Below are 261,712 nucleotides of genomic sequence, written 5' to 3'. Positions count from 1 at the left end.
CCTGATTCTCTGTTAAGTGAAGGAAGAAGGGGGACGCCAGCTTACTTCATAGCTGGACTTGCTCAAAACAAGGTTTTACAGCGTAATTCCTATGCTTTTAATTTTGCTGCCAAGGATGGAATTCTGAAACAGTCCAACCTACACAGCCTGGAGGGAAGGCTGGTTGCAAGACCGCTCTGAAACCACCTAACTTCACCACAGCAGCAGAACAGTTCTCTCAACCCCAGAAACAAGCACACATATGAGGACGCAGAAGGATCTCCTGGGTTTTATACACTGTGCAATACACAATTCTATCGACCCTCTACTATGTGTATTGTGGGGTGCCTGGACCCTCTCTTTCTAATTCCTGGGTGCCAGGTACTGGATTTTGCATGTTAAAAAAGAAGCCAGGCTGGCTTCCCATGTTCAGGAAATCATGTTCAGAGGAAGGGGTTAGGCTGAATGCCTTGTTCCTTTTCTAATTCCTGGATCCAGCACAGATTCAAATGTTGGATTGCCAGGTCAGCCTGGTCATGGCCTGCTAAAATGGCTCTTTAGGGGACAAAGGGAGTGGCTCTGTGCCCCAGAGCGCAACGGAGGGACCCCTCCCTCAACCCAAAAAAGCCTATGCAGTAGAATTTTAAGAGTTTTTGCTGCGATGTGAGAAAAAGTGTCACTCTGTTAAAGTCAGCAAGCTGGAGAGAGGGTCAGAGCTATGTTCTGGAGCATGCTTGATTTCTATTTGAATCCAAGGCTGCTGTGGCTATAGGGAGAAGCAAGAACCTCTTGGGGTGTCAATGCTTTGAGCCCCTCCATCGTAGGCTCAGGTTGTATATACTGTATGTATAAATAAACCACATGTCATAAAAACATCGTGGTCTCTATCTGCACCTCATTTCCCAAGGAAACACGGCCCCTAGGTGAGTGCCCAGACCCTGGGATCTCACACTGCTCAGACATTGGGGTGACCAGTAACAATATCTAGATACCTGTTTCAGGTATCACGAGATGTAAGCATCTGTTATGAAAGCTCCTGCTTTGACAAACCTCTTTGAGCTTTTAAGGGTCAGACTCAAGTAAAGTTTGTCCTGGACTGTACACTTCAGGTTCCTGGTGATTGGTTTCAAGCTTCCCTCCCCAGGGAGGATTTTGAGGCTTTGTCTCTGGTTCCAGGAATTCCAATTTGATAATCTGAAAACATTGCCTGGTAGAGGGTCACACCCAAATATCAGGGCTCCCACAGACTGACATGACTATTCTTCTGGAGCCCATCTTTGCAGAGGATTACGGATCTCTATAGGGACAACCAGCTTTATGCCTCTCCCCCCCCCCCCCACGCCGCCCTAGATACGCAGGGTCCTGCATGGGTCTCATTTTATCTGAGCAGGAGTGAGCAAAGAGGAAATGGCTGCATCACTTCACAATTGCATCTCTCTCTGGTGCATCTGGTCCAGAGTAACCCTGCTCTATACGGGGCAAGGGGTTTGTGCTTGCAACTGGACCGATGGTATCCATCCAGTGTCTCTTTCATTAAAACAACCCCCTCTCAGGAGGAAGGCGGCGGGTCTCTTTACAGAGGCGCAGAGGTGGCGGCGTCACAGCGACGAGGGCAGGGAAAGATCCTTGGAGAAATCAGCGGTTTTTACTACGACGACTAATCCCGGTGGCGGGGCCCGCGAGCGTCGCCTTGCAAAACGGAAACAGACGAAACACCAGGATGAAAGCGGCTTTGTGGTCCGATCCGGGTCGATCTCTAACTCGGATCAAACGGATCCCTCCCACCTCCCCAGGACCGGAGGGGGACAAAATCCCTCCCCTCCCCTCGGATGGTGGCCAAGAGGGGTCGCTCCGGAGGCCGCCGCCGCTGGCTATCCCGGGCGGCCCGCAGCCATTGCCCTTTTAAGGGGTAGCTTGAAACCGCGCCTGGGCTCCATGTTTGTATCAGAAAATCGTGAAGAGGGAACTCCATGTTGTAACAAAGTTTCCTCCGCCGCTGCCTTTTTCTTTCCCCCCTTTTTTGTTTTGTTTTTCCCCTTTCCCCATCTCCCCCCGCCCCTCCCCCACCCTTTTATTTTCCCCTTCCGTTTTCATTTCCTTTTCTTTTTTAAAAAAGCTCCCCGCCACCAAAAAAAAATACCCCACCACCTCAACAACAATCTGTTAACTCCTGGAAAATTCCTCAAAGCGGCGGAGACACAATTGGAAGGAGGGAAGAGAGAGGAAGAGAGAGAGAGCGCTGCCCTTCTGGTCTAATGGACAGCGGGTCCATTATCACCCAGGTTAGCAAGGAAGAGGTGAACACGCCTCTGCAGGAGAAAGGTAAAGAGACCCGCGCGAACTGCCCTCCCCGAGGGGCAGAGGTCAAAGACGGGGCCGGGAGGGCATCTTCTCGGTGCCCACCTCCAGATCGCCAAGAAACGGGGCTGGGGGCCACTTGTTCCCATAACGCGCCACCTCTTCAGCTTGACAGATCGGTGACAAGGGAGCTTAGGATCGCCTTGCGCGCGTCTATAAGCGGGTGTAGCGGGGTGTTGAGGGAGCCTGCGCGCCCTTCTCGGACGAGCAAATCAATCCACGCCGGCCTCAGGTTCCGGTGGCAGGAAAAGAAGAGTGGCCAAGCCGCTTTTCTGGCGACGCGCGCTGCCTCCGGCTGCGCCCCCCCCCCCCCGTCTCCCCATTCTCTTGCGCGGATATATCGATCCACAGTGCAACGCCCTGGTGCGTGGTCGGCCCAAGAGGCAGGAAAGCTGTCCGATTTGTTGCGTCCAGTCCACCTCTGCGCCCTGGACACGGAGGCACCGAGGTAGCGATCGCGGCGCGTTGCACACGTGTATGTGTTGTCTGTGTGTATTGGCTCTCGAAATAACCGCCTCGCCCCGTGGGGTTGGAGGGTGCCCTGAAATGCTGGATTGGCGCAGTAGCTCCTTCGAGTTTTTATTTCCTTAAGGGCTTTGTGGGGTGAGGAGAAAAACTGGTTGTGTTTTTTTGGCGGGGTCCCACTTCCCTTCCCTTTTATATTCTGGATCCTATAGCTTTCCTTCCCCCCACCCCGATTTCCTCACTGTGTGTGGCATTCTTGAGCGAAGAGGAAGCTGTGCTTCGGCAACAGGCTTCATTAGGGAGGCGTATAAGGTATCCTCTTATTGATTTTTTACAAACAAAAAAAACCCCCACACCCTATATCCTGGATGCATCTCCCTCCATCTTTCCCTTTGCGTGTTATGGGGCAGTTGTTGCTTTTAGAGGATTTTAAAGCGAAAGTGCGTTTTTCACCGGTGAGTTTTTTTTGGTTCAGCTGTTTGCTGCTATGGGAGATTTTGAGCAGGGGAAAGCCCCCTTTGAGCAGGTGTGGGGCGCGCTGCACCCAGATTTGTGCCAGGTGTTAGTAAACACACGTCTGTAGGAGGAGTCTTCTTTGATGGCGCCAGAGATGTTAGATAGGGAGCTGTTCCCAATTCAACATTATTTCAGGATTGAGACTCAGGGTGGCTCTCTCTAACTTCCTGGAGATCCAGAGATTTTGCCTGACTTACCAGCAAGAGCAGCATTTTCTTGACCCTGGGTGTTAGCTTACACCTCCCTTTTTCCATTCTAGGTGAGGCACACGTGGGCTCACTAGATAGGCGATTATGAAGGAGTTGCTCTGATAGGGCTGAGGAAAGATGCCATTCCTAGCACCCTCTCTCGGTGCTGGGTGAGTTGTAAACATTGCTGGTGGAAGGTGGGGGGAGTGGAATAGCCCAAGATGGTGTGAGTGTGGTGTGGTGTTTTGCTAGCTGCTTTTAGCTTTTCTCCCACTGCTTCCTGGTGATCTTGGCTCTGTCGGAAAGGAAGCTGGCTGGCAAGGTTATGAAATCCTGAGGCCTTTTCACTAAGAAATTGGGGCATTTCTTGGGTCAGATGTGTTGGTGGCGGGTGAGAAAGGGGATGCTGCTCCCCCATGCTCATGTGCCCACTTGGACCCATCTGCTTTCGGCCATCTTTAAAAACACAACAACAAAAACGCCTTCTGGCTGAAGGCAGGTGGGGTGAATTGGGTAGAGCCAATGCCATTTAGTAGAGAGTGCTGAGAGAGGTGGGCCAGTCAGCTGACCTTGGTGCAAGACAACACTTGTTCTGAATGGGGGAGGCACAGGAATTTCTCTTGGGCTACTAAGATATCTGACAGCGGGTAGTGGTGGTGCAGAAAAGGGTCTGCAGCAACTTGTAACTCCCTCAGCCAACTTTTGACCCAAACAATCACATATTAAAGCCCCACTAGGGGCTCAGTAAACGTCTTGTTTATGCTGTTTGCCTGCAGCTCCCAAAATGAGTGGGGGTGTGTGATTATGTACTTGGTAAAGGTTAAGGGACCCTTGACCATTAGGTTCAGTCGTGGCCAACTCTGGGGTTGTGGTGCTCATCTTGCTTTATTGGCCGAGGGAGCCGGCATACACATGTGGCCAGCATGACAAAGCCGCTTCTGGCGAACCAGAGCAGCACATGGAAACGCCATTTACCTTCCCACCGGAGCGGTACCTATTTATCTACTTGCACTTTGATGTGCTTTCAAACTGCTAGGTTGGCAGGAGCAGGGACCAAGCAATGGGAGCTCACCCTGTCACGGGGATTTGAACCGCCGACCTTCTGATTGGCATGTACTTGGTAGGGGATGATAAATGGCTGGTGTTGTGTGTATGGTTTGATGGGTGAGAGGTTGGGCATGAGCAGGCCTGTGTGACAGGGTTCTGGGGTGCTATCAGCCTTCCTTTTCATTGGTGATATTTTGCAAACTCTCTGTCTGAAGCAAGAAGGTAAAGCCTAAAGCTGGCGGTTTATGCACAACAGGGATGGAACAGAAAAATGCACCCTGGAAGACATGTATTTGTGGGATAGTTTATGGTAATTGCAGGTTGGGAGACTGCTGTGGTGCTCAGGTCTTGTTTGCAGGCTTCCTATAGGTTTCTGGCTGGCCACTGGGAGAAGATGAGATGGGCTTTTGGCCTGATGCACCTAGGCTCTTCTCGTGTTAACTGTTCTGAGCAGGCAACCAAAATGAGGGCTTTATCTTGCCACTATATGTGGCTGGCCAGTTGTGTTTAGCTTGGGCCACACTACAATCTGCGAGGTACTGAGTCCTAGCACTGTAGCTGTCGTATACTGAGTTAAACCACTGGTCCATTTGGCTCAATGGTGTGTTTACAGGGATGGTCAACGTGGTCCCCTCTGAATATTGGTGGGTCCTTAAACATTCATCACACCAGCCTGCATGACCATTGGTCAGGGCTGATGGGAGTTGTAGTCCAAAAACATATGGAGGGCATCATTTTGGCTACCCTAGGTCTACACTGTCTAGCAACAGTCCCAGAATTTCAGAAAGAGATTTTCTCCAGCCTTTTTTTGGAGAGGTCAAGGGTTGAATCTGAACTCTCTCTGATGCAAAACATGCCTTCTGCCCTTGAGCTGTTCTTCTTCCCTAAAAGATTGCCCATGAACCTGATGTGGAACAAAACAAAGAGAGGGAAGAGGCTGTAGCTCAGTGATAGAGCATCTGCTTTGCATACAAAAGGTTGCAGGTTGAATCCCCAGCATCTCCACGTAGGGCTGGGAATCCCCACAAGGCTGGGAGAGCCACTGCCAGTCAGTGTAGACAATGCTGAGTTAGATGGGCCAATGGTCTAACTCAGTATAGAGCAACTTCCTAGATTCAATTCCTGGCATAGAATCAGAGAACCATAGAATTGTAAGGTTGGGACACCGAGGGTCATCTAGTCCAGTTCTGAATCTCAGCTAAAGCATCCTTGACAAACGGCCACTCAGCCTCTGCTTAAAAGCCTCCAGTGAAGGAGAGTCCACCACTTTCTGAGGGAGTCCATTGCACTGTCAAACATTTCTTACTGTCAGAAAGTTCTTCCTGATGTTTAGTTTGAATCTCCTTTCTTGAAACTTGAAGCCATTGGTTTGGGTTCTATCCTCCAGAGCAGGAGAAAACAAGTTTGCTCCATCTTCCAAGTGAAAGACTTTTAGATATTTGAAGATGGCTGTCATATATCCTCTCAGTTTCTTCTTATCCAGGCTAAACATACCCAGTTCCCTCAACTGTTCCTCATAAGGCTTGCTTTCCAGACCCTTGATCATCGTGGTCACCCTCCTCTGCACATGTTCCAGCTTGTCAATATATCCTTCCTAAATGTGGTGCCCAGAATTGGACACAGTATTCCAGGTGTGGTTTGATCAAGGCAGAATGGAGTGGTACTATTACTTCCCTTGATCTGGATGCTATACATCTGTTGATGCAGCCTGGAATTGCATTAGCTTTCTTTGCTGCTGCATCACAACGTTGACTCCTGTTAAGCTTGTGGTCTACTAAGACCACCTTTTCACATGTACTACTGGCAAGCAAAGTGTCCCCCATCTTATATTTGTGCAGCTGGTTTTTCCTGCCCAAGTGTAGAAGCTTACATTTGTTCTTACTGAAATTCATTTTTATTAGTTTTGGCCTAGTTCTCCAATCTGTTAAGATCATACTGAATCATGATTCTGTCTTTTGCAACATTAGCTAACCCCAGTTTGGTGTCATCTGCAAATTTGATGAGCATCCCCTCAATTCCTTCATCCAAGTCATTTATAAAGACGTTGAACAACAACCGGCTCAGGACAAAACCCTGCGGCACCCCACTTGTCACTTTTTCCAGGATGACGAGGAACCATTCGTGAGCAGTATTTGGGTTCGGGCAGTCAACCAGCTACAAATCCACCTAACAGTTACCTCATCCAGCCCACATTTTACCAGCTTCTCCAGTTAAAAGAGTAGCGGAGAGCAGGTGGTTCCAGAGGCCCTGGAGAGCTGTTCCCAGTTAAAGTGTGCAGTACTGGTCCTGTATGAAGCAGTGTCCTACAGAGTCATGTCTAGACACAGGATCTTCAGTAAAGGGCTCAAAGGATGGTTCTGCTTCCAGTGCAGACACTGCTGGTGGCAGATGGTATGTGTGTTAATTCACCTCCAGATAGCCCAAACGTTCTTTATTTAAAAGCTTTGCCCTATTTTAGAGGATTGGCTGTAAATCTAAATGTCACATGAACACAGAATATAGCAGACTTCTCTTATTGGCCACATACAGTCCCCTTGTTCTTGAATCTGGACCTGCCAATGCGATTCTGGTTTCCAAAAGTGCCACACGAAGTCTGTAGTAATGAGATCAGAGGAGACGCCCAAGAGGCCACACTGTCCATCCAAGCGGAGCTGGCTGCGTTTTGTGAGTGGAACAGTAGTTGACCAAAGAGACTCTTTTTGTAGGTTGCCCCTTAAGGAGCCTGTTCCAAAGCGGGGGGTGTCCAGTAGCGGAGCTTCATGCTCTGGCACAGGGGGTGGAGAGCAGGCGGGGGCGGGGCTGGGGGGCATCCTGGGGGTGTGGCGCCCAGCATGGGCAGGGGGGACAGCAGCGATGGCACCCCACTAGGATTGCGCTGCCGGGGGCGGTGCGCTCCCCCCGCACCCCTCTTCCTCCACTAGTGTTTGTCTGTCTCTCGTTCTCTCTCTGTGTGTGTGTGTATGTGTGTTTTAAAAAGTACTTTATGAATTTTAATGGGGAAGTGCCCATGTTTGTAACTCCCACTCAATTCCTGTTCTGTTTCCTCTTGCTTGACCAGAAAGTTGTTTAATGCCCAGTTCTGTCTCCCACCTTCTCTAAAAGGTGATTAATCATTCAGTACAGCTCTTTTACCTGCTTTTCTGTAGGCTCCATAAGTCATTCTCTTTCTGTGTCTCAGCCAACTTTCAAGCCTCTGGATGAGCTTCTGTAGCCTCTCTTCCTACACCACACAAATCTAGCTCTCCGAGTAGCTCTGCCTATTATGCTGACTTATGAGTTGTGGCAGAATTCTGTGCTGTTGCACTGCAGGCTGAGCTGCAAGTCAGGAAGTCCCCAGTTTGAGTCTGGCCTCTGCCACAAAGTCACTAGAGGGCCTTTGGGAAAGGCCTCTCAGCCCCTCAGGGTCTCTCCCTACCTGCAACAGTGAATAGCATAATACTGAATTAACCTTGCAGGGGTGCTGAAAGGGTTACAACTGAGCAGAGAATGCGATGTACGTTGAAAGCGCTATGTTAAATATTATTTTAATAAATTATCAGATGGGGTGGAGGAAGCTGCTCTCAACCTTCCACCACGATATGCTAGTTTATCACATGCCGTTTTAAATGCGAAAGGGCATTAAGCTACAAGCTCCTCATCTACATTCTGAAGCAAGCACCCCAGAGTCCCACCACCTCAGTCTGCAGCTTCATTCCACGCAAAGTGTGTAAGGATAATAATAACCTGTGAGCAGCCCTGAGACCCGCGAGTATAGGGTGGTACATAAATTCAACAAATAACAACAACAATAACAACAGCAACCCTCCCGCTAAGTACTAATGTCCTAGGCAAGTTGATGTTGGAACCCTTAACTGATTGAATTAACCTCCCTGTCTCAGCCCAACCTGCAGAAGATGATTATCTGCACAGTGGCAGATTTCATTGAGAGTGTGCCATTTTTCCAGCCCCAAAGTCCAATATGGAAAAAATAGAAATGTTGTTGGGAGATACGTGATAATGCAGCGGTTAGCATACTATGTATGGGCATTTCCCAGCTCGGTACATGGCAGATGTTTGGGACTATGGCCCCATCAGTCCCCATCAGCATGTCCATGTTGAGCCCAAGGCTGATGGGGGTGGTATGTCAAAACATCTAGAGCAGGTATAGGCAACCTAAGACCTATGGGCCGGATGCGGCCCAATCGCCTTCTCAATCCGGCCCACGGACGGTCCGGGAATCAGCATGTTTTTACATGAGTAGAATGTGTCCTTTTATTTAAAATGCATCTCTGGGTTATTTGTGGGGCATAGGAATTAGTTCATTATTATTTTTCAAAATATAACCGGCCCACCACGTGGTCTGAGGGACAGTGGACCGGCCCCCTGCTGAAAAAGGTTGCTGACCCCTGATCTAGAGGGCATCAGGTTGAGGAGGGCTGGCTAAGACAGAGAGTTCAGCATTTTTCTAGGTCTGTTTAGGTCCAAGTTGAAGAACCTGAGGTCCAGCTCCGAGGCCCTTCTGGTGAAGTTACAGGGAATCAGGCAGAGGGCCTTCTTGGTAGTTCTGTGTACCCTGTGGCAAACCCTCCCATCAGATGTCAGAGATAAACAATTACATGACTTTTTGCAGACATCTGAAGGCAGCTCTGTTTCAGGAAGCTTTTAATGTTTGATATTTTGGTGCCTTCTTTGATATCCTGTTGGACGTTGTCCAAAGTGGCTGGGGTACAATAATATTATTATCATTATCATTACCTATGAACCTATGGATATTACCAGACTACAGCTCACACAGTCACTCACCATTGGTTGTGTTGGCCAAGGCTGAAGTCCTACACAGTGTCAGAAAAGTATTGTACTTGGTTGGGCAAGGCTGCTGTATTTCTAAGCCCAAAGTATAACTTTCACTTTTGTTTACCAGAGCATTGAAGGTTTCTGTTTCCATTAAAGTGAAGGAATGTGTTCTCTCTCTCTCTCTCTCTCTCTCTCTCTCTCTCTCTCTCTGTGTGTGTGTGTGTGTGTGTGTGTGGCTGTGTCTCTCTGTCTCTCCTTCAAAATATACCAAATAGCAGAAGCACAATTTTATGTGCTGTTTACTAAATAGTAGTAAGTGCTTCTCACATTCTCAAAGTAGTACATTTTGTATTTCATAATTCAGTTCATTAGTATGGCAAATATTTCCCTTTCCCCACAATATACTACCCCTACCTGCCACCACTGTCATGCCTTCCAAATCTTCAGATGCTTTGTATCTCTGATTGGGATGGCCAGGGCTTTGTCCTGGACTTGGACTCGCGTAGGGTAACTCCTATCCCCTTGATCATGGTAATTTGGTCTCCTCCTCCTTTCTCAGGCCAACCAGGTCAAGTGATGGACTGGGGGAAGGACGTGTGTCCTTGAAGGGACCTTTTCAAGGGTCATGCATGCTTATGTGAGGCAGAAAAGCTGTCAAAAGACAGTTGCTTCTCTCTATCTTAAGCTGCCTTTGCCAACCTCATTCCAGGGCTGGCCGGGGGTGATGGGAATTGTAGTCCAAAACATCTGGAAGGAACTGGGCTGGCAAAGGATTAAATGATCTTCCAGACTTGTTTACATCCAGCCACTCTCTGATTATTGCATTCCAGGGGAAATGATATTTGCATCTCCTTCTATGGGGATTTTTATTAAGAATCTGGATCAGTGCCTTTCAGGCACAGTATAAGTGTAGGGGCGATTGCCTAAGGCCAAGGAATTGAACTGGATAACACCCAAGATTACTACCAATTCTATTAATAGTAATGAACAGTTAATAGGTGCAATGGTCCATGTGGGTATCTGCAAAGCAACCAAATGGACAGTGCTCCATGCGATAAACCTTTTGTAAGCCTCCACACAGATTGCATGGGTTAAAAACTTAGAGGTCTGCCACACAAGGAGTTGCTTTTAGAAATTATTTTCATCCTTCATTTCTTTTTTTAAAAAAGAAGATATTCCACTTTTTCTCCAAGCTCGAGGTGACACACATGGTTTTCCTACTCCCCATTTCACCCTCACAACAAGCCTGTGACGTCAGATAGTCTGAGAGCTAGGGATTGGCCCAAGGTCAATTAGAACCCTGGTCTCCCAGGTCCTAGTCCAGTATTCTAACCGGAACACCACACTGGGTCTCGGCTTATGTACAGCTTACGACATGCCACTCCACTCACACGAATTGCATCGTATATAAATGGAGTCTTTGTTGCTTAGGGAAAATTTGCAGACCACCTGGGTACATGGTGGACTGTTGGGAGTGGCTCTGCTCATTGGCACACAGTGGTCAGCAGGATACCCTGCACAGTTTTTTGTTTGTGCGCCCAGCACTGTGAGATGAGAACTGAATACGAGACTCATTCTCACATTCATAGCTCAGCATTGTCTACACTGACAGGCAGTGGGTGTCCAGGATTTCAGACAATAATTTTTTAACATTTGAGGTGGCTAAAGGCAAACTGCTATTCCATCTGACTCATACTGAAGGTGGGAATGATAATATTGGCCTGCCTTACAGGGCTGTTGTGAGAATTACTTAGAGGGTTTGTTTGAAACCCTTTGAAAACTTGAAGTATGCTATTAAAATATTTAGTACCACTATTATTAGACATAAGTAGAGCAGCAGGAATCTTGTGAGGCAACAACAAACTCCACATTCCTGTGAGTCTTTCAGCACTCTTTAATCTCATCCCTCAGTAATTCAGCCTTTTGGTTTCCCAAATGTCACAAATGACAAACTCAAGATTTTGTTCACCAGCACGCCCAAGGACTTGACTGTCACCCAGAATATTGAGAGAGTGAGACTCTTTTATTTTCCCAATTTAATAAGTAGCAAAGGAGAGAGACTCTCTATACATCCATTAAATAACACTGGCACTTTCTTTCTTTCTTTCTTTCTTTCTTTCTTTCTTTCTTTCTTTCTCTCTCTCTCTCTCTCTCTCTCTCTCTCTCTCTCTCTCTCACACACACACACACACACACACACACTGCTTCTCTACCCTGCTAAGAATTCTGACTGTGGAGCATGAAATCTCAGGGTTCCTTGATGGAATGGTTGCTGCAGTGGAGTGGTCAGAGGCCTAGTAAGCTGGACCATTTGCTTATTGATTTATTTATAAGATTTCTTACCCCGCCCTTCAGCATAAGGTGGTACGTTACAACAATTGAACGTACAATTATAAAAAATAAATAAATTCAATGATAAAACACAGCTTGTTGGGTCAGAAACTGGGCTTGCCTGCTTTTATGTCTGAAGTGTAAAAGGAATCATTATGGTCACCTGCTTTGCGTTCTGCTCTTAATGGGATATTGCTTTAGATTTGCATATTTCCCTATGGGGACATAATTTGACATAGTTCTCTGTGGCGGTGCCACCTTTTCTTTTGAATTCTTCCCCCCTAGAAACAAATTTGTGACATCTGCTGAAAAGAGTGGCCATGAGCCAGATGTGGAACAACAAAAACAAAACGAAGAGAGGAAAGGGGCTGTAGCTCAGGAGTGGAGCACCAGGCTTGCATTCAGAAGGTCCCAGTGTCAATCAGTGTAGACAATGCTACTCTAGATGGACCAGTGATCTCACTCTGTATGAAGCAGCTTCCTATGCATCATTTTGTTATCCTGCCTAGGGAAACTCAATGTATAGCATCCACACCATCCTCTTACAATAGCAGTATTCTGGTTTGCATTGGGAAATCAGAAGTGATTTCTCCCTGGTGATTTTTTATTTTTATTTTTTTGGTAAGGATCAGATGTTACAGCAGATTCTGAGTTGGGATGTTGTTTCTCAACCAGGATGGCAGGCCGTGGGGAGGCGGTGGAGCTGTGCTTTTCGGGGTGTGTGTGACTGTTTCACAAGTGTCTGGCCAGTGACTGACACATTGCCTTGCATTTATGCTTCAGCAGCTGCTCAGTATTCAGGCTTTGAAGCCCCAGCAAATATTCAGGTGGTGTTTTGTATTCATGTTACGCGTCCCAGGTCTCTCTTTTTCCTTTCTTTTTTAAAAGGCTGTATAGGTGATTAGCTGAAACTGCTTTACTCGGCCTTCTGGTTTAAGTACAGAAATGTGCTTTTAACAAAAATTCCCCAACAGCAGGGGCTAAAAAGGTTGTGCTGTTTCCTTCCGGTTGCCCTTGACAGTAAAAAGAACAACAACCGTGTTGTTGCGAAAATGAGGACCAAACAGGAAGAGGGATAGCCCTCCCCCTTGCTGCATATTTACAATGTATATCTGCCAACCAAAGAACATGGTGTACCTAATAAAATATGCCAAATGCAGGGATGGTGATTAAGTATACAAGACAAACAGTTCTCGAGATTGCAAATACGCTGGCATAGGAACAATGTGTCACCTCTGGATCAACATGTCCAATATTGCCATTCTGCCTTCTGACATCTCACTGCTTGTCCTGAAACACCATTTGCATAACCTGCAAACTACAAGTGGGCATTAATGCATAAGTCACTAGGGTAGCCTGATGCTGTTCTCCCCCTACTGCTGTTCTTTCTGTATTTCTGTACCCCCCCCCCCAGTTAAGGACACTTGCTGCAACTGAACCTAAAGCCAAACCTCATGCATATGTGCCCCCACTGCTTTATGGGATTTAGGTGGCAGGCCGCTACTCTGCACACAGGTTTGCTGCTTTTCAGGGGTGCCAACCTGTGCCAAAGATTGAGGGGCCCAGATCACGCGCACGACACCATGCACGCAACGGGCAACCAGAGGGCGGAGCTGAATGCAGTAGCCGGCAGCTCCTCCTCTCTCACACTTGGCAGCCAGACCTTGAAGCTACGCTTGGCACCGCACTCGGCCTCCTCTGTCTCCTGACATTTGGGAACATTGGGGGGGGGATTCTAGCCCCCCCCAAAAAAAAATTATTGGAGAGGCCAAAAGAGCTCAACCCTCTGGAGTTTGTGCCCTGCTGCTTTTACATCCGTTTTGGCCCTCACTGTGGTGGTAAACCTGCAACTGAACTGTGCTCCATTAGCGTGCACATGGGAGCTAATATACAGTGGTACCTCAGGTTAAGTACTTAATTCGTTCCGGAGGTCCATACTTAACCTGAAACTGTTCTTAACCTGAAGCACCACTTTAGCTAATGGGGCCTCCTGCTGCTGCTGTGCCGCCGGAGCACGATTTCTGTTCTCATCTGGAAGCAAAGTTCTTAACTTGAAGCACTATTTCTGGGTTAGCGGAGTCTGTAAGCTGAAGCGTATGTAACCTGAAGCGTATGTAACCTGAGGTACCACTGTAACTTGAAAGCAAATCAGTCAATCAATCATTGTGCCTGGAAAGCTAGCTTGTCTGAAAGAAGTGTAGGCTGGAACTCTTCACCTTGACATTTAGTTGTCTTTCTGGACATATATTTCCACACACACACACACACACACACACACACACACACACACACAAAGAGAGGAACGTTTAGTCATGTAAGCCTCCACCTACAGCCTGAAGTGGTACATCTCTGCACCCCAGCTGCGTCCCCTCAGTGAGAGCTCTGAGATGCAGAGAAGCAATACCCTTTTCCTCCTTCACACATGAAAGATAATGTATGTGAGCGCAACCAGCAAGAGATAAAACTGCAAGACGTGTGTTACCTCTGGCTAGTCCTTCCCTCCATTTTTTGTTTGTGCACATCAATTTATGACCTTACTCGCTAAAAGAGCTCCGCACATCATCTTACATGCAGCAACGTAGGGCCGAAGGCAACTCTAGATATCTGAAGCCGTGTCTTGTGCAGGTTCTTGGTTCTCTGATCTTGCAGGATTTGAAAGGCTGTCCCCCTCTTTGCCTACACTTCGCCTGCTTGCACCCTCTTCAACCTCTCCCTCATGGCTACTGACTAATTTTTGGAGAATACCTGTTTTTGTTTTTCACATGGTGTTGAGGCAGTCGTTCAAAGTAAAGGCAGAGGAACCCACCTTGACGCAGGGTTGCATGAGCCTTCATTGCGGCTTCCATATAGCTGGCTAAATAGCTGGTTCAGATGCCAGTTCTGCCCTTGTCCATCCAGCTCAGATTTCTTCCCCACTGATGACCATAAGAAGAGCCCTCCTGAATCAGGCCAACAGCCCATCTAATCTAGCATCCTGTTCCCACAGTGCCCAACCAGATGCCTATGGAAAGCCCACAAGCAGGACATCTCTCCTCGCTTGTGATTCCCAGCAACTGGAATTTGGAGGGCAATACTGCCTCTTGACACTAAAGATAGAACATAGCTATTGGGACTAGCAGCCCACAGTCCTCCAGGATCTCAAGCCAAGGGGACCCTTTCCCATCACCTGCTGCTGCCTCTTTTCTTTATAAAACCGAAGGTGACAATAATTGAGCCCAGGACCTTCTACGCTCAAGGCAGGTGCCCTGCCAGGGAGCTATGGCTCTTCCATTGCATCTTGGATGTTTCCGGAATAGCAAGAGCTCTGTTGGTTGGGACTGGCAGAATTGGGGACCTGGAACAGCAGGGAGCTGAAAAGGCAGCGCCTGCAGAGATGGGGGTTGCAGGAGGGCCTGCCAACTCCCCGCCCCCTTGCACCTCCTTGCCTGGCTGGCTTCCTTGGTCGCTCGCTCCCAGCCCACAGCTTTGGTGTCTTAAGATCCAGGCCGTTCCAAGCGGAGAATCTCATTATCTGGGGCCCGGATTATGGAGCGGGAGCTGCTCACAAGCAAAGGGATTAGATGTGAAAGTGAATTTAATCCAGAACCTTGGCAATGGCATGTGATTAAAAACTCCTCAAGTACTCCAGGTGCCTGGAGCATGTGTGTGACAGGAGAGAGATTGGCAGGTGGCAGGAAAAGCGAGACCATATTTCCCATCTGCCTAGACCCAGAAGAGGATGTTTGTGTGAGAAGTAGGAAGAGAAGATGGAGTGGTTTGTGTGTTTTGTTGTTGTTGTTCTGATAGGCAAAAGGAAGGGGCCCCTGCAGCACATCCGTTCCATTGAAAATGCCAAAACCTTGGAAATAATAGCAAATATTTGAATCCTGGCGGGTCTTTTACCAGGTAGGATTTGAGCCTTTTTAGTTGGTTTGTTCCTTCACTGCCCATCCCACCTGCAAACCCTCCTCCCTTACCTAGATGGTATCAACATCCCACCTGGCAGTCCCCCTGGTCCAGCAACCTGTTCTCACAGTGGCCAGCCAGATGCCTGGGGGAAGAAGCCCTCAAGCAGAAACCGGGCGCAAGAGCCTCTCCCCTCTTGTGGCTTCCAGCATGCAGCATGCTTGCCTCTGGTTGTGGAGGCAGAGCATAGCCATCGTGGGTAGTCGCCATCAAGAGCCTTCTCCACAAATCTGCCTAATCCTCTTTCAAATCCATCGAAGTTAGCGGCTATCGCTGTTTCCTGAGGAGTGAGTTCCATAGTTTAACTGTTCTCTCTGTGAAGCAGTGCTTTATTTTATGTGTCCTGAATCTTCCATAGTTCATCTTCACTGGATGTCTATGAGGTGTCGGATGACGAGAGAGTGCACAAAACTCTTCTTGGTCTGCTTTCTCCACACCGTACATAATTTTGTAGTTCTCTGTTGTCACCTTTTCTCTAACCCAAAAGTCTCCAAATGCTTCAACCTTTCCTCGTGCTCCATGCCCTCGATCATTTCAGCTGCCCTTTATTGAACCTTTTCAAATTCTCTGCACTCCGTTTGGAGGTGACACAACCTGAACTGTATGCAGTATTCCAAGTGCGGTTGGATTTCTACCATGGCATTATGATATTGGCACTTTTGTTTTCCTTTCCTAGTGCTCCCTAGCATGAAATTCACCTTTTCCTCAGCTGCTTTCATCCATTGACCATTCTGGTTCAGGGCTGATGGGAGTTTTGGAGTCACATCTGGAGGGCTGCAAGCTCCCCATCTGTGTCAGAGCAGTTGGCCTGGCTATATTTGGCACCTCCCGCCTTCCATCTTCCTCTCTAATCGGCCAGATGCATGGACCTCTCTAGCTGACAGAACTGTGGCCTGCTTTTGGTGATGGGTTGATTTGGATGTCTTCCAAGGACCTGTGGCTGATTCTACTTCCCATGGTTTATTCTTTTCTCTCTCAGAATGGCAAGTGTACGTTCTTGGCCTTGTGCAGGAAGCCACAGCCAGTACTGGTTCCATGGCAGATGTGTCCTTCTCATATACACGGTTGAAAACACACCTGCCCTGTGCACATGCAAAGTGTTTATTTGGTGTATCTGAAGAAGTGTGCATGCACACGAAAGCTTATACCAAGAACTAACTTAGTTGGTCTTTAAGGTGCTACAGGAAGGAATTTTTTTTATTTGGACTATGGCAGACCAACACGGCTACCCATCTGTAACTGTTTATTTGGTGTGCACCTTAAAACTACGACCCACAAAGGGGAGGGAAAGCAAATATCCCTTGGGCCAGGAAGCTCTTGTTGTTAGCGCCCCTTGTTGAGATTTTAAGACACTTGCAGGAGTTTTCCAACTGTGTTTAGGGCACTTCTGCAAAGAGCCAAAGGGATAAGATGGACAAAGTGCAGAGTATATTCAACAGTGACCCAATCTGTATCATGTCTCACCTGCAAGATTGAGTCTTATGGGCAGGGCTGTGGAAAAATACCTCTGAAGCAGCCAGGCCTGGGAGCGGGGAGAATAAAGACAAGAGTTTGACAGGACAGCACTCCCTTCTTATTTATACTTATCTCTGTTTCCCCCCTTCACCCCCCTCCCCTCCTTCTCGTGCAGGTGCTCAGAACCCATCACCTTCCAAGAAGCCCAGGAACCGCAGCATCTTCCAGTCCCTCTTCTGCTGCCTTTGCCATGACAACTCGGAGCCTATCCCTGTCAACAACAACGCCCCACTCCTGGTGGAGGAAAATGGATCGGTGCCCAAGGTAGGCCCCAGCTGGCTGGCAGATCACTTGCTTGAAATGACCAAGGGAAGGGTTAAGTATCTAGTGGGGCAGGCCAGGGCTGGTTTCTTGGGTGAACTGACATTTTAGACTTTTGCTGGATCTACTTTGGGGGGGTGTCTCTCTCTCTCTCTCTCTCTCTCTCTCTCTCTCTGTGTGTGTGTGTGTGTGTGTGTGTGTGTGTGTTTATTTAACCGCAACCCCAAGATCTACCAACCAAAGCTGGGTCAAAAGACAGCTTTGGAATTAAAAAGCAGGGGGCCTTTGAGCCTAGGAATTAGTTTTCAGCACCAGAAGTGAACGGACCTCATAGCCCTTTTGCACAAAAGTTCGTTTCTGGTTAGCTTCCTTCGTTTTAGCAGCCTAATTTAGATGTTGCCATTTTGCTGTTCTCGCTGATAAACATTTGGGGAGTAAGAACCCTTGTCGATCCTCTGCAGATGACCCAAAGATCTACCATTCAATCCTGATCTGCCTTCTGCTCACCCCTCCCTTAGGGCAACAAACTTGGTTGATTACAGGAGTTCCAATATTTTACAAAAAGGAACATTGCCTCCCTTTCCCCTCCAACTCCCAGGCTCTGCTTCTCCTCATCCATTCATAGTCATGATGCTTTTTAAAATTTCATTTTGGGCAAAATTCCCAAGCCTTTTGAATGGATGCAAATATTTTCAGTGTCAAAACCATTCAGGCCAGGCTGCAGCTAGGAGAGTGCTTAGAAATCTTAATGGGCTTGGTCATGTGGCAAGATGAAGCCCCTGCGCACCTCGCAAGAGACTTGGAGTGCACATTACAGATCATTTAATATGCATTAGTTACCCTTTTCCACACATTAACTGGCCTCTCGTCCTTCAGCGAGGGCACTTGCATTCTACAGAGGCAAGGTTTCCTCCTTGGTACCCCAGGCATCGGGGCAATAGACCTTTACATTTTCCTTTGCTGTAGGAGCTGAGGCCGGCTGAGCTCCTCTTGCCCATTTCCACCCCCCTGCTGGCCCTGTCACATGCCCTCTGCACTCCCTTGCTGAGCTCAGCAGGACCTCCAATGTGCTACATGACAGGTAAGGGAGAGGGGGGCAGGTGACAGGATGGGGGGAGAAGGAAATGGATGAGAGCCCCAGATGCAGCTGCCTTGAATTAAAAAAAAGGAGAAGCAAGAAAAGTGTGTGTGTGTGTGTGTGTGTGTGTGTGTGTGTGTGTGTGTAGGGCTAATGATTAAGAAATGCAGAGCTCTCCAGTTACACAAACACTGTGCAGACATTTTATAAATATGGAGTATGAAAACAGACAAATAACCGATGAGCCACCCCCAAAGGAATAAACAAAATTTTCTGCATGTGAAACAAGCAACCTTTGGTGGCTCTCTTAGGCAAATCCATGACTAGCTTTTGTCTGTTTTTAATCTTTGTAGTGCTCTGATGTTTTAAGGATTCTTAACTATTGGTACAACATGGAGCTTTTGCATTTATAGAATCATGGTATTTGGAAGGGATCCCAAGGGTCATCTAGTCCAACCCCCTGCAATGCAGGAATCACCGCTAAAGAATCCCTAACATATGGCCATCCAACCTCTGCTTAAAAACCTCTAAGGAAAGAGAGCCCACCCCCTTGGTTAAGTACTATTTAAGCCCTCTTCTTGTTTGTCCTTTCCAGGTTTGTTGCTGGGTTAGATTTCCTCTTTTCATGAAGCCGGGGGCCTAAACACATGGCAGGATGCTTGGGTTAGGTTGCCAGCCATGTTAGGAAGAGCACTGGGGGCTTTGTTAGCCCAGCGCTGCTGAGCTACCAACTCCTTTCAAACAGGTAGTCAAAAGTCCAGTGGATTCTATACTAGAGCATCTTGATCCTTGTCACTAGTGCCCTCTGGTGCCCAGTTGTGTAATTGCAAATGTCTGTGCTTTGTTTCAGAGCAGATCCTACTCCCACCCCAATGTCACCCCAACGCAGTTCCTCCTCCTCCCCAAAGTAGAATTTGTAACTGCAGGTTCACAAGATGGGGAATGGATTGGAGATTTTTTTAAAAAAGATGCTCCAGTCCCCAGTCCCTTTATCTTGGTGCTACCTTGGACTTCATCATTGCTTTCCAGGAGAACTGTGCCCAAGGTCTTTATACCAGCCCAGCATCCCTAAATACTGATTTGAAGACTTGGGAGTCAGCACAGGTTCTGAGCCCACCATCTCCACTGCCCTGCTAGATGCCAGCTTCCCTTACAGCATGACTCTGTGCCCTACACTCCTCCTCACAATATTTTCTCCTGTGTGTGTATGTGCTTCTGCAGGCTACTGTCAAATACCTCCTGCCAGAAACCAAGCCTCAAGATTCCAGCAAAATCTGTGTGGTCATTGACCTGGATGAGACATTGGTACATAGCTCCTTTAAGGTTAGTCCTTTCTCAACTGTTTTGCACACAAACACCCCACTGCCTGCTCTAGCCTTTGTTGACTCTCCATCCAGACAGCTTTATTTATAAATTTTAAGAGAATTTATAATCCACATCCCCACTATTTGGAAATCAAGGAGGTTCACATGATTATCCTCTCCTTAGTGCAGAATCCAAGACACTTTTAACTCCTGCCTCCGTCCCTTTAATGACTAGCGCACGCGCCCCCCTTCCTCCACTTCCCAAGTTTGGGAATAAAATCCAGAGGTGTCACTTCCACCTTTCTCTTCCCTAATCCAATATTCTCATCCTTCTGGACCAAAGCTAGGTGAAGCACCTACAGAATGTGTAGCTCCATTTCTCAGTTTGCTCATCCTGAGTTGCACCGCATTTTAAGTGCATTTCTACCTAGCTGTCTTTAGTTTCATGATATAACCAGGCTGCACAATTTGATATTTCCCAGGTAATGGAATCTGCCGTTCAGGTTTGCAAAATCTGGAGGGATTTTTTTTTTTGCCATTACCTATTCTCCTACCATGACAACATTTTTAAAAATGTAATAGTTTCTCTTTGTTGTAAGCCACCTTTTGTTATTGGGTAGCATATAAATCCTGGAAGTAAAGGCCTCTGGATTCCTTTCCTGGCAAACCCAAGAGCCCTGGTTGTGCTTTGCCCAGAAACAGCCCTCGCTACACCGTACGGACCTTGTGCTGCCTTTCAGCTGCTGGTTAACCAGCTGCCACCAGCTCTTCTGGAGCAGTGGGTAAGGCAGCGGTGAGGAACCTGTCCCTCCAGATGCTGCCAGACTCCCACCACCGCTGACCATTAGCTCTGCTGGCCAGGAGAAGGCTCCATTTACCACTCTGTAAGAGAGGAGCCATCTTCAGTTCCTGCTGCCAAAGATGTGTACTAGTGCCAGTTGCCCTGAGAGACGGTGGCAGATGGAGAGGAAGTACAGTGTGAGGGAGCAAAATGGCTCACTTGCAGGAAGCACCAAAGTCTAGAGATGGCCTTGTTGCAGAAACCTAATCTTATATGATGAGAGAGTACGGTTATGAGAATCAACCCTGGTAGTGGGGAAGATGTGAAGAGCAGAGGAAGCCAGCAGAGGAGGTTTAACTTCCCAACTCTCTGTCCCTTCCCAGCCGGTGAACAATGCAGATTTCATCATCCCAGTGGAGATTGACGGGGTCATGCACCAGGTATGGATGCTGCCGGGAGAGCCTAATGGGTAAAAAGAGGGGTTCTGGTATTGGCAGTGCTATTCTCAAAAGGGGGTTGCTGCATTTCATAGCTGATGTTAAATCGTCATAGGTGACTATGAGGTAGTCACTGGTATGCAGCGCTCAGGAAAAGGAAGGAAACCGCTTGGGGGTCAGTTGTGGTGGAGGATGGGGCTGAGCTTTTGCACCCCTTTCGTTCATGTTTTCCATCCCTACTTAGAAAGGCGGTGGCCAGGTTCAAGTAATCCAGGATAGGCTGTGAATACTGCAGTCAGCCTGTTCTCGATTACTTGGCCTTGGAGGCAGCCAGCAGCACCAGCCAGGATGGATACTACAGCTCCGTACCATCAGCCTTTGAAGAGGAACTTAACCACTGAAGACACTTTTCAGGTGCTTTGAATGGTTCCAGGGTGATCTAGACCAGCCATACCATTTTATATCACACACTTTGTATCTCAGAGGGGACATCTAACCATGGAGTGCTGCATGTTGAAATGTAGGAAGTAAAGGAACTTGTTCTGATGTACCAAGTTGCCCATGCATGGGAGCCAGCCCCAGGATACTGGGTGGAATCAGGATACTAGATGAAAAGTCATAGAGTATCTTGTCTTGGGATGTGTGAGATCCTAGAGTTGGATTCCAAAGGCTAACAAGGACCTCTAGAGCCAATCTTTCATGTAGGCCTGGATAAACTATCCTTCACAGAAGTTTCTCCAAGCTGTACTCCTTTCTGATGTCCACAAGCCATCTTGATAGTTCACATCAGTTGCCAACCTGTCCTCAAATACTAAGAACTAATATTAAATCTGTGTTGTATCCTCCTTTTCCAAATTCTTCCCACTGAAGCTTTGGAGACTGGCTGTTTTTTGTCGCACTTGCAGCCAGACATATGTGTTTTGGACTCAGGCATCTGTACCTGAACAGCCACATGCTGCGGTTGAGTCATAGCTTAGGGGACAGAGCACCTGAAGCATGGGGAGTCCCCACCCAGTCTTCCTGGCTAGCAAATACCACGGGTACCATGTTGATCTTCTCTTCAGCAGGTTTAGGTTGAGCATCAACCCCAAGAGTGGAAGAGTGCATGATGGGTTCACTCCCCATCATTTCCAGTCTGAAAGGATAATGTGACAAACACCCCACTCCCCAAGCCACTGCCAGTCAGAGTATGGAGCACTGGGCTCAATGGACAAATAACCTGATCTGGTATGAGAGGCACCTTCCTAAAGCTCTGTGTGCTCCTTGGGCAACTTGTTCCACTAGCCAGTCTCTTCTTCCACTCTTGGGGTTGATGCTTAATCTAAACCTGCTGAAGAGAAGAACAACATGGTACCCATGGTATTCACTAGCCAGGAAGACTGGGTGGGGACTCCCCATGCTTCAGCTAGCTAGTGAGCGGATCTGTGCCCTGCGTCCCCACCTCCATACTCTCCCTTCCCCTCCCCAGGTGTATGTCCTGAAGCGACCGCATGTGGATGAGTTTCTACGACGGATGGGTGAGCTCTTCGAGTGTGTGCTCTTCACCGCTAGTCTGGCAAAGGTGAGATTCTCCTCCTCCCACCTCCACACTGGAAAGGGTGATTGTTGACTTCAGACTCCTCCCCTGCTCCTACCACACCCAGATAGTGGGCTCATTGGGGAAACTTGAGGCACTGGGAAGAAAAAGCAAGCTGCATTGGGCAGGCAAGCACTGATTTTTCTTCTGCAGTGGATTGTCGAACAGAAATACAGAGCCCTTCATCCCTACTGTAAACTGGAGTAGAGAGGGTTAACCTCCCATCCAGGATTAGAGCTGGATTAAGTCGTCAGGAGAGGACAACTTTTTAAAGTGAGTGCATTGCAATAAAGCATTTGGATGAGCTTGAACGTAAAACATGAGCACTCCGAGGAAAGGGTTTGCAGCGGTTCTTTTCCTCTAACCTAGCCCCCGTTCTTCTACCTGGGCAAGGGAAACTGGCCGAGAACCCCGGGGATACGCACACTTACCTGCTGGGATGGAAGAAACAGAAATCTAATCATCAGAGGAAGGTGATGTGGGCTTCCGTGGATGCAAGTGGAGCAGTTCCATCCTGTCCCATCCCTTGCAATAGGCACACACACCTGAGTGTGGTCAAACTGACTCTCCTTCTCCTCCCAACCCCAGTATGCAGACCCCGTGGCTGACCTGCTGGATAAGTGGGGAGCCTTCCGTGCCCGCCTCTTCCGCGAGTCGTGCGTCTTCCACCGTGGAAACTACGTCAAGGACCTCAGCCGCCTGGGCCGCGACCTGACGCGGATCATCATAGTGGACAATTCGCCTGCTTCTTATGTCTTCCACCCAGATAATGCTGTAAGTGGCCAGGTAGCCATCAGCTTCCTGGCTTTTGCTGGGAATGCGGAGCGGAAGGAGGGGGTTGTGTAGGCAGAAAACAAAAACAAAAAAGCTGTACCGGCTCACTTTCTCCACCCTGCTGCACAGAGCTGCATGCTAGAGCAAAGCTTAAAATATACAGGTGGAGAACAGAGCAAGGGAGGACCTCAGTGCAATGGTCACATGCCCATTCTTTGGGATGACCTCTCGCACTTCGCTGCAGCACTCTCCCTTTTCCTCTTCACCAAGCTGCTTCCGTCCAGCTCTTTTGGACTACAACTCTCATTGGCTGCGGCCAATGGGAGTTGGATTACTAGGATCACCGTATTCATTCAATTTATATCCCACCCTTCCTCCCACAGGAGCCCAGGGTAGCAAACACACCTGTAAGAACCTCACTGAAAAGCATTTTAAAAATAGCTAAGAACAACCACACACTCTCAGCCAGCGGTTGCCGGAAGCAGCATATTTCAGACATCAAATGCCTGGGGTAAACAGGGATGTTTTAAAATTGCTCCAGAAAGAGCTGGAGGGGGCCAGGTTGGCAAAAGCAGCACTACAAAATTCCCCTTACACTTGGGCAAACACAGTTTATGCAGAGCTCCCTCAACAAAAGGCTGAGGGAGACTCTGTGTGTCTGGGCGGCTCTTGCACTAGGCTGGCATTCTTCCATTCCCACAATGCACCATGATGGGGAGAATGGGGCTCTGCCTCCTGGTCTTGGCCCCACTGTTCCCACTGTTTGCACACTGTGGCAGCCGGAGCACTGTTCTGGGCTCAAAGCACGCCTACCTACAACTCATTATCATTGTTGTATGCATTACGTACTTGCCTCCTAACCGCTTCCCTTCTCCCACCGTGGCAGGTGCCTGTGGCTTCTTGGTTTGACAACATGGCTGACACGGAGCTCCTGGACCTGCTGCCGTTCTTTGAGAGACTCAGCAAAGTGGACGACGTCTATACAGTGCTAAAGCAGCACCGGACTAGCAGCTAGTGACCGCAGGGGAGCTTTGGGCAGGGGAGAGGAGAGGAGGGGCGTTTGCCCGTCTCAGCTGCTTCCCTTTCATTGAGCAGGACAGCCTGCTCCTTCCCTCAGCCTAGCCCCTGGCAGCCTCAACGCACAGTGCAGAGCACAAGAAACCCTGCAGGGGGCGTCATCAGAGAGCGCTTGTTTCCGTGGTGCAGCAGGACAGGACCCCTCTCCCTCAGTGTCCGAGTGTGACCTTCATCTCCAGAGAGAGGAAGCCCCTTTCGACGCTGTGTTTTTAACGGTTTGCCCCCTTGAATAATGGGCTGAGGAGACTAGGACCTCAGCCCAGTTTTCCCTGCCCCTCTCATACCAAGTGGGACCAAACCTGTGGTCCTTTCTCCTCTAATCAAGGGGGGGGAACCAGAACCCTACCCCATTCCCCTGCCACCAGGTCAGGGGTGCTACACAAGAACCGGTCCCAGGTACCCACTGCATCTCGCCACTGTTTGCATCTTCTCCTCCTGTTTCTTTATTAGGTGTTGAGGCCTAGGTTTCGGGGCTTATAAGTGTCCCAGCTCTGTTTGTGGTGGTGGCGGCCACTGACTTGACTGGAGGCAGGGAGAGACCCCAGGTGGGAAGTATCTGAGAGAAGTTGGGATGGGGAGACAAAAGAGAACAGGCAGGACTCAGGATAAAGCGGGGGCTGGAAAGATGTGGGGAAATACAAAGTGGATTGAACATTTAGAGGGACTCTGTTGCATCTTGTCAAAGAGAGAGGGCATTTCTGCTTCAGAAAGACAGGCAAAGCTGGTGGGTTTCGGCTGAACGTTTGAGGGGTCCTAAACTGGATGCAGCTTATTTGCCATTGTTGAATAGGTTTTCTCCTTTGGGGTGCATACTGGAATGGAGTTGTTTTTCCCTCCCCTTGGTGGAGAAAATCCTGATTTGGAGAGGAAAATCCCAAGTTTTACTTAACTTTTTGGAACTGGCAGCAACCCAACAGAGGAAAAGAGATACTTGAGGAGCGAGAGGGAAGAAATTGGTGTGTTTGGGGAGGAGAGAAGCTTTTCTCCGCTGAGACGCAAGATAAAACTAGCTCTGTCAGTTTTGTCAACAGGGCCCTGTGACAGGTGCCTTGAGAGGGGAGGGAGTGACCAATCCAGTGGTTATACCAGCCCCAGATCGCCTGCCTTAACCCCATCCTTCATTCTATCTGGAGAGAATGCCTGAAGCTGTGATTTCTTGGAGCAAGAGAAAGATGGTTCACAATATCAATCGCTAGTAGAGAAGGGGGTCTGAGATGAGAGATGGGTTTGTGAAGATGGCTGAGAGGAAAGTAAGCGCTGCTGGTTGATCTGTGCTAGGGAGGAAGGCCGCCACCTTGAACAATCCGGTTTGACCCAGAATAAATTCTTCAAAGACTCTGAGGCTTAAGAGTGTGGGTTGGTGACACTGACCTGCAGTACCCATGTATGACTCACTCCAGTTGTCCTCCTTGATGCTTTTCTATATTCTACGCCAGCCCTGAGCTTTTCTTCCTTCAGCCTCTGGCTTTTCCAAGGCCTATTCTTCAGCTCCTTCAACTCAGCCCTTCCTGTAACCATAAATCACATATGCATAGGCCATACAGGGAGAGGGGTCAATCTCTTTCTCTGCCGCTGTGGGTTTATTTGTTTTCCCTTTATGCTGTAGTGCCTTCAAACCTTACAAGGCATTGAGGTGCAACTCTTGCCTTTGGGCTGTGGTTGGAATTCTCCTCCTGGACTTTTGAGGCATGTGGGGGAAATTGTGCCTTTTGGAAGTGATGGACCTGTTGGTATCCTAAAGAGACAAGAGTGGATGGACGCACAATGCTGGGTTGTGCTGGCGGCTGGCGCCTCTGTTTCCAATGCTTTGCCGACAGTCCAGCCACTTCAAGTTCCCAAAGGTGGTTTTGGCCAAAATCAAGCTGGCCGTTCCTTCCCTTTGAACCATATTTCCCCCCCACTTTGCCCAGCAGCTTTGAAAGCCTGTTTTTTAAAAGGAAAGAGAATCTTTAAGTCAGAGTAGAATTGCCTTGGTCCTCTGCCAATCTGTTCTGCAAGATAATGGATTTGCCTTGGTTTCTTTCCAGTGCCACTCTGAATTTGCCTTAAAATGTTTTTTGGATACAAGAAAACCTTGTGCCTTTTTTTTTTTTTTACTATTGTTCTTGGCTGTTTTGTTAAGAAAGGACATGATGCCAGGGCTCTTCAGAGCCTCAGCCCATTCAGGATGGAATGTTTCAGGAATGGGGCAGGATTTGGCTCTCAGTAGCGGCTCCTGGAGTAGCCCGTTGAGTCAGAGCAAAGCGCCATGCTGAACCTCACTGCCAGGGTGCAAGCAAGCAGCCCTTTGCAGCAAACTATGACCTTCTATTTAAATCTTACTAAATTGCTGTTGTAACATAGTTGAAGTACCTCATCACTGCCAGATTGGACATTATGGGGGATACTGGATGCTTAGAAACCTTTGAGCATGGGGTGGCATTCATTAACACAGCAGCTGGGAACCTCTGCCCTTCCAAATGCTGTTGGACTTCAATTCCCACCAGCCCTGGCCAATGGTCAAGGTAGATGGGAGTTGCAGTCCAGCAGCAATTGGAGGGCCGTTCCTGCTTCTAGCAGCTACTGCAGGTGTGGGGAGACTTTGCCCCTCTAGATGTTGCTGAACTACAACCCCCAGCATCCCTGGCCACTGGCCATGCTTGCAGCAGCTGGAAGGCCAAAGCTTCCCCACACTTGAGCTGCTGCTGGATTTATCCCTCTGGAATGTGTAATGTTTAGTATTGCCAAATTTAAAACCAAGCAATGAGAGCAGGCAGGAGGGAAATATCTTTTCAGAAAAAGTTTCTTGTGTATAAACTTTTTTTTCCAGTGGAACAGTAAAAATAAGACTACCACAACACACACATACACCTCCGCTCTCCATTGAAATCCCAAGCGTTCCCTAGAAAGAAAATGTTCTTAAACAAACAAACAAAAAATCCCTCCTTTTTCTTTCCTTTTTGTTGCTTGCATATTTGTAGCATTTATGCCAGTAGGATGCAGGATACCCATTATCCATCGTCGTTCCTTGGGATGCCTGAGGAAGGTTGCAGGTTTTTACATGAAAAGCCCTGATTTGCACCTCCTAGGCTCACGGATGGATCAAAACAGGCTCCCCACAGTCCTTCTTTGAATGTGCAGCACAGTTCTCTCAGCATTTTAAATGTATAAATAGGTATTTTGAGAGAAAATGCACATTTAAATATGTATTTAAATAGTTAACTTTCAAATGACTTTTTTATTTAAATGCAAGGGTAAAATCATGCCAAAGTGGCACAAAACAAAATAGAGAAGATTCCTAGGCATAATATCTTTTAATCTAATCTGTACCAAACTCAAGTGAAATTAACAACAAAGAGTTTGGTGGTACCTTAGGTGCTAACACTTTGTTGTTTTTACAGCAACAGTCTAAGATGCAAACCACTCTTGGGGCTGTGGGGAATTGCGGCTGTAACCGAGTGCACCCTTTCTTGAGAGACATGTTCCATTTAATGCAGTGGGCCTTGCCTCTGATTAAACTTCCATGGAGTTGCTCTGCAAGTCTCTTTGTTTTTGCCTCTAAGTTGAAGTTGCCACAAACACCAGTCTGCTCTACCCAGTGCTCTCCCATTGGAGTAGCTACATTTGGCCAAGTTTGTACCATCCGAATTGCATCAAATTCCACTGGCCTCTCCAGTCTCTTGCAGTGTGGTATGGCAGAAACTCTTCATCCTTCTGCACAGAACATCAGCAATTGTTCTAGTCTGGCAGTGTTGAGGTGCTCTTTTGCTCAAGGCCGTGAGTCACTCATGATCTGCAATGCCCAACAGACAAAATCCTCCTAGTCTGAGTTTCATCCAGACAAGCCCTCTGTGTGGGGAGTTGCCCTGTGCACCCCCGCAGAAAAAACATATTTTAATTTTTTACAGAATGTGGAAAGAAGAATTTTAACTGGGCACATTTTTAGATTATATAAATATGTATAATGTGTATATATTTTAGGAAAAATGGAAAATAAAAAACAATGAAGTGGGATGGGGAGGGAGGGAAACCATCTGAGGATTTTTATAGCTGTATTTTTAACAACGTTCCTGGGAGATGGTGATTGTTTTTGTGTGGTTGGTTGCCATTATTCTTGGTGTAAAAGGTGCGAGTGATCTTTGCCCATGAGTGGACACCTCTGTCAGAGAGTATGCTCCCCCTTCTCCAAACGCCTGCCGATTTCCCCTTCCTCATTTTTAACACATCAATAAGCTCAGCATTCATTAAGCTTAGTTTGCCAGTAGTTAGGATAAGACACTTATTCCACCTTTAATTTGTTTTTCCACCTGCATCAGATTATGGAAGATCCAAACCTGTTCACATCTCCCTTTCCCTGTTTCGCTACAGACACATTCTCTGTTTCTGTCCATCCACCTCTACCCCCTTCTCACTGGATGCTAGCTATTTACACCAAAAATGATACTTGCGGAGGTAGTAGCTAGCAAGCCCATCCTTACAGGGGAATGGCTTTTGCTCAAGAGTGAAGCTATTCTCCGTTTTTCCATTAAATTGCACCCCTCTCTCCTCTCATTTATTTTCTTCGCAGCAAAGGAGAGAGAGTAGAAGAGTACTGGGGAACCTGAAGCCCTCCAGGCATTTCTGGACTCCGACTCCCATCATTCCTGACCATCGGCAGTACTGGCTGGGGCCAATGGGAGTTGGAGTCCAGCAAGAGAGAGTCACAGGTTCCTCATGCCCAGGGCAGAGATTCAGTGACAGCGTGCAAGTTTAACGCAGTATTGGGGAAACTCCATGCTTTATTGGGAAAAGTAAAAGCTGATAACCTTTTCAGTGCCGACCTGGAAACTACAAAGAGCCACAAGTTTTCAGCTAGCCATATCACTGCAACTATGGCTCATTTTGCCCTCTTGAGTTTTCTGGGGTAACAGAGAAAGTTGTCCCTTCAGATTCTCACGCCACAAGCTTCTTCTTGAAGCTATGCCTTACTGCCCTCTGGAAGGTCATTAATGCAGGTTGGCAAGGGGTAGAATGTGGCCCCTCAGATGTTGCTAGACTACAACTCCCATCATTCCTGGCTATTGGCTGAGGCTGATGGTAATTGGAGTCCAACAGGTTTCCCCATCCCTGCCTAGCTCCCCCCGCCCCCACGAGCGATTGCCTTTGGAGGAGATGGAGATCCTCTCCACTCACACCTGTTCAGACTCATGCTGTGTATCTTCTGTTGACTACAAGCTGATCTTTTTTAACAAATGGAAGAGAGAGTGTAAGAAAATCACAATTCCAGATCAAAAGTGCCTTTTTGTGTGATTCAAACTGTAAAATAATCTTTAAAGAAAAAAAATTACAAACTCATGAGAACAGCCTCTTGTTTTTTTTCTGTGTAACCTAAAGCATAAGCTGTTGTTTCTTTGCTGATCATGGGTGATAAGAAGAAATGCAATACAGGTAAGGGAATTTCATTTTATTAGTGCAATAGTCCTTAAAACAGGATTATGATTTAGGGTTGTTATGGTTACTGTCTAATTTATATGTCGCTTACTTGTCAAAAGGGCTTCTGAGCAGTTTGAAAGTATAAAGCCAGTTATGAAGGTTTGTTTCCTCACACTTGAACATTCGTTGGCCAACTATTCCCTCCACATTTGAATACTGGAAGCCCTCTGAGAAACTAAGAACACACAGACAGGGTCTAAATTGGCTGTGGCAGGATGAGAAAGATCTTTGGGTCATATTTGGAATATGTCTGAAATTCATCTTGAGTGCTCAGCAGCAAAAAATAGCAAATTATACGTTAGGAATTTTTAGAAAAGGGGTTGAAAATGAAAAAGGCAGGATCGTCAGTATCTTTATATAAGCCTGTAGTGTGGCTGCATTTGCAATGTTGTGCAAAGTCACCTCATCTTTTAAAAATCTCTCACTATAATTGGAAAATATGCACAGAAGAGCAACAAGAATGAAAAAGTTGCCGGACAGTGAGAAATCAAATAAAATGAATGACATATTGATAGAGAACCTGTGGCCCTCCACGTGTTGCCAGACCCCATTTCGCATCTGCGTAATTGGCCAATGGTCAGGAATGATGAGAACTGAAGCCACCAACATCTGGTGGTGGAGGCAGAGCTTCCCAACTTTGGAACTGAACAAACCAAATCCAAATTGACGTGTGTAGAAAGTTCTGGAGGTAACAACTTAAAACCATTGACAAAGCGAGTGACAAGTTATCTGATAATCTGGATCTGGAACTCATTACAGTCAGGATATTTAACCATTTTCCTGATATATTTAGAGGTGGAGAGGGACTGTAGAGCAGCTTTCAATTTGAGCTGGACTTTGGGGTGACCTTCAGAAGGACTCAACTGGCCGACAGAAGTAACCCAATTATGCAACAAAGTGATAAGGGTGCTGGATGGGACTGGATTACAAAAGAAGAAAACAACCACTGACATGGGCCAGGCCATTTTGCACACAGACACACATGCCCCTCCCAGAAAATGATAATAGTTTTACTCCATTACAGAAGAGGGTTCCCTGCTCCTTCTACATCTCCCATATATGTGCACAGCCTCCAAATGTCCTAGTTGGTTTCTGTGTCTCAGAAAAATAGATGAGGAATATGTACCCCTCCATACATTTTTGGACTCTCAACTCACAGCTGCCCCAACCAGCATGACCAATAGTCATGGGTGAAGGAAGCTGGAGCCTTAAGAACTTATCAGAAGAGCCCTGCTGGATCAGGCCAATGGTCCATCTGGTCCAGCATCCTGTAGACTAGCCAGATGCCTGTGGGAAGCCTGCAAGCACTCTGCCCACCTGCCATTCTCAGCAACTAGGATTCAGAGGCATAATGCCACTGACAGTGGAGGCAGAACACAGCCACTGGGGAAGCAACATTTCCCATACCATTGCAAAAGGTGGCATGGTTCCACCTTGACTGTGTCTAAGTGGTTTGGGGGTGCTGATATGAAAGGTCTTGCAACATTTGTTGCAGAAAGTGGGTGGGCAAGAAAAGGCATGTCCATCAGTCCTAGATGTGTACCCGATGAGGCAGTTGCAGCAACAGGGAGCCCCCCACCCCACCCCCAACCTTCTGCTTATGTATATCTGCCACCCAAAGCTGTGGGCAAGCAGGCGAAGACTACACCTGCGTGTAACCTGTTTCTGCTCCTCCCTCTTCAATCCTCTTCTGGTCCTGGGAGACAGGGGAGCAGGAGAGGTGGGGGGGGGAGGTGTGGAAGCCCTTGACTCCACACCAGTCTGACTTATCTCTTCCTCCTCCTGCCCCTGTTCCTCACTATTCAGTCCTGCAGCAGCTTCTGCTGCTTGACTCTCATCTCCTGGCTGTTACAGGCTCCCCCAGTTCACTGATCCCTGCTTCAAAGTCTGTCTCCAACCCCCCCCCCCCCTTCTCTCAATGCCCGCTCACCACTATCCAGCCACCAGCCCTCAGTGTCCAGTCAGTCCCTGACAACCACACCAGGGAGAAAGACTGGGATAGAAATTTAACTAATAAATAAAGTTAGTAAAAAAAACAACAACAACAGGTAAAGGGTAAAGTTAAAGGACCTCTGACAGACTACTCTGGGGTTGCGGTGCTCATCTTGCTTTACAGGCTGAGGGAGCTGGCGTTTGTCCGCAGACAGTTTTTCTGGGTCATGTGGCCAGCACAACGGAACACCGAAACCAGAGCAGTGCACGGAAACACTGTTTACCTTCCTGCTGGAGTAGTACCTACCTATTTATCTGCTTGCACTTTTGGGGCGTGCATTCAAACTACTAGGTTGGCAGGAGCTGGGACCGAGCAACAGGAGCTCACCCTGTCGCAGATATTTGAACCATGGACCTTCTGATCAGCAAGCCCAAGAGGCTCAGTGGTTTAGACCACAGTGCCACCCGCATCAGCTTACTGCAAATTACTTCTGAGTAATACCCCTCCCCACCTTCTCACTATATAGAAGGATCTGGCAACTTCTGTTTCAGTGTATCTGAAGAAGTGTGCATGCACACGAAAGCTCATACCAAGAACTAACTTAGTTGGTCTTTAAGGTGCTACTGGAAGGAATTTTTTTATTTTGACTATGGCAGACCAACACGGCTACCTATCTGCAGCTTACTGCAAAGTTGTTGTTGCTGCTTCTCTGTTGAGAGAGTTTATGACCATCATGATGATGAGAGAAGTCATGTATGGTTTCCCTTGCTAAGTAACTTTCTAATTTACAGAAGCTGCCTGAGGGTCTGGACCCAACAATCCTACAAGCTTGAGTGTCCCTCTTTGCACCTGTTTGGGAGTCTGGGTGCAATGGTTTAATCCACCATGCCTCTGAAGAATCCATGCTCAGAATACAGAACCAGGAATCAGCTTCAGCCACTTCAAGGCATTTTGCTGCCCCTGCCCCTAATCAAGGCCAGTACAGAAGTTACTTTTGCACCTAAAGCGAAAATTTAAAAAATCTGTAGCCCTTTTATGACACCACAAAGCAGCTGCCTAAAGCAGATGCCTCCCTCTGCCTAATGATAGGGCCAGTCAAGTGAAGAGGGATGGTTCAGCCTTGAAGTTTTGTCCCTGCACATTCAGTTCATCTTTTCTATTGTGCTTTGGATCTAACCCATTAGTTCCACCCAGAGGCTGCAGAAGGGCCAATTTTCTTCATCTTGTTTGTTTGTTCCTCAGTCTCTGTCTGGCTCTGTTCCTCCTAGTTAGGCTTGACTTGGCCTTTGTTTTCTCTGTTCTCTCCCCCCCCCCCCCACTGCATGAGCTTCTGTCTTCCCCACACCGCCTTTTAAATAGTGTTTGCTGGAATTCAGTTCATTGGGGGCCACAAAGGGGGGTGTTAACTGGCTGTCTACTGGAGCAGGAATAATCCATGCCTAGGCTGCTGGCTTTGCCACCCTCCCTCACCCAGACCGTTCTGCTTCTCCCACACAGACTAGGGCATAGCAACAACAACCAGCAACAAACTACAGAACCGAATTAATAATTTGGGGGTATTAAAAATATTTGGCATCTGCTCCTGCATCAGGTAAGCTCTGAGGCTGTTGTCTTTGCACCGAAGGGGTCATGAGCTGGAATGTCAGAAGGTGGGGCAGGTAGGATTGCCAACTTATTCGCTGGCCACTGTAGCTGTCTCTCTGGAAAACAGCTTAGGATCCAGACAGTCAGTGGTGATGTTTATCTCTTTGCTGTGAAAAGCTTCACCTTCTGATTTCTTCATATCAAGCTGTTGTTAACATCACAAGAGCAGGCCAGGCTGTTTTTTGTTTACTTGTGAGTTGGCAACCAATGGGTTGGTCAGATGGCAATAATTGGAAAACCAGAATTTTGCGCAAAACAATGATTTTCTGCCTTTTGAGGAGATGGTGATTGGCAGCAGCTCTCCAGGGTTTCAGACAAGGGGACATTACCAGCCTTTTCTGGGGATGCTGGGAATTGAATCTGGAACTTTCTGCATACAAATCAGAGGCTCTATCACTAAACTACAGCCCTTCCACCATACATTGCTAGAGGCTCTTTGCTCACTATGCAATATTAAATCATATTGACAGCCGACAACTCACCTTGTACTGACTTCTGAAAGTGGACATCTTAGTACATGGATAATAAGTTTTACTTTTTATTTTTAATGTATGCCTCACTTTTTCATCCTTGAGAGGTTTAAACTGGTGTTTGCTATGCAAGAAAGAAAAGGAAAAGGAAAAGAAAGAAATTTATTCTGGTTGCGCTAATTACAGAATAGTGGCAACTCAGAAACATAATCAGCACCATTACTTATCTGAATAGACAGTTATGGGATGGGATGGTGGAGAAGCAGTTCATTCAGACAGCATTTTGAAAAGCACCCAAATAGGAACTATGGTTTAACAAGCAGGAAATAGGGGTCATTGGAGGACATGCATTTTTGTTGAGATGTTGCAGGTATTTAAAAGATTCTTATGTGGGAGACACGGGTTGAAAAGCTGAGTTAGGCTAAAGTGAAGCCCATCATCACAGGAGTGGGTGACCAAACAGGGGTCCAGACTGCCAGGGCAAAGAGGAGACAGGCAGGCCTGACTGCAGAAACAACTCAAGTAGAAGCAGCTCCATTGTATGCCACATAGCAGCCAACTCCTACGGGCTGTGGGGGCTTTGGTCCCTGCAATAAAATATTTTAGGGGGCTGGGCCCCCACAAAGGTGATGGGCATTGTCATTCAAATGGTGTGTGTGCACCGTGTCATGTGATTGATTATGCAGGGTGGGGCTTACCTAGGCCCCCACAATATGTTATTCTAGTTAGCACCCCCGGTATGCCATATCTTCAATGTAGCCACTGAAGCATCAGCATGCCATTTGAGAGTTGTGCTCCAGCAGTTTCTGCAATGGATTGAGGGATGTGCCCCCGTCAAATTAATGGAAATGCAGCAAAGCATTTCACCCTGGGATTTCTCCATCACCCATTTTCTTAAATGAGGGGGCTTGACCCAACAGTCATTATCTGGAACACACACACACACACACACACACACACACACACATCCAAGGCAGGAATATATTCTAAAGGTCTAAGAAGCATGAGCAGAATGAGGAAACTAGAAGATGCATTCATTTACCATAATGCAAAAGGATTAAACTAACGCAGTAATGTTTAAATGGCAAAAAATATTCCCCCCCACCATTCACAATTGATCATTGTAATGTAGTGTTCTGCACTGTGTTTAACAAAGGCCAATTCATAGCTGTAGATGCAATTGCCAGGTTGTTGGTTGATAGGGTTGTCTTCAAGGATAGAGACTGCATCCCTATGGAACCAAGACACTATCTGATGTTTGCCGATTCATACTCCTGAGCTATTGCATAATTATTAGAAAAATACTGCTAGTAGGAGTTGTAGTAACAGTAATTGCTTAAGAAATATAGTTGGGTTAATTGGGGCCTTGAAGCAGAGGTGGGAAACCTGTGACCCTTCGGAGGGTCTTGCATTCCAATTCCCATTAGCTCCAGGCAGCAATTGAGGCCTGTATATTAATACTCTGTGTTTTATCAACACTCGCCTAGAGAAGATGAAGGAAGGGAGCTGGTAGCTGAGTTAGTCTGAGAGGGTGCCTTCAATAAATATCTAAACTGGCTAAACTGTCCAAGCAGCCAGAAGCACAACTGGAGAAGATTTGGAGTACAGAGATATATTGTCCCTAACAGCCGGACTGAGTTGTGGGAATATTTGGCTGAGGTAGTGGCAGAGGGTAGTGGCAGCAACCGTGCCTCTTGAGTCTTCAGAAACAGTCAACACTTTTAAGACCCCAATGTGAGTATCAGTAGTCCTTCGTGTACACAGTGTCCCTTTAATAAGCCAAAAATCTTAGTTCAAATTTTATCCTGTCTCTAGTGTGGGTGTCCTAAGATTACTACACATGCTCTAATTCCTTTATCCCTCCAAGGCACTGCAAAAGATGATAGTCCACAGGCCAGGGGCAGAGTCGACATCATAAATGGTTTCTCTTCTCCATACACTGTTTGTTTTCCCTCAAGCGATAAAAGTAATAAAAGTAGGAAATTGCTTGTTAATATTTGAATAAGCTGCTGGGGATCAGCTAGGTAATAGGGAACAGACTTTCTTCTGTTCATCTGAAACCACTGGTATTCTCCTAAATAAGACCACTCCAGTATCTTCCCCTCACCCACGAGTATCCTAGATCCTGGCCTTCCTGTCAGTAACCTTGTCAGTAACCAGATGTGGCAAACCTTCAGCCATCCAGATGTTGTTGAACTACAACTCCCATCAGCCCCAGCAAGCAGGGCCAATGGCCAAGGATGATGGGAGTTGTACTTCAGCACCATCTAGAGGGCCAAAGTTTTCAGTCATAGGATTGCCATATCTTGAAGAGCAAAAAAATCAGACAGCCCATGCCCGAGCGCCTGCGCCCAAGCCGCCACCCTCCCCCCCCAAAAAAAAACAAAAGAAAAATTCCAGACATTCCTTTTTAAAATGTAAAAATCCCCCCAGATGGGTATGTTGGCCCCCCAAAAGAGGACGCGTCCAGGATTTCCCAGAGGTATGGCAAGCCTATTCAGTCACCTGTCCTACAAGATTTTTCCTCTTTGCCCTGCATGGAATCGTGTTCTTACAAATGATGCCTAGATGATGTTTTCATCTGTGTTAGGCTGATGCAATAGTTCAATGAGCTGGAGCGGTGCCAGGGGTAGAATGTGGGGCTGACCATGGAGTAAGATATGGGTTGAAATCTGCAGTTGACAAGCTCAATGGAAACAAATAAGCAGCCAGTGAAGCAACTTCCAAATGAGCAGGATATGTTCCTTAGGACAGGAGCCTTTTAACAGCATGGCTGCTTTATTTAAACTAACTGACATTCCTTAAAACATATTCAAAGGCATCCCCATATATAACACATTGTAGTAATCAAGGCTGCTGGTTACCAGAGTGTGCTTTTCTGCATGTGACTGCTGTCCGGTGGTGTTGGTGATTTACTTTCAGTGGTTGCTTTGAAGACTGGGACTTTGTGCTCTGGGAGAGGCTGTTTCCTCCTCCCACCCTCTACCTATTAGCACTGCAGATGCAAGAATCTCATCTGCTCCTCTCTTTCCCATGCCCCTCCCACTCATAGCAGCTTGGGAGGTGGGGGAGGTGGGGAAATTTACACCGAGGAAAGAGTTACGGTACATGCCCTGTCCTGGAGCAACAGGATAACGGGCACCACACCCTTGTCCTTGATCTTCAGAACCACTCAGTGGGGTTGCCAGTTAGCAAAACAGTAGCCATGGGAGAGCCTAATTGTAGATTTCCCTTTCAGGGCTGGTTTGGGCCGGAGGGGGATGAAATTATTTTAAGTTACAATGCTGTTCTGAGCATTGCTTATGAGAGTCCTGATCGTTTCCACCAATTGATTGCTTATCGCTTGGCATTTCCTTATAAGCAAATACAGAGTCTTGGGCTGGGGTGGTGTTTGGTTTTTTTGATGGTGGGTTATTGTTATTGTTGCTCTTGGGTGTTGTTGGTTTTTTTGTATCTTTATTTTAGATCTTGAGATTTATTTATGACTACTTTTGTTATGGGATGTGGGTGGCTCTGTGGGTAAAACCACAGAGCCTAGGGCTTGCCTATCAGAAGGTTGGCGGTTCAAATCCCCGCGATGGGGTGAGCTCCCGTTGCTCGGTCCCTGCTCCTGCCAACCTAGCAGTTCGAAAGCACGTCGAAAGTGCAAGTAGATAAATAGGTATCACTCCAGCAGGAAGGTAAACGGCGTTTCCGTGCGCTGCTCTGGTTTGCCAGAAGCGGCTTAGTCATGCTGGCCACATGACCTGGAAGCTGTACACCGGCTCCCTCAGCCAACAAAGTGAGATGAGCGCTACAACCCCAGAGTCATTTGCGACTGGACCTAATGGTCAGGGGTCCCTTCTTTTCCTTTTGTTATGTTGTAGTTAAGCTTTCTTTTCCATGTTGTAAGCTGCCTTGATTGTGGCTTGAACTGTGGATTGAAAATTGTTAAAACTCCTTCCCTTCTAGTACATTGTCAATTAGGTAGATAGGAATGAGCGGTTGACAGCAGGAGTTGTATTGGAGAGAGATTTATTTCTGCTAGCTCAACAGCAGAGATAAGATAAATCGAGCGTTTCCCCAGAGCCATAAAAAGATCACTGCCAGAGTAAGAGAAGGCCTTTGGCCCTTCACGGGGTCACTGACAGCTGTTAATCGCATGGTTAGAGCCGTAGGATGACTGAGGGAGACTTTCGGAGCTAGGTGTGGCTGTAAAGGAAGATATTGCTTCTGCCAAGAGTAGAAGGGCACTTCCAGATGGGCTGCTGTGTAATGTGTACAAAGCTGGGGAGCCCATTCCATGTTTTGTGTGTGTTCCAGTTCACCAGGGTCAGGAGGAGTTAGCCATGTCATACAATCTCCCACACAAGGATGAATGTTCACCAGACAGGTGGTCTGGAAGTTCCCTAAGTTTTATAAGAGAACTCATCTACACAGAATATCCAATCACATGCCTTCTGATTGGAGATGAAACATGATTATGAAAATAAATTTAATTATGACTCTTCAGAATGTATATGAATTATAAATGCATCTTAATGTGCAACATTAACTGCTGAAGGACAATTTAATTTGAAAATTTAAGATGAGCATGCCATACCCTACAGATTTTTTTATGACTGTGTGCAAGGATCACAATATGCTCCCCTGCAGAATGGACAGTTGGTGCTGACTGATGTTGGGGGTAAAAGATAGAATGTGTTTAGAAGAAGGGTGCAGTTCAAAAAGTCAACAGATTACTGGCTCACTGTTAATAATACCTTCCCACTATTCCCCTACCCCCGTCCCCCACATCTACAAGCCTGGTGCATTGATTGTGATATATTTCCACCTGCATCTTAATTTGTTGCCAAAACTTGCTGTCTTTTTTAAGAATCAAAACTGCAAAGGTTTGCCCAGTTCTTTCTTTCAATGTTTCTATTTGTCGACTCTCTTTCCTTGGAGGGTTTTAAGCAGAGGTTAGGTGGTCATGGATGCTTTCGTTGAGATTCCAGCATTGTAGGAGGTTGGGCTAGGGTTGCTATATTTCAAGAACTGAAAGTGAGCTTTTTAAATGAACTTCGCTGAAATGTACTAAAGCGACATGGACTGCCATGCACCTGGACATTTCAGCAATTTCCGCTCAGGTGTGTGCACACATGGGGAGTGAGATGAGGCTCGTGTGCCAATGCTCGTGTGTCAAAGGACCTTGGGCTCACTCTGCCATTCTTCCGTTCTTAGACACGATTGCCCTTATATGGCGAAGGCAGGTGGCGATGGCATTCCGTGCCGAGGGAAGGAGGGTCCAAAGGTCACCCCGCTGCTTGCTCTGTTCAGGCACAGTCCGTCTCCAAGGTGCTGTGTGCCCACCAAACAGACACCGCAGCAAAGGTAAGGAGGTGGTTCCGGGGAGATCCAGGGCCTGCTTTGGACTCCCATCTGTCCTTGCTCTAGCCCTCGGCTTCATGCCAGCATTGTCTTGCCCAGAGCAGCCTTCCCCAGGCTGGTGCCTTCTAGATCTTTGGGGGTAGCAGAATGTGCAGGCGAAAGTGGATGGCAGCTGTAGTCTAAAAGACGCGGAGAGCACCAGCTTGAAGAAGGCTATCCTAGGAGAAGATAGCAAGCAGCCTCCTTCCCCCCCCCCTCTCTGCTTAGTCTGGGTGGCTTTTCTTGTCAAATGATTTCAGGTTTCTGAGGGGCGAGAAGAGGTTCTGAGCCTTTATAGTGAAGCTAGGGTCCAGGACCCCAATTTCAAGGTTTCTCCTGTGCGAATTTCTCCTAAGAAACACATTTTTACATGCAGTTTTCAAAAATGTGCACATTGTTTTTGCAACTAATTTCCCCTAACGTAATGCCTTCTTGTATCATATTTCCACTAATATATTCATTTTTATGCTCATTTCCCCCTAGCACACGTTTGGGTAAACGCTGGAGAACTGCATTACAAAATTTGGGAAAGTGTGGATTTTGTAGGGGGCTGGGGTTTCTGTCTCATATTATTTCAGAAAGTGTGATTCTGATCAGTTCAGTTTTAAATGAAAATCGAATTGATTTTCTCCCCTGTTCCTGGTAGAGAGGACCTCTCCTGGTTTTTAAAAGTGTTAATAATAATAATAATAATATAATAATTTATTATTTATACCCCGCCCATCTGGCTGGGCCTCCCCAGCCACTCTGGGCGGCTTCCATAAAAACCAAAAAGACAGTAAAATGTCACACGTTAAAAACTTCCCTGAACAGGGCTGCCTTAAGATGTCTCCTGAATGTCAGGTAGTTGTTTATCGCTTTGACATCTGCTGGAAGGGCGTTCCACAGGGCGGGCGCCACTACCGAGAAGGCCCTCTGCCTGGTTCCCTGTAGCTTTGCTTCTCGCAGTGAGGGAACCGCCAGAAGGCCCTCGGCGCTGGACCTCAGCGTCCGGGCAGACTGATGGGGGTGGAGACGCTCCTTCAGATATACTGGACCGAGGCCGTTTAGGGCTTTAAAGGTCAGCACCAACACTTTGAATTGTGCTCGGAAACGTACTGGGAGCCAATGCAGGTCTTTCAAGACCGGTGTTATATGGTCTCGGCGGCCGCTCCCAGTCACCAGTCTAGCTGCCGCATTCTGGATTAATTGTAGTTTCCGCGTCACCTTCAAAGGTAGCCCCACGTAGAGCGCATTGCAGTAGTCCAAGCGGGAGATAACCAGAGCATGCACCACTCTGGCGAGACAGTCCACAGGCAGATAGGGTCTCAGCCTACGTACCAGATGGAGCTGGTAAACAGCTGCCCTGGACACAGATTTGACCTGTGCCTCCATGGACAGCTGTGAGTCCAAAATGACTCCCAGGCTGCGCACCTGGTCCTTCAGGGGCACAGTTACCCCATTCAGGACCAGGGAATCCTCCACACCTGCCCGCCTCCTGTCCCCCAAAAACAGTACTTCTGTCTTGTCAGGATTCAACCTCAATCTGTTAGCCGCCATCCATCCTCCAACCGCCTCCAGACACTCACACAGGACCTTCACCGCCTTCACTGGTTCTGATTTAAAAGAGAGGTAGAGCTGGGTGTCATCCGCATACTGATGAACACCCAGCCCAAACCTCCTGATGATCTCTCCCAGCGGCTTCATATAGATGTTAAAAAGCATGGGGGAGAGGACAGAACCCTGAGGCACCCCACAAGTGAGGGCCCAAGGGTCTGAACACTCATCCCCCACCACCACTTTCTGAACACGGCCCAGGAGGAAGGAGCGGAACCACTGTATAACAGTGCCCCCAGCTCCCAGCCCCTCAAGACGGTCCAGAAGGATGCTATGGTCGATGGTATCAAACGCCGCTGAGAGATCCAGCAGAACTAGGAAACAGCTCTCACCTTTGTCCCTAGCCCGCCGGAGATCATCAACCAGTGCGACCAAGGCAGTTTCAGTCCCATGATGAGGCCTGAATCCCGACTGGAAGGGATCCAAATGGTCCGCTTCTTCCAGGCGTGCCTGGAGTTGTTCGGCAACCGCTCGCTCAATCACCTTGCCCAGGAATGGAAGATTTGAGACTGGGCGATAGTTGGCCATCGTGGCCGCATCTAAAGATGGTTTTTTAAGAAGCGGTTTAATAACCGCCTCTTTCAGCGGGTCTGGGAAGGCTCCCTCACGGAGGGAAGCATTCACCACCCCACGAAGCCCATCGCCCAGTCCTTCCCGGCTAGCTTTTATAAGCCAGGATGGGCAAGGATCCAGGAGACAGGTGGTTGGTTTCACTCGTCCAAGCAGCCTGTCCACATCCTCGGCGGTAACAGATTGAAATTGATCCCACTCAACTTGACTAGACAGAACTCTAGCACTCTCCCGCCCCGGCCCTGCTCCCACGGTGGAGTCTACTTCTTCCCGAATCTGGGCGATTTTATCTGCAAAAAACTTTGCAAAATCATTGCAGGAGAACATGTGGCCCGTACTGGGCCCCGATGTTGCAGGTGGTTCCGCTAAATTGTGAACCACCTGAAAAAGTCTCCTGCTGCTGTTTTCTGCAGATGCAATAGAGGCGGTGAAGAAATTCTTCTTCGCCGCCGCTATCGCCACTTGGTAGGCTCGACGTTGAGCTCTAACCTGTGTCCGGTCAGATTCGGAATGAGTTATCCGCCACCGGCGCTCTAGCCGTCTCAGCGATTGTTTCATTGCCCTCAGATCCGTGGAAAACCACGGGGCTGTCCGGGCTCCATGCAATCGGAGAGGGCGCTTCGGAGCCAAACAGTCAATAGCCCTGGTTAACTCCACATTCCAGCGGGCCACCAGGGAATCGGCTGAAAGGCCATCAACATGGGATAAAGCATCCCCTACCACTCTCTGGAAACCATTTGGATCCATTAAGTGGCGGGGGCGGACCATCCGAATTGGTCCCACCTCCCTGCAGAGGGGATGGGTCGCAGAGAAGTCCAGTTGCACCAGGAAGTGATCTGACCATGGCACTTCTTTCATTTCGCTTTTACTTAGTGTCAGATCACCAACATCCATAGAGGTAAACACCAGGTCCAAGGCATGTCCACGGCTATGGGTTGGGCCAGACTTATTCAGGGACAGCCCCATGGAGGCCATGCTTTCCACGAAGTCCCGAGCGGCCCCTTGTAAGGTCGTGTCGGCATGGATGTTAAAATCCCCTAGGACGACCAGGCTAGGTGTCTCCAGGAGAACATCCGCCACGACCTGAAGCAGCTCGGGCAGGGAATCCTTGGTGCGGCGGGGAGGTCGGTACACCAAAAGGAATCCTGTACTGCCCCTATTGCCCAACTTCCAGAACATGCACTCAGAAAACTGGGTCTTCCCAATAGGACGCCTGGTGCAAACTAATGACTTCCTAAAAATCACTGCAACCCCCCCTCCCCGCCCACGTGACCTGGGTTGTTGTGCGTAAGAGAAACCTGGTGGACAAGCAGCGGCAAGGACAGGCCCATCTGCTTCATCCAACCAAGTCTCTGTTACACATGCCAGGTCAAATCCTCCATCCATGATCAAGTCATGGATGGCAGTGGTCTTATGAATCATGGACCTGGCATTGCACAGCAGCACCTTCAGGTCATGTGGGTATCCCTTGCTGATTCTAGTATCCATCCGGTCAGGACCAGACCCGGAGGCAGGGATAGTCCTCAGACAACGACTAAACCTGCCTCCTCTGTAATGACATGGTAATAGGAACCAGGGGGCATTGTGGATCCAGAGCAAATTGCTGAAGAAATGTGAAGAACTGCATGAGAGTGCCCGGTTGTTGAGCAGCAAAACGGGAACATAAGACATTGATCCTAGAAAGGCACCAATGGCTGCCTGTGAGCTACTGGGCCCAATTCAAGGCTTTGTATTAGCTTGCGAAGATTTAAATGGCTCAAGGCCCAAGTACCCACAGGAGTGCCTCTATATCAGCGGATCTAGTCTTTAAGATAGGCAAGAGAAGCTCTCACTCATGTGCCTTGCTAGGATTAATCTCTGATATGCTTTCCCCTGCCTATCTTAAAGACACATGGCAGAGCCTTCTTCGCTGTGGCACCCTGACTATGGCACTCTCCTCCCCTTAGAGCTGTGGTTCTCCTCCTTGTTTAACATTTAAGCATCAGTTAAAGATGCATCTGTTTACTTAAGCCTTAGCAGAATGAAGGCATGCTGTCTGGCTGTTAACCAGAAGGTTGGTGGTTCAAGCCCACCTAGGGACTGCTATGGATTCCTGCATTGCAGGGGGTTGGACTAGATGACCCTCAGGGTCCCTTCCAATTCTACAGTTCTATAATTCTAATGCTGGTTTTGTGATTGTGCTATGGTTTTTTTTAATGTTGATGTACTTGTGTGAGTATTTCAATTATTTTGACTGGATTCTGTTGTTTTTAAACTTTTATTATATATCCCTCTCAGCTCCTTTTAATGGAACAGGGATAAAAATGCAATCAATTAATTGATAAAAACACAAATCTGCCTTATACCTGATCAAACCATTGGCCCATCTAGTCCTGTATTTGCTGTGCCAGGATTGGAAACTTGTGGTCCTTCAGATGTTGCACCTCCCATCACCCTTGGTCATTGGCCATGCTGACTGGTGCTGATGGGAGCTGCAGCTCATCATCATCTACTGTAGAGAGCATAAGGATTCCTGGTCTTAGGCAAGTCTAACTAAGTTCTGCTCTTTGAGACTCCAACTGGAGACTGCCAGGCATTTGGTTCACAAGCCATGTGTGCTGCCATTGAGCTATGGCCCGTTCCTGCAAACCTGAAATCACGTTTCATGTTCATTGCCCAATTTAACATATTCATCTTAAAACCCATTGCCTAGAAGTGAAATCTGTGGCAGTGATGTAGAGTGAAGGGATAAATGGAAATCCCTTTTCCAAGCCTTCTCAAGTTCTCAAATCCAGAGCTGTCTGCATGCATAGCACTTAAAAAAATAAAAAGGGTTTGAACCAAGATATCCCAAATTCTGATGAAAGCTGAATTATGCAAAATGTTGGGTTCTGTTTTGTTTTACATAATTTATTTTGCTTTTGCTAATCATGAAGAGGAGCAAGGAACCCACACAGAAGTCCTCTTCCGCAATGACCCTTAAAAATCTAATTCAGTCAATTTTCTAACTTCTAATCTTCATAGCATTTTTTTCCAACATACTTCCAAGCATAGCTCTGCAATCTTAAGGTTTTGAAAGCTGCTTTCCTCTTAAGCAAATCTTAAGATTCTTTCAGAAGCTGACTTCTGTGACCAATGATATGTCCAATGGCTTTTCTGCATTTCTGCCAGCGTGCGTACAGCCCTGCCTAATAAATTGCCCATAAGCATTCAGATTTTAGCACCAGGCAGAGAAATTACAGGTGTGCATCACCTCCATGGACTTTATGATTTACGTGCCTGAGATAGACTGCGATGCACTCCCTAATAGCCTGAGCTGGTCTGTGGACAGCGACTGCTGCCTTTTTCACCCCTTAAAAGCCAAACTTAGCTGACTAGGGAAACACCTGGAGCTCAAGTGAAGAGGAGCTGGAGAGCTGGGCATGTATTTTGTTATGAGAGGCAGGTTTAGGTTTGAATCACAGCAAATTGTTTTCCCAGGGCACCAATTTCCATAAGATTTGCATAGGTTAATTCATGTGCATAGATTCAAATTTAGAAACCATTACTACAATTTAAATTGAAATAAAGTACATCTCACCATAGTGGAGAAGACTTTGATCAGGTGACCTGTGTGTGCCTGCTCAGTCTGTTGGTCGTCCAGGTGCTCACTTTGGATGGGCAACTTCAAGGTCCAATTCTGTTGTCCCTTCTGGAGATTATTTCTCTTTAAACTGGGCTTGGACCGGCCTGTCCTCAGCTGATAACTCTTTACTGTGTAAAGTAGGACACATGGCTCCATCCTACTCACTGTGGGGATGAAGGGGGCTGGGGCTCATGCCCTCTCTCCCTCAATTGTTCTCTCACATACTCTTTGGCTCAGTTCCCACCATCTCCATGTCGCTCAGAGAGCTGCTTCTGGTCAGTGTTGACAATACTGAGCTAGATGGACCAAATATCTTACTCAGTAACTTCCAATGTTTCTGTTCCTACACCTACACACTTGCTCTCTCACTCTGTCTTCTGGAAATAGGAAATAAACTTAAAGGAAATCAGCTGTGACATCCTTGGCAATGTTGAAAGCATGTGTGTACATACATAATGACTCATTCAGGAGACACAGATTTAAGGCTGATTTCCCACCAGCTGTAAAAATCTTTACCTTTCATTTGAGTGAACCCAAACAATGTTTTTGGTAATAATAACGTTGTAATAACAAGTCTTTTGGCAAGAGCTGAATTAGTTTGACTTAAGCAAAGCCCTTGGGCTTTTGACACAGACATCACAAGATCTCAGTTCATCTGCATGGTAGTTAAAATGTCTAGTTTCCTTTAAACTAGCTACCAACTGGTTAGTTCCGCTCTAAATTCTTGCGAGGAGAAATTAGATCTAGGAGTTCTCTAGCAGCTCAGGTTGAGCAAAGTCCTAAAGCACAGCAGTGTGAACCATCTTAATACTTCCCCCTTTAGCAAACTTTTAGGAATGCGATCTGAATGAATGCAAGGAGTAATAGTCTGGTTTTCTTAACAACATTAATGTGGAGGTGGGGAGTAGCGATGTGAAGTTTGGGGTCTGAGCATAGACCATTCTTCTGCAATATTTAAACGTTGGTTGTTTGTAACCTGGCTGCATTGCTAATGAACTTTCCCACTCCTAAGGGCAGATCCCCCCACAAAACATCAACCATCACCATGTCAGCAGAACTTAGTGCCAAAGTGACCAGGACTCTGAACAAAACCACACCTGGACTCCAGATATGGAGAATTGAGGTGAGTGTTTGTTTAAGTATGTGGTAGTATAAAGGTGAGAAAGAGACCAGCATTTGGAGGCATGTCTGTATGTGTTTCCTCTCTTCCCATAATTCTCCTGGGATCTCCTGCCTTTCAAAGGAGGAAGAGAAGAAGCTGAAACAGGATTTACTCTAGATCAGGAGTGGGGGGGGGGGAATGTCAAGCCGGGGGGGGGGGCAAATGTAGCCCCCATGGATTCTCTCCCTGGCCTCAGAACTCTCCATGGGCCATACTCCTCGCTGGTTCTGCTCTGCATCCTGAGTGTTTTTGCCTGGCTGGAATGTGTTCTTGAACTCGAATAATGCTGCTTCCTTGCCTGGGTGGAGGATACAAAGGGGTGTGTGAGTATGTGGTTCTATATGTAGCCTTCAGTCCCTGTCGTGGTGGGGAGGAAAGGCGGGTTGTGTGTCTGTGTGAATGTGTAGAAACTAGCAAAGGAAAAAACAAATTTGTTGCTCCACTCAGTTTTTGTCTCTGGCCCTGCCCACAACTGGCAACTGCTGTGGCCCTCAGGCTGCAAAAGGTTTCCTAGCCCTGCTCTAGACTCCCAGCTCAGTGGTGCAGAGTCCTTGTATTGAATCTCTTATTCTGAGGGCCAAACTAGATTGATATTAATTATATAAATGCAATTGATGTGCACGAAGTAGCAGCTATGGGAGAGGCTGGTCAGCATTAGGATCACATAAGGGGAAAGGGGGTTAATCCTTTCACTTACAGCCATGGTCCCAAACCCAAATACTCCCTGATTCAGAAGCTGTTGTAAGCACTGGGAAGCCTCCACCAGCTGAGCTGGGGCAAAAGAAGGTGTCACAGCTGGCCATCAATGGGGGATTTCCTCCCAATGCAAATAGCAACTTTGGATGACAGATTTTCATCAAGACTGCAACAGGGGAGGATAGGGTTAATTCCCCCCCTCCCCTCCTGTTCTTTGATCCTGATAATTATTGTTTCTCTTCATCTGTGGTTCTACCCTGAGCTATTGCCTTTCCTCAGAAGGCTGAGGTGATGGGATTTGGCAAAACTAAAAAAAATTAAGGTGATGGGACTTGGTAAAAAATAGACTATTGAAGAAAGGAAGGCAGGACAAATGTTTAAAAATGAAGATAAAGGCAGGAAGAATGCTCTTTACACAACACAAGGGTGTGTGATGATCTTTAGTACTATATGTAATTCCAGCTAATTCCACCCCACCCCCCTTCCCTTCCAGAATATGGAGATGGTGCCTATTCCACCAAAAACATATGGGAACTTCTATGAAGGAGATGCTTATATCATTCTCTCGGTAAGAGGAATTAAGAATGGTGGAGGCCTTTGTGTCACTAAGCTTGATGGGACAAAACAGCTGCAGAAAAGGACGAGACTCAGCCCAAGAAAAAAGCGGGAACTTGCCTCATGTAAAGTATGGGAGGTGCACCATGGAGCATGATGAGGTCAAAGAAGGATACTTCAAAGGAAGGTTCTATGTGGCTAGGAGTAAATGGACTCCAGTCCTGTCAAACTTATGTATACAGTAGGCTACCACCCTAAAGGCCGCACTAAGTTGCTATTACTTAGATTTTAACAACAGCAGCAACAACATTAATACCTAATTTTTGAAGTCAGGAGCGGTTCCCAGAGATGGGCTTTCTTCAGCATTAGGACCACATTATGTGCCTTCAGACCAGGGCTGGCCCTACCATTGGGCAAAGTGACCATCTCAGGCAGCAGATGCTGGGGAACAGCAGCAGCAACCCCCTCTGCCACTCACTAACCATTCTCTTCTGTAAGAGGATAGCAATGATTCCTTTCCTGGCCTCCTCTAAACTACCAGTAGTCTGCTGCCTTAGGTGCGTTAGAGGACGTAGGAAGCCGCTTTATATTGAGTCAGACCAATTGTCCATCTATCTAAATATTGTTGATGTTGACTGGCAGTGGCTCTCCAGGGTTTCAAACAAGGGATCTTTCCCATCCCTGCTTGAAGATGGCAGGGATTGAACCTGTGACTTTTTGCAGGCAAAGCAGGTGCTTTATCCCTATGGCCATTCCCCTAACACTCTCCCATGACCAGCGTTAAAGTCATATTCAGTTGCCAGTCCAATTAGGACCTTTACCTAGAATGGGGAGGGGGTGCCTTAGGTACCAAAGGTCTTGAGCTGGCCTTGATTCACTCCACTTTGTGCATCCAAAAATGTCTGGGTTTGCTGTATTCATTTGTTCAGCATCTGTTGCAATGGCTTTGCTTACCTCTCAAATATCACCTATTAGCATAAGCAAGGCAAGTTTGGGGTTTTAAACAATTACCCACTTTATTGATTTAATAAACAGGACCAGTTATTACCCTAGTTGGAGAGTCAGGTGGTTTAAATACCTTTTGAGAGCTGATGTCGCATGGTAGGTAAGAGAAGACATGGAGCTCTGAATGAAAACATTGCCAGTTCAATTCTGCCATGATCTTATAATAAGGTGGGCTTAAGTGTCACTCCTTCTCAGCTTAGGGATAACAAGATAAAGTACACTTCATTCTCAAGTGATACATAAAATCCTAAGTATTTTTTATTTTGTTGCTGATCTATTTTAAAGCTTGCTTCATTTCAGAGCTGTTTTTATATTAGCTGCTTTAACACAGTCACTTAATTTCATGTTTTTTTAATTGCTGTTCTTGCGTTTCTGTGTATTGGAAGCTGCCTTGAAAGCTGGTTCTGGTCAAAAGGTAGGGTCGATATAAAACAATAAATAATACAGTATTTCACATCCTACCCTCCCATTCCCAACCCTTCTCTGTTCTCATGCCCTGCCTGTTTGTGAACACCTGTATCGTCGTACTGCACGTATTCTGGATAACTGGATAATGGCATACGGTTTGGATATGAGGATAAGGCATGGGTAGATGAATGAGCTGAGTGGGTAGATCAAAGCAGAACTCCTTGCAAGAACCCTGCTCCTCTGCGTGATATATGTTATAGAAGAAGGATAAACATTGCAAGGTTTCTAAGAGAACAGAACAGCTCCATCCTCAAAGATGTCTGCTTGCTTTCTGGCCTTGAAATGTCACAGCGTGACTTTTCTTAATGTTTTTGCTTTTGTTTTAGAATTAGCTACTTTCCCCATTGCTTTTACTTTCAGCACAGATCCGGGGCTAGGATAGTGATATTGATCCGCCCATGCATGAGGAAACCCTTTTGTGTTTGAGAGTAGAGATCTGAGTCAATGTCCCTTTCTAGTAGGTGGACTTGGAGAGCTGAGTGTGTGAATCAAAATGCCCAGCATTGTGGCATTGACTGAGCGCCATAGGACAGAGAGGTCTCTGCAATTTTGGTGGGCCTGCTAACCAGCTTCAATTTTCCAACTAGACGCATAAGACTGGGAACAACTTCACCTACGACGTCCACTTCTGGCTGGGCAGTTCATCATCTCAGGATGAGCAGGGCTCAGCTGCCATCTACACTACCCAGATGGATGACTACCTGGGAGGAGTAGCCGTACAGCATCGTGAGGTCCAGGGCTACGAAAGTGACGCCTTCCGGAGCTACTTCAAACAGGGGCTAATGTATGTAATGCTCCTTATTGCCTTCTGGTGACTGATCCAGGCAATGACAGCTTCTTATTCTTTGAGCCACTTTACATTTTTATGTGTTGTGCCTGAGACACGTGCTAGGTAGTCTCAATTGGCAATGGCTCCTCCGGTACATGTCCACTGTGTGTTTAGAAACACACACCAGCCCTTCCAGTGTTTCCTATAGGTACTTGACAACTCTTGAAATAAATTAAAAATCTGGATATCTGGGTGGGGCCATGTGGGCTGAGGGAACAGGGCTTAGAGCCAGTTCAGTGATAGTGCTGGGGAATGAAGCCCAGCAGATTTTGACGAATCCCTGCAGGCAGCCTAACACAAAGCAATCTATTTCCCTAAAGTGAGCAGCTGGAGGAAAAGGGGCAGCTGGGAGGAACTGGAGATAAATGGTCAAAAGCAAAAATAGACAGGGACAGAAACAGTGCTGTCCTTACTACAAAGTAGTTGTTTCAAAGTGGCAGATTCCAGAGAGGGTTCCATTGCACTACCTTTCTTCTCTGTGTGGCCAGGTTCAGAGGACATGACACTAACCATGGTTTAGCAATCCTGCCTGTTCTTCCTCTGTGAATTGTATGTGACTGTCTACTTGAAAGTGTGGGCGTGATTGCCTGCGTGTGTGACCTCCATCTGCTGAGTAAATTTGCCTGCCTGCCTTCCTGAATATACCGTATGTGTGTCTCTTCCCCTCTGCCGGGCATGTGAGTGTATGTCCCTGCTTGCATGGTGGGTTTCTCTGTGTGTATGTGTGGTAAGTGTGCTTTGACCACACTTCTCACTGGCACATGTCACTGGAGGGGTGACCAACTTCAGACTTCAGCTGAAAGAGATTTGCCGCTCCTTGTTTAGCATTAAAAAAGAACCACAGTGAGACTTGGCCTTGTATGTTGCCCTCTGCTCCTTGTATGTAAGAGGTTAATGAAAGCTTCCTTTTTTGGTTTTGAATAAGCCATAGTTTCATGTTATTCTAAACTTGGAAAACTGTTGTTTATTCTAACTGCTAGGGAGCTCAAATGAGGATGTAACTGTAGTTTCTGATCTAGGTTTGTTTGAACTAACCACAGTGCAAATAAACCATATGTCCCAACTGCAGACATAAACTGAGGTTTCTTCAAAACCAACAATTGAAGCTTTCAATCTTTCCCCCCTTGCATACGAAGGAGAGCCAGGGCAGGTGGGGGAGAGGAATGGGAGCCTGAAGATATGCGGGGCTCGTCATCTTATGTTTGAACCAGGACTACATATAATAAAATTTAAAAATGGGTTCCAAAGCAAAGGGCATCATTTTGGTTTTTGCTTTGGGGACAAAAAATGTCTAAAGTTGACACCTTATAGGAGCGGTAGGAAACTTGTAAGCCTGTGGTCCAATGTCATGAGGTCCTCAGTCCTAGTTTCATGCAAGTAGCAAAGAGGAGTTAAATGTGTGTGGGGGTGTCCCAACCCCCATTTGGCTTCAGCTATGCCCACTGCTGATATGCAGCCCCCAACAGATTACACTTGGGGGAATGTAATGCTCAGCAGAAGGTTGCCCTCCACCCCACAGAGGTCTGTCCATTTAAGGGCCTGAAATGTGTGTTGTAGCTAAGGTAATGTTCTTAACATCAGAGGCTCTGGAAAAACTAAAGCAGAGTGGCTGTGGAAGGCAGAAGGTCTTCCCCCGCCCCTTTCTGCCCCATGCTTCTATGAGGCATACTGGGTAGAGGTCAACCCTTTCTTCTATGGGAGGTCTGCATACACACTCTATATTAAAGCACGTGGCTTCCCCCTAAGAATCCTGGGAGCTGTAATTTAACCCTCACAGAGCTGCAATGCCCAGCACCCATAACGATCTACACTTCCCAGGATTCCTTGGGGGATGTTGTGTGCTTTATATGTGCCTTAGATGCATAGTGTGTCTGCAGCTGAAGACTTAGCTGTTTGGGAATGTTGGTGCTCTCCTCCACAGTCCAGACCCTGACCCTGCCTCTCCTCTGCAGCTATAAGAAGGGTGGAGTGGCTTCTGGCATGAAGCACGTGGAGACCAACACGTACAATGTACGACGCCTGCTGCACGTCAAGGGCAAGAAGAATGTGATGGCAGGAGAGGTGGGTCAAAGATGGGCTGGCAATGTTGGGAAAGGGCTGGCCAGGGCTGGTAGCTTAGCGCCTGGTAAAACTGTCAGATCTAGACACTGGGGTCTTTGAACACTTGTGGGTGATCATGAAGACAAGGTTCATCAGTGTTGCAGCCCATGAAGGCACACTCAGATCTTACAAAAATCAAACATTTTGCAGTGCTTTTGACCTCTTGTTGGAGCAGTACAGTAGATGCACTTTTAATGATGTGCTTGTGGAGGTCATCAGTGGCTACTGAAGCCACAGTGGCTATGTTTCTACTTCCACTGTTGGAGGCGGTGTGCTGCTGGCAGGGGCGGCCCATCCTGTTTCTGCACCTGTATTACTATAGGTATTCTTTTACTAGAAAGCACAGTGGAAATGGAAATAACTTTTATATTTACAAACCAACAAACAGCAAGCCAACAATCTATGAAATAAATATGTATTTTTTATTATTTAGAGGTCCTTTGCAATCTGAGGCCCTGATCTGTAGCTTCCTTAGCTTGTGCATATATCTTGCACTGCTCCCAGATTTTCCACGGGCATCTGGTTGGCCATAATGAGATCTAGATGTGGTTTTTGGCCTGATCCAACAGGGATCATCTTGTGTGAGGTCCCCAGACTGATAGAATCCAGGTATGACTGTCTTTCAGTAAACTCACATAGGTTTTCCCACCAGCTGTTTTTTTTTTTCCTCTTGCAAAGGTGGAGCTGAGTTGGAGCAGTTTCAACTTGGGCGATGTGTTTCTGCTAGACCTGGGGAAGCTCATCATCCAATGGAACGGTCCAGAGAGCAACCGCCTGGAGCGACTGAAGGTGCAAAGTCTGCCATGGGTGGTGGAAGTGGGGAAGCAGGAGAGACGGGAGTTGTGCAAAGAAGGAGGGTTTTGGTGCCTGTCCTTTCTTGGGTGGGACATCTGACATTTGAAACCCAAATGTAACATTTCTATTGTAAGAAAAGGAGGGTTGTTTTGCTGACCAAAAAAAAAAATATGGATTGGGAGGAAACGGGAGAATCAGGATCAAGTGAAGCCACCAACTTATAACAACCCAGTGGTGGGACATGCTAAAGACACTGAATGGCCTTCCTAATAGCCTTGGGATTATATTACATTGATGGATTCACTGTGTGATGATCAGCTCATAGTTCCATGTAGTTCAGCAGCCATTAATAAATTCAGCGTATTAAAATGGCTGTTGGGCATCATTCTTTTTAGTATATCTCCCCTTCCTAGGAAGGGTGGTAGGAATAATTCATGACTACAAGGTGCTTCAAGGTGTTAGGTTCTGTGTCTGAGTTGGCTAAGACAAAAAGGGAAATAAATGAATTGGGTGATAGCTGAAGTGAGACTAGAATGCTGGACTAGATAAGCCTTAGGCCTGATCCTGCATGGGGTTTCTTGTTCACACCCACCATGCTCTTATTTGTGGGTTTTCTCATTCTTCTAATGCCATTCAGGCTTCCTCCTGCCACCCCCTGACCTTGGCTTGTGGTTGTGACCTGTTTCCTGCAGGGGATGACCCTAGCCAAGGACATTCGTGACCGGGAGCGTGGGGGTCGAGCGCAGGTAGGTGTGGTGGATGGGGAGGACGAAGCTGCATCTCCTATTCTCATGAAGATCATGGAGTATGTGCTGGGGGAGAAGAGGAACATTCAGCCTGCCATCCCAGATGCCGTGGTGGACCAGAAGCTGAAATCTTCTCTCAAGCTCTACCAGTGAGTGACATTGGGTGTGTGGTAGTGGGGACTACGGTGAGGCAAAGAGGTTGTGTGGAAAGATGCACAGCTGCGGGAGAGAGGAGCAAACATCTCTTTGATGGATGCAGGAACAGGGGAATGTGGGAGAGAAAGCCTCTGATGGAAGTACACACGCTGGTCAAGAAAGCAAATGTTCCATTTATTCTGTTCATGGGATCAATACTGCTCCTGAGAGCACTTGTGTGACCTTCCTTAATGAGTACAATTCTGTTTGCCATGTTTGGGTTTTTTCTTGTGGATTCAAAGTGATTTGGAAAGAACTGCGACAGCAAAAGGCATCCAGAAGGGATGTATGAGGGGGGACAATGGGAGATCAGGAATAGGGCAGGAGCCTGGAACTATGAAGGAAAGAAAATAAACTAGAGATAAATCTCAAAAGGGAAGGAGACCCTACAGTTGGGCACCTTGGCTTTTGGGCTGTTTTGGCCAACACTGCCCCCATTTTCAAATATTTCCTTGTAACCATGAAGGTAAGAAAATATCCTCCTAGTTTCCTGGCTCTTCCTCCCCTTTTTAAAATTAGTGTGTGAATGCGCCAAGGCAATTTGGGGTTCAGTGATGTCACTGCAGGTGAGATGCAGACGTTCTGCTTCAGATATCATAGGAGAAGTACAGAAAAAAAAGAAGCAGGAGTAATTTATCATTATTTTCCACCCCACTTTTATGTTAACTGAACTGGCTGTGAGGTTCTCTAGAAAACTGAATTCTGCAAGGTTTTATATATTGAATAGGCCCAGTCCTGATTTTTAGCTTTTAAGACCATTATAGTTTTGCATAATCTTCATCCCAGAGTGTAGACTAGCAACATCACTTTGGAGAGCTGGTCCCATGACTACCCTCTTGTTCCTCTCCCAGAGTCTCTGAGATAGAAGGGAACCTTCTTATCCAAGAAGTTGCCATCCAGCCCCTCACCCAGGACCTTCTCAAGAATGAGGTAAGACTCATCCCTGGGGGATTGGTTGCACCATGACAAGCTTAAAGCGTAGGTTGGGGGTTGGAGAGAAGGGAAGACCAGAGGAGACATTATTCCAATGTCATCTAACACAGTTGTAGCCGTTCTGCCTAGTGAGACTGTGGCCTTCCAGATGTTGCTGGACCACAATGCCCATCATCCCTGACCACTGACCATGGTGGCTGAGGTTGATGAGAGCTGGAGTCCATCAACTTCTAGAGGATTACTGGCTACCCACCTATGCTGTAAGAGAGAGCCTGGTAATGGAAGAAGGCTATACTGGCCTAAACAGCTTCTTTGTAATGAAACAACTGGATCTTGTTTTGTCTCCTTTCAGGACTGCTTCATATTGGACCAAGGTGGTGTGAAGATCTTTGTGTGGAAGGGTAGGAATTCAAGCAAGGAGGAAAAGCGGCAAGCGATGACACGGGCCCTGGTGAGTGAGAGGATAAGGCAAAGCTGAGCCCATACAGTCTCATATCTGGGCAAGGACCTTTTGCAATGTTCTAGAACTTCTTGGAGATACTGGAACAAAGTGCCTCCACACTCTCTTCTGCCATTTCAAGGGATCAAAGCCATTTTTGGCTCCATGATTCCAGATCTTGACTAATATGAATGCTACCAACTCTTTTAGATTCTCTGTCTGGATTTTGGACCAGGGCTTGGATATTACCTTCTGCCTACTTGCCTGTCTTCCTTTTAGTCTCATCCATTTCATAGGCTTAAGGAGGGTATCAGGGAAACAAGTATATAAAACAGAAAAAACTTTACAGGCTTAAAAAATAATAATTTAATCACAGTCCTTATAATGAAGCAAAGTGAAATCGTGGATAGCAAATTATGGGAAGGAATTCTTCCACCAGTCCTTTGTTTAATGTTCCATCAACAGAAAAAAATGACTGTACCAATGCAGACAAATGCCCCAATAAATCATATAAATTACGGTAAATTCTTGGTGGATATTATTCAACAGGACACCATTTGCAAAAAAAACAACAAGCAAACTCATGCTTTTTTTTTTTTTTTAGACCTTCCATTTTCCAGTTTGAAGAATATACAGTATTTAAAAATGCAGCAATTCTGTCTCGCATTGCATCTGCTACACTAGAAATCAGGGGTGCAAAAGACTGGAGCTCAAGCTAGTTTGTGTTCTACATTGTTTCCTTTTTAGCCTAAGTTAATGTAAGAGCATAAAGCCTGGATGAACCCAAAGCCATCTTTAGCCCCTCTAATAGCCAAAGCAGGTGGTGAGGGCCAACAGGACTAATGAGAAACAAGAGGAAGCTACCATACAACAAAATAGAGCTTTAAAAACCAACAAAATGTAAGAGGCAACACTCCCCCCCACAAAAAAACCACATCCTGACCAATGAGGACCAAGCATGCTCAGTAACCACAGAATGCTGAGTGTTAGTTGAAAAAGAAAACTGGTGGCAGAGGGATGGAATGGAGCGTTCTACCGGGGGCATTGCTGGCTGGCTGGCTGGCACCATGTACATGAGCACTGCTGTTATAGTAGGCGAGGAATACACTTATCATTTTTTGTTGCAGGCCTCAGGTGTTAAAGAGATAACACTGGGCCTGTTGAGGGTGATAGTCTAGGATACTTCCAAATATGCTGTTTAATGAAGTCTCTGTGGAGTCCTTCCTCACCTTGTTGTGAAAGTTGCTCTGTTCTGGTCTTCTCTTTGTCATCTCAGGGTTACATGAAGGCAAAGAACTACCCACCCAGCACCAGCGTGGAGACTGAAAATGACGGTTCTGAATCTGCTGTCTTTAGGCAGCTCTTTCAGAAATGGACTCTCCCCCATCAAAGCACTGGCTTTGGCAAGACCAACACAGTTGGGAAAATAGGTACCGTATTTTTCGCTCTATAACACGCACCCGACCATAACACGCATGTAGTTTTTAGAGGAGGAAAATCCGTAGGCATGCCACCCGTAGGCATTCCCTCCATAACACGCACAGACATTTCCCCTTACTTTTTAGGAGGAAAAAAGTGAGTGTTATGGTGCAAAAAATACGGTAAGTGCTGAAGCCTGATCAACTTAGTGGAGCTGATGGTTTAGAGGCTGCTTCTGACAGGTATGGGCCCCACAAGAAGAGGTGGGAAAGAATGCTGTTTTGGCCTGTCTCTTTTGTGAAAAGGCAGATCAGTCTGTTCTGTGTCAGTTTCTGTGTTCATTCCTCAATTCATTCTCTCCTGTTTCTGTATCAATTTGCAAAGAAATTTGAAAACCCACAGTTTCAATTTGCAAAGAAAATTGAAAATCCACAGTTAAATATGTACTTAAGTACAGTGGTACCTCAGGTTACGGACGCTTCAGGTTGCAGACGTTTCAGGTTACAAACTCTACTAACCAGGAAGTGGTTGCTCCAGGTTAAGAACTTTGCCCCAGGATAAGAATGGAAATCACACACCAGTGGCACAGCGGCAGCAGGAGGCCCCATTAGCGAAAGCACGCCTCGGGTTAAGAACCGTTTCAGGTTAAGAATGGACCTCTGGAATGAATTAAGTTCTTAACCTGAGGTACCACTGTACATAGTTAATATGGGCCATATCTGCACAATACCTTAAAAACACTATTATACCACTTTGAGAGTCATGGCTTTTCACCGAGGATCCTGGAAACTGTAGTTCATTAAGGCTGCTTAGAGTTGTTTTTATTCGACCCCTCTTCCCCTCACAGAGGTGCAGTTCCCAGAGTCCTTTGGGAAGAGGAATTGGTTGTGAAACCGTTCTGGGAATTCTGGAGCTAAAGTTCTGCCAGACTCATTCTTGTTTACACACACACACACACAAAAACCCCCACTACGGAGATTCTAGTGCAGTGGTAACCAACATAGTGCCCTCTAGCTGTGGGATTCCAGTTCCTGCCATCCACAAGGTGCACAATGAATGGCCGGTAATGGTTAGGAATGATGGGAGAGCACCACACTGGGTAATTGTGGCCTTGAATGTGGGTTGAAGGAAGCATTTATTGTGAACCCCCTCCTTAATATTGGCAGCATCCTTGACAAGAGCTGCTGAGGGTTTGTGTTGTATATGAACAAACACACCTTTAGAATGAAACGTTGTTGCTGCTGTTGTTAAAATTTGCATACTGCCCTGCATCTGACAAACCCAGGGCAGTTCTCAGCAGAATCCCAAATGTTGGGTTTTATAAGCATGTGGGTTGCTATCCTCTGCTTTCTGCTGTGGAAACCATACATGGTGGTGCCTCCTTTCTGTAGGAGTAACACATGCAGTTTCTATCCATCCCATCAAAGTTTATTCTTTAGCTTGTAACTGCCCATCCTTGGGGCCACATGGTCCCTCAGATCCAGATGTGCTGGTTAAGACCAAACCTACCTACTTTCTTCCCTGGCTGCCCAACAGCCAAAGTAGAGCAAGTGAAGTTTGATGCCACCACTCTCCATGCCAAGCCGGAGATGGCTGCCCTGCACAAGATGGTGGATGACGGCTCTGGAGAAGTAGAGGTGAGGACAGTGCCATTTTTCTAGAAAAAGAGGTGCCAGAAATCACCACATGCTTGTTCTCTTGTAATGGTAATGGTGCCCACCAGAGAGGTGCCAGAACTGAGCTCAGGAGAGTTTCGGCTGGGGGGGAAAAGCCCTGGGTAAGAACCAGGCCCAACCAAGTCCCCACCCCCTTTTGGCTTTGAGTTTAGTGGGATAACCTGTTGTGAGACACAAGAGCACAAGAGAGGTCTATCTCAAAGGCTTCCTCTTGGCCTCAGCTCTGCAAATATGCAAAATGAATTGCCATGCTAGCATTATGAAAGTAGAGCTGGAGTTAAAGGTGAGCAACTTCAATAAATCTGGCAGGACCAGCCCCAAACTAGCCACACCTTTTGAACCTGTGGCAACAAAAGGACTGAAAATCTCTTTGGTTACAGCTGTCCAAATTTGCCTTTCTGAAAGGAGGACAAGCTGCGAAATTATATCCAGTGCCAGTGACTTGGCTAGTTGGGGAACAGCAGCATGAATGCCACATAACATAAGGCCCTGGACACTTTTGAGAGGAAGGGTGGGATATAAATTCAATACCATTCAATTATAACTTTGGTAGGGCTGTGGGGTATGCTTTGGTGCTCCTTAGGTTTGTAGGCTCGGGAACGTCTTTGCCCTGGGCTCACCACAGACCCTGTAAGGACAACATCAGCAGGAACCTAAGGGAACTGAGGACCATCTTCTTCATCACTACTTCTTTCTCTGGGACTTCACAAGGCATCACACAGTAAAGTTGAAGCATATCACCATAGCCATAAGGACTTGAAAAGTGATGCTTTGGTGGTGTTTTAAATGAGAATCGAGTTCCTTAGAAGGCTGAATTCTGTATCCAGTGCCACATTTCCTTCCACCATCACCCCAAATGTACACAGTTGAGAAATTCAGATATACACCACTACTCTAGGGGCTTGCTCACACTTCCATTTGCCCTCCTGTTTTCTCCAAGGAAATCTCAGAATCTGCAGTGTCCAGTTATGATGGACCTAACTGCTAACTGAGCTAACTTTGCCAAGCACTATATTCCTGGCTATACTGAGGAAACCTCCACCCACCAACCCCTGCCTACCCCTTGAATGTCTACTACTACCCTTTGCTCATGTTCCACTTGCCTTGACAGGTCTGGCGAATTGAGGACTTGGAACTGGTACCAGTGGAGGGTCGCTGGCTTGGTCATTTCTACAGCGGCGACTGCTACCTTATCCTCTACAAGTATCTAGTCTCCAGTAAAATGCACTACATGATCTACATTTGGCAGGTGAGCAGGTGGAGGTGGGCAGGAGGGATTACGGCAAAGGAAGCAGAGTATAGGCCAAGGAGATGGAGAGAGAAGAAAGACCTTCTACATGTCACCAAGGAGCAGTAGAAACCATTTGCATGTTCAGAACAACAACAAGAAGTACTAGGAATTTGCCTTTCCAAAGGAGTCTGAAGTTCTCAGGACCCTAAAGATGCCACTGGATTCTGTTGTAAGATGCTGTGTTCCATTGCTCACAACACTGTCATGAGTTTTGAAGTCCTTTCTCCATTGAATTGTAGCTGAGAGACAGTCGGAACTGTACCCCAGCCTTTTAAGTCAGCCTACTCTGTTGCTGCTTTCCAGGGTCGCCACGCCAGCCCCGATGAGATCACTGCCTCTGCTTACCAGGCTGTCATTCTGGACCAACAGTATAATGGTGAACCTGTGCAGGTGCGAGTGACCATGGGCAAGGAGCCTGCTCATCTTATGGCCATCTTCAAGGGACGCATGGTGGTGTATTCGGTGAGCACAAGAGGGACAGACTCGGTGGTTAAAATTGCCTCCCTTTCCATTTCCCAGCTGTACAATGGGGAGCAAAACAGATACGAAACAGGAAATCCAAAGAGAACATTAGAGTATCCAGTGGTGGCTCTAATTTTGATCAGAACAATAGTTCTAAGGAGGATTTAGGTTTCGCATCCAAGTAGGTATTTGGGGGGGGGGGTTACAGGCACAATACAGGTTTCCTTGTTTCCTCTCCCCCAGTGGAGATAATCATAGTTTTGGGGATTGGGGAGCAATTTAGACTAGGAAAATCACAGAGAAGTGAACACTTGCGCCAACCAGCAGCACTTCTCCAATCAAAATCTGAGATCCCAGAGGGGCTTTAAATAATAATATTAAAAGCCCACTGGGAAATCAAAACACATCTTCCCACTTCACATGTCTTTCGGTCTCAAAGCTTCCTAATCTGGAGTTATACCACTTCAAGGGAGTTTTATGACAGGCTGTATTCTTGTTGCCACTTTGTAAGCTGCTTGTGGTTGAGCACTCTACCGCTTCCTCATCCCTTTTCCTTTGGTGGCGGCGCTTTGTATATTGAGCGGATGTGACCCTCCTGTCAGATTTCAGAAAGGGGAGGGGAAAATATCCCATTCGTTCCATGCCCTGAACAGGACAAGGAGCAGCGGGTTTAAGTTCCAGTGGCAGAAAAGGCTACTGCGGAATGGGAAGCTATCAAGGCAAAGGGGAACCTAGAATGCCTCAGTCACAGAGTGACCTGACCTCATCTGTGTCAGGAAAGGGGCCTTTTGGGACCAGTTCCTATAGTTCTGCAGTGGAAGGTGAAATAATGGATGGGACAAAGCTTGTACAAAATAGTTTATGTCTCTGGGGGAGGGTTGAGGCTTAACGAATAGATCTTGCTTTCATGCAGCCCTATGACCTTTATTTGGGATGATATAACCAGTGCACACTGGGCTTTGGAGTGCAGTGATGCTCATGCTCTATAGAAGCATGGTTGAGAGGCTGTGGAATTCCTCAACACAGCGCCCATTCAGGAAGTGTGCATGAATTTTGCATAATTTCTCTTGCTCTTGTAGTATCCAAGCCCTAGAAGCCTGGAGTGATGCCTGGACTCTTATAGCTGTCTAAATTCTTTTCCCCCTTCCTCCTTACACCTAGGGTGGTACCTCCCGAGCTGGCAGCACAGCTCCAGTGCCCACCATCCGCCTTTTCCAGGTGCATGGGACCAACGAGTTCAGCACCAAGGCCTTTGAGGTGCCTCCCCAGGCCTCCTCCCTCAATTCCAACGATGTCTTTATCCTCAAGACTCAGAGTTGCTGCTACCTCTGGTACGGGAAGGTAGGCATCCTTTCCGGGAGAAGTGCACAGCTGGTGGGTGATTTGGAGGCTGAGGGCACTAGTAAGTGTGATCCAGAACAAACATCCTCAGCTTTGGAAGAGGGAGTGGAATTTAGTTAATTGAAAGGCTGACCCAACCCCCAACCCCCAACCCCCACACCACACCACAGTCTGGTTTTCCTTCCTGCAGGGTTGCAGTGGGGATGAGAGGGAGATGGCCAGGAGTGTGGCTGACCTGATCTCCAAGACCGAGAAAGCAGTGATCGCAGAAGGACAGGAGCCTGCGGAGTTCTGGATTGCACTAGGCGGGAAGTCCCAGTACGCCAACAACAAAAGGTAACATCTGGCACCTGGGCAAGTGCTGCTCTGCAGGGGCAGTGCTAGCTGCCTGCATCACATCATCAGAGCAACAGATGTGTGCACACCATGGCTACCAGAATGCATGGCCTCCACTGACTACCTTACAGCTGATCACTTGGGCAAGGGGCCCTTTCCAGCATGCTGGTTGCAGAATACTGTGAGGCAAGGAAGCCAACCAGCCCAGGCCACCAACAAGGCAGCATAGCTGCTACTGAGGCTTCCACTCAGGGGGGCTAGAACTCCACCAGTTTGGCACCAATTTGTGGTTCATAGTTAATATAAAGCATGAAGCCTGTGTTTGATGTATCAATTGCTCAGTTTATGGCGTGCTGCAAAATGCTGGGATTTTGCTGTAAAAGACGTGCAAACCTTTGGTACAGGTTTGGAACAGGATTCCAAATTTGGGGGTTCATAGTTAAATTTTCTTAGTGTGGTTGCCATCTCTCCCAGCCTCCATTGCCTGAAACGGCTACTTCACACTGGCTAATGGCAGGGCCGGTCCTGCCTAGGCAATGCACTCTTACACGCCAATCCTTACTCTCCTAATGCCAAAGTCTGAATTGGATGGAAGAAGCCACAGCCTCCATCTCCACTCAAAATCGGAAGACTCTGGTGGCTTTTTAAGGCATGTGTGAGAAAACCTCAAGTGTCAGTTTCCCTCCCTCCAAATCCACTTGCAGAGGGTGGTTATTTTAGAGGCAAGTGGCAAGGAGTTTCAGAGGGAAATGAAACCCTCGCACACCCTTTCTGGCTGCTTCTCTACTCTAGATTGCTCCAATCCAGCCTTTCTCAACCTGTGGGTTCCCAGATGATGTTGAACTACAACTCCCATCACCCCAAGGCCAGAGCTCAAGGATGATGGGAGTTGTAGTCCAACATCTGGGGACCCACAGGTTGAGAACGGCTGCATCTGATGTGGCCTGGTAGAAAAGCTGGATATATGGCTTTTTCTCCATGTGCTTGTGTGGAAATAGGGAGCTGACCTGCCACCTGGCCTGTCTCTCTCCCTCTTTTTGTGCAGATTACAGGAGGAAACAATTGCCATCACACCTCGGCTCTTTCAGTGCTCCAATAAGACGGGGCGCTTCCTTGCCATGGAGATCACAAATTTTACTCAAGATGACTTGGAAGAAGATGATGTGTTCCTACTGGATGCCTGGGACCAGGTGGGTCTGAGGTGGGGGGTAAAGAATGAATAGGGAGAGGAAGCATTTGCTGCTCAATGAAGCACCTTGACAATGAATGCCCCCCCCCCCGTAATAATGCTATTGAATTTTACTTTCATGGCTAATATTGCACGCTGGAATTTCTTTACAGCTTTGTTCGCGCGCACACACTTCTCATCTGATATAATTACTGTGCTATATTAACACTCCATGCAGCTGATGATGTGAACTATAGTCCACAAAACCTTGTCTTAACCAACTGGTTAGCCTTTAAAGTGCCACAATTTTGTTGTTTTTGGGGTAAGAAATGAATATGACCACTACCCCTCTAGAAACTGTTAGCTAAGGTTCCCTAAGGTTTAGGGGGTTATGGTCTGCCACAGAAGCTTTAAGTCTATGGTTGAGAGATATACACAGGCAAACACAAACGCAAGGGCAGAATTCCCTGAACCTTTCTCCCTTTTCTTCCAGCTACCGGCACATGAGCTGCATGTCCGCTTCCATTCATAAGAGCTTTTTCTCCGGCCAGGTTTACTTCTGGATCGGCAAAGATGCAAATGAGGCTGAGAAGGAGGCAGCAGCCGTAACGGTGCAGGAGTACCTGCGAACTCACCCAGGTGGACGTGACCTTGACACTCCCATTGTGATTGTGAAGCAAGGCTTTGAGCCTCCGACATTCACTGGCTGGTTCCTAGCATGGGACCCCCTCAAAGGGACAGTAAGTGACCTAGTGGCCCTTATTCTTTCAGGTCTAACAAAAGGCAGCTGAGAACACCACGTCGTGCAACAAAGGTTAATCCCATGTGAATTCAAAGACATGTTTGAAATGTGTAGAAAACTTTACTTTCCCTCTAATTGCTCTGCCTTGTTAGAGCTCTCCTCTAACCTTCCAGATGTTGTTCAATTACAGCTGCCATCATCCTTGACCTTTGGCCAGGTGGACTGGAGACGATGGGAGCTGGACGCACGTTACCCACTCCACCTACAGATTTTCATCAGAATTAGCTTTCATGAACTTTCAACATGCTGAAGTGTAGCTAGGTACATCCAGACTGTCTGTATCCACAAATGATGATGAGCACATAGGTTACCAGGCTTAAGATTCAGCAGACTTCTCTTTAAGGAATCCTATTTTAACTCTCTAGCCTTCAGTCAAATCAAAATGTTCATGTGTGTGGGTAGTCTGGTAACTCCCAGGGTTTTTGTGGTCTATCTTCATGCAGGAGAAGAAATCCTATGAAGAGTTAAAAGCTGAACTTGTAGATGAGGACAACCTTGGCCAGATCACTTCTGTAAGTATTACTGAAGAGTGGGATAGAAAGCAGGGAGAACACGTGTTTGATCATATACAAGTGCAGGTGGCACAGTTGCCATTTAATTCATAGGAAACCAGGAACAATAGGACCCAAGTTCATTTTATAGCAGTAACTGCTGTGTAGCTTTTCATGCCTGTACTATCTGATTGGGGGATGTAAGGCCTTCTTTTAAAGTTATTTCAGTATAAAAGGCTGCAATACTTACTCCAGAAAAACTTCCCTTTAGAGGGATAGTAAGTATGGTAACAGCTGAGGAGCAACGGAGTTGCATTCCTCTTTAAGGATGAGGTTAATTGCTTGTAGAGAACATTGCCCACAGCATGCCCTCTCCACCTCCCTCACTGTTCCTCTGATGTTGTAGTGACTGACCTTCCTGCAGCACCTTAAAGACAAGAGCATTATGGCACAAGTGATTGTGTACTAGACTATTTCTGCCGCAACAGACCAACATGTCCCTTCCAACTCTACCATTCTTATTCTTCTGGATGGCGCTAGAATTTTTAAACTTCTTTCTTACAAAGTGTACCAGAACACACAATACTGCATTTTAGATCAATAAATGAATTTATTGATCTAAAACAGTTCAGTTTACAATGCCAATTTACCTTCCCTCAACTCAGTGCTATTTTTCTATAAAAAGAGGTGTTGGAACTCACCATGAACACCTCCCTTGTTCTCCCATAATGGCAATGGCGCCCACCTGAGGGGTGCTGGAACTGAATTCTGCTGAGGCTGAAAAAAAGCCTTGCCTCAACTCTTGTTTAAATAGATACAAGACACATTTGAGCTTTGGGGATTCCCCCTTCCAATTTCTCTTTCAGGAAATCCTTGATGCAAAAACAGTTTTCACTGCCAACACAACCTTGGGTAGTATCTCAATGTCAACCTACCCTCTGGAGAAATTGATGAATGTGTCTGCAGAGGAACTACCCAGCGATGTAAACCCCAGCAGGAAGGAGGTGAGAATCCCAGGGTTGCATTCACATTTCTCCTGTTTATTTATTGCATTTATATCCTGCCTTTCCTCCAAAGAGCTCAAAGTGGTGGTGTATGCAGATCTTGGCACAGCTTAATCTCACATCACCAAATCCAGATACAGAATAGGCTAGCGTATGCTAAATCAGGGCTACAAACATCTAATGGGTGTAGGAATAAAAGCTTGCTAGTGTGCTGAAGCATTTGAAGGCTGGGCATGTATTATGATATGCACAGTTCCTTTCCAAAGCCATCCCCATCTGCCCCAATTAATATTAGGTTGTATTCAAGATAGTGTTAAGGCTGGGAGACCATCAGCACAAGGATTTGTGAGTGAGAGATGGAACATTCCCTCCCTCTTTTCCCCATGTGTTCCCCCCTAATCTGTTCCGATGGTTCCCCCGATCCTCCAGAGCTGATTTGGAGATTGTGTGGGAGAAGGAGGAGGAAGAAAATTTGTGCCAGTGCTAATTTGTGCACTGGTGTAAAAAGTTAGCTGAGTACCTCCCACTGTTCATTCATTCTGAACCAGCATAAAGTGGCAACAACTTGAGGAAAATACAGAACAATCTCCAGTTTCCTTAGACTTCTTCTGAGCATGCCATCTTGTCTAAGTGTTATCAGGCTGTGCCCCCAAATACTCACAGGAAATCTGGACGTAGTGTTTTCACTACAGTGTGTTACCTTTATGATTGGACTTGCGCTCTCTCATCCTTGCCCTTTCCCCCCATCCCATAGGACTACATATCAGATGAAGATTTTCTTGCTGTCTTTGGAATGTCCCGACAAAACTTTGCTGCCCTTCCTCAATGGAAGCAACAGACTCTCAAGAAGGAAAAAGGACTTTTCTAAAAATGTAAACTTTCTGCTGTCATTGCCTCAAAGTGGATATTTTTACTTAAAATAAAAATAATTCCAAGTTTGTTTGGAGTGTCCCAGAATGAACAATCAAGCATTTTCTGCCACTGGATTATATGCAGCAACAAAGGGGATTTTATTCATTAACCCTATAGGTGGTCAAATTCTGAGTTACCAGAAACACAGGGCAGCCCAGGCAGGAAAATGGAGCCTTTAAACTTGTGTCTGCCCACTTGAGTATCATCTTTCTCCACCTATGAAACAAGGTAGTGATTTATTCTAGTGAGTCACCAACACCAGGCTGTCTTGTAGCTGATCACTCCATTTCCCCCTTGATCTTCCCTTCTCTGAATTCCTGAATAAATTTTGGCACTTCGACATTTTTTCCCCCAATATGTCTGCAATGACATCACTAAGATCTACATTATGTATGCTCAGTGTTGACAAATTTCTGCAGTTTTGTTTTACCAACCCCAGTATTATACTATAGGGAGGAGTCCCCCTACCCCGCCCCTGTGAAACAGGAATTGATGCAACTACATTTCCACACAATTTTAAATTGTTTCTTTACATACACACCACTTTCCATGGTTTTTCTCTGAACCCAGAAGTGCAGAGTGAATTCCAATTCGCCTGCACACAAAAGTGTGGTTTTTGATCACATTTAGTGGGCTAGGGCTAATCATAGGCAATTGAAATAAATTTTGTAGAAAATTCATGACTGCAAATTCCCATTATTCAATAATCACACATGAAAATGCTGACAACAGGACTAGCAACTGCAGTTACTTCCATTTATCAGGCTTTAAGCAATGAGTAGAAGAGCAAGCTGAAGTTTCCTTAATGAAAAGTATTCCATATGGCTTACCATATGCATTTTATAATGCAGATACATAGGTCTTCAAAATGAGGGCCTGTCCCCACTTGAGAAGCGACTTACCATACCTTACCTTACAGGACAAAAGCAGAACTAGGATGGATTTTCCTCAGGCAGTTGCTGTTGTGTCTCAAGGAGCTAGACTTTGTTCAGAGAATGGTTTATACCTATTCCATACTGGCAGAAGTAGCGCTTCATTTCTCTGAAGGGAAATGCAAGAACAACTGCACATTTGATGGCCTGGTGACTTTCTGAGAAAGTCAGCTTTCTAATGCATATTTCTTTCCTCTATGGATCAAAATGGCTTTTCGAAACATATCTTCTCTAATGGATTTACGCTTCAAATGAAACTAAGCCAAGCACACTAGGGACTGTATCAAAAGCTTTTATGCAAGCAGGACTTCTCCTTCCTCTCCTCTCCCCATATGCTCTCAAAATCTGCTCTGAGAGTCCTCCAACCCTCTGGAGCAGATTTTGAGGGTCCGCGGGGGGGGGGGGGCTAGAGGGGAAAGGAGGGGAAAGGAGGGGGAAAGTCCATTATGCAAGCGGAAGCCTGCTGTACTAACAAACCAGCTGTGTTGGATACAAACCCCAAGGAATGGAATACGTTTTGAAGAATCATAAAAATAGGCGGCCATAAATTTAGAGTATCAACTGCAACAACAATAAACAGCAGTGAAATCTGAGAACCACCCAACCCTCTCAAGCATATTCTGAGGGTGTGCAATGCACTGCAGAGGGAGGGGAAGAATGTAACTCTCTGCTAAACAAAGCTGTAAGACACCTGAATCTTTTTTTTTTTAAAAAAGAAAGAAACGAGATTCAGCATTAATGAAGAGTGTTTAATTTCTCTGAAATCAATCTACACATCATTTAAAGAGGAAGAAAAGAAGGCAGAATTTAGTAAAGAATACATAGAAACAAGTCTGCTAAAACACAGAAAAGTGCTGCTCCACATTAAGTGTCAAGGGACACAAAGTGACTCCCAACATTAAAAAAAAATCCCCAAGACAACTGCCTCAAACACACATGACAAGAACTCTCACCCCAATTCACTCACTCCCCCTAAGTTTTTAGAGAATAACTTATTAAAGAAGCAGGGGAGCAAAGAAGTAGGTTAACACTGGGAAGTAGCATAGGGGGAACAACCCACCCACTTCATTTTCATTCCGAGACGGTTCACTCCCCATGTTACACTGGTTCAAAAAGAACACCAATTCTTGTACAGAAACTCAGCTCCGCGTCTTACCCCAAACTCCCATCACAGGGATCTGAAAAATTCCATGGATTTCCAATGAAATACTATTTAATTATAATTAATCCAGCTTTAATTAGCTGCAGGGCAAGCAGGTTTTGTTAACCCATTTAGTACTTGAAAGACCCTGCATGCCTGAAACAAGTAGTAAACCTTATGCTGTTGACTCCCCCGTGGTGGAAGGGGGCGGGGAGCCCAGGATAGAGAAATCACTGGAATCCTCTGTATCTTCAAGGTTATTTCCACAGACTCCATTTATAAAACACTGAGCATTCATCTTCCAGTAGTGAGGGCAAAACTGATGGACAGATTTAACTTTAAGTGAAACACTGATGCCTAATGCCCTATATTTGCATGCTTAGGTTTTCAATTTCTAGCCCATGGCTAGAAAGAACAAGCTTTTTTATATAAGGAAAAATCTTCATTAAAAAATAGGTGCATGGTGATTTCTAAAGTTTTCTTTAGCAAACAACCTGAGCTATTTTATTAATCCAGCTATATACAGGATTTGTTGGGGAGGGGTGGAGGTTATGGAGAGTTTAGTTACTTAGTGCAAACACATATATGGCTATTTTTCTTTATCAAAAGTAAATATAGCAGAAAAATACAGCAAAAATAGGGCAAATGTAGAAAAGTGAGGTTTAAAATATGCAGGCATGAACCAAACTATAAATTCTATTGGGTGAACTCATATTTAGTTGCTTCCTTCTTTTGAACCCAAGAATAATGTCTCAGAAAGTTACATATCACACCGCTCTAAAAACAAACCTTCCCTTTAGCAGGCAACAGGATTCTAAACAGCAGCAGGAAGTCACTGCTGTTTAGGTCCCCAAAGTTTCTGTATTTCTCAAGATGACCTATAGTACAAAATGCTATAAACCACATACTTAAAATTTGGTTCTAAATGTAATCCTGAATGGCCGAGAAAACTGTACAAACGTAAATCTTGCACAGTTTCAGCACTTCATGTTAAAACAATAGACAATAAAAACTGATTGAGTTTAAAATCTCCCTCGCACAACACATTCTACAGATTTTAATGGACTGCAAATGCCAACAAGGATGTAAATGTAAATTTACATATATAGAGGGAGCGCTAGATAGTACCTTCCTTGCCAGCACATTTCACCTTAGGGGGCAAAAAACTATTTAGAAAGTTGCCATAGCTTGACATAATCACTGGCTTACAATCACTTTTGGCTAAGTTGCATTCTCAATACTAGATGAAGCAAAAACATACGATTGCTCTAATGAGTCCACATTCCTGACAATTCGGATGACTCTGAACCTGAATGATCTATACTGTCTTATTATGACACCTACCTATAATATTTTGACTGTAAATATGGGAGTTAATTTATCTTGACCATGCTATCAATATGAACCTGTAGGTGTCATGACAATTACTTAATGCATTTATCTGGGAGTTTCGAGGGAGGGGGGGGGGGGAGAGAGAGATGGACAGCACTACCTCAGAATCAGTAACGAGATGTACAGCCTTACTCCAGAACAGTATTTCGTTTTGAGGTTCCTCTTTTGCACCTAAAGAAAAACCCCTTATTCCTTACTAAAAAGCGCATTCAAATAACTCTGACCGTCAATAGTGCAAAATCACAATGATAGAATAAATTTAAACACTATGCTTTTGGCAGTATGACTTAGGAGAACTTTTGTTTGGTTTGGCAGACTAGCCAAGCAAATAATAAAGTTATCACCCTACTATACTACCCTTGACACAGCAAATGTCATTCAGAGTTGCCTAACACAGCCTGTAATTCTATAAGCCCTGTAGGGAAATCCTTCCACAACAGGTAATACCTGTTGCCTACTAATGCCCATGGTTTGTGTCTTCTAGTCAAAGGATTATATTTCTTAGGAAGTTCTAATTGTAATTAAAAACAATTTCCAAGAAGGGGGGATGACAACCCTCTCAACACCTGTTAACCTTTTCAAAAGTAAAGTCTGAGTTAGGGGCAAACCAAGAGGCACCTCAATTATTAGCAATTTTATTGCCACAAAAGCAAAAGTGAAAAAAACTGGAATAAATTTCCAGTATTAAAATGAGGAACTGAAACAAATTAATTCTAGATAGTATTTTTCTTGTTCTTTTTGTCAAACAAGCTACAAAATGAATTTCGTGTTATCCAAATACTATTAAATAACCAAACCCTAACATCTACACCCTGAAATGTCTCAAAAACATCAAATAACCACTTTTGAGAGTTCTCTGATTTTTTCAACTGATTTAACTGCACTTACCACACAACTAGAATAAATCCAGGTACATTTTAATATTTCATCTGTTGGCATACAACTCTTGCCCAACAGAGTAAAGCTGGGAAAGATATCACACACACACACACCTTTCAAGCACGTGCAGTTTTTCAGGGCTGAAAGCCAACACAAACACAGGGAAAACAGAACTCTCGTTCGTGCTTCATTTACTGATTAGCACTAGCTGGGCACTGGTAAAAAAAGGCCTGCCAAAAGCCAGGACTTGTACTTCCAGTTAGCTGCCTCTCTCATTGCCAAACCGGGACAGTCTTCAGTGAAACACAGCTAATATATATCTAGATATATATACACAGACTAATACAGATTATACACACAAATGCTCACAGAGAAATAAAACCTTTCTGCAAATGGCAGTACTTAGAAAAGAACACAGTCAAAAAAGAATAAAAACTTTAAAAATTATATATATATTTATATAGTATATATTTTAACTTTAAAAACAAGGACGAAAGTGAACTATGTGAAGATGTAATCCATGGGTTCCAAAGCACCGACAGTTTGTTTCCTGGATCTGTGTGATCCTTTATTAAAGACCATGGGTGTCCCAGTTTCAGCAATGCCAGGGTACTCCATTTAGCTGAGTCAGCCTTCAGCACTTTCCAATTCACGTTATGTACACAATATTTACCAGATTCGAGACTATTGCTTATTTTGCTCTCGTGTAGGGAAGGCATAGAAAACCACCCAATATGTAGCATCTTCTCAGTTTCCCTGTGAGAGGTAAATGGGCGAACTTGCAGTCGCTTCTCACACCATCCTTTTATGAGTTTTTGAAGGAGCCATTCAATCCTCTGGCCTGATTAACGCCATGGCTGCTGGCACAATTATTCCTTGACTATTTAAAACAAAAGAATAAGAAGGAAACTCCAGGTAAAAGAAGCTTAGCTGCATGGTTGAAATTCAAAAGGAAGGCGTGAAGTGGTCCATTCCTCCTATTCCATGGGGTTGTCTCAACTACGCCCTGAGTTCTCGGGGGTTTGTGGCTCTTGCATGTCAGGCAAAAGTTCAGAAATCACTTGTGCTCAGTTAAAGCGACGTGCTTCAAATGGGCTGCCGAACTGGCTTCCCCACCTCCGTGCAAGGCAGCTGCATATTCTTTTCCGTTTCTAGCAACTCATCAAATATCTCCCTGGGAAACACAAAAGAGGTTCATGTCAAAGAAGAAGGAAAGCTTTTAATGGGGAAGCAAAGCTGTAGAGCAGGGGTAGGAAACCTTCTGGGCCTAGTGAGCCAGATGTTTATCTTCCTGTACCCCACAGGTGGGGCCACTCACCTGTCAACCAGCTGACTTCATGATGACATTAGATGAGTGATAGGTGAGAGGTCCCATTTACTAGTCAAAGCTGGCCAGCCAGGGTTAGGTCTGCTTTTCCCACAAGAAACCTGCAAGCAAAGCAGCACCTAGCAGGACTGAACTCTCTGCTCACCAGCTGCTGAGTGTAGGGTCAATCATATTCTCTGCAGGGGACTACAGGGAATGTGCTGGTGAAGCAGTATCCAGTAGGATTGAACCCTGTTCCACCCAATCCATCAGCTGCCATCACACAGTGTTATCAGTTGGCTGATAAGTGGGGATAGCCTCAAGGAAAAAACTGGGCCTCCTGGCAGGTCAAGATTGGCCTGTCGACTGGAGATTCCCCACCCCTGATGTAGAGGGTGAAAAAGACAGGCAAAATGCATGCAAGAGAATCTGCTCAGGTTCCGGAGTTACAGCCTCGCTATTTTGCACCTTCCCAGTCAAGGGACTATAAAACAGGTTCCAATAATTCTTATAAGCTATTCAGGACCATACTATAACTAGCAACTAGGAAAACAGGAATTAGAAACACATGAGCCCATTTTAGAGAATGCAAATGCAAATAAAAAAGGATTGGACCATTTGGGGAGGACACATAAAGTGCATTTACTTGTGCATATAAAAGAAGATGTAGCCACTCCGGTCTCTGTCACTCTGCACAGAGGCTTCTTGAGTTCTGGATACTTCCAAGTCATTGTATGTGAACCATACTTGCTTGCGAATGTCATACACATCACTAATATAGTGACCTTCAATATGATGGGGGAGAAAGAGAAAGAAAATATTAGAACACCATAGACTGTAGCTTCCAGACTACATTAAGTGTCAGAAGTATTTTCAAGCCAATTTGTTTATTAATTAATAAACTGAAAGACAATAACACTCCCTAGTACAAACTGCATTTTGCTATTTTGAAAATGATTGATTTAAATTAGCAAGATGAATTCCACTTAAAATAGCTGGTTTCTCTTGGATAATTATTTCTATGGGCTTCAGTGAGCTTAACTCAATTGCTGAATTTAGGCAACAACCCTGTTGGTTTTGGGAAAACTGATTTTTTTCCCCAAGCACACAAAATGAAATATTAACAATCGTCTTCTTTTTCCTTTGTGGTTTTGGTTGCTGAAAAAAACACAAGAGACACATTTTTCCTGTAGAGAGCAGAGCTATCAAGGAAGTGATGTTTGCCTTACCTGAGGAGGAAGTGTCTCCAATATGGCTGACAACACTAATGAGTCGATAGGAGTTGGGCAGCTCTCCTGTCTGAGGAAAAAGTCAATTATTAGTTTAAGTTTGCTCTTCTACCAGACTGAGAAAGGTAGGTAGATTATGGTTAACTACCATAAAATCTTTATGGCACCAAACACTGGAGTAAACCTTTTGAGATATTGCTAATTTGCTCAGGTCAAAGCTTACGGGTAACTCAGGAGCAGAGAACATACAGCCTTAACTTCCTCTCATTTTTAAACTAGCTTCCATCATTGTTAAAACCCCAGAAACTGGAATGCCGTCAATGTGCCAATGCAGAGCTCCAAAAGGCTCAGTACGGAAACTCTGACCTTACTGGGTCAGCCTACAATGCACTAACAGGAAGATTTCCTAGAGGGCATGTGTAAACCAGCAGGGAGAGAGACAGCACAAAGAAACTATTCTGAAACATCAACAGAATACAACAGGCACAATAGCCAGAAAATTGTGAGGAAGAAGACTGTCTCAAACATCTCTACAACCATATTCAAGATGTATGAAGGAACAGTGGAAAAATAATTGTTTGCCTGCATTCTCTAAAAGGGAAGGCTAGTTACTGTCACACTTCACTATGTTAAAAATTGGGTTTTAGGAATGCAGGTTGAAGGGCTTGTAAAACCTTTTCCTTTGAGTATAAAAATAACCTTTTCAATTTATACAGCAAACAAACAAAACAAAACTTCAACATAATACTAAACAGGTGCTTGTATGATTACTTCACAATTAAGAAACTTATCTTACCAATAATGTAATTACTGTGCTGCATGAAATACCAGCTTAATTAACCCAGGGATGCAGAGCCTGTGGTCCTCCAGACATTGCTACACTACAGCTCCCTTAGTTTCTGACCACTGGTCATGCTGGCTAGAGCTGATAGGAACTGGGGTTCAACAATCTATACAAGGCCACAAGTCCCCCCACCCCTGCTTAGCCAACAAATCAAGATGTGCATTTCCCCCACTCCATCCTTCTCCCTAAAGGGAAATCACTATTTCTCCACCCTCATCTCCAAGAGGAAGAGTAACTCATCCAAATGATGAGGCAGGCATTTAAACCCAAGTCTCAAACACCACCCACTGAGAGAACTTTACAAACAGTCTCAAAGATAGCTAAGGATATCATACCAAACAACCTGAACCATCAAAACAGAAAAGCTCCCCGTAAGCATTTATATATGTTTTTACTCCACGTATAGTAATAAAATGGGAGCTAGTCCCAATAGCCCAGACCATCACCTCAGCATTTCTTTTCAATTCCTCAGCTTCTGCTTCTGAGTACTCCATGTCCAGAACATCCTCATTCCCAGAGTCCTCATCAGAGCCAAGGCTGTCCAGAAGAGAGCTGTTAAACTCTAAACACCACGAAAATGATACTGTGTAAGACCCTTGATCATAAGCATATCACAAAACTGACAATATACCAGCACACCATTTATCCAAAATATTTCCCTCTCCTTTGCTAAATAAAGTACTGTAATAATGGGCATCAAGTAAATATTCTATATACACACAGCAAATAGTTTCTGTATTTTCAATTTTATGCAAGGAAACATCCTTTTAAGGCTTCATTGAGGTACCGCTCTCAAATGTTGCTGCTCCAGTTAAAAGGTGGAATGCAACTAGTGTGTTAGCATCTTGCCTCTTCGCTCATGGCAAGAAGTGATCAAAATATAGAAATTTAATAGTTGCTGGACTGAGCAAAATACATGCAACTTTTTCTAAGTAGCGGGAAATTTTAAGCTTTGAGGTTCTGTAACATTTCTGTTTTAGTTTTCACAGAACTATCACCACCACCACCACCATCGCAATAATAATACTCTGAAGCCAACTCTGCTTACTGCTAAATAAAAAAGTTCTGCTTTGAGTTAATTACTTGCATATGAAAGTTATGCCACTTGTCATAGCTTTTGCTGTAGATCACCTAAACCAGGATTAAACCCCATGTTGTTAAGTTTTACAGATTTGGAAATTTGACATTCACATTTTTACCACTGACTCGGTAAGACAGGTCAGGATTGGTGGATCACAGATCAGCCTACATACAAGGCACAGTACAGTTGGTCAGCAGAACAAACTGAAAGGGAGAAGGAACCACAGAAAACAAGCTATGATTGCCTATAGAGCATTCTGCTACGCCCACAAATCCTACCAGCATTGTATCTACCTCTCTCTAGTAGCAAAAGCCTTCAGTAGAAAACCAGTACTTTGCATCTCTTAACTATCTGTGCTTTCATGCAGTCAATTCCTTTATGTCCTGTAACTGTCTACCAAACAAACACATTTCCCCCCGTTGTATTCATTGGAAGGCAAAGAAAACTCACTTGGGGGAGAGCTTAAACCATTTACTTTTTACAAAGGCTTTTAAGCAGAGTTGCTGCCAAAAATTTGCAGAAAATGAAACTGGAATATGAACTTAATGAGGATTCTCTGACAGAAAATGAGGAATTTCAAGGGAAGAAAAAAAGAAAGAATAATAAAACAATTCCACTGATCTGCATGTTGTGTTTCAGAGTTTACCAGCTGAATGTGCTTTTATATTGAACCTAAACTGGAAGGACTAGAGCACAAAGTAATACAAATGAGGCAAAGAACAAAATACCAGCTTCCTTTCAAGTACTGTGAGCAATTGTGGAATGATATGAAAACTCATCCCTATTTTCTCCTGTACATCTCACCTTGCAGACTCAATTCAGTGGCTCGTTTAAGGTCATCATCTTCTTTTTGTTCCCGCGCCTCCTGCTGGGGTAGAGAACCAAACTTAGTTCACTGAGACACTTCCTGTTCTTTTTATAGGTTCTCTGTTAGTGCCACTGAGAACTATGCAACTCTAGTTCTACAACAAACCTAATTCCCTGTGCAGGCACGTTTGAGACCAGCCAGAGCCCAAATGTTCCACAGGGCCAGCCTTAATTAAAAGGTTGTTCAAGTTGCTCCAGTTTGGTATGCAACACAGCAAGTCCCCAAGTGCCACCACAAGCTCTCTACAGCTTTTCTTTTGAAAAGTCTTGAAATGAATGTGAACTGCTTGCAAAGCACAATAGTTCTGAACAAAATTTCCCGCAATGTAGCAAAACGTATGCTACTCTCTGCCTAAAGCTAAATGAGGACACAAGCCATTAATGAAGAATGGAAAAATCTGCTGCATTTAAGAAGAATTCTAAGAGCATCAGTGCTTGCAGCTTAACAAAAAACAGATTTCATTGGTAGGTGGCTCTGTATTCCCCAAAAGCCCTCTCACTTACTTCAATCAGGGCAGTTATAAGACAAACCCTTTTATTTTTAGAGTATTTCCCCTCACAATTCCCAATAATTCCCAATGACTATAATAATAATAGTTTATTATTTATACCCCGCCCATCTGGCTGTGCTTCCCCAGCCACTATGGGCAGCTTCCAACAAAATATTAAAATACAGTAATGCATCAAACATTAAAAGCTTCCCTAAACACTACTATGCCTATTCAGCTCATCAGTTTGAAAGTATTCATGAAAGCTTTCAAATCCAACTTTACAAAAGCTCTTCAATGCTCCCCACTCCCCGCCAAAGATTAGTAAACAAAGGTATCTTGTACCATGTTATGGAGCAGGCTAAAATAACCCCTCTTATACGTCTTCTTAAAGGAGACACTAACTGTGCCCTGTGATTTCCTATCACCAGAGAAGGAATCTCTGGTTGGCTGCTTTGATTTCCAAGTGCTTGTGAAAGAGCATTGGCTCTTACTTGTTCTTGGAGGCTCTGAGCCAAAGCCTGCTGTAGCTCCTGTTCCTCTCTTTCTCGCTCCATGTCATACTGTTGCAGCCAATCAACCTCCCCTTGAGTGCCTTCCGGAGTTTTGTTTTCCTTATTCTCATCAAAATCTTTAGTTATCTCAGGGAAGTTGGCAAAACCTATGGAAACAAAAATACCACATTGATGCTTTAATTTTGTTTTTAGCAGCAGTTGCAGGGGGAACTTTTCTTGGTGGTCACTAGCTAAGTCCTTTTCATTCTACCCAAGTCTCAGGAGCAGAGTGACATCTACTGGTATTTCAGGATGAATTCTATCAAGCGGGGGGGGGGGGAGTGTTTTCTGAAGTGAAGAACATTTCCCCACTTGATCAAGCCTTTAAAAATGAGTAGTATTAAGTATTTTATTGCACACCTTTAAAAAAAATCACACTGAGCAAAGATTATTTGCACTTATGTGCCTGAAGTACGCAGCATGAGAAACCAAGCTCGCCCTAAACTTTGCCTTTCTGGACTTCTGATTTAATTTGGTATTCCCATTTTTTATTTTTACATTAAGTTTCTAAGAATGAAGAGAAATAGAAGGCAATTTTTGCATGATTCTCCACATGGGTTGTCTTTTTTGTGTCTTCTTTTCCATTTCCAATTATAAGCCATCACAGTTAAGTAACCTATGCTTATTTTTATAATAAAAGTAGAACTTAAAATGGGTAGCCATATTTTTACATGTGAAAGGATCAACATAGGACAGTATCCAAAATGGTTCTGTTAGTGCAAGGATTTGTGTTTGCATAAAAAAACCTTCTATTTCCTCTCCCTGTGCCCTCCCCAAATCTGCTCCAGAGTGTTGGGAAAACCAAGAGAATAGATTTATGGAGCTACAGGTAACTCTCATCGTATTAGTAAATAATATTCTCTCAGACAAACGTCAAGTAAGGAAAAGAACCAGAGAAAGTTGTCCCCTATCTCCGTTGTTATTTTTCTTGATGTTAGAAATATTGCTTCAGAATACAAGGAGAAATGAAAGATATTGAAGTGGGATGTAGAGTCTATAAATTAAGGGCATTTGCTGATGATGTGGTGTTAACATTGAAACAACCATTGGAGAGCATTCCCAAACTGCTGGAAGAAATTAAAAGGTTTGGAGAAGTGGCAGGTTTTAAAATAAATTCAGACAAAACCAAAAGGTTGGTCAAAAACATGGATGAGCAGTTTAAAAAAGTTTTAGAAAGGTTGTCTGCTTATTTTGGAGTTGTTTGCTATAAAGAATGTATATTATGTGAATAAAATAATAAAGGATTTTATTTAAAGAAGAGTGGAAAATGTTTATTGAATATATGGAAAATAATTGTACACAGCTGAAAACGCTGGCAGCATGAAGATAAATTCAACAAACAGCATTTGATCAATGTAAAAGTGGAAAATTGATTTGAATGGTTATAGTAAAATATGCAGGAAAGTATTATATATAATATGAACCATGGAAGGAGAAGAAGGGAAGTCATTGGATATTTTAAAGTTTGTAAAATGTTTTTGAAATGTAGAAAATGATATATTACTTTTGAAAAACTGTTTGAAATGTTACTTTTACCTGGCTCTGCAAGGGCTTTAGGCTTCTCCACATCCATAGGTTCCATATGATCTGGCAATTCCTGCAGCTCATCATCTCCAAAGCCAGTGTCTGGACTATTTGTGGGCTTGTCTTCATCATGGCTCAGAGACAGTGATGTTTCCCTCTTACTGATTTCCAGGACTGCTGCTAGAAGTTCCTCCTCACTCATTCCATCAAAGCCAGCATTTGTTGGCTCTGAAGCCTTATCACTCTCTGTTTTGATTTTCTTTGAACCCTGCAGGTGATAAAGGCACAATGGTTTGGGTATGTATGGCTACCACAGAGGCTGAGCTAACCACTCACAAAACTAGTGCGACATTTTCTTGAGGGCCAAAGCTGTCTCTGATCACCAGATCTACAAGTGTCGGGTTTTCAGGACTCAAGAGGCACAGTTATGCCCTGAGAAGGGCTTCTCCATTTGTTACCACCTGATGCATTGCTGCATACACTGCAGTGTATCTTTTCAGTGCATGTCCACAACATCTTATGGCTATTTGGAACTAATCTAGTATTTACACCAGTCCATGAGCCACTTCAAATGTTTGAAAATCTCTCCACACAAAGCAGCTCAAGATGAAAAGAATGTGTAAAAGAGCCAGAAGGTACCAGCAATGAGATGTCTGGCAATGTGAACCATGTTTTATGGACCTGGATTGCTCATTCCTCTTCAGGCTTTAGTGCCACTTGCTCCCAACTGGGCTGGCACCGGCCATAGCTTTTCACAGTTGTGCACACCCACACAGAGACAGGCAGATAAGACAGGAGGAGCGAGAGTGCACTTTTCCCTATTCCTGTCTTCTCAATCATCAGCTTTGCATATGGGCAATAAAGCAGCTTTCCTCAACCTGATGTCCTCTAGTTGTTTTGTATTCCAACTTCTAGCTCCCCCGACTAGGCTATACTGGCTGGGGCTGATGGAAGTTGTGGCCCAAAGTATATGAACAGCACTAGATTGGGGAAGACAGGTAACAGAGCATGTTTGCTTCTCCTGCCCCTAACCCTCTCCTTACTTTCTCTAGTTCTTCTCGTTGCTGTTCCCTGCTTTGGAAATCACATTGTTTTTGGCTGTTTGCAATGGGACGTTTCAGCGGTTCATCTTCACTGTCTGAATCCAGGGTGCTTAGATTAGGACATTTAAACTTGAACGAGTACTTTCTGAAAAGTAAACACAGAACCTTTATTCCTTACCTTTGAAAAAGTCTGCCAGGGACAAATAACATCAGGTTAAAAAAGGTTTCACATAACAGCCATACAATTTTAATACACAAATTCAAATAAATCCATCAACCTACTGCAATTCTACAGTTCAGTTAACATTGACTCTTAACAATAAGATATTAAAAATTTCTTAATCCACATTTAGAATGTTCTGCACAAGGGAAGGATTAGTATTCCTGCAGCTCTTGAGCACCAAGATTACAAACTTCCGTCTGGTTCAATGGCATTTTCCAAGTCACTGATGGTTGATGGTGGTCACTCAACAACTTTTAAAAAATATGGTTTGGTAACCAGCTCAGCAATTTTTAACTGGTTCAGATATAATATACAAAGGGCAAATCCACATCATACGTGTAAAGGACATGAACTTCCCCAAAGAATCCACTGTAATTCCTCCCTCACAAACAGAGCTAAAAGTCCAAGCACCCTGAATAAACTACAGTTCCCAGGATTGTTGGGGGAAGCCATGCGCTGTAAATATGCTTTAAGTGTACGGTGTGGATCTGCTCATAGAATGCTTCATGCTAAAATTTACTATTTCAGTGTAATCCATATAAAATACACGACACATCCTTTTCACTTGTCATTATGAATATGAAATGAGCTGGGTCAGTCGGCTTGAAAAGCTGTGCATTAAGAAACCAAAATGTTTTGCTGAAGCCAGGTGCATTTGGGAGGGAAAATGGATCACACAGGAACATGGCTCATTCCCACAGAGAGGAGAAACAATTTGTCAGACTGGGATTGTTTCAGACAGGGTCTTAGCTTGAAACAGCTACAGCAGTAAAATATTACTTTTATCTACAATTTAACCAAGTGGAGAAAATACAGCTACCAAATGTCCAACATGCTTCAGCCTGCTTGCTAATCCCCACACTGAATTAATCTGATTATAAAAGCAGGGATGTACAATAAAAAAGTAAGGGGAATCAGGGTTGTTTTTGTATACTTATTCACTGCAGGTTCCATAGCCATGTAAACCTGTTACTTACCGATAGGGCGTGAAAATGCTGGCGGAACAGGAATTCACCATTTGGGATACTTTCAGTGGTCGAGAGCTAATTAAAACAAAAGCAGATGTTTATGGTATGACATTTGAAAGCCTACTATGCATGACCATTTTGATGGTGACCCCAAACTCTAGTCTATATCTTTAAAGAAATGTGACAAGAGACTTTTGCATTGGATTAACAATACAATGCTACAAAATATATGTTAAAATACCTTATCCCTTTACACTTTTTGCAATGGGCACTGCTGAAGCCTGTTCCTGTCTAACTAATTTTTCCAAATCTACACTTTATAGTTATCCTCATTCTTGAGCAATCCCCCACTAGCACCCTCAATTAACTTTATTCAGGTTCCTTGTTATGCCCTGGAAGTCATAGACCAGCAAGAACGACCTGCAGAACAGGACAACTGAGTCAAACCTCTAAGATCAAGTTGGTTAAACGCAATAGAAAAAGGAAATGATCACAACCTTTTCCTAAAGAAAAGTATCTATCATGAAGTATTTCAAAGATGTTTGTAGGCTTGTAGGTAAAGGAGGAATAAAAGGAAGAGCTTACATTGCTGACTGTGCACTCCACCCCAGATTAAGTGGGGACCTTGTGCTTTCTGTACAGTGTGACTGCAGGGTTAAAAATCTTGGTATAACCACTTGCTGTCCAACTTTGTGATTGAGGGAGTGTGCCACATTGAAGCTGTACCTTTTCAGGTGAAGAATCAAGACCCTTCAAGACACAAAAACAGTTGGAAACTTCATAAATGTCTTTTTATCAAAGATGCAAAGGAGCTGTTCATTCCCAGACAGAATACTTCTCCCACAACACAGAGACCTGGTGCTCTTTCCCCAGCTTGCTATCAATACATAGTAAAACTGTGTGGGTGGGAAAGGTCATGAGAATATATAGTTTTTCATCTAGCATCAAAGTATGCCACAATTTTTGTTAGAATGAGAATTCTGCAGCTGCAAGTCCCTTCTGTCAAACAGCGATGCTATAAAGCATCCTCAAGGCCATCTACTGAACTCCTATTTTCAGGGCTAACATTATTTTGTTCTACATTTACAGTTGAGGAAGGCAGCCACTTTTAAACCAATATTAAACTTTTACACATCATTCATTTTGTTCATCTATATATCCTGAAAGTTACTAGTATTTTCATACAGTTTTGTACCAAGCCCATATACCTACCTGGGCAACCGACTGAATTTGTGTGTAACAAGAGCAGATTTTCCATTGCATTTCTCGCAAGAATATTCTATCTCCTCTGCCTGAGAGACATAATACAAACAATGAATACAATAAAAGGATTGTAATCTATCAAACTTTATTTTAGGAACACGTAACTTTCTATCTCAGAAGTGCAGAGACCCACTTTCTATTTCAGAATGCAATTGGCAAATAAATTGTATGGCTCACATCGATTATAGTGCTCTGCGGGAGGCTGGTGTCTGTCTAGCGCAGAGGCTACCCTGTGGACTCCAGCTTTATGGGAACTATAATCAGCTCAGATATATGACTAAACCCAACAGTATGGCAGCACTGAAAGAAGTGTTTTGTTCTATCAATCAGTACAAACCCATGCATCTTCATTCAGCAGTTGCTCTGCTTTGAAAGGGGTTTACTCCCAGGTAAATGTGCAGCATAGGTTTCATTAATGTGATTGGATACTGCTGAGGTCTGATCAGCATATGTGTTAGATATTGTTGGTTCGAATTTTGCTACTGGTCTCTAAATGGTTACATAAGTTGCCTTGTACGTTCCAACTAGCTATTCTGTGAACCACCCTGAGACCCCCGGGTATAGGGAGGTATATAAATCCAGTAAATAATTAGAATAATAGTGGGACAAATAAGCTTAGTGTTGGAAAGGTAGCTTTGCCATGTGTGGGGTCAAAGCTGAGCGGTGTAGAATCAAGTTATTTCTTCTCATTATGTGTTCTCTGCGCTATTGCCCAAAGTACTACAATATACTTGGAGAAGTGTCGCTTATCTGAGATTCAAACACAAAAACTGGACAGACGATTCTAATATTCCTAACCAAGGGCAAATTCTCCTGTACTTGGCCACCCAGTGTCAAGGGTAGATTTATATACCAATTTTCATTGACTCTCTCTCTCTCTCATTCCACTCCCCATCTCCGTGCATAATTCACAAAGGCCTAAATTACTTAGATTCAAGGTAACTTAAAAACCATCCAGTTCCTCGTGCTCTACCTGGATCACTGAGATCCTCTGATGGGGCACTTCTGGTGGCTCCCCATGCCCCTGTGATTCAGTTGGCCTTTACTAGGAACCAAGATTTTAATGTGGCAGGCCCTATGGATTTCCTTGCTAGTAAAGACTTGTCAGGAATCATCCCAGCCTACTTTTAGGTGTTTCCTGAAAACAGTGCTATTCAGACAGGCCTTCAAAATGCAAAATTCTTTCACCCTAGCAGTTTTTATTAATGTTTTTACTGATCTTATTGCAACTTTGTATGTGGTATATACTACCATGTTGTACTTTTATGAAAACTGTGGCCTATAAATATTTAAATAAATCATAACATATAGAACAGAGTATTGCTGCAGAAGCTTGGGCTTCTGTAATATTTGGAGTCTTGTTCAACTAGTGCCAGCACAGCACCTGACCAAACAGTGATTCCTACAAAGGACATAAGTCTTCACTTAGAGCTGATGGGGGAACCCATGCAAATCTACGCATTCATCCTTAGCTTTGCATGAAGAAAAGAATGGATAGCAAGAAGTATTCAGACACTTCAATGGTGAAATGGGGGGGGGGGGACTGTTAATGAAAGAGATGCTGAATGATATTAAAAAGCCTTGTATATTGCATACCCTAAAAAAGAGGTCCAAGGAATCTTGGATAGATCGAGATGGATGAAGTTTTTTTCTTCTTGGAAAGTCAATTGAAAGGTCATTAAACTGCTCCCGTTTGGTGACTGTTTCACCACACCTGCATGGAAAAGAAATGTCCTTGTGTATTTTAGTCTACCCACATATTCCCTATTCATTACAAGTTGTATTAGTAACTCATAAATATATCCAAATTTCTGAGTATACGAGTCATACTCAGATATCTTAAGAATAAGCATTACAAAAAAGATGTAATACCAGTCTGTAAAAAACCAAGTATAATAAATAAATACATATTTTGGCATATATTTAGTGGAAGAGGTAAGAGAAATGTTCTCACTGAATTAGCTACCAAAGATAGAAGAGGATATGTAATTGAACCAATGAAACATGTAATTTATATTGATAGGAATTCTATATTGCTGTATTTTGCAGTTACTTTATTTAATATTATAAAAACCAAAATAAACATTAAAAAATAGAATAGGATATCAAAAAGAGGTCCAAACTGCAACTTCTTTGACAACAATAGCACTTATTAAAATGAAGTAGTTGTTTCTAACATTAACATTACAAAAGAAGGGTGGGAGAAAAGTAGAAAAGTATTTATCATTTGGGGCAAAAGAGCTAGAATTACAAAGGGAATGCCTAGTAGTAATGGGTATTACATGACAGCAGCATAGATGGTATAGCTCTCTAGGCATGAGATCCAGCACCACCCCAATGGATGTGATGGAATTCCTCTTCCCACCCACCCTGACCTCTGGAGCAGATTTTGGGGGAGCAGAGGAAAAGGAAAGAAGGGAGGAGACAGAAGCGTAGAACAATGAAACAAGGGGGGAAAACTGTTAAAATACTTACATTTTACATATGATAGAATGTTGAACTTCAAATTCTAAGTTTGCAATTACTGGGCATGTGTACACTCTGGTGGCTGACAAGTCATCAGATATACGTCCTAGAGAGCTGTCTTCACCAGAAATTGGCTCAGTCTTCCAAGTTTTGTTCAGCTTCTCCACATCCTCCTTCAGCTGATCCAAGCACTGACTTAAGAATTCATGAGCATCCTAAAACCATGTATACATTTCCTTAGAATAGTGACTTTCAAGACCCATTCATACATTTAAATGTATCTTATATATAAACCAAATTTACCTCAATTTCTTAAAGAGGGTGAGGTCCCAAACAATACATTCATACCAGAATCTACACACTCAACTCAATTTGAATTACAAATATCCCAAATAACTAAGTTTTAAAACATAGTTTTAATAAAACCTCAAATTCTCCTAACTAGCTCTGCGTACTTGTAGTTTTCATTTTCCCCAATACGTAATCGCAACTTTATTTAAGGTGAAAAACAACAAAACAGAAAAAAGATCTAGCTATAACCAAACAAAAGCAAATTAAGAGAGAGGCTAAAGGAAAAAAAGAATGCAAAAAATAATAATAAACCAAACATTTTACTAAACCAAAACACACATTATGTGTATACAGAAACGGGACCAAATGCATCTCATGCTTAAACGGTATTTTTCAGTGGGAAATTGTACAATTTTTAAAAATCAAACCCATAAATTACTGAAAAACCCAAATCCAAGAAGTAAAAAGTCTGGTAACATTTATACAGTGGTACCTCGGGTTACAGAAGCTTCAGGTTACAGACTCCGCTAACCCAGAAACAGTACCTCAGGTTAAGAACTTTGCTTCAGAATGAGAACAGAAATTGCGTGCCAGCGGGAGGCCCCATTAGCTAAAGTGGTACTTCAGGTTAAGAACAGTTTCAGGTTAAGAACGGACCTCCAGAACAAATTAAGTTCTTAACCTGAGGTACCACTGTAGTGCCTAAATCAAGTCACCAGCTCCTGTTAAGAAAAACCAGAGGAGGAGGATGAACACCTTTTGAAGCTGAGATGTATTCAAGCCTTTGATATATTTTCTGCACCACATTATTATATTATTAGATTCTACAGTGTTTTTTATTGTATATTGATATTTTGGTCAAATACAAACTTTTAACCTATCAACATGCAATTTGACAACTTTCAAAGGGCTTGGGGGAGGGAGAAAGAGAAGAGAACTCAGCAATAGTAATGAAAAGAGAATGGACATTCCATCTCTTTTCTTTTCTTTTCTTTTCTTTTTAAATGTTGTATCATCAAAATTCAGGGAAAGAATTAAGTTTTTGAAAAACATGCTTCCGCTGTACTTTTCTTTTGCGAACAGCAAAATATATAAGCATAACAACCAAGTAAGATTCAGGAAGTGATCACTGAAAAATCTATCCACGAGGCCTCCTGTCCTTGTAGCATCTGCCACTGCTTGTCAATAGTCTGTTACATGCCACTAACTCTGCAAGTTTCCTGACCTGCCTAGAAAAACTACGAACTCTTGTTATGCAGCTCTTTTTGCATCAATATTTCCATAGTTGGTCACATCACTCCTTAAAATACTTCAGCTGCTAGAAAGCGAAATACTTACATTTTGCATGTAACCAGAGAATCTCTCTGCAGTAGCTGAAATTGCATTTTTCACCTTCTTAAGTAGGTCTTTCTTTACTTCAGGGCTACAAACATCTTTTTTAGCAAGTAGATGGGTAAAGCGCCTGGACAAATTAATGCAGTGACATTTAAATGTCAAAAAGCAAGTTAGGCATTGTTTAATGCTAAAAATATCAGCAAAGTTAACATACCCTTAAAAATTTGTTCGCACTCCCTTCCATTATATTGCATGTATTTTAAAATCAACTCACATAAAATATGTTATGCTTATTAGTAGGATCTTGTATGAGCAGTAAACAAATGACTGGCCCAATACCCTTTTTATAGGAATGTATTATTCAAACTTTGATATGCCCCTCTTCACATAACCAGGAAACTTATGACTTACTGTTTTTCTAAGCATCCATTTATTGTGCTTGCAAAACCTTTTTCAATACAATGCACACATCTATTCATTACCATAGCAAAGAAAGAGGAAAGAGCAGAGGCTCAATAAATGAGGAACTGCAGTAATAAAAGCAGCAACCTTAGAAAATATAGGACTTTATCAAAAATATATGCAAGAAGAGTTACAAATAGCACGCCAAATCTGAATGCTTCTTTTGAAGCTGTACTAGGAAAAAATGTTTACTTAACTCACAAAGCTGGTGCTTACCTGATAAGTGCATTGTTTGGAACTTTTTTCCATGGGATATTTTGTTTCAAAAGATCATTAGCAAAAGATTGAATTGAAAATAGAGATTGTAAAATAGCATTCATGTAACAGGTATTCCCCAAGTTGGTAAACCTGTGAAGAAGCACAAGGTGACAAAGTTGTTACATTGGAACATTTCCAACACAGATATTTTACACTGACTACAGAAGGTCAGCAAACTTTTTCAGCAGGGGGCCGGTCCACTGTCCCTCAGACCTTGCGGGGGGCCGGACTATATTTAGGAGGAAAAAATAAATGAACGAATTCCTATGCCCCACAAAAAACCCAGAGATGCATTTTAAATAAAAGGACACATTCTACTCATGTAAAAACATGCTGATTCCCGGACGATACGCGGGCTGGATTTAGAAGGCGATTGGGCCAGATCCGGCCCCCGGGCCTTAGTTTGCCTACTCATGGACTACAGTGTGCACACGCATGCATACACACACTGATTAGGAGTAGGAGTCTGTCTGCTTGGAGTATGCAATAAAAAACAATCATAACAATACACCTCAGAATGTGGAAAGATTTCTAAACAAACCTTTGTATGATGTTTATAGATAAGAACCAATTAGATCCCAGATTCTATTTAGGCTTCTTAAGTAGTAGACCTGTACTTGTAAGGTCTATAAGCATAATCTTATAAACTATCATCCAAACTACCCAGAAGATGTTTGTGACAAATCCATCTGAAGATTTATTAATTTTCTTCAAACATAACAACAAAAAAATTCTTTTTTACAAAAAGGGTCTTGAAACGAACCATGCAAGGAATGCAGAAGAGGGGGAAACTAATAGATCTGCCACACACTGAGATTTCTTATTATCACAGATTTTTTCTAGAAACCTGATGGGCAATCCTCAATACAAGGAATCATTACTTCACATGTTTAATTTGCAGAGGTAAAAAAGGAAATAGAAGAGGAAAAGATTTAGGACGATGGAAATACATTCAAAACCCTACTTGTAAAACAGGGCATGTTGTAAGAATGTAAGTTCCGTATTTTTCTGTCTATAAAATGCCCCCATGTATAAGATGCCCCCTATTTTGGCGGACTCAGATTTAAGAAAATGGGGGGAGATGTATCCGTGTAAAAGACGCCCCCTAATTTTTGACATTATTTTAAAGGAAAAAAATCTAGTCTTATACACAGAATAATATGGTAACTCTGGTCCGCCCTTGCTCACTGTCTTAATAATAATAATAATAATTATTAATTAACAATCTACAAAGCTATTAAATTGTTAAATACTGAGTTTGCATGAACGTAAGTGGCAGCCCCTGCTCAAAGGGACTCTAACGTAATGTTAAACACACAGCACAAACACGAAGAATAAGTTTTTAAAAATGAAGACATGGAGATATGGTGCTGAAAGGATATCTAGTTTTAGAAAAAGCTGACAAGTTGGATTTATTTCTATGTAACCAATACCTAAACTGAGCACACAGTGTGCCCACACACAGATACTGAAAATCTAAAAACTTACCCTTGCAGTTGCTGCTGTGGGTGAGTGGAAAGGGGGACTCGTGGCTTGTTCCATCCCATGTAATCCTGGTTAGGTCTCATTTTTTTAACAGAGAGAGGGGCTGGCTGAGAGAGAAACCCCAAGCTTCTTTTCGCAGAAGGAGTCTGATTCAACAGGTTAGTCCTACAAGGCGAGATGGATAAATAGCCATCTCAAGAATAACAATGCCGGCTACTGCCACCAGTGATATAGCAGCAGTCATATTCCATGAGCATTGAGGATGCTTCGAATGGGGATGCATCACTAGGAAGTTATCACAAGGTGGACAGCCTCCCAAAATGTTTGTTCATTCTTCCTCTTCCTCTCACACATGCAGGATGCTTTGCATCCACAGAAGGGCCATATGTGATTACGAATCACATTTATACAGCCTACAAAGACTCCTCTGAGTATTAGTCACAGACCCCACTAAAGAGCAACACATTTCCAGCTCCCTGTTGTAGATAAACTTGCTGGAAGTAGAAGTAAAAAGAATTCTAAATTCATTTTTCAACTTGCACGGTTTTTAAGTATGTATAACAAGTTCTTCTTAAAAATACTTTACACTTGAAAATCACACTTTTGAAATAAAGCATTGTGAAATAAAATTGTTGTTGTTGTTGTTCACCAAGGTGGTTCATAACAGAATACAAAATACATAATGAAACAAAAACAGAAACCAATAACCCCCCCCAAAAAAATACAGTGGTACCTTGGGTTAAGTACTTAATTCATTCCGGAGGTCCGTTCTTAACCTGAAACTGTTCTTAATCTGAAGCACCACTTTAGCTAATGGGACCTCCTGCTGCTACTGCGCCGCCAGAGCATGATTTCTGTTCTCATCCTGAAGCAAAGTTCTTAACCCGAGGTAATATTTCTGGGTTAGCAGAGTCTGTAACCTGAAGCGTATGTAACCTGAAGCGTATGTAACCCGAGGTACCACTGTAAATAAATGCCATCTGTTCCCCAAACACTTAAAATATGTATACTTCCATTGCTGCTCACAGTGCTAAACATACTCCAGCAGAAGATGAGCAGAAATAAAATTTGGCTAGCATGCTGAATACCCCACAGGCATGGGAGTTTGAAGCATAATACATAGTTGTAGCAGATACTAGATGAAGCAGGCTAGACCAGTCTTAGCAAAAATAATACCTGCTTTCTATCTCTTTAACCCATGGATGTGATTACTGGTCATACTGGATGAGGCTGAAGGGAGTTGTAGTCATACAATCATAGAATTGTAGAGCCGGAAGGCACCCCAAGGGTCATCTAGTCAAATCCCCTACAATGCAGGAATCTCAACACGCTCCCCCCACATCCAATCTGAAACTATACTGGACCTTGCTTAGCTTTGCAAATGTACTAACCGTTTTACTGCTGCACCTTTGGCAGGCCACAGGTTACCACCCCTGCTCTAATCTCCTCCTAGCTACAGCAACATGGAGTTTATAAATTATGGCCACCCATTCCAAGTTTCCCTTTGTGCACAATTCTGTAGACTATAATTAGTATTACTCTACCCAAGAAAGTTTAACATAAAGGTTTTCCTTGACTGTAGTGGCTGATTACAACCTTTTGGACAAGGCATTAGATGGCAGCCATAAGCCATATGCACCATTAGGTACTCTAGTCTTGTACATACTAAACAACCAAGAGGTTTTCTGTCACTGTAGAAAAGGAGCTTCCCTGGCCGCAGCTAGTAGATGAGGAAGATGCAACAACCCAAGAGCCATAGTTTTTTTTGCTTGGGTACAAAGGTCTGCCAAAATGTCTTGCTGACTAGTATCAGGCTGATCTGCATGTGTGTATTTACCCATTTATACAGGACAGGGTATGAGCTCTTATATCACCTAGATGTATTCAATTAGCACAGCACCCAGCATTTTATGATTTGTTTACTCCTGTGCAGAAAACGTTTGAAATGGTGCTAAGAGTAACATAAGAAGATGTTTTCATGAACGAACTACACCATTTGATGAATGGAGCACTCCAATGACCAAGAATTTGAAACAAAATAGCTAAGGAATGCTGTACTTACCTGTCCAAATTAGAACTCCCAGCTGAATAATCCTTTGAAGATGATCTGCTTCCATAAAATGAAGAGGATTGTAAAGGCAAAACTCCTTAAAAGGAAAAAGAAATCAATTTCTGTAAGAACTGTCTTAGAAAGTAAACTATACAACTGTCCAACAGTCAACATTTCAAAGGAGATGCAACAATTAAACTGTGATTAGTTTCTGCCAAAGGCTTCATCCCTGCTATAAAATACTGCAATGGATATATCTGCTAGGCAAAATACAGATATTTCATATCATATGAACCTTGCGAATCTTTTGCCCTTATCACATCTCAAAACTCTTATGCCTTGGCTACAGCAATGAGATTTATAAGCTACGTCATGGCTTCACTTAACCTCCAGAAAGCTTAGTTTTATGCAATATAAGTGGGTGTTTGTGTAACTATATTACAGACAAAGTATTTTAAAACCCTCCAAGACAGGACATATGTGCTTTTATATTATATGTGGAGGCACAATGTAGACTATTAGGGTTGCTTTGCTAATCTGGAAACTTCAGATTTAAAGCCAGAAGAAGAAAGAAGCATGTCTTTCCCCAACATAGTTTCCAGCAAACATCTACTGAGTGATATTATAATTACTCCTGGAACAGTCAACTTTAGCATTACTTTTTACTGAAAATACACAGTGCATTGTTTATCAAAATAAATTTAAAATGCTATCTCCTAAATTTCAATGTAAGTACGGAATGCCTAATTTAGTTACTATCTCCAGGGGGAATTAATTTATTGATCACCATGGTGGAATAATAAGGAAAGTCAGTGGGAAGTCAGAAAAAAATTGCAGAATCATTTCTGTAATATGCAATCGTAGCACTCTCTCCTCCTCCTAATCCCCCATTTAAACAATTATCAAGATAAAACTCTCATTTGGACTTCCTTGCTTTCAGCTATCCTCAAGCATATGGTTTACATTTTAATTTTTGCCCTTCTAATGTTCCTCAAGTGAGAACAAAGATAATTTCATTATACAGAGACTTTTAGAAGCTCAGTTTTCTAAATAAAAACAAAATGTGTTTAGTTTTAACTAGTTAGCCATTGTACAAGATGGTCAAAAACAGTATCATTTTTTTACCTGATGTCCTATTCTCCTCAGTCTGTTTCAAGCTCATCTGTTTTTCCCTGCTGCTATATAAGAATTTCCGTGCTGGATCAGTCATGGCTTTGTTATTGCTGCAGATAAACCCATATAACTTTAAATAAGTTATGTAAAACAATATTGTACACCACTTCCCCTGGTTTACATTTATTAACCACCATTACAAGTTCCCTAAAATCTCACCCCAAATTCACCATCAGATCACATAGCATGTCCATGGCTACAGCCTGCACCAAAAATCCACACATCCATGGAGCAAAAACGTGGTTACAAAGCACGGATCTACATGGATCCTCAGGATTTTTGCATTGGGTCACCCCAAACTCACCGTCAAATCACATATCATGTCTGTGGCCACAGCATGAACCACAAAAAGCATACACCCACTGTTTTGTTCAGAATATTTTTTTTCTTGTTTTCCTCCTCTAAAAACTAGGTGCATCTTATGGGGCAAAAAATACGGTAAATTCATAACCGGAGGTACCACTGTATACTATTCGGGGGCTTTCAAATTTTGGGGGCCCATATGGAATTTTGAGAGGGTGCTGGGTACACCAGCCTGTCTGCTCACTTGTCTCCCCACCACTCCCTCAGACAGACGGTGTGTACACACAAACTTCTGCTTTTCCGTAGGGTCTGAGTAAATGTCAGACCTACTGGAACTAAAACGGATCCTCTTGAATTTGCATGGTTTTACCAAAAAAAGCATCAAATTGCAGTTTACAATGGGAGAGCACACAATAATTAAAAACTAAAACTAAAGTCAGAGATCCAGAAACTGCTAGCAATGACCCAATGAATAGGCATTTATGATTTGTGTATAGGATATGATAACGAAAAATGAAACACACCTCTGGACACTAAGGTGACCTATGATATGACTGTAATTTTGAGGAGATACATTGTAAAAATTATAATGATTTATAAGGATCTGTGCCTCTGATCCATGTTTTTGCAACATACAGTGGTGCCCCGCAAGACGAATGCCTCGCAAGACGAGAAACTCGCTAGACAAAAGGGTTTTTCGGTTTTGCGTTGCTTCGCTAGACGAATTTCCCTATGGGCTTGCTTCGCAAGACGACAACGTCTTGCGCTTTTTTCTTAAAGCCGCTTGAAGAGGCGCAGTTGCGACGGACCGTGCTTCGCAAGACGAAAAACATCGCAAGACGAAAAGGCTCGCGGAACGAATTATTTTCGTCTTGCGAGGCACCACTGTATCTGCAACATAATTTTTATGTTTTAGCGAATGGACACAGATACCTGTGGTTTGGGGGGCTCCTGAAAAATCATAAAACAATTTCAAGAGAATCATTTCTGTAGATCCAACTTGTGTGTGCGTGCACATTACTTCTAACGTCCATTCTTTTTCTCTTTGGCATGCTCTCCCTCCTGACTCATATAGGATCCCACTTTCTTCTTCCCATCTAGAACTTAAAAGCATAGGAAGTGTTGCTGGATGAGAACGATGATCCATCTGGTCCAGCATTCTGGTCTCACAGTGGCCAACAAAATGCTTCTAAGAAGTCCACAAGCAGGACCTGACTGCAACAGCACTCTTCCCCATTTGCGCTCTCTCCAACTCATATTCTCACAGAACACTCCCTTTATCCTACTCAGTCACTCTTCTTTCTGTTCAGCTGCTTAGGTGCCTATTCATAACTTTGAAAAACCAGAGAGCTTAAATTAAAAGGAAAGGATGTTGCTCTTCTAACTTCATTTTAAGCTCTATATAGTTTGCAGGAGTGAGGAGAAGGTACAAAGACTTTGTGGGCCTCAGGGGAAATCCTCAAGGATGCCACTGATTCCACTGGCAACCACAGCAATACAAATTGTTAAAAATACCATAACTACACTCATTGATGCTAAAAAATAATAATCTAGACTTACATTTTAATAGTAAAATTATAAAAGACCTTTAGATTCAAATCACTCATTCAGTAATCACCATGAAGGGCAACTATGAAGAACATTTTAAACTGGCATACCAAATTAAAAACATACAACATTCCATATTTCTGAATCCTTACAATTTTCAAGTGCTTCATGTTTGCAAGGCATTATGAAATAAGAGTGAAGAGAGATTAAGGAGTTTTTTTCAACAGAATTAATGTGGGGGAAGGGGAATAAAAAGTAAGAACCATAACAACATACGTTGATGAATCATTCTCTTTTGGGTAATCTTCATTCATCTCGGAGGTAGGTGGTGTCCTTTTCCTTCTTTCACTGTTTTATTAAGGGGGAGAAATCCTTTAGTCAACAGGGAAACAATGTGAGCCCAACTCACATTCTCATCCAACCTCCATAAACCTTATCATAAAATGCAAAAATTAACTGCCTTCCAGCTAGTTTAGAGTTAAAGCTTTTAGTACATTTTCCAAAGAGTGTTAATAAAGACATGGAAAAGCAGTTTACTAATACTATGTTCAAAGCTATTCATGTTTTAATGAATGCATATCAAAGGCTGCAGTGCCTTAAAAGTTTATTTTCATACCGGTTTTCCAACAGCCCTGTTCTGTGAGGTGTTGAAGCAGCAGAAGGACTAGAAATGGTAACTCGGTAGCCAGGCGTTCCAGTTACTGAAGAATTCTTAATGGATGCCCTTCCTGGGTTGCCCAGCACCTTACGAAGTTGAGTTTCATCTTTATTTTCTACAATCCCTTTTTTTGAAGGAGTCTATGAGAATCAGAAACACTGTAATCAGTACAGCATACTGCATTTCAAATCATGGACCCATTTTAGAGAGTCAGTGGCACATATGCAATCAGCAGGCCACCTGGCAACCCAGCAAACACTGCATATGGATTACATCTGTAGTAACTGGCACTTTCATACAGAACTTATAAGCAGCTGCCATAATTTTACTGCAGTAGCCATATTTCAATTTGCCATGATAGCAGACTTCGCTGCAGTGACTGATTCACGCATAGGATCCCAACCTGCTAGACTACCTGTGTAGGCTAACTAGATGCCTGGCTGTATGTAACCACCTCACACCAGAAATCCTCTTTGGCCGGGTTGCATATTTTAAATGAAAAGCAAAAAGAATAGTAGAACAGTTTGAAGAACAAGATCTTAGGAGGCACCTCCTTACCGTCCAAATAAAGTTAAGATACAGGTGTGGTATTCAGATTTAGTCTCAATCAGCCTCTTACTACTATTCCTTTATTTGGCGGACTAGACTACAAGTGCTACAGAGTCAGAAGCAATATATATTCTTTAAGAACAGTGGCCTGAAACGGAACCTTGAACTTATCGTGAGTGTTCCTTCTCCTTGGAGATGGAAAAGCATCCTGCGAGTGACTCCACCCATCAGTCTCCAGACGAAGGGCTACACTAAACTTCCTATCTCCACTCTTGGTGGGCAGGGGGGCTGTCTCCTTCTAGTTCGAAGACAAAATTTAGAAACAATTGCCCCAAATGTGTCCCATGTGACATTCTAAATTGATCTGAAACTTCAGGAAAAGGAAAGCATATGTGTAAGAGGCCACCAATATGGCTGCTCCCCACACTGAGCAGGACAAGAGACCTTCTGGGATTGGAAGAAGTTGAAACTGGTAGCCAAGGCTGACAGACCCACCTACTGAAGGTGAACTTAGAAATGTCTTCCCTGAATAGATGAATGAAATAATAAAGTCTTTTGTTCTTCGCGACAGACACCAAGAAGGTTCTGCCTAATCTCTCTTAGGTGCAACAATTTGGGGCAGAAGGACGGGAAGCAGAGTTACTGTATTCTGTATAAGATAGTTTTAACCTTTGAGATCAGTGAAATCATCAACCCGTGGGAATAAAGGGACTTTTTCCATATCTGGTGGGAATGACCACAGGCTGTTTTATTTGGAATGAAATTTATCAGGAGATATTAAAGATTATTAAATACACAAATTCAATTTTTCCCCATTTATCACTACTAAATATGTGGACAGATAGTATTTATTGTATACAGCAGATAAAGAAAAAGGAGCATAAGTAAAGAAGGAAACAGATTAAAATACCTGGTTTTCAATATATGGGAATTGCCTATTAGAATCCTTCTGTGTGGTTCTACTGCCCAGAACACCAAAACTGCCAGACCCTTGGGATGATTTCACAGCTACAACAAAAATACACCATTTTATGATTTTTAAATGTATATACAAGAAGTTTTACTAGCATTTTATTTTTTCACTAACAGTAGACTTTGTTTATAAAAGTTGATTTTAGCCTAAACAAGTAGTGAAGTCATTTCCCCACACTCTAAATCTACAATTAACACTAACCTGTATGAACTCCATTTTGAACAGCTTCCAGAAACTGCTTCATTTCCTCTGCATCCTTAGGTGATATTTTATCCACTGTCAGGTAACTATTATCGTTTAATGATATAATCAAGGAACACAGTTTCCCTCTACTTGGTCGCACAGTCACATTTTTTATATTATGGTTTAGCTGTAAAACAGTAAGTATCATATGGATAGTTTAAAAGATACGTATTTCCATACTAAGAAAGACACATTTAAATATGCTTCACACTGACAAAGACTATGTATGTTCATATGCTATCCCACACCAGTAAACAATTCCTACTCAGTACACTTTTAAAAACAATTCCCTCAGCTCCTATCTTTTCAATTTTGAAACACTTATATGTACACATTAAGGATAGTGAATATAACAAAAAACACTTACTAAAGAAAATTTTAGTTTCCATTTATGAAGGACTTTTAAACCATAATAAATTTGTTTTAGTCTCTAGAATTTCTTCCCCCCAAAAGCAATAGCAGCAATGCTGGTTATCTTTCCAGACTAGACTACATATAAACGTTGTAAATAGAAGAAAAGAGATGAGCTGTGCACCAGCAGCCAGCTAGACATGAAGTGAAATCTTATGCAGGAGCTACTGTGGCCATTGGGGCTTACTCCCAGATTAGTGTGATAAGACTGTAGCCTTGGATACAAAATCCCCATGAATCTAAAATGCCACTATGACTCACAGCTAATTATGGGAAGAGTGTATACAGAGAAATAATCTAACAATGAATCTACATTAAGAATTTTCAATATTATAACCAGCAGAAAATGAAACAGACAACAAATAAACTTTTATTTATCTCATTGAAAATCTTTTGTAAGCCAGCTTGAGGGCCTCTAGGAGCCACAAAACAGGATTAAAATATTCTAAATAACTAAATAATGAAACATCTAGGTATTATTTTCTCACAAGGTTTAGTTGTTGTTTTTTAAAATCATCCTTGCTCTACGAGTACAGTGGTACCTCGGGTTAAGTACTTAATTCGTTCTGGAGGTCCGTTCTTAACCTGAAACTGTTCTTAACCTGAAGCACTACTTTAGCTAATGGGGCCTCCTGCTGCTGCCGCGCCGCCGGAGCACGATTTCTGTTCTCATCCTGAAGCAAAGTTCTTAACCCGAGGTACTATTTCTGGGTTAGCGGAGTCTGTAACATGAAGCATATGTAACCTGAAGCGTATGTAACCCGAGGTACCACTGTACATTGAACAGTACACCTCAATAATTCACAGTGTAATACAGTAGGATCAGTGTTCTAGAAAGAAGAAAAAAGAATAAGTCTCTAAGGAAAGTTCAAGTGACAGCTAAATGGACTTTAAAAGGACAGTTGTTCAGAGGCATGCAGCTCCTGCACAACTTCAAAACAAAAGGCCTTTGAGATTCTGAGGTACCTGAAAAATCTTTGGCATTCCTCCAGCATTGTAGTGAACCGCCAGAGTCACTTTGCTATCCTTATCAACTATTTCGAATGTCCCTTCTTTCCATTTTGTAGTCCCAGTCTGTATGCTGCGCAAGCGAATAGTCCCACGTAATTTCAGTGGAGCCATGTTTTCATACAACTAGTCTATGAAAATAATGAAGTTTGCTTTTAAACACAAATCCTGTTTTAGAAAGAAAGGAACGAAGTTAGCAGCTTCTCAATAACCATCTTCAAAACTAAGCAACTGTTTTAAATCAAAGAGTTATATTATTTTTACAGATTGTTATCTCATATTTCAGGGTATGTACTCAGTGTGCATGGACTTTTTGAAATATGAGTATTGGTCTCCCAGAGATTATTAAATCTGCTCTACGTTACTTAAGTCTTTTTTTTAAAAATCGAAGTAGGTAATTGAGAACAGGTATCACACAAAAAAAGACACAATAGAGTATGGAATTAAACTTGATAACACTTGTCAATTTACTAGCACCACCCACATTTTAGCCACTGCTGAAGTTGATGCAACAGGCATACAGACCAACATCTTTCTAGGGAAACTTGGGAACTCTTCAAGTTTCCATGTACAGCAGGTCACACTGCTACCGTAATCACTGTGGCCAAGCTCTCCTTTGGTTGTATTTGCTGCATCAACTGCAGCTGAACAAAGGCACTCTGTGCCATTGAAGATACATGTGCCTCCAGTGAGAGATTTATATCCAGGGTACGCCCAGTCAATGCACCTGCTCCTTCAAGGGCAGTATAAACCCCATCAAGAGGTAATTCCCCTAATTCCTGGAACCAACAAGCCACAGCATCTCATGTCTTAGCAGGATTCAACTTCAATTCAGTTTGCCCTCACCCAGTCCATTACAGGCAATGGGTCCAGAACTTGCAACCCCAACTGACTAATGTAAGTAAAGCTCAAAGTCATCCACATATTGGTGGCACTAAATTTCCTGAAGAACTCCATGGATTAACTTCCATGCGGATGAGCAACGTATTGCAATACCACCCCTCCAGTGTTCGAAACTCCCATTGTTCTAGGCGCATTTTGCAACAGGAAATTTCATTGGTGTGAGCAGTTTCTGAGCTCTGGGCACAGCACTGTGCCTAAGATTTCAGATTAAAACTGCAGAGTGGAAGGAAAGGAGGAACTTTTTCTGCCTCCCCACTTCCAGCTACTCTCTGAAGACTGGAGAAGAGACACGCTAATAATTAGTGGGTGGGCAGGGGAAGGACAAGACCATGTGAAAAATGAACATAATATTTTAGCTGCAGTTCATTCATTTTCAGCTTTGTTTTCTTGTTTTTAAAAAAGCTCGCCTGACATACTGTTGTTGCGCCCATAACCTAGGTTTAAGGTGCCATTTAGCTCCTGGCTTTCATATCTTAGTTTCTAACACTGCACCTCTCTAGTACTGTCCCATAAATTGAAGTACAACCAGTGCAAAATCATATCCTCCACTAAACCAAAGCCACTGAGAAATCCAGCAGACTCAACAAGGTCCCACTACTCTGCCTCACTTCGAGAGGTAATCTATCAGGGTGACCAAAGCAATTTTAGTCCCAAACAGGTCTGAAACAAGACTAAAAGTGATCAAGATAACCAGTCTCTTTCATGAGCATTTGCAGCTGAGCGGCCACCCCCCTCTCAGGCATCTTGCCCAAAAAGGTTTGTGACTGACAAGGAGTCCAGAGAGGGCTTTTACACGGCTCATAACATTGCATCCTTCAAGGCAGTGGGAAATTTCTCCTGATGCAATGATGCATTCACCACTCCCTACTAGCTCTTGTTAGCCACACGCCATGGTGGTTAAAACCACTGCATGCTCTCAAGCTGCAAAAACTGAACTGATTCCTTGTTGCACAAATGTGACTGCCCTATAAATACCATTAATGTTTTAAAATTCAATGATGACAGTTCCCTAAAAGTTAGGGGTGTATCCCCAATTTCGGGGGGGGGGAGACAACTTCCAGATGTTTAGTCACCCAAGTTGAAACCCAACTACATAAAGTTCAGTGAAAATATGTTAAGGGAACATGTACCAAGTCCTGTCTTCTTGCTTGTCTGGTTCATTATTAGAATTTGAGTATATCAGCATGTACTATAAACAGCTGTTTCTTTAGCATTTTATTTAATTGTAAATTCTGCAAGTTACTTTGAGAGCCTTCTGGAACCATAAAACCTGATATGTGTATTTAACAAATAAAAATGAAAAATTAAAGCTGCAATCCTTACTTAGGAGTAAGCATCACTGAATTCAGTGGGACTTATGGTACTTCAGAGCAGGCATGTACAAAATTGCACAATAAGTGAGCACATACCGAAAAAAAATGGAGTGTAAATCCTTAAATGCACTAGAACTATCCACAAAAAGTGCCTACACTCCACAGCATTCAAAAAGCCAATCAGGAGCCTTAATGTTCTAAATATAACAGCATTACAATCCATTATTTTAACAGGTACAAGAGACATTGAAGTTTTCAGCCCGGCCTATTTCCACAAAATAGGAACCACTTGTTCCATACAGATCATAATCTACAACAACTGTTTAGGGCAAACAGTGTACATGCAAGGGCAACAGTAAAGAATGTTGGGTGGATTTTCAACACATATATCACCTCAGCAAAGAGTTCAAGGCAAACAAAGAAACGGTGGTGAAAGACATGGTGGAGCCCTAATGGAGATCTGTGCCCCTACTATCATTTCCTAACCAAACTTTGTTGCATTTGTGAATGCTTTCACTGAAAAGCAAGCAGGAACCCAGTCACCTGAATACTGTACAGCATCTGGTACACTGACTTGGAAAGTGGCTGCTGGACCCTTGCAAGTAAATTTCTGATCAGCGGGACAAAGTTAAAACCAGCCAAGTCTACAATTCAGAAGGGAGACGTGAACAATCCCAGGAGGAACAGAGCAGGAGCGGGAAAGCAACCGAAGAAGAGGACGGCGCTAGTTGCCGACGCTGCGTTGTTTTTAACCTTTGTCGTGTTTGCGAACAGCCCGGCAGGCAGAAATTCCTCACGAGAAGCTCTCGTCCTATCTCTACGTGCTGCCTGGGGCAAAGCTAGTAATCTGGCTAGCTGGCTACCCGACCGGCCGCTACGTCTTGGGGCCTTGGGTACGCCTGGGAGAGGCAGCTAAACCAGCGGGGGGAAGGCAACAGAGGGAGGAGGGCCGAGGGTCAGCTTTGGAGCAGCCGCACCGTAGTCGGAGAGCGGCCAGCCGGCTGGGCCTGAGGAAGCGAAAGGGGCCAGGCTAAGGTCAAGGGCGCGGGGGAGAGAGAGAGAGAGACGCTGAGGCGCAACGACCCCCCCCCCCTCAGCAGCTACGGAGACCCCACCTCCGCCTCCACGGCCGACCGGCCGCCGCCCACGCACAGCCGCCCCCGACCCTTCCCTGCTCCGCGAGTACCAATGGGGCTCCCTCGTGCCCTCGCCCGCAGTCAGCCGCTCCGAGGAAGCCCCAAGACTCACCGCCTCTGCCCGGGCGCACTCACCGGCGATGGCGGGCGGGTGGCGGCTTTCCCTTCCACCTCCCGCTTCCTCACAGACCAGTCCCGGCCTGGACGTTGTCTCCCTGCTGCTGCTGCTGCTGCTGCCGCCGCCGCTTCCTTCCTTCCTACTTCGGGGTTATTCTCCACTTTAGCCCCGGCGCCGGCCTGGCCTGGCTCAACCCACCGCGGCCCGGCCTCCTCTTAGCTTAGTGGAAAGGGCAGATGGCGGGAACCAGATCAGCCGCGCCACGGTCCGCCTGACGCAAGCACGCAGCACGCAAAAAGAAAAAAACAACAACTGCGCGACGGGAGGAGGGGGGAGGAACAGGAGCGACGAGGGGGGAATCCCTACGTCATCACGGCGACGGCTGGCTGGCTTTCTCCGCCGTCGACAAGCCTTAGCGAAAGAAGCAACTTTTACTCGAGAAGTGACGACGACGCTCGTAACTTCTGCGCACGCGCAAACTCGTGTTTTGTTTTTTTTAGTTCGCTTAAAGATAGCATGGCGCATGCGCCCGGCCAGTCTCCTTGGGCCTACCGCTGAGGCCCAGAGAGAGGTCAGAGGTCGCGGCGGTAGCAGCAGCAGCGGCGGCGACAGAGCCAGGAGGAGGAGGAGGAAGAGGCGGCGACCTCTGCTTCGATCCATGATGGCGGCGGCTGAAGTAGAAGAGGCCTCCTGAGCTCTACTTCGCGCAGAAGTTCCGACCATGCACAGTTTGGCAACGGCCGCGGTAAGTCGCTTGCCGTTTCCACGCAGGGCGACGAGGGCCTTGGCTGAGAAGCGTGAGAGGCACCCTCCCCCTTCTCTCTCCCTCTCTCTCTCCTCATTGGTCGGAGAGATATGGGGAGGGGGGCACAGAACGGCGGGGCTCTATTTTCCCGCCAAATTGCCCTCCTAAGGAACGGGCGTCTCCTAACGGCCTTTCCTCCTGCGCGAGGCGGCGGCCTTTGCTGTCCTCTAAGGGGAGGCAAAGGGAGCTTCTCCGCAGGCTTCTCCCTTCAGGTGCTTGTGCATGAGCCAGGCGTCACTTGTGTGCATTTTCCATATGCTAATCTATGCGGGTTCCTAATTGCCCATGGCTCAATGCTGCTGGATAAAAAAGTGGCTCGAGAGGCTGGATGCAGATGCATATAGACAGACACGTATCCTGACAGGCGCACCCCGACCACTCTCATTCAAGCGCCTCTCAACAAGGCTTGCTTCTCTCTTCTAGAGTTTCACGTCTGCAATAATGTGCCGCCACAAAACAGGTTTACTTCTCTTTAATCTGTTGTCTGGGAAGTCCATTTATAACCGCGCTAGCGTGAAAGTAACCCCCACACTGAGTTGAATTCGATTTTTCTCTCTGTGTTTACGATTGCAGCCTTAAAATGCAAAAATTCCACGTAGGACATTCATGTTTTGATTTAACAGTGGCATGGCTCATGTGCGTTGCTTGTAATGAGACAAGTGGTGATGATAACGGGAAGTAAAATAACTTGGTTAGTGGAGTTAGTGGTGTACCTCTTGGGAATTATATTGACTGACATTCCTGCCACCAGGAAAAAAGTTTTCTTATATGCAACTGCTGCAACCAGAATGATTATAGCAAAAAATTGAAAGGGAGAAAAACTCCCTCAATAAGAGAATGGCAAATAAGATTTTGTGAACATATAGACTCAGCAAGACTTAGAGCAGTGGTAAGAGGCCAATCAAACCAAAAACTGATAGAGGAGTGGACTTGTGTGAAGGAAAACATTGTTCTGGTATTAATATATCAATATGCAATGGATGAAACTTACAGAGTAAAAAATTAAGAAGAAATGGGTATAAGATGAGATAGTCAAAAATAATACTGATAACATCGAAAAGAAGAAAAGAAACAAAGGAAGCAACATAGGTGGAGGGAAGTCAAGATTTATGTCTGTATGTTTAGTTTGTATGTTTGTTTTCTTTTTTGTAATCTATGTTGAGAGCTGTATGTATCTATGTATAGTAAGTTTGTTTAGTGTTCTGGTTTGTGTTTGTAAGTATTGCAATTATCAATAAGTTTTTTTAAAACCCCATATTAGAGAACTAGGTACCCCTTTGCAGCATCTTCACAGGACTTGCCATGCAACGTTTCCTTTCTAGACACCAGTAGGGGAATGAATCCAGAATGATTTAGTTTGAGCACTTGCTTGTATGCTTTGAGTTTAATACTCTAAGGCTGCTTGCTAAGTAGAGATATGTAAATATCTTGATTTATTTTGCTAGGCTGACTTAGGTAGTTTGTCTCTTCTGGCTCAGTACGTATTTATGGGTTTTGCCCAGTAAAAATCACCAGCAGTAGTAATAATAATAATAATACCAATTTAATTAGTTGTGCCCTGCCCATCTGACTGGGTTGTCCCAGCCAGTCTAGGCAGCTTTCAACATATATAGTAAACACTATATAAACTTTGGGTGAAACTGTACATAACGAAAAACATGGAATTGCTTTTAAAAACTGCAGTTTCATCTTAAAACCCTCCTTATCTTTTCTATATTGTACAGAAATTGAAATACAGTATAGAAATTAAATAAATAAAATTAATGAAATAATAAACATGTAATGAATTGTATCCAGCTACGTTCTACTCAGTAGACCCACTGAAAATTATGAGCCTAAGTTAGCCATGTCCACTAACCTTAATGTGTCTGTCCTGAGTGTGACTAACTTTGGATAGAATAATATTGCAATACATATCGCTGATCATGTTATGTAGGAGGGTAGAGAGAACTTCACACAGGTTTGCTGATTTTTGTGGCAGCTCTGTCTCACCTAGTTTTGGTCTTTGACAGTTCACTCAGGTGAAACAGAATTTGTGCTAGCTCCACTAACAAGCAGTACTTCTGTCTGACATAATATTTAGGCATTTTCTTACTTGTATTATACTTACTGTAGTTTTAAGTGGATCTGCTACTTCAGATGTGAACACTTGACTTTTTCAGGTCTTGGCAGTCTTAATAGCAGACTTTAGTCTAATTAGTGCATTTATTTTTATCAAATTCATGCTGAAGTTCTGGAACTGTGGATAGGGTAGGCACACCACTACAGCATCTGTCACTGGAAAAATGATTTTAAAGATCTTTCCATTTACCATGAAGGTAATTATGAAATGAGGCCTCTTGAAGGGCTATAAAAATAATTTCCTTTGCAAAGTACCTTCATATGCTTTAAGGCAAGTGAAATAGTAAGTGACTAGAAATGTCTAGCTTACAAAAGCAATACTGTAGCAATTATCCTGAAAAAGGTCGCTTATATTCAATTTTTTATTACTGTGGTTGCCTGAATTTCTGTAAGTAATGGAAAGATAAGCTCGTCTCTTATGCTGCTGCTCAGATAAAGCATATTTTCAGGCTCTGATCTTCATGTTGAAATGCCACAGTTGGATCATGGGGTGTTATCAGCCTTTCTTTCCTGCAACTTTCCACTCCTGTATTTGTCCCTGAATCTATTGTTCTGTGACTGGAGCCAACTGTTCAACATGGTGACGCTATGAGCCATTTCAAACACAATTATTTCACTAATAGTTTTCTGGGTAAGAGATGTTGGGCCTTTAATAAAGTCCCAAAAGAAAGCAGAGTCCCATAATAGAAGGAATGTGTTAACAAAGCAGACACAAAGCACTGAGGATTCATTTGCTGTGGAGCAGCCCTAGAGTTTTGAACAAGGGGTTTTTTGCACAGCTGATGAAAAAGTGTGCAATGCTTTGGACTACTCCTCCTCATTGGATGCAGTAGTAGAGGACTATTTCATTTATTAACTTTAATCATCACTTTGCACCCCCCTGAAGCAGGAGTGGGCAACCATTTTTCTGTCAGGTATTGAGGGAGTGAGAAGTATCAGCAGCAATGGGCAGAGGCAGAGCCATACACAGAAGTGTTTTGGATTAATTAATCTGGAGCAGACTGAGATAAAGAGTGGTGGCTATGAGAGAGGGACTATATCTCAAGATCTTGAGCATGGAAGGCTTTTATGCTCCGCTGCTTTATGATAGTTGCTGAAGTTGAATTGGTATTGATTCTCTGCTTTGTTTTTGTTGTCATGGATTTGTAGCCTTTTGTGCTGTATTAACCAGTTTTGTTGATAGTCATTTTTAAAGTGCTATATTATTTTTGTTTGGTGCCCAAATGACTTTGTTTACTTATTTATTATTATATTTAACAGTGATGATTTTAATAATTCAGCTGCTGCAGTATGGTAAAATGATTGCACAGCTGCAGTGAGTACACACAAACCAATGGAACTATCATCCGGCAACTTCCCCCCCCCCCCCCCGCTGTGACATATTCCTTCCCCTGTGCTGTTACTGTGCCTTGGCTAGAAGCAAGTCCCACTAAAATATGTGGGACTTAATCTCAACTATGTTTACCTGGAAGTGTCTACTAATCACTCCTGATCACCCTTCAAGTTTTGTACAAGGTTGCATTACTGTTTAGACTGATTTGACTTGGGACCAAAGGCCTTGACTTGAACCCTTTGTCTTCCTTTAAAGCCTGTGCCAACGGCACTGGCTCAGGTTGATCGAGAGAAGATTTATCAGTGGATCAATGAGCTTTCCAGCCCAGAGACTCGTGAGAATGCACTGTTGGAGCTGAGTAAAAAGCGAGAGTCTGTCCCTGATCTCGCACCAATGTTGTGGCACTCTTTTGGTACAATTGCAGCTCTCTTACAGGTGGGTAGCATGTTACTTTTAACTGAAATAGCTTGCTAGACTCTTGCAAGCAATCTGCTAGATGTCTTTCTGAAAGTCTTGAGATACTGAGGGTTTTGAAATTCTGTCTCTTGACCTAATAAAAGTTTGGAACAATAGAAGATGGCAATGAAGAACTTGAGCCACCCAAGTAAGGACATCTTATCGTATTTTAGTTCCTGTCTGATATGTTACAGCTTTTGTAGCTAGCTCTGTGCTCTTAGTGTAGGGGCAGAAATTCTATCAAACTGAGACATTAATCAATCACAAGTAATTAGTGGGAGGATTTTGACTCTGAATATTGGCGTGCTTAAATGTGTGGAAAAATTTTCACACAAATATTTCCTGTTTTCTTTCTTTCATAGGAAATTGTAAATATCTATCCATCTATAAATCCACCAACTTTGACAGCTCATCAGTCCAACAGAGTCTGCAATGCTCTGGCACTTCTGCAGTGTGTTGCATCGCATCCAGAAACAAGGTTAATATACTCGAGTGTATTGGATCTCTGGAAAAAATAACTTTTGGTTAGTGTGGTATATGCCCAGACTAGAGAAAATATGCTGCCGCCAAGCCTCTTTATCTGCAGGGCTCTGTATGTCAACAGAACTATATTCTCAGTCACATCCACACCATACATTAGAAGCACATGGTATCTGTAACTTGCTAGTTTTTACACTGTTTTTAGAGTGCATTAGTGACTTGAGCCAACTCAGTGAATAAAACAGTCAAGCTGCCTGTCTTACTGGTCAGTTTGTCAGTAAGAAAACTAGTTTTACAGGCATATTTCCTCATATTTCTTCTCTTTCTAAAGGTGAGGTCCTAATTCAGTTCCCTAGCCTTCACAAAGTAACTCTGTGTAAGCAAATATCCAAAAGACACATTCTAAATGCTTTTTTCTTCCTTTGTCTAGATCAGCCTTCCTTGCTGCTCACATCCCTCTCTTCTTGTATCCCTTCTTGCACACTGTCAGCAAGACTCGACCCTTCGAGTACCTACGACTCACAAGTCTTGGAGTAATTGGTAAGTGACTGTGATGCTGGGAATGGTAGGTCCTCATCAGTTTGTAGGTCAGAAAAGGGTTTTGATCTGATTTGAACTCTTCTGAGACTTAGCCATGCATTGTAAAAGAGGGAATTCTAACATTCCAGAGAAATAGAGAATCATGTAGCAGACTCTCATTTCTAGAAATAATTTCCATGTTGTTCCTCTTTACTGTTGTTAACATCTGGGATTCTGGGAAGTACACCAGTCCTGGGCCCAATTCAAAGTTATGTATATTTGTGTTTTTATATTGTAAATCACCCTGTGATCCTCGGATGAATGACAAATTTCCAGTCTCATTCTCCCAAATTACCTTAAGGAAAGATGGAAATAGCAGGGCTGGGGATCCTAGAACACTGAAGGGATCATTACTGATGCACATCCTATCTATCCAATCAAATACTGCACACAACTTCAGTGTGCTCATAGATGTAATGGTTAGTACTTGCAACTGTGTATTGTAACCTCATCAGAAATTTTTCAGGAAGCTTTATTTGGTGCAGCATGCAACAAGCTGCCTTTTTATTGGCATTGAGAAGCCACATAGCCAGCCAATGCAGAAGCAGCTACATGGGCTCCTAGCCAGCTGACAGGGCTAGCAGCTCTATTAAGATCATAGCAGCATCTCTTTGGGTGATTGAACCCAATGAGTTAAAAAAGTTGAATGTATTATGTTCACTGGTCTTCATGATTAACTTTGCTGGACAATCCAAAACTTGTAGTTGCCAACCTCCCTCACACCCATCCTACCCTGGTAAACCACACAAACGGTGCAAGGAGAGTATTCTGGCTTGAGTACCACTGCTTAAAAGCATCCTAGCACCATTGCAGAACAGTGCCCCCCCCCATCTGTCTTTTGTGAGTGGAGCACCAGTAAGAAGAGCAGCCAGTTGGATACCACAGTTGTAAGATGCACAGAGCATCTTGCAGCAGTAACATTCAGCCATGCCACTGTCCAACAACTCTCACCTTTCCTCTGAACCTTGGAGCTGGAGAGAAGGCAGAGATCACAGCACAACTGTCAGAGCAATCTCTGCCCGCCGCTGCAGCTTCACAATGGAAAGCATGACTGGCTGCTTGTCATACTTGTCACAAGGTAGTGCTGTACTTGCCTTGGCAAGCATGACAGATGGAATTGCTGTTCTATAGGTAAGAGTGTAAAAGGCTTTAGATATTTCATTGGCTAAAGGAGGAATTTGTGATTGGTGGAGGAAAGGTTAAAAGGCTGCTGCTTCAATAAAATAATAATCCTTAGTATTTGCTCCTGGGTTCTTGGGAGCTCAACCATGTTCTTATCCAGTAATTTCCCACTTCTTCTCCAGACTGCACTGATTTTCTGTTAGCCCTGGTTGTTTCCTATATGCATGTTTCTGTTAGGCCTTTGCAAAGTTATATGAAGCAGTTTGGGTTTTTTTGCTTATATTTCAAAGGGGCCCTGGTGAAGACAGATGAGCAAGAAGTAATCAACTTCTTACTGACAACGGAAATTATCCCTTTGTGCTTACGCATCATGGAGTCTGGCAGCGAACTTTCCAAAACGGTATTGCTTTTAGTGTAATGAAGTGGTTCTAGTTTCTTGACTGTTTTCTCTTTACTTTCCAATGCATCATGTTCCTGCATGCAGCAGACTTCTCCATCTGAGGTTAGCTGGCTGTTTCTCTCTGAGGAGTGATTGCAGATGTACCCACTTCAAATTGTCATGATTGGCTGCCTCTTTCAAAACACTATTATGAGAGGAAAGCTGGATAGGACATTTATTCTCTTTTTGTGCAGTTTCTCACCCGAGGTGCTTTTGTACTCATTTCTTGCTGCAACTCTGCTGTACTTTTTCCAGCAACTGTATGAAAAGGATCTATTATTGTGTAAGTGCCGTCCCAGTATCAGTTATTTGAGAAGCCTGCAGGTGGTGCCTGTGTGCTTCTCAAGATCCTTAGCATCTTTTATGTCACACTCACGAGTCAGTTTATTCCTAGTCACACCTTTATGCATCTGTCACTCTTCATTAGGTTATTAATTTTATCTAGCCACCAACCTGCCACCATTTGTCTGCAAAACTTAAGCAGGTTTCTTCCTCTGGTCAACAGGATCAATAAAATTTTAGTTGCTAGCACCAAGATAGATAATTTCATTACCTGCTTCTCCTCTTGTCAGTGCTATATGAGGTTTTTATTTGGTTTCATAGTGGGCAAAATCTCTTCTCATAGGTCTTCTCCCGAGTTTTTGGTAATACGACATCCCACCCTAATCCTGCACAGTCTGCAATTCAAGCGTTTGTTCAACCCTATTCTTTTCTGTCTTTCAGGTTGCTACTTTTATTCTACAAAAGATCTTATTGGATGATACGGGGTTGGCTTATATCTGTCAGACTTACGAACGATTTTCTCACGTTGCAATGATATTGGTATGTGGCTTTGATTGTAAAGGGCTTGGTAACTCAGCATTGCTCCTGCATTTAGAGGAGCTAAATGCTCTTTGGTGGAAAGTGTAGTGAATGTAATTTGGATCTTTGTAGTAGTCACGTCTAATCATAACAGGGCCACCTCTTCATACTTCTAATCTCAAGGAAGAAATATGCCAGAGCATTACATAGCAACACAATTCATGGTGTTATGGCTGTGTGAAAGCACTCCCATTTTTGAGGAGATTGGTTCTCCAACACCTGAGGAGCAAGTCACTGCTAATGCTTGACAGTGTTTTGTGGGGTGAGACATATTAGAGACAGAATTAGCTTTCCAGACATTTGCCTTGCTTTTTAGGAGCTTATACTTCGCAATGTAAATTAAACTAGGGTGGGGATGAGGAGTAGCAAAAGGTAACAAGGGATAAACGTGAACAAATGCTGTTACACATACTTAACCAGCAAATGTCCTTGTTCTAAATTCTCTGTTTTTAAACCAGGGTAAAATGGTCCTGCAGCTTTCCAAGGAGCCTTCTGCCAGGCTGCTGAAACATGTGGTCCGTTGTTACCTCCGCCTTTCTGATAATCCAAGGTAGACACCTTAGAAGTTTCTTGGGATCTCCTGATAGGGGTGGGGTGCAGGTTGGTGTTGTGCTGCAGAACCAGGGACAGTTGCACTTTGCAGTGCCAGGATGGGGGTCCAGCTCCTTCTGTATCTCCAGAGCAAATCAACATAACCTGGCAATTCTTACAATAAATGCCAGGAGCTTAAAGTCCAAGTAGTTTTTTCTGACCGCCTCATCAAGATTCTGAAGACTGAAGCAAGATCATGTAAGATTATACTTATTTAAGCAAACTTGTTTTAGCACCAGAGTCTTCCCACTGTTCAGGAACATGTATTGACAGTAATTATGAGAGAGTTTATAATCTTTTCCTCTTCAATCTCTTAACTGCAAAAATGTCTGTGTTTATTAAGCCAGCCAGCCAGCAGTCATCATGTGCTTGACTGCTCTGGATGCCTAACATTAGGGAAGTCATTAATCTTCCTTCATAAGTCACATTCTGACTCCATTGGTCAGGGTGGAGAAGATGCAGGATAGCGTATGGAGTTGAAGTGACTATCCTGTGGCCTCCAAATGTCATTGGACTCCAACCTCCATCAGTGTCAGTTAGCATAGCCAGTGGTCAGGGATGCTGTGAGTTGTAGTCCAGCAAATGTCTGTGGCGCCACAGTTTAGCCACCCCTGGTATAAAGAATATGGTTGTACCCTGCAGGTATGTGTAGATGCTTCTGATACAAAGTGCTTCTGATACAGCAATTGTAGCCTTAAGTATTCAAGAGGGGGGCTTGCTCCCCTCTTGTCCATGTGAGTTTATTTGTTGGCCCCCCTCTTTCTTGTCTCCTGATGTAGGGCACGGGAAGCCCTCAGGCAGTGCCTTCCTGACCAGCTGAAAGACACCACCTTTGCCCAGGTTCTGAAAGACGATACTACCACCAAGCGTTGGCTGGCACAGCTGGTCAAGAATCTGCAGGAAGGCCAAGTCACCGACCCCAGGGGCATCCCCCTTCCTCCGCAGTGACAGCCAAGGAGGTGGCAGAACCCAGGAGGAAACAGCTCAGGTTTACAGAGAGCCAGGAACCAATGACCTCTTCCAGATCCCGTCAGGCATGGTTGGGCAGCTCCTTGGACTGTCAGTAGCTACCTGGACTGCAGGCCCTTTCTATAGCAACGTTCACCATGCCTCTGAGGATTATGACACCAGCAAACACAGTTGGGACAGAGAAGCCCTCTTTTAGGGTGTGGGCTTTGTTGCGATGATCAGTTGAGTACCAAGCTAGGCAGTGCTGCTACCAATGGCGTATCTACCTTTCTGGTTCAGTGCGGCAGGCTTGGGAAGTATTCCTCAGTTTCTTTGTTATTCAGTGTTTACATGTAAGTTCAATAAAGGTTGGTCTGATCATTTGACCCTCTTAGGCGTACCTTTTGAGCTGAATCTAGCTCTAAGCAGAGGAGGCCTGTTTCCCTTTTCCCAGCTGGGAATTGCGCTTTCATAAGAGGAGCCCCACTGATCCTTTAAAAAAAAAAGTTCAGCCTTCGGGGCTGAAGCCCAATCTCGGGGGGATTGGGAGAAGGGTAATAACATAGTATATCCACAGGTTCTTAAAGGATTTTTCCTGGTATGTCAGAAGGCAGAGACTTCCTGGACTCCATTCCTTTGGCCACACATTAGAACAGTCCCTGCCTCTGTGACTGTATTTGAGCCAGTGTCAAATGCTCTATGGATGATGATCCTCCACCACCTAGTCAGTAAGATCCAGAATGCCACCAAAACATTCCTTCAGCATTCAAACTGTGCCAGAGGAGAAAGTTGTTGCATGGATGCCATGGCCGGCAAGCCATGTGGCCTTCCACTTTGTAGCAGCCCATGCCTCTGGTTAGGGTAGGGTTAACTCTTAAGTGTGAACAAAACAGACAGGGACCAAGAGCTATTTCAGGCAGTCGGTAAAGGCTGCAGGTATTTCAGCCTTGCTGGCTAGTGCTGGAAAGCATAATGGCTGCAAAACGCAAGGGCTCTCATGCTCTTTATCTTATCCTTCCCTTGCTACCAGGCTAAGTGCATCCAATTTATCTCCTTGAACCTGCTCCTGTTTGTTGGCGTCTGCGATGGATGAGGAGCTATTAAGCAGTCAGCAGAGACATCTTCTCCCCTGCCCTCTAAATGAGAGAAGCAAACGAAAAGAAGGGGAGGGAAGGGGAAATCATCCAAGCTGTTTGTCAGTTGCACAACAAGGCCGGGAGCAGGTGGCTTCTGGTCCCTTGCCAGATCCCTTGGCCTCAGCACCTGCTGCTGTTTTGGGTAGGAACCTATCTTCCGTTTCCTCTCTTTTCTTTGCTGATGGCTGGCCATGCCATGCCAAGGGTGTCTTAACTCTTCCCTCTCCATGGACTGCTTTTGCTCTTACAGCGGCTCCGTTTTATAACAGCCTTGTTTTATCCATCCCTGCCTTGAGTGGACTTTACCAACTGCTTTCTGTTTTGTAACTTGAATAAAAAATAAGCCAAATGAATCTGGATCCTCTTTGACTTAAAATAATGGTTTGGAAGAATGGCAGGGAGCGTTGTAGACATTACCAAAAATATCCTCTCAAAGCCTTTTATCACTGGGCAATATAGCATTTCCCTCCAGTTGAGAGAGCTGTGCTTTTTGCCCAGAGAGCCCTTAGCTGTTGGGTTGGAGTGAGTGTCACTATGCTGGGTAGCAGTTCACAACGTGTGTGTGTGTGTGTGTGGCACATATAACCTATATTGGTAAACCAAGGTGGAGTCACATGCTTCTGCTTGGCAACTCTCTGCTTTATTTTGAGAACCATGGTTCAAGAGCATAGTGTCACTTTTTTAACAAAATATATATACCGTTTGAGTGCAATAAAACCCCTAAGCGGTTTTCAAGAAATATTAAAATTATCGATAAATTTAAAACCATTGAAAACATTTTAAAATAATTAAAATGAACAGTAAAAGAGATCAAAACAACTACATGTCTGGATAGCGTTGCCTTAACAAAATGTTTTAAGCAGATGACAAAAAGAGTACAATAAAATATTCTTCACTGCATCACAGACATAAAGGGAGTATGGCATACTTTTAGCAAGATCTTTAAATAATTTGAATGTTCTGGTTTGCAGAAGATGGACCAGTGTGATCTGAGAAAGAGATAAAAGTGAATAGCTGGGAAGGTATGAAGTGCCATTGTTAAAGTTGAGCAGATATTGACCAGTGTAATAATGTCTGCTTGAGAGCTACTTCTGGCTTCCCATGTGATCTGTTCTGAGCATCCTTAACGTTCAGAGCAAGATATATAGATTAGGAAGGGTGTAAGAGAAACAACAAGTGTACTCTTAAATACATCTCTTACAATATGGCCTTTTTGGTATGTTAATTTATGACTAGGTAAGTCAAAGAAGATTGGTGATCTATATAAAAATGTTACCTGAATCGTCAATATGCTAAAATAAATAGGATTCAGCATAATAAAAAAATAATTTTATGATTATTGCATTTATATCCCACCTTTCCTCCAAGAAGCTTGAGGTTAGCATACTTTTTCCTCCCCCATCCATTATATCCTCACAACAACCCTGCAAGGTAGGTTAGGCTGAGAGACTGTGATTGGCCCAGGTTAGCCAGTAAGCATCATGGCTGGGTGGGGATTTGAACCCTGGTCTCCTGGGTCCTAATCTGGTTCTAACACTGTACCATCACATTATGCCCTTGCCTTGCAAAATTATGGAATACAATACCCATAGGCTTGTAGACTGTATCCTGGCCAGTGAGCTGCATTTCTTCCAATCAGAATGGCATTTCATGGATCATCTGTTCGGGGTTCTGTCTTGCCACTGGATCGCTTCTGCAGGCACCTGGCCAAGACCTAAGAATCTTGTCGTTTTTGTTACCAAGAATAGCAATGAAATGTTCAGTTAATACAACAGCAGTGGGTGCTGCCGAAAGCTTAATCCTTCTCATAGCGTAAGGCACTACGAGAGTTGGGATTCCAGTGCTTAAGAGGACAGCAGGCTGGAATGAAGTATGTTTCCAAAGTAAAGGTACAGTCACATCCCACTCTAGCCACTGGCAAAATGTCCATTGATGTTAAGGTTCTGGATTGTCACCTTAACCGTATGACATAAACTGGGTGCATACATGTGTTCACAACATGTGCTTGTTTATCACAGCTGACTGCAAAGATTTCTCATAACATTTGCTAATTAATTTTCAATGGATTGTATCCAATGCTGCCCATGTACAAGCCAAACAGCCTTCTGCTCACACAATGTTGGCTTCGGCCCAGTATTTACTTTGTTCTTTTTTAATAGATACATGGATGATTTGTTGCAGCAACCACTGTGTATTTGTTACTTAATGCATTAATAGCACATGAATGTAGAAAGCTCTTAATGACCTTTATTTTGCTTTTCCTTTCACTCCCAAAAATAGTACTACAATTTTCTGAATGCATTACCCAAGTGACACTACATCCTGAACTGAGCAAAGGTATTGCAAGTCCTAAAATTTGCCCACTAGCATCCAAAAGCAAGTACAGTGGTACATCGGGTTACATACGCTTCAGGTTACGTATGCTTCAGCTTACAGACTCCGCTAACCCAGAAATAGTGCTTCTGGTTAAGAACTTTGCTTCAGGATGAGAACAGAAATCGTGCTCCAGCAGCGCGGCGGCAGCAGGAGGCCCCATTAGCTAAAGTGGTGCTTCAGGTTAAGAACAGTTTCAGGTTAAGAACGGACCTCCGGAACGAATTAAGTACTTAACCTGAGGTACCACTTTATGGAACTTTGGGGGAAAGGCCACATCTTGGTGATAAGGTCATATATTACATATACATATACAGTACAAAACTTCCTAGTTACAGTGCCTTCCTAGTTGCCTTCTTGAATAGGTCATGCTTCCAAAGCTACAGTGGATGTGATCAGTGCTTAATTTCTAAAATATGCTCAAAGCACATCTCATCTCTTAGCTGGAATCCACCTTTTCTAATATGGGAATAATCTTCATGCTCAGAGGCAGTCCAATTATTTCTCTTTAAAAAACTCTTAGGTAGAAAACTGATTCTAGAGGTGAGTCCTGACTCCGATTAAGCTCCATGTCAGCGATTAGGGAAAGAGAAGATCCTAAGTGTGCAAGTAACCAGGTTGGCTGTGTTACCTTCCCCTCCTGTTCCCTGGCACTACGCTTTACCCCTCTTGAGTTACAGACTCGCCCTTTATAATTAATGGATGGTATTTGATCAAGTAGCTTTCCGATTGGTCTAAAAGCAGCTGCCATGGGCAGCAGAGGGTGTTCCCATGCCCCTTGGGAATTGCGTATCTGTAGTGAGCTTTGTCATGAGGCTCATGAAACTCCCTGGAAAGCTCCTTGTGAGTTTCTGTTCCCAGCTAGCTTTTCAAAGTACCACAAGTAACAAAGCAGTCATCAGGACACTCAGATTTCAGACCAGAGCAGTGTGTTGTGTATAATGTCTCAAGCTATTCGGAATCATTGTAGCTGTCCGTCACCTATCTCTTGAACTGCAACTGAACAATAAAAAAGATACTGGTGTTTGATTTGAGGCAATTGTTCCATACTCACAAAAATGGACCCTTAATTCTTGGCTGCTGCAAAAAAATGCCTTCTAAAGCCCTAAGACTGCCCTGACTCACAGCACAAGGCTATCTCCTTATCAAAGGCAGACATGCAGACTTCAGATGGCATAGATAAAACTGGGACACCTTTATATAGAGGGTTGTGTTGCAGAGAAAGACAATAGGCATTTCCCCATGTTTCCAATACCAGATTACAGTATATACTGGATTGTACTCAAGTCAACTTTCAACATGCATATTAAAATTACATGCATGAGCTTTGCAGCAAACAAATATCTTGGAGAATGAGGATTCACACACACTCCTAATGGGCTTGTACAGTCTTGAGCAATAAATGCTTACATCCCATGCTGATAAATCTTTAAATCAAAGCCACAATTCAAATGCTGAGAGAGGCGTCTTTCCTCATGGTCCTAAATAATAATCTGAGTAGCAATGGTGGAGAGGAGAGGTGGGGAAGCCCTATTGTACTAGCAATGGCCCAGTAAGGTTACTCTGGTTGGGTCAGATCCTTCTGTGTGGTACAATCATTTATACATTGCAAAGCACACACACACACACACACACACACCCTCATTAAAATTAGTACTAATAAATTGGGTATTAATACTTAGTTTTCAAAAAATTATACTGCTTAAAATAATAAAACTCTTAAGAGGTTTTCACAAAAACAATAAGAATAAGCATGTTTCCACTAACTAATATTTATTTAAGAATTATATTAAATGGTACAGTACTCAGTTTTCAGATTGCAAGAGATCTTTTAGATCTCACATACCTGAGGCATGCGCTTCCCATAAATGTTTTTATAGTGAGACGTTACAACTTTATAACAAGTAATAGACCACTTAAAGCAAACTTACCACAAAGGTGTCACTACTGTCACAAGCTGAATAAAGGTGATTATGGATAGGAGGGCTGAGCGTATGATTATTAGCTCAGAGGTCCCTCAGAGACATTTGAGCTGCATCATTATATCTGACACATTATATCTGAAAATGCATCCTTTGGCTGTAGAAGTTGGATACAATCCTCCAGAGAGCAGCTGTTATGTGAGGCTCACTTTAAAAGAGAAATGCAGTGGGGGGAAAGTCACTTTCATTTTTTGAAGGAAAAAAGTGACCAATTACTACAATGCAATAAATATATCACAAGATGGGGTTGCCTTTCCTCTCCTTTCCCTGAGCAGCAACGCCTCCCAATCTCCCATCATCTTTGGCTCTTTGCCGTACTTGCCCAGACTGATGGCAGTTGTAGTTCAGCAACAGCTGGGGGGCCCAAGGCTTCCCACACCTGGTCTATTGGGGAAAAGAAGCATAACAATGTTTGCCCCTCAATCTCTGGAAACAATATGTTGCCTCAGAGAGCCTAGCCCCATCTTCAGGTGGTTCAAAATCCTATTCCTCCAGTTTAGGATACCAAACAGCTCAGAACCCTCCAGCTATTCAGTAAAGCAAGTTTCTCTTTATTGCTGTTTTCTACATAGCAAGGAACCTGTGTGGTTTGCCTAAGGATGCAGAGAAATTTACAAAACAGCTGGGTTTTTTCTGTTTACAGATAATAGAAAAACTCCTTTGGTTGCCCTAATAAAGGTATCACCCTAATGTGGTCTTGGAACTTGTCCTATGGTCCAACAGGCCTACCTATACTTTGCCGGTGGGTAGGGCAGGGATTTAGAAATCCACTGCAACTACCACAGGTGAGTGTGGTGGCATGTGTTCTCTCTTCTCATATGTGTGTTTGTTTGTGTGTGTTGGACTTGGACAACACTGCAGAAAGCTGAGTCAGGCTTGGGCAAGTAATTTGTCATCTTACCTTCTATATGAGGCAGGCAGAAGGTAGAGTGGTAGATGGTTGGGTTATTTGCAGTAGGTCACCAATATTTTGGGGGTGGAATGCAATGTAGCACTAAGCCAACACTTAATCAGCCTAAGGATTTATGCTTCTGGGGTGGGGGAACCATTGTCCTTCTCTCCTCCCTCTCCCTACACTCCCCAACAGATGACTCCAATTCCCATCTTCCCCAGCCAGCATGGACAGTGGTCAAGCAGTCTGCTTGATGCTACAGAGAGAGTCTGAAGCTGCAGCAATGGAAGGAACAGGACCCTCTTGGGATGTAAATACTCTGCACTCCCTCCATCTGTGCTCAGATTGTATATATGTATAAATAAACCATATATCATAAAGATACCAAGTCTCTCCTGTGCCTCTTTTCGAAAGGAAACACAGACCCTGGGTAAATGCCTGGACCCCTGGAATCTAACACCACTGAGAGGCTGGGGTGGTATATAACAATACTGAAATTCAACCTGTGAGCAGGGATACTCAAGGCTCTGCTATTCATGAAGGAAAGCACTGGAGGTGAGCATTAATCTTCACATTGGAGGCCTTTGGTGCAGGCTTCCTCAAGGAACATTCCCAATAATTTGACAGTCTAGAAATCTTCAGTAGGAAAGACTGGTGGCTTATTGGTCATTTAATGTATTTACAAATATCTATGCATCTTAATATATGCAACTCTAAAATGACTTATCGCTCAGGGCAGAACTAAATTGCTTAGTCCCTGTATTCTTAAATGCCCTCTGGATTTGCTAATTCACTGCCCCTCAGTAATTCTAAAGTGGTGGCAGAGCTAACGAGAATAGGGTAATATGGGCAGGAATGCTTCACAAGATGAAAAAGATGTTGAAATATACATTTGTTAAGAAACCAGAAGTATTTTTACTTGGCATTGTAGGTGATGAGATTAACAGACAAGATTGTAAGTTGTTTTTATATGCAATGATGGCAGCAAGAATATTATTGGCACAAAAATGGAAGCAAGAAGAATTACCAACAAAAGAAGAATGGAGGATGAAATTGATGAACTATGCAGAACTTGAAGGATTCGAAACCTGCGGGATCAGAGATTCTTAGAAGACTGGAGTAAATATACAAACTATTTGGAAAGTAATTGTACTGAACAGATTACACTAGTAGGACTGCAATAAGTTTTGTAAGGAGGATTATTTGAAATATTGCAGCAAAGACTATGAGGAGAATTATTAGTTAATGACAATTAAGAGTAATAGGGAAATTAAGAAATGCAGAAAAAGTGATAAAGAACAAAAAATCATCAGAGGTCTGATGGAAGTCTAAAATATTGTATAAGATTAAAAGTTATGTTATATAACTGTTGGAAATGATATATTTTTAAAAAACCCAATAAAAATGTATATATATAGAAAAAAGGAATGCTTCACAAGAACTAAGAACGCCACCAGATGACCTGCTTGTTCAGCCTCCATCCTGATTCACTTGCACAAAGCTTGCATGGAGGTTAGATTACGTTCGGTCTTTACTGAGTATTTGTTCTGATTTGTTTGCTCGGAGGCTATATAACAATGAGCATCCATCCTAATTTGCTTGCCGCATGTTTATACGTCTTCCAGCTAGTCATTCATTCATCCCACCCTTTTCAATGCCTTTCCCTGGTCACGTTCCTAACCTCAGGAAAACGTCAGTGTTAAGTCGCGCTAGAGCGGCACAACACATTAACCCGCTTTAACTATGTGCACTTAAATTTCCCAGGATGCATATGAATCTCTCCCATAAAACAGTGGCACTCTGGAGGTGCCCCAAACTGGACTGAACACCTGCCTGATTAGATGCATCCGTATGTATAGATATTTATACATAGGTATGGATATTTATGCATAGTTATATGTATTCATCCAAATGCTGTAACTGTCAGAGCGGCTATTTTTGTCTCCTCCAACTCTGAGCCAAGACTGATCAGCTTTGCCAGGTGGCGGGGTGACAAGTAAGCCTCTAGCTCTGTGCCTTTAAGTGAGGAGGCAAAGCACTGGGCAGGGCTGGACTGCTGTGAGATCATTTTTCCTTTTCCTTCGTGCAAGCTCAGCTGCTGCGTCAGTAGCAGTCCTGTGTGCCAACAGCATGAGGTGGTAAGGCAGAGTAGTCGGGGAACCCGGAGCAGCATCTGCCTCCGCCGCCGCTGCCATGCCACTCCAAGACCTGGAGACACTTTGAAACAGGGCCCTTGTTCCAACCCAGGGATCTTCTGTCTACTGGTAAGAGAGCTGAATTGCAAGGACTTGGTGCAACTAGGGGAAACTGGGACATTTTGCTGCAGTGCTCACTGGAAACAGAGAGGCAGCGAGGGAAGGAGGAACAAGCACTCAGAGACAAGCCACGAGTGTGTGCTATATTTTTAAAATGAGAGACAATGTTACTCTGGTGTGCACAGAAATGACACCATCTACCATGGACAGCTTCAAGCCTAACTCAGGATGCACAGGATTTTGTTGTGGTTACTTGGTGGCAAGGAAAAGGCACTCTGTGTGGGTTCAGAGGTATGGCTGTTTTCTCCCATTCCCTGGCTGAGGCTGAGGCACAGATAGTCCAGAAAATGGGTTCTGATAAATGAAAGCCTTGAGTGGAGTGAGTTATTGATCAGATGTGAGCTCACGAGCACGCATGTGAATAGGTGTCACTCTGGATGTGAGCTCTAAAGCTCACCGAGGGCTTGCATGGAGATGAGAAATGTGTGCATGTTCACTTGGAGCATGTGTGGGTGATGTTCAGTGTTTGATGTGAGGCAGGATGTCGAGCATCTGTGCTCAAATGTAGTAGTTAGAATTAACTTTCTTTCTTTCTTGGATTCTTGACTGTTGAAGGCAAAACTGGACAGAACAAAGCCGAAGCTATTTTGCATCAGGCAGTGGTGGGTTGTTTATTATAAGAAAATCCCAAACATCTGGGTACCAGGACATGAAACAGGGTGAAGCACTGAAGCAAGCCGCAAGGGGACAGAGCAAATTAAATTAATTGCTGATCACGGCACTTGACAGCCACAAGACGCATACGGTAGCAAAGCCTTTGAGAAGGCATTTGCCGCCTCAACTCTGCTTTTGTTCCGATGTGCATTTTTGATTCTGGGGGTTCATGCATGCATTTGTATGGCGTTCCACTAAATTCAGAAATGAGCCTGAGTCCCCATCCCTGGAAAGCTGCCTTGGAAAGGGCAAATGTTTCAGGGGAGAGATTAAATCCCTGAGAGTTTTATAAAGAAAAGCTGATATTTTTTAAATGCTGCAGTTTGTTCTGCTGGCTGCCACTTAAGGGTCAGTAAATCTTCCTCCTGGCTTTTGTCATATCTGTGAATAATAAATAAAAGCAGGAAGGAATTAGGATGGGGAAATATAATGAGTCTGAGGGATGGGAGCTGTGAGAAATGAAATGAGAATGGCTAGATTTTCCTCAAGAAGAAAAATGTGAGGGGATAAGATGGAGCTTGAAAAAGCTTTAAAAAGAGGCAAGAAAATACTTTGGGAAAGAAGGGTGGGGTGTGGAGACCACTGAAGCCAAGGGTACTTTTGCTTTCTTTTAATGTACAAAGTGCTTTACAGTCTTTCAGATTTCAAGATGACTTTTTCTATGCTTACTCAGAAGTAAGTCTCATTGATTTAAGTAGGATCTACTTCCTAGTAAGTTTGCATCCTAGCAGCAACTCTGAGAGATTAAGATTGTGTAATGACATGCCAGTGAGTTGTCAAGAGGTAGGATCTGAACCCTGATCCAAAAGCAGATTTTTCTGGCATCTGTTTAGAAACAGAGGTTTATGGTCAGAGTGACAGCAGAATAAGGTTGTAAGGAACACCAAAACGCCCCTGAGCACTTTTCCATCTCTTTCTGTCTCTGGTACTAAAAGTTCTTGTTTTGGGTGTACCGGAGTTCCACTGTGGATCACGCACAGCTACAGCTGTTAAGGCAAGGGAACAATTTCATCACTACTTGAAGATCTTGCAAAACTGGGCATGAGGTTATTGCGAGGCTGTTCTATTAGGCAAGCCCCTAGATCCCCTCTTGCAAAGAGCCTCCAGGTGACATGTGTTCTTCATTTATACTCCTATTGGCATACACAAAATATTGAAATGTTGGTTGTTGCTTTTAAATGACAATATTACTATGCATTCACCCAATGTCCATCTTTGCTTCCTGCTAGCGTCACTTGAAACCAACTAAAACATCACAAAAAACAACAGCAACAATCTTGCTGTACCTGAAAAGCTAGTCAGTTTATTGTGACTTAAGCAAATGTGTTATATCTAGTCCACAAGTGCTTCTGTCAGAATAAATGCATTAGTCTTTCAGATGCTACAAGACTGTTGCTTTTGCTGCATCAAACTATTAATCCTCAGAAGGATCCCTTGAAAATATACAATCCTGACAGACTCTGCTTTTGGAAGCTGTTAACAAAATAACTAGCAGGCCTCGGGGTTCATCACAAGTCTTCATCAGATAGGATGTTAAGCTAAACAGCAAAAAGGCAGAAGATAGGAGATGTTGGGGCCGGCGCTACCATTAGGTAGAGTGAGGCTGCCATTTCATATGGCAAATGCTGGTGTGCAGTGAGGTGCTGGAGGACTGGTCTATCTGTGCACCCTTTAGGCAAGCCTGATGCCCTTAGATGCAGTGGAGGATGGCCCATCACCAGTGCTGACATGAGATTCAACTCCCAGTCTGGTCAGCTTCTGTCAATGGAATGGAAGAGCAGTGGCGTAGCGTGGGTTGTCAGCACCCGGGGCAAGGCAAGTAATTTGCGCCCCCTAACCCTAACCCCCAGATGTTGCGCCCGGTGCGGCCGGCCCCCCCTGCACCCCCCACGCTACGCCACTGTGGAAGAGGCTGCCATCTCACCCTTTGCCTCAGGCAGTGGAATGTCTTGACCCAGCCCTGGGAGAAGCTGTTCTCTCTCCATAAAAAGATCAAGAAGCACAGCCTGCTTTTTTGCTTTATACTGAGGCAGTAGTACGTGCTGTTAATATGCCTGTGTGTCTAGGCACCCTGGGCCTCCTGCTTTCACAATCCATGCAGCCCAGCATGTGAAATCAAATGATGAGTCCCCCTTCCTTTCTTGTGTATGCAAAGGGGAGGAGGTGTGTTGCTCGCTCCTGCAGGATTGAGACAGGAGATTGCATTACTGTGCCAGACCTCAGAGGAATTAAATATAAGCCCTGGAGTTCAATCCAGGATAAGTTGCTTTCAGCTTCAGGGAAAGCCTGAAGCAAGGCACATCTGAGACAAGGCAAACTTGGTGTCCCAAAGCGAATCCTGCAAGGCAGCTCAATTTGTTTTGGGACACTGTATTTAATAATTTTGTTGTCTCTTTCATCACAAAAAATAGATAATTCCTTCCTTCCTTCCTTCCTTCCTTCCTTCCTTCCTTCCTTCCTTCCTTCCTTCCCACCCCTCTCTTGCCTGGCATGTACAGATAATTCTACTATTTCACTGCAGTACACCTTACTGCCCTCTCAAACCACTCTGGGGAAATGTCAAAATGGCTTGCCACATTTTGACGTGGATCACCACATTTGACATCTAAAAGAGCCCTTCAGCTATGAGGTCCAAAGTTACTGTGCAATTTCAGAACAGCAAAGGGTCACTGGATTCTGTTTCTAACAGTCAATCCTTCTTACCAGAGAACTCTGGGAATTGTTGCTCTGTGAGTGGAATAAATGTCTCCTAACTGCTCTCAGCATCCTTAATAAACTACAGCTCCCAAGGTTCTTTGGGGGAAGCTGTGACTGTTTAAAGTGGTATCATAGTACTTCATATGTATGGTGTGAATGTGACCTAGGTGAAGCTTGAATCAGGTCCAGTGTGGGTTTCCTTATGTTTTAAACAAGAGAATGATAACCTGTTGAAGATGATGAACCTTATAGTCCAATAGTAGGGAATCTCTAGCCTATGATTCTAAGTTGGCCCAGCACTAGTCCCAATTTGGTCCACAAGGCTGTTTTCCCCAAACCACAACCACCTGCTCCATACCTGATGTCATGTGTGATGTTGTCATAAGGATGTGGCTACAAAGGAACAGTTGGGGAGTTTAAAGTGAGCTCCTAATTCTTCCTTTGCAGGTGTGGCTCGTACACCGGCTGGGATCAGTGTCACAAACAAAATCAGTATACTCCAACAACATCCTCAGGGCCACAGGTTACTCATTCCAGTTCTAGATACTTGCACATTTATTACACCCCATGCTATTTTTCTAGAAAAACAGGTACTGGAACTCACCATTAACATGTCCCTTGTACTCTTATAACAGCAATAGCATCCACCTGAGAGGTGCCAGCAAGTTCCGGCTGAAAAAAAGCACTGATTACAGCTACTTATATGACCGTATCAGCCTAACAATTCCCTGCACTCCAGTCATTATGTATTGCTGCAGACTCTTTTGCTAGCTGTTAAATCTTGTATTTGTTTATTCCACAATAGCTGCTATTTTTGTCCTGCAATAAATTCTGAAGCAGAGCATGTTAATATACTGATCATCCCCTTAGGAATGTTTAATAGTTTGCTCTTACAATGGTTGCGTTGATTACACTGTAATCGCTGCAAAATGGCCACTGTAATAATACTTAGACATATTCAGAAACATTTTTGAGCTTTGGTTATTGGGGGAGAGAGGAAATGGAAGCATTTTCCTGCTTATGCCCATGTACATGCACGAGAACTGGTGTGGGGAACATTTGGCCCTCCAATTGTTTCTGAAATACATTTCCCACCATCCCTGGCCATTAGCCATTCTTGCTATGGCGGATGGGAGTCCTAGATCAGCAACAATTGGAGAGCCAAAGGTTCCCCCCCCCCACCAACCTTCACTAGAGATGGGCTCCCCTGCTTCCCATTTTATTTGCAGAGAACAGGGAGAGGGAGGCAAGACCACTCTAGTGCCTATGGGTACAAACTAACAACATCTAAAAAGTATCTCCAACATCTCCCCAAATGTAAAGTTAGAGACAAAATAGTCTCACTGTTGTACCAGGAACAGGTACCAGATAACAGGGAGCATCCCTGGCAAGCTGACCCAACCCAAGGCATTTTGCTGCCTGAGGCAAGAACAAGGTGCAGTGGTACCTCGGGTTACATACACTTCAGGTTACAGACTCCGCTAACCCAGAAATAGTACCTCGGGTTAAGAACTTTGCTTCAGGATGAGAACAGAAATCGGGCTCCGGCGGCAGCGGGAGGCCCCATTAGCTAAAGTGGTACCTCAGGTTAAGAACAGTTTCAGGTTAAGAACAGACATGCAGAACAAATAAAGTTCTTAACCCAAGGTACCACTGTAGCACCTCCTGTTTCACGTACAGAAGCTGATGAGAGTGGCATTTGAATCTCAGTTCAACACCAGCAATGGGGCACCACACTAGGAAGCCTCCTTAGCACCTTACACTGAATCAGACCATTGTTTCATCTAACTCAGTATTGTCTACACTGACAAAAATATACACATGCCAGATCCCTGACCAGGGTAAAAAACTGAAACCTTACACTAATAAAGCTGTCTTGTTCAGAAATCACACTATGTTGGCCTCAGGGTAAAGGCTGGGATTCACCATCTTTTCAGCGTTAATCTCTTTAGACTTCTTCCATCTTCACAAAGGTTTTCATCCCCCACTAGCTATTTTGGATATCACAGCACTATGCCCTAAGGCCCACTACTGTGTGTGTGTCAGCTTCTGTCTCACAGCAAAGCAGCCCATTCCTGATAGCAAGTGTCAGTGTGCAAGAGAACGCACTTGGGGAAAACCCACATGCAAATGGCACAGAGAAGCCTTAGGCAACATAACCACATGCTTAGTAACATGAATGATGCATCAATAAACTGCACAAGGGAGGTGATTAGATTGAGAAGAGCTGGAGAGAGAGCTCAGGGGTTTGAAAAGGGACTGAATGGTGCAAAACTAAGAGCATCAGAACTTCCAAGAACCAGACTTGGACGTGTAATTGGTGAGCTTGCTGCTAATGCATGAAAAAGCTGAGTCAACTTTCTAGTCCGATTCCCTCCAGGTTGCCTAGGCAAGACGGACTGCTTTGCCTGGATTGGATGTGGAATGCCGCTGGGCTGATGAGATGCAAAAGGAGCACAGGGCTCCTGTACCTTCACGCGTTGCATTTTAGAAGGAATTTTTGGCAAGTGCAGTCCTCCTTGCTCATGCAGCACTGTGAAATGATAGTAAAATCCATTTATCCAAGCAACTGTTAAAGGCACGGGAGCCCTATTACTCCAGTAAACACAGTAGCAGTGGGTCTGGTAGTGGATCTTAATAACCATACATTTTTATATATGTCTAATATTCCGAGAGAGTTAATTCATTCATTTCATAAAATATATACACTGCTTTATTGTAAAAACAAACAAACAAACCTCAAAGCAGTTTACAAAGCAAATAAAACAATAAATTAAAAGCATAAAACTATTTAAAATAAAAATAAAAACCAGTAAAAATCTGAAAACAGATGAAAACACACAGCAATATTCTACAGATCTGTTGTGGATCGAGAGTGCCGTTATGCTTAAATCCCACAGAACTGAGGAGCTTCTGAACCACCGAAACGTCTTACAGGATTGTGGTGTCAGAGAGTTGCAAATGTATCCACTTAAAAAACAACGTGATAATGAAATGTAGCTTAAATGAATGTGCTTTTCATGGATTTAACACATTCATTTCACAATTAAACAAATACAAGTGTAAGCCTGAGAAACATTTGGTGGTGGAAGGAAGCACTCACTCACTTGCTGGATCAGATTTTTTTGTTTTTAAGAGGGACAACAGATCCCTTTGATTTTTAAAAAGCCCCTAGGATTTTCCTGAATATTCTTCCATCTCTAGCAACCTTGTTCCTTTACAAATGGTGTGGTGCGTGATGATAAGATGCAGGGTTTAAGCAACTAAAACATTTGTCCTTAGAAGCTCCTTAACAGTTGTTGTAATGACATTTACAGTAATGGTAAAGACCATTGGTGACTGCAAGGTTAAACCCCCCCAGACCAGATGAATGTAAAGAACATACGGTTATCAAATGGCTACTATCCAAGAAGCTCAGCATATACATAGTCTTGCCAGGAGCATTACGGTTTTGGAATCCTCTAATGGCTATTATTCTGAGTACTGCAGATGAAATGTTTATCAGCTCTGGGCTGTAATAGAATTCCATTTTCATCAATCACTTCCATATCACAGGCAACTGAGGTCCAGATCCTAGGAATATCCATTACTGATGACAGTGTGAAATAAACTGTGGTATAAACCTGGATTGTTACTGCATGTCCTCGTCCACACATGTCTGTGATTACATGTGCGCAGCAGGAACACATGTTTGGGTTTTTAGCTAGTTTGAGTCACAGCATATCATGGGACAACTTATACAAGGGTGAGTTAGGAATAAACCTGATGTTGGATTTGAAGAATATGTGGTTTATTATAAAGAGAGGAGGATTGTTTATAGACATAAATAGCATGGAGCAATCTGAATCTAGACACTGACAGCTTAGAGGAGAAAACTCTTAAAGGTTTGATCATCTAAGGAAGAGCATTTCTTGGGACAGAGGGAGGGGGAGAGAGGAAGGTATTTTGAGCTTTTGCTGAATGGAAGTTTGCATGCCATGGATAGTAGGGTACAAAGGCATTTTCCGATGCATAATTTGGGTGGAGGTTTCTATCCTTGATGGATGGTGAACACTGATAACTGACTATGCATATACCTGTAGACATCCCAGTGTCCCAGGTACAGAGCTAGGATTAACTTATTTCATTGACTCCAACAAGATTTAGTGGTGGTGCTGTGGTCTAAACCACAGAGCCTGGGGCTTGCTGATCAGAAGGTCGGTGGTTCGAATCCCCGCAACGGAGTGAGCTCTCATTGCTTGGTCCCTGCTCCTGCCAACCTAGCAGTTCGAAAGCATGTCAAAGTGCAAGTAGATAAATAGGTATCTGGCGGGAAGGTAAACGGTGTTTCCATGCACTGTTCTGGTTCGCCAGAAGCGGCTTAGTCATGCTGGCCACATGACCCGGAAGCTGTGCAAAGGCTCCCTCGGCCAATAAAGTGAGATGAGAGCCGCAACCCCAGAGTCATCTGTGACTGGACCTAATGGTCAGGGATCCCTTTACCTTTAACCTTTGCTGCACATGAGCCATTATTTCCAGATAAGGTATATTGCATTCAGCCCAATAGGTTTTTCAAGCAAGGCGATTTCTTCTGGAGGAAAACAACACCATGGTGTGACAATTTCCAGAGGTCACAATGGAAGAATGAATATAGTAAAAGTGGGGCTCCTTTGCACTTTTATGCAGAGTGCTGAATCCTGGAATCCACAGACACAGAGTTATGCAGTGGCTTTGGAAGAAATACTTATTCCTCAGGATCTTCTGCACAATCATTTTTATGCAGTTTAAGATATGTGCTTCCCAAATCTAGCACACAATCTACATATCTGCTCTAAAGGTAGTGCTTGTGTGTGGTGTTACATTGTATTCCTGAGCATCTGAAGTGTGCTGCTTTGTGCCTGAGAAAATGCAGTGCATTTGTTATTACATTTATACCTCTTCTCCAAGGAGTTCAATGCAGTGTGTACATGGTTATCCCCCTCAAACCCTCATAGCTTGTCTGATGCTATTGCTGCGTGGAATGTTGTTATGTGAGTGTTATGGACATCCCTGTGACATTGTCTGTGATGTCATTTGCAACAGAACTCTCTCCCTTCCATCTGGACCTGTTCCCCTTTGTGTGCCTGTTCTTAAGTTTTATTTTATTTGCTTTCCAAAAGAGAGAGAGAGGGTGAACAATCTACTGTATGAGTCTTCTGCATGAGGCTACATCTAGCCAGATTTGTAAGAAAAGCTGAATAGTGGCACAGATATCCTGGTTCCTTAAAAGTATCATCCTGTCTGTTATGTGTTACCAATGGAAGGCTTAGAACAGTGGTAGTGCTCTGCAGATGTTGCTGCTGTTAGGTGTGATGCTCTCTAGGTGTTGGGGACTACAATTTCCATAAGCCTCAGCCAGTCTGGCCGAAGAATAGAGATAGTGGGAGTTGTGGTTCGATAACACCTGGAGAGGTATCACATTGGCTACCCTGGCTTAGCACATGGTGGGAAACCTTTTCCCTATCAAAGAGATGTGATTTTTAAAAAGGAGTGTGTGGAAATGGGTTCTACGTATCAGATTTTAAACATTATTTCCTTCCTTCAAAGAGCTAAGAGGCAGTATACACTGCTCTCTCTCCCCTCACCCCAAACCACATTTATTCTCACGACAACCTTGTGAGCTTAGGCTAGGCTGAGAGACAGATTGGCCCAAGGTCACAGATTGGCCCAAGGTCAACTCAGGTTTCCGCCACCTAAATCTGAGACTGTAACCACTATACCCCACTAGCTCTCATGGATAGGCTATTTAATTTTATTTTTTTATTTTTTAAAGCACTGGTCCCAGTCAATAAGTGGGATGCTCTTTCAGATAATACCTCTTACTATCATTATCATTATTATCAGGTTCAAATTACTGGGGGAGGAGAGAACCAATAAATTTAAAATACTGTGGCACACTTTTGTACATGAAAAGTGTTATGTAAATTATTAAGAGTAATGATTAGAAAGCACCTTGTTTTTTTATAATATTTTATTAAGTTTTATCAATAGAAAAGTTCAGAAAAATACAAAAACAGAAAAATACAAAATTACAAAATACAAAAATACAGACATTAAACGCAAAAAAGAAAAAGAAAAAACACATATAAAAGAAAACAAAACTCCCTCTTTTTTTTCCTTCTCATCTTTAGTTAACTTATTTTCCCGACTTCCTCACGCCTCCCTTTTTTGTATCCCTTTTAAAAATTGGTTCAGCAAATTCATATCCAATTTAGCTTATCTATTATCAATCCCATCTTACATTTTACCTTGTTGCTAGAACCCCTTCAGTTCATTTCAACGTCATCAGAATTCAAAATTTTTACAATGTTTCTGTAAATAAATTTTAAATTTCCTCCAATCTTCTTCCACAAGCTCTTCTCCCTGGTCTTGGATTCTGCCAGTCATTTCCGCCATCTCCATGTAGTACCTTGGACAAGGCAAGGAAAATAAGAGAAACTAACATTAATTTAACCTACTTTTGTCGGCCAGTGTGCTCCTAGGGTGCTACTTGCAATTCATGACATGGTCTATAATTTGTTGCTTGAGCTGTTTCAAGGTCAGCGTCAGCTCACAGCTGTCACATTGCACAAAGATCGCATGTTCAAGGTTCATATCCTTTTCTGTCCTTTCTCTCTGGATAGCCATCTCCGTGGGGAAGACAAATTGGCTTTGCAATGGGAAAGAATGAGCTTATGCATGGAGATGATGATTTCTCATGGCAAAGCATTTCACTTGCCTTTTGCCGTCATGCAGGGGAAAGGACTGCATGTTCTACAGACTTTTACCTCTTCCCAGAAGTCAGCTGCTTCATTCCATTAAATGCACACCCATAATTTTGATACCCCAGTGCACCTTGTTTGCCTAAGAGTCCATTTTTGAGAGGATACAAAAAAAACCCCTCCTAGGTACATTAGGAGGAGAAAGGTTCAGCATTTAAAGAGGGGTCACCACCAAGGGTCAAATTTATTTCCAGAGACACAGTCCCCTGCCCACTTCTCATCCTTTCCTGAAATGCCAATAATAAGCAAAAGCGGCATCAAGCTGGGATGAAGTCTGAATATGGACTTCAAAACGAAATTCTGCCAGGAAACTGCTGAATTACAATTTATCAGGCAATTAATTCAAGCCACGTGCGGCTTGAATCCAGATTGTAGGCTTGATTTTGTTTTGACATCACACTACATGGGTTCATTAGCTTATCAATGACAAAACATTAGTCTTACTACCAGTACTGCCTTGTTAATTGGACACTGTAACTATCTTGCTTTCAGGTAAACATTACTGCCTGTTCTTTTTGCATTTCACTTCTGTCTGAACTCACTCCTGTACATCTCTTTGTCCCAGAGTACGCTTGCTAATTCAGGATGATGATGATGATTTATTGAATTTATATACCGCCCTATACCTAGAGGTCTCAGGCCAGTTCCAGAGGTCACAGGGTGGTCTTACGTCTCAGGATTACCCTTCAGGCTTCTGACAAAAGCAGACTCTGCTGCACAAAAGCTAGTAAATGTGTTGGCCTTGAAGGAGCCACAAAACACTTTGCTGTTTGTGCTCTACCAAACTAACACAGCTAGTATTTTTGATGCTGCAGTTCTTTGATTACCTTAATGAAAGATACTGCAGGAAGCCTGTTCCTCAGACTAATTTAATGAAGTGGTACATTATTGGAATGATTGGACATGCACTTTGCTAAATTATATAGGAAAAGCAAATAACCAGAGTTTTCTGCCATGATTGAGATCCTTCCCCATTGCTCTCTGTTATGTATTCAGCAGCTGAAGAATTTTATTTTCTTTCCACCCCCAACTCCAGGGTAAAGCATTTGGTTTTCCCAGATCACTGTTTTGATGGAAAATTTGCTTTCATGTATTCCTTGGATCATCTCCTTCCCTACATCCCAGGCAACTGTTAAGATTGCTCAAATGTGTGCCCTCTCTAGACACTATCCTTTGTTTGAAGTACCTTTCAGCTTCTCAAATGAACTCTTTACATATGCATAACTGGTGGTTTTTTCCACTCTAGGCTGTTGTAGTGTTTGATGGCGGAAAGAACTTACTTCAATGGCCCTTGATGGCTGGTGACTACTTCCAGCTACAGGGATTTGGGTTATGTTTTGCTCTGTAGGGCCTGAAAAAAAATTTTTTTTTCAGCTTTGTATTTAGCAAGAGAAAAAGGATTTTGCCACTAGCTCTTATGGAGTAATTTTGGGCAGATCCTGTTGCTTTGGTGGACTGGTGCTGTTCTGGGAATTAGTATTCCTTGCATGTTTGCCAGTTATTCACTCCTCACATGGAAACAGACCCCATGAAAGACTGTCCTGGAACATTCTGTCGCTTGGGGGACTGAGAAGTGCATTTTTTGAGACAGAGACTGAGACATAGACAGAGGAAAGAAAGAAAGAAAGAAAGAAAGAAAGAAAGAAAGAAAGAAAGAAAGAAAGAAGAGTTATGGCATGAGCTTTCATGGATGCATGTGATGGAAGTAGACTGTGGTCCACAAGAGCTTATGCCATTATAAATGTGTTAGTCTTTAAGCTGCCACAAGACTCTTATTTTGCTGCACTCAGACTAGCATAGCCACCTGTTTGGAATTTGCAAAAAAGAAAGCCTTTGTAAAAAGAATAGTCTTCTCCTTCTCTAAATTGCTTTAGAGTTTGAAGGGGGTTAAATAGGTAAATGTGCTGCCCATTTTTAAAACGACAGATGTTAAAGCAGGCCATTCATCTAGTGGCCAGTGGCCAGTAAAAATCTCTGTATCTGATAGGGTTGGGAAGGTTTTCTGCATTGAAAGAGAGCTGGTTTTGTTTCCCAGCTGAGATCCAGACAGAAGTCGCCGCTGAAGCAAATTCCTCCCTCCCTCCCCCCAAAAAAGCTAATTGCTGTGGTTGGGAGCTATTTTAATTAAAATTGTAGCTGTGGAGGAAAAGGTTAAACCTTCTCTCTTTGTGTGCTGCAGTCCTAATAAAAACTTGGTGGGTGGAGGGGAAGTTCCTGCTTGTGGGCTTCCAATCTGACTGGTCACTGGTGGTGCTTTGGCCTGTCTCTCTCTCTCCCTCTCTCAGTATTTTGAAACCAGGCACTTTTTGTATTAATAGGTTAGCAAAGTAAAGAAACCTTTGATCACTGACCCAGTTAGAACAAGTCTTAGTGGACAAACCTAAGAAATCATTATCCCAGATTTTTTTGTATTGCATTGAGCATTAAGACAGATCAACCAGGATGTACCATGAAATTTAATGGAAATTTTCTAAAAGATACATCATTGCAAATATGAAAACATATGTGGAACCACACAGATAAGTACGCAGCGGCTCCATGTCTGAGAGAAAACTGCATCAAAATGAGGGTGCTTATTCTGATATTTTCCTGAAGTGCTATGAAGAGAGAATATATATTTTTATCACTGCTAATGGTAATGCTAAGAGGTTGTGGAAATAAATCCCAGCAGCAGCAACAAATAAACCCCCCCTTTTTTTACCAGATATAATTTCTTTACCTTAAGATATTTTTGTGACTTCTATCAAAGGACTGATAAGGCGATTAAGGATAAAAAGGCACTTCTGTATGATTGTGGGACTAGAATTGCTTATGCAAAACATCAGAAAATAAATCAGATACTGAGTCTTCAGAAAATGCTAGGTCAAATTACGGGATATGGCAATTCTGAAACCAATTGACTCTCCTGTGTTCTAGGTGATTGTTGTGCCAACCCACGGGAAGAAGGACCATGACTTCAGTTCTCTACAGTGTCCGTGAGTATTCTCTTGAGTCTCCAGGGAACCTCTAGATTGCTACCTCCAGGTTTTGGGTGGCCTTCGGCAAAATGCCATCTGCAGATCTTTCCCAAGTGACAGCCCTTGCAGCCATCAGTGGTGCTTGTTCACTTGCTCATCCTCTCCCTGTGGGAATGTTAAGTAAGGTAGGAGAGAATATATTGTTTTGATATTATCCCTCCTCACTCACGCTAGTGAGTCAACAGCAGAGCAACATTCCTTTTGCGACTTATCAGAAGCAAGTTGATGATTCGTTAGAATCCTTTAATTAAGCAATCCAGTCTGGATTGTTCCTGGTAAGTTTCCCCTTTATCTCCCTCTTAAAATAATAATAACGCAAAAGTAAGAATAAAGTTTTACTCACATTCAGTTCACAGTAGTAATGTGAAGGCAGGCTGTATCCTGTGGTTACAGTGAAAAGAAGTCTGAGCTACATCTTAGACTTTCTGCTTGTAGGCTCCATCCTATGTGGGTTGAGCCATGTGCTGGCTAAGAGCCAGCAAGAGTAAGAGGGTAATAGTGAGATGGTTGCATGACCAGCCCTTTTATCTGGTCAGCTAGGGTCACTCACACCCATCTACCTGGCCACACACAGGGGGAGGAAGCTCCATAGCAGGTTTGACAGGAAGTCCTCCCTGTCTGGAGCCACATCCCTCTGTGTGTCCATTCTAGACAAAAGGAAAATGTTGTACTTGACTGCTCTAGTAATAATACATCCCACACACCCTCTAAGTCCAAGGGAGAAATATAGGGGACCTGGCAGGATGTGACTACTGTTGCTGGAAGCAAAAGGAGATCTGAATGTAGAATCAATATGTTTGCCCTACAGCAGCCTTTCCCAACCTGGTGCCTTCCAGATCTTGCTGGACTCCATCTCCAATGGACAGGGATGATGGGAGTTGTAGTCCAACAACAACCAAAGAGAACCAGGTTGGGGTAGGCTGCTTAGAAGGATCTTATGGAATGGCTGTTTCATTCAGAGCATAATGTTTCCTCCAGAAGCTGGGTCTTTCTATCTTGAATTTGACATCCCATCTCAATAGGGTCAGTTTCTGTTCCTTATCTGTATGCTTAAACACAAGCAAATATTCCTTGTGTTCCCCATCCTGGGTGGGCGGTGGCCCTCACTCGCTTTCTGATGTGAAATGCAGTCCCCTCAATCTCCTGCTCAGGCCTTCAGCTGGATGAGAACCTGGAGCAGATGCAACAGGGGACAATGATGCGCAAGGTGAAGTCCAAGAACTGGAAGAAACCCCGGTACTTCATGCTGCAAGATGACTGCATGACTGTCTGGTACAAATCCAAGATGTCTGGCAAAGCCAAGTCTGCCTGTGAGTTCCACTCCCTGCTCTGAATGGTGGTTAGCAAGGCTGGTTTCCATGTCACCTTGTCTTTGAGTTTGTACTTTCAGGCAAGCATATAGCACAATGTGGGGATCCTTTCATAAGGGTTGGAGCATGTCCAGATTGCAGAAGCCCCCACATGAAACTGTTTAATGACAGTCTGGCAACACCAGTCATTGGAAGAGATCAGAATGCAAAAATCACACAATTCCAAGCCAAAGGACTACTTAGCTTGATTTTTAAAAAGTGCTGGGCTGCAGCAGACTTCCACCGGGGAACAGGTATTTAAGAGATTCAGGGCACAGGCCCATAACATAAATGCTAATTTAAATGCAAATTTAGATTGAATTTCAGACTGGGGTGTTAAAACTCTGACTCTTGATGTCACGGGGTGCCAACAGGATGTTCTGGGAACAATACAAATGGATCTGACCTTCAGGCCCACCTTCAATCTCTTGGCAAGAACTGCTTGTCCTGATCCACCAGCTGAAAGAAAAGCTTGTGGGAGTGGTTGGTTGCAGGGATACCAAAGAAGGATGTCAAAAAACGCCAGAGTTATCAGTTCTAGTGCTTTATTAAAAGAAGGTGTAGACTTACAGCAAATCAGCCTGCCAGGTCTCCCAGCCTTTACAGATGTAGGATGGACACTGCAGCAAGGCAATGGCTTGTCCGCACCCAAGCAAACATGTAGACATCCTTTATGTACAAAACAGCATACACCAGTTTACTCAGAAGCTCCCATCACATCTGGCCAGTGAGGCCATGGGTGGCAGCTATCCAAGGCTTCTCCCCTCTCAGGGGCTACTGCCCAGCGTCCCAAGGTTCACAGATAAGCATAGCATTGACGCAAGCCACTTAGTATACATCAAAGCAAGTGGATGTAAACACACCAATTAGTTTACGGTTACCTCAACTACACACACAAAAACGCACACACTTCTTCTCCATCCAGCTGCTGCCAATACTTACTTGCAAGTCCCTGTCATCATCCGATATCCAGCAACAGATCATCACAATGTGGACTACAAAGGGAAATGTTTGTGTGCATCTGCATATGTGCATGTTATGTTCTGAATGTCTTGCAAGAGGCATTTTAGATGTGCCTGTCTAAAAACTAAAAGAGCACTGGGCATGGTGTACTGAGCCTGACTTTCATATATGGTGACACTTGAAGTGGGACTGATCCTGTCACAAACATAAGTGAGGTGATGACCTCAGGCAGCAGGTATTGAACATCAAATTGCCAGCTAATTTAATTGAAGTTTTTATGCATGTGGTGCAATTTATATTTTCCACCTTGGTCACTAAAATATGTTTGGCTGGAAGAGAATATACTATATTTGGATTCATCTTGAGTGCTGGAAGTTGTGCATCTTCCCTCTGTCTATTGCATAATCTGTTCTAGTACTGGATGTTTTCGTTCTGTCATCCACAGAGATGTTTAATTTTCTCTTAGAGATTCTGTGAACACTCACCCTGCTGCTGGAACTTTTCCAGGCTAATGGTCCACTGGGTGAAACTATCTTGCCCACAACTGCCTTTGAGATGTCTTCCGCCATCAGTTTATGCTGGATGTACATTATTTCCCAACATTAATTGATCCAATAAAATGCTTTTTCATCTCTTCCCCTGTGATCTGCGGAGGTCAAAACTCTGTGAAAGCACAGTAGCTTGGGACAGACAGGATAGGAAGGGCTTGTAGTTCAGTGACAGAAAAATCTGCCTTTGACACAGAAAATCCTAGGGTCAATCCCCAGCATCTCTATATTGGACTGAGAAAAGACCCCGTCTGAAATCCTGGCGAGCCAATATAGGCAATACAGGCCTAAATGGATCAATGATCTGACTCAGTATAAGGCAGATTTCTATGCTCTTACGGGTTTGTTCAACTAAGGTAAAGGTAAAGGTAGAGGACCCCTGGACGGTTAAGCCCATTACCGTATCTCATCAGTGCTAGGATTTCCACTTGTGCAACAGGACACACCCCATTGCTCCCCCAATGTGGGTCCTGCACCCCACAAAATCAGTTCCAGAGGGTTGGGGAAAACCCCTAGAACGTATTAAGGAGCATGCACAGGGGGAGAAGAAGTGGAGAGGGTTCCACTGCACAAGCTGAAATCCTTGGGCTGATGGCATCTTCACGTAGTGCTGCTCTGGATAGAACCTCTAGTAAAGAGTTGGGTGAATAGACAGACAGATTAAATAAGCTGAATATGTGAATAGATAAATGCTAGGTAATGATGCTGATGCTGTTTCGTGTGGGGCCCAACCTAAGAAGCAAGGGTCTAATTTTGTACCTTAAGCTCTAATCTTTGCATGAAGGCTGATGTTTCTTGGTGGTTATCCCTCTCTCCCAAGTCTCAGTGAGTGATGTGGAGACTGTGCGTGAGGGACACCAGTCGGAGGTCCTGCAAAGTCTAGCGGAGGAGTTCCCAGCCGAATGCTGCTTCACGGTCGTCTTCCACGGGCGCCGTAACAATCTAGACCTAATTGCCAGCTCAGCGGAGGAAGCTCAGTGCTGGATCCAAGGCCTGCGGCGCCTTGTGGAGATTGTCACTAACATGGACCAGAAGGAGAAGATGGATCAATATCCTTATGTTGAATTATTCACTGTCCATTTCCATGCCTGTAAAAGCTAACCTCAAGAGCTCAACTTTGTATTTGTTCTCCAATGCTGGAGATACTACCCAGGATTCATATCAAATATGAGGTTGATATTAACTGTAGCTTGGTAGCAGAGCACAAGCTTTGCACACAGAAATACTGGGTTCAATTTCTGGTGTCTCTAGGTAGCGCTAGCAAATACTCCTACCTTAAATCCTGGACAGTTGCTGTCAGCCCATGTAAATGATCCTGAACTAAAGGGCCAGTAGGTCTGACCTGAGATAAGGTAATTTCCTGTGTTCAATTGCTGACACTTAGATCTCTTTCTCTCCTTTCCTTCACAGCTTCAGCTGTCTCCACTATCTCTTCTGTGGTTCTTCCCTATCAATTCATTACTTCTGCAGTCACACCGTGTCCCTCCCCCTGCAATGAACCAACCTTTCTTCACTACTACCCAGCCATGTCTTGCCTGAACTGCCCATTGTTCCAGTCTGCTTTGGTTCTGGCTCTTCCTCTTTTTATAAGCACTACTTGAAGTCATGCAAAACTGCAGATAACAGATTCCGAATAGAATGTATGGGCGGGGGAAGGTGGTGTCAGTTGTTGTATTTTATTGATTTCTGCTGTGAACTACTCTGTGATTTTAAATGGAGAATAATACATAAATGAACTGGCCAATAAATAGGTAACATTTTGAATGAAGGGCTTAGTCTTATGAAAATTAAACCCGTGTTGGTGCATTTCAACAAGATGCAATTGTTAATGGTTGCCAAATTCTAGGGTGGTTTCTCGAAGCATCTTGGCTGGGCAACACTAGAGTACACTTTTACGCTATGGCTAGTTTTGAAGACTTAGCTTTGCCCGGCCACTATGAGACTGTTTTCCTTGACCCATGTCTTGGGCTGCACATGGATCTGTGACTGGTTCATGAAAGCTGATAAGGACAAGGATGGACGTATGAATTTCAAGGAGGTGCAGCACTTGCTCAGGATGATGAACGTGGCTATGAATGAAGACCATGCCTTCCGGCTCTTCCAAGTAAATTTGGGTGCTGTGGTGGGGAAGTTACGGTACTGGGTTGCATAGGGAAATCCCTGAGCTTGCTCTTCAAAAGACTACAGCACCTCATTTCCACCCATGATACACCATAGTGCACATATATTCACTTCTGTTTTTCTTTGCTCACACGCTGTGCCCCCAAACCTGGCTATTCTGTTGTCCAGTGTCATTATATCTCTCCGTCAAAGCATCATCCACCTGGCTGTGGCTCCTTGCCCATCTCTGTGTGTTGTCTGTTGTCTAGTCAAACTCAGTGATATAGTACAGAAATCACTGCAGGTCACGTGCAGAGACATCTCATGGCATCCCCAAGTCTCTCTATTATGTTGTTGATCCCAATGGGGGCTGACAATAGACACTGGCAAGAGCAGTGGTGGATCATCCCAGATCCAGAAGCTGCCCCCCATCCTACCCACACTCTTTATTTAATCCCTGACCCTTTACTACTCCTGCCTCCATATAGTCATTTTATGGTAGTTTAAAGCTCCTTGGGCAAGGACCACATGGCTATGATGTACTGTGCATCAGCTAGGGCAGTGTTTCCCAACCACTGTTCCGCGGCACACTAGTGTGCCGCGAGATGTTGCCTGGTGTGCCGCGAGATGTTGCCTGGAGGGAGGCGGGCGAGTCGGGCGGCGAGAGGCGGGGCGGCGGCGGCGAGGAGAGGCCGCCCAGCGCGGGGCTCTCGCCGTCTGCCTGCCTGGCTGCCTGCAAGCTCGGTGGGCAGCGCCTCCGTCCGCAGCGCCCGCCTCGTGGCTCTCATTCCCTGCCAAAGCTCACCCAGCCAAGCCGCGCTCTCCTTCCTGCCTCGCTTTGCTGCCTCCTCCCCCCCCACCCCCAAAGCTTGGAGGTTCCCCGGCAAGGGGGAGGGAAAAAATTGAAACTTACACTTTCGTGCATCCCTCCCGGCGTGACGCTGCGCGCTGACGTCACGGGGCTGTAATGGTGGTGTGCCTCGAGATTTTTTTCATCAAACAAGTGTGCCTTTGCCCAAAAAAGGTTGGGAAACACTGAGCTAGGGCACATTTAGTACTGTAGTAGCAGCAGCAGCAGCAGCAGTGTCTTAATGAGTAAACCTCTGATCCTGTATGCCCTGTGTAGCCAATGTGGTACCCTCCAGATGTTGCAGTCTACAAACTCCCATCACCATCCTTCAACCACTGGCCAAGCTGACAGGTTGGAGTTGTAGTCCAAGCCATCTAGATGGCCTCACACTGACTGGCTCTGCCTCGCCCCATTGCTTTTATCACAATGTTATCCTTTCTGCGCAAAGGACCCCCTTGGTCAGAGACCCTTCCATTCCTTGCAGATGGCCGACAAATCAGAGACAGGTACACTGGAGGGGGAGGAGTTTGTGCTCTTCTACAAAGCACTGACTCAGCGGGACGAGGTGCTCGAGTTGTTCCAGGAGTACTCCGAGGATGGCAAAAAGCTGACACTGTTGGAGTTTGTGGACTTCTTGCAACAGGAGCAGATGGAGGGGGCTGGCACTGATGAGCTCGCCATGGAGATGATTGACAGATATGAGCCGTCTGAGACAGGTTGGCGGGGTGGGGGTGGAGGAGGGGGGAGAGCTGGCGGGCCCACAACCTGGACAAGTGCCCCCAGTTAGCACAGGTTGGCCCTCGAATAGTGCCAAATCCTCTCTCAGAATAGGAGCTCCCAGGCATTGAGGGGGAGAGGGTATCTGTGTGTCTCTCTTGTCCCACTAGATCTCCACAAAGCACTTATCACCACCTGTATCAGTTTCATGACACCAATTGCCATAGAAACTGATGCTTTCCCCCAGCACTCCAAAGGCTCCTCTTTCATGGGCTTTGTCTAGTTCAGTGTCTTTTGTTTTTTTCAGAGGCTAATTCCTCCTCAGTATTGTTCTCTCTCCAACTGACTCTCTCTTCCCACAGCCAAGGCTCGCCACATCCTGAGCATTGATGGGTTCCTCATGTACCTCTGCTCCCCCGATGGCTCCATCTTCAACCCTGAGCACAGGACGGTCTTTCAGGATATGTCTCAGCCCCTCTGCCATTACTTTATCTCCTCCTCCCACAACACATACCTGATGGAGGACCAGCTGAGAGGACAAAGCAGCGTGGAGGGATATATCAGGTAATCACAATCGAAAGGCAGTTGACTCACTTCCATAACAAAGCTACTCACAAGATACCTTTCACCATTGTGACCTTTGTAAGATGTGCTCTTTACACAAAGCTTGGTGACCAAACCACTTGATATAGAGCAAACTCAAATACATGTTAAGCAAGAGAAAAGCCTACCAGAAATCTGCATCTCAAGGCCTAGTCCCCAGATCTCCTCAGCTTTTTATAAAACATTGACTGGAATTGCTTCACACACTGATCATTGGATTCCCATAGATTGGATTCCCTCAACATTACAACCTCTTCCCCCCAAAAAACTTTCCTCACTTATTGCGCCTGAGAGTGCAGTTCCTCCGCAGTAAAGTAATGACATGACAAAGGCACCAGAATGCCAGAGATGTCAGCCACTGGTGGTATGGATTCAATTCTGGGCCTTCCAGAACCAGGCCTGGAGCCCAGTTTCCAGAACCATTGCTTCTGTGTTGGAAACCACAGGCCTTCTAGGGTAGGGTTACAAGAAGTCAAAATCCACTAAAAGGCACTATCTTTTCTTAAAGGGGCAGCATTGTCATTCCTTCTACCTAATACCAATACACAGGTTTGCTATCACTAAACAACTGACCCTTGTGGGGGCAGAACAGCCACACTTGGCTTTACTCAAAGTGTGCAGAATTTTTGGCTCTCCAGATGTTGCTGATCTATAACTCCCATCAGTCGCAGCAAGTATAGCCAATGTCCAGGGGTGGTGAGAGTTGTAGTCCAGCAACATCTGGAGGGCCAGATGTTCCCCCAGCTGCTTTACTCTTCCCACTTTCTTCTTCGCTTTCTGGTTCAGCAAATCTAAGGATGGAGGAATCTGTCAATTTCTCCCAATTCCTCTTTTTTAAGTTCAGTTCCACATCATATTTCCACATCAGTTTGCATTTGTTTGTTTTTTAAGTGTCTTTATGAAAATCTATCAGCATTTTAGTGATGATTTCTTCCAATATACATTTTGTATGCAATTTTGCCTAATCTAGGTTTTTGCAAAGCAACTTTCCTTACTATAATGCATCTTGGTGTGCTATTTTCATGAACATATACGTTTTTATGCTTACTTTACACTATTGTACTCATTACATGGTTGGATAACTGCACTGCAAAATTCAGAGAAATGTGAATGTCAAAGAAGCACTATGTTTCAATTTGTGTATTTTTTGAAAAGTGTGAATTATGGGCTCACAAAAAGGTACCCACATTTTCATGTTATCCACAATGTTTACTTCCTGCCTTTGGAGTGAAGACGGATGTAATGTGTACAGAGTGGAGGGGCTGAGCTGGAAATGCTACTTATTATTTCCCCTGAAAAATGGTTCCGCAAGTTTCAAGTAGAATATAGCTGTGTCCAGTGCTGACTGGCTTCCCCACCCATTCCTGTAATGTTGCCAAGACCCTTCAAACCCTGGGGGAGTTTTGTAGTTTCAGAAGTGCCCGTTTTGAAATAATAAGGTGATTAATAAATGGATAAAATGCATGAAAATTCATGCAGCACTTAAAAAAAAAATTACCCCAGCTGAACCCTGGTGAGAAGGGAAAACTAGTAGGTGACCCAGCATTTGATATTCTTTGATTTGCTGCTGTGTGTACCTTTTCAGTGATGAAGTTGGAAGGAAGCTGGGCTTTCACCCTGTAAATCAGGGACCCACTCAGACCTCTCCTTTTATATTACCTTGGTCTTCATCCCCTCCAGTTTAATATTCAAGCACTGAGCTTGAATGCCCCCAAAGTGGAGAGATGCCTGGTGCAACCAATGCTGGTTTCAGGCAAGCACAGGCAAAGTATGACCTGAGAGCCTTTTTACCTTAAAGGATTTGGCATTGTAAAAAGTGATTCTCCCACCCCCATGTTTCAAGCTAGCAGCAAAGGGTGCTACTCACAGACCAAGAGGCTAAGAAGGGCTCATGAATTGCCTTCTTTTCCTCTGCAGGGCTCTGAAGCGGGGCTGCCGGTGCCTAGAGGTGGACTGTTGGGACGGATCTAATGGGGAGCCCATTGTCTACCATGGCCATACCTTTACCTCTAAGATCCCCTTCCGGGAAGTTGTGACAACCCTCGATAAATATGCCTTCCGGGTAGGTTGGACTTTTCTGCCACAAGGGATGGGGTCAGCAGGGTGGAATTGTGAAGGCTGCTAATTTGTTATCCAGCCAAATTCAAGGTGTCGCTTTTGATTAAATTCCCCCAACCTCCAGACGGCACATCAAAGTTGTGAGAGCCTAATTTTAGTTCCAGTTGTCCCCAAACCCCTCCCTTTTTTAGATTTAAATAGGGCACACCATCTTTCCTTCTTGTTGTTTCAAATGGTTGTGGTTCCATAGTTTTGCCACATCCCAGCAGTGGCTTCATTTCCCTCTATCCTACTTGACTGGTCTCCAGGAATCCTAAGGGTGGCTCACTATCCCTCAAACAGTTCTATTCCCCTCATTATGTCATCAAACTCCACCTTCAACCTCCCACACTTTAGGGCTATTACTGCCTCTAACGTCTTATGTCTCCATTCTCCCAGGCTTCTAAATACCCCATTATCCTGTCTCTTGAGAACCACTGCAGCATAGAGCAGCAGGACATCATGGCCCAGCAGCTGAAGGGGATTCTGGGAGAGCAGCTCCTCACCACCACCATTGATGGACGTGTCCCAGTGCAGTTGCCTTCACCAGAGGTGGGGACATGGTGTTGTCAATTGTCTTTCCTTAACCTGGTCTTACAGAGCTTGACTGCAATCCTAGGACTGTTATTTTAACACTCAGGTGACCCAAATTCTTTTACGTATTAGTCTGATGTATTGAAATGGTGGCCACAGGAAGGGGAGGAGCCAGAGGTGAGGGGTGAAGGTTAAGGCAGATGAAGGGACTGGAGGGGGTTCCAAAGGAGCTATTGTGGGAATTAAAGCATTTTTTGTCAGAACCACTAAAGGGAACTTCAAGAAGAGAATTAAAGGCAGAAAGGAGCACTGGAGGAACAGAGGTATTGGAGGGAGAAGTATTGGGGACACTTTGTTAAAATCATGGTGAAAGATTGAGTAAAAGGACATCGGGGGACCTTTAATTGAGCAGGATGTTTGCTGTGAGCATATTTAAGAGGCTGTCATACTTGTGGAGCAAGGCAGAGTTTTACAGGACAGCCTGGCTGAGCTGGTGTTGCTAGAGGCCCTTCCCCATTGCCTGAACTCAAAGCACCATCATGTCTGCCCTGATATGACCCACCCTGTGTCCTCATGCAGGAACTGAAGGGCAAGATCATCCTGAAAGGGAAGAAGATTGGACACCTGGAGGATTATTTGAATGGGCATCTGAATGAGCCGCCTGAGCGGGAAGAGGAGGAGGAGGAGGAAGAGGGACCAGAAGCAGAGGAAGAAGTCCTGCGCAATGAAGACAAGAAGAAAGAGAAGGTACGTGGAAACCCTGGTTAGTTGGCTCTTTAGAGGTAGTGGCAGCTATGTTTTGAGGATCCATCCTGGAGTTGCCTGCACAAAGTTCACATAGCAGTTAAGGTACGTCCAGTCTTTATGAGCATTCATTATAATATGTTTGTGGGGAGGTTATGCAACAATTTGCCAGCCAAGTGTTGATACGTCTTCCCATTAATCGTTTGCTCATCCCTCAATTTCAATGCATTTCCCCATCATTTCCCCAACTGCTAAAAGTCCGGGGTTTGTTTGCTTTAAAAAATGGTTGCACTAGTGTGGTAGAGCGATATGCACTTGAACCTCACCTGCCAGATACCGACAGGTGGGAGGTACCTGCCCGCAAAAGCAGGAGTGACTGACGACAATACACACATACAGGTTAGTTTTTGATAGAATGTGAGCTACATTGATTCTACTGGGAAACCAGAAACCCTGATGTGGAGAGAAAGCAAACTTTCTTACACTGCACTACAGCCTTTGAATCATTTGGAGTTGGTGGCTCTTTCTCAGGAGCAAAAGGGGGCTCTTCTCCTATTGCAGGAATATGTGAAGCTGCCTTTGTGTGTGAGTCAAACCACTGGTCCGTTGGGTTCTCTGACTAGCAGCTCTCTCCAAGCTCCCAGGCAGGGTTTTAAATTAGTCTTTTTAAAAATTGGAAATGCCAGGGATGCAAAGCGCATAGGCTCCCTGCTGAGGTATGACTCCTCCTAACAAAAGACAGGCAAAGTTCCCAGAGCCAAAACTCTACCTGCCCCTCACCAGTTAAAGGCAAAAGGAGCCTTCCCCCCACAAAGCCTGATATTTTGATTCTATTTTTAGCAGGTGTGGGACTCAACCTTACTCCCGTGTCTGCAGTACACATGGTCATCATTTACAAGTTGGTCTCACGTTCTTTGCAGAAGGCCAAACAGTCCCTCTCCCAGGAGCTTTCTGACTGCATTGTCTACTGCAAGAGCGTGCCCTTTCACAGCTTCCAGCACTCCCGCAGCCACTACAAGTCTTACGAGATGTCCTCCTTTGCTGAATCCAAGGCCCGCAAGCTCATCCGAGAGGCTGGTGAGAAACCGGGGATGGAGGCAGCCAGCAGGCAAGACATTAGGAACGTGCATTGGCGGGCCCGTGACTCCTCTGACTCCTCCCCAACATACACTAAGATGTTAATGTTTTGCCCCATATTGCCAAGCAGTCAGAAAGTCAGAGGCAGCCCTCCCTGATTCAGTTTCCTTTGGGTCAGAGAACATACCAGCACAGCATAGTGGAAGCAAACAACCTCTTGTAAGTAGGCAGCAAAGCCACTCTAATTCTGCATCAAATTCCCAGAAAGCAGTTTGTGAAGACCTACACACGCATTGGGGTGGGGTGCGCACCCTAATTTCAACTAACCAGCTAGAAATTCCATGTTCTCTGTCTGCATTTTAGGTAAACTGGATGCAAACTGTTTCTCTGACACACACATCACTTAGTTGCAGAGGGTCACATTCTCCAAGCACTAATAACTGGAGAGAGGGGTTCCCCAAATACCAGATTTCTAAACTTTTGGTGTGCTAACTACCTCCTGCAGGAAATGACTTCATCCGCCATAATGCCTGGCAGCTGACACGCATCTTCCCCAGCGGTCTGCGGACGGACTCCTCCAATTACAACCCCCAGGCGATGTGGAATGTGGGGTGCCAGCTGGGTATGCCAGCCCCAGAAGGATTTAAGGGGTGGGTGGGTGAGGAAGTCACCCTTGTGTTTTTTTTTCCAGAGCTGCAGCTCCCAGAGTGGTCTAGCCATCAGACCCTCTTCCCCCGGAACTTTGGGGATTGTGAGCGGAATAGAGTCTCCTAGCATCTCTTGGCACCTTGAACAGAGTGCAGGATTGTGTGTGTGTGTGTGTGTGTGGAGGAAGCCAGGACTAAAGTGGCGTGATACTGCTTTAAGTGCAGATGGGGCTTTAGATGGCTTTTAAAAGGGAGATTAGACAAACTGCTGGGGGATAAGGCTACTGATGGCTATGAGTCATAATGTCTGACTGCTACCTGAGAATCAGCAGCAGCTTTCCTCTGACTAGCAGTCACTGGGGAACGAGAGGGAGATGCAGACACAGACACAGAGAGACAGAGAGACAGAGAGCGCACACTTGCACATCTGATTGACCATTGTGGGAAACAGGAGGCTGACTAAACAGGCCTTTGGTTTGAGCCAACAGGGCTATATTTATTCACTTATTCCCACAAATGCTGCCTCCCCTTCATTTGTCTAGCCTCAGAATCCTGCTTTCTGGGAGGAGGACGAGTTGTCATATGCCAAGGAGTATTTTTGGCAAGATGGCAATCTAGGGAAGGGTTAACTACTCCTACTACACTGATCCTCTCCTGGAAATCCCCTCCTGCATTTGTGTCTCAGCAAACTTTGCTGAAGTACCAAGCTGTTCCACCCTTGGATATTGTAAGTAAGTAAGTAAACCTGATCCCAGCATCTGAAGGCACATAAGGTTACGACATTGCAGGTCTGGGGGTGACTGTCTGTGAGACATATGTATGCCACACTGGGTTATATGATGGCAGAAAGGCAAGATGTAAAATAAATATACAGTTTGCTTCAGAGTGTTCAAAGTGGTGCTTTATAAATAATAGTTATTTATTCTGCTATTGCCAAGCCTTAGCAGTCAAAACTGGGCTTTACAGCATGGCTGTTCTTATATGGGGGAAGGGTTTTTCCCCCAACTCTTCTGAATGTTGGTTTCCTCAGCTTTCTTCAAGCTTGCAAATGCAGATTCGAAAGGCAGGAACTGAGGAAAGATAGAGATCCAGAAATGGGATAAGCAGCAGCCAGTGAAAGTGGGTGTAGGGAGGGAAACACTAAGACAATGATATGTCATGTCCCCCCCCCCCCATTATTAGGGAGATGTGGGTTGATGGCCCTCTCTCCACAATGTGCAGTTTGGGCTTTAATTTGTATTTGTAAGATGCCTTGTATGGAAGAAGCTAGCAAGAGCTAGAAGACTGCTCTCTTGTTTGCCTCCAATTGCTGCTGGTCTGAAAAATTCCTGTCTCCTCCTCCTCCTCCTCCTCCTCCCAGTGGCCTTGAATTTTCAAACGGCTGGTACAGAGATGGACTTGTGCGATGGGCTCTTCAGTAAAAATGGCCGCTGTGGCTACGTGTTAAAGCCGAGCTTCATGAAAGACCCAGAGACAGCCTTCAGTCCTGAGAACCCCCAAAGCAGGGAGAATGGTAGCCCCCTGAACATAGCCATTAAGGTACTGTGTGAGTTTGTTGCCCATACCTTAACCTAACAGGGCTTTTAGGATTTTAGAGAAAAGCTTATTGGAATAAGAAGCTTCCAGATGTCCATGAGAGAATGTGGCCCCCATCTTGGAAAATTTCTGCCCGACCTAGAGAGAGGCTTTATCTACCCTGTTATCTTTTAATAGCTACTCAGTGCTACTATCCTACTGCAGATGTGGGGAATATTTGACTCTCATGTTGCTGAACTAACATGGCCACTGGCCATGCTTCTGGGGCTGATGAGAGTTGTAGGTCAGCCATATCTGGAGGGCCAAAGTTTCCCTATACCTGGTTGAGTCAAAGATCAACTTCTGTTGGGAAAGCTGAGTTTGGGATAAAGTGGTACCTCGGTTTTCAAACGTCTCCTTGATGAACGTTTTGGTTTTCAAACGTCGTAAACCCGGAAGTAAATGCTTCGGTTTTTGAGCAATTTTTGGAAGTCGAACATGCCACACAGCTTCCGTTTTGAGTTTTCCCAATTGAGTTTTCCATTTTGAGGCTTCCGTTTTGAGTTTTGGGTTTTTGAACGTTTCAGAACTCGAACAGTCTTCTGGAGCAGATTACATTCGAAAACCAAGGTACCACTGTATCAAGCAGGCAGAGTGTTGTTCCAAGTCCTTTGTGTCTTTGGGCTTATATGCCAAAGTGACCAACTTCCTTTGTCACTGTTTTGAGGTGTGTGAGTTGCAGGGTGCAGTTGCTGACACATTGCTGTTTGCACATATGGACTTGACTGCTCTTCTATGCTCACCATAACCTTCTCTTCCAGATCATTAGTGGGCAGCAACTCCCCAAGATGCCCAACAGCAAAGAAGGCTCCATCATTGATCCACTAGTGCGAGTGGAGATTCATGGGATCCCTGCTGATAGTGCCAAGCAAGAAACCAAATATATTGATGATAACGGTGAGGCAATTCTCTTGGTCATTGTAAAGAACTGCTGAGATGGGGTTTTATGTGGACCTCATGCATGTGTCAACATGGATGCCCCTCATTCTTATTTACTTAAGGATGAATGAATATCCTGGTGTTATCTGTGCCAAGGGAACTCAGATTCTACATTTTTAAAAACCAAATTCTTCCATAGGAATGAATGTCCTTAAAATACTAGGCATGTCAGGCATGGTTTTAAATTGTGATGTTTTTGTTTTTGGTAAGAACTGGGGTGGTAAAGTACAAGGAAGCAGCAGAGGTGGAAACAGGTAACAGGGGAAGGATTTATTAGGGGGACTTGGAGCCCCAAAGAAGCAAATAACTCATGTGTAGGGCATATGAGCCACCTTTGGAAGCCTTGGGTTTCCATGTCTGTGGCCTACCACACTGGGCACAATCCAGCAAATGTGAGTTGTATGACTAAGCCTCTTTGAAAACAGTGGATTGGTATGTGCTGATGTTCTTATGCTGTTCTTATGTATTGTATTTATTATTTTAGCCAGTTTGAAATGTCTTACCTAAAGAGCAGCCCATAAATACATTAAAATAAAACAAAATGAGTTGTAGCCGATTTGTCCCATTGACATAAGTGAAGCTTCACCTCATGACTAACATGTGTCCATTCTCCATTACATTTTCCTATTTTCCTTCGCACCCAGGCAGGGTAGAAATTTGCATAGTCATTTTGAAAAGGAAGTTGAACTTTGCAAAAAAGGTAAATTCTCCACCAAGGTCCCACAATAGTATATGCATATCTTCTTCCTTCTTCTTTGGCGACCACTCGTAGCTGAGTAAGATTGTCTTCCATAAACATAGTTTTAACAATGAGTCCGTAAGTGACTGTGGAGACCAATTCTGGATCCACACGTCCTTCCACAGTGGGGACATTGGTTTCCCACTTAAAGGCATCTTCTCTCTTTTTTCCTGGGGCATTGAAAATGCTAAAAGCCCAGTTGGACCATTCAGAGTGGTAGAAAAGTGATGCAAAGAGGGCAGGTGTTTTTGAGGTTAGACAATAAACTGACCAGAGCAGTTTAGGAATCTCAGAAGCGGCAATGCAGAGGGAAGTTGTGTGAGATTTTATGGAGGTGAAGATGGAGAGAGGCTGGGGGACACATACAGATTATGTGCTGTGACAACACCCTCTTTTCACTTTAATATCCCTGGATAGGTTTTAACCCACAGTGGAATGAGGCCTTTCAGTTCCAGGTTTGGGTACCAGAGCTGGCACTTCTGCGCTTTGTGGTGGAGGATTATGACAAGGCATCTCGGAATGACTTTGTGGGACAGTACACTCTACCTCTTACTAGTGTCAAAGCAGGTGAGCATCTCCCTCTTAGCCCTGTGGGGTGTGATTATCTTGTGCCAGTTTGCTGCCAAGATCAAGAGACGAATGCATCCCTGGCAGGTCAGTCAAGGTTAGCCAGAGACAGTTATTTGTGTACATAAGGAAGGCAGACTAAGTTACCCCCTTCAACAGAGACTAACAACTCAGTAAATCAGCACATGGATATTATGATTACAGCACAACACAAAAGTACATAGGATTAGATCCAGACTCTGGGCTCATCCACACCTCCGTTTGCCCTGCCACTTTCCCCTGGAGAAACCTGTGGTTTACTGGTAAATGGAGCCAAACAGCAATCAGGTTTTCGTTGAGTTGCCATTTGTTCCAGTTCAGCAGTAAAGAGCATGTTTTCCAGGGGAAAGCAGTGAGGCAAAGGAATAGCCACTTGGACCTATTTTCCAGGCACAAGACAAGTGGAAGTGTGGAGGAGCCCTTAATGACTACCAGGGCCCTTCTAACCATGTCTTCTCAGAAGTACCGGTAAATCCCACTGAGTTCAGTGAGGCTTACCCAGGTAAGTGGAATCAGGAGTGCATTGTAAGTTTGGATTCAATCAATCAGTTTGATTGAGATGCAGTTAAAGATGCTGCCCTTTTAAACCTATACAGCTACTCCCTGAATTCTTTTTTTTTTTTAACTTTTAATCCCAAAGCAGGCCTGACGTTTATCACAACACACAAATTAACTCTCCCCCATGAGAAGTACAACTCACTTTGCAGGATGGCCGGGGGGGGGGGCAGGAATATGTATGATTCCATCCTCAGAATCAATGGATTTGCTTCCTTAGTATTAGTTATTACCATACTTGTAGCTGCTCCTAGATCACACTGCAGAGTTTTGCATTCCCATCCCGTGTACATACATTTTTTATTTTTTGTAGGGGGAGGGAGGGAGCTCATGTTGCCTCCATCTAGTGGAGAAGAGAAATCCTGGGCCCTGTACTGGTGCTAGAATACACACTTCTACAGGCTGTAGCTGTGATCAACCGAATAAATGCATCTGCTGCAGGGCAAGCAGAATATATATATATAAAAACTACTCAAAGGAATGGGAGAAACCCAGAATTTGTAACCATTTAGAGGAAATTCAAGAGACAGCCAGGAAAAGCTGACTATAGAGACAAATGTGCTCTCTGCCCATGGGTGTAGCCAGGAACCTCAATCAATGTACTTTCAATGCTTTTCAATATTTTTTGTGGATTGGGGGGGGGGCAGTGGCTGCCCCCCGATCCCCCCTGGGCTACACCCATATCTCTGCCTGTAGCATTATCTAGAGGTCAGCAGGAGAGCACAGGCTATGCATGCAGATGAGCCCTGGTTTGTGTGTGTTTTTAGGATCCCACCAGGGCTCTGCTGGTTATAGTAGGCAGAGTTGGGCTGGATGGACCAGTGGTTTAACTCAGGGATAGCAAGCATGGGACTCTCCAGGTGTTGTTGAAGTACAGCTCCCACAATTGCTGGCCATTGGCCGTGCTGGCTGAGGCTGATGGCAGCTGGAGCCCAACAACATGGTTGGTTACCCTTGGCCTAACTCAACACAAGGCAGCTTCAAACACTGTGCGTGGCTCTTTTTTTTTTCTTTCTCCCATGCAGGATACCGCCACATCCACCTTCTTTCCAAGGATGGGACGGGGATCCCACCAGCCTCCCTATTTGTCCATATCCAAATCAGGGAGTTGTCAACAGAGAGTGACTAAAGCAACTGTGTCTCCAAATACAGCTCTTCCCTCTCTGTCCCATTTAGAGAATGTGGGGGGAGGGGGAGGGAAGGGGACAAGAGTTGTCTTAAGAATGGATGCCATACCCCACTCCATCTGCCTGCCTCTCTTGTTCCTACACAGCACTGGACTGAAAAGTTACTTTGCACTACTATATATATATATATTATTATTTTTTCAAAACGAAAACCCAACCCAACAGTTTTGTATCATTTTGCTGCTATTTTTTTAAAGAAAGAATTTAAACTATTGTGATTTGCACAGTTCCCAGACCCTCCCACTATATCTGTCCACTTGTATGGTTCAGTTTTAAAATCTACCTCCGTTGTGCAAAAAGGGCAGGACAGGCTACTGCAGCCGCGAATGGGACCTACCCCAAAGCAGACTTAACGATATTCAAAAGGAAGAGTGAATTTCTTTCAATAACGTCAGCCAACCATCAAGTCTTTCCAAAGGGCTTTGTTTTTCCACCTGTCTTCAAGGGCAACTCTCCTGATCTGGGCCCAGAAGTAGGTCCAGTCTGCTGGCCACCTTTAAAGTAGCATCAGAAGGTGGCTGATCAAACTTTTCCTGGATGCTCCTGACAAGATTTGGCAATAACCGAGAGAAGCGAGAAAGGATTCCGGTGTTGACTCTTGTGGCATCTCCTCTTTCTAACTGAGCAAAAGAGACAGGAAGAAGCTAAGCTGTTGGACCACCTGCTCTTTTTCCTTGCAGATTGCATGAGAAAGGGGAAACCCTGCTCTATTTATTCCCCTTGCCCAATCTGAATGGTACTGATATACTGCAAGATTTTCCCTTCCTCGTCTCCTAGCTGTAGCCCTCCCGTTACCACCACCCAGTTAGCAGCTAATAGGGTGCTTGTATATATGGATGTTTATCGCTTAGCAAACATTTGACAAGATGCATCTGGGAAACTGACATCGCACATGGAAAGCCTTCCACAGAGCCGCTAACAATACTTTCCAATGGAGACAGTTTGCACAGCTAGGTAGAAGCCATCAAATGATGTACAGTGTGTGCCTATAATTATCAGCCCTCAGGGAAAGAGTAGAAAGGACTTATCCCACTGATTCCTTGAAGACTGCCATAAAGATAGAAGGAATGCCAACAACTCCTTTTCTCAGCTCAATAACCATTGGCTTCCTGTCAAGTATGTGTTAGCCAAGGAGCTCTGACAGTCTAATTCTGCCTTTATATAGAAAGATGTTGGCTAGACTCAAATCACCCTCAAAATCAACTCCAAGTAGGAAGTGATAAGATTCTTATAGATGAGCTTGTCTTTTTCTGCATCAGCACTAACAATATGCATACAACTGACTCCTCAGTAAGAATTCTTCCACAGCAGGAATGCCTTGGTATTCTCAAAGCCTCCATAAACATAACACCTTTTTTCTGATGCAATTAAGATGCTAGCTCCACAAAAATGTGATGAGAACAATGGTCACCAACACAGAACCCACAGGTGACAGTGCATCAACTAGTTCCTATGGTGCTCAAAAAAGGTCTCAGCAAACATCTCAAAAATCCATAATGTGCAATAGACTGTTTGAGCTTCTTGTTCAACCCTATTTCATTAGATACCGGATTGTACACGCTTTTGGTGTCCTCCTCCCCCTAATGATTGGGGGGGCTGGGCTATCTGTACCAATTGTGGTCCTCCTTGTCTGTTCTCTTAGTCATGTGGTAGTCATTTTCTGTTATGCCACATTCCTACAGCAGCCATTTTGTGACTGGTACTCGCAGCACTTCCTCAAAAAATGTACCCAATGGCACATTTCTTATTACTGTTATTATTACCGGTAATTAGTTTTGTTTCCCACCCTTCATCCAAAAATCCCAGGGCAGTTCACAATAGAAAAATACAAAATGAGAATACAAACTGCATAGGTTCCAGGTGGCCTTCCCTGGGGAGAGCATTTCACAAACAGGGAGCCACCACAGAAAACGCCTGTTCTTATGTTGACACCCTACTGACCTCTTGTGGAGGCACACAAAGAAAGGTCTCAGATTATGATCACATTGTTTGGGTAGGTTCGTGTGGGGAGGGGCAGTCCTTGAGGTATTGCAGTCTTCAGCCAATTAGGGCTTTATAGGTCAAAACCAGCACTTTGAATTGGGCCTGGAAACTAATTGGCAGCCAGTGCAGTCAGGCCAGAATTGAAGTAATATGCTCAACCTGTTTTGCCCCAGTGAGCAACCTGGCTGCCAAATTCTGCACCAGCTAAAGTTTCCGAACCATCTTCAGAGGCAGCCCTACATATAATGCGCTGCAATAAACTAACCTATAGGTTATCAGAGCATAGATGACAGAAGTTAGGCTATCCCTTCCCAGATAGGGGCATAGGGGTAGGGCCATCAGCCCAAGCTGATGGAAGGCATTCTGGGTTGCTCAGGCCACCTGAGCCTCAAGCGACAGCAAAGGACCCTGAAGAACCCCCAAGCTATGTATTTGCTCCTTCAGAGGGAGTGCATCCCCATCAAGAACCTCCCATCCATCCGATGTAGGGAATCACCCACTAACAGTACTTCAGTCTTAGGTGGATTAAGCTTCAGTTTGTTTGCTCTCATCCTGTCCATTACCAAGGCAAAACAACAAGGTTGCTTGCCCCTATAGCCATGGCTCAGCTCCTTACCATTTAGTCTGGTCTCGCAGTAGGTATACTCGTGCTTTTGTGCTCAGTTGTTAAATTATCCAGTCACACAAAATAGTGCGTGTACAACTTCCACATAGCAGCCACTGGCTTCTGCCTCTGAGAGGCAACCCTTTTGTGTGGAATGATTTTTGCTGGGAAGCAGAAATAGCAGATAGAACTACAGAGGCCTGCTGGTTGAAAAATCAAAAGGCAGGATAACTCACCGCAATTCTAAGGTAGCCCAGAGAAGAGGAATTTGATACTATAAAAGCTGCCTCCATCTTAAGTCTAAATGGGCTAGAGCAGTGAGGCAGCCAATGTGGTGGCTGCTGAACTACAACTCCCATTATCCTTTACCATTAGCCAGGTTGACCAGGGATGATGGGAGTTGTAGTCCCTCATCATTTGAAGTACACCCTGTATGCACCCCACTGGAGGCCAGGTGGACTTTGCCAGTCCCAGATCAGGGATAGTCAGCATGATGCCCTCAATGCTGGACTCCAACTCCTAGCATACCTGGCCACTGAACATGCTATCTGCTGCTGATGATGGGAGATGTTGTTCAACTATATCTGGAAAGTGCCAGGTTGGCTGCCCTTGGGCTAGAGTCTCACAGAGCAAAAACCAAATTCATGTGGAAACAGCACTTTGGCTGTGACAGATGTGACACAGTTACCTGCAAGCTAGCTTGCCTGTTTACAGCATGCCTATGCATCCAGTCAGCTTGTCTTGTTCTCTAGCCACAACCCTCCTACTTGTACATCTTTGTTTAACTCAGGTATGTTTACAGATGCAATATATGTCTAAAAATGTCTATAGCAATGCATGGAATGTCATTTACTTCCCAAATACTGCCTCCTTTGTAAAGGGCCGAGACCCTACATATGCAAATTGGTTTTATCAAAATAATAAAAAGGCAAGTTAAAAATGGTCTGAAATTCCCTGTTGCAAAGTGTGCCTAGAATGCTGGGAGTTTCAAACACTGTAAAGCGGGGAGCTGAGGAGACATACAATTCTGCCATGGGGTAATTTATGCACATTTTCATGGCTTCGTTTCATTGCACAATTTAGATTTTGGCTAACTGAAGGTTGGGAATAAAGATTAAAACACAGGGAAAATGAAGAGCTATAGAAAAGAAGCAAAGAAGTCCTATGTTGTCCAGCATCCCATTTCCCATGAGAAATGAGAAATCCACAAGCAAAACATGAGCATGTAGGAACAAAAAAGCAATGTTTAAGACTACCACAGCAGTAGAAATCAACCTTAAATTTGCAATTCTTAGGAAATGGCAGTACCTACTCAATTTTCTGTTAGAAGACATCCATTCCATGACATAATCAAAGCTGCAAAGCATTTCATAAATGTTGTGGGCTACAGAAAAAGAAGAAACACAAATCCCTGGAGTTTACCATAAAATGAGGAAGACTGGGCTTAGCCGAGTTTCCAAAGCAGCGGACATCTTTCATTCACAGCAACCATATGCATATACAAGAACAAGAGGGAGACTCTCTTTTTGTGCATCACACACTCACACTCAAAACACAGCTCTTGGAGTAGCAGCTCAAACTAGGAGGCAAAGGATGGCTCCAGGTCCTGGTGCCAGTTCTGTTGCCCAGAATGAATATTTCTGGTCTCAAACACATCATTTATGGGGAAATAAAGGATGGGCGAGTGTCTGATCTGTGCATATCACAGTGTAAACTAGAGTTAGTAAACGCACATGAAATTTAAAAAGTGGACAAGTATGCCATGACCTTATTGCTCAAAATTTTTACAACTCTCAGTGTTCTGCAGCCTCAGCACCTAACTTGCCTTTCAGCAAAAGTGAACACACACGTCATGAGCAATCTTCATAGAAAACACTGCAGGGGTGGAAAGTACGTGAACCTGAAAGGCAAGGCTTAGTTTAGTAAAGCTGCCCAGAAAGTCTTGCGGCACAGTACCACGATGTCAAAAATCAATTAAGTGCAGCTATAAACTCACTTTGTCATAAGGGTTTCCAAGACAGCAACCTGCTAAGTGCTCCTGGCCCGTCATAAAGAGGCTTTATCAAATGCTCTCATCATTTGCAAGCTGGAACAAACTGATTACTTCCAAGTAAGATTGACATGTGTCCCTGCACTCCCTAGAAGGAAGGAAGAAAATGCCAAGCCTTTCCCACTACAGCCACTGGCAAGAAGTATATACAAGACCTTCCATGCTAATTTTGAAATTCCTGCAAGCAGAAAGCAGCTCTTGCAAATTAGCACTGTCTGATTAAAATGAACATCATTCCACAGTAACACAAATGTTTGGGGTAAAAAATGGTAAAGGTAAAGAACCCCTGCATGGTTAAGTCCAGATGGATATGAAAGGAGTAACTTCATTTTTAAATGCATCAGGCAGAAGGCTGGTAGCACAAAAATATACTTTGTGCATCACAAAGTTCTGTCCTGAGGTTCTTGGATCCAACTTTCAGCAGGGAAGACCATTTCCCAATAGTGCAGACTTATTAGAAAACATGGGACCTTATGAGCAACTATTCTCATACCAAGACCCTTCTTCAGAAGCCAGGCTAAATCCTCCCTCCCAACTTCTATCAAGTATTGCTTCTCCCAGCACTCAACCTTCACCTTGACTGCCCTATTGAACAAAGCAAAGAATTCAACACCATCAAAATTGCAAAGAAAGCTGGAGATCCCTTTTATACAGTCACATATTTTACATCCCATGTACAGATATGACTATAAAACATACACAATGGCGTACGCCTGACCTAGAGAAGCCAATGTTTGCCCTAGTGGGCTTGAAACAGCTTGGACGGGCACATCGGGTGCTTCCAGGCTGAGGGCTTCCACCCACTTCCAGTTCATGGAAACCACAGCAAAGTGTCGTCTCAATGTGCAAAGTCCATTTTTCCCCAGGTTTGACTTAGCCATGCGGTGACACCTGGGCCTCGATCACCTCTGGGTGCTTGGAGGGGGGAATCTCCAGCTGAGCATCATGCAGGTGGACAGGAAGTGTACTAGGGTCCTTGCCCACCCCTTTGCTGAGATCCCCCTCTGTCCCGCCCTGCTCAGGGTGGTGCCTCTGCAGATGCTTGATCACTTGGAACTTCTGCTTGGCTTTGTAGCTGCAGTAGCGGCAGAAGAAAGGGTGCTCGTTGGTGTGCGTGAGATAGTGATGCCGCAAGCCGGCTGCCCACCGGAAACCCCGGTAGCAGACGTTGCAGACGTACGGCTTTTCCTCGCTGTGCTTCTTTAGGTGTGTCTTGAGGAGGAAGCGAGTCTTAAAGGCCTTCCCGCACTGCTCGCAGATGAAAGAGCGGGCCTCGCGGTGGCGCGTCTCCTTGTGGATGCGCAGGGCATCGGCACGGTTGGTGCAGTACTCGCACTCGTCACACTGATATGGCTTGATCCCTGTGTAGAAAGCACAGAGCAACACACTGGAAGCAGGTGGGAGATGCCAGACCATCAAAACCAAGCCACAGCCCATGTGTCTTCCACCTCAACAGTGCTCAACATTGCCGCTCATCCATGTTCTGCAGGATGGTGCATGCCCTGGCGAAAGGAGTGTCCCCAAATCTCCACCTGTTACTGCAGCCTCATATGTTGGCCTTGGAACTATGGCTACAAAAATACCCCAAATTCTAATGAAAACTCTTTCAGCAGCCCAAATGCTACCAGGCAGAAATGCTCTCAAATGGAAATAAGCGGTTGTATCAGACTCAGAGCAGACCTATTAAATCAATGGACATGGCTAACTTAAGCCTGTTGATTTCAATGGGTATACTCTAAGCACGGCCCAAGTTTCATCAGTGTGGCATTCAGTGCATTATTAACCAGAAGGATTGGAGATGGAACAATGAAAGCAGGAGTGCCATTCAGCCTGCAAGGGTCCAACAATCGCTCCCAGGGACAGGCATGAAACTGGTATGGGCTAAACTTGTTAGCATGTAAGGAATGCCTGCGGTGAGATACGTATTTAAAAAATTGATGTGTACCAACACTTCCAAAAGCTACAGTCAGTTCTTTACTCTGATGTCCCCACCCAAAATAGATGCATTGGTGGACCAGCACCATCTCACAAGGGACAATAATCTGTTTAGTTCTTCACAGAACAGACCGCTGCCACATTTCTTCAAGAATCTACAGATCACCATGCCTACTCTCATAAATCCAATTGTGATGAAAGAAATCTCTATCAAATCTGGACCATGCCAACTGTTTGCCTCTGCATACAGCTTTTGGAAGGCTACAAGAGGTTCTGTTCTTCACATCATGTGAACAAAACACATGGCCCTGCAAGGCTTTATCCCCCCAAGAGGAACAGAGGCTGCCCTTTCTAGCTCCTGAGTGCCCAGACCTCCATATTCTAGTGAAGCACTTGCCTGTATGCTTTGTCATGTGGTACTTCAGTTGATTCACCCACTTGCACTTGTAGCCGCATTCCGGGCAAAGGTACTTCCTCTCCTCCTTGTGTATGCGCATGTGATACTGGGCAGAGAGAGGGAGACAAACGGGGGGGGGGGGGTCACACATGTGGGACACCAACCTCACAAGTGGTTTAATCCAGTTACTTGACTGGAACATTATGATGAACCCAGGAAACAAGGAAGACTAAACAGTGAAGCAAATGTATCAACAGGTACCCTGGGCTCCTTTGGGAGGAAGGGCAGGAGATAAATTGTATAAAGAAAAAAATAATTCACCCAGTGGACTAGTGGTCCTAGCAGGCAACCTGGATGATAGTCCTCTTGCACGAGGACAGAGAGGGAATACTACGGACAGTAAGGCACTGAAAAGTCACAGTAACAAAGGCCAGACTTAACCCACCGCATCTGAGGCACTCCTTAGTTTTGTTTTTTGTTTTTGTTTTTCATTTCCACCTTTCAAAATGCATGCAGGAGAGGGGCAAGACTGGCTGAAGCATAAGAGAGAGTTGTAAGATTTCAAGAGAGGAGGAAGAGATCAGAATCACAGACTGGAAGCAGCCAGTCTAGCTGGGCTGAAAAAAAACCCCAGATAGCAACAGATGTTTCATATGGTCTGTCACTGAAAGGTCATCGTATTAGACAATTACTGGATAGGTTTTGCCTCCACTGGTGGCAATTAAATCTTATAACAGGAAGTTAAAACCAGAACAAATGAAGCTAAAGTTAAGTCCCTCCAAAATGGAAAACAGATAGGTACATATTGGGCAGGGAGTGGACAAATCAGGCAAGGCAATCATTATTAACCATCATCCCGAGCATGGATGGCTCTCACCTTGAGGCGTGAAGGATCAGCGCAGGCGTACTGGCACAGGTGGCACTTGTAAGGCTTCTCCCCGGTGTGGATGCGGATGTGCCACGTGATCTTCTGCTTGTTCTTGGTGGCGTACTCGCAGTCGGAGCACTTGTAGATGCGGGTGCCACCGTGGCCCTTCACGTGGTGGTCCAGGACCAGCTGGTGGCAGCAACTGAAGTCGCAGAAGGAGCACCTGAGCAGCCTCTCGCTGGCCGCGGGGGGCTCATGGGCCTCCAAGTAGTGGCTCACCAGCTGCTGCCGCTCCTTGGCCGCATAGCTGCAGATGTCGCAGCGGTGGCTGAAGTGCAGCTTCTTGTGCTCCTCCAGCTCCTCGCGGGTGGCCAGCGTGGCCTTGCAGGTGGTGCACTCCAGGTGCGGGTGCTGCTTCTGGACGTGGCACTTGAGGGTGGCCTCGCTGTGGCAGACGAAGGCGCAGCGAGGGCAGGCGTAGGAGACCTTCTCCTCGTGCTGGCGCAGGGCATGCTGCTTGAGGGCCGTCTCCGAGCTGAAACGGGCTTGGCAGTGGGCGCAGGCAAAGTTCAGCTCCCCCTGGTGGCAGCTGTTGACGTGGCGGGTGATGTCGTTCTGGATGTAGCCGCTGTAGTCGCAGAGCGGGCAGAAGTGGGTGGGCTTCTTCTCGTGGACCCGCAGGCGGTGGATGCGCAGCTTGGAGTTGGTGCCGAAAGTCTGGCCGCAGGTGGGGCAGGCGATTCGGCCCACGCCCGTGTGCAAGGACTGGTGGGCATCCAGCCGGTAGCGCCGGGTGGTGCTGAACTCGCAGTAAGGGCACTTGTGGGGCTTCTCCCCCTCGTGCTTGATGCGCACGTGCTGGCGCAGGCAGCGCACCTGCTTGCAGGTGAAGTCGCACTGGCGGCAGGCCAGCTGCGGCCGACTGCTGTAGTACTTGCGGTGGAGTTTGCGGTGCAGTCGGAGCGCTGCCGCAGCCTTGGAAGTGAAAGGGCACAGCGTGCAGCGGAACTCGCCCAGCTTCAGGCAGCCCCGCTTCTTGTGGGTCTTCAGGGCACGCTCCTGGTGGCACGTGAAGGGGCAGGAGGGGCAGGAGAAGTGCCGCTTCTTGTGTGTGGCCACAGGGCGGGGACAGCTTGCTCCCACTGGCTCATTGGCCCGACCCATATCCTTACAGATGATTTGTCCATTTGCTTGCTGATCTCCGCCCTCTGAGTCCGCCGTGCGCTTGGTCCTTTCCAGCAGCCGGGTGGGATGAGCTTCAACGTGCCCCTCCAACTGGTGGATCTTAACGGCCCTCTTGGAACGGAACGGCTTAGAGCACAATGGGCAGCAGAACTGCTCTGAGCCACGGCAGCCGTCCTCTACATGGGAGCGGATGGTGGACACCCGCGAACAGGCAAAAGAGCAGGCTTTGCAGTGGAACTTGCTCTGCTCCACATAGTATTTCTCCAAGGGATTGCTAGCTGTGTCAGCGGTAGCTCCTGGCAACTGTTCTTCTACCATGGTTTCAGGGACATCCTGAGATGGCTTCTCTTGCAAACTGATGGCCAAGGACTGTGTGTTGGGAAGGACAGCGGCTGTAGACTCAGCATCCACAGGCCTCGGTTCTGCATCCCAGGAAGCCTTTTGAAACTTGCTCACTTCCTCGTCCGGGGCTCCTGTCCCATTCTTCTTAGCCTCCGCTATTTCCAGGCTCTTGCCATTGGGCTGTACTGCAGCAGGCTGGTCTAAGCAGGCTGCTTTCCCGCCAGTCTTCTTCACGAGGGCCGGACATTTCTTAAGGAGGTGGGTATTCAGGCCTCTCTGCTGCTTGAAAATGGCCCCACACTCCTGGCACACCAAGGGGCATTTCCTGCCCTGACAGCCAGCTTTGCAGTGCACCAGCATTGACTTCTCCTTCCTGGTGATGTAAGAGCATTTCTCGCACTTGAAGACGCGGCTCTCGGACTGAACCACCAACATCTGCACCCTCCCTTCCAGGACCAGGGTTTCCGCTTGCTCCTTGTCCTGCCGCCTTAGAGCTTTCAGCACAGATTCTGAATCGGAGCCTTCTTCAGAGGGAGGAAGCATATCTTCTGGGGCAAGGAGAGTCTCGTGGCCAGTAACAGGTCGAAGAGAATCTTGCTTTGACCCCTTTGGCCAAGCTTCCTGTTCTTTGCACCCCAATCCCTGCTCAGGGCTGGGTGGTGCCTGCTGAAGTTCAGAGTCCCGCCCATCACCCTTACTGTCCCCCAGATCCTGCTGAGCATCTTTTTTGTTCTCTTCAACAGTCCTTGACTCAGCACCTTTCTCCAGCTCCATCTCTCTATCCTCATGGACCTCTGCCTCCTCCTCAAAGTCAGGGATGTCGTCGAGAGCAGATTCGCTGTCCTCCAGGAGGAGGGAGTCCTTGGAACCTAATGCTTCATAGGCCGATTCCACCTCCTTACAATTCTGGGCCGCCCCACTGTCTGGCATTGCTGCGGGCATCTCCTCAACCAGCTGCTCTGGGTCAGAGCTGCACAGGGTCTCCAGATGCAGTGTGCAAGTCGGAAGGGGCTTCCCAATACTGCCCGATTCCTCTGAGCCCTTCGGAAAGGCTTTGGTTGAGAGTTCCTCTGAAGGGGCTGCATCTGTCTTACTATGGTCTTGCTCTCCCACCACTTCCTCTCTCCCGGTCTCAGCATTGCCTTCACTCCCAAAGAGAGACATGATGAAAGTCTCCTGGGGGCCATCCTCCTCCTGGACCTCTGAAACAAGGGCCTTGGTTTTGTCATGCCTCCTGGGGAGGGAGGGACTGGGCTCAGCATGGAGGGTCATGGCCACGTTGTAACTGAGCAGCACCTCCGTCGAGGTGACCTCCAGCTCCTTGCTGGCATAGTTCTCCTGCCAGCCCTTGTCACCGGGCACATAGCCGTGGACCTTGCGCTTGTGGAAGAAAAGGCTGGTATTGCTGAAGGTGCGGTAAGGGCACAGGGCGCAACGGAACTCCCTCTGCTTGGTGTGCTTGCAGTTCTCGTGGTTGAGCAGGGCTTGCTTGTATTTGGTCTGGTAGCTGCAGTACTGACACTGGAAGATGGGGGACTGGTAGTTCTGGGAGTGTTTCGCCTGCATGTGCTTCTGCAGCTCATACTTGCGCTTGCAAGCAAAGCCACACACCTCACAGATCAAGGACTTGCCCTGGTGGCGCAGCTTGTGGCTGCTCAGCTGGTCGGCCCGGTGGCAGCGGTAGGAACACTGGTTACACTGATACCTGGTTGCACACAAAACAAGAGTGGGTCAAGGCCGTGGAAGGAGAAAGGCCTCAGCTCTGCATACAGATTACTTCCTGATACAGGAAACAAGCCAGGGGAATGGGAAGGGGGTCTCTCAGTACCTCAGATCTCCCGTGTGCTTCCGCATGTGAACATTCAGGTAGTGCTTCCACTTTGTCACATAGCCACACTCAGTGCACATGTAGTTCTTGTCGTCAGAGTGGGTCAGCATATGCTTGGAAAGGTAGCTCACGTCTCGGCAAGTGAAGTCACACAGCTGGCATTTGTGAGGCTTCTCTCCTAAAGTCACAGAGCAAACTGGAAGCTGTGGATTGACAGTCCTGCCTGCAGTGCCCCTTGAGGGCAGCAGATTTTCAATTTAAAACGAGGCCCTACTTTGCCCCGCCCCACAAATAAACCCCCCGCAAAATAAACAGTAGCACTTCCTTCCCACAGCATACAGTGGTACCTCGGGTTAAGTACTTAATTCGTTCCAGAGGTCCATTCTTAACCTGAAACTGTTCTTAACCTGAAGCACCACTTTAGCTAATGGGCCTCCCGCTGCCGGAGCACAATTTCTGTTCTCATCCTGAAGCAAAGTTCTTAACCCGAGGTAGTATTTCTGGGTTAGTGGAGTCTGTAACCTGAAGCGTATGTAACCCGAGGTACCACTGTATTGCTATACTGTCACTGTGTATGGATGCCGCCCAAGTTTCAACCATGTGTGGCACTGCCCTCAAGTTAGCGTTAACAAGCAACATGCATGCCTTCCCACAGTGCAAGTGTAGAGGTGAGTGGCAATGATCCCATCGGCTAAGCAGCAATCCCTGCTTCTTTCTCACTCCAAAGTGGGGAGAAAGGCTAGGGCTGCTTGGCCGCTGCATCACCATGGCGAGTGCCTTCGCCATGCAGGGCCACAAACTGGAAAGTCCTTCTCCACGTTTCTGCCCTTTGCTTGCCAGACCTTCCTGCTCTGGAGGGGGCTTGCTGGGAGGTTGGGGTGGGCAGGTAAATGCGACAGTGCCCTAAGCACCTTCACCTAGCTGCATCCAAGGCTGCTAGCTGGGAAAAGGAAAGGCTGGTGGGAAATTGCAACTAAAATGGGGAATGGGCTGCCAAAAATTGCAAACCCCAACAAAAGTCTAGTCAGGGAATCTAACTTTATACTGAAGACTGTTGAACTCTACAACCAGAACTGAAATTCTGTTGGCAAACTAAAGTTCGGAAATCTGGCAAATCTGCCTAAATTTTACTAAAGAATCTCAATCCCTTCCCAGTACAGAATCTAGGTCTTTCAACAAGAGGTGTGGGGGCAGAACCTGCATGAAGGGGGCCCCAGAAGGCCAGGATTTTGTACAAGAAAAACAAGTCTAACCTGTGGGTGCTCAACCTATATCTAAATTTTAAGTCTCCCTTCATCACAATGATCAATGTAGAGGTCTGGAAGGAGCTTCCTTTCAAGTTTAGAAGGTATGAATTTCATTATTTCACACCTTTCCTCTAAGGAGCACGAGGTGGCACCTGTAGTTCCCACCTCAGCTCCCACCTCTCCCGACAAAACCCTGTGAGGCAGGTTAAGTCTGAGAGTATGTGACTAACCCAAGAAAAACCCAGTGAAAGCTTCCGAGAGTAGGAATATTAACCTAGGTCTCCCTAGTCCTGCAGTATACAAATAAGGCAACTGACCCTATAGTGGAAAAGGGTCGAACTAAAGAAGTAGGAGCAGGTAGGAAAATTAGGACTACAGACCTGCCGTTCAGAGCACTATGAGACAACAGGAGACAAAGGGGACAAGCAAACAAGCAGACACATTCCAGAGCTTCCCTAGGAGTCCCCATGTAGGGAAGCAAACTTGCCTGTGTGGAGCAGCATGTGGCGGATGAGGACCCTCTTGTGCGCCGTGGCAAAGTTGCACTCAGTGCACTTGTGGATCTTCTCACTGGCATGCATCTTGCCCACGTGGTCGTGGAATTCCACAGAGTTGAATGTGGCAAAGGGGCAGAAGCTGCACTGGAGCTGCTCGCTCCCCGGGTGGCCTTGCTTCTTATGCTTGCGGAAGACGTGCTTGTTGGAGCAGATGAAGTCGCACTGCTGGCAGTGGAAGGCGTAGTGCGTCTTGCGATGCGCTTCCATGACCTCCGCGGTGGGGAAGAGAAGGGAGCAGGCATAGTACTTGCACTCTACTGCTTTGATGTAGTGTGCCTCCCTGACGTGCCGCAGGAAGTCCTTGCGGTCCTCGGTGCTGTAGCTGCAGTCGGCCTGGAAGCAGCTCAGCTGCTTGGGCTCTGCCTTGTGGGTCTTCAGGTGCTCCTTGAGGGTATGGCTGAGCTTGAACGTCTCCTTGCACACAGGACAGGAGTAGACGTCCGAGTAGAAGTTGGAGATGTCCTCGTGCATGCTGGCCATGTGCCTGTTGAGGGCATTCTTCTCTACAGAGCTGTAGTGGCAGAGCGGGCAGCGGTGGGCCTTCTCCCCATTCTCACGCATCATGTGGATCTTCAGCTTGCTCTTGCTGGTGAAGAACTTCTGGCAGTTTGGGCACTGCAGCCTGGGGTCAGGGAAGTGGAGGTGAAGGTGTTCCACCAGGTGAGTCCGCTTCTTGAAGCAACGCTTGCACTCGGGACACATGTGGGTCTTGAACAGGTATTTGGAGTCCTCAACCACACCTTCTGCAATGAGAGGAGCATGTCTTAAGTGCAGAGGAATGAATAAAAGGGCCTTTAGTCATGCTCCAGAAGTCTACTTTGCCTGCCTCTCATCTCTAGCAATAACCGTTGCTCCGAACTGCAATCTCTTCCCATGTTCTCTCTACCCTACAATAAAAAATTACTGCAATGGCCTATAACAGTAGAGGTTTTTTTTATACAGATATAAAATTTATCTAAAAACCCCACCCTATGCTTAAGAGCTTCTAGTAGCTCAGGAGATTTAGGGATAATTGGGAATCAGTTAGCACCCACTGGAGAATAGCCATTGCATTCAATGCTCCACCCCACTCCAAAGAAAAGAAAGCATCACGAGTAGATTTCCAAGCAGAAGTGGGAACTAATGTGTGAAGTAGTTTGCCTCTGAACTCAGGAAAGAAAACAACCAGTTCAGGCAGGGAGACCCTCTTCAAATATAGGGCATGCTGTAATATGCCTGTGCATTTGCTGTCTGTCAAAGCTTTTCTAAGAAATGCCAGAAACTGTACTGCTCGCAAATGAATGCAAGTCTCTACCTTTGATCAGCTGAGCCTTTGTTCTTTTAGAAGATGCTTTCTTCTCAAAGCTCTCCTTCTCCACCACCACCTCCTCCTCCTCCTGAAATTCATCCCCTGTGTCTTCCTTGGGTCCTGAGTCCTCAGGAGGCACATGACTGCTACCAACATGTGCCCCCAGGCCAGGCTCCATTTCAGTCACATCCCAACCACTCTGAACTTCCAAGCAATTCTCAGCCTTGCTCAGTGGTTCTTCCCTTCCTTGGAAAGAAAATGAAATATAAACCAGGGACTCCATTTTTTATAGAGAAAAGGCTTGAGGTGAGCAAATGATAACATGCAAATAAATGCATATTGAGAACCAGGCAAAGGGAAGTAGAACAGGAACTAGAAAAGAGGGTTAAAAGCAAGACACATAAAAAGTGGAAATAAGACCTTCATGGTTTGACAGAGAGGAGGATAAAGCTTTGGGCATTTTCAAAGGGAGAGCTGCTCTCGGCTACTGCACTCCCCCAACTTTCCCACCATTTCAAATCCCTTTCCCAGCTATGCTTCACCATTCAGAATCTACCACCATCTTTTCATGCTATAATTTTCCACATCCACAAATAATATCATTCCACAAAGCCGGCTGACTAATGGAGCTTCACCCCTTTACCTCCGCCTATGGCATTGTCTCTAAGTGAAGTGGAAGCTGTCACAAAAGTGAGTTAAGAGACCCCTAGGATCCAGTGGGGGTTTTAAGAAGTAGGTGGCTGGCATCACTACAAAGCATCCCCCCTTCTGCCCACCCTAGTCTCTTCCTCAGCCCCAAGTACCTGATGTTAGAAGCAGATGATGGGCGAGCCGCTTCCCCACTATGGCAGTGAAGCTATGCTCAGTGCTCTCAGCGACTGCTCCTGTCTCCAGCGCTGCCTCCACATCCTGCTGTGTGGCCTCCTGCAGATGGCTGTGTCGGTGCTGCCCAAACTGCTTGGTGTTGCCGCTGATGAAGTCACAGCGCCTACAGTGAAACGGGAAGTGGCTTCTGCGGTGAAGGTCCATGTCCTCTTGGCTTCGGAACAAGAGCGAGCAGCCACGGTAGGTGCAGGTGACTGGGCACACCTGGTGGACGTGCCGCAGGTGCCCCCGGAGTTGCTTGCGATCCTCCGAGCTGAAATGACAGCCTTCCTCAAAGCAGACTTGGGGACCCGTAGGTTTTTGGTGGTCCCTGAAATGCTCCTTCAGCTCAGTGAGCAAGGCAAACTCCACCTGGCAAACAGGGCACAAGAGGGGATCGGTACAGAATTCAGGGTCCTGCCTGCTTCTATCCAGCAAGCCCCGCGCTTGCGCCTCATGGACTGTCGACTGCTCTCCAGAGACAGCCAGGCTCTGGCTTGTAAGGCCCAGTGGTAGCTCTTGGAGCTGAGGGATGCTTGCAAGTTGTCCTCTGGGAAGCTCAATGCACTGATGCTGGGAAAGCAGGCCGGGGTCAGAGAAGCTCTGCCCACACCGTTCGCAGAAATAGAGCTCCACAACTTTGACCAAGACCTCTGTAAGGAGATATTTAAAAAACAGCTGATAATAAGATAGAAAAAAATCCACACACACCTACCTCATGCCTCAGTTCAAATTTCGTCCAAGGCAAAAAATACTAAAAAATTTGTCAGCTTACAGGCAAGGATTCTCCAAAGCTCTGTCACAGCCATCAGCATATAGGTGGAGAGTCATCTATAAGAACTGTTATCAGAACACAGGATTCAATTCAAATGGGTTGGAGCAGGGTGGGGGGGGGACTCTCCATGCATCAGGTGTTTAGAACCACAACCAAACATTTTCACAGGAAAAGATCACCAGTTTTGATTTGAAGGAGGGCAATGGTAGGACCAGTGCTTAATTTTCAAACATGTCCCTTACTATCCTGTCTCACTGTGTACCACCTATATGAATCTTGCCTCTTAAATTCCTTTACAAGATCACTGTAAAAGACATCTGAAGGATCTTTAAAAGACATCTGAAGGCAGCCCTGTTTAGGGAAGTTTTTAATATTTAATGCTGTACTGTTTTTAACACTTGATTGGGAGCTGCCCAGAGTGGCTGGGGAAACTCAGCCAGATGGGCGGGGTATAAATTATTATTAATTATTATGCCAATCACTCCCTTGTAAGCTTTCAACTACTCAACACCTAAGCCCCCTTCCCACATGCCACCACCTAAACGTCCCTGTAAGCGGTGTCTTCTCCTTAATTAAACGTCCCACCCTACTTTGCTGTAAATATGGTACCCTGCAATTCCTAAGCTCTTAATGTGCTCCAAGGCACTGCACTGCACTCTCCCATCTCCTATACCCCTCATGTTAAAAGAGACAGGGGCAGAGGATGATGTTGAGGCACACAGTATCAGCCCCTTTGCCCTAATAAAGACATTAGCTTCTTAGTCCTATAGTTCAGTCATTTGTACTATGGCAGAGGCATTGCAGGCAAAACTGCAGACCTCAAAGAACATAGTAAGGCCTCTGGTCCTTATATTCCATGGCATTAGTCCAATACTTATCACCATGACATTGAAGGGTAGCTCCCATAAGCAGCCTTATGAAGGTGCAGCAAACAGATCCACAATAAGCTTCATGCCTACTGCAAGCTCAGCAATATCCCATCAGATACGATGAAAATAAATCCCTGCCTCCTCCTATTAGGCAAATACACCTCGCACCTTTTCGATCTCAGCTGCTCACAGTGCCTCAAGCAAATCCAGCCATAGTCAAAGCTTATCTTGGTGACTTGCTGGACAATTGATAACAACAAGGACCCAGGAACCCCGATCAGAACACAATCTCCATTCCCTCCACTCCTAGAGCAGATAACAGAATGTGGCAGATATCCCTTCTCCCAGATAATAGATGTACAAACCTTACCTTCATTATTTCTTGCATTTATTCGCTGCTGACTACTTAAAATGTCTCAAAGCAACTTACAATTACAGAATACAGCATCAGGTGCAGAAAAGCCAGGCTACTCTTTCACAGGTCTCTTGGCCTTTTGTACCATACCTAAGATCCTAAGGCTTCTTTCTGCTGCTCCTTTACAATACAAATGCTACATGACAGAAACCACTCACACTAAAAGATGACAGTGACAAAGTGGTTCATTCTTACATGGTTACGAAGACCTATCAGGGCACAACATACCTGTAGTGCTGCCAGGATTGCTGAGGGACATGCTGCTAGTCACGGCTTCTACAAATATTTCAACACCAGCAGTTTCTGTTCCTACCACAGAAGCCTCTGTTAAAAGCAAGCTTTGTCCCACCACTAAGTTCTCACTGGAGATGCCATGGCTGTTCTCATTTCCTGCATCTGTTGAGCTGGGTAGCAAGAGCTCCTGGCATAGTGCGTTCATCTTGTCTCCTCCCACAGGTTCCGTTGGAACTGCTCCTGTGCTCATTGTCATTCACTCCTCAGTGTAGCCTTGCACCATGACATAAAGTGGGGTACAGCTCCTGTTAAAAACATAGCAAGAAAATGGTACCATTGCTGTCCTGTAGAGAAGCAACCAAGGATTAAGTTTTTCAAATAAATGAGTATGGGGTGGTTTTGTAATGCCCAATAGTAACTGTTAGCTTTGTTAGTATTAGGCAGCTATTAGAGTTGGCAACTATGTCTGCTTAAGTAGGAAGCTCAACAGGACAGTATTTGGTTCAGGATGGGAAAATTCAGGATATTCACAGATTTACTTTCCTGGAGAAGAGAAGCACAGAGGAAAGATGAAAGTTTATGCAGCTATGTCAGTGGTTTTTACAATCAACTCTGGAATAGACTAAAACCCAACCGTATGGAGGGCTTAAGGCAAACTGCTGAAGAATGTAGAGCTGAAAACACTTTAATAGTCTTTATCGCTGCATCTAGGCTGTCAAAACATAATGGGGCTTGCTCTACCATTAGGTAAGATAGCAATTTATTGGGTTATTTGCAGCCCACCCTCACAGCCTGAAGAGGTTTTGCCAGTCTACTTCCACGGGCCAGCACAGTCTACTGTCTTCTATTAGCTCAGTTAAAAGCATCTCCATTACTGCAAAACATTTTACATCCCAGAACCAATATGCAGAATGTTCTGCTTTAGCAACACAGCAGAGCCCAACACTACAATCCTGCAGACTTCTTCCTGTACAAGATTATATATATAAATCCAAGCTGTTCTTTTTCACTCTAGCTGGTAAAGGTATGTTAATTCTTCCTGTGTAGGGCCCAGTACTTTAATCAATAGGAACACTCACTCCAGAATTCTTTCTTCAAAACTTGGAGTCTAAACACTTTGGTAATAGTTTCACATAGAGCTGAACTCCACCGCATTTATTCCAGATAAACCTGGCTCAGAGATGGGCAGTTGTAACTGGATGAAAAGCTAATTTCCAGGATTAGACACTCACTGGGACATACATTTTGGGGGTTTGAATTTGCTTCCTGTAAGAACAGCACACAGAACTGCCTACTGGCACACAGTAAAACTCACAAATATGTTACCTAATCATTTTGGCATGCATCTGTAGATAATCATGCCCAAGACTGTTTAGAGGAAAGATTCCAGACCAAATTAACATAAGTAACAGCATGCTAGATATGCAAGTGCCATGTATGCTTGATGATATAGTTATTTCTACGATTAGCAAAACTTCCAGAAAAAATGAAGGGTACTGCCCATTTAGAATTAAAAGTTCTGTCAGCTTCTGCCAAACTTTCGCCCACTATTGTTCCCCCTTTAGAAACATGATATCCCTGAACCTAGAGGCAAAATACAGCCATCACACCTAGAAGCCACTAATAGCCTTATTGTCTGTGAATTTGTCAAGCTCCCTTCTTAAAGTAACACGAGCTATTGGCTACCACTACATATTGTGGTGGTGAGTTCCATACCTTAATTACACACTGTATAAAGAAGTCCTTCTGTATATCCTGAATCTCCTATCCTTCAGCTCCATTAGATGACTCCAGGTTCCAGTATTAGGAGGGAAGGGGAAAAGCATGGTTCTGTTTGCCTTCTCTACACCATGCATTGTTTTATACACATCTTACCATATCCCCTCTCCTGCATGTTTTTGGATAGCAGTTGGCAAGTGATCCCAACTAGCTGGGGTAAAGCAGCCCTGCAGGAATCTAGCCACCTGACTGGGTGGTGAAGTGGGCTTTAAGACAATGAGGCTGAACTTACACACCCGGTTTCCTCTCCTTCTCCTGGTGGGCTTCTTCTGCAGCCGTTCAGGCTCCCAGTGCCAGGCTTGGGCCATCTTTACTGCTCTCTGAAGTGCAAGGGAAGAGAAAGAGAGAAAAATCACGGATATTTTAAGGGAAAGGATAAACGAGGATGCCTGAGGCAGAATGGCCTGGCCAGTAACCAACTCCAGGGCTCAGCTTAGCCCTGTGGGGGCCCCTTCCTTTTCAGGCCATGACCTGCCCGCCCCAACCCCAACACAAAGCACACATACAACAGCATTAGGGGGCCAATGAGTCTCTGGGAGACCTTTTGCCTTCCTTGCACCCCGTGAGGCATAGTTGCCAACGTTTTCCCTTTTTTAATGGAAGTTCCCTTACTCCGAATAGGATTCCTTGCAAGAAAAGGGAAAAGTTGACAGCTATGCCGTGAGAGTCTTGGAGGGCCCACCCAAGTCAACTCACCACTGGGTACCTCCTTTCCTTTCCCTCTTTGGCTTGCTTGCCCACCGCCTTCCTAGGCCAACGAGGAGCCCCACAGCCCCTCCCCAATTAAAACAAAACAAAAGCTCTTCCTTTCACTCCCCCCCCCCACCGAAGGAAGAGCGAGACTCGTCCCCCCTCCCCCCTTTGTGCCGCCCAGAGCCCGCTCCCACCCCGCAACTCTATGGTAACTGCTGACTGACGTTCCAGGACCAGAGGCGGCACCATAAAGGGAAGCTTTCCAGAGCGACTTCCAGGGATTGCCGTAACCGCTTTAAAGGGGTTAATCTTCACCTCGCAAGTCCAGAACCCAGGCAGGCAGGCAAATGGTTGGGATGGTGCGACCGCGAAGGAAAAAATATAGACACGTAACGCTCCCTCAGGGACCATAGAGTGCCGGAAAACGCGTCCGCTCTGCTGTCACATATAAGCACAGGAAATGCTGACTTCGGTTCAACTTCCGCCTTTTGAAGCTGGAGATTATCGTAGAGATAGAAAAAGGCAAGAGTTGCACACTACCCTTATCGTTACTTCTGATTTAGGATCGAATTCTCGTTCCTACTGCAAGATATACAGAGGATTCACCCCGAAGATGTCAAAACGACTGTCATTATGCATTTGTAGAGAATCATCATCAAAAGATATTTATGCCAATATACATTTATAACTTTATACATTTTCATATCTCTATATCTAAGGGGACGATAGAGTAGAGAAAAGAATTGTTTCCGGTCAAAAGAACCATAGAGAAAAGCAAGGCAAGAGAGGCGCTATCCGGAGGTGAGGTCTATTGGGGAGGCGAACTTTAATGCGTGGAGAGCGTGTTCCACAGTCCATGTCTGCGGGTGTTGTTCCTTTATGCCGGGCGTGTGGAAGGGGGCACGAAGGAGAGGACCCTCTTGATGCTATGGGGGCGATTAAGTGCTGCAAGAGAAAAGGGTGGCGGGTTCAGACGATTCTCCTTTCGAGACAGGAAATTGAGCTGAGACCCTGCATCATTTCAGCCGGGAGTCAGTTCCATTGGACTCAATGGGACTTAACCCCATAGAGAGGTTTCCTCCTCAGCATCGCACCCCTTTTAAAAGTGTGGAGAAAAGTATTATAAATCTTCCTATCTCTAGTCGTGGTAGGCAAATGTTTCCAGACCAGCAACCAACATTTGGGCTGTGGCTGACTTTCCAAAAAGACACACACACAAGTAATGAAATTGTTCAGAGAGCATCTTTTCAGTTTCTACTTTCCACAAATGCTATTGGAAATAAACATCAAGCTCCACAGAGCAGACAAAATGCTAACTCACAAACAAGAAATTCAAAGTGATTATGAGCTGCAAAACATGGTTGATCTACTATTTGGCGCCCATGTATTTGGCGCAGTAACTAGTTGCTGAGTTATGTTTCTCAAATACCGGTAGCTAGCTTTCTGGGTCACACAACAAGCTACTTTTGAGTGACCTTTCAAAATTTGATTGTGGTAGCATGGGGAGGGGGTCTGCCCAAGAAATCAAAAACTTCATTGGGCATGCCTAAGCATTTGAGCTAGAAAAGGGCAGTCCAAATTGAGCAACTTCCCTATGATAAAGAACTACAATGGTGGGGGTGGGGGGGAACATTAGTTCAGGAAAAAAACAGGTAAAGGGGACCATGTTATATAAAATTATGCATGATGTGGAGAAAGCAGATAGAATTCCTGGTTAAGAAGACTTCTTCCCCATTCAGTTCAATTCAAAGTATAAAGTGTTTATTGTGTTTAAGATAAGTATAAACACCCTAGCTACATAAACTTTTAAGAGATGCTGGTACATCATGAACTATTCTACTACACAGTCAAATCTCAGTTCCCAAACACTTCCGTTATCATACGTTTCACCTTCCAAATGCTGAAAACCTAAAAGTAAATGCTCTGGTTTTTGAACGTTTTTCGGAACCCAAACGTCTGACACGGCTTCCGCTCAAGTGCAAGAAGCTCTTGCAACCAATCAGAAGCCACACCTCGGTTATCGAACGTTTCGGAAGTTGAACGGTCTTCCAGAATGGATTATGTTCGACAACCAAGGTTTGACTAATTAGAAGTAAAACTTTACCACGCTAGCTCTGTCTCCGCCACTTCCCACAATGTGGAATGAAAACATACACCATCATGTAACATAAAACAATCCCATGACTGCAAGCACAGAGCAAGAATCCTAACAAGCTCAGCATGCTATACTGAACCACACAGCATGTAACCTTCAGCTTCTCTGCTGGTACCTTGCACTGAGCAAAGCCTCTTCTCAGTGAATACCTCATACTCCTGCCAATGCTGCTGCAGCCTTGGCTTTATACCCATCTTTGCACATACACACATTAGAGAAAGAGAAGATGAACGAGTGACGCTCCAGGCATTTAGCCTTCGACTATTTTAAGCCACCCAGTGAAGCCGGTGTGCTAACTTAACAGAATGGGGAATGGGCTGCTGAAGACACGGCCCAAACACGGAGTGCAATTTTCACCAATTTTTCCAGATTACACCAACAAAAGCAAGCTAGGGAATATCCAGTTTTCTTTACACAAGCCAAAATGACGGCAGCCTTGCTTTGCAATCTTTCAAACTACTATAGAGAAGGAAGCTGAATTCGTGAGTATGTATGCATAATTACTTGTATTCTGGTTTTCCAGTGGGGAGGGATCTGCCAGGGTATTTATTTTGCTAAAATAAGGTAGCATGAAAGAGGCTAAAGCAGGTGTGGTGAGACTTTGGCTCTCCAGATGTTGCTGAACTCCAACTCCCATCAGCCCCAGCAAGCATAGCCAATGGCCAGGGAAGGTGTTGTAGTTCAGCAACATCTGGAGGGTCAAAGTTCCCCACACCTGGGTTAAAGAGAATTTGTCAATAAAGCTTGTCTTCTGGTAACCAATATACTTGCCACCCATAACTTCATAATTAATTTGTTGGTTTTTTCTCTTCCTCTCCATGTGTTGTTATGGTGTTTAGAAGAAATGCTGCTGGGAATGGCTCTTTAGCACTGGAGTTATTTCCCCACCCACAACAATGCCCTTTTCTGACTTTGTCTCGGCCCTGAAGGACAATCCATACTTCGGAGCAGGCTTTGGCCTGGTGGGTGTAGGTACAGCCTTGGCCCTGGCCCGTAAAGGGGCACAGCTTGGCTTGGTGGCTTTCAGGCGGCATTGTATGATCACCCTAGAGGTGCCAAGCAAGGACAAGAGTTACCACTGGCTGCTGAGCTGGATCTCTCACCATGCAAAGCACACCCAGCACCTGAGCGTGGAGACCTCATACCTGCAGCATGAGAGTGGCCGTATCAGTACCAAGTTTGACTTTATCCCCAGCCCTGGGAACCATTTCATTTGGTAAGTGAGGCCATGGAATGTCTTTGGGATGGACAGAAGTATTGCAGGGCTAATAAGGAAGTGGTGGTCATGAATATTGCATGCTTGCTCGTCCAGTTGTCTCCCCACCACCAGTTCCTGTTCACATGTTCCCTGCTCTGCTTCCAGGTATAAAAGGAAGTGGATCCGCATTGAACGGAATCGGGAGAAACAAATGATTGACCTGCATACGGGCACCCCTTGGGAATCTGTCACCTTCACAGCAATCGGTAGCAACCGAGAAGTTTTCTTCAACATCCTGCAGGAAGGTACAATAGCTCTCCTTGGTTGTAGGCTGGCATTTAATGATGATGTTGGCGCTAGGGATGAATAGATCAGTCTATTTCTGGACCCAGGTTTCTTTTACATGTGTTCTTTAGTAAGTCCATTCCATCCTGTTTCTGCATTAATCTACAATTTTAAAAAATAAATATGCAAAAAATCATGTTTAAATACATACCTAAATATATTTTTATGAAGTAGCTACAATTGTAGCTCATTGTATGCACTTCTAAATGTATTTTATTCCAAATTATGCATTTTTCATGCCGTTGGGCATTTTTTGAACTGAAAACCGTATTTCAAAATTTAGAGAAGGCCAAAGTCTGATGGCTAGTTATGTTCTGTTCTGCACCTGATTCCAGGAGGTACAAATTATATCACTCTGCATCAGAATTCACAGAACTCCAGTTCCTTAAGTACCCCTCCTTAGAGCTGGGGCTACCCTCCAAACTGACACATTCTCTTTGGTGATGCTTCCTTGCTTCTTTGTTATATTTAGCAGACAGGCGATTTCCCTCTTCCTCCTTCCCATCTGTATCCAGATGTGCAGTTAGCTCCCTTTCCTCAGCTTTTTTCCTTTCTCTGCAGCCAAAGAATTGGCTCTGAGGCAGCAAGAAGGAAAGACGGTCATGTACACAGCCATGGGGGCTGAATGGCGGCCATTTGGTTTCCCACGACGTCGGCGTCCGCTCACCTCTGTAGTGCTTGAGAAAGGAGTGTCCGAGAGAATTGTGCGGGATGTGCAAGAGTTCACTGGTAACCCCAAGTGGTACATTGATCGAGGTGAGTTTACTTTTCAGGGAGCGACATTCAGATACCCTCACAACCTGAGCTTTTCCTTTATGAGCTAAATTAAGGCAGGTGGGATGCCACTTACAGAGCCAGTATATCCCATTATTTAGCCCAGATTATCATTCTCAATGTCCTCTGCTATTGTGCCCAAAGGCATCTCTGCTGCCTTCTGCATCCCTGTCATTTCCAACCTGCCTGCGCCTTCTTCCTGCTTTGGACTCCCAACTGTGCTGATGTCTCTCTGTTCTTATGAGTGCAGCGGGACCTCTCTCTTCTTATGAGTTGTCAGGGAATGGGAGGCAGAGAAGGGGGAGAGAATGGAAACGTATTGAGACAAACCTCCATTAATTAGTAGCTGTTCTTCCTCGGACGAGGAAGGTGACGACAGGCTGTCAGGAGGCAATGAATCTGAGAGGGGGGAGGCACTTCCGGGACCAAGCCACTCTCATAAGAGAGGAAGGAGGGGGGTTGGGCTTAGGAGGTGGTTATGCTGGGGAAAACCGAAAGCAACTTTAGTCGAGGCAACTGACTTGCCATGACCAGAACGGACTTTCAAAGCTGATTGTACATAGCACGAAAGAAGCAATAAATCTTGTAAATATGGCTGGATTCCCGGACTCTTATCTCCACTAGCACTCACAACTCATCTCTGACATGAGTGTAGTGGGAAGCCTCTTCTAACCTCATTGCTGTCTCTACAACAGCCCCTGCATAGTCCCAGGCCCTGAGAATTAGGAACTATCCCTTACTTTCCTACGAGAGAGACTGTCCTGGCTCGTCTCTGCACAGCCAAGTACTGATAAACCAAATGTTTACTAAGTTTCTGGCATTTGCCACAATACTTTGTATCAACTGTTTGCCAAGTTGGTTAAAGTAGTGCTAAACCTTTAGGGTGGCAGGATATTGGGTACTCTGTCAGGGCCCTGTGCAATATATTTCTTTCTCAGCAACTGGAATTGGCCACTATGGGGTGAGCTCAAGGCATCATCGATCAGCTCATTCTTATTCTCGGGTGTGAGATAGTAGCTCAGATTTCAAAAGAAGTTGGAATAGGTTGCGTTTTCTGCCTTTTGACTAGCCTCTTTGTCTGTAGGAATCCCCTATCGGAGAGGATACCTGCTGTACGGGCCCCCAGGTTGTGGAAAGAGCAGTTTCATGTGAGTACCATGTCCTCAGCTTTCCTTCCAAAAAAACCCCTTTTCTCAAAGGATTTGCCCATGGATACAGTGTCTGAGGGTACCTCCCTGGGCATTTGTGTAGCTCCTGGTCAGGAATCACTCCCCTACAGCTTACCCTGCTTAGCTTTGCACAAGGTGTTGTCATAGTTTTCTTCAGCGGAAACATTGTCCTCTGTCTATCACAGCACAGCCCTTGCTGGAGAACTTGAGTACAGCATCTGTCTCATGAGCCTGAGCGACCGCAGCCTCTCTGATGATCGTCTTAACCACCTCCTGAGCGTAGCTCCTCAACAGAGCATCATCCTCCTGGAGGACGTGGATGCTGCTTTCGTCAGCCGGGATCTTTCTGCCGAAAGTGAGTGACAGGCAGATGGCGCCTCCCCACTCTTTTGTTCCAGGCTGCCCTTTTCTGCTGCCTCTTACTGAACTGGGACCAAGCGTTCATCACCCCTGTGTTGTAACTCTGTGGAGGCATCCTGATTAAGTGCTGCACCGCAGCAACTTTCCCAAGCTAATTGTTCATTCAGAGTGGGGGGAATGAGAGCTGAATAGTAGCTCCTTCCTCCAAGCTGCACTTTGCAATGGGATTCGGGTTGGTGACCTGGTACTGACAAAGAGGGGTCAGTGACTCAGGACACCAATGTCTTTTGGAAAATGTCTTCCCTTACAAACCTACCCAGATCCTTCATTTTTTGATCCTCTACTGGTGTCCACTCTGAGGGAGGTCTGGAGTATGGTGACAAGGAAGAGGGTGTTCCAGTCAGGGCTCCCCACTTGTGGAATGCTCTTCACAGGGGGGTCCTCTTGGGGCTATCATTAAAATTCTTTTGGCACCAGGTAAAAACTTAACTCAGGTATTTGACAGATGGTGATGATGATTTGCTGGATGGTATGCTTTGCTGCCAAGTTTTTCCCCCTGCTGCTTTACTGTGTCTGTTCTCTGGATTTTGGTACAGTTTCTTTTTAAATGCAACATATTGCTCTCTTTTCTTCTTATTGAGTGGTTTTTTGTTTTTGTTTTTGCTTTATGTCTTTAAAACTTTGTGAGTTACTTTGATACTTTTTACGTAGCAAGCTACCAATAGATTGAATAAATATAATGATAAATAATTATCTGCAGGCTTTAATGTGACACCTATTCCAATTCAGTTATCCATATACAAAGAGAGACTTGAAACAAGACAGGCGCTTGGGGACAAGTTTACAGCTTTTGCACTGTGGAAGAGATTCGCCAGCAGAGATCCTAGAGGCACTTCTTTTTTCCAGCCTTCTTTGGACATAGGATCCGGACTGTTTATTGTCCTGCTTTCTATCGACTTGCATTTTGCCACCAGGTGGCATGATTTTCTCCGACCTCTTCATGTATCTATTTGGACAGCAGTGTGTCAGGAACATTTCGCAAGCCACTGCACATCAGGCAGGGAACATAAAGCTGGTACTACTGTGACATAAGACCACAACAGTGGGATTGTTGCCCTTCCCCTGGGAGGCTATAAACCTAGACAGAATTTGGGCAGCCCTTGGTCACAACTGTACCTATAGTGTCTCCCTCTGAGCTGTCTCTGTGCCGCTGTTTCCCTCCAGACCCCAGCGCATACCAAGGCATGGGACGCCTGACTTTCAGTGGCCTTCTCAACGCGTTGGATGGTGTGGCTTCCTCCGAAGCAAGGATTGTATTCATGACCACCAATCATGTGGACAGGTCAGAAGCGTTGCACAGAAAATGGGGCAGATAGAGAGGTTGTTAGCTGCAGAAGATAACCTTTTGCTTGGGAAGGATCATTTAATGGCACCCAAGGAAAGTAGTGGCTGATAGGCTGGAGTCTACAGTGGTTTAGGATTCTACATTCCTCCAGCAGCTAAATCAAAACTGTTGTAACAGAAGTAGGAAGGGGAAAGGGGGAGGGGGAGGAGACAATGTAGCAACAACTGACAGTCCCATAGAGAAATTCCTTCATCACCTTCCCCTCACAACATGAAGTCCCACACTGGTGATGCATTGAAACCACCAGCATGTGGTGAGGACACTAACACCATGATAACCTTTCCCAACCCATTCCACTCAACCCTCTCACATTCGGTGGCAAATCATGCCACGAGGAGAAGCTAGGTATCCCCTGAGACAGGTTTTTGAATCCCTCGGTAGCCCAAACGCAGACAGGAGCAGGACTGTTGTTTTGCCAGGGAAACAGCTACACACACACGCACACACACAGGAAGGACCAGTATTCCAGCAAATCAGCCTACTTCACCGCTCAGTGGCTGGGAGGAAGCCTGCAAATGGAGTCCCTTTGGTGGTAGGCCAGTTCGATCCAAAGGGTTCACTTCCTTTGGTGGGACCAAGGATTCCTCAAGTAACACAGTGCCTAAGATGTCTCCATTGGTGTTTTTGAGGTGAAGACAAGCTAGGGGTGGAGGAGAGTTTTGTTTTGTCTGCATTTTCAAGCAAGCTAGCCAAATTTGTACCTCCCAAACGAATTCACAATTATCCTTCAGCTCCTCCAAATTTTGCAATACAGTCCTTGGTTCCCAAAATGCATTAAGATTTTTATTTTTATTTTTTTTAGGAGGAAATGCATTTAGAGATGCATACCCTCTGATAAATACTATTTAAATATGCATTTATAATAAAATGCATTTTTAAATACGAATTTTTGTATGGATTTTTAAAATAAAAAATATACAGATCTTAAAGTGGAAAAGCAACAGAGCAGACTTAACACCTGTAACACTTTGGACATGGACCCCAAATAAACTGATCCGTCCATCCCTAGCTCACACAAGGCAACTCCATGAGCTTCCTTGTAACTCAGTAAAGAAGGAGATTGCAGTGAGTAACAGAGGAGGGCAGTTTGTGTCCCACCCCTTGGAAGTGCTGTCTTTATGAGGCAAAGTCTGCCTTTCTGGGGACCAGCTGGTAACTATTTTAAGTATAAAAAGGAGGAAGGCAGCAGGAATGAAGACACACTTCCTGTTCCAGAAGATGATACTATAGGAGAAGACGGAAGAGAATCTTATCTTGGGGCTCTTGTAGTCTCCAAGACCTGTGACACATCCTCTCCCGCAAGCACAGGACTCTGCCAGCCATGTAAGCCTGGTGCTGAAGGAGTCATGTGCAGGGTAGAAGAGCAAATGCTCAGCAGACAGGGTCAGCCAGTTAAAACTGGCTGGGTAAGGCTTTGGGTAACGCTGGGGTCATGCTTTCTAGGGAGTGGTCTGGGGTATATATACATATGGACTTCTGGCTCCTTTGGTCATGCTGGTTTGCAGCATTTAACACAGAAGCTGAAGATCTGGTTCTGTCCTTGTTTACTGTTCCTGGTTCCATGCAGGCTCCTCTGAGATTGTAGGAGGGGATGGGTAACTTGGCAGGTATGGAGAAAGAGGAGCATGATGGGTGAGTGCAGCAAGACGTGGGTGTAGTTAAATTACAAGGCACTGTTACTTTATAGTCTTTTAGAGAGTAGCTCAAAAAAATAAAGGGGAGAGCAGATTCCCCTAGCCCTGTATCTTCTTGGGGTTGGAGAGAGAATAAGGAGATGATACCCCAAGTGAGAGGAGCATAGAGCATTTCCCACCTGAGCATTTGCTGAGCCTCATTTGTCTTCTTCTCTTTCCCTGCAGGCTCGATCCAGCCCTAGTTCGCCCTGGCCGGGTGGACCTGAAGCAGTACGTGGGGTACTGCTCAGAGTGGCAGCTCGGGCGCATGTTCCAGAGGTTCTACCCAGACCAGCCAGCAGCTGCGGCCGAGGAGTTTGCCAAACAGGCCGTGTCTGCCTCTGATCGGATCAGTGCCGCGCAAGTCCAAGGCCACTTCATGCTATACAAGGCGGATCCGGACGCAGCCCTTAAGAACGTGCAAGCTCTTATATCCTGACGTTGAACAAACCCCGAGACCGCTTTGCATATGGCTTCCCCAGGAAAACGGTTGTTTGCATGCATGGATTTGTTTAGGCGGGATGAGATAATCATGAGGATGATGCCATCCACATGTCCACCTCAGTGAGGCCACCTTTTTGTAAAGAAAATAAAGAGCAACCCAACATAACTCCTACAATGCAACTCTTGAAAATGAATAAATGTGAAGCTTATGTCCTCCAGATGGCAAATGTTAACACCTGAGGAGAGGCCCAAAAGGTGTCATAACTAGGCGGATGGGACAGACACACACAAACACAACACACGCAAGGTGATTTCAGGGTGTATGTCTGCTGTTTATGAACTCCTAGTTACTCAGTGGCATGATCTATAGCAGATTCCACACCAAAGCCCTAATCCTGTTACTGCCAGAATCATTTGGTGCGAGGGAAAGGCAGTGGAGGTTCAATGGTGAGAGCAGCCAACCCTGTGACATGTTCTCTTCACACAGGTAGACACTTGAGTCCACTGTGAAGAAAAGGGCTTGTTTAATTATACCCTTTAAAGATAGAATCTGTCTGCTGGCCTTACAATCAAGACTTCTACCATTTAAAATATGTATTTGCCAATAGGTAAATGTTGTGCGTGCCTGGCCTTTTTTTCTCTTTCAGGCTATGGCAAAGTCTCGTGAGCTGAAGTGGTTTTTACCGACCATTGCAAAAGTATCTGGCTCTTCACACTGACCACGCTCCTCTTTTGGAATATCACATCATAACTGACCAGGTAGCCATCATTGTACATGTATAGCTTGTGGTCATTGGGGTTGTACATTATGCTTTGCGGTGTGCCTGTGAGCTTTTCCAGGATGATGTCCATAGAGCTTTCTGTGGCTGTGTTAGTGTCATATTTGTAAAAGATCTTCTCATTGTGTTCACTCACCTGCATCAAGGCATACATCACCCCACAGATCATGAAGGTGCCGGTTGCCTTAGGCTTGTACAGTGAGGTTTGCTATGACTTGACTATTGTCAGAGTATTGGAATCCAGCTGCCCAATCGATATTTTCCCCTTGCTTTTTTCCGTGGAGTAAATGAGCCACAGTCCATTCTCATCCCCGGAGAAATCAAAGTCCTGCCAATTGATTCCGCTATAAGAGTACCAGTTGTTGAACACGGCGTCTTCGACGGTCTTGCGGTGGACCTTACTGGTTGCCACATCCAGCTTGCACAGGTTCCTGGAGTTGTAGCAGTTGTAATAGAAGCTGCCGTTGTACAAAATAGTCCCGCTTCCCTGCCCACAGTTGATGTAGTTCCAGGTGAACCCAACAAATTGAGAAAGGCTTTTCTCTATTTGGCTTTTGTAGAGCAGCAGGTCGGAATAGGAGTTGTAGATGCGGTAGGTTTCCAACAAACGCTCGTCTGTGTTGAGCGGGGCAACCCAGTATGCGTCAGGATTCTTGTTTCCAACAGCAAAGTCCTTTCCCCAAGCTCCGAATTTGTAGCTTAAACCTCGCCAGTTGAGTTTCACTATAAGTGGCTTGCTAACGTTTATCAACACCTTGTTGTCGCAGTTACCTGCCAGGGAATAGAAAGGGAATTACTTTTGTTTGTGGCTCCTCTTGACAAGTTTTTCTCCGCCTTCAAACTGCTCTGAGTTTTTTTTTGGTTTTTTTAATAATCAAGAGGTGCATAAATTTTACAAGATAAGTAACTAAATCATCTTTGTTTTCTGTGACCATGTCAGGCATTCTGCTGGTTTCAAAAGCTCTGCCAAGTTTTATCCCACTGCGTTTAGAAAACGGGTCAGGCCCCCAACCCAGACTCCTCTGCCTCCTGTGTTTTCTCTGCATAATGCTTCCCAATCCCTCCTCTGTACTGTCATTGATCAGCTGTTCATTACATGTTTGCCTTCCAAAATTCTCACTAAAGCAGGTGGTCATCATCCCTTTTGGGATCATTTGCAAACCTGAGAACTGCTGTGAGCGCACAAGCACATGCTACATTCTATTAGTAAGTGCAACAGAATGCTTCTTTCAAGACTAATGTCAAATGGCGGGGGTACCCTGTGGCACCAGAAGGGCTCTGCAGGCCTCTTTATAATATAAAGAACTATTAAGTGGGAGGTAATCCAGTAATTATTAGGAAATTCCTTTTACCCTGATCTCAACCGGTACAGGCTGAGAACTGATCTAGTGAAAGAGTTCAAGGCTTAAATGACCATAAAATTTTCCTGGGTCAGGTGGTTCCTCAAATAGCTCGCTGAGGATGTGCCAGTTATGAGAAGAAGCTGGGTTAAGTTTGTGGGGTGTCCAGACTGAAGCAAGCCTTCTCAGTGGTGGCTCCCCGTTTGTAGAGCGCTTTCCCCAGGTTTCGTTATCTGCTTTTAGGTCCCAGGCAAAAACATTTTTTAAATTCTCCTAGGCTTTTGGCCCTTCATTTGGGAGAGTACTTAACTATGTTTGTGGTGTCTTCTTCCACTCACATTTTTAGTGGGGCAGATTGACTTGGATCTGCTCTTTTATATACAATGAGCATTTTATGCCGTGATGTTATTCTTTTTCTTAGATTTGCTTTTAATGGTGGTTTTTACAGCGCGAGCTGCTTTCAGTCACTTTTGTGAAAAAAGCAACAAATAAATATTAATACTGGTGACGGTGATAATGGTGATGATAATGATGATGATTATAATGTAGCTTATAGACAAACCAATGTAAGGAGAAGTTCCAGCCCACAATTACACAGTAGGACTCACCAAACTCTGGAGTCCAGTTTCCAGAGGGAGAGAGGCCAGAATTGGGATTTGTAACAGAGTCTTCGCAATCAGCCAGTTGTTTCTTGAGAGTAGCTATTTCCCTATGTGTCAACAACACATTGTTCTCGTCAAACTTTTCTAGTTCCCACACAATACTGGAGACATTGGAGACCTGAAACATATTAGCACATGTTTAATTGAACAGCCCCAAGCAATTTTCTACTGCAGCGTCTCCCTGTGTGTTGTGGTAGTAGATGTGTTTGACAGCTTCATGAGTGATTGAATGAGAGAGGCTAAAGCATGCACAAACACACACACACACACACACACAGAGAGAGAGAGAGAGAGAGAGAGAGAGAGAGAGAGAGAGAGAGAGAGAGATGATGTAAACAATTACCTCTCTTGTTATTGTATGGATTGAGCATGAGACTCTTAATCTCTGGGACATGAGTTCAAGCCCCACATTGGGCAAAAAGATCCTGCATTGCAGGAAGTTGGACTAAATGACTTTTGCGGTCCCTTCCAACTCTATAATTCTATGACCCAGAGACACTGACTGATTGTTCTTAATAGCTGGATCTTCTCCAAGGCTTCTGAATGGCTGGAAAATATCTCAAAGGTGCTAAGGGGGCATGCCTTTGTTTCTCAAATCCTACCCCCCAGCTAAGCATCATACAATAAAGATGTACTATGTGTGAAAAGAACCTGCAGTTTTCACAAAAATTCAAAACCCTGAACAACTTGGGTCCAGGATATCTTAAGGCCTGCCTGAGCCCTTATATCTCAGCCCATCACTGAGATCAACCAGAGGCCCAATTGGCTTCAACCAGAAATTGGGCAGTTAGTGTCCTGAGAACTGTAGTTTACACCTCCCAGAGCTACAGTTCCCAGTACCTTTCACAAAACACATTTCCTAGGATTCTCTGGGGGAAGCCATGTGCTTCAAATGTATGGTGTGGATGTTGCCTAAGGGAATGCCCTTAGAATCCTCCTTGAGATCAGGAAACCTGCTAGTACTGGTTTTCCAATTGCAGGGAGGATCTACGATATGCTCAGCCACTGAGGTCCCCTTTCCAGACCTCCTCATTCAATGTGTGTATGTCAGAGGAGGGGCAGTGGGGATGCTGTAGATGGAGATGTGAGTGCATGGCCCCAACTCCCCTCCCCTCCATGTGCTATTCTCACCCACTTTTGAAGAACATTTGAACAGGACTTAGGTGCATCTAGTCATTAAGTTTAGGGATGCATGAATATCTCACTGTTTGAATTCCAAAGGATTGCACTTTTGTGAGCTTAAGCTTTCTGCAAGAAGTCAGTGCAAGCACTTGCAAAAGGCTTGAAGGCACTTGTGTTCTGCACAGCCTCCCTCCTCACATCCCTGTCCTCAATTGCTAAGAAATCACCTTTGAGGCCAGGAAAGAGGATAGTGGTTGTGGCAGCAGGTGCTCAAAGAGCCTTGGCAGAGCATCCTTTGGCTCAGGGATGGGCTTAGTGCTACTAAGTTAGTAGGACTACCAGTCCCCAAATCCCTGATGAAAATGATGCTTGGCTCCATCTTACATGCCTTGGAGCAGAGGTTTTTGCCTTTGCTCACAACATTCTTTTAAAAAAAAAAAAAAATTATTGGTTTTACAAAATTTTGTGACAATACAAACATATAAAAAGACATACACACATATAAAGTTTCATACCCTTTTTTTCATGAACCTTGTTTCTCGGACTCCCCCATACCTCCCCTTTCTGCATCCCAATGTCCAAAGTTTTTCAGCAACTTCTAAGTAATTCTGTCAAGCCTATGTCCTCTTAATCTTTCCTTCATTCTAATCTTATATCGCTGTAACCCTTTCTTTCTCAGAACCTTGACATTCTAACATTCATCCAATTTATAATAGTCCTTGAGATAAGTTTTAAACTTCTTCCATTCTTCTTCCGCCGTCTCCTTCCCCTGATCACGGATTCTGCCAGTCATCTCAGCCAATGTCATGTAGTCCATCACTTTCATCTGCCATTCTTCCAAAGTGGGTAGATCTTGTGTCTTCCAATACTTTGCGATAAGTATTCTTGCTGCTGTTGTAGCATACATAAAGAAAGTTCTATCTTTCTTTGACACCAATTGGCCGACTATGCCCAAGAGAAAGGCCTCTGGTTTCTTAGGGAAAGTACATTTAAGTACCTTTTTCATTTCATTATAGATCATTTCCCAGAAAGCCTTAATCTTCGGGCACGTCCACCAAAGGTGATAGAAAGTACCTTCAGTTTCTTTACACTTCCAACACTTATTATCAGGCAAATGGTAAATTTTTGCTAGCTTGACTGGGGTCATGTACCACCTGTAAATCATTTTCATAATATTTTTCTTTAAGGCATTACATGCCGTGAATTTTATACCGGTGTTCCACAACCATTCCCAGTCAGCAAACATAATGTTATGGCCAATGTCCTGTGCCCACTTAATCATAGCCGATTTAACTGTTTCATCTTGTGTATTCCATTTCAGCAGCAAATTATACATTTTTGACAAATTCTTGGTATTGGGTTCTAACAATTCAGTCTCTAATTTTGATTTTTCCACCTGGAAGCCAATTTTCCTATCTTGTTTGTAAACCTCCATTATTTGATAATAATGGAGCCAATCTTGTACTTTTGGTTTCAATTTCTCATGACTGTAATTTCAATTTATCTCCATCTTGTTCCAAAATTTCCCAATACTTTGGCCATCCGGCCTCCATATTGAGTTTCTTCACTGCCTTAGCCTCCAAAGGTGACAGCCATCTAGGGGTTTTATTTTCCAACAAGTCTTTATATCTTATCCATACATTAAACAACGCTTTTCTGACAATGTGATTCTTAAAGGCCCTATGCACTTTGATTTTATCATACCATAGATATGCATGCCAACCAAATGTATTATTGAAACCTTCTAAATCCAAGATATCTGTATTCTTGAGGAGCATCCACTCTTTCAGCCAGCAAAACGCTGCTGCTTCATAGTACAATTTTAAGTCCGGCAGGGCAAATCCCCCTCTTTCTTTTGCATCTGTAAGTACTTTAAATTTTATTCTGGGCTTTTTGCGCTGCCAGACAAATTTCGCAATATCTTTCTGCCACCTCTTGAAACAGTCCATCTTGTCAAGAATCTGCAAAGTTTGAAACAAAAACAACATTCTAGGCAATACATTCATCTTAATCACTGCAATTCGGCCTAACATTGACAATTTCAAATTTGACCATATTTCTAGATCTTTTTTAATTTCTGACCAACATTTTTCATAGTTGTCCTTATACAAGTTCAAATTTTTAGATGTCAGATAAACCCCTAGGTATTTCACCTTCTTAACCACTGTCAAACCTGTCTCTTCTTGAAATTTCTCCTTCTCCATATCTGTTAAATTTTTTCCTAATACTTTAGTTTTTTGTTTGTTCAGTTTAAATCCGGCTACCTGACCAAATTGTTGGATTATCTCCAACACCCTTTTCGTACTAGTGTCTGGCTCTTGTAAAGTCAATACTAGGTCATCTGCGAAGGCCTTTAACTTGTAATGTTTAACCCCGACCTGTACACCTTTAACCTGCTGGTCATTTCTAATCATATTCAGCAACACCTCCAGAACAGAAATGAAAAGCAATGGGGAAATTGGGCACCCCTGTCGTGTTCCTTTTTCTATCTTAAGTTCGTCCGTTATCACATTATTTACAATCAGCTTAGCTTTTTGTTCAGAATATATCGCACCCATACCATTCTCAAAACCTTGGCCTACCCCCATCCCATGAAGATTCTTTTTCATAAAGCTCCAAGAGATATTGTCAAAGACTTTCTCCGCGTCCACAAAGATCAACACTGCTTTGGTGTTTATATTCACCTCTAGCCGTTCCAAGATGTCTATTATATTCCTTACATTGTCTGATAAATGCCTCTTTGGGAGAAAGCCTGCTTGGTCCCTATGAATCTTCTCCATCAACACTCTTTTAAATCTTTTCGCCAAAATGTCTGCAAAGATTTTGTAATCCACATTAAGTAATGATATTGGGCAGTAGTTCTTAAGTTGAGTCTTTTCAGTCTCTGTCTTTGGTATGTTGCTCACAACATTCTTAATTACGATAGGTCCATGAGCCATGGAATGTTGAAAGTGTCTGTTTTTTTGTAAAAAAAAATAACGAGGAGAGGTAAGGAAGGAATAACCTCTTTTGAGACTTTATGCTAGTGGTAAGCATTAAAATAGGCAAAATTCTCATCCCATGTTTTCCTGCTCCCTGAAGCAGCTCTCTAGCCATGGAGGACTCAGCACTGCACAGAAATATTTTAAAAGTTTCCTTGAGGAGCCCCAAACAGTCCCCCAAATGCTCTTTCTAAAGCAGGTTTGAATCCTCTTTTCTAGGAGGTCTTGATAAGTTTCTTCATCCTTGATACCTTCCATCTCAACCTGACGCACTGTTGCGGTTAATTTCTCCAAGATACTATTAAATGATGCCAAGTCTGTCTGGAGTTTCATAGCCTAGAGAAAATTGCAGGACACACACTTAGCAGGATACTGAAAACATCTTTCCACAAATCATGAACAACCCTTTCATTACAATTGTTGCTTCCATGCTTGTCCTTTTCTCTGGAACAACCATTCTTTTATCACTCAGTATTGAAGGTGTATCCAGACAATGAGTAGACTTCAACTTTGCACTTTCACAAACATTGGGCTGTGGAGACGGGAGAACTCGGAGCACTTCTGCAACTGACAAATTTAGTTTATAGTGGGTGGTGGTGGACTATTTTACCAGGGCTTTTCAGTAGCAGTGCTTTGGAGGAAGGGTTAACATGCCTTGAAAGATCTGTGAGCCACATTCTGTCACACATACGCCCCCCCCCCCCGCCAGTACCATTCCCCTGTGTAGTGTTGCCAGCTGCTGGAAACAGTAATCCGTAAACAGACCCCTGTGTTGCAATATAGACAAGCTGAACAATATAACACAGCATGATGGCCAATAACAATGGCACTAAACACTATTTATAGACTAATACAAATGATCAGAAATTACAACCAGTCTCTAAATCTTCTTCACCAGTCGCGGTAGAATAATTCAAAAGTTTGATATATACATAATCTGTCACCAAATATCTCCAGAACAGAGTTTCCGGATAACCAATCTGTTTCGTTCAATGCTTCATCAGCCAATCTTTATCAATTCTTCATCAGCCAGACTTGTAAGAATTAATATGAGAAGGATGCAGTTCAATTTCTTAACAAGCCAATCTTGCATGTAAGCAAATATAAACACTGTAGAAAATATGCTCTGGATTAGTGCTCATATGATACTGTAGTCACTGATTGTGTTATATTGTTCAGCTGCTGGAAACAGTCAGAACTAGACAGCGTTAGTGATTCAAGGCAGGGAATAAATATTTGGCATGCTGTCTATGTGCCGAAGTGTGCCCCCTTACCTTGCTCGCTTCTCCTTCATAAATAGCAGTCAGGTTCTTATAAGCGTTTTCCAGGATAACCATCAGATGTGAAGGAAAAGTAGTGTCGGGGAGCTCTATGCTGCAGATACATTTATTGTCTTCGTCATCACTTGCTATTGGTCCATCGTGGAAGATGATCTGATCTGCAGCAACCTGGGATGATGGATGCAGAAAGGCAAATGGGATGCTTCATCGCTTGATTTAGCCCTTTCTCATAACCTGATAGTCAGCTAAGGTCAGGATAGTTTCCTGAGAACAGCAACCTCCCCACCACATCCTTTAGCCAGCAAATGCTCCCCATTCACCACTAGACTGAGCCTTCTACATTGTGTTTTTTGGGCAAAGTCTCTTCCAACGGATTGTACTGAGTCTAGGTAGTTACCATTTGAAAGCATAAAGCTTCTACAGTGGTACCTCAGGTTACATACGCTTCAGGTTACATACGCTTCAGGTTACAGACTCTGCTAACCCAAAAATAGTGCTTCAGGTTAAGAACTTTGCTTCAGGATGAGAACAGAAATCGTGCTCCAGCAGGTCGGCGGCAGCAGGAGGCCCCATTAGCTAGAGTGGTGTTTCAGGTTCAGAACAGTTTCAGGTTAAGTACGGACCTCTGGAACGAATTAAGTACTTAACCTGAGGTGCCACTGTAGTTCGTTTGGCCTATGAGCTGATTGCTCTCCTACAGCTTCAATCCACTCCTTTCAATCTACGCTTGCTGGTGCTAAACCACAATCCCTTCACACTCCACTCTCCTGCCCTTCCCTTCCCTTCCCACTGGAGTATATCCACTACACTTTTATATTCAAAGCACATTCTTTCCCTCAAAGAATTCTAGATGCTGCAGTTTTTTAAGGGTTGCTGGGAATCGTAACTCTGCAAGGAGTAAAGGACAGTGCCCAGAAGCAGAAAATGTATACATGCAGCTTAAGTAACTCGCTTTAGTATTGAGTTCTGGTTGCGTCTCATGTGATTCCTGAACAAAAACATGGTTTCATAATATTGAATGAAATGCAAGAATCTCCAGACCCATGTCATGCCTTCTTTGCTCCCACAAGTCTTTGCATTGTTTTCTGCTCTTTATACCACTGTATAAATTATTTCCAAGTAGGAATTGTTGCATTTAAAACCCTGTTTGATGTGTCAAAGCCAAAGGGAAATAATCATTTGTTTTCTCATACATCTTGGGCTTTTGGGGTGCTTCCAGATGGGTGTTTATTGTGGGGTCGTAGAACTGTAGACTTGAAAGGGATTTCAAAGGTCATTTATTCCACCCCTGCTATGCAGGAATCACAGGTAAGTGTTCCTCATTCATGAATGGAATAATTTTCACAGCATCCCCAGTACATCAGCATCAGATTGTTAGCCTGTATTTCCCTCCTTGCTACGGAAAATCTGGTAAATTAAAAAAACAAACCACTACATTTGTGATATCTGGACAACCCATTTACAATATTAAGCCACTTTCTGGAAGTACTACATTTTGAAGGGTGGGTTGGGATTATCTAGGGATTTCAAAGGCAGAATTGACCTCCGAGGGAATTTCTGAAAGGCAGCACTTTGTCCTGGATCTTAGGCAAGTCAATCGAAAAATCATGTGTTTGGGGCATTTTTGTAAAAAACAAACAATTTTCGGGGTGTCCTGATTTTTACTTTTTGAAAAATGGCAACCCTAGGTTATCTCACTTCCACCAGTTGGTTTGCATTCCCTCACTGGGCAAAATACTCACTAAGGAAGCCACAGCGAGGCACAGGAGCAGCCCAAACATCCTAATTGTTTCAGAGGGTTTGCTAAGTTGGTCTGGGACGTTTTTGTTGAACCCTCTTTATAAAAGGGATGGCACTGGGGGAAGGAGTAGAATGAGCCAGAGTGGAATTTGCTGGGATTGGACTGGATGTTATGAACATTTCAAATTGAGTTTTGTTTGCACAATGATGTGCCCCTTTGAGGAGGTGTTTAGGCCCAATCAGATAAAATAAGAATATGTGTGAGTGCGCTACAAAAAGTCTTCATGTGCTTTGTGCCTCCTCTGCCTCTGTTAAGACCACATTTTGAAATAACGAACAAAGAACACTGGAATATTTTAATGCCTCAGATTTTACCCTAATCCAGTCTTCCTTGCTAGGCCTTAAAGGACAAAAACGTGGGCCAGAAAACAAAAAAATACACATGGTGGGATCCAGTTGGCGCACCTGTGCTCATGGAAGGGCTTTGGATCTGGGAGAGATGCCCATGGTGCCCATGGAGGAGGAGGGAACGGCAGTTTTTGCTAATTCCCCCTGTACCCCCAAAGAATCAGTTTCCAGGGGGGTTGAAGAACCCTCTAGAACACAGTGAATTGTGTTCTTCCATTGTCAGATGCCTTCTCTGTGAGTGGAAAGGCATCAAATGGAATCCACCTCACACATCACATCGGTTCCTTACTCCACATGTGTCATGATGAAAACCCACTATTTCAGGCAATTATTATACACCATGCAAACATATTATCAGTGATTCCCCTCCCCTAAAAAACCGTTTAGGTGTACTCTCATTTTACTCAAGAAAACCACCATTTTATAGCTCAAATTGGGAAAAATAAAAGCAGTAAATGACAAAAGTACAAAGATTCACAAAATGTTTAGGGGTGTGCATACCCCTGCATTCCCCCAGAAAAAAGCACTGCATATTATAATGGCAATTCCATTAATGCCAAGGAAACCTAGGTCTATAACCTATTTCTGAAGGTTAGTCCCTCATCCCTGCCAGCCAAGGTTATGATTAAAAACAGAATGGATATTGAGCTGAATAGAATGCATTTGCTAATTTGGTGCCCAGATTTAATGGGGGAAAGAGCTGATTGGTCAGCTTTAAAAATATTGGGATTCTAAGGATGTCATACCATTCACATTTACCTGAGCTGGGAGTAAGGTCCATTGAACTCAGCAAGGCTCACTTCACTTCTGAGTATAGGATTGCACTGTAGATTCCATAGAAACTCTGTTGATACTTCCTTACTGGTTTCATTATATTTATTAAACAGAACACCGATTGTCCATTACTGATCACTGTTTTGAATGGAGAGAACTCCCTACACATTATGTGTGTATGGGATATTTTTAGAAGAAGCTCACTGTTTGTTCTGTTCCCGGCGCTAATAGGTACTCATTGCAGGGGAAACCTGGCTATCTATGGAAGCATAGACAGTATGTACTGGCCTAGGGTCGCTTACAGTTATTGGAACTGTTAACTAGACTGAGAAGCTCTTTATTGTGACTTGGCTTGGAGATCTGGCAATGCTGCTTCCTACAATGAGTGAAACTTACTGCAAAGGCAACAAAGCAGAGATAACTTGTGACCATTATATGTCTAACCTCTGCTCTTATCTATTAGATGGAAGATATGTGTTGTAAGACACAAGGCACACAACCCCATCAGGATTTAATATAAAATATCACTAAGATGGTTCCGCCACTTTTATTAGCAGGGGGTGCCTGGCGCTGCCTGGGAATTTTTAGAAACCTGTTGTTATTTTTAAACGGAGTGTAATTTGTGAGTTTAGACATGTCCCGCCAAAAATTGGGTGAAGTCATGCCAAAGTCATGTTTTGGTCTGCCATCATGATTCAAGATGGTGTCCAGGAAGCCTGTGTAGAGTGGGGGGAGCCAGGCATACCTGCCCCGGGCCTCAGAGGGCTAAGCCAGCTGGGGGACGGGGCAGGGGTTTGCTGGACTGTCATGCCAATAATACCCCATTCCTCCCAGTCAACAGGGGACTTCTGCCATGGGTCTCAGACAAGCTCTGCACAGGCTTGGCATCCAGCAGGCAAACATTGCCAAAGATTGCTGCCCCCATCTTGGGAACCCTTGTGCAATGTTTCATTATGATCTCGACAGATGACTGAACCTGTGCCAAAAATGGGCAAAGTAACACCAAAATAATGTCTTGGTTCACTATTTTCATTCAAAATGGTGCCCATCACCCAAACATCAATGTACACACTCACTCTTCCCACCTTGGAAATACTTGTGTCGAGTTTAGGCAGTGGAAGACAGGAGTGCCTGGCGTGCTCTGGTCCATGGGGTCACGAAGAGTCAGACACAACTAAACAACAAAAAACAACCACATATATATGTGTACGCGCGCAGTAAGCTACGTATGCCGTAAACAGCACTGCCAGATCTCTAACGATTCCCAAGTCTGTTTGATCTGAGTTAATGGTTACAATGAGGTTCTCCATGCAGGCTGGGTCAGGACGTACTGTTAGTGCCATTGAGTGTTCTCCTTGAGGCGGGTGGTTCCACTTCTATTTATAGCAACACCCAGGTGTGAAACAGCACTTGCTCTTCTTGCCAATGTTACAACAGCAAAACATGGAAAGGGGGTTCTTTCATACATTGGGGGGGTGGAGAGAGAAGATACTTGAGGTATTAGTTTTAACCCAGGGTGGGACAGTAACTCTAATATATCACAGACAAATAGGCGAAAGCATTGGAAAGACTAGGAAGGTTCAGGAAGAAACACATCCTGCACTTCAGAGATTTTATAAAAGAAATTGCTGGATGTGGACAAGATGGAAGAAAATGGGGTGGGTTTATGAAATGAGGGCTAAAGTCCTTAAAGGATCGAGAGCAGTTGGTAAAAAGGAAGGCAGAACAATCAGGAGACAGCAAAACAATAGGGGAAAGTGTCAAGCAGAGGATGTGATCAACAGCACAGATCCAGATGCCTTGAGACCTACTCAAAGAAGGCACAGCCATTCACCAAGGATGTCAGAATGAAAGACAAAGCAGCAGCTGTTTCCTCCATGAGTACGCTGTGTATGCCCTATAATCAAACACTTGTTAATAGTGATGGATATTTTTTAAGGATCTCAACAGTCCTAGAGAGCAAATGGGGCAAACAGTATTTTGTTCACCTTCAGTCCTACAACATGGTACCCTCACTCCATTGCTCCTCTTGTCCCTTTATTTCCCAGTCTCATCCCTTCCTACTTGTCTGATGTTTGGCTCCTGTTCCAGTTTTGAGCACGTTCATCTCTCTTCTACCATACCTCCCACATGGCACCGTCCCATTACATATTTCGAAGGGATTCAGTTGCATATCAGAAAAATAGTAAAGGTAAAGGGTAAAGAGACCCCTGACCATTTGGTCCAGTCGTGACTGACTCTGGGGTTGCGGTGCTCATCTCGCTTTATTGGCCGAGGGAGCCGGCGTATAGCTTCCAGGTCATGACTAAGCTGCATCTGGCAAACCAGAGCGGTGCAAGGAAACACCGTTTACCTTCCTGCCGGAGCGGTACCTATTTATCTACTTGCACTTTGACGTGCTTTCAACTGCTAGGTTGGCAGGAGCAGGGACCGAGCAACGGAAGCTTACCCCGCTGCGGGGATTCGAACCGCCGACCTTCTGATCGGCAAGTCCTAGACTCTGTGGTTTAACCCACAGCGCCACCCGCGTCCCACAATCATAAAAATAAGTCTATACAATTCAAGTGGAATAAGTGCTTTGCTGCAACAAAATCCACTTTTAAAAACCAGACTCTTTGCATTTGGGGAACTGCATGAAAAAGTGTGGTATAAAAGACGGAAAAATATATAGATGGAAATATATATAACCTCCACACATTAGGATGAGTGTTCATCATTGTATAACCTCCCTTCAGATCAAGATGGCTGCTCAATAGGGCAGAGTCAGACATTGTATATCTGCATATGTTTGGTTCAAGCAACTCAGGAAGACTGCTTAGTTTGACAGGTAATCTGAAATAATCCATCCAAACTCAAATGAACAGTTTGTGTACTCTAATAAAGTAGCCTGTCATCCAGCTCTTACCTTCTTTCTTTTTTTACCTAATGCACACTACAGGAGCTATATGCACTTTGCTCACCAATTAACAAAGTGCCTTTGGGTCAGTTTTTATGACCCAAGTTCCTAAGATGTATAGCTTTTAGGTATTCCTGGACCTGGACCTATGTCTGTATTATAACCCTGTCCAGAAAAGCCAATCAGGATCTAGATACTGTGTTACCCATTCTCAGAGCTGCCCTAGGTCCCAGCTCACAAAGGACCAACGCTACTTCGTTGTTATATACAAAAGTCTTTATTGAAGTTCAGTTTGTCTTTCACATCAGCAGCGTGCAGCTCTACGTCTGAAACTCTAGACCGCCGAAGCTCCGTCTGAGTCCCCTCCCCGCTGACACCAGTTTAAGATCCTAGCCTTGCCCCACCTCTTCCTCTGCTCTTTCCTCCTCTGGGTCCTCTTGTCTGCTGAGGTTTCGCCCTTCCTAGACTCTTCTGACACTGAGTCCCCTGATTCTTCTCCCTGCCTCCGGCGGGCTTTAGGACCTGGTTCCCACTCCGGGCTTTCTGCTGTCCCGCGCGCCTGTACATTTGAACTTGGCGCGCGCGCCCAGCCACCAACCTTCCTCCGGACCGTTACACTGCTCTGGTCACTGCTTCCCCCTTCGGGGAGGCTAGCTGGACTTGACCTCCCCTCCATTCCCCCACTCTCCGATGGAGGCGTGGTCAGTCTCGATTCATATTCTCTCCCTGCTGGGGGCGACGCTGGCTCTGACACCTGGGACCCTTCCCCCCCACTATGCTCTGGTGGGGAAGCTGGTCCTGATCTCCAGCTGCTGCTTTGGGAGTCCCCGCTGGCCCCCCTTGCTCTAACCATCGGCGCCTCCTTCTGGGAATCCTCTGATTCACTGGAGAGGCTCATGGAATCTCTCGGGTCATTGCTATATCCCCCTACGCTGCTCTCCGATTCTTCCCCTTCGCTCTCCATTTCCTCTCTCCCCTGTGCCTCTGTTCCTGAGGCCCTGACACCCATGTTTTGTATTCTATGTAGGCTCCATTCATTATTGTTCAGAAGTTTCAAGTGGTGCAAAATGAAGCAGCCTTTCTCCTTAGAAGAACAGTTTACAAAAAAAGAAAAAGAAAATGTGAATCCAACAGAAAGATGTCCAAATTAGAACCCGATTGTTTTTCATTTATAATCAAAAGGTATTTCATTTTAGCTAAGAAGTCTTAAACTACTTGGGTCATAGGTTAGAAACCATCTAAAAAGAGGCAGGAAGGTACCGTATTTTTCGCCCTATAAGACGCACTTTTTCCCCTCCAAAAATGAAGGGGAAATGTGGGTGCGTCTTATGGGGCGAATGCAGGCTTTCGCTGAAGCCTGGAGAGCGAGAGCGGTAGGTGCGCACCGACCCCTCTCGCTCTCCAGGCTTCGCGGACCTCTCCTCAAGCAGCGGGAACGTTCCCACTGCTTGGGGAGAGTTGCCGGCATCCCGAAGCCTGCAAGCGCTGATCCCAGCACGTGCAGGCTTCGCGGATCTCTCCCCAAGCAGCGGGAACGTTCCCACTGCTTGGGGAGAGTTGCAGGCATCCCGAAGCCTGCGCGCGCTGATCCCAGCACGTGCAGGCTTCGCGGATCTCTCCCCAAGCAGCGGGAACGTTCCCACTGCTTGGGGAGAGTTGCCGGCATCCCGAAGCCTGCAAGCGCTGATCCCAGCACGTGCAGGCTTCGCGGATCTCTCCCCAAGCAGCGGGAACGTTCCCACTGCTTGGGGAGAGTTGCAGGCATCCCGAAGCCTGCAAGCGCTGATCCCAGCACGTGCAGGCTTCGCGGATCTCTCCCCAAGCAGCGGGAACGTTCCCACTGCTTGGGGAGAGTTGCCGGCATCCCGAAGCCTGCAAGCGCTGATCCCAGCACGTGCAGGCTTCGCGGATCTCTCCCCAAGCAGCGGGAACGTTCCCACTGCTTGGGGAGAGTTGCAGGCATCCCGAAGCCTGCAAGCGCTGATCCCAGCACGTGCAGGCTTCGCGGATCTCTCCCCAAGCAGCGGGAACGTTCCCACTGCTTGGGGAGAGTTGCAGGCATCCCGAAGCCTGAAAGCGCTGATCCCAGCACGTGCAGGCTTCGCGGATCTCTCCCCAAGCAGCGGGAACGTTCCCACTGCTTGGGGAGAGTTGCAGGCATCCCGAAGCCTGCGCGCGCTGATCCCAGCACGCGCAGGCTTCGCGGATCTCTCCCCAAGCAGCGGGAACGTTCCCACTGCTTGGGGAGAGTTGCAGGCATCCCGAAGCCTGCGCGCGCTGATCCCAGCACGTGCAGGCTTCGCGGATCTCTCCCCAAGCAGCGGGAACGTTCCCACTGCTTGGGGAGAGTTGCCGGCATCCCGAAGCCTGCAAGCGCTGATCCCAGCGCCTGCAGGCTTCGCGGATCTCTCCGCAAGCAGCGGGAACGTTCCCGCTGCTTGGGGAGAGTTGCAGGCATCCCGAAGCCTGCCCGCGCTGATCCCAGCACGTGCAGGCTTCGCGGATCTCTCCCCAAGCAGCGGGAATGTTCCCACTGCTTGGGGAGAGTTGCAGGCATCCCGAAGCCTGCAAGCGCTGATCCCAGCACGTGCAGGCTTCGCGGATCTCTCCCCAAGCAGCGGGAACGTTCCCACTGCTTGGGGAGAGTTGCAGGCATCCCGAAGCCTGCGCGCGCTGATCCCAGCACGCGCAGGCTTCGCGGATCTCTCCCCAAGCAGCGGGAACGTTCCCACTGCTTGGGGAGAGTTGCAGGCATCCCGAAGCCTGCGCGCGCTGATCCCAGCACGCGCAGGCTTCGCGGATCTCTCCCCAAGCAGCGGGAACGTTCCCACTGCTTGGGGAGAGTTGCAGGCATCCCGAAGCCTGCCCGCGCTGATCCCAGCACGTGCAGGCTTCGCGGATCTCTCCCCAAGCAGCGGGAACGTTCCCACTGCTTGGGGAGAGTTGCAGGCATCCCGAAGCCTGCAAGCGCTGATCCCAGCACGTGCAGGCTTCGCGGATCTCTCCTCAAGCAGCGGGAACCACCGCTGGGCTCCCACGGCTTGCAGAGAGCTGCCTGTTTGGGGGCTGGGGTCGGGGGAAGCTCGGGCTGCCCCAGCCCCGCGCCTGGGGGGGAAATAATTTTTTCCCTTTATTTCCCCCCAAAAAAACTAGGTGCGTCTTATGGGCCGGAGCGTCTTATGGGGCGCAAAATATGGTAATATTGTTGAATGGTCTCATCACATGCAGCACAGCAGCAGCTATGTTCTTTATCCACGAAAAAGTCATAGATTGGTTTACTCAAATTGCTTTTAATACTCCTGTTTTGCATCACATCACCACAAATTCCACCTCACCACAGTGCAGGGAGGTAAATCAATCTCACATCAATCCTTTTAATAGGCAGAACTGCTCAAACTGGTATATGTGCATGCATGCAAATGAGTAATGACATGCTTTAGCCTCTAGCATGAACTGGTTTAAAATCAGTCACATTTCTATTGTAAGGTCATTTTGGCCACTGTGCTCTGTAAAGTTGTCACACATCTACAATGTTACTGTGGCTAAGCAGAAAAGGAAAATTATGAAGTCTGGCAAAGCTTCACTTGGGGAGGGGTGGGGGGACATTTTGCAGACATATAAGGAATTTAAGCAGCTTGGGAACTTTCACACAGCCTAGGGTAAAATTTGTTGTGGGGGGAGGAAGGCCATAAATATGTGAAAAAATAGAAATACAAGTGGAGGAAAGTCTGCTCAAAATGTTTGCATAGTGGCCACATGTACTCCATATTGCTACAGACTCCTCCTCTGAGCAGAAATACCCATAAAGACAAGGCTGCATTTTGCTGAAGGAGATGACAGGGACTGTGTAGCCTAAAAATAGGTAGGTACATTGGTATTACCCTCCCAAATGGAGAGTAGAGCTGTTCTTGAATGGTGTGTGGGTGAATGCACATACACACAGCCATAAGGTTAGGAGGGGAAAGACAGTTGAGCATGAGAGATTTCTCACCCCAACAAAACCAAATTTAGCTAGAATCAAAGATGATAAGATCTAAAACATAAGTCACGTGAACTCTGGACAGGATTGCAGTTAGTAAACCATTGCAGGATATTACATTTGTGAAAATAGGCAAAGACAAGAGCCTTGGTGTACCTGGAGCTGAAGCCTTTGTTGCCAATACTAGCTCCAAATCCAACTACTGGGTGAGTAAGGAGTTGGACTTCTTATAATTTAAAGGCCCTTTAGAATAGGCATGTTTGATGTTTGCACTTCAAGGTCAATCACTACTGAACATTAGCCAATTACAATGAGGCAGTGGGAGACCCCAACATTCAGTCTGGCCACAGTTGGGGGGGCTTAAAGAACCCTCTGTGGTCAACAGCTGCCAAGTCAATGTTGATTCAAGTCCACTCTTTTCACATATGCCAATACCATCAATAAGGCATGTCTAAAAATATTGACACTATTAATGGCAAGTCCTCTCCATAGTTCTGGACAGTAAACAAGGAGACCTGTACTCCCTTATAGTCCTTCTATTTTTAGCACCTATTTTAGAACAGGGTTACTTAATAGTTATTTTTCAAGCTTGGCTTTTAGTTCAGTGATTCAGCCTCAAACAGTCCTCTACACAGCGCCGATTCACTGTAAGAGCCTACAGTTTACCCATGGGCAATAGCATTTGGCTACCATTTATTATTCAGTTATTTACTACAGTCCACAGACAGTAATTCTGATCTCTGAGGACAATATACCCCTACTCTGCAAGACATAAACCGCCCATGGCCGAGAGGAGAATTTCAAGACAGATCTGCTTTTCCTTACAATCCAGGCCAATGGTTGACAGCACAACAAAATCACCTGTGTTCACCCCTAGAAAAAGCCCCTCAAGCCTCAACTCCTGCCTGCTAGGAGCCATCCTCAGTCTCTTGGCTCTGCAGCTCTCTCCTTGAGTTCAATGTGGTGTGTCCTCGGCCTCTTGGCACTTTAATATAAGATCCATGTTCTCTGCCCTTGGTCTTTTCCCACTGCCTACAATCCTGCATCCCACGGCGACCCTGCCACTTGGCCGACCCCCTGAGCTCATTATGGCTAACCTCCAAGTTTACTTCCTCACTGTCATGGGCTTGACTTTTCTGCTCCTGCGTCCATTTCCCCACAACATTTTTCTCCTCTCTCAAATACATTCCCTCTTTGGTTGGCGAGATTCCTCTGGTGCGCAGCTCTTTTTTCTCCACCAGTGAAGACACTTGGTCTCTGCTGCAAGATTTTGAGAAGTCTTGATTGTACCTCCCACAGCTTCGCTGTCCCCTCTCCTTTCTCCAGTTGGGTCTTCTACTGAAGGTTCTGGATTTCCCCTCAACAGTGAGAAGACAATGAGTTTCTGCTGGTGTCTCCAGTGACTTGTAGCGCAGCTGCCAGCCAGGGCCTTGTATAGATGGTTTCTCCTCTCGAGTCCTCTCTCTCTTGCTATGGAAATGCAAAGGGACAGAAGGTCTCTCTGGTTTTTCAGGTTCATTCCTCACTGGAACAGCAGCCTCTGCAGTTCCTTGGGTATGTTCTGAGCCGACTGATGGCCTCAGTTCCTTGTCAGTATCCAGAACATTTTCTGAGATGGCTACTTGTTCATGTTCAGTGGTATCTGGGGGCTAAAAAGAATAGAAACCAAAATGAAGGGCAGAAAATGCATAAACCCAGCAGGCTTGATTCTCAGTCTGAGTGGCAAAGATCCCACAGGAATTAATATATTGATGTCACCCCATCTGTCTTCCCCAGGCTTTGCTGCTTAAATCTTTCCCTATAGTAACTTGCAAAATTGCCAGCAACAAGAGTCATCAGCACTTTAAAAGAATTGCCTAGGATGCAAATATCAAAGCTCTCTCTTGTGCTACAAGACAGGATGTCCCAGCAAGTAAAAATTGCTACCTCCATTGTTTCATTCTTTCCCTATCACCATTATCCTCTTTGTACTCCTGCTGCCTGCACTAACCTTTTGCAGGCTGATGAAGTAGCGATTTCTTTCTGCTTCAGGGTCAATGATGCCTCCTTTCTCCTGCTGCTTCTTATAGATCAGGCGCAGTTGTTCTCTGTGCTGCAGTGTCTGTGTGTCAGGTTGGTACACCTCCTGAGGAAAGAGGCATGTAATTGGATGACTGGCCCAAACAGAGCCTTCTGGGTCTCTCAACCCTCCAGATCTGATGGGCAAAGGGGCTGCCGGGGGGCAGGCAGAGAAAAAGACTGGGGGGGGAAATGCAGCCTCCCACCTCCTTACACAGGCAAGAGCATCTCATTAGCAAAACTCCAGTCACAGCATGCTCCTCCCAGAGGATTCTTAGTTAGAACCTAAGCTGTTTTTTCTAAACACAACTAAATGTACCACCTATTGTGTAACGGGGAAGCAAAGAGACGGGTTGACTATATCTGTTGTTTCACTCTGTTAATACTTTTTGCCTAAATGAAGAAGGGGTGTGAAACTAGCCTGCTATACAAACAATAAAATTCCTATGTGGCCCCTGAAAGGTTGAATAGAAAGGAAGACAGCTCCCTGGCTGAAAATAATTTCCTCTCCCTGGTGTAGAAGTAAAAATTGGCAAGAATGTTAGAACTCATAGCCACCTGCAGACGTACAGAGCACCAGGTATATGATTATTTGGAAATAACACTTAACAGAGCTCATTTGGAGAAATGGGGTTGCCCAACAGGTCCAATAAGTGAGAGAGATTAGTGAAGCAAGAGGCTGCCTGCCTGGTGCATCTTTTAAAGAGCAGCAAGTCCATGTGAAAGGTCTGTTTTGAAAGTTTCCTTACCATTGGCTGCTGTGGAGGTGGTGCTGCTTGCAATGTTGCAAGATCATAAACCAGAGGCTCCCTGCACACAGGGCACTGCACTTCAAATTCCTGTACACAAGGTAATAACAACAAAATTCGGCCTTGGTTAGTCTAGTCATGGGATATACAGCTACTGTTCTCATACTCCGCCAGTGTGTCTTAAGAGAGTAATATTTTCCTGATAAACTGCTACTCATCCTGGGGAGCTCTAGCACTCAACAACAGTGTTATTGGCAGAAGAGTGCTGTGCAGTTTTGACTACAAGGATCACGGGGCAGCCTGGATTCTGAGCTCATCATCCAAGCCTCCTGGGAACTTAGTTAACTTCATTCTATAAACATCCATCAGTAAAGTGTTCTCTTTTATAAGATGCTACTGGGCCTTCCTAATGCAATCACAACTTGCATCAAAGCTAGTGCAAAAATTATCTCAGAGTGAAGATTCACCACTAGCAACCCTGCCCTCAGAACTGTTCTATTGTTTGGGAGTGGAGGAAGATAACTTTTGTTTCTTCGCAAAGCTTTTTTGTGTATGTTGAAGTCCATTCACAATCTTTTCCACCAAGAAACACACCAACACAGGTGTTCAATGAGATATAATGTGAGTTTACTTTTTGGTCACTTGCATTGCAGCTGCAAAGATTGTTTTTATCTACAGAACCCCAGTTCTTTAGTATTTGAAGCAAAGGAAGATATGTTGACCATCTCCTCTGGTCTTTAACTAGATTCCCAGACTTTACACATGACTTAACATTTTGTCCTCTGTAGACAAAATAACTTGCAAATGCGAAAGTATGCACAGCACTGAACCATGGAAAACCATTTCAACATTTATCTGGGAAAATCCTGTCCACAGCTCTCAACGCCATAACTAATAACCAAAATGAACTGGAAATGTTGATCCAGATTCAGAAGCCATTCCTGGAGGAAAAAGTTGGTGAAGTTCTAGAAGCAGCTGTGGGGTGCATGCAAGGAGCTATTACCTCTTTGGGCAGAGGTGCCAAAGGCTGTACTCTTTCTTTCCTCTCTGCACGGATCTCTTCCTCCATATGCTCTGTATAACTGGCAAGGCAACGTGAGTGAAAGTAGTGGTAGCATGGCGTCTTAGTGAAAGCTTCATTTTCCTGCACAGGGGAAGGCACAGATTCCTATTAATACAAATCAGCTACACTGTGCGTTTTCAGCATACATTGAAATAATAATTCCCATTCAATCCAATTTCAATTCAATTCATATGTAATATATGTGGATGCTGGCTCAGATTCAAACAATCACATTAACAGGGGCTTTTTGCACCCCATTCCCACTGTTGTTTTTTTTATATAAAATTTTTTATTGGTTTTACAAATTTTTAAACAACAAACAAACACTTAAAAGAACAAACATACATGTATAGTTTCATCACCTATTTTCATAAACCTCTTTTCTCGGACTTCCCCATACCCCCCCTTTCTGCATCCCAGTGTCCATAATTTTATAGCAACTCCCTATTGTTACTCTCCGCCTCTGTCATCGTAGTCCTCTCTATATTCTGACCTTGTATCACTGTATCCCTTTGTTTCTGAAAACCAGAGCACTTTAACATTCATTAAGTTTATAGTAGTCCTTAAGATAGCTTTTAAATTTTCTCCATTCTTCTTCCACCGTCTCTATTCGTTGATCGCGGATTCTGCCTGTCATCTCGGCCAATGTCATATAGTCCATCACTTTCATCTGCCATTCTTCCAGAGTGGGTAGATCTTGTGTCTTCCAATACTTCGCGATAAGTATTCTTGCTGCTGTTGTAGCGTACATAAAGAAAGTTCTATCCCTCTTTGACACCAATTGGCCGACAATGCCCAGGAGAAAGGCCTCTGGTTTTTTAGGAAAAGTACATTTAAGTACCTTTTTCATTTCATTATAGATCATTTCCCAGAAAGCCTTAATCTTCGGGCATGTCCACCAAAGGTGGTAGAAGGTACCTTCAGTCTCTTTACATTTCCAACATTTGTTATCGGGCAAATGATAAATTTTTGCCAGCTTGACTGGGGTCATGTACCACCTGTATACCATTTTCATAATATTTTCCTTTAAGGCATTACATGCCGTAAATTTGATACCGGTGTTCCATAACCATTCCCAGTCAGCTGACATAATGTTATGACCAACATCCTGTGCCCACTTAATCATAGCTGATTTGACTGTTTCGTCCTGTGTATTCCATTTCAGCAACAAGTTATACATTCTAGATAAATTCTTAGTACTGGGTTCTAACAATTCAGTTTCTAGTTTTGATTTTTCCATCTGGAAGCCAATTTTCCTATCCTGTTTGAAAAATTCCATTATTTGATGATATTGAAACCAATTTTGTACCTTATGTTTCAATTTCTCATGACTTTGTAATTTGAACTTATCTCCATCCTGTTCCAAAATTTCCCAATACTTCGGCCATCCGACCTCCATATTGAGTTTCTTCACTGCCTTGGCCTCCACTGGTGACACCCATCTAGGGGTTTTGTTTTCCAACAGATCTTTATATCTTATCCAAACATTGAACAATGCTTTTCTAACAATATGATTTTTAAAGGCACTATTGATTTTGTCATACCATAGATATGCATGCCAACCAAAAGCATTGTTGAAACCTTCCAGATCTAAGATGTCTGTGTTTTCGAGGAGCATCCATTCTTTCAGCCAGCAAAATGCTGCTGCCTCATAGTACAATTTCAAGTCCGGCAGGGCAAAACCCCCTCTTTCTTTAGCATCTGTCAATATTTTAAATTTGATTCTGGGCTTTTTGCCCTGCCAGACAAATTTCGAAATATCTTTCTGCCACCTCTTGAAACATTCCATCTTATCCAGAATCTGCAAGGTCTGGAACAAAAATAACATTCTAGGCAATACATTCATTTTAATCACTGCAATTCGGCCTAACATTGACAATTTCAAATTTGACCATATTTCTAGATCTTTTTTAATCTCTGACCAACATTTTTCATAGTTATCCTTGTACAAATTCACATTTTTGGATGTCAAATAAACCCCTAGGTATTTAACCTTCTTGACCACCATCAACCCTGTCTCCTCTTGGAATTCCTCTTTTTCCATATCTGTTAAGTTTTTTCCTAGAACTTTGGTTTTTTGTTTATTCAACTTAAATCCAGCCACCTGGCCAAACAGTTGGATTATTTCTAAGACCCTTTTCGTACTAGTGTTTGGCTCTTGCAAAGTCAATACTAGGTCGTCTGCAAATGCTCTTAACTTATACTGTTTAGCTCCGACCTGCACTCCCTTAACCTGCTGGTCATTTCTAATCATATTCAGCAACACCTCCAGAACTGAAATGAAGAGTAATGGGGAAATTGGGCACCCCTGTCGTGTTCCTTTTTCTATCTTAAGTTCCTCAGTTATTACATTATTTACAATCAACTTAGCTTTTTGTTCAGAGTATACTGCCGCCATACCATTCTCAAAACCTTGGCCTACCCCCATCCCATGAAGATTCTTTATCATAAAACTCCAAGAAATATTGTCAAAGGCTTTCTCCGCGTCCACAAAAATCAATACTGCTTTAGTGTTTATATTCACCTCTAGCTTTTCCAAAATATCTATTATATTCCTTACATTGTCTGCTAGGTGTCTTTTTGGGAGAAAGCCTGCTTGGTCCTTATGAATCTTCTCCATCAGCACTTTTTAAAATCTTTTTGCCAGAATGTCTGCAAAAATTTTGTAATCCACATTAAGTAGTGATATTGGGCGGTAGTTCTTCAATTGGGTCTTTTCAGTCTCTGTCTTTGGTATGAGTGAAATATATGCTTCTTTCCACGATTCAGGTGCCTTTTTTCCCTCAAGGATCTCATTGCAAACTTCTTTTAGTGGTTGAATCAACCATTCCTTCAGCGATTTGTAGTATCTAGAAGTCAGTCCATCTGGTCCTGGAGATTTGCCCAGTTGCATATTCTGAATGGCAGCCTCTATCTCTTGTTCTGTTATTCTCTGGTTCAGATCCATCTTACTTTGATGAGAGATTTTTTGTAATCCATATTTATCAAGGAATTTATCTATATCTTCTTCGTTTCGCGGGCCTTGAGTATAAAGTTTTTTGAAATAACTCAAAAAGCAATTTCTGATTTCATTGGGTTTAGATATGTTTTTCCCATCCACTTCTAGGCTTGTAACTGTATTTAATTTCTGCCTTTTCTTCAGTTGCCATGCCAGAAGTTTGCCACATTTATTTGCTGATTCGAATGTCTTTTGTTTCATTTGCTTTATCTTCCATTCAATCTCTTGGTTCATCAATTCCATATATTGTGTTTGATATAACTTAATCTCTCTTAAAATCTCCTGGGACTTTGGTTTTGTTCTTAATTTTTTCTCTCCTTCCTTTATCTTTTCCAAAATCTTTTCTTTTTTCTCATTTTGTTTTTTCCTCTTTATTGAGTTTTGTTGAATCAAAAAGCCTCGCATCACCGCTTTACTTGCGTCCCAGATCACTCTTTTCTCCACATCGGCCCTCAAATTTATTTCAAAATAGTCTTTTAAAGTTTTTTGGGCCTTCATAAGGATCTCCTTATCTCAAAAGAGGGTGTCATTCATTCTCCATCTAAATTGACCAGTTGTTGTAAGTTTCATCTCCATCTTCACGGCGTTATGGTCGGAGCAAGTTTTTGGGCAGATTTCCACCTTCTTAATCAATGGAGCCATACCACTAGTAATCCAAATTTGGTCGATTCTGGTCCAGGTCATCATTGCTTGGGAGAAAAAGGTTCCCTCTCTCTCCAGAGGGTTCCTTGTTCTCCATATATCTATCAAGTCAATGTTTTCCGTCATTTCAAAAAAAGTCCTAGGAAGTCTCCCTTCCTTAGTAACTGTTAGTCTTTGTGCCTTGTCCATGTTAGTGGAGACCACACCGTTCATGTCTCCCATGATTATCATATTATAATCCAAATAGTCCGTCAGGGTTTCATGAAGTCTCTTAAAGAAGTCAGATTTGCCTTCATTTGGTGCATAGATTCCAACAACTAAAAGTTTTTCTCCTTGTACTTGTATCTCTACTGCCAGATATCTCCCTTGTTCATCTTTAAACATCATTTTTGGAGTCCATTTCTCTTTCACATATATCACAACTCCTCTTTTTTTTACTTTATCTGATGAGATAAATTCTTGTCCTAGTCTTTTATTTGTAAGTAATCTCCTGTGAGCTCTGGTTATGTGGGTTTCTTGTAGACATATCAAATCCAGTTGTTCTCTGTTCAAAATGTGAAATACTTGTCTTCTCCTCAAAGGCCCATTGAGCCCATTACAATTCCAGCTAAGGAATTGCAACGCCATCTTGTTATTTTTCTGAGACTCCTCCAACAGCTCCAAGTTGTTGCTCTTCTTCTGATGGTGGTGGTTTTTGTCCAAGCGAAAGATTCAAAATATCTAATACTCTCCTTTGTTCTGCAATTGGGTTTACAGTCCCCTTCTGCAGGTCCTCCTGGTATCTTCCCAAAAATTTGTCTTTGTCTTGAATTGTCTTTATTTTGACCTTCTTTCCGTTGTAATCAAAAGACAGCCCTTGTGGGAATTCCCACCTGAAGCGGATGGAGTTTTTCTTTAACAGAAGAGCTAAGTCCTTGTAGAAGTTTCTTAAATCCAAAATATATTTTGGGATGTCTTTGAAGATCTGTACGGCTGAGTTTCCAATTTGCAAGGCCTTTTCAAAATGTAGTCCTAATATTTTGTCTCTTTCCTCCTTAGATCTAAATGTAATCAGGCAGTCTCTCGGGGTCTTTCTGTCCTGCTTTTTACCCAGTCTAAAAGCTGTTGTAATTTTAAATTCGTCTTCCTCCAGATCCCAGCAGTCAACAAACTCCCGTGTCAGGTATTCCACAAGGTTGTCTCTTTCATTCTCTGGGATCAGTCTTAATTTCAAATTTCTCTCTTTTCTCTGTAATTCCCACAAGGCCAGAGTTGCGTCATGCTCATAAACCTTCTTAGCAATCGGCTCTAAATTCTCTTGTGTCTCTCCAGCAATAGCTTTCGCTTCTTCAGCAATTTTACGCGTGGTAGAGTTTTCCTCTACCAATTTATTTATAGATTCTGTATTCTGGTTTAGTCTTACTGATATTTCTGTTAATTTTTGTGTATTTTCTGAAGTCTGTTTTGTCAGAGACTCCAGAGATTGGTTTATTTTAAGCAGGGCTTCTGTCACAGCTTCCATAGAAACAGCTGTCCCTTTTTCTTGTCCTGCTGTTCCTGCAAATCCGGCAGTTACGCCTGAGATTGAGCCTCTTTTCTTTGTCTGTTGCTGCTGCAGCTGTTGTTGTTGTTGTTGCTTGGTCTTGGCTCTTGTGACTATCTCTTCTTGTGAGCCACTCATGTCAAGGTCGTTTCCCACGGGAGCTGTTCCCCGTTGGAAAATTCCACTGTCTTAGGCCGTGCCAACCTTTACCTTACCCTCTAGGGGGAGCAAATCAAAATGGCCAAAATTGAGATGTCCAAATACAGAGACAAAGGAGAATATCCAAAGATGTAGAGAAATTGACACAGTTAAAACAAATATAGCTGGGAGCTTATAGCTACAGATTGCCACTGTTTTCCAATAGATACTGTTTCATCTTAGTCTGATGTACTGTAGCCAAACAATATATAGACTTTGTATCTCAGTGTAACTTTTACAGGAAAAAGTCAGTTCAGTGTCCTATTGTCCTAAAAGGCAGACCGTTTCATGCTCTTAAATGACTGAGGCAGCGGAGGATTTTCCTTCTAGATAGATCATGCAGTTATCAAAGTCTCTTTCACCTCCCCTCTGCCCTGCTGGCTAGAGGGGAGATCTAAGGTCCAAATGTCCGGTTTGATTAATTAAAAAGAAAGTTTTAACGGATGCAGATTTAAAGTTCCGTTGCTTTCGCTTTCATGCAGTCGGGGGGAGGCAGACTTCCTTGATTTTAACCTCCCCGCTTTCAGCCCAATTTTTAAACTTTAAAGGGTCCCAATTCTTTTCTGCTCTTACTCACGGGAATTCAGTCCAAATTTTCTTTTCAGGAAGGAATCGGCGCTCTCCGCTTATGGCGACGCGGCTTCACTCCGCAGGCTGGGTAGCGACTCTCAGCACCGCGCTCACTCCCGATGCCGCTCCGGAGCCTTTAAAAAGGCTCTTTCACAGTACCGGGGGGTGCAAAGGTGCCCACCGAATCTCCTTGTTCTCAGGCTTCAGCGCCTGAGATTTTAGGGGTCCCCCGCTCGCCGTAGCGGGCAAGACCCGAACTTGCGGAGCAGTCCTTCTCCGGAGCTCGGAGGTAGGACCGCCATTAAGCGCTGGCACCGACCGGAAGTCCCCCCATTCCCACTGTTACTCCCCTTCCCACTGTGGGGAGACATGCACACACTTTTGCAGAACAGAATGCAACACAGCACTAAGGAAGGGATCTAGAGACATCCCAACAAGTTCCCATTCCCTCTTCCTTCCTTTCTGAGTGAGTCCCAGCTTCACCTCATTCTTCCACCTCCTTATATTAGTGCTTTTATTCCCTATGGCTTGCCACAAATGAAAACAAGATGCCAATCCAGCATGCCCTTACCTGAAAGCCATACAGGCAAATCACACACTGCCCATGAGGGATGTTGTTGTCTGTAAGGATTTCCTTTCCCTTCTGTGAAGACAGAGAGGGTCAGTTTGTCATTTCACACAATAAAGGCGCAACAGCCCAAGCCATAGGTCTGGACAGCCTGCCTCCCCTTTCTATTCTCTTACCTCTATTAGCTCATATAACATAGCTGTACCCAGCTGGGCCTCAGCAGTACATTGTAGTGTCTGGGAAATCCTAAAATGGAGGCAAAAAAGGGGGCAGGGTAAGGAGAAAGGCTAGACTGGATGTCCAGGGAAGAGAGATGGCAAGAACTGGAGTGGTTAAATCAGCCACTTGCAATAGCAATCTCAACAGCAATACAGGATGGGTTCCAGCCTCTCACCCAGTATCTCATCTGACATAGTAGCTACTTCAGTACAAATTAGAAGGAAGTGGTACCAGACTGAAATTGAAAAAGCAGCTTGAAGCCCTTCTAGGGGAAGGGAAAGCATGGAAGGGAAAGCAGGTTCTAGTAAGCCATGTGTAAAGAGCAACAGAAGCTGGGACTTTGTTTTGGATGAAGATGCTGCATTTCTGATACAGTAATGTACCAAGATGCATTGCCTCTCATCTCTTAATTTTGTCCACCTATCAATAACTTTTAAGGGAAAGATCTCCTTTAACATGTATTCCCCCAATGCCAATTTTACACACAAACACCATAATTAATTTATATGTACCCAAACATGTTGCATACATGATTAGAACTTCCAGTCTTGTTTGTAACCTCATTCCCCATGCTCCCAGTGTTAGTAACATAGCAACAGCCTTCACAGCACAGCTCTAAATTAAGAGAACAGCTGCATAATATATATTCCACATAAGATCATTGGGCAGGTGGAACACAATATAAAGAAGCTCCCATCTCCCCACACTTTCCATTAAAAGTGTGACAGACTGAAACAAAGAAAACCTTACTTCTTGCACTGAACTGGAAAGAGTTTGCATAATACACTTACTTTTGGATTTGCTCATCTGACAGCCCTCGAGGATTCTGGATGGCTATCTTTGGCACTTCATTTGGATACTAATAAGAAACAAAGCCAAGTCAAAATGAGTAGTACAGCCATGCTAAAGTGCTACATAGCATAATAGTCACTCAGGCATACAAGGCTTTACCTGAAGAGGCACGGATAGCACCAAGGTTAAGCAGACATACTGAGACTCCTGGTCCTCTGCAGTTGCTGGATGAAGGGTGATAGATATTTCCCACGGCACAGACCTAGGGTTGAAGAGAGGCTCAAGTGAGAGTCTAGTGTCAAATGAAAGGAAGATGGAACAGGAGAGATAATGCAGGTGGGTTGTTATTCCTTCCTTTCTCAGGCTGAAAGGAGATTGAAGCAGGCATGATGCAGACCTTTCATTCTTCCCACCCCATATTCTTACAAAGATAACTATTTCAGAATGGTAGTATCAAATACAAGGAGGGGAAAAAAGAAGTGACTAATATTTTGGGAAATTAACAAACATGAATCAGGGGTTGCAATTCATTCCGAGTTTGTGCAGGACACTGTAGTCTAATCCAAAAACAGGATACAGTCTTCTAAACCAGGAATCAAGTTCCACAATGACATATGCAAGATCACAGGAGTGATCCATACCATAAAACAAAGAACCAGCAAAGGATCTGACAATGTTGCAATTACCTTCCATTTCCTTTAGACACATGTAGCTCATCCAAGTAGATGGACTCCAAGACTTCCACTTCTGAAGGCAGTGCCCTGAGTAAGAAAAAAATATATTAATATGATACATAAGGCTAATTTCCTCAGGTTTCTTCAGTCCATCATGTATGATGTTATGTGTGGGGCAGATAGAAATCAGGATTGAACTCCTATGCATTAGCTGATGCTCAGGAAGTTAAATTCAGCTCAGATCAAGCACACCAGCCTCTTCCTGCTGGAACTGGACTGGCACCTCCCAGTACGTACAGAGCAGGATAGAAACACATAGAGACACACACACACAACTCTTGCATGAGCTAATGCATAGGGAGTTCAATTCTCCCCCAGGGCCAACAATGACAGTAGGTTGGAACAGTCCATCTGTCAATCACCTGATATTGTTGTAAATAAAAATATGCCCTTTCCCCTTATGGGGTATCCAAGAGCCCATACAGAGTCCTTACATAGGTTCCCTATTGGTAGGAGAAAATAACAGAGGCCAACCAGAGAATATTGAGAAGCAAAGCAGCTAGTAAGCTTGATCTTTATTGATCTGTTGCAACAGGGTACCCCCCTCACACGCAGGAGAGGAAGAGGACCCAGAACAATAGCCTGCAAGGCCTTATAAAGACTTTTGAAATTCCCCTTCTCTAGATCAGGACCACCCCCAGAAACATTATGCATACATCACAGAAGGGGTGTAACCTAAGACCACCCCTCAGATACATCCCACCTACATCACAGAAATTTAAATGTTGTTTTTCTCTTCTCCTTGTTTATCTCCTGTCTAGCAGGTTACTTGATTGGATTTTCTGGGGAGCCTGGCCATTCTTTTGTAATGCTAAAATACTTATTTCCTGGGCCAGGTCACAGGCTCACACCTTATTCAAACACAGATTAAAGAAAGAGACAATGGGGAGGCTTTTCCATTTTTAACCTTGCAGAGAAAGGATTTGGTCAGTTTAGGAATCAAAATGGTTCCACGTTGGCCTTCCTGTACTGATCTATGTATGTGCAGTTATGAACATTACTATATATCTAAAACCATAAAATTCCTATCACAATTTAAATTGTGATAGGAATTTTATGGTTTTAGATATATAGTAATGTTCATAACTGCACATACATAGATCAGTACAGGAAGGCCAACGTGGAACCATTTTGATTCCTAAACTGACCAAATCCTTTCTCTGCAAGGTTAAAAATGGAAAAGCCTCCCCATTGTCTCTTTCTTTAATCTGTGTTTGAATAAGGTGTGAGCCTGTGACCTGGCCCAGGAAATAAGTATTTTAGCATTACAAAAGAATGGCCAGGCTCCCCAGAAAATCCAATCAAGTAACCTGCTAGACAGGAGATAAACAAGGAGAAGAGAAAAACAACATTTAAATTTCTGTGATGTAGGTGGGATGTATCTGAGGGGTGGTCTTAGGTTACACCCCTTCTGTGATGTATGCATAATGTTTCTGGGGGTGGTCCTGATCTAGAGAAGGGGAATTTCAAAAGTCTTTATAAGGCCTTGCAGGCTATTGTTCTGGGTCCTCTTCCTCTCCTGCGTGTGAGGGGGGTACCCTGTTGCAACAGATCAATAAAGATCAAGCTTACTAGCTGCTTTGCTTCTCAATATTCTCTGGTTGGCCTCTGTTATTTTCTCCTACCAATAGGGAACCTATGTAAGGACTCTGTATGGGCTCTTGGATACCCCATAAGGGGAAAGGGCATATTTTTATTTACAACAGATGGCGACCACGCACGAAGGGACTTTTGGTTACCCAGATTCTGGAAACGAGGAAGGACTGGTTATCCAGCGCGCACCAGGCAGTTTGCCAGGAGGAATAACCAGTCTTCCATCGGTCCCAGGGTCTGGCAATAACTTGGAGTTCAGCGAGGCTAACCAGGGGAAGCAAAGCTTGATCAGGCCGGCCTTAAACAACCAGTCAAGACATCGTGGGATCACCAGGAACAGCGCATGCGGAAGTGAGTATTAAGTAGGAAACACGGGTAGTGGGTTGGGGTCTCTAAACCACAGCAACCAAAATTCTTTAATTCTTCCTTTTCCCTTCAAATCTAAAATTTCTACTTTTTAAAAGAAATGCCTTCTCCTCCTTTCTGTCCCCTCAATCTCAACACCAGCCCTAGCCCTTCGGAGTATGCCCAGGCAAAAGTTGTGTGTGACTTCTTTCATTTCCCTTCTACAGTCTATATGCCGACCTATTCCTTCGGAGTTTTGCCCAGAAAAAGGTCGTGCTTTTTCTTCTGTACTGAAAACTATAATTCCCAGGTGCAGCCGCACCTCTGCCATGGCGATCTTTGTTAGAGATGACCTGTGAGCAGAGAAAGCAAGGGCACCTGATTCCTTTCCTTCTTTGTCATTTCTGAGTCCCAATCTGGCACTGCGCCATGCAAGCGTCCAGTAGGGAACTCTCAGGTTAGATTGTAAGAGGCAGGAGGTTGCTGTGGGCTCCCTGGCTGAGTAATGACCAAAGGGGGGGGGGTTGAGATCGCTGACCGCACTGTTAGCTTAGTAGCCAGGAAAGGCCAACAGCTGTACCAGCCTAGTAAGTCAGGCCAGACGAACGGCGGTGTGTCACAGTACAAATTCTCGGAGTTGTCCAAATTGAGTGTACTGTGGGTTATTTATTGTGTTTCCTGAAAAGTGGGGATAAAACCCCGGCTGCAGTATAAAAGTAAAAGCTAGCGCTATTAAAAATTCTTAAAATGGGTGCACCTCAATCAAAAGAAATGAACCCACAGACTCCTGATGGGAAAGAAGCCCAGTTGGTGCTTACTTCCCGCCTGGACTCTGACAGTCCCCTTCAATTTGTGTTTAAGAAACGTTTTTCCAGTGTTTAAATTGTACTTAGGCAACATCCAGCAGCTGCTTATCTTAAATGTACCATCTAAAATAAAAATGCAAGCTTGCTCCAAATTCTAAATCTAAGGAAGCCATGTTGAGCCTTATCAATCTTAAAGCAAGACAAAATGGAGAATGGAGTGTGCAAATGTTTGTTATTTGAGAGAGGCTCTAAAAGAGTTTTCCTCCCAAGTGGTAAAATCCTGTATACGTGCTACTTGTGTTCTGAAAAGGGGAATTACCCCACCTCCTTCCTCTAGTTTAAGTGAGGAGGGCGATTTAAGTCTAATGGTAAATGTTTTGTTGTAACTTTTGAGTTTGCAAGTACACCTGTGTTCCAGTCTAAGTTAACCTAATGTTTCTGCTGCAAAAGCCTAGTTGAGCCAACTGCTCTCTCAAGCTAAAATGCAGTGTATGTATTTCATTAAGCATATGCCTATGAAAGTATGGTGTTCCTTCTAAGAAAAATATCTGAGTCCAGTTTTAACTTTGATCTGGTTGGACAGAAGAGTTATTGTAAGGCTCCTGGTATCAGTCTCTATAAGACGTCCTGGCCTCTTTTCTTAGAAAATGCCCCCCCTTGTTTCATTCTGTCTCTTTCAGGGTTTTTTCCCCTTCTCCTTCTTATTCTGTGCCAGGTAAATTTACTCCCGAGTAAGCTTCCTTTAAAGGAAACTGCAAAGGGGGGGGGGCATAGATTAGGCTTACTATTCCTCTGCAAGTTCAGGAAAAATTGTTCACTTTTGTATTCCTTTTAAATCAAATCTATGGCTGTTTAAACTTTGCTTTATAAAAGATCCTCTCCCTATCTTAGGAAAAATGTTAACTTCAATCTTCTTTTAAAGATAATTTCTATAGGAATTTGCACTCTTTAGTCTAAGGAAGTAAACTCTCACTCAAACTAGCTTCAAGATCTGCTAAAAGGGTTGGGTACTTTTATTTTCTTTTTCCTTAGTACATGATAGGCGCATGGTTTGTGATAGGCGCATGGCTTGTGATCTCTTCCCCAGTTGTGTCTGTGTACATAAGTATGTGTGTGTTTCTGGTAGTACAAATCTTGCTATGAACCCTGTATTTTAGGGTTGGACTAGATGACCCCAGGGTCCCTTTCAACTCTCCCAATTTGTGGCTGTGTGGAAGACCATGTGTCTGCAAGCATTGGAGGGTAATTCTTAAATTCTGGTGTGGTAATGGAGTTGAAATTCAGCCTAGCTTTGCTTTTTAGTTTTAAAAGGTGAGAGGTAAAAGCCATGATGTTTTGAAGCACAACTGGTAATATCAAGCATTTGAGTGATTACAGTATTTATCATTTTGTCTACTATTTTTTTTAATCAAACTTAAAAGTCAATTCAAAGTTTAAGCACATACAAATGAATAATCAAGTACAATTAGCCTTGGCCATTCCTGTAAATTAAGGCGCAGAAAATAATAATATTAATAATAATAATAATAATTTTTTGTCTGCAAATGGTAAGGCTGAAATGACTGAGAATGTTAAAAAATCCTATGAATTCTAACTCTGGCCATTTTTACTCATAAATAAGAGAGCGGTTGATTGTTCCGCGAATGGCCAGAGGGATATTAGCCCTTTCCTGTACATAAAGGAAGCAGTCTCAGTTTGCTTGGGCTGAATGGTGAATACTTGAATTGCTGAGTTTCTCTTTTTTGTTTTAAAATCTAACCCTATTTTAAAAAACCACTCCTTACCTGGCCATTTTTACTCATAAATAAGAGAGCGGTTGATTGTTCCGCGAATGACCAGATAAAATGACCAATAATGATAGCCCTTTCCTGTACATAAAGGAAGCTTGGGCTGAAATTGCTAGCTTTGGTGAATACTTAAATTGCTGAGTTTCTCTTTTTTGTTGTTTTAAAATCTAACCCTATTTTTAAAATCTACTCCTTACCTTTCCCTTCCTTATTCTAATTGAGCCAAAAGATGCAACATTTTCAATTGTATAAAAGGTTTGCTGAGGCATGAACTCTGCACATGCACAGAGGCTAGATCAGCTTACAAAAGAGAGAGAGAAAGAGGAAGGGGGGAACTGTAAGGGGGGAGAGGAGGTTTCTTTCAAATGTAAAACTTGGAACCATTAAGGGAAATCATCCTTAATGTGTTTTGCTCCAGGAAGACAATAGTTAAGTACTGGACATGCCAAATTCTTTTCACAGGTAAATATCAAAGCACTCCCACTGTGAGTTCCTCTCTTGAGTAGTTTCTCCCCCCCCCAATGGGATTTAAATTTCATAAGTTTTTTTTTTGTGTGTGTGTGTGTGTGTGTATGTGTATATGCCTATGCATTTTAGGAACAGCATTTCCTGACAGACCTCTCACATGAAATAATTTTCCCTTTCAACAGGTGTGTATATGCCTATGCATTTTAGGAACAGCATTTCCTGACAGACCTCTCACATGAAATAATTTTCCCTTTTAACAGAGTGACCTTTCTTTTCTCCCACAGCACAAATGATAATGAAGGGATGCAAACAGTGATTTAAATACTCTATAAAAAGTAAATGCATTTGTTTTTCCTTTTGTCTTTCTTCACTTAAAGCCAAACAGTCACTTTCTTTCTGTTCAGCAAAACAAGTCTGAATCCCTGCTATATTGGTTGATTTCTTTCTCTTTGTGGCTTTGACATTTTTTTTAGGTTACAAATAATCTGTTTTCGTTTATTAAGTTCGTTTTATCAGTTCTTCCATTATATATATGAAATTAATCGAAGCACAACCAAACATTGTTTGCGGAATGGTATTTGTTTACCTTTTTTGCCTGAGCATTTCTTATTAATTCTGTCATTTTGGCTAGTGCAAGGTACCTGCACAACTTTAAATTGCCATTCATTTTTCTTGGTATTAACTCATTTCCCAGTATTAACATTACAGCTGATGATGTCACATCAAGAAACACTTTTATTTTCATTTGGGATGTTAGAATGCCAAAACAGATTACTTCAGGTTACTTCAGGTTGCTTATTAATTGTGTGTCTTAGCATTTATTTATTTTTGGTTCCTCATAGGTCATTTGTGTGTGTGTGTTTTACTTTGGGGACATGTTCATCACATGTTGAAAGTCAGTTTCATGAAGTTCTTTTATTGGATAGCACATGGTGAATTTTAAGTTTTCCCCATTGTTTTCCCTTTCCCCCCCCCAGTCCAGTAGTAATCTGTGTGCTTTTGATAATATCTTTGTACTATTTAATAATAGTTATTTTCTGAATCTGATGTCTTTGTGTCAAGTCCATTTTCATCTAACTGGTAATCTAATTTTTTGCTTTCTTTTTATTTTTTTTACCCTTGTATTTTTAACAGTTCTCTTTCTCTACATGTGGAGTAATTTTTTATTAAGTGAAAGAAAGCAAACAAACTTAGCAGATAATAACAGTAATTATATGGAAATGTGATAATAAATAATAATAAATAATACATTTTATTTATATCCTGCCCTCCCCAGCCGAAGCTGGGCTCAAGGCGGCTAACAACAATCAAAATAGTCCAATAATGATAATGAATAAAATGTTTAATCCACTAAAATTGTTATTATTTGCAGCTTCCCATGGAAACTGGAGGACATCCCTTTTGCCTTTTCCCCCTTCCTTGTCTAACTGTGTTTAAGTCTCCCCAAAACCCTGCCCCCTTACAGGATATCACTTCTACAGATGTGCAATGAAAAGCAGCAACAACCCCTCAACTCACAAGACCTGCAACACCAGAGTTTTCAAAGTGCCCACAGTTATCTCTTTCAAAGGCTATAGACTGACGGGGGGGGGGGGACCTGACAAAGGGGGGAGGAGTTGAATTGCAAGGACATTTTTTCACTTGAACCTCAAGCCTCTGCTCCAGGATTCAAAAGATACATACGTAAAAGATCACAATTGTGTCAAGATATGCAACAGATATTTAATTATTTTGTTTTCTATTATGTGTTATTATGTAAGAATGTTGAAATGTGTCTGACAGTGTGATTTCCACAAAGGGGGGCAATTTATTGTGTGTAACTGTTTTTATGTTTAATGTCTTATTGCTTACACACCAATGGAGAATTCTCATGCATTTTATACTTTCTAATAGCTCACACTATTGTGTAGTCCAATGTTTAGCTCAAATATGTCACCAAATGATTGACAGGTAGGTGGTCCTACACTTCTCAAAATTGGCCCATTGGGGTGGGAGAGATAAAGATCTAGCCCACCAGGGCAAAACTGCTTTAGAGTATCACCATGGCAGGCAAATCAGTGTTCAAGAAGAACAAATAACACATACATCACATTAGACGCCTACATTAATTTAAGTTTTGGGGGTCATGTAACCCATTTGTAAATGCTGACATCTTGTGGCAATCCAACATAATAACCTGAATTTTAAAAATGCCACTAAAACACTTAAGAGGATAGGCACTTGTGAAGGGGCACAAAGTCTAAACCAGCAGACCTTTGCTGCTGCCAGTGATAATGAAAACCACAAAAACATTTCTCTCTGGCTACTTCTCAGAATTTTACCTTACACACAATTCCCACAACAGTGGGTAGTTTACCATGCTTGAGAAAGGCTGTCACTTTCTTTCTGTTTTGATTCTGTGGCTGAAAAACAACACAGCTCCATACTGCAAAGGGCAGAAACACAGCTGTAATACTAACCGAGAGTGAGATTGTTGCATGGAGTATTTTTTCATAATATCCATAAGGAACCAGTGGCATAACAGCAGCTGACTGAGAAGAGATCTCAGTTGGCATATGCTTCTAGCCAGGTAACTGTGCGGTAAAGAGAAGGCATTTATTTCTCTATCTACAGTTTTTCATAAGGAGTTTGTAAAAAAAAAAAAAACAACCCTGCTAGAAGACCAAAGGGCGAGGAGGAACAGGATTGGCCCAGGGAGTGGATTTTGCACTTGGCTTGGATATAAGATTCATATCGCTGCTTGTTCGGCTACTGGGCGCTGCCTTTCTCTCTCAGCCCCCTACCCTCAGAAATAGCGGGGGGTTGTGACGAGACCCAGGAAGATGACGAACCACATCGTATATCTCGAACATTACATAAGAACAAGACGAACGAAGAAACAAAAAAATTCCTTCGTGAAGAGATGGCCTGGGCTACAGAAAACAGAGGAGGAAAGGGGGGGGGATACGCCAGGCATTTGCTCATCTGCCTTCCGCTGAGAGAGAAAGGAGGACACACAAGGCCGAACCGCTCCCTTACCAATCCGCAGCCAACTCCTCCTGCTCCTCGCTGTCGCCGGTCGCCGCCATCTTGACAGGCCCGGAAACTCAACCGCTTTGGAATGCTTGCCGGGTTCTCTTCCGGCGCTGAGGGTTGCTAGGCAACAGCCGGGAGACGCCGTTGCGCGGGGCCTGCGCTGATAACCAGCCTCCGTCCGCCCCGCCCCGCCCTACTCTCGAGCCGCCGGGTTCCAACGGCCCCCGCCGGGGCTCAGCGCAGCAAAGGCTTTGTCAGACGGGGCGGGTGGGACGCGGGTGCTTCTGTCCTTCCTCTGGATTGACCTGGAAGGAGGAGGCTGAGGCGAAGGAGCCGGTGTCGGGCTGCAGCGCACAGCCCGACCTTGTGTGCATTTCTCTGCCCCATTTCACTTTTGCGGAGCTTACTCCTAAGTAAGTGGGAGTAGGATCGTCGCCTTAGGAGGCTCCTCAAGACGCCGTGGCCGGGTGAGGACTTTATACAGTATAGCAAAAGGGATTCGGAGAGTTGTGCAGGCAAGAAGATGGCTAAAAAGACTGTGTGTGTTGATGGACTCCTGATGGGCACTTTGGACCAGGGGTGCCTTAACTTTTTTCTTGGGAAGCATTAAAAACATGCCTTGCATTGGCTTCTTTTCCGGTGAAGGTGCTTGCTCAAATTAATTTTATTATGAGACTGTCCCTGAAATATTTGGATGGTCATGGATGGCTCTGTTATATCCTAATGTCCTGGAACTTGCATGCTTTATTGGTGGCTAAGTGAATGGTTTTACAGCATTGCAAGGACTTGATATCTCCTCCAATAGCTCCTTGGTTGGAGAGCTTTCTTGTCATGCATCTCATGCATTTTGCCTGGAGATGCAAAAAGTACAACTATTCTGAGATCTGGGACCCCTCTTTGGAGCTGTTTGCCTGATATGCATGTCATACTGGCTTTGCCAGAGTCTATTTCCCTTTCCCCAACCTTTTCTGACTGCTTCGTTCCCTTTTTTCTTTTTGATTCTTGGTTTTGACCACACATGCATGATTTGTATGCTTATTTTGCATTTTTCTGTTGTGAACAGCCTTGGGATCTTCAGATGAAGGGAGGTATACAAATATAATAAATAATAATAATAACATTGCAAAATGGTATTGTGAATTGACATGCTTTGCCATTGTGCTTACATTTTTCATTTACTGTTCGTGTTTCGCTTAATCTCTTGTCTCTGCCCTTTCAGATTAATACCCACCCCTCCCCACATTCCCATCATGGAGAAGTATCATGTCTTGGAGATGATTGGCGAAGGCTCTTTTGGAAGAGTGTACAAGGGGCGTCGCAAATACAGTGCACAGGTAAGAGCACAAGGGAACAGGGCAGAGTGCACAAGGGAATGGGGATGGACCTCATCAACAGGCAAGAGAGTTAATTTAGGGAGATTTGTTTCCAAAGATTGCTATATAAGAAGTCTGCTCCTGAGCCTGCAGTGGTCATTGTTTCACAATGAGTTTTTCAGGGACAGACAGAGGGGAAAGTAGTGTATGACACATTTCCAGCCTTTTAAAATAATAATAATTTTTTGGCAGGTGGTGGCCTTGAAGTTTATCCCTAAAGTGGGTCGCTCACAGAAAGAGCTGAAGAATTTGCAGCGAGAGATTGAGATCATGAGGGGGCTTCATCATCCCAACATTGTCCAGATGCTTGACAGTTTTGAGACTGATAAAGAGGTAAAGGACTTGCTGGGAGTCCTTTTTAAGTGTGGGAGGTGAAGAAGAAAATGGTGTCTTCCTGGCTCTGTGGAAAGTCCCCCAAGAAGCAGAAAGGCCTGAAAACGGCTACATTTTGTTTGATGAAGTTTAGGTTATATGGTGTTCTCCAGATGTCCCAATGAGTACCTAGGAGGAGTGAACTAAAATTTAGCCATTTTGGTAACAGCTATCTAAATTACACATCTTGTCTGTAGAAGTGTGGATTGCCACATCAAGCCTATTGGTTCATGAGGCTGCATCAGGTAATTAGCCTGCCAAGACCAATCAGCAGAATGACATTATCCAAAGAATGTCCCAACACACTTAGAGTTTGGAGCTCTCTATAGGGACCTTCATCAAATAAAAATGTGTTGGTAGCTGCTGCACACTCTTCTTTTGATGGTGGTTTCCTGTTGGCTTCAAACATTACAGAGAGCTTAGTCATACTCTCATTCCCTACCCACAAGTGTCCCACCTTTGAAAATGTTCTCATTGGCATTCTGGTCTTGTTTATCTCCTTTAGGTTGTAGTAGTGACAGATTATGCTGAAGGGGAGCTTTTTCAGATCCTTGAGGATGATGGGAACTTGCCTGAGGAGCAGGTAACTATGACCAGAAGAGTAAGTGGGGATTCAGTGTGATGAATGACTCCAGGAATGGGAGAGTAGCTGGAGTCTGGGTAGGTGTCAGTCTCTGCTAGGCCATAAACCCTCCAGCTGTGTACTTTGACATGAACCTGTTACATCTCCTGGAATAGTGACTGAGGTGCTTACAAGACAGTCCCAATCTTTAAAAAGATGATCTGAGAAACTAGAGACCCATCCCTCTGAATTTGATACCAGGGATGATATTAGAACAGATTAAATCAAGGAAAGGTTTAAGGAAGTTGGTACTGTATGTCTTTATTAATTTTTTTAACCAGTTTATATATTGCTCAAACTGGAATATCAAAAGTGGTGTATGGTACAATATAAAAACACAATAAACCATAAAACATTACAAACTCAGTATAAAATTCACCATGATTAGTAATAAGAAGATAGGAAGCTGCCTTGAGTCAAACCATTAGTCCATCTAGCTCAGTTATGTCTGCTTTGACTGGCAGTGACTCTCCAGTGTTTTAGACAAGGGACATTGCCAGCCCTATCTAGAGATGCTGAGGATTGAACCTGGGACCTTCTGTATGCAAAGCTCTACCACTGAGTTACAGCCCTTATCCTAAATAAATAAGAATATCTGGAGTCACACTTCAAGTGATGCCTGAGTGAACATATGTGTTTTGAACTAGTGTTGAATCTGGAGAAAAGAAGTCTAGCAGCAGATGGACATGATTGCAGTCTTCAAATACCTGAAGAGTACATAGAAGAGTGGAAATGCTTGCTCTCTGCTGCCCTCAAGGATAAAAATAGATCTAATTGTCTTAGGATAATACAAGTAGATTTCTGTGTGTTGGGGAAGGACTTGTGATTCACATTTGAGGGGCATCGGCAAAGATAACAAAAAGGAATGGAAGTTTTATGCTGGAGATGTGGAGCATCCCTACAGGATTAAATAGGCTTTGCAAAGTATCAGGGTTGTCATTTTCTTTCAGGTGCAAGATATTGCCTCTCAGTTGGTTTCAGCGCTCTATTATCTGCATTCCCACCGAATCTTGCACCGTGACATGAAACCCCAAAACATCCTTCTTGGGAAAGGAGGAGTGATCAAGCTCTGTGACTTTGGGTAGGTACGTTAAGAACTGATCTCCCCAACCAATCTCTGGTCTCATTACTGAAAGGTCTCAGTTGTCTTCTTTCTTTCCTGGGAAGGTTTGCCCGTGCAATGAGTATTCACACCATGGTGCTGACATCTATAAAAGGCACTCCACTGTATATGGCGCCTGAGCTAGTGGAAGAGAAACCCTATGACCACACAGCTGACCTCTGGTCAGTGGGATGCATTCTGTATGAGCTGTGTGTGGGGACACCACCCTTCTACACCAACAGCATCTTCCAGTTGGTGAGCTTGATCATCAAGGACCCCATCAAGTGGCCAAAAAACATGAGCCCCAACTTCAAGGTAACTGTACTTAAATGCCGTCCACACTCCATCCAATGATCTCAGGGCAGGTTTAGATGCATTGCTTCTTTAGTCTCATTTGATCAACACACAAGAGCCCTGTAAGGTAGATTGCCCTGCTAAGGGCCATAAGAGATATATTTTGCTCTAGAAGCTTATACATTCGGGTTTCCCATGACTCAAACTCAGCTATCTGTATCTCTGGCATTACACTGTATGTATCTATGGTTTGAGTTTGTTCTCTCCTTGGAAGCTTGAACACCTTAGATTTTGTTCACTCACGCCACTTGGCCTCTTTCACACTGTTGGTGTGTATGTCTGAAAGGTAGAAATACAGTTTTTAAATGCATTCTCCAATCCTTATCCTACCCCACTGCCTGTGGGGATTAGACTGGGATGAGTGTACTTGCTAAGGCAGGGATGCCCCCCAATAATTTTGACTGCATCAGCCACAGCCAGCATGGCCAGTGGTTACGGAAATGTTGTCCAACATGTCTGAAGGACACCACATTGCTACATCTGTGCCAAAGAATGTAGTTCTGTGTGCAAACATGTTTTGGTGGTATTGGGGCCACCAGGTTTCTTTCTTAAGGCAGAATATGCAGCCATGTTTGCAAGACTTTTTTCAGTAATCTTCAGAGCTAGAAACTGAAAAATGAAAAAAATGGGAACATTCTGGAAAATGTGCTTTTTGTATGCATGGATTGAATAGACTCTTCCCACAGCGACCAAGGAATTTCATTGGCTCCAAGGTTTTCCTTGTAAAACTAGCAGCTGGGGTTATAGACTATAAGTAGTGTGAGGACGTGCAAGTGACCATCTCTCATTACTGTGTAGAGCTTCTTGCAAGGCCTGTTGATGAAAGACCCTCGGCAGCGCCTGTCCTGGCCAGAACTACTCTATCACCCCTTCATTGCAGGGCGGGTCACTGGTGAGTACCAGCTGCCATGCTTACTTGCAATTTCCTCCCATCTGGCTCCTGCATCTGCCTTTCCTTACAGAGCCCAATTCAAGCAAGCCCAGTCACCGACCTTCTCTTTTGCAGTAATTGATGACACAGCGGATCAAGGCATTACCAACCCTTTCACCAGCAAACTGCCTCCTGAACTGCAGGCCCTGAAAGAGCAGCAGACACACTCGCTGGCCCCTCACAGTGGCCAGTCAAAGATCTTGAGGAAAGCACGGCAGAAGATGGCCCAGGAGGCTCGGAGAAAGGTGAGAGGCAGGTAGTACCATTGCTGGCAAGGCGACTTACAGTATGGTGGGGTCCAGTCCATTACAATCTTCCTGTGTTGCTTGACTTCTTACAGGAGATGGGGAAATCCAGGGCTTCGTTTAAGGAAGAAACCCCCAAGGGGGTCCAGAGCCACACACGCAAAGCCTGCCTTGCTCAGACAGATCCCAGAGAAGTGAATCGGGCAGCTCCTGGCACTGGAGAAGAGAGGCACCCTAGCCTTGGAGGAAAGGGAATGGAGTGGGAGCAAAAGGAATCTTCCCCCACACCTCGGTGAGAAGAAGGAGTTGAAATGCATTTATTTTGTTGGGAATGTGGTATATGATACACGTGCAAGGGAAGTGTGGCTCTAAAGCTGGCAGTACCAGACACCACACAGAATCAGAGTAAGGTCCAAATCTTTTACTGCTGTAGAAGTCATAGGCTCAGCAAAACAGCTCTGGACAAAGTTATACATAGAAACGTAAGTTCCAGCCTGCAGGATTTTCAGATAGAGATACTGTTGCTCTAAGTAATACCAAATGACCAAGACAACACTGGAAACAACTGAATTAGCTGACATATATATGTCCCAGCTTCTGCCAACCTAGCAGTTTGAAAGCATACCATTGTGAGTAGATAAATAGGTATTGCTGCGGTGGGAAGGTAAATGGCATTTCTGTGCTCTCTGGCACTCTTAATGGTGTCCCGTTGCACCAGAAGCGATTTACCGGTAGTCATGCTGGCCACATGACCTGGAAAGCTGTCTACGGACAAACACTGGCTCTCTCGGCCTGAAAGTGAGATGAGTGCTGCACTCCATTTGACTGGACTTAACCGTCCAGGGGTCCTTTACAAGAGAAAACCAAAGCTGGGGTGAGAACATTTCATTGCTGTGTAGCCTGCCTTCAGCCTCTCATCCCTCTTCTTTGTGGACAGAGAGAATCGGATCACACAGGATTACGAACAGGAATTCCCAGAGCTGAGGCCAGAAAGTGGCAGAGCAGAAGCACGTGGCAGACGCAGCATTGACACCGTGGATCTGGAGACTGAGGTGAGCGCATGGCCAGGTACCACAGTCATTTGCATAGTTGCAAGGAAGTACTTTCTTGGCTTTCTGGTGGTGGTGGTCCTCACTGACTCACTCTTGCCTCTTAGGAGATGGATAGCGATGAAGAGTGGCAGTACTTGATAGATGCCACAGATCCTGCCCATGTGCAGCTGAGTGCCCCACTGAGCCTTCTGGGAGACTCTGCTTTTGTGCAGCGCATCCATGCCCGACTCAAGGATTCTGGTCGGCAGGTGAGTTGTAGGGAAGGGCTAAACACACACACACACGTTATGTTTGCTGTATGCTGGGTATGTCCTTCAGAAGCTAAGCGAGATTTCCTACAGAGAGAAGAGGAAAGAAACTGGTGGAAACTTGTTGAATTCCTTTGGTAGTTTTGGCCTTTCAGCTAGTACATGATGAGCCATGTACATAGAGACTAGGGATAGCTTGGAAAGATGGAGACTCTTAAGACTTGACAGGGCATAGAGGTCTTATAAAAAGGTGTGGATCCTAGAAAGGAAGCTGGGCATGTCATTAACTCTTTAGTTGGGAGCAACATCTCATGGATGAATTTTGGGATGGCAAGAGTGTGCTGTGATGCTGTTGAAGACAGAGTGACTGTGGAATCAGTAGTTTGTATGGTGTTTCTAGAGCACTTTAGGCATTGGTGTGGGGAAGGTCTGTATGGGGAAGAGTTGTATGTCCTATGTACATTTACCCCTTTTCCTTATACAGGTGCTGGAGGGAATGCTGGAGGGAGCTTCCCATCTTCGCCCTGCCCTCCATGTTATTGGCAACTTGTTAGGTACCCGCTGTGACACGGAGCTGTTGTACAACTTCTGCAGTGACACAGGATTATCCCACTTCCTTGTGGAGCTAGCGGGCAGTATCCTGGAGAGTATCAACATCAAGCAGGTAGAGAAGAGGCATTCACCAAAACTGGGGGTAGCCAACGTGGTGCCCTCCAGATGCTTTGGACTACAACTCCCTCCCTCCCAGCATGGCCAATGGTCAGGGATGATGACCACATTATCTGGAGGACACCATGTCGGGTACTTGCATTTTCAAGAGTTAAAGCATCTAGGTGTATAGCAGGCTGTTATTTGGACCTTTTTCTTATTGGACTATAATCCAAACTAAGCATATAGTATTTGGATTTTTTTTAAAAAAGAAGGTTCATTATGTAAAAGTATTTAACTTGCACAAGGTTAAAAGCACTGTTAGATTGTTCTGCAGAATCTGGGATATTTTGACAAGAATCATAAGCAGCTAGGAAGAAGAGGAGGTATGAATGGCGGACAAGGGGCTAAGAACCGAGGGCTTGGCTGAGTAACTTTATCACCTGATTGCTTGAAACCTCCAGGGTGTCTGACCTTACCACAGCTGATACCAGCATGTTTAACATGTATCTGGATAACTGGGAACTAAAAACATTTATTGGTGAGATTATTTAAAAGCCTCATTCTTTGATCCCAAATTTTGTGCTGCATGGAGTTTACACTGTAATGGAAAACAGTCTTTCTTCTACAGATTCTGTGAATCTGTACAAAGGTTAAATTTGGCACAGAATTCAACCCACTTTACTCAGAACTCTGTTAGTTTCCTTCTCCTCCCATTCTTCTTACCTTGGCAGATGATTCCCGTAGTTCTTGATTACTGGTTCTTTCTATGGGGCACCCAACCAGGTGGAATCCAGCCCCAAGAACACATACCTCTCTCTCTATCCCACAGCAGCCCTGGTACATCACCCTACTGATAGACTTAATCACTGTCCTGTCAGCCTACTTTGCCAGTGATTTCAACCGACAGCAGAGTGGAAAGAAGCAAAGGTAAGACACTTTCATGGCAGATGAAATATGAAGGTGAATTATGCTATGTTGTCAGCAGTATGGGAGTAGGCAAAATTAAAGCACAGTGTGCATGAATACAGTAAATACCAAAAAGAAGCAGTTTCATTCCACACACTGATGCCTTGTGCCAGTATTTAGTCTGAGAACTGGAAATGGCATATAATGTCCCTAGTTACCTGTCATCATACAGGTTCTGAGCATTACACAATTATACAGTACTGGCCAAAAAAAGAGGGAATCTGAGTGCCTGTGTTGAGCTCACTGCCATGTTTCAAGACTAAGCTTCTATGTCAAACCTATAAACACAGATACTTCTCTAGTTTGCAGGCATTCCACAGTTCTGCCAGTCACTTCCTTGCCCTGTTACCTGCACTGCTGGTTCAGCCCACAGACCAAGAGAGCAGGCTGCGAGAACAAAGCCTGATGGTAAGGGTCCCTTTGAAGCCTCCTATCTCCTGGTCTACTCATCTCCATCTTGTCTCAGTCTCTCTCCCTCTCCCTTCAGCATCCTTTTAATGTTCAATGCTCAATTTAATTTCATTAAATTTAATTTAAGGGAAACTATATTAAATTTAATTCAGTTTTCTTCTCAATTTAATGTTCACTTCTCCCTGCCTACCCCTGGAACCTGTGTGTTTTAAGGCTTGGGACAGAAATGGGTTCCAACCCAGAGTTTGACTTTTTCAAAGATGAGGAGCAGCTATTGTTCCTACATCCCAAAATATATAACATATTTGTAGTACATTCATTTCTGTGCCCTCTTTTGTCTTTGGCTACGTACAGCATAGCATATGGCTTCTGGAAGGTTGCCCAGAAGGGAATGCGGGCCTCAGGTTGAAAAAGTCTCCCCACTCTTGCTCTAGGCTCCCCACAACTCCCAGACCTATACTATCCTCACTGCAACAGCATCCCTTGTCTCTTATCCTTACAGTGCTTCGCCCACTTGTGTGAGAGCATGGATTGTGCCTGCCCATCCATCTCCATTCCCTTTTACACCAGCTTGTTTGAGGAGCATCACCGCCTTCTGGATGTGCTCTGCCATGGGGCTAGCTGTAAGCAGCCAGCTCAGGAAGGTAACAAATGCTGTGGCGAATGTGCCCATCTGACTGCATTTGGGGATAATGCAAAATGCCTCCTGATTCCAGACTAAACATCTGAAAGAACTTTCCAACAGTAGGAGCTGTTCAACAGTGGAGTGGTCTCTCTTGGGAGGTTGTGGACTCTCCTTCCTTGGAGGTTTTTAAGCAGAGGTTGGATGGTCATCTGTCATGGATGCTTTAGTTGAGATTCCTGTATTGCAGGGGGTTGGACTAGATGAACCTTGGGGTCCCTTCCAACTCTACAATTCTATGAGAACAGGCCTTTTCAGTGGTGGCTGCCTAATTATGGAGTGCTCTGCCCAGAGAGGCAATCCTAGTGTCATCTCTATTTTTATGCACCAGGCAAAAATGTTTCTTTTACCCAGGCTTTTCACTCTTAGTTTGATGGTTTAAAGGTAGGATGGATGTAGTAGACCTCCCTTTTATATGGAGGATGCATTTTTAGGTTTTTATTCTGTTTTAGTTTTAATATTTGTATTATTCTTGTAAGTTGCTTTGGGTCCACTTTGAGCAAAAAAGTGACAAATAAAAGTAGACAATAATAGATAATATCACTGTAAGTGGCATTTCTGTTCCACTTCCAGTTGGTGTATTTAACCTCACTTGGTGTATTCTGTTTGCTCCCCAACCCCCAACAGTGTTCCCCAAAGAAGCAAAGGCAGCGCAAGAGTGGAGTGAACACTTGGCAGTTGCCTCTACTGCAGCCCTAGCTGCATCCTGCGGCATCCCAGGAGGGCACAACACATGTCATAAGGCCAAAAAGCAGGTGGGAGTTTTATTGGCATTTATGTTTCTGACGCGGGTGGTGCTGTGGGTAAAACCTCAGTGCCTAGGACTTGCCGATCGAATGGTCGGCAGTTCGAATCCCCGCGGCGGGGTGCGCTCCCGTCTTTTGGTCCCAGCGCCTGCCAACCTAGCAGTTCGAAAGCACCTCTGGGTGCAAGTAGATAAATAGGGACCGCTTACCAGCGGGAAGGTAAATGGCGTTCCGTGTGCTGCGCTGGCTCGCCAGATGCAGCTTGTCACGCTGGCCACGTGACCCAGAAGTGTCTGCGGACAGCGCTGGCTCCCGGCTTATAGAGTGAGATGAGCGCACAACCCTAGAGTCTGTCAAGACTGGCCCGAATGGGCAGGAGTACCTTTACCTTTACCTTTATGTTTCTGAGAGGTTGGCTATATAGCTCCCTCAAGTGGTGGAAACTGATAATGGTGTTAGCACTGAAGGCTAAGGAATTTCCATTGCAGATCTCTCAGCAAGTAGCCGAGAAGCTCATTGAGAAAGATAATGACCTGCTGCCAAGTCTTCTCTCAGGAATTGAGCGCTCTGCCTCTTCGCTCAATGGGATGAAGGTAACGCGTCTCCCCATGTTCCTTTTGCTTCTCTGGGAGTCGGGGAATTGGTGCCCAGGGCATCTTATCCTTGGAGGCAACATGCCTTAATGCATTCCCTTTTCCCTCCTCACTTGGGAAGAAAGTGATGATGCCTCGGTGGTCTGACCTTGCTTTGCATTTCCATCACCCAGGTCCTGTATGCCTGTTGCCATGTCAGTCTGACTCTGTGCCACCGCTTAGCAACTCCAGAAAGGCTGAGTTCCCTGATTTGTGCCCTGCAAGGCAAGGTATTTTTTTATTCTGAAACTGCAAAGAGAACTGCCCCATCATGAGCACATACAAAGTCTCAGCTCTAAGGAGGTGGGGTGGGGGAGAAAGGAAGCTGCCTCTTACCAGGTCAAACTATTTTTCCATCTGATATTGTCTACTCTGACTGGAAGTGTCTTTCCCTGGTCTTAATCAGGGGGTCTTTCTCGTCAACCTACTCCCTGATCCTTTTTTAACTGGATATGCTGGGGTTTGAGAGTTAATGAGCAAGGAACTGAAAACTGTATCAGGGAAAGGATGGTGTGGAAACAGGAGAGGTGTTCCAACATGATTGACATGGGCAGGGGAGGGGCACTGAGATAACCATGGTTTTAGAGCAAAACATTATGAGAGGAACATTGGATAGCTTCTCTTAGGAGTGGATATGGGATGGAAAGGTGATGGTTTGTGGGGCCAGTGTTTCAGGACTGAGCCTTGTCTCTTTGAAAGGTCCCACTGACTGAAGTGGCACAAGTACAGGCAGCTGAAGCCTCACTGAGACTCTTCTCCCTCCTGCTCCTCCAGCTACAGATCCTCCCACCTCAGTAAGTGTTGTCGCTTTGGCACCATTCATATTCTTGCCTTGACTGCTTGGGAACAAGGGAAAAGGCTCTCAGAGACTTAACTTGAGTGGTGTGGATTGGCAAGAAGTAAGGAGAGTCAGTGCTAAAATGGGGAGGCACTTGACAAAAAAGGGAAACTGATCTGCAGTTCTCCAGAAATGTCCAACACAACCCTGGTTTTGAGGGATATGCCCCATCGCAAAACGTGCCAGTCCAAGAGATGTTTTGCAGGAAGATGTGCAGTGGTGCTTCACTGTGCTCTGTAAGCAGATACATCCCTCCCACTTCGCTCTTTTAATGTTTGCTGTAGCTGCCCTAAACTCAGGAGCAGCTTGACCAGAGTGGGGCCCAGTAGCAATAGCCTCCCAGCTATTTACACAGAGTATACATAAGGAGAGAGCTGGCACCTGTGTTAAGGACTAGCCTTCTGGTGACTGTAAGCTGTGTCGAACTGATGGTTTCTTAGTCTGAAGCAGAAACTACCCAGCAGTGAGCAACAATGCTGCCAAGAGTTTTCTTGATGTTTAGAAAATGAAATTACTGGTTTTTAGGATTCCACTGAATCTGCTACATGACATAACCACATTTTTGAGCCACAGTGCAGCCCCAGCCTTAGTTTTTGGCTGCCGTTCCTTTTTCAGGCACACACTTAAGTGTCTGGCAGGTATTGCTAGCTTTAAAGATGAGGGCCTTGGCATTTGTTGCTTCATCCTTCTAATGCTGCTATTTCTTTGATTGTGGTTTAGGTCTGAAATAGTGCTGAAGGAAGCCGTGGCTCTTTTCAACCATGCAACAGCTACCTCTGTTCTAGTGAGTAATCTCTACTCCGGGGTAGAGTTTAGAACTGTCCATATAGATTCTTTTACCCCATATGTGTAATCTGATTGTCAGTAGCCCCAGCTCACGAGAAACTCTTCCACACTGCACCCGATGGCGAGTGATGGATTCTCACTAAGGTCAAGGAAAAGACCAAACAGTTATCTTCCCTCACACAGTTGGAGGTATTGTAGACAGAGCTTCACAAGCTGTGAAAAAGAGGTATCCCACTGTTCCCACAAATGTGTACTAGATACTTCTGGACTGCAAAGAAATGGTCTGTCTGTTACCTTGTCATACCAGAGGTATCGGGATTGGACTTCTGTAGACTATGAAGGAGAAAGCAGCATTGCCATTCCTGCGGGGAGTCTAATAACTAGATTTGCATCCAGTGCATGTAAAGAAGGCATTCTGGCCATTCCTGCACACAGAGGGGTCTCTCTGTCTTATGCAGAGTGCTGCAGGATTGCTGCTGACATACTTCATTCAAAATGGCGCTGCTGTGATGATCAGGCAAGAGGAAGCCCTGGCCATTATAGCTACTGTCTTCACAGAACCTGCGGAGGTAAGAAACCAGCTCCAGACAGACAGGGGCAAATCAGGACACATAGGCCACTGGCTGTGTCATGCTTGTCATGCCATATAGTGGCTGACTTTGAGGTCACTGTCTCAGGTCTAGTCCTTTCTCTTGGTGTCTTTCAGCTATGCCTGCCACCTCCCATGGGAGCTGGCTTCTATGATGGGCTCCTGCTCTTGATACTGCAGCTATTAAGCCAGGTATGACTTCATGCCCCACCAAGCAGCTTCCTTGCATTCTCTAGCATTGGCCAACCTGGTGACCTCCAGATGTTGCTAGATTGTAGCTCCCATCAGCCCCAGCCAGCATGTGGTCCCACAGACAGTTATGGTCTAACATCTGGGGGCACCTAGTTGGCAAAGGCTGCTCAAGAGGATGCACACAAATGATCCAGGAGGTATTAGGGAAAGTATTTACTGTTAGGTGAAGCAGAATGGGGTAGGGTAAGAAATGGCTTGCTTAATTCTGCCAAGGCCATGTGTAGCCCCTCAGCTCTTGGCAGTAGGGAACTGGCTCTCATCCCGGTGCTGTCCTGTCTGTTCATGGATTTCCTTGGAGGTTGCCCTATCCACAACTGGAAGGGCCACTTTAGGCCTTCCCCAACCCGGCATCCTCAATGTTTTGGGCCACAATTGCCACCACCCCAACCATTTTCTAATCTACACTTAACTGGGGGTGATGGGAGGCAGAGTTCCAAACATCTGGAGGGCACCAGGTTGGGTAACACTGAGATAGAGAAAGACAGCACAGTCTAGAATTGGACCTAAACAACCCAGTTTGCTAACATAGTTATACAGATATGATAATTTCCAAGCATATTTTCTGGCTAGGTGGCTCAGTTCTTTCTATAGAATTTGAAAGTTAAAAAAATTACTGTTGAGGACATTGCACTATTCTTATCTACAATTTGCTGTGTATGTATATTTGTGTGTGTGAAGAAACTCCAGCCAAATTCTCACCTATAGCCACCTGCATATTACCACATTGTTTTTTCCTCTTATGGACTAGAAGTTTGCTTCCACCCAAGGAAAATATATTGTGATAGCTTAAATGTAATAAAACAAAAGCAGAATCTTAGGATTCTGCAGGATTGACTCTGTTCCATCTTTGAAAATATATGTTGCAGTTTGTGGTGATGAAGACCTTAAATTCCCTAGCAAAATGGGGAGGGCAGTTAAGTCCCTGCCCTTTCTGGGCATATCAGCTGAGTTTTGTGCAGCAATTCATCTTAGTGGACACCCAGCTTACTGCTTTTTAGATACAGGTGGGAAGAGAGGTCCAGTCAGAAAGGGTTTAGGTCTGTCAGGCTACATGGAATTAAGGTGTCTCCGATGAGCCAAATCCCTGAGCTGCAATGCAGAATAGGGTGTTTAGGCTCCCATCTCACTGCTCTGGGGCTTGTTCCTCTTCTGTCAGGGAGATGCAGCAGTAGTGCGGGAGTTTGCTACCTCCGAACTCTGGGGCATCGTGTGGCATCGCTTTGCCATGGTGCTCCACTTGACTTCTCAGGAGCCAGTGATGGAAGGAGACACCCCGAGAGCTGGCCAGCAGGCACCAGAGCCATACTGGAACCTCATCTCACCACAAGGTACAAAGTGGCTTTCCTTTAGTAAGAACCACCCCAAATTGCCTCTTGGGCGTCTCCTCTTGCTATTTACGTGTCAGAAGACAGAGCTGAGGAGGTTCGTCTTGGTGAGGCTGTATATAAGGATGCTCACAGTCTTTCCATGGTGCCAGGCCTGGTTCTGGCAGTCACCTCTCCGATTGGGAAAGGCAAGGAGACATTGAATAGGTGGCTAAGGGGTACTCACTCGTGCTTTCCCTGCTGTAGGAACCTTGCTCTTCCTCAGCTTAGCCCTCTTCATCTTCACACGAGAGCCTCACCAGTGCCTTCTCCAGCTGGGCCAGCCCAATGGGGTCATGATGGCAACCCTGAGCAAGCTGCTTGAACCTGACTTCCTGACTTACTTGGCACAAACGTGAGTGATAAATCCGGGGCTGAGCTATAGAAGGAAGTAAACTAAATGCTGCTAGAGTGGGACGAGGGCAGGGGGCTGCTGCATAGAAACATACTTGTCATTTGCCCAAACACAGCACAGCAATACAGTCTCCCCCAAACCTGATTTTGGTCTAGCTCCTCCCCTTCTTACCAACTCCCATTTTCAGCAAGAAAGCTGCGCCAAGACGCAGAAGTGGATGATATGCAACCTTCTGTGTCCCTATGTTCAATCTCAGGAATGTTCCAGATACATGCAGCTGAATCTGGCTTTCTAACAACCTTTGTTTTTATATTAAAGATGAAGTTTTTAGGATTATACTTGTCTGTAAAGGTTTTTATTGAACAGGCCACTGGATTAGATTAGGTTAGAAAGAGGCACTAGTTGTGCTCTGCATATCTCCCAAACTCTCCTCAGTTTCAGCTTCTTATTATAGCATCCCTATATACCCCTTATTCCTTGCCCTTTTCCAAACTTCGCCAATGTATTTGATTCCTAATTCCAAAAATTACAGTCAAAATAAGGTGTGCACATTAAGCCTATTTCTGCTTTGGTATAACACAAAAAAGTTAAAGGACCCCTGACAGTTAAGTTCAGTCGCGAACAACTCTGGGGTCGCACCGCTCACCTCACTATAGTGGCCAAGGGAGCCGACGTTTGTCCACAGACAGTTTTTCTGGGTCATGTGGCCAGCATGACTAAGCCACTTCTGGTGAAACCAGAGCAGCGCACAGAAACGCTGTTTACCTTCCCGCCGGAGCGGTACCTATTTATCTACTTGCACTTTGATGTGTTTTCGAACTGCTAGGTTGGCAGGAGCTGGGACTGAGCAATGGGTGCTCACCTCATTGCGGGGATTCGAACCGCCAACCCTCTGATCAGCAAGCCCTAGGCTCAGTGGTTTAGACCACAGCGCTACCTGTGTCCTGCTTGGTGCAACATATCTATAAAAGAGCATATTTGCTTCTTTTATGAAAAACAGTGATTTGGCTCAGAGCAATTAACTTTTTGTTCAAGACATCCCTTAAAAGCAGCATGTAATGACTGAAGGCCAGGGCAGGGCAGATGGAATATAGAATGTTGCCTTATACCAAGTTAGACTGTCTACCTCATTTTTATTTATTGTCTACATTTGATAAGAGGCTCTCCAGGGTTTCAGACCGGAGTCTTCTTTTTCGGCCCCATATGGGGATTGAACCTGGGACATTTTGCATGCAAAATATGCATATTGAGCAACGAATCTCCCCTTACTGCTATTGTGGCATGGTTACTAATAGATATTGTTTCACTAGGCTGTTTCAGTCAAGCATCTGGAGTTTACTATTGCAGCCCAAATATACTTACAGCTGGAAGTTAATACTTCACTATGACGGCTTTGCTCCCTCTTCCAGGCAGATGCAAGAGGATGGTGACCCAGAGCTGGTGTCAGCTGTTGTGCTCCAAATTTGCCAGCTGTTCTGTTTCCCCTTTGCTCTGGACATGGACCCTGAAACTTTAGAGCTTATCACAACAGGTCTAAGGGACTCTGAAATCCCTGCACGGTTACTCCAGGTAAAGCTTTTCTCATGTTGGTCGTCTAAGCACTAGAAAAGTGAAGCCAGGGGGAAGGATCTTACCTCTCTTTCCCCACTTTCCCCAAGGATGCAGACTCTGCCTTAGCCAGACCAGTTGTCCTGCTCCACACAAAGCAATGCCTTTCATCCTGATTCATGGTGGTTGTGCTTATGTGGATACACTCAAAAAACTGCTTTTCATAAAATGAGGCACCAAATGCCTTTTTTGAAGCTGGTTGTAGGCTGGGGAAGGGATGGAAATGCCAGCCTCATAAAGACATAAGGGAATTTTTAGCCTTTATGGGAAACATTTTTAGAATGATAAAGGTTCAGAGTTATGTCCAACAAAGTTGTCCAGTTTGTGGAAAGACTACAAATAGATTTTGTGGCTAGGGTGAGGAAAGGAAGTTCCATTGCATAAGCAAAAGTTTTTGCACAAACACAACTTGTTGGTGCCAACTTCATACTGGTATGCACACTTTGAGACACTATTCTGCTTTTGCTTTCTTTGTAGGCCTGCATTCACCACCTTCCCTTCTCAGAGACAGAGTTGCCATTGAGTCTCCTGTGCCACTTGGTGCTGAGCGACGAGGGAGTCATTGAGCAGGTGGTGGGGGTGGCTGCCTCAAAGCATGCTGTTGCCTTCTTGTCTGCCATTTTGCTATCAGACCAAGTAGCCCTTACTGCAGACTTGCTCTCTCTGCTCACCCACATAGCCCGGGCCAGTCCAGCTCACTTGCCTTTCCTACAGAGACTCCTATGTGGTTCAGACTCTGCTTCCCAACCACTGAGCCACCTGCTGTGCCATCAAGAATGCCCGGTTCGTGCCAAAACTTGCAGCCTTTTGGGGAACTTGCTGCGCCACAGACAGGGGTTTCCTCAGGTTCTGCAGGACCAGATTGGGCTGCTGGAACATCTGCTGGAATGCCTTTCGGATGAGGACGAACATGTGCGACGCTCAGCCAGCTTTGCTGTTGGCAATGCAGCCTACCAGGCTGGTCCTCTTACTCCAGCCCTCAGCAAAGCAGTCCCCTGGGTTGTTCAGCTCCTGAGTGATCCTCAAGCCAAGACCCGCTGTAATGCAGCTTCAGCACTGGGCAACTTGGGCCGCCAGTCGGTGGAACTGGAGGATTTGCTGATCCAGAGCAGGGTACCTGGTCGTCTATTGGATGTGGCCTGCCATGATTCGCAACCAGCTGTGCAAGAGGCAGCACTCATTGCTCTTCGATCTATTGGCCAGCAGCCCAGGATCCACCAGGTATTAGTTCAGCAACTGTGGAGGGAAAAGACTCGGCCAGCTGAGGGCAGGCCCTAATAAACCAGCAGTCAGATTTATTGTGCTTCAGTTAATTCCTGACAATGCATAACGGAAGCCTTATTGCAAGGTTGCCTGCCATGGTTGTTGAGGATAATGAAGCTTTGCTTGCTGGTCAAGAATTGAGGTTTGTACATTGGTGCAAAAAAAAAAGACATTGGTAGGTTCTTGTTGGCGGGGGGTGGGGCGGGCTTGAGAGTTCATTGCTGCTATTAGCTGCCATATTCTCTTGACCCTTCCTTTCTATGAGAGAAGCACTTTACAAACAGTCAGTGTGTGATACCTGACTTGCTTTGCCATCTTAATAAGCAGTTATCAATATAACTCAACCTGTTCCATTCTTTCAAAAACAGTTGCACATAAGTGAGCTCCAAACTATCCCACCACTGGATTCTCAAGGAATAGATGTTTTTTCCATGATAACTTTCTGTTGGTTCAAAGTGTCTCTGAGCTTATATTAGGTCACCCACCAGTAGATCTCATTCTTCCTTTACCTAGTTACAATCATCACTTTTTATGTGTAAGGGTGGTATCCAATGCACTTGCTCTGTTAGTGCCAGGATTGGCATTTGTGCAATGGAACTCTCCTTGATTCTTGTGCACCTCAAACCTTCCCCAAATTTGCTTTGGATGGCTGTGGAAGCCCCGTAACAGACTTAGAGGGTATGCAGGGAGGAAGGGGAGTTACTTTGCACAGCCAAAAGGCCTTGCACTGACAGTACACTGAATACAACCCTAAGTTGCTAGTCCCCTTTCTATGAAAACATGACTGTGTTCCCCAAGAATCATAGAATTATAAAGTTGGAAGGCTCATCTAGCCCAACCCCCTACAATGCAGGAATCTCAACTAGATTGTATGTGACAAGTGGCCATCCAACCTCCGTTTAACAACTTCCAAGGAAGGAGAGTCCAACACCTTTCATGGGAGTCTGTTCGTTCCACTATTGAACAGCCCTGTCAGAATGACATCTTTCTCAGTACCAGACGTTGAAGATACACTGGAGTTATGAGGCTCTCTATAGAATCCTATTGCTGTGTTATTCACATTGAGGGAGTTACCATAATTACTCAAAAGGGGGCCTTGTTTTCAGTCCCATCCCCAACATAACATATTCCTCAATCAGCTGTGCATTACTTGCAGTAGATGGAAATCCCAACACAGTGTCCTGATAATGCGGAAGTGATGTTGGAGGCAGGATTAAAAACACAGGCCCTCTCTAAGTAATTGTGCTAATGCCCTACATAGCTTAGCACAATAGGCTATGCCAGGGCACAACATATATCTGTCCCAATCTCCTTTCCAGGTGCTGGTGTCACTCGGAGCAAGTGAAAAGTTGGAAGCACTTTCATGTAACAAACCTCAGACTAGTGCCTACAGCAGCCCACGGCCCTCATCATCAAGGCATTGTAAGAAATTGATCCACCTCCTGCAGCCTGCACACAGTGCCTGAGAATTCAAGAGGGTTCCAATGTGCTCTTCCTTCCAAACACCAGGTTTTGAGAACCATGGAGCTGAAATATGATTGCAGCTACTGTCTTGGAGTGGCCTTCGATATGCCAAAATGTCAAGAGCGTGCTAGTCTTTCTAGCTGAAGTTGGAAGTAGTTGGAAGTAGAACTCTGTTTTACATCATCTGAACAGAGGTGCCACAGTCCGCTGTTCAGATCCATTCACCATTTTCTTGCTATGAACCATCCACGGAAAAAGCCAAGCTGCTGTGTTCTCCTACCTAAACAAGACGTGTAGCTCATGTGTAGCAAAAACCTTAGCTCAGTGCACTCTACATTAAGTGCCTTGGGATACTGGTCTTTCATGAAGTTTTTTTTTCTGAGAATTTCTTCCTTTCCCCTTGAAGAAGAAGAGTGGACAGCCACAAGTCACCAAGCATTGCTACTTAAAAGTAGAAAGAGAACAGTGGCATCGCTGGCCAGAATAAAGTAGTACATCTTTTGCTTTGACTTTTGCAGGTTAAGTTGTGGGTCAGAAGGCAGGAAGCATTTTCAGTTTTTGATAGGAGTTATAGTATCCCCCCTGGAGCCTCTGATCAACTGTAATGGATTGCATGCATTATTTGTTTCAGTATTTCTTTGACTAGGACCCTGACCCAGTTGGTCTCTTGTTTTTTTATATTTAATAGTGTGCTTTTGTAATAAAACCTGGTTTGTTTTCTCACATGTTCCTCCATATGGATGTAGCCTAGAGGCAATTGGTGGAAGAGAGTTGAATCCCACCCAGAGGTCTTAAAAAATAAGTTGTGGGTGCAGAATGGCATCCTTTCATGCAACAGGACTCCCTCTTCCCCTAAAATTTGTGCTAGAGGACTGGGGACCTCATTTCATGCATACCTACACCACTAAGTGCTACACTGAATTACACCCTATGCCAAAAACACACTTAGATGCAGAAAATATATGAACATTTTGCCACATAATCTACCTAACTTGAAACATTTGTTACAAAATTGAACATGAAAAACTATCTTCCATATTTGTGTTGGGAATTAGTGGGGGAATGTTCAAATGAAAAAAGTAAGGTTGCAATTCTAAACACATTCAGCTGTAAACAAGCTATGCTGAACATTGTAGGGCTTACTTCTGCATAAATGTGGATATGTGAGCCATAATCTTACACTCAAATAAAAGCAGGCTTTTGTGAGAGCTACTGTATCACGCAGTGTGTCTGAGATAAGAAAACTCAGGCTCGGGCCCGAAATGCAATCCACCAAGCCTCACTATCTAATCCTTAGGACTCTTCTTAGCAGCCCCGCTTGAGTGTTTTTGCCGGGCTGAAATGTGTCCTAGCATTGTGATAATGCCCTTTGCTTGCCTGGATGTAGGATAGAAAGAACCTACAGTTCAAAGTTAAAATTTACAATCACCAGCACTAGCATGTGGTCCTTGGAAGCCTGCCTGAAGGGAATGCAGTCCATGGGCTGAAAACCATATATGCTGAAGAACCCAATGCACCTGTAGTAAATTAATTTTGCAAGCTTAGCACCATTTGTTTGGAAAGTCCATCTTTGCTGTGCATGGGGGCTGAACTCTGGGAACACTAGGTGTAGAGCCCATAGAATCAAAAGCAGCTAAACTGGATTAATCATCTTGCTTTGAGAATCTAGCAGAAAAGGAAGCTGAACTGACAACGGTTTCCACATTGCATGGAAGAACTTAGGTTAGATGAGTTAGGAGAGTTATAGCTGTATCTCTATTCCTTTAATTTACTCAGCTATCCAACCTCAAATGACACCTGCTGTTAATAGGCTTTACAGACTTCTCAGTTACCTTAGGGTAGCTGTTAAATGAGAGGCAATAAAGGGGAACAGCAGCATTAAGAAACCACCTCAAGCTGTCGTGTCCATTAGCATGAAGAGCAAAGTTCTATTCTTCACTCCAAATGCACTAGTTTTCAACAACAAACAAAACTGTATGGTACAGTATGCAATTGTGTGTATTCCCACCTAGATCCTGACATAGTACAAGGCACATGCTTACTACAACTTTGGGTGGTTGTGAGAACTGGAACTGAGAAGATACTAAAGGATATGATGGCTCGTGTAGCATTACTGCCTTCAGTTCAAGGTTGTGCCAGGTGCTCACCTACAGCAGTTACTGAACACTGGACATAACTTCCCGAATTTGAGCGAACAATGGCGTCTTAGTGGAGCTGCAATGCATGTGCAATGGAATACTGAATACTATCAGGAAAGACCATAACTAGGGTAATAACCATCTGGACATAGACTTAAAATGGCTGCCAGATCCCAGTGCATCAGGGATACCTGGGAAATTGAGAAAGGAGGGTTTCTCAAATTGAGAAAGGCGGGGTTTCTGGGTGATTGGATAAGATGAAGAGTTAGAACTTTTAACCCAAAATTCACATCTTTGAACCTTTTTTATTAAAAAGACTACAGTTTGTTTTAAATATTTAGCCATAGAATAAACACCGCTACACAGTTCAAAGCCCTCTGCTTTTCCTGGGTGACATCAGCAGCCTCCCAGCCCTTCCTCAAAAGGCCCCTATCATGGAGCATTATGGCGCTGTTGCCACCAAAGGAGAGGAAGACAGCTTAGAGCTTCAGAGAAAAACACAAACATATAACATGCCTCCTGCACCAGAATGGGAAAGCTAGGGCTTCTGGCTGGTGGTAGGGGTAGCAAAATTTGTGCTCAGGACACAACACAAAGGCGAGCAAGCTCCACACTCAGTGCTATGTGGCTGCCCATTCCAAAGTGCAGACATTAGGAGGAAGCTGTATTAACAGGCATCCTCCCCTCAACATTTGACTGGGGCTGGGATGGGATGGGGCAGGCAACACAGGTCAGAAAGGAAACCAACTCTGGAGAACAAGATCATTTTGCATTTCAAGAAAATCATTGCCCCATGACTGAAGGAACCTGAGACAGGCAGCCATCCTCGATACAAAGAGTGGGCCAGTGACTGACTCAGCAAGCGATGAAACTTGAAGGGTGCAAAAGGCAAGAACTGGGGTCTTGCAAATGTGCTTGGAATTGATTGGTGGCCCCTCTTGCTGAGAGGCAGCACCTTCACCTTGGTCATAAACTCTCAGAAGTGCAGTTTAAAATGCTGAGGCCTGCAGGGCAAGCTATCACAGCTTTAGGGCCTGCATCTGCAAAGCTGCAGTCACTTGTGAGAATGTGAAAGCGTCAGGAATCGCCTGGAAGTGCCCAGCTTGAAAATTTTCAACAGCAAGAAAATGGCCAATTCATGACACTCCCCAACCCACCCAGCTTCTCCAGCAATCATTGAAAAAGAGGCAAAAAATGAGATCCATTACTGGGAGCAAGCAGTATCCACTCAGCCGAGAACGCTATTACTGAAGACAGACTGCTGCCTCTTAACAAAGATACACACCCAATCGGGGGCATCTCTGTTTCCATTTAATTAAAAACCCACTTTATTATTGCAACTTAAAATCAATATTTGAAAGACTCAGCCATCAGATCCTAGAATTAATATTCTGCAAACCTGTGCAAGCAGCAATAGGTATCAGGGGCAGTAACCACCTTTGGAGAAAAAAAACCAAACAATCCTCCACTCCCATTTAGTCCCTCCCTTCTCCTGAGAACATAAATGGGCACACTACTCCAATTAGCAAAAGACTATAAAGAGTGAAACCCCTGAGGTTTCAAAAGTGATTTGAGAGTGGGAGTAGAGTGGAGATAAGCCTAGAGAGCTTGGAGTTGGAGAATGTTCTTCCCAATGTCCTACACACATCATTCCTTTTCAAGCTGCTCTGCTCTTTTCCCTAAGGCAAGGCTGAGGGCAGCAGAAGATTGTGCTCTGGCCAGGGTACATCATAGGGCAGAGCTGGCTCAGCTAGGCCTTAGAGAAAGGTGACAAGAAGTAGATATAAGGGGATTTTGCTTTTAAAGTGCAGCAGTGGAAGAGGAAGCTTTCAAGTCACTGCAAATTGCTTTGTGTTTTCCCAAGTAGATTAAAGAGCCTGCAGACAGCCTGGCCTTGGAGTTGAGAATCTACAGGACCAGACTACCCACTTCCTGGAGCCCAAATCAGGTGTCATATTCACACAACTGAATAAAGGAAATTGGGTTGTAGGGTGAAAGTTAAGGGAAAGGGCTAGTGCTCGGAAGTGCAAAAGCAGCTGCTATTCTTGTACAAGGTGGGCAGCAAAGCTCAATTGTGCCCCCTCATCTTGTCCTGACAGCAAATATACTCCACACGATGTCTCCTTTGAAGCCCTACTTCCCCTCCACCCCGAAATTTCTAACTCAAGGGAAGGAAACCCACCTCAACCCGTTTTCTCCATACCACCAATCCCTTCTCCCTCTCCCCAACTAAACAAACCAATGTTTTCATAAAAATATTTACAATGTAGACCCTCTGGCACCCCCCTCCATCCAATAAAACTGCTTTCCTTCCTACTGGGGGGGGCATGAACAGTGGGTGCGAGCAGCGGGGATATCTAGCTGAGGATGCGGCGTGCAAAAAAACAAAACGAATAGACAAAGACAGACAAATTGCAGCAGCAGACCAAAAAAGATTGCATCACCACTAGGAAGCATGGGCAAGACGCAACACCCTGCTTGGAAGGCCAACACTAGGAAGAGGACTCACTATTCCAGACATAACACTGTGAATGTGGATGTTTTGCCGTCCCCAGTCAGCACAGACCAAACTCTGCTGTGTGTTCACTTGTCCTTCCCTTGCAGCTGCAGAAATACACGGGAGCAGTGGGACCTAGGAGCTGGGCAAGGATTCTTCTTCAGGAGGGAGAGCTGGTGTCGCTTGAGCCTCTGTCTCTCCAGAAAGGCCAAGCTCTGCATCCATCTGCTCCAGCTCCCTCTGATCAAGCAGCTCAAAATCATCAGCTTCCTCCTCCTCCTCCTCCCCAGGCAGAGAGGCTGCCCCCACCTCCGCACTCTCAGACAGCTGGGCCTGGAAGCTCAGTCTCTCCTCGGGCTCAGTGGGCAGGAACTCAGAGAGAGAAGGCCCCTCGTTGTCCTCAGAGGAGCGGAGCAGGGCTGACAGGGTGTTCTGCACTACTGTACTGATAGCGGTGGTGACAATCTCTTGGCTCAGTGAATCGATGTGCAGCCCCAGGCCTTGGGCAGTGACAGGTTGGGGCTCCAGGGCTCCTCCTGCCACTGCCTGCCCGTTCCCGTTGAAGTGCGTATTTACAAAGTGCAGGGGTGAGGCCAGGCACAGGATGGATGTGTCTGAACTCATGGCTGCTGCCGCCACGCCGTCTTTCTCAGCAGAGTCCAGTTGGTGGGCAGTGTGGGCAGGCACTGCAAAGTTGTCATCCTCACTGGGTGGTCCCAAGTCTCTGGAATGAAACTCTTCCACAGAAGGAAACTCTGCCAAGTCCTTGGAGAAGGACTCTTCTGGCTCACTGGGAAGGCTCTGCTGGTCCAGATCTGAAAAGCATATTGGGAATATGAACATGGCCTCCCCAAACACCCCAGAATTCCCTGTTCTCAATCATCAATTGCCATTCCAAGCTCAGCTGCCAGTCTGTTTCTGAATACACTTACGGTACTTGCTTTTGTGTGCCTCCTTATCATCTTATCCTGACCTTGAACAGAAATGTTCTTTCCTATTCTTTCATTAACAGGTCAGTTGCTGCTGTTCTATAGCTGTACTCCCTGATTAAAAGTCACCAACCCCACTATGATCTTGCTACTGCTTTTCTTTCTTGTTCAATCATCTCACCAGAACAAATCTGAGCTGGTAAATGTATGCAGTATCATGCACGTTAATGCTGATGTATGAAAGCTGTGTATCATAGTGGCTATGAAGAGTGTGAATTCCTTGGTTTGAATCTCACTTTTGCCATGTACTCATTAGGTGCTTTAGATATACCACCACTATCTCATTCTCACTCCTGCCCCCTGCACTACAATATGGGGGCAATAAAAACATAAGAACAGCCTTGCTGAATCAGACCTAAGCCCCATCTAGTCCTGCATCCTGTTCTCATATGCCTATGAGAAATCCACAAGCAGGACATGAGTGAAACAGCACTCTTCCCTCTTGGAACTCCCAGCAACTGGAATTCAGACACACTAGTGGACGGTGAACAAAGCCATTGTGGCCAGCAGCCATTGACAGCTTTATCATCCAGAAATTTGTCTTTTAAATCCATCCACATTGGTGGCCATTACTACGTCTTGTTGGAACTAATTCCATAGTTTAAACTACGGTATGTGCTATGTGAACCTCCTCTTGTCTGTTCTGAATCTTCCAACATGCAGCTTCATTACATGTCCTCAGATTTTTGTATTATGAGAAACACCTCTCTTTCTCTACACCATGCATAATCTTACATTGCTTACATTTAATTGCATTTCCCATTTTAATGTCTACTTCTCCTTTTGAAGCCCATCGCAATTCCTTTCTGTTTTAACCACCCCTAACAATTTAGTATCAGCAGCAAACTTGGCTACCTTATTGTTCACTCCCAACTCTAGATCATTTATGAACAAGTTTAAAAAGCACCAGTACCAACACCAAACCTTGGTGGACCCCACTTCCTACATCCCTCTATTGCAGGCATGTCCAAAGTCCATTTTGGGGGCCTAATTCGGCCCTGCTGGTAGGTTTAATCTGGCCCCTGTGGCTGTTTATTTCCTGGGGCAAAATCCTAAAAAAAACCTCCACAACTTTAATCCTGAAAAAAGCTTAAAAACTTTGGTTGGCCCTTTGATCGGCCCTCATGGCCCTTCACTACATCAAATCCGGCCCTCTTTGAAAAAAGTTTGGACACCACTGCATTGGGAAAACCCTTCCTTAATTTCTACTCTCTGCTGTTTCTTAACCAGTCCTGATCTATAACAGCATGTCCTCTTATTTCACAGCTGCTAAACTTAATCAGGTGTCTTGGGCAAGGGACTCCATAGTCAATGGCTTTTTGAAAGTTTAAGTACACTATGTCAACTGGATCACTTCTTTCTCTCTCTCTATGTGCTTGCTGACATTCTCAAACACAGGACTTACCCTTGCAGAAGCCACACTGATTCTGCCTCAGCAAAGCTTGTCCTTCTATATGCTTGGTATTCCAATCTTTAATTATGCTTGCTACCAGTTTTCCCAGAAGAGACATTAAACTAACCACCCTGAAATTTCCTGGATTCCCCTGGATGGTTTGCCCCAAACAAGATGATCCTCAGCCTTAAGTGGCTTTCTCCCAGCAAACAGCTGAATAGCTGCTTTGCCACCTTTTAGACTTTAAGCATATATAGTCTGGTTCCATCCCGGCTGAAATGGAGCCTGTCCCTGGCTTGTCCCAGAACACTTCTCAGTGCTTAACAAATCCAAACCTCTCCACCAACTCATCCATACACTGAACTGCTCAACCCTGCCTGTCTAGCTGACCTTGTGCATGGAAAAGGTAGCATTTAAAATAAATCTACCGTGAAGGTCCTAGCTCTCAACCTCCAACTTAGCTACCTAAATTGTGTTTCCAGGGTTACATGACATTTCCCCACGTCATTGGTGCCAACATGCACCATGGCAACAACCCTGACCTATCATACAAGGTAGCTAGGATAACATGATAACAAAGCTGATGTGCTTCAAAGCACTCTATGGCACTATACAAACAACAACAATCATACTTAGCATTGCAGGCTGGGGCTCCCTGAAGTTACTCCACCAGGTTCTTCCTCATTGGTAAAGCCTCAGGAAAAGCTCTGCATGCTACTGCAGTGGAATTGGCTGCAACTGCTACTTCTAAGTGTGTAAATGAGCTATTATGGAACAAGACCCAATACTTTGGATTTTCACATACTACAACATCTATATAGTACAAGTGTTCTAGTTTCTGCATTAAAATACCGTCCTTTATGGTTTTCAATTTACACTGTTGTGTGTGGTTTGGGGGTAGGAGGCTTGCAAATGAATAAAAGTTATGCTCAGGGGAAAGGAAGCTCAGGTTCGGGGCCAGATGCAGCCTTCTAGGCCTCTCCATCTGGCCCTCAGGATTTGGTAAGGCTACACTTCCTACTTCACCACACCCTTCTCTGCCAAAGCCACACTTCCCACCAGCCCTGGTTTGTACCCTTCCTCGAGTGTTTTTGCCTGGCTGGGATGTGTCACTGAATTCTGATACTGCCTCTTGCTGGCCTGGATGGAGGAGAGAAATGGGTGTGCAAGTGTGCTTAGAAAGTAGCCTACTATACAGAGGCAAAATTTACATTTTCTGCTCAGTCCACCAATCACTGGGAGAGAGGAAATGCTGCCCTTGGTCTAAAAAGGTTGACCACTCCTGATGTAAGGCAAGGCTAGGGTGACAATGAAATTGGTTGAAGAAGTGGGTCTTTTTAGTTTACAGCCTCAAGGACTGCAATCCTCAGTGAAATATGTTGCCTTGGTAATGTCAGCTGTTCATCTTAGGTGGGGGAGAAGAGTATAGGGGGATCAAAGCTCAGGCAAGGAGAGCCTAGAGTGGACAGCTAATCCCTGAAGACTTAACAATGCTGCAGAAGAACTTGGGGCTGTTTGTGTGTGGCACCAGTAACCCCCATAGTAAGGGAGCTACTCGCATTCTCCCAATGGCCTGCAAGTTACGGAACAGTGCAGGATGTCTATCATCAATCAAGAAATAATAAAGACACTGGACTCTGCATGGTAACATGTAAAAATATAGTAAACAAGTACATCCATATTTCCTGGTAAAGACAGCTGTATTCAGGGGCCACTCAAAGTCTGGAAATCAGATTTGATTTTGGTCCTTTTCAGCCCAAAGTTCATCATTCTCATGAATTCTAAGCCCTACAACTACCCTTCATATCCTAGTTTTCATCTCTGAACACTCTAGAAGGGAACACAACTTGTACTCTACTACACAGTGGCCCCAAATAATATGCAGCATTTGGGTTTGGGGAGTAAGAAAATGGCACCTTCAGACACGTCGGTCAGCTGTGGTGTGGTAGCTCTGGAGACGGAGAAGCCTCCACTCTCTAGGATAGAGGCCTCCTCATCAGAGAGCTCAGAGTCTGTAATTGACAACGCCAGAGCTGTCTTCTTCACATCCACCTGCAAAAAGGAGGAGCGTGAGGACATTTTTGGTTCTTGTGGCTAAAAATCTCCACCTTACAGTGGAGCCACTAGGTCCCACCTGTTAGCCTAGAATCTCTGCCATCAGAGTCTGAGCCAATATTAACTTGGATTTCAAAGAGGGATGCACTAAAAATATTAACCTTTTACTGAATGGAAACAATGCATGGATTATCAAAAAGATGGATATTCCAATTACAAAAATTAGTTGTAAGATTAACTGTAGAGGAATCAGTGACTTGGGATTCTGCCATCTTATTTTCCGGATTTAAAATTGGACATGCTTATGTGCCTTAAACATTTAACCCACTTGACCCACTCTAACCAAACAGGAATTTGAACCCAGATCCAACATACCAGGTTGGTTATATATCTAATTAGTGATGGCAATAATGAGGAAGAACTATCCTCCAAGACTAACTCTTCCGCCTAAACCCTGAGAGATAGAGTGATTTTGGCTCTGAAAAGAAAGGTTGGAGAGTCAGAAGTTGGAGGGAGCATTTGGAGAGAGATGTCCCCTACAATGCCAACCTGACTACTCCTCTCTGTCCCCTCTGAATCTGAAGTATCATGCCAAGTTTCCAGGGCAGGCATCAAGGGTCAGGATGGATCTGCTAAGGGGCCACACTTCAGGAGTGGGACCACTGACGAGCCACCACTGGACATTCTCTGCCTCTTCATCATTGCAATCTCCTTGTTCACCTGCCTTTTGCTCTGGCCAAGACCACTGGGAAAGTGAGAAGGAGGGACAACAGATGCCAATACCTGCTTGTTCACTGGCTCTTTGCGCAGCAAGCACATAGGTGGTAACAATGACAAAAAAGAGCAGTTGGTGATAATAGTGTTGAGAAGATAAGGAAAGGCCCAAAGAAGTGAGGGTGGGGGAAGAAGGCCCTCCAAAACCTGCAAGTTCCTAAGTCAGAATGAATACAGTAGCCTTTATGAAGGGAACAAGTACAAGATCTCAGACCTTCCAACCCTGCAGGCAAACTCACATCACTTGAAAGAAATGAATTCTTGGGAATGAAGCTCAACACCAACATGTATCCCTTCCCATGCTCTTACCAGTGGAGAATACCCAGACAGCTCCGCCTCACTCTCACTTTCAGTCTCTGCCATCGGCTCATTGCCAGTTTCGGGCTCACTCTTTCCTTGACGCTCTGTTAGAAAACACATACAAAATGCTTAATGGGACATCAGTGGAACTAGTCCTATAAGAAGAGGACCAGGAGAATATTTCATCAGAAGCTTCATACAGACTGTGCTTCCTCACAGTACGGTGGTACCTCGGGTTAAGAACTTACCGTATTTTTTGCTCCATAAGACTCACTTTTTTCCTCCTAAAAAGTAAGGGGAAATGTGTGTGCGTCTTATGGAGCGAATGCAGGCTGCGCAGCTATCCCAGAAGCCAGAACAGCAAGAGGGATTGCTGCTTTCACTGCGCAGCGATCCCGCTTGCTGTTCTGGCTTCTGAGATTCAGAATATTTTTTTTCTTGTTTTCCCCCTCCAAAAACTAGGTGCGTCTTGTGGTCTGGTGCGTCTTATAGAGCGAAAAATACGGTAATTCGTTCTGGAGGTCTGTTCTTAACCTGAAATTGTTCTTAACCTGCGGTACCACTTTAGCTAATGGGGCCTCCCGCTGCCGCGGCGCCGCCACTGCACAATTTCTGTTCTCATCCTGAAGCGAAGTTCTTAACCCGAGGTACTATTTCTGGGTTAGCAGAGTCTGTAACCTGAAGCGTCTGTAACCCGAGGTACCACTGTATTGGACACTAATGCACATTAAAATCCAGCCATCTCCAGTGATTTTGGACCTCACCCCACTGGACTGAATGCTCCTAGCTAGCCAGCCCAGTTTCTAATTTTTACTTGCTGGGACTAACATCCTGTATCCTATCATCAAAAGCTATGCATTTCAGGTACTGTGGAGCTGTTGTCTTACTTTTCTTTTCGTGTTTAAGATGCAAGGTATCCACCTTCATGCTGTAATCCAGTTTCATCAAAATGGGCTCCAAGCGTGTGTACATCCTCTGGATAAGTTCATGGTATACCACCAGCGGCCACAGCAAGATACTGAGCACTGGAGACAGTCCAGAAAGTGTTAGAAGCATATATTCTCAGAGACAAAGAAGCAGTCAATTTCCCAAAGGATACTCAGTGTCCAGCCATCCACCAGCTGCGCCTCATTAAATTCAATCTGTGTCCCTGTTCCCCACAAGGTGTCGGAACTATTATGTGCTTTTAATTTCTTTTAAATGAGCTGGATAAAGAAAATTCCTGGGCATATGCTTAGCTAAGTCACATGTCTAGTTTTAAGGGATAAAACAGCCCAGTTATACTCACAGACAATGTAGGAAATCATGATTCCAGGAACATAGTGTCCTACTATCGCTAAGATCAAGCATCCTGAGCAGACTCTGGCACAAAACTGGAAGTACAAGGCAAAAGGAGATAGAGAAGAAAGGTTTAGCACAGTGGAAGCATTCCCAGGACAGCCAATAAGCCACCTTTGCAATGGCTCAAGAGATGCCCCCAATCCCAGAGAGCCTTGTTCTAATTAATAACTGCTTGTATTCATCCACACAGCCATTTTGAATGCTTTGAGTATCTGCCATGCCAGAACGATTGGCTACTCTTTTGCTCCCGGGTGCTGCTGCCAGGTAGTGTTATAACAGAGCCGGGTGGGGATCCAGAAGTACCTGCAACAGCAAGCTGCATGTCTGAAAGTAACTGACAAATGGGCAAATAGCTGACTACAAGAGGAAAAAGCCTGACTTTTTCTATGCCGATCCCAACACTCTGAAAGGAGTATGTGTTTGATTCACTATTAGGCTGTCAATGGAAATGGAAGAAATTTGCCACTGGCAAAAGATACTGGAACAGATTTCAGGACTTCCCTCATACTGAGATAAAATAAGGCCCATACATTACTCCCCTCTCTACCTGCCTTCCCTTTAACTATCGTGACTATATAATATAAGGTAATGCTTTCGCCTCCAAGGACAGGCCATTAATTAATCAATAGAGAGAGCTGCTTGCCATCTATGCTCATAAATCCCAGACACTACAGCAAGAAAATCTGAATTCTGCTCAGGGCCAGAACTGCTCATTTACTGCTTATATGGAGCAACTGCTGCAAGCAACAATCTCACATTTCAATGCAGGAATGAGGCCATCACATGGAAATGCACCTCTGCGATGAAAGACAAATGTCAAGAACAGAGTTACAACACAAATATATCACATTATGCATTTTGGATTACTAAACAGAACTGGGTGACAGCGGAGGAAAAAGAAACAGAGAAGTGACATCTACAAAGCAACATCAACACGTATGTGCGGGCTAAGGGTATGTCTGCCCTCAGCTGTTTTTCTCAGGATAGTTTCTGGAACACACTGTACCTTGTCTGTACTGGCATACTTGGTTAAAACCCTATTCCCATTTTTTGTTTCCACATATATTGTGAAAAATACTAGATTCCCTTAAAATTGCTGTTTGGAATACAACGTTTACACCACATGTTGTTGTGTATGCACATCCTTTCTTAAACTGAAGCAATATCCATGTAGAAAAAATAACCCAGTGTGAAGAAGCCCTAAGTGCTAGGAGCAACTGTGAATATGTATTTGTATTTGAATAAATGTATTTGAATATGTATGTATGTGTTAACAAGTCACGGCCCAAAGGCAGCATGGGGGAAAGTAGCCATGTTCTAGGATTTTCCCTGAGAGGGCCTGATGACTCCCAGCTTACCTTAGCAGGGTTTTGCCTCTTGTATTGCAGCAGCTCCTGAAGGTACAATCTGAAGGTAATCCAGCTCTCTGCCAGGAAACGACAGAGCTCTGGGACACTTAACAAGTGAGGCTGCGCTCTTGCCATCTCACTGTCACTACAGGGATGGAAACAATGTATCAGCACTTTAGACCTTCCAGGTACGCTTGCCACAAGCAACAGAGAATCACTTCCTGCAGGCAGTATTAACAGAAAGCTATCAAAGTTGTTGTGGAACAAAGTTATGGCCAAATGTTGACCTCTTTCAATTGTTCCATATGTGTAAGTAATTCAGCTTGCCTCTCCCCTCATTGGTTCCTCCAACTCCCCCAGAGCCAATTTGTGGGGTGGGGGAAAGAGAGGAGGGAAAGCCACAAGCAAAGTTCCTGAGCAGGGCTTTCACCAATGGTTCTGGTTAGGTGAAGCCCACCCAAAAGGGGCAGGATTCAACTAACTAGTCCTGCTAACAGGGACTTGCACAAGAACCTCTGCCTGTGGAATAGGACTCCCTCCCCACAGGGAAATCAGCAAGGGGAAGACTGGGAGACCCTCTCAGAACAGGGGCAGGGGGAGATGGGGAATTGTTCTGTCTGAGAAACTGAAAAGCTTGTGCTGATGAAAAGACTGCCACGGCACAACTGTTAATTCCTTCCTACATTCCTTTCTTGGAACCCCATGTCTCCTAAGCCTCAGGTGGCATTTTCCGGACAGACATCCATCCAGTAGGTGACGACTACAATTGAGCGCCTCCTCTTGGCCTTGAAATGCCATTAAATCCTGAGAAGAAGGCATCCATCCGACTCTTCCAATTTCTAGAAACCGAAAAGAGAACCAAACCTGACCCCATTAAGGAAGGGAAATGAGTAAGGAGCCCTACAAACCCATTTGGGGAAGCACTTTTCAGGTCATGACACAGGTCAAAATACTGAGTAAAAGAGAGCAGGCAAGGCAGAAGGGTGGCAAGAACCATCTCCACTATGAAGACAATACAGAGCAAACCTACCTGTCTCCTCTAGGTTCCTCCAATGGCTGCACTGCAGGAGAAAGAAGAAAAATATAATTCAGCTAAGGAGTAAGTGAAGTGTGACAGTTTAAATGCTAGAGGTTACTTCCTTCAGCAGCCTGGCCTTCAGCACTTAGAGCATGATAGCTCACTTGGTTAGAGCAGGGCGCTGATAACACAAACCTGCAACCTTGGTATTATCAGCACCATGCACTAACCAACAGAGCTATCATGTTCTATGTAGCTGCGCACACACAACTACAGAAGATCTGCATTGTTTGATGTCCCAAGACATACTCCAACTGACAAAATTGCAACTGGGGAAGGGGGAGTTCTGAAACTGAGCCCAGCCCACCTCTGCTGAGGAACTTTCTCATAGCTCTGGCCAACAGGTTTGAATAGTAACATATTTTGCCAGTAAGCAATCACCAAAGTCTGAGCAAACTCAAAAAACAGGTGGGGAGGGTGCTCTGGGCAGGGTTGTTGGTACCAAATTTGATATGTGAGACTCTCAGGTAGCTTCTTGTATTATTTCCACAAGCGTTTCTCTTATTCTTGTGTTTAAATACACTTTGGAAAGAGACAGGGATCACATAAAGTTCCAGGGTGCAAAAGTATCTGTGTCCTCATTCCAATGTCACCTCAAATCACACTTCTATACATGCATTTGGCTTTTCCTCTGCTGTACACCCTACACTCATCAAAGAGGTCAGCACTTTGAACAAACTTCCTGAACTGATTCAGATGTAATCAAAACTGAGAAGGTATATGCTACATCAGGCTTCCTCAGCCTCGGCCCTCCAGATGTTTTTGGCCTACAACTCCCTTGATCCCTAGCTAGCAGGACCAGTGGTCAGGGATTATGGGAATCGTAGTCTCAAAACATCTGGAGGGCTGAGGTTGAGGAAGCCTGTGCTACACAAACCACACATTTACTCAAATAACGGAGTTTGGGCACAGGATTGGAATTTTCTTGATGTAGAAGTTGGATTGCCTTGGGACACAGTATGAAGAAACCTTGGCTTTGGTTTCTTGAAAGCAGATTTGTTGGGTGTTTATCTTGGAGTGGATGTGTTGAATAATTTTCTACATATAGCTAACAGATGAAGAATCAGAAGTTCTCATTTTCTCACCCCCCCTTTTCTTCTTCTTTTTTCTTCATCTTGTTTTTCCCCTTTTCTTTCTGATTTGTGTTTTTATTTAGGATAGTTTTTTAGTCTTGATAAAAAGATACCTGACATCAATCTTTGTATTTTCTTCCAAATTTCAATAAAATATATTATGTGAGGAAAAAAAGAAACCTTGGCTTTACAAAACCACCCAGGGAGCTCCTTAAAATGTGACCTTTGTTTGAGCCTAGTTGTAGAGAAGATGTGTGAATAAGCTCTTTTGCATTAGAGATTTGAAGCTAGAATTCAAAGCTCATCAGATATGACTATCTAGTGTAGCTGATGTGCTATGCTGTTATAATGTGCAGTCAGCTGCACACAGTCTGTACAAGCTACAGTGCTTGGGGCTAGCTCAGGGCTTTCCCCTGGGCCACATACACAGAGCTGACAGGCTGGTGAATAGAGCAGTGGAGCGGCGGAAAGCAATCTTGTTAAGTCTGTGACCCAGATTCCAGGCAATCAGCCCTAACAGAGGGAGCCAATCACCATCTTCCTCGGGCAGCAGAGATTCTGGTGGGTACTCAGGCATTGCAGCAGCCACTGCCCACATGAAAAATCTTGGGCCCATTTCAGGAGTGTGAAAAGCTACTATTGTTAACACAGAAGCCTGGCTGTAATGTTTGTTTACGGCAGCTCCAAATACATGGGCTACTGTGCTTGCCTGTTATTTCAGTACTGTTGCTTGCCAGAGTGCTGAATCCAGGCATCATGTACTGGGGCAGCAGGAACGCAACTGTTTACACCATGCCGTTTTGTACCTCCTAATGCACCAACAAGAAGCTAATGCAGCCTTTGACTTTGTTAGCTCTGGCAGGGGCATTGTGCTGCTCACTTAACAATTGCTTCCCCTTGTGTAGCAGTCTTATGGGCCTGAAAGATCACACAGAAATCTCAGTCCACTGCAACAGCAAGTTATTAACCTTGAATCCACAGTGAATTTCTCAGTACAGTCTCTCTATGAATTTGGCTGTATTCTGCATATGAAAAATGTTCACTATGTTCAGAACTGCTCTTCTTGGTCCTTCAAACAGGGAGGAAGCTGCATTCCTATTTAATGATACAGCTCCAATACAATTCATAAGGATAACAACAGAATCTGCCTGGGATCTAATCAGGATGACTGTGTCAGTTATGAGGGTCAACATTAGATGCTTCTTGGATAGGTGGCTTGTCAGTTGATCTTACATAAACCAAGTTGGATAGTAGTTCTGCTCACCAGGTCGTTTAACAAAAGTAGGAAGAAAATAACCCTCAGCTCACCATGGCTGGCCTACTATTTTGTCTTATGTAACCCCACAGCAACTCTACTCTTTGCCAGCAGTTATCTGGAACAAAACAGCCTTAACTTAACTCAAGTAATATTTAACATAAAAATAAAATGATGCTGATCCTGCTACTCTACAGGAAATTCCTCCAGCACAGGAAGATTAAAGCAGAAATCCGTTGCTTAGAGTGATATTACTGGTGCTTTGCATCATTCTGTGACATGGGAAACCTTCCAAAAATCACAAAGTGAAACTGACATGATACACCTTACTGCACAAGAAGAGTGTGTGATCCAATTTTCTGGGCTGCAATGTTTTTACAAGTCCTGCTTGAACAGGGCACCTAGGTCTCTGTTTTTCTAAACCACTCCCTGCCAGTATTTTGTTTACGGTTTGATGTCTGGGCACAACAGGGCTGATTAAGTGAATTCAATATTAAATCCAGACAATAGACTCCCTCTAACATCTTGTGATCAGCTTCTCTCTTGGAGGATTGAAGACATTGTGAAACATCATATATACTGATTAATGAAAACCAGACTCTGCAAGTTGTTGCTCATATGTGTCCTAAAAAGTGTCCCAAAAAGAGTTAATTAGAGATTCCACCATGTGGAAAGACACAGCCTCTACCATAAGTGTGGCTAACCCCACATTGTGGGGACCTGATCCCGCCCCCAAGCAAATTTTTATGGCTTACAAAAACTACACCAATTTGGCAGTGGCAAGAAGAAGAAATCAAAGTAGATACAGCACTGAGATGAAGATGGGGATACAATTTGCACACACCCCCCCCGAGCAATCATTCAATGAGTGGAGAGATTTAAACCACTGCCCCCTTTGATAATCTGCCCTTCCAATTGAGAAGGGAAGCTGTTTCTCTGTGTGCAAAAGAGAGAGTGGGGTGACTCACTTCTGGTTACACTCGCTGCTCTCATGGGACCCCTGGAAGGTTGGTCAAGAACAAATACAGACCTTGGGCGAACAAAAGGCTAGCCACTGGTGCTCCACATGCTGAGCTCACCAGGGGTATATTTCTTGAGGACAGTGAAGGAAAGACATTAGACATTGTAGGCCAACACCACATAGTTGCCTGGTTCTGACTCAGGCACTCATGATACCACTTATTTAATCCAAAATTTGTCAAGACTTGCAGGCAGTTACATCCACACTCCTTAAGCTCTAACTGTACAAAACAAATTGCTACATTTAATCTTTCAGCCAAACAGCATTTCTCACATGACTGCCCTCAACAAACAGAAATGTGCTCTAATGTGCATTCTCAACATGAGCAGAAGCAAAGAGATGAAAAAAAAAAACAAAAAACGCCAGCAAATATTAACCAAGTGCCTTTAGTCCAAAGAACTCCAATTACTTGCTACTTTTTATTCAGTATAGTACAGCAAAAAAGGGGGGAAGTGTTAGTTCAAGGCTTGATCAGCAGGAAATCACAGCAGGACAGGAAGCAATGAACTGAACTTGGAAGAATGCAAGAATCAACCAAGATTATCCCTGCTCCAGAAGTACACCACTTCCTTTACTTGTACAACCTTCACTACTTCACTTACCTGAGAAATCCAACAGGAATTGAGGCTTCCATCTCTCCAACAGGAGAACACCAATAAAGCCCATGCTGAGGAGGAATAGAGGACGCAACGAAGTGGAGGAAAACAGCCTGGAAAGTTACAGGGACAAAGACAAAAGTTAAAAGAGGCCATCGCACACTCACTCATTTCACAGAAATTGCTGAGAAAGTACCTGCACATTTTACCCCATAACTTCCTTTCTAGGAGGGCTACAGACTTACTTACTTACTTATGAAAGCTCAGTATCTGGGGCATCAGTTAAAGCCCTTGCAGGTGCCTTGGCACTAGTCAGTGGCCCTTAATCTAGGCCGGGCACAGGCAAACTCGGCCCTCCAGATGTTTTGGAACTACAACTCCCATCATCCCTAGCTAACAGGACCAGTGGTCAGGAATTATGGGAATTCCAGTCTCAAAACATCTGAAGGGCCGAGTTTGCCTATGTCTGATCTAGGCCATATTGTGCCAAATGCTAGAGTACATTTCAAAGTTTTCAAGGTCCAAGTCCAACACTATAGACCAGTGTCCTATACAGTGGTACCTCGGGTTAAGAACTTAATTCGTTCTGGAGGTCTGTTCTTAACCTGAAACTGTTCTTAACCTGAAGCACCACTTTAGCTAATGGGGCCTCCTGCTGCTGCTGCATCACCGCTGCACGATTTCTGTTCTCATCCTGAAGCAAAGTTCTTAACCCAAGGTAATATTTCTGGATTAGTGGAGTCTGTAACCTGTAGCGTATGTAACCTGAAGTGTATGTAACCCGAGGTACCACTGTAATAAATTTCAGGAGGAAAGTCATTAGTGAAAGCGATTTCCACTTGGATGACATAGAAGATAGTTTAGAAAGAGGAAACATCAGTAAACATCATGTGCACATTGGCACATGTCTGCAGAAGCTATTTTCCAAAATGACTGTCTGTCACTCTGCTGCAGCTCCTATCTCATGAAGAATGACATCCATAAAATTTATGTCAGATTATAAATTTTTAGGTAGTCCAATGATAGCCAATTTTAGAAATTATATTATTCTAATATAACAAATAATTAAGAGCCAACAAATGTAGAAAAGAATAAGGAACTGGGTTTGTGCAACCCAAACTTGCTTTGGACCACAATGGTTATACCCAAATTGCATTTGGTCTAGCAACACAGTGCTTGGACACAAGAAACTGTGTGGTGTGAAACTATGCCAACGACAACCAAAATGTGTAAAAAAATAAGATGGAACTTAGGAACCACCAAACCATATACTCACACATCCAGCAGTAGAGTTGTACATATTTTGACAATTATTGGTGTAACTGATAGCACCTTGCTACTCCAAAAAGCATTGGGCCTGACGTGATTCTATGCTGTCCGATAGAGGGTACCATCCTGCAGATGTGGGTGTATGATTTGTGATATACCAAAGTTTATTGCATCCCTTCCCCAGTTCTTTATTCTTTTCTATGCGTGTTTGGCTATCATTGGCAATGGCTTAGACCAACACATTTGACAGTGTCCTGTGTTTAAAAAACTTGCATTGGATATGAGTCTATGAGTCTGTCATCTCTAGATAACATTCTCCTGCATGTGTGGGTCTATGATTTGGGGTGGCCCAAACCACAATTTGAGGTGGAAACACCAAGTTCCTAATTTTTTTTACACATTTTGCCTATTATTGACATAAACACACTGAACAAAAGTGTTGGGCAAGAAATGAATTAATGCACTCTGACAAAATATACTCTTCTGTTCACCCAAAGCTTATTGTGGGAATGGGATGCGCACCCCTGTTCCTTTTTATTTTCTAACTATTTGAGCTATCACTGGCAGAAGTTCACATCCTTGAACGTGTTGTATACAACTTCCAACTGAAATCTATTATAGGCACTGGATTTCTATGCATCGGACCATGAGTGTACAGTTTAGAGACCTGTACTCTGTGTAATTAAAGGTTTAAAAATTACAGGCATCCAGTCAACTAGAAAAATGATGTTGGTGGCACCTAGTAATTTGAAATATATTAGCCCGAGCATATAAAGGTAAAGGTAAAGGTACCCCTGCCCGTACGGGCCAGTCGTGTCCGACTCTGGGGTTGCGCGCCCATCTCGCTTAAGAGGCTGGGGGCCAGCGCTGTCCGGAGACACTTCCGGGTCACGTGGCCAGCGTGACAAGCTGCATCTGGCGAGCCAGCGCAGCACACGGAAACGCCGTTTACCTTCCCGCTAGTAAGCAGTCCCTATTTATCTACTTGCACCCAGGGGTGCTTTCGAACTGCTAGGTTGGCAGGTGCTGGGACCGAGCAACGGGAGCGCACCCCGCCGCGGGGATTCAAACCGCCGACCATGCGATCGGCAAGTCCTAGGCGCTGAGGTTTTACCCACAGCACCACCCGCGTCCCTATAGCCCGAGCATGGCGGGTACCTAAAAAATATGCTGCTGGCTTCTTTTATGTTATGCTTTCTTCTCTTTCTAGCCCTGTATGTATTACTGTTTGACTCCAGCCTGTGAATCTGCTCTGCTGACAGTCAGCTCATTGTCTGCAAGAGTAAACAGGATGTTTCCCCCCCCCCCCAGCTGTATGCTGGATTCCACCACACGGGCTTGTTCAATGTTGCTGTGTGCGCAGAGGCAGGATAGGCAGAAAACAAGGAATGTGCTAGCACTACAGTTCTCATCCACTGCAGGCTTAACAACAGCACAGCTTGTAGGGCTTACTCCCAGCCTGGCACATTGCCAGGGGTTACTACTAAGCTACCAGGCCCAAGCTGGGGATAGTATGAACCATGTGGGTTGTACACAGTGGGTGCACAAATTCTAAGTAGAAACACTCCTGGGCGAGTCTCCAATTATCTGCAGCTGCTAGTAGCAGTCCATGTTTATCACAAGCCAAGTCCTGGAGGCGCACTTGGCACCACCCGTGCGTCAGGGAGAGGTCTGTTTATACTTTGAGAGTGAAGAGGGAAGTCTACATGACGCTAAACCCAACCAATGTTAAGTCCCACATCCTAAGCTTGTGACTGCAATCCTTGTTAGATCAAGTGTAGAAGAAACCACAAAATATGCCTCAAAGCGAAGCCTTCTTGGGTCCACCAGGGACTTAATCAATCCATGACTGCACTATGGCCAGGGGCAACAGAATTTCATCCATACAAGACCAGCAGTAGTCTCAGACAGACAATTTCAAGGAGAGAACCCCACTACTGACTCATGCATGCAGCTTGTTCTATACTCTTCTCTATAGCTCATAGGCAGAGTACATGTGTGGCATGTAGAAAGTCCAATGTTAAGTCCCTGCTATCGTCAGTTAAGAGTCTCAGGGACTAGGGCTGGGAAAGTTTTTGACTTGCGACTCTAGAGTTTCTCTGCCAGTGAAAGTAGTAGACCATTGACCTGCTGAGCCCAGTACTGACTCCCTGTAAAGTAGATTCTTATTGCTGAAATAAGCAAGTAATCCAGGGGGAAGGGTGTTGAACTTACTTTTTTACCCCCAGACATCTGGGATGAATTTTAACAATTAGATAAGCAAAAGTTTGCTACAGGAGGGTGCAATCATTTTTTCACTAGACGTCTGGACCCAACATCCTTCCACTCCCAACGATAATTATAACTTGAGGCACCATTCTGGATTTGTTTATAAAGGATATTGAAAACTGCTCCAAAATGTAATGTTAGTGCCAAGTAGGAGCAAATGAAAGTTTCCCATGCTTTCCTATCTTTTAAATCACTCATGTCATCTCACAATTTTTGCAGATCTACACGAAGAAGCAAAGATGTTATGAGTTTCTTTGACTAAGCTTTCAGGGTCCATTATTTTAAAGTCATCTGCCTCCCTTCATAGTGCACAGGAAAGAATCTTTAGAATTGCCACTTTTCTCATACTAATGAAGAACCACAAAAGAAGGATTTACATTGCTTTTATGATTTGTTGTTGTTTCCAAACAGAAGCTTCTAGATTGCTAGAGAGTGATACCAAAATTGGGCAAAAGTATGGTGTCCAGAGATCTGCTGGTTTTAAAGGTATCTAGCAATTCTTTTTTAACTTTCAGAAGATAGGGCCAAGAATCCAAAAGTCAGATGACATTTAAAGGCCCATCTGAATTACTTTGGGGCTGCAGTAGTGATCCAGACAGTCATACAATCATAATGCACATTCCACCCACTATCAATTAGCAATTCATCTCAGTGTTCCTTCACATTGCTCTTACTTCTGGGAGAAGTGCTGCTCTTTTCAGAATGACTCCAACTTGTGGGGGATGTCCCTGCACACCTGTGCCTCCTTTAAAATAGGATAATCCTGGGCCATGGAGGGAATTCACAACCAAATATCCTCCATTCTCAAATGCTTTATTGCTCATATCAACTTTGATCTTTTACACATGCACTGTGTAGTTTTACCTGTTGCAAGGCCTTTCCACCACCATTGCTTAACTACATTTTACCAGATCTCTCCCTTGCAACTACCACTCAACTTCACAGCCCTAGATTCCCTTCCACAACTGCAAATTTCTTACCTATTCCACTTTCCTCAATTCCTCATACTAGCCTCCCCAGTACCTTTCCCCACAATTCCCTAACCTCAAGAGACCTATTTCCAAATGTCCCAACCAAAATCTTTGCACAAATTGTATGTGTGTTTTGATTGATTTGGGGAGACCTTGGTCCAAACTCCAGCTTACTGACTTGGGCAACTGATTATTACTAAGCTCAACCAACCCTACAGGGTTGCTATGAGAATAGCCAGAGAAACCCTATACAGTGGCACCTCGGGTTACATACGCTTCAGGTTACAGACTCCGCTAACCCAGAAATAGTAACTCGGATTAAGAATTTTGCTTCAGGATGAGAACAGAAATCGTGCTCCAGCGGCGCAGCGACAGCAGGACGCCCCATTAGCTAAAGTGGTGCTTCAGGTTAAGAAGAGTTTCAGGTTAAGAACGGACCTCCAGAATGAATTAAGTACTTAACCCGAGATACCACATACATAGGTAAAACATAATCGCATGGGGCTATCAACTTATTCCAGAATAATGCATGGCAGATACTCAGAATGAAACAGAATGGCTATTCCTAAGCAATCCTACCCTTGACCCACATCAGAAAACGCTACCCTAAAGCTGCCACACAGGCCCACTTCACACCAGACTGGCAATTCCTTTCCCTTAGAAAGCTTCCCTGCAGACAACTGGAAGATTATGAGGAGCACAAGCTTATCCACGTTTACTCTGAGGTAAGTCCAACGATTTCAATAGGGGTCTACTCCCAAGTAAGCACGCGTAGGAGAACAACTCTATGTGGTATTAAATTTGCAGCAGGATAGGTGACCCTAGGCCCGGGGCTCTCTTGCAGCCTGGCCTGCTTCCTCTCGCCAAGAGAGAACCGGTCGCCCAGCTGAAACCACGTCAGGCGCATCCACGACCCCATCTACCTGCCGGCTCTACTTTCAGCCCCCTTCGCGCGGTTCCTAACCGCCGCCGCTGCCACGCACGTGAACAACACCCCCCCCGCGCGCGCTACCTCCCGGGGCCCCATCCTGCGCCCCACCCCCGTAGTGGCCTCCGCCTCCTCTCACCACAGAGCAGCTCCGAGCGCGGCGGCCCCGGCCAGGCTCTGCGGCGGCCTCTCCCAGACCAGTAGCCGCTGCACGGCGGCCACCGTCGCCTCCCAGCCCCTCAGGCGCCGCCTCAGGTGGACGGCCAGAGCCAAGACCTCCTGCTCCTCCTCCTCTTCCTCCTCGCCTCCGGCCGCGCAGCCACCGAGCACCGGCACCGGCTCCCCTGCCTCTGCCGCCGGGACATCCGAGCTGCCGCCGCCACCGCTCGCCATCTCTTCAGCCACCGATCAGGAAGGGGGCGGGGGAGGAGCGAGGAGTCCTCCTGACAGCCGCGGCCGGAAGCAGCCGTAGCAGCCATACAGACGCCGAGGCGGAGCGACTCAGCGATCACGTGCATCGGCCTCGGAGCGTGAAGCGGGATGTTTTCATGCGACACGCATGCGCAAGCCGCTCAGTCCCTACTATTCAAGAATAGAGATAGAAAAAGTTAAGAGGTGCTACTATTCGGCTTCCTGAAGAAATAGAAATCCTGGGGTTTCTTTTGAGGCTGTTTCAACCTTCCGCTTCTAGGGCGAAAAGGAAAAGGCCGTCTATTGGAAAACCATGGAGAAATTATAGCTACGGGTGGGCTGCGGAGTATGCCCGCCGCTCCCTTCTAAAAAGAAAATAAAAACCAACAAAGAAGGGACGGGTCGTATTCTTTTTTAACTCAGGTTATTTCGTTTGGAAAAAATGTATGTGTGTGTGTTTAAAGAAGGGTTTAAAACGTTTTAAGAATTGCTCTGCTAATAGTAACACAATCCATTGTCCTTATATTGCAGGTGGGGAATATGGCAGTGACAGTGGCTTCTGACAGCTTTCAGCGTAGAGGTGGAGCGAAGACGAAACATTTCTCACTAAAAATAAAATAAAATGCACGCCTCACAATACTGCAGTATTCCAGAACCTATATTAGCACAACATATTAATTAGGGCAACAAAAATGTCACAAAATGGCATGCAAGCTTTTGAGTTCTCCAGAAGTCTTCATCAGGCAAAATGGTAAACAGCAGGGTGGGTGGGAGAAAATGTAGACTGGTAGCAAAGCCACAAGGTATCTTGCAAAAGGCTTAATGATGCACTCGTGGCTTTACCTAACTCCCCCCCCCCTTTCCCCTGCTTTGTTTACCATCTAGTCTGATGAACAATTTCTGGAGAACTAAAAAGCTTACGCGTTAAATTACTCATTTTTTATTTTCTTTTTTGAATAACTTTTTACTGCGTTTTATAAACAATAATGTTATACAAATAAGTATACCAAGTTTTCTCATGCCATTTGTATATCACAAAAATAGCATAATAAATGTAGAGTAATATCTACAACATATGGTTCATTATTAGTAGTGAATGTGTAAGTTCTTGGTTCATGAATTGGTTTAAACAAAGGGGAAACAGGATAGAACAGAGTTAACAGACAACATTCAACATCACAAACCAAATGCCTAATCAGGAGACCTCTTGGTTGTGCTTAGATTTAAGTATGAGTAATAGTCATTTTTAATTACTCCTTTATGTGAATGAGCACAAAGAATGCTGGTGACTTGAAGTACATCTAATAAACTGAAGGACTGTTTTGTGAACACAGCCTAACAGAGCAGTTGAAGAAATGAGAAACAGACTCTCTTGGAAAAATAAAATCCGAATTCCTCTACTGCTGGTGTGATCGTTACGGGTGTAATATTTTCATTGCCAGGTTGCCTGCCAGGCTGTGGTTACTTGTATTATAGAGGCATTGTATAAACTTCAGTTCTTTATTGAGGCTGTTCATGCTGCTGTTTTGAATTTTTGTAGGGACTAGAAATAAATTGGGAACAGTAACCAACTTCAACCTTGTGCTTTGGGAAGTGGAACCAAGAGCGAATCCTGGGATTCCTCTCTCACCACTTCTGTTTGTGCAGTGTGCTATTAACTGCCTTCAGAAAAGTAATGTACACATGTGGCTCTGGTCATATCGGAGTTTATGGCATTTCAGACACCCAATGGCTTGGTGGTAGTAGATATTAGTTCACCTATACAAGGCCAGAATCATTTTTAGCATAATATGTTGTTGTCTGATGGATGTAAAGAGAAAGTGAGACATCTCTATATCTATTGCAATGCCTCAGTACAAAATA

At 44.6% G+C, this 261,712-nt stretch overlaps 11 protein-coding genes across 29 annotated transcripts; 6 read left to right on the top strand and 5 right to left on the bottom strand.

Moving 5' to 3' along the window:
- The first annotated feature begins 1,940 nt into the window (after positions 1-1,940).
- Positions 1,941-29,718, top strand: CTDSP1 (CTD small phosphatase 1). The gene is made up of 7 exons (XM_081201841.1): positions 1,941-2,301; positions 17,233-17,381; positions 19,678-19,779; positions 20,925-20,981; positions 22,447-22,539; positions 23,143-23,328; positions 24,215-29,718. The coding sequence occupies exons 1-7, from the start codon at positions 2,235-2,237 to the stop codon at positions 24,341-24,343; spliced, it is 783 nt and encodes a 260-aa protein (XP_081057967.1). The 5' UTR covers positions 1,941-2,234; the 3' UTR covers positions 24,344-29,718.
- A 3,536-nt stretch (positions 29,719-33,254) lies between these two features.
- Positions 33,255-65,912, top strand: VIL1 (villin 1). Of its 3 annotated transcripts, none has more exons than XM_081206089.1 (21): positions 33,255-33,380; positions 39,106-39,255; positions 46,079-46,184; positions 47,413-47,487; positions 49,535-49,731; positions 51,729-51,837; positions 52,555-52,665; positions 53,364-53,566; positions 54,464-54,542; positions 54,898-54,996; positions 56,261-56,414; positions 57,940-58,040; positions 59,191-59,328; positions 59,674-59,832; positions 60,994-61,173; positions 61,364-61,509; positions 62,555-62,699; positions 63,229-63,417; positions 63,923-63,991; positions 64,837-64,974; positions 65,729-65,912. In XM_081206089.1, the coding sequence occupies exons 2-21, from the start codon at positions 39,122-39,124 to the stop codon at positions 65,840-65,842; spliced, it is 2,646 nt and encodes an 881-aa protein (XP_081062215.1). In that variant the 5' UTR covers positions 33,255-33,380; positions 39,106-39,121; the 3' UTR covers positions 65,843-65,912. The 3 variants fall into 3 exon arrangements, with proteins under 3 accessions (XP_081062215.1, XP_081062213.1, XP_081062214.1); XM_081206087.1 differs by lacking the exon at positions 33,255-33,380 and adding an exon at positions 37,397-37,485 and having other exon boundaries at positions 46,074-46,184; XM_081206088.1 differs by lacking the exon at positions 33,255-33,380 and adding an exon at positions 37,466-37,485.
- A 1,634-nt stretch (positions 65,913-67,546) lies between these two features.
- On the bottom strand, positions 67,547-100,683 carry USP37 (ubiquitin specific peptidase 37). 3 transcript variants are annotated; one of them, XM_081206062.1, is made up of 24 exons: positions 100,321-100,683; positions 96,792-97,001; positions 95,373-95,541; positions 95,109-95,206; positions 93,608-93,789; positions 93,268-93,339; positions 91,093-91,190; positions 89,980-90,064; positions 87,921-88,082; positions 86,391-86,522; positions 85,716-85,839; positions 84,096-84,301; positions 83,217-83,334; positions 81,570-81,649; positions 80,943-81,107; positions 80,367-80,432; positions 79,167-79,311; positions 78,136-78,391; positions 76,540-76,706; positions 75,495-75,558; positions 74,056-74,171; positions 72,766-72,835; positions 72,183-72,321; positions 67,547-71,404 (listed from the first exon to the last, which is right to left on the bottom strand). In XM_081206062.1, exons 2-24 carry the CDS (start codon positions 96,945-96,947, stop codon positions 71,317-71,319), a joined length of 2,958 nt encoding a protein of 985 aa, XP_081062188.1. In that variant the 5' UTR covers positions 96,948-97,001; positions 100,321-100,683; the 3' UTR covers positions 67,547-71,316. The 3 variants fall into 3 exon arrangements, with proteins under 3 accessions (XP_081062188.1, XP_081062190.1, XP_081062189.1); XM_081206064.1 differs by having other exon boundaries at positions 75,495-75,555; XM_081206063.1 differs by having other exon boundaries at positions 96,792-96,964.
- A 189-nt stretch (positions 100,684-100,872) lies between these two features.
- CNOT9 (CCR4-NOT transcription complex subunit 9) lies at positions 100,873-111,527 on the top strand. 5 transcript variants are annotated; one of them, XM_081206123.1, is made up of 8 exons: positions 100,873-101,048; positions 104,818-104,997; positions 105,381-105,496; positions 105,929-106,038; positions 107,490-107,599; positions 108,362-108,460; positions 108,958-109,049; positions 109,870-111,527. In XM_081206123.1, the coding sequence occupies exons 1-8, from the start codon at positions 101,025-101,027 to the stop codon at positions 110,036-110,038; spliced, it is 900 nt and encodes a 299-aa protein (XP_081062249.1). In that variant the 5' UTR covers positions 100,873-101,024; the 3' UTR covers positions 110,039-111,527. The 5 variants fall into 5 exon arrangements, with proteins under 5 accessions (XP_081062249.1, XP_081062248.1, XP_081062246.1 ...); XM_081206122.1 differs by having other exon boundaries at positions 109,864-111,527; XM_081206120.1 differs by lacking the exon at positions 100,873-101,048 and adding an exon at positions 101,144-101,350.
- A 6,978-nt stretch (positions 111,528-118,505) lies between these two features.
- Positions 118,506-149,677, top strand: PLCD4 (phospholipase C delta 4). Its single transcript, XM_081213302.1, has 16 exons — positions 118,506-118,685; positions 131,783-131,841; positions 133,035-133,193; positions 135,564-135,794; positions 136,720-136,847; positions 138,178-138,409; positions 138,773-138,974; positions 140,931-141,075; positions 141,510-141,662; positions 142,224-142,391; positions 143,309-143,465; positions 143,971-144,087; positions 145,473-145,651; positions 146,449-146,584; positions 147,783-147,932; positions 149,552-149,677. Exons 2-16 carry the CDS (start codon positions 131,817-131,819, stop codon positions 149,653-149,655), a joined length of 2,286 nt encoding a protein of 761 aa, XP_081069428.1. The 5' UTR covers positions 118,506-118,685; positions 131,783-131,816; the 3' UTR covers positions 149,656-149,677.
- Positions 149,678-154,971: 5,294 nt separating this feature from the next.
- ZNF142 (zinc finger protein 142) lies at positions 154,972-170,076 on the bottom strand. 7 transcript variants are annotated; one of them, XM_081213260.1, is made up of 10 exons: positions 169,942-170,076; positions 169,166-169,253; positions 167,149-167,459; positions 164,801-165,514; positions 164,004-164,243; positions 162,640-163,452; positions 160,906-161,083; positions 157,560-160,782; positions 156,683-156,788; positions 154,972-155,711 (listed from the first exon to the last, which is right to left on the bottom strand). In XM_081213260.1, the coding sequence occupies exons 3-10, from the start codon at positions 167,408-167,410 to the stop codon at positions 155,224-155,226; spliced, it is 6,024 nt and encodes a 2,007-aa protein (XP_081069386.1). In that variant the 5' UTR covers positions 167,411-167,459; positions 169,166-169,253; positions 169,942-170,076; the 3' UTR covers positions 154,972-155,223. The 7 variants fall into 7 exon arrangements, with proteins under 7 accessions (XP_081069386.1, XP_081069385.1, XP_081069390.1 ...); XM_081213259.1 differs by having other exon boundaries at positions 169,170-169,253; XM_081213264.1 differs by lacking the exon at positions 169,942-170,076 and adding an exon at positions 169,851-169,908.
- BCS1L (BCS1 homolog, ubiquinol-cytochrome c reductase complex chaperone) lies at positions 170,047-179,324 on the top strand. 3 transcript variants are annotated; one of them, XM_081213305.1, is made up of 8 exons: positions 170,047-170,148; positions 172,621-172,997; positions 173,145-173,284; positions 173,886-174,080; positions 175,183-175,246; positions 175,453-175,622; positions 176,852-176,969; positions 178,892-179,324. In XM_081213305.1, exons 2-8 carry the CDS (start codon positions 172,678-172,680, stop codon positions 179,142-179,144), a joined length of 1,260 nt encoding a protein of 419 aa, XP_081069431.1. In that variant the 5' UTR covers positions 170,047-170,148; positions 172,621-172,677; the 3' UTR covers positions 179,145-179,324. The 3 variants fall into 3 exon arrangements, with proteins under 3 accessions (XP_081069431.1, XP_081069429.1, XP_081069430.1); XM_081213303.1 differs by lacking the exon at positions 170,047-170,148 and adding an exon at positions 170,339-170,427; XM_081213304.1 differs by lacking the exon at positions 170,047-170,148 and having other exon boundaries at positions 172,282-172,997.
- A 659-nt stretch (positions 179,325-179,983) lies between these two features.
- Positions 179,984-192,482, bottom strand: LOC308597439 (olfactomedin-like). The gene is made up of 4 exons (XM_081213306.1): positions 191,056-192,482; positions 187,308-187,481; positions 181,877-182,048; positions 179,984-180,699 (listed from the first exon to the last, which is right to left on the bottom strand). The coding sequence occupies exons 1-4, from the start codon at positions 191,266-191,268 to the stop codon at positions 180,137-180,139; spliced, it is 1,122 nt and encodes a 373-aa protein (XP_081069432.1). The 5' UTR covers positions 191,269-192,482; the 3' UTR covers positions 179,984-180,136.
- Positions 192,483-196,401: 3,919 nt separating this feature from the next.
- Positions 196,402-217,349, bottom strand: RNF25 (ring finger protein 25). Of its 2 annotated transcripts, none has more exons than XM_081201523.1 (10): positions 217,241-217,349; positions 209,176-209,250; positions 208,649-208,751; positions 208,489-208,556; positions 207,655-207,724; positions 207,482-207,553; positions 200,921-201,061; positions 199,918-200,007; positions 199,101-199,235; positions 196,402-198,759 (listed from the first exon to the last, which is right to left on the bottom strand). In XM_081201523.1, the coding sequence occupies exons 1-10, from the start codon at positions 217,288-217,290 to the stop codon at positions 198,019-198,021; spliced, it is 1,545 nt and encodes a 514-aa protein (XP_081057649.1). In that variant the 5' UTR covers positions 217,291-217,349; the 3' UTR covers positions 196,402-198,018. The 2 variants fall into 2 exon arrangements, with proteins under 2 accessions (XP_081057649.1, XP_081057650.1); XM_081201524.1 differs by lacking the exon at positions 217,241-217,349 and adding an exon at positions 216,682-216,809.
- A 97-nt stretch (positions 217,350-217,446) lies between these two features.
- On the top strand, positions 217,447-236,866 carry STK36 (serine/threonine kinase 36). Of its 2 annotated transcripts, none has more exons than XM_081201436.1 (27): positions 217,447-217,650; positions 218,457-218,571; positions 218,803-218,943; positions 219,488-219,565; positions 220,555-220,685; positions 220,772-221,021; positions 221,859-221,952; positions 222,067-222,236; positions 222,332-222,528; positions 223,174-223,288; positions 223,393-223,536; positions 224,021-224,200; positions 225,017-225,114; positions 225,456-225,561; positions 226,067-226,208; positions 226,874-227,001; positions 227,481-227,585; positions 227,759-227,854; positions 228,324-228,418; positions 229,183-229,246; positions 229,707-229,817; positions 229,955-230,029; positions 231,246-231,417; positions 231,661-231,808; positions 233,218-233,377; positions 233,894-234,637; positions 235,999-236,866. In XM_081201436.1, the coding sequence occupies exons 2-27, from the start codon at positions 218,488-218,490 to the stop codon at positions 236,143-236,145; spliced, it is 3,975 nt and encodes a 1,324-aa protein (XP_081057562.1). In that variant the 5' UTR covers positions 217,447-217,650; positions 218,457-218,487; the 3' UTR covers positions 236,146-236,866. The 2 variants fall into 2 exon arrangements, with proteins under 2 accessions (XP_081057562.1, XP_081057561.1); XM_081201435.1 differs by having other exon boundaries at positions 217,447-217,704.
- A 1,700-nt stretch (positions 236,867-238,566) lies between these two features.
- Positions 238,567-260,252, bottom strand: RETREG2 (reticulophagy regulator family member 2). Its single transcript, XM_081201484.1, has 9 exons — positions 259,578-260,252; positions 254,009-254,115; positions 250,010-250,040; positions 248,989-249,124; positions 247,578-247,662; positions 247,177-247,314; positions 246,299-246,393; positions 245,077-245,212; positions 238,567-241,593 (listed from the first exon to the last, which is right to left on the bottom strand). The coding sequence occupies exons 1-9, from the start codon at positions 259,829-259,831 to the stop codon at positions 240,914-240,916; spliced, it is 1,662 nt and encodes a 553-aa protein (XP_081057610.1). The 5' UTR covers positions 259,832-260,252; the 3' UTR covers positions 238,567-240,913.
- Positions 260,253-261,712: the final 1,460 nt, after the last annotated feature.

The sequence above is a fragment of the Podarcis bocagei genome (assembly GCF_964188305.1).
Source record: "Podarcis bocagei genome assembly, chromosome: 1".
Classification (NCBI taxonomy): Eukaryota; Metazoa; Chordata; class Lepidosauria; order Squamata; family Lacertidae; genus Podarcis; species Podarcis bocagei.
This window is presented reverse-complemented; position numbering and strand designations above follow the sequence as displayed.

Coding starts and splice junctions, on each gene's coding strand:
- STK36 (XM_081201436.1), top strand. CDS start 218,488: ATGGAGAAGTATCATGTCTTGGAGATGATTGGCGAAGGCTCTTTTGGA. Junction 221,022..221,858: donor ACATGAGCCCCAACTTCAAG/GTAACTGTACTT, acceptor ATTACTGTGTAG/AGCTTCTTGCAAGGCCTGTT. Junction 227,002..227,480: donor GTCATAAGGCCAAAAAGCAG/GTGGGAGTTTTA, acceptor TTTCCATTGCAG/ATCTCTCAGCAAGTAGCCGA.
- RNF25 (XM_081201523.1), bottom strand. CDS start 217,290: ATGGCGGCGACCGGCGACAGCGAGGAGCAGGAGGAGTTGGCTGCGGAT. Junction 208,752..209,175: donor GTGTCTAAAGGAAATGGAAG/GTAATTGCAACA, acceptor CTTCAACCCTAG/GTCTGTGCCGTGGGAAATAT. Junction 207,725..208,488: donor TCAGATGAGCAAATCCAAAA/GTAAGTGTATTA, acceptor CCTCCATTTTAG/GATTTCCCAGACACTACAAT.
- LOC308597439 (XM_081213306.1), bottom strand. CDS start 191,268: ATGAAAATAGTGAACCAAGACATTATTTTGGTGTTACTTTGCCCATTT. Junction 187,482..191,055: donor TGTTGACTGGGAGGAATGGG/GTATTATTGGCA, acceptor CCATCATCCCAG/GTTGCTGCAGATCAGATCAT. Junction 180,700..181,876: donor AAACTGGACTCCAGAGTTTG/GTGAGTCCTACT, acceptor ATTCCCTGGCAG/GTAACTGCGACAACAAGGTG.
- BCS1L (XM_081213305.1), top strand. CDS start 172,678: ATGCCCTTTTCTGACTTTGTCTCGGCCCTGAAGGACAATCCATACTTC. Junction 173,285..173,885: donor CTTCAACATCCTGCAGGAAG/GTACAATAGCTC, acceptor CTTTCTCTGCAG/CCAAAGAATTGGCTCTGAGG. Junction 175,623..176,851: donor CCGGGATCTTTCTGCCGAAA/GTGAGTGACAGG, acceptor GTTTCCCTCCAG/ACCCCAGCGCATACCAAGGC.
- PLCD4 (XM_081213302.1), top strand. CDS start 131,817: ATGACTTCAGTTCTCTACAGTGTCC. Junction 138,975..140,930: donor AGCGTGGAGGGATATATCAG/GTAATCACAATC, acceptor TTTCCTCTGCAG/GGCTCTGAAGCGGGGCTGCC. Junction 144,088..145,472: donor GAATGTGGGGTGCCAGCTGG/GTATGCCAGCCC, acceptor TCCTCCTCCCAG/TGGCCTTGAATTTTCAAACG.
- VIL1 (XM_081206087.1), top strand. CDS start 37,405: ATGTGGGTGGCTCTGTGGGTAAAACCACAGAGCCTAGGGCTTGCCTAT. Junction 51,838..52,554: donor AGAATGTGATGGCAGGAGAG/GTGGGTCAAAGA, acceptor CCTCTTGCAAAG/GTGGAGCTGAGTTGGAGCAG. Junction 53,567..54,463: donor TCTTCTCTCAAGCTCTACCA/GTGAGTGACATT, acceptor TTCCTCTCCCAG/AGTCTCTGAGATAGAAGGGA.
- ZNF142 (XM_081213260.1), bottom strand. CDS start 167,410: ATGACAATGAGCACAGGAGCAGTTCCAACGGAACCTGTGGGAGGAGAC. Junction 160,783..160,905: donor AAGCACACGGGAGATCTGAG/GTACTGAGAGAC, acceptor GTGTGCAACCAG/GTATCAGTGTAACCAGTGTT. Junction 156,789..157,559: donor CTGATCCTTCACGCCTCAAG/GTGAGAGCCATC, acceptor CTCTCTGCCCAG/TATCACATGCGCATACACAA.
- RETREG2 (XM_081201484.1), bottom strand. CDS start 259,831: ATGGCGAGCGGTGGCGGCGGCAGCTCGGATGTCCCGGCGGCAGAGGCA. Junction 249,125..250,009: donor GAGGAACCTAGAGGAGACAG/GTAGGTTTGCTC, acceptor CCATCCCTGTAG/TGACAGTGAGATGGCAAGAG. Junction 245,213..246,298: donor TGTCTGGGTATTCTCCACTG/GTAAGAGCATGG, acceptor TCCTTTTTGCAG/GTGGATGTGAAGAAGACAGC.
- USP37 (XM_081206062.1), bottom strand. CDS start 96,947: ATGGCTCCACTGAAATTACGTGGGACTATTCGCTTGCGCAGCATACAG. Junction 95,542..96,791: donor GAATGCCAAAGATTTTTCAG/GTACCTCAGAAT, acceptor ACTGTTTTACAG/CTAAACCATAATATAAAAAA. Junction 95,207..95,372: donor TCAAAATGGAGTTCATACAG/GTTAGTGTTAAT, acceptor TTTTTGTTGTAG/CTGTGAAATCATCCCAAGGG.
- CTDSP1 (XM_081201841.1), top strand. CDS start 2,235: ATGGACAGCGGGTCCATTATCACCCAGGTTAGCAAGGAAGAGGTGAAC. Junction 19,780..20,924: donor TGGTACATAGCTCCTTTAAG/GTTAGTCCTTTC, acceptor GTCCCTTCCCAG/CCGGTGAACAATGCAGATTT. Junction 23,329..24,214: donor TCTTCCACCCAGATAATGCT/GTAAGTGGCCAG, acceptor CCACCGTGGCAG/GTGCCTGTGGCTTCTTGGTT.
- CNOT9 (XM_081206120.1), top strand. CDS start 101,159: ATGGGGAGGGGGGCACAGAACGGCGGGGCTCTATTTTCCCGCCAAATT. Junction 104,998..105,380: donor CAATTGCAGCTCTCTTACAG/GTGGGTAGCATG, acceptor TTTCTTTCATAG/GAAATTGTAAATATCTATCC. Junction 108,461..108,957: donor CTCACGTTGCAATGATATTG/GTATGTGGCTTT, acceptor TTTTTAAACCAG/GGTAAAATGGTCCTGCAGCT.